This window comes from Myotis nattereri, assembly GCF_964212035.1.
Source record: "Myotis nattereri genome assembly, chromosome: 14".
Lineage (NCBI taxonomy): Eukaryota > Metazoa > Chordata > Mammalia > Chiroptera > Vespertilionidae > Myotis > Myotis nattereri.
The window spans coordinates 28,043,737-28,259,832 of NC_138089.1; the positions used below are offsets into that span (position 1 = coordinate 28,043,737).

The window sequence follows — 216,096 nt, forward strand, 5'->3', positions numbered from 1 at the left end:
CCTACATGTCATCATCGCTGCCTCTAGGGAAAACCAAGTACAGTCAGGAGACAATAGGGAAGTGGTGGTTGCTGAGAGGAAACTTATCATTTATTTCAGTGTTCTGCTGATCACACTTTTTGGGCATAGAATAGGGTTTTCTAGAGATTGTTAGATTGGCAAGAGGTAAAAGCCACCTGGAAGAAGAACAGAAATGGAATCTGAGCCTATCTCCTACCGGGATTCCTTGCCTGTGACTCTAGAAAGCTCGAGTCTTGGATCGGCTCTGATGTTTGGGAAAGGGAAGGAATGACAGAGCCTTTGGCCCAACAAGGCTGGAGCCCTGCCAAGCATTGACCAAGAAAGCCTCCAGGCAGGCCCGGGAGGTCTGTGGACAGCAGCTTTTGGCCAAGGGTACCCAAGAGAGCATAGCGGTACAATAGCTTTCAGACAGAATTTGTTGTATGTGTGGAAGAGAGAAAAGACACAAATCAGAAAAAATTAAGAACTGAAGAATTATGAAGTACTTGCTTCTTATAGGTCTGCGGGGTAGAATTGAGATACTTCTGGGCTGAGACTGGGAGAAACCCAAAATTTGTTCTCTCTTTGGGAACCAGTTTGACTTAGATGTAGGTTTCAGCTCCAAAGGCCTGCAGAGTTTAAAGTCCTCCAAAGGCCAATAGCTTCTGAGCAATGCCATGCAGCATGTCATAAGTCCAGTAGATCCCGTGATCATGCACCCACTATTGTACCTCCTTTGCTATGAAATGAGCCCCTTGGTCTCTAAAGTGATGCTATCTGAGACCAAATGTCATCAGATCAGACACTCTGCAAGTCTTTAGAATGGCTGAGCTCCAGTAGCCAGAAAAAGCAAACCCAGACCTAAAATAGATGTTTCAGCCCTGGCCGGTGTGCTCAATGGTTTGGGCGTCAACCAGTGCACCAAAGGGTTGCAGGCTCTATTCCCAGTCAAGACCTGGGGTGCAGATTTGATCCCTGGCCCCAGTCGTGGCACATGCAGGAGTCAACCAATCGATGCCACTGTCCATAAGTCTGTACTTATTCTTCTTATCTTAGGCCACTTGTCTACAAAATGGATGCCTATATGCATTGCCCAAAGCCCTGCCCTGTGGGAAGATTCCATCTCATTACTGTCTTTACAGGTCACTTCTTGCCCTGACTGGTTTGGCTCAGTGGATAGAGCGGACTGAAGGGTCCCAGGTTCGATTCAGGTCAAGGGCATGTACCTTGGTTGCGGGCACATCCCCAGTGGGGGGTGTGCAGGAGGCAGCTGATCGCTGTTTCTCTCTCATCGATGTTTCTAACTCTCTACCCCTTTCCCTTCCTCTATGTAAAAAGTCAATAAAATATGTATTAAAGGTCACTTCTGAGTGAGGCTATAGTGAAGCTGTATTCCATTTTCAGCTTTTGCCCACCTACCAACAGACCCACCTGTGAATCAAGGTTGGCATTTTCCATCCTTGTCAGCTAGCCATAAAGAAGCCCCATGCAGCCATAGGGGTGAGATGAAGGAGAGGTGTTAGTGCAACGTTGGTGGATGACATTGGGGTTTAGGTCATCTGCTTGTGCAGCTTACTTGTATCTTCTGCCCTACTTGTGCTTGGTCCCAGATGTACCATCTTTTTAAATATATATATATATATATATATTGATTTCAGAGAAGAAGGGAGAGAGAGAGAGAGAGAGAGAGAGAGAGAGAGAGAGAGAAACATTAATAATGAGAGAGACTCATTGTTTGGCTGCCTCCTGCACACCCCATACTAGGGATGGATCCTACAACCTAGGCATGTGCCCTGACCAGGAATCGAACCGTGACCTCCTGGTTCATAGGTCGATGCTCAACCATTGAGCCATGCCAGCCGGGCATATGCACCATCTTAATTTGGATTGCTGTTGAGCCCACGTGACCGTGTGACTTGGCAGATCTGATAGATCCCAGCTTATGATGGGCTGTTTTGGTGATAGGGTCACTTAATGTTCCACAGCCAGGTGCTTCATCTCTACCAAGGCCCAACCCAGGAGGAGTTTCTCAAAAGGTGATAACTCCTTGCTGTAGATTGAACAGCCTTGCTCTAGATTGTAGTTATCTCATTGGGGCTTTCTATAAAAGCATGGCATCTTTTCTCACCACAGGTACCTCCAATTCCACAGACCCTTTCAGGCCAGATGGCCCAAGAGGCAAAGCTGTTTGCAGTACAGTCTGGATCTACTGCAGAGCTCTTTTCTGCCCAGAATCTGCTTAAAGTTGGCAGCCTTCCATATCACTCAGAAAATAGGTTGGGTCAGTATTCCCAAGTATAGAATATGCTGACTCCAGTCTGCAGAGGTCTACCCCTGGTAGGAGGTACAAGATGCAATCATATGTCTTTTACTTTGCAGGGGTTGTTCCAGCATATTCCAGCATATTCTCAGATCACTCACCCCCCAAAAACTACCCCAATGTGGTGAGCCCCTTACAATAGGGTTAATTGACCACCCTCTGGAGCCCTTGAATTCTTGTAGGGTTTTATCTCCTGCTCTCCAAAACCATGACTTGTTCTCTAGTCCTAGTAACACTGTCTCATTAATAAAGTGGACCAATATGATGTTTTGCAGAATGTCCAGATGTTTCAATTCATTCAGAATATGTAATGACAGCGGGCAGGAGAGTTAACATCGCTTTGAGGTGGATCATAAGTGTGTATTGTTGTCTGCCCCACATAAAAGTGAACTGTTTCTGGTTGTTATTAGAGATGGAAAAGAATGTATGTTGGAGCGATGGTTGAATACTATTACCTTGAAGCTTTCTTAATCTGTCCGGCAAAGCTACCACATCCAATGCAGCAGCTGCACTTGGGGCTACTATTTGGTTAAGTTTGGAGTAGTCCACCATCTGGTTTTTGCCTGCGTCAGATTAGTGAATTACAGGGGGACTAGATGGAGACTGCTAGCCCTGAATCCTTTAGATCTTACATAGAGATCTCTGAAGAAAGTATTCCTGGACCCATTTTGCAGATGAGAAAACTAAAGCTTAGAGAGTCATTAAAATAATATATTTATTGTAAAATTTTCATTTCGTCAGATCTGTTTAATTCACAAGCTTTTGCACTTAACCACTAAGCTATCCAAACAATAATTGTAATTAGAACTAGTTTAGGAAAGTGAAAAACGATCTGAATGAATTGTTCCATGTCCCCAAACTTCTATCATGCTTTTTGCTAGAAGTTTTCATAATAACTAACTTTGGGACCAAAGAGGACCAGCTCTACCTAATGTCTTAAGAGTGGGGTGTCAAATTCAGTTGAGAAAATTTCATTCGCTTTTATTCCTGGCAGCTTTTGGATGAGCTTTATTTTCTAAGCTATATGCCAGGATGTTTCCTCATTTGATTTTTCCAGGATCGTGATGGAAAAAGAAAGAGGAAAGAGTTGCCACCCAAAGTTAAAATGTGGCTTCTCATGTGGAACAACAGAGCATGAGGCCTCCTAGAGCCAACAGTAACTTTCTTGTGCAAAGGATGAAGCTGCTCTAAGGTACAGCTACTCTCAATAGGCAAGACATCTCATGGGTCTCGGTTTCCTCATCCATGCCATGGAATTGATAACAGTATGTACCTCATAGGATTGCTGTGTCTTGTTCATCGCTGAGTCCCTAACATAGCTGGCACAAAGGAGCATTTGGTGAATATATGCTGAATGAATGAATAAATTTTGAAGGTTAAATGAGAAGGTACATATTCATAGCATGGGGCAAACATTAGATTCTATGGTAGTAATTTGACAAGAGATATTAAAAGCTCGAAAAACACACAGGTCTTTTGACCCAACAATTTTATTTCTGGAATTGAAACCTTAATCCTAATAGTTTTAATCATTAAGATAATGAATTAATAATTATGACTATCTTAATTATTCATACAACTCATCACATAAAATGCACCAAATATTTCGCTACAAGAACGCTCATAGAAAAACAGCCTAAATGTCCATCATTTTTTTTTGGTGAGAAATCAATGTGTGACACATAGAAAGACTTAAAAAATTGTTTCCTTAGTCACCTAACTGTTCCCCTGTGTTTTCAATTTTTTGCCATTATAAATAATACTGCCACCAATATTTACACATACACCTTTTCTCAAATTTCAAAGTATGTCCTTCAGATAGGTTCTCAGACGTGTGGTTGCTAGATCAAAGGACAGAAATATTTTTAAGGTTCCTGCTTGGTATTGCCAGACCGCTCTCCCGGAGAGCCATACCAGTTTCAGCTGCCCCTAGCATTGTACATGACTGCCAGTTTCCAGACAGTCTTGTGAGGGTGAGGTAATACAATTTTACACAGTTTTGCTAACTTAACAGAGAAAATAAGTTATCTCCCTGTTGTTTTAATTTTTTTTAAAAAAAAAATTAGAGACAATTAACAGCTTCTCACCTTTAAAAATAAATTGATAGTTCATATTTATTCTTTTGTAAATTGGGTTGGGAGGAAAGCTCTGGACTTTTCACCATTTAACGTCATCTCACCATTTAACACCTCCGTTTCCTCAACTACAAAATGGAGCGATAGCAGAATAATTGTGAAGTTGAGTGATATAAAGTCTGGGAAAGCTGTACTAGTATTTTGCATGTATTTATTATCATCACTGGACCCATTTAGCCTCAAATATACCTATAAAAGTTTTTATTATTATTATTAAAGTTCTGTTTTGTCAACAATCCAGAGAACTTCCTCCACATCTCAACTCCTGAAGGCCTTGTTTTTTGTGTGTGACCTGGTGCCTGAGAAAGCTGTGAGAAAAGTCCCTTCTCAATTCCCTCCGTGTTTTGAAGGAAACAGTAGACGTGTTTGGAGTTTTACAGAGAAGGGCCTCCATCAAAGCCTGGAGGTGTCATTATCTGACACCAGCGGGAAAAGCAAGCTCAGGGATTCCAGCGTACAGTACAGCCTCCCCCTCTCTGCAGACTCAGCTTGCGTTTGGAAGAAGAGCCCCTCTGATCAGGAAAGGTCAAGGGCGCTCTCAGACCCAAAAGAAACGCTCCAGGTGCCAGAAGCTGACCTCATGCTGACCTGGCAGGTGCAGGAGCCAGAATGCTTCAGTTAACCATTCTCAGGAAGTTTTCTCCTTGGTGTTTTTTCTGTTGCTAGGAAACCTTCGCCGGGGCTCATTGGTTAGAGCGCCTTCTTGTGTCCGTGCCTGTAATAGCACCTTCAGTTGAGCAAAGAGCAAAGATTACTTTTTGTTTTTAAATACTTGATTTCAATCATTTTTTTTATTGCTTAAAGTATTACAAAGGGTATTACATATGTGTCCATTTTATCCCCCCGCCCTAGACAGTCCCCTAGCCTCCCCTATCCCCCAGTGTCTTATGTCCATTGGTTATGCTTATATGCATGCATACAAGTCCTTTGGTTGATCTCTTACCCCCCTACCTCCTGCCCCCCAACCCTCCCCGGCCTTCCCGCTGCAGTTTGACAATCTGTTTGAGGCAGCTCTGCCTCTGTATCTATTATTGTTCAAAAGTTTATAATGGTCTCTATTATCCATGAATGAGTGAGATCATGTGGTATTTTTCCTTCATTGACTGGCTTATTTCACTTAGCATAATGCTCTCCAGCTCCATCCATGACGTTGCAAATGGTAAGAGTTCCTTCCTTTTTAGAGCAGCATAGTATTCCATCGTGTAGATGTACCACAGTTTTCTAATCCATTCATCTACTGATTTATTGTGGGATAGAATATACAGAAAAATATGCGAGATATACATACAGCTTGAAAAATAGTTATAAAATAACCTCCAAGGTAAATAAATAGAGCGCTGCCAGTACCCTCCCCCACAGCACACTCCCGCTCTATAGAGAAACACTCTCGCAACACTTTAGTTATTCCTTTATCGCTTTACTTCATGGTTTTATTACCTGTATATGGACCCTTAAAAAAATAGTGTTGGTTTTGTCTGTCGTGGAACTTTATATTTTTAAAAAGCCATATGGTTGTTTTTTTTAAAATATATTTTATTGATTTTTTACAGAGAGGAAAGGAGAGGGATAGAGAGTTAGAAACATCGACGAGACATCGACGAGAGAGAAACATCGATCAGCTGCCTCCTGCAACCTCCCTAGTGCCCGCAACCAAGGTACATGCTCTTGACTGGAATCAAACCTGGGACCCTTGAGTCCACAGGCTGACGCTCTATCCACTGAGCCAAACCAGTTAGGGCAAAAAGCCATACGGTTTTACTCAACATCATGTTTGTAAGCTTCATCCATGTTGGTGCCTACAGATGTAGTGTATTCGTTTTCATTGCTCCATAACATTCCATGTATGACTGTACCACAGCTTATGCATCCTCCTGTTGGTGGGGATTTGTGCTGTTTCTAGCTTGGGACCATTTTGAATGGTGCTGCTGTGAACCTTTCTGTACATGTTTGGCTGCATATCTGCATGCATTTCTCCAGGTTGTATATCTAAGGATCAAAATGCCAGGCCACAGAATGTGTATCTCTAACTGTACTAGACAATGCCAAACAACTTTGTGAAGTGGTTGAACAAATAAATGTACATTCCTTTTTTTAAAAAAATATATTTTTATTGATTTCAGAGAGGAAGGGAGAGGGAGAGAGAGAGAGATAGAAACATCAATATTGAGAGAGAACCATTGATTGGCTGCCTTCTGCATGCCCCACACTGGGGATCGAGCCCGCAACCCAGGCATGTGCCCTTGACCAGAATCAAACCTGGGACCCTTCAGTCCACAGGCCGAAGCTCTATCCACCGAGCCAAACCAGCTAGGGCTAAATGTACATTCCTACCCAGCACCTGATGTTTATTCCTACTGCTCCAAGGAGTTACAGTTGGTATTGTCAGGCACTAATTGTCACCAATCTGGTATTTCATGGCTATTTTAATTTTTATTTCCTGATAATTAATGAGGTCAAGCACATTTTCATGTTTTCAAGTGCAGTTGGATTTCCTCTTATTCAAAGTGTCTATTCAAAATTGTTGTCCTTTTCTTTTGGGTTGTTTGTGTTTGCAGTAAAAACCTCTAGTTTCTGCTTTTGGCTAATCGCTGATTTCAGTAGCTATTATGGTGAACAGATTTTTAAAAAACTTTTTATTTGACATAATTTCAGACTTACAGAAAAGTTGAAAGATATTGGGGTGATCACTTCATAAGTTATATAAATGTCTAATCACTATGTTGTACACCTGAAACTAATATAATATTGTATGTCAACTGTAATTTAAAAATATTTTAGATTTATTTTAAAAAGTTGTAAGAATAGAACAAAATAAAGTCCTACAACCCTTTCACCAGATTCCCAAATGTTAGCATATTGCCACATTTATTTTATCCTCCTTTTTGTAAGTACCTTTTTCCCCTGAATTTGAAAGTAAGTTGCAGACATGATGGCTCTTTACCCTAAATCTTTCAGTGCTTACTAAAAACAAGGACATTCTCTTATATAGACACAGTACAATTATCAAAACCGGGAAATTGCCCAGCTCAGTGGTGTAGCTCAGTGGTTGAGTGTCAGCCTATGACCCAGGAGGTCACAGTTCGATTCCTGGTCAGGGCACATGCCCAGGCTGTGGGCTCGATCCCCAGTGTGGGGCGTGCAGGAGGCAGCCGATCAATGATTCTCTTTCATTATTGATGTTTCTCTCTCTCTCTCCCTCTCCCTTCCTCTCTGAAATCAATAAAAAATATATTTTAAGAAAACACCATTGATACATTAATAATGGCTTAATAGTGACGCATTAATATTTTATCTGCAGACCTTATTCAGATTTTGCCAGTTGCCCCAATCATGTCCTCTGTAACTGAAGAAAATTCAAGATCATGTGACTGGAATATGCGGAATGCCTGTCAGAACCCACCCTAGAGCAGAGGTGGGGTCAACCCCCCCCCCCCCCAGATCCATTGGGTACAGGTTTTGTTTTCCAAGCATTTTTTTTTTATTGTGGTAAAATACATAACATTTCCCATTTAATCATTTTTAAGTATATAATTCAGTGGCATTATGTAAGTTTACAACATCTTATAGTCATCACCATTATCCATTTCCAGAACGTTCTCATCACTCAGAACAGAAACTCTGTATCCCGTAAGCAATAACCTCCATGCCACCCTTCCCCAGCCCCTAGTAACTTCTCTTATACCTTCTGTCTCAGTGAGTTTACCTATTCTGGGATCTCAGAGAAGTGGAATGGTACAGTATGTGTTCTTTTATGACTGGTTTATTTCACTTAACATAATGTCCTTAAGGTTCCATCCCTGTTGTAGCATGCGTCAGAATGTCATTCTTTTTATGGCTGAATAATACTCCATTGTACGGATAGAGCACATTTCGTTGACTGATGCATTCATCAGTTGATGGACGCTTGGGTTGTTTCCATGTTTTAGCTACTATGAATAATGCTGCCCTCAGACTCTGATGTAACTCTAGCCTCAGGTGAAGAAGAGAGGGAAGGAGGGGTGGGTGGAAATACCTAGTCTGCCAGGTGGTCTGAGGAAGGTCTGGCAGGTGTCGGGGAGTCCTGTGTCTCCCTGGGCCTGCCTTACTATCCCTCTTGTGCTAGGTCAGCCTGGGAGCATCCCATGGGAAGCCTGGCCTTGGTGCAAACACCAGCACAGCAGCCCTTCGTCAATGACAATCCCTTATAGTTAGAGGTCAGTGAGGCGCATTTTTATGCTCCTTAAACCCCCACCAGGCTACAAGAGTGATCTTTCTAAAAGGAAATCTCACTATGCTATCCCTCTGCTTAAACCCCTCCCGTGGCTCCCCAGTGTCTTCAGGCTAAAGTCCCAGCTCCACATCCCAGTTCTCAGGGTTCTGCTGGAGGAAAGGGGACAATTTACCTGTGTGCTCAATTTCCCATTAACCCTCACTCCAATGTGCAGCTTACAAGCCCCCGACACTGGACTGACCGCCTGCTGCTCTATTGACACGTATCCTCTCTCCTTCCTCCATGCCTTTGCCTCCGCTGTGCCCTTTACCGGGAAAGCCCTTCCTACATTTCCCCACCAAAGCCTTGCTCCATCTCAGATGCTTTCCCCAGCTCCCCAGGGCCTGTCTGCAGCGTAGCCTGGCTGTATCTCTGGTCCAGGATGAGGTACTCTGTAGTAGACAGAGGATTCCTGGGGCTGTGTCAGGAGGACGGGGCAAACAACTGCCACAGTCTTCTCAGGCTTCTTGCCTTTCCTCCCAGCGCAAGCTGGCTTTGCGTGGTCTCAAAATACTCTCATACCCCCTTCCAGTCTCCACTGTGATTGAAGCAGAAATCCAATGCAGAGTCCAGAGAGGTCAGAGATAGAAGCTCCCCCGACCCCAACCAGGCCCTTTCCACCTCCCCCCTCTACTTTGCAACCCTGCCTTCCTGGGCTCAGGATTCAACACTTTATTTTTAGAACATTTGTTGGACTGAGGCTCCAACATGTCCAGGAATCCACTTGATGTCTGAGATGTAACCAGACCCTGAGCTGGCACTGGCCTTGAGCTCTCGCTGGGCAGAGGAGCAGTGACAGGGCCCCATGCGGAGACAGACCCTCTGCGGAGATCTGGAGTGTGTGGGACTTTCTCCCGGGGCACAAGGGGCCCCTACAACGTGACCCCCTTAAACCCCTCCTTTGACAACTGGGACCCAGAGAGGCCGGTTACCAGCAGCAGAACTGGGATTGAACTCATGTCCCCACAGTTCAGTCAGGCTGCCAAGAATTGGAAAGGGGAACAGAAAAGATTGTATCCTTTTTTTTGTTCTGGTTTTCTCTCCCATTCTCCGTAGCTCTTCCAGCTCCTGTCTCCAACTTAACACTACAAAGGGCCCCCAGTGCACACTAAGCTGATAGGCTGCAGGCCAGATCTGGTTTTGTTTGACCACAAATAATTTGAAATTTATTAATTTATTTATTTAATCCACACTGAGAATATTTTTTCCATTGATTTCTTTTTAGAGAGAGTGGAAGGGAGGGAGGGAGAGGAGGAGAGAGAGAGAGAGAGAGAGAGAGAGAGAGGGACATGATTGGAAGTTTGTTGCCTCCCTCAACTCAAGAACATGCCCTTGACTGAGAATCAAACCCAATACCCTTTGGTGCAAGGGCGGCCAATGCTCTAACCCAGGGGTGGGCAAACTTTTTGACTCAAAGGCCACAATGGCTTCTTAAACTGGACCGGAGGGCCGGAACAAAAGCATGGATGGAGTGTTTGTGTGAACTAATATAAATTCAGAGTAAACATCATTACATAAAAGGGTACGGTCTTTTTTTTTTTTTTTTTTAGTTTTATTCATTTCAAACGGCCGGATCCGGCCCGCAGGCCGTAGTTTGCCCATGGCTGCTCTAACCACTGCTAAACACCGGCCAAGGCTGAGATATTTTTTAAATTGTGGTAAAATACACATAACATAAAATGGACCACCGTAATCGTTTTTAAACGTCCAGTTCAATGGTATTAAGTACTTTCACATTGCTGTACAACCATCACCACATCCATCTCCAGAACCTCCTCATCTTCCCCACTAAAATTCTGTACCCATTTACCCTGAACTCCCCATTCCCTTCTCCCCCCCGCCCCTGGCAACCACCATTCTACTTTCTGTGTCTAGGACCCTGACTGCTCCAGGGACCTCATATAAGTGGAATCATATAGTATTTGTCCTTTTATGATCAGCTTATTTTACTTAGCATAATGTCCTCAGGCTCATCCATGTGGTAGCATGTGTCAGAATTTCCTTTCTTTTTATGGTGGAATAATATTCAATTGTGTGTATAGACCACATTCTTCATCAATGGGCGCTTGGGTTGCTTTCACGTTTTGGCTATTGTGAATCACACTCACTGCTGTGAACACAGCTGTGCAAACATTTCTTTACGTTCCTGCCTTTTCTTTTTTTTTTACTTTTAAAAAAATTGATTTTAGAGAGAAAGGGAGGGATAGAGAGAGAGAAAAGAGAAACATTGATTTGTTATTCCACTTATTTATTATGCATTTATTGGTTAATTCCTATATGTGCCCTGACTGAGGATTGAACCTGGGTATATTGGGACGATCCTCTAATCAACTGAACTATCTAGCCAGGGCCTTTGAGTTCCAGCTTTCAATTCTTCTAGGTCTATATCCAGAAGGAGACTTGCTGGATCATATGATAATGCTATTTTTTAAAAATACATATATGTTATTGACTTTTTTACAGAGAGGAAGGGAGAGGGACAGAGAGCTAGAAACATTGATGAGAGAGAAACATCAATCAGCCGCCTCCTGCACACCCCCCACTGGGGATGCACCCTCAACCAAGGCACATGCCCTTGACTGGAATCGAACCCAGGACCGTTCAGTCCACAGGTCGACGCTCTATCCACTGAGCCAAACCAGTCAGGGCTGATAATGCTATTTTTAATTTTTGAGGAACTACTATTCTGGTTTTCATAGCAGAATTTGAAATTTTTTAAAATTAGTTGCCAACATTAAAAAATATATATATATGGGTTTTCCCTGGCTGAGCGGAGTGTGATTCTGTGAACCAAAAGTTCTGGGTACAATTCCTGGTCAGGGCACTTACCTAGGTCACAGGTTCAATCTGCAGTTGGGGCATGTATGGCAGGCAACCAATCCATCTCTCTCTCTCTCTCTCTCTCTCTCTCTCTCTCTCTCTCTCTCTCTCTCTCTCTCTCTCTCTCTCTCTCTCTCTCTCTCTCTCAAAACAACAAACAAACAAAAACATCAATAAAAACATATCCTTGGGTGAGGATTTTTTTAAAAATCTGGGTTTTATACTTTTGAGAAATTGAAGGCCTGACACCATTGGTCCTGCACTCCTAGCACCAGCCTCATCAGGGCCCCCTTCAGAGACACCGGCACCCACGGGCAGTGCCCCTCCTCAGAGGTCTGGGTCCCAGCCCTGCAGGGCCCTCTTGTTGGTTCTAACCTTTCCTTTGTCCCCCAGCCCTAGGTGGTAACTGCTTCCTTCTGTGAGGCTCTGTGAAACCTCGGTGGTCCTCTTCCACCTTTTCAGCCCTCCTGTACCTGTTTAACACATTCCCTATACAGTGGGGCCTTGACTTAGGAGTGTCCCGGCTAACGAGTTTTTTGAGAGACCAGCTGTCTCTCAGCCAATTTTTTGCATTGAGTTGACAGAGTAATTTGAGTTAAGGAGCTCCTTAACGCGCTCCGTCTCGGAACGAATTAAACTCGTAAGTCAAGGCCTCACTGTATTAGATCTTTTTGTTAAAACACCTGGTGTGGTTCTGTTTTCCTGGATGGCTCTGGCTGGTACCCCTCAGCTGGGTCACAGCTGCCCTCTTCGGTTAGACTTCAGTTCTCCTGGTCCCCTCTCCTCCACTCCCCATTATCCAACATGTGGCTGACTTTGCTGCTTGACTGTAAGGTATCCGATGTGTGTCCCTACTCTAATCAAGTAACTTCTGCTTACCGAGCATCTGCTAGGTGCCAGAGACTGACCTGATGCAATCCTCTCATTAATCCTCTCCTCGGCCCTGTGAATCGGGCACTGCTGTGATCCCCACTATACTGACGGGGAAACTGAGGCCAGGACAGGGAAGGCTAACTACACTGTCCTTCAGTCAGCAAGTTCATATTTCTGTTACGAACCTTTGCATTCTATTTACGCATTTGATAAATATCTGATCTGTGCATTCCAGGCTCCCTTTAGAAGAAAGTGAGTTATACACAAATGCTTGGAATCGAAACCTCAGACACTAACACCCCTGTCTTAATTTTCTCCTCTGTAAAATGGGGATCATGACAGATGCCACCTCACAAGGTTTCGATGAGGATTCAGCGACATGATGTGTGCAAAGTGCTTAGCTCCGTACCCAGCACGTAAGAAGTACTGAGCAAACGGTAGCCATTGATATTTTTACTAAGTATAGAAGGATTATTGTGTAAAGCATGAATTACAGAGTGGCTGGAAAGGATGTGTGTATGGAGAGTGTGTAGTAGTGGGAAAGTGCCTATTCTACGTGAAAGAAAAAAAGGGCCCAAAGTAAACATAAATGAATTCACATACTAAAAAGGCTCACAGAAAACAATCAAAAAACATTAACTGTGGTTGATTCACAGCTGAGATCTGGGACAATGTTTTTTCTAATGAAAATGTGAAAGATGCAATCCCATCAGCATGCTCATTAGCTTCTTCACAGAAGTTGACAAGTAGATCCTGAAACTTGTATGAAAATGCAAGGGACCCAGAACAACCAAAGCAATCTGAAAGAAGAGGAACACAACCGGAGAACTGTGCAACAGGCATGGATGTCGGGCCAAGGTGAGAGCTGAGCGTTGAGATCGCACAGCCATGACTATCAAGAATATTTCTTGCCCTGGCCGGTTTTCTCGGTGGTCAGAGCGCCAGACAGCTAGTCTTCTGAAAGAATGCCCTAAGCTTCATTGACAGAGGTATCTTAGAACAAGAGTAAAAAATTCTTGTAGTAGGAGTTGCTTTGGGCGATAGTGAGGCTTTCATCCCTTGAGGTGTGAGAGCTGAGCTGGAATTCTCTAGTCTCACGGTTTCCAAAAGACAAAATTGTCACCAGACCACAGTGATTTCAGGAAAAAGGACTCATGGTTAGATTTTCATAAACCTTAGTTTATTCATTTGAAACAGCATTTTGTTTCTGATGATCATTTCCCTGCTTTTTTCTTTTTATGTAAACCTGTCCTTTCTTTAATAAAATCATGCTGATGATTGACTTCTTTTTGGTTATTTTTAATTGTTCTCAACTGGCAAGGTAAAGAGTTGGAAGTGCTCTCACTTTTATTTTTTTGTAATCTTTATTGTTGAAAGTATTACATATGTCCCCTTTTTTCCCCATTGACTTCTCCCAAACCACTCATGCTCCCCCACCCCCACCCCCCATCCCTCTCTCACTTTAAAAAAATATTCTACAACTCTAAAATCTCAAAGTCCGGGAATCACTGGGAAAAACTCGCAAGAACTTGAGCAAGTTATGAAACCTCTTTGAAACTCTGTTTTTCCATCTGCAAAATGGGTATGATTCACACATCTCATGGTTGCTGTGAGAATTAAGCCAGGTAATGTATGTGACTGTACTTAGAACATCATAACCACTTGAGAAAGTGTCCTCCAGAGTCTATGAGTTCCATGAAGGCACCCACTTTTCTCTTCTGCAAATTGAAGAGTTCTTGTTTCTTCAATCTTTATATTTCCACTCTGGTCTCTTCTGTATGTTCTCAGTTTGTCACTGTTGTTCTTAATCTATGAGTCTAGAACTGAACACATGCTTTTGGTGTGGCCTGGCAGTGTAAAGTAGGCCCACTATCACCTCCTTCAATCTAGACTCTGTACCTCCATTAATCCAACCAAAATTTACCATGGATTTTGTCGAGATGAAAGTGCCTAACAGCCTCCAGATCTTTTTTATAAAAATGTTTGCACAACCCTGTCTCCCATATGCAATTGAAGTCTTAGACCTAAAATGAGAGGCTTTACTTTTATGATTTACTCAATAGAACAGGGTCAAAGAAGACCCCAAATGTATTCTTGAACTCAAGAAAGCCAACGAAATATTTCACGGACTCTTTTTAGTACAAGGAAGAAAACGTTTATTTAAATCTTGATGCAGTCCAGGGCTGCAGAGCTGGCACTAGGTGATGATGGAGCCCAGATGCGGTGGTTTCGTCCCCCATATCTCACCCACATCAGGTTTACCCAGGGGACCTGACATGGTGGTTCCATGTCTCAGGACAGTGGACTGTAAGTCTGTCCTGGGGTGGCTCTGTAGGAACTGAGAGCACACAGGATAGCCTGGGGGTTTGAAAGAAACCAGAGCCCAGACGGATTGTAGCGTGCAGGGCCCAGGAGTCTCCTACTGCTTCCTGAGAGCAGTGATGTCCCAGAACCTTCCTGCTGATCCGGGTACCATGAAGGGTTCAGGTCCCTCACCCTCCCTCTGCCTTCCATCCTGGCAGGTGGATTGCATGCCAACACTGCCCAGAGGATACCTCTGCCAGGGCTGGTGCCAATGTTCAGACCGTGTGGAAGGGAAAGAGCTCTCTTTATTGCTCTAGCCTGGCCTGCCCACATGTCTCCCAGAATGTCGCTCTGTGCTTCGGATGCCACGCCGGTCACACTAGGGCTGGGCCTGGCTGCCCGCCGGGCACTGGCCTCAGTCAGTCCTCCTGAGCCCTGGAAGAAAAAGCCCACAGGATGGCGTGGGATTCTGAAGACAGTCAGGCCTCATTCCCACCATCACCCCAGATGCCTAAGACCCATCACAGCTGGAATAATGAAGTCACTCCAGAAGCCCTCGGCCTCAATGATCCACCGCCGTCGCAATGAATTTCCCCTTTGAGGTTTAAGGAAGATGGAACTCCTCAGCCCAGAGACACACAAGCCCCTCCCCGCCTCCCCCGGGGAGGCCTCTGAGTTTTGAGACTTAACAGTAGACACAGAGCTGCTGGTCATCCAAGAGGATCTCCTTTAGCTCAGCCCAGCCACTCCAGCTGTGTGACCCTGGGCAAGTCAGTCTACCTCTCTGAGCCTCAGTTTCATCCGACAAATGCAAAATAAGAAAAGCCCGCCCCACCCCCAGTGCTATAAAGCCAATAAAACCACGGAGAAGGTAGAGTTTGGGGAAATGTTCTATGACAGAACACCCAGACTCCCTTCACTTTACTACAGTGTTTCCCGCTTAGGGACGTCTGCATCCCTGCCTCACGTGATTTTCGGCCTTGTGCGGTAGGTGTTATTACACCCATTTTTCAGTTGAGGAAACTGAGGCTAACAGAGCTGGTAAATCGGAAGAGGCAGGAATTGAACCGAGGCCCCAGCTCCAGGCCCTGTGCTCTTTCCTATATGCTAAGCCTCGCTGGCAACAGAAGACCCGACTGGGAGAGAGAAAGTGCATTGGGAAGAATGTAGAAGTTACCGATCAGCCTGAGCTTCTGGAAGAGGGGGATGAAGCCTTGCAGGACTCGGTGGATCCGGTACACTGCCCAGACAAGCAGAGAAAGGTGACTGAGCGCTGTGCCTCCTCAGGGGACCCGGGGTCAGCCCTCCTCCACCCACACGCGGGCCAAGGCTTAAGCCACACAAACAAGGCTCTCATGGTGGAATTTCAGGCAGCAGGTTATGCTTAGATAATAGTACTGGAGTTATTATTAAAAACAACAGCCACGAACAGCAATAACAGTTCCAGGAAATGGAGAATGCAGTACCCAACCCCATGAACTAACTTGTTTTCCGCATCTGCCTGATTTCTGTTTGTTTGCCACTTTCAACTGTTTTTGTTGCATTTTTACAGAGCTGCCCATTTTTCCACAGAGTTTTGCCAAAGACCTCACATTGACCTTGAAAGCAGTCAGGAGGAAAACATGAGCATAAGAAAAACCTTTAAAAAGTGCTTAGGTCGTGGCTTTCTGGCCCTTGGCAAGCATCTGTGGCTGGTCCAGCCACCCCCCGCTAAGAGGCTGGATGGGGGGGGTGGGGGGTGGGGCAAGGGGATGCTTACCCAGACCGAAGTAGATGCCAACGGTCTCCAGGGAGGCAAAGGTGAGCAGGCCAACCCCAAGGGACATGAACCAGTCTGCAAGGACAGTCAGGGAGAGAACGGTTAGCCTACAGGTCTGAACCCCCAGCCCCCCCAGCAACTGTTCCCACAGCCCCCACTCACCTGCGTAATAGTGATAACACACCAGCAAGGCCCCAATTGCAAAGCAGAGGAGGACGAAGTGGAAAAACTCATCTGTAAAGACAGGAGGTGGGGAATTTACTATTTGCTTCTTTCTCCCTCCTTTTTTTTTTTTTTTTAAATCCTCACCCAAGGAGTGAGGATATTTTTTTCCATTGATTTCAGAGAGTGGAAAGGAGGGGGGAGGGGAAAAAGGAGGGGTGAGAGAGAGAAAGGGAAACATCAATGTGAGAGAGACACACTGGTTGGTTGCCTCCTGAACACACCCCGACTGGGGGTGGGGGTCAGACCTGCACCTCAAGTAGGCCTCCTTGACCGGGAATTGAATCAGAGACCCTTCAGTGCGCAGGCCAATGCTCTAACCACTGAGCCCACCCACTAGGTTAATTACTAAAAGTATTCCTGTCTCTGCTGAAGTGTAGCTTTTATTCAGAGACACTTCTCCTGACCAGCCCAACTAAAACAGCACCCCAAGCCCCACCCTTTCCAGCCTTTATCTCACTTTATTATTTTCCTAACACTTATCACCACTCAGCTGGTTATGTTTTCATTTCCCTGTTTATTCTCTGTCCCCCTCCGCAGGATGGTGGGTGGAGATTGTGCCCATTGACCAAAGCAGCACGGGCATGCAGAGCTGCTGACACGTTGTTTGTGGAATGAATGTGTATACAACTGTAAAGATATGCAAATGTTTCACGTTTAAAAGTTTCACATTGCCCCATTCTCTCCCTAATCCTACTCCGTAAAACCAAGTGGCGATTGCCAAACCTTTCCAGGCACATATATGTACAAACACATTTAAAAAAAAAAAAGCAGGATCAATTTTTATACCTGCTGCTCTATAATTTGCTTTTTCCCTCTCATTGATAGGTCAGGGCCATCTTTCCATCTCAGAGCATAAATAGATCTGTCCTGTTCTTTTTGATGGCTGTATAGGGTTCCATGGTATGAAGTTACCCTAGTTTATTTAACTAGTCCCCCGCTGATGAAGTTATTGATGTCAGATGTTTGCTGTTACCACCTATGTTGTACCAAACATCCCTACCCATGAACCCCGGTGCACGCTGTGGGCCCAGTGCCCAGAAATGGAAATGCAGGCTGGAATGTTCGGAAGGGAGCGTAGGAGAGAGAGAGAGGAGCTGAGAGGCTGGCAGGAATTCAGGGGTGGTCTGTGGAAGAGGCCCCCTGGCACTTTGCCGGGCACCGTGTGAATTATCAGAGGAGAGAACACAGGGGCTTTGGCCCACTCCAGGGGCTGTGATTAGAAGAGATGCAAACAAAGATTTCAAGAAGAAAGAAAGGAAAAGGGAAAAGAGACGACAATGCAGAGACCGTGCCCGGAATGAGGCAGCTTCCTGAGTGGGTGCTGAGGCTGCCAGGAATGTGTCTTAGTTCATCCAGTGCGGCCACTGGTGTGCTGTGAAGCTTGGGGCAAGCGTCCTGACCTCTCTGAGCCTCACTGATATACACACTGAGGAGAGCAATACCTATGTCACCGATAGGACAGATGGGCGTCCTGCATGGGAAAGTTTGTAAATGGTAAAAGGCAACGTGTTATTTCGTGTCACTGCTGGCAAGGAGCATTTTGAAGGCAAATGAATGGAAGGGGAGAAGGGTATTTCTGGTTTCATTTTCCTGGGGAAAAATTAAGATGCATATTTCTAGGACATTCTTTGCTCTGAAGTCAGTTTACCCTTTTGGGGGGAGGGAGGAGGAGTACATCTGAAACCAATATAATGTATGTCAATTATATCTCAATTTAACAAAATAAACACCTAAATTTCATTCAGAAAGTCAGGGGCATCTTAAAATTCAACATAAATGTTACCAAATATACTTACTAGTAGAGCTCTGTTCCTCTAAAGAAAATAGCAAAAACAGCAGTATTGTTCACTTATAAGAACCATAATTATTATTTCATCAAAAAAAGTCAAAATAAGCATAAGACAAATGGCAATACTTTATTTTGTGGAACAGTTCTTTGAACAGAGTTCAAAATGCCCCAAACTACCAGATTTTGCTGCGTGTAGAACACACACACACACACACACACACACACACACACACACACACACGGCACACAAAGCAAGACGGTGACGTTCGAGCCAGCCCTCTGCCTGCAGAAGGCTCTGCTCACAGGGAGAGACTGCTCTGTGTGTCTGACAGGCCATAAACAAGGGTCAGGGCAGTGTTAATGGCATGGGGTCTCCGACCATACTCTCAGAAAGAGAGTGGAAAGGGGACTCACCTTCCCACTTTGGGGTATAATGCATGTTCTGAAGCAACTCAGACATGTTCTGCGCGTAGGGAATCCCAGACAAGGCTCCTCTTTTAGCCGGGAAAATTAAACGGCACGCTCTGGTCATCTCGATGGACAAAGGCAGAGCAAGGGGCGTGGACCCAAGTCTCCACTCCCTGAAGGTGGGCTTTTGCAACAACTCAAAATGTTTCTAGAGCAACTGCCATTTATTTAATAAAAAATCATGGTCTCCCTCCTCCTTGAAGCGCCCCCAGATTCCAGGCCTGGAATGGAGGAGGCCCCTCTGGTCCTTACCACCCCTTCTCTAGAGCTAGTCTAACCTAAACTCACAGCTTCCTCAGCCCGGGTGTGTCTGGAGGGCATTTGTCATCCTAGTAACTCCACGTACAGCAGAAACAGCTTACGTCCAGGGTTAAAGCTCGGGTCACAAGTTAAGACCACTTCCCATTCCTGAGCCTCAGTTTCCATATCTGCAAAATGGGAATCACTGTCCCCCCTTCTCCAGGTGATTTGAAGCTGGGGAGTTTGCAAACGACAGGGGTGGGGTATGATTACTGCTGTTCTAGGCCACCAGCTGCCTTTCCACCCATAGAAATCTGGACAAGACAAGCAGAAGCAGCTTTGGAACATTCATTTCCTTACCATCTTTCTTTATATTCAGTCTTCTTAACTGAGAGACCTCCTCCATTTCTCCTTAGGAACAAGAAATCAGTGTTTAGCTTTGACACAGGACGGCAGGTGGGGTTTTCTCTTTCCCGCCTCACTGAGAAGGGCTCTCCTGGCTTCTTTTTCCTGAGTCAGAGGACACTCCCTGCAGGACCCATCAGGGCCAAGATGTGAAGGAGAGGAAGGCTGTTGTTGGGACCCTCACCGACCACTCCTACCTCCACAGGCCTGAGTCTATGCTCTGTCCCATGTCCCCTGAGCTTGGAGGTCCCCTTCCTGAATCGTTGGGCGACACCCTGGCTGGTGATGGCATTCTGCCGGGACTGGCCCACCTTCCCAGGATGGCTGTGATCTCTCCCACCCCCTGGGGTTCAGGCCGCCTGCCGCTCTCCTCTTGGGGCTTGAGTACTTACCGCTTGCTGGGTCTGAGCCTCTCCTTCGGAGTCCTGGAAGTTAGAAACTCAGCATTAGTGCCCAGCCCAGCCTGGGTCCCTACCAGCGGCCTGCACCCTAGGGAAGGCCCTCGGTGGCCTGTGAAAATGCTCCTGTCGAATTGTCCACGCCCAGCAGCTCTTTCTATCAATCCACTGCTGGTTATAACCTCTTTGCCTCTCGTGGCCCTCCTTTCTGATCTCCACTGGCTCCCTGCCTCATGCCACAGCCAGCCCTGCTGCATGCTGAGCCCCGGTCCGAACCCCAGGCCCCCAAGGGGACTTGGAGTCCCTGTGTTACAGCCATGAACCCTGATAACAGTTGGCAATGCCCCGACCTCATTCAACACCAGCACCGACCAACGCTCTCCCGAAGCTAGACACTCACCTGACTCTCCAGAGGGCACCACCTCCCCAGGAGCACCTGCACAGAAGGAAAATCCATGATCACAGGTCCATTATCCTCATCCAGAGACTTTCCGTTTGATCTGAGTGGGTTACGTGGGGACTGGAGCGAGCTGGAGGGTTCCGAGTCCATCTAGAGCAGTGGTTCTCAACCTTCTGGCCCTTTAAATACAGTTCCTCATGTTGTGACCCAACCATAAAATTATTTTCGTTGCTACTTCATAACTGTAATGTTGCTACTGTGATGAATCGTCATGTAAATATCTGATATGCAGGATGGTCTTAGGCGACCCCTGTGAAAGGGTCCTTCGACCGCCAAAGGGGTCGCGACCCACAGGTTGAGAACCACTGATCTAGAGGGTCAGTCACCACCCACCAGCCACTAAAGCCGCTGCAGGAATGCCTGCCCAGTGTTACAGGTCTCCCACCTTCCCAGGAGAAGCCAGAAATCCAGGTTTTTACATAAACTTCTTGATTATAAAAAAGGTTGGCAACTCTTGTATTTTAGCAAATCAGAGAGTTTTTGAGACATGACATTTTTTTCTATGTTACTATGTAAGGAAAACCACTGCTAATTATCACTGCAAGTTACCAGTGTTTTTATGATGCATTCAGATATGTCCAAATGTGAAAAAATGTGGGTTGCAGAATTGATGAAATGTATTAATTATAATTTTTAGAAACACTCTATGAGCTTTGTACATAGCAGAGCAGCTCCCTCGCTTCCACCAATGAAAGTCAGCCCTCGACACAAGGGTTTGTAGAAAAAAAAGAAAACCACTCTGTGAGCCAAATAAAACACATCTGCACACACAGGAGTCACCAGTTTGCAACCTATGCCTGTTCATGATGATCTAGATCTAGGTGATGACATGTAGCCACAAGGCCCCAGCCCCACCAGGCCCTGAACTCCTGGGAGCTATGCTGGGTTGTACATGGGAGTCCCAGCCCCCTGTCCCCCAACCCTGAGCGTCAAGCCCCTTGTCTGTGTGAGTTAAGCCCTACATACCGCCCTGAGTTGCAGCCTCACCATTAATCTGGTCTGAGGTGACCTTCCCACCCATTTGCCTTCTAGTTTTTGGTGCCTATTCTAGTTTCTGGTGACCGCTCTCCTAGCCCATCACCTTCTCCCCCTCAAGGACAGGTAGGACTTTTAATAAGGTACTAAAGAGGGAGTCTATATTGGGGCCCTGATGATTTTGCTTGTTCTTCCTCCCATGCTATCTCCACGTCAGGAGCAATTCCTGTTAACTTGGATAAAAAGCGCCAAACTAAGAGTCAGAGAAAGCTTGTAACCACTTCCACTACCACCACCATGACCACCCCCACCACCACCATGACTGTGAGTCCCCACTCCTGTATACTTCCTGTCTTTTGGGTCAGCCCCAGGACAGACGCCCGAAGGGGGCACTCAGCACATGGCAATAAACATTCAGCATGCTCAGCTGTCCTTAGGGTGAATATGCAAATGAGAACACCATCTACAAGTGACCAAAGAGTGACCAGCACCAAGGGTACACAGAATGTACCAAGAATGCCACAAAATGAGACTCCAACAGTGTAATTTACTGAGGACCTCCCGTGCCTTGGGGTGGGAGTATGGGGAGAAAATAATTCACAAATACATGACAATATCTACATTAGCTACAGTAAATATGAATTACTTTTATGATGAGAAAAACTATTTTAAAATATACATAAATATCAGTTTCTCTCTCTCGTTTCACACCCAATGAAATCTTTCTTTCATAATTGGGTAATTAAAAGCATTTTTAAAAACTATATAATACTTGGTTTTGTTGAAAAATAAATACAAAATTCAGATAAACAAAAAAATAGCATAAAGATTGCCCACACATTGCCCAGAAGCAGTCATTGGTAATATCTTGCTGCAAAACATCAAAATATTTCATTTACATTTCTTCGAACCTGTACATACGTGTTTCCTGACGTTTTTCTTGGGTCATTATCAGGCGTTAGAACACTAAGTTGATCATGGAAATGTGGGATGACACAAAGTTAAGGAGGTTTTCTTATCTGGCCATGTGCATTAGTCAGGCTTTTTGGCAAACTGGTTCATTCCTATAAATTCCTCCATTTCATCAGAGTTCTATGAAGCAAATGGCCATAATACTTAGGTCTTGCTGTAATAATCGTGATGCTCGGAGACAGTTATTCCATAATATGAGTCTTGTAGAGTCCGGGTTTTTAATTTTCTCTTGCCGGCGTAAACAGCCAAGTGTTCCACGAGAGAGTACTGGTCATGTCTCGTTTCGCTGGTTGGGAAGCTGAGGCCCAGAAAGTTGGGAAATCGGCCAAGTCAAGGGTATAGCTCAGAAGAGAGCCCAGGACAGCGTCACGGTGCAGAATGCTTGCCCATCTCCATCTGCCAGCGTTATAACTCACCTTACCACATTCTCTGCATCTGCCCACAACTTTTTAGCTCATGAAATACACATGATCTCGTTTCTGCCCAACAAACACCTAGGCCCTCCTGTCCTTTGTCTAATTCTGTTTTTCCCAAAGTCGCTGGACAATCGATTACCTCTGTAGAGTTGAAGCTCATCCTTCAAAAGTTCAGGCTCCCCATGCTCAGCACCTGGGTGGAGACAAAGCCCCCTAGTCAGTTCTTCCCGGGAGTGGCAGCCCAGGGCAGCTTCCATCTCTCACCTGCATGAAGCCTTAATCTTGTGCTGGGGGTAAGCTGGGCGGTAGTCAAGAGGCAAGACAGCTGGGGGTGGGTAAGAGATCAACCGAAGGACTTGTATGCATGCATCTAAGCATAAGCAATGGACACAAGACACTAGGGGGTATGGGAGGCTAGGGGAAGGTCAAGGGGAGAAAAAAAAAAAGGAGACATATATAATACTCTTTGTAATACAGTGGGGCCTTGACTTCCAAGTTTAATTCATTCAGAGACTGAGCTCGTTAAGGAGCTCGTTAACTCAAATTACTCTGTCAACTCAATGCAAAATATCGGCGGAGAGACAGCTGGTATCTCAAAAAACTCATTTAGTCGAGACACTTGTAAGTCAAGGCCCCACTGTACTTTAAGCAATAAAACGATTAAAAAAAAAAAAAAAAAAGAGGCAAGATGGCTTAACACAGTGGTTCTCAACCTTGGCTGCACATCAGAATCACCTGGGAATCTTTTTAAAATCCTGATTTCTGGGCCTCATCCTCTGGAAATTCTGTTTCTTTGTTATGGGGTGGGGCCACAACATTAGTAACAAAGAAACAGAATTTCTGGAGAATGAGGCCCAGAAATCAGGATTTTTAAAAGATTCCCAGGTGCTTCTGATGTGCAGCCAAGGTTGAGAACCACTGGCCTACCAAGTGCTCCCCCTTTACTCTGTGGTATGCCCCCCCTTCCCCAGCACACCCAGAGGTGACTGTGTTCATTTACTAAGAAAGAACGGGAGGTCTGAGAGGCCTTGTTCAAAGTCAGTAATAACAGTTGCTATTTACTGAGCACTTCATAAATGTACCAACACTGTCTGAAGTACTTTCATTTGATCCTCCTGGAAATCCTATGAAGGAGGTACTAGTCCCTTTTCCTCCCCCATTTCACAGATAGGAAACTGAGGCTCAGGGCTATTTCCTGAAGTTCACATGGTCAGTGACAAGTCCAGGATTCAAACTCAGGCCTATCACCAAAGCCCACAATCCTAATCGTTCTTATCACCAGAAACAGAATCCAGAGCTCAACTCCAGCTTCATGGGCAGCACTTATTAAACACCTCCTGTGTGCCAGGATTTGTACTAGGCATTCATCCAGGCTCTTTCGCCATGCTCTTTTCTTCCCATGGTCCATTTGGGCTGAAATTTATCTTTTTTTTTTTTTTTGCAAAATTATTTTTCTGTTGTTAAAAAAATAAAACATGCTCATTGTCAAATATTTATACTATAGAATAGTTCCAACAAGAGAAAATAAAAATCACCCATAATTTAACTACCCAGAGATAACCACTATTAGCATTTGGGTACTTTTCCTTCCAGTCTTGTTTGTAGCCACATCTGAGTGAAATTGGACAAAGCGTATATGCGGCCAAACTGATGATATGATTTGACATCTTTCTTTTTCACTTCAGAGCGATATAAAGAAGAGAGAGCTCTAACCGGGACCGGGTGTGGCCTCACTGACCTGTTCTGCAGTTGCTGGACATTAGGTTGTTTCCCAACTATGAACAATGCTGCTAGGAACATCTTCACACAGACATGCTCAGGCCCAGGGAGAAACTCAACAGTGAGCCGAGTGGGAAAAGGAGAAATGGTTAAGGCCCGTTGCCTACCCGGTGAGCCGCCCCTGTGGGAGTGTCCAGCCCCCCGACTCTGCCGATGTTTTCTGGTTTTTCTGGGGTGCTGGTCCTCATCACTGCTCTCTGCAGGGAACAAAACACAAGCTATAGGAGAACCTTGGCCTGAAAGGAGCCTAGAATACACTCGTTCTGTTGTTCATTCTCAGAATTTAGTTTTTGTGAGGAGTGTGGTCTGGGAAAAATAGACTAACATGTTTTTAGTGATTATTTCTGGGAGACAGAGCAAAGGATGGTTGTTTCTTCTTCTTTCTATATCTTTACATGTTCCACATTTTGTACAACGTGTCTATGGGTGCCCAGCTGGTGTGGCTCAGTGGTTGAGCATTGACCTATGAACTAGGAGGGCACGATTCGATTCCTGGTCAGGGTTGTGGGTCGGTCCCCAGTGTGGGGTATGCAGGAGGCAGCCAATCAGTGATTCTCTCTCATCGTTGAGGTTTCTCTCTCTCTCTCCCTCTCCCTTCCTCTCTGAAATCAATAAAAATATATTTTTTAAAACTATGGGTAATCTTTCACAATAAAAATTTTAATTAAAAAAGTAACAGGCTACATTAAGAACAAAAAGATGTAGGGAGAACAGTGCTGGGTGTACGACTATCAGTTAGGGTCCTGGGCCTGGAGGAAGACTGGGGCAACAGTGAGCCGATAGGGCTGGGGGCCTTGAGGTCACCATCTGAGCCTGAAGGATGGACATGGTCTGACTCCCAGCAGCAGGCCAGTCACTGTGGGTCAGACACAGGATCCTGAATATCAGTCTGTCTCTGTGTGCTCTGTGTTAATTTGCCTGTTGCTTTCTCTTACTGTTCAGCTTTGCTAACCACAGCCAATCCCACGTGCGCTGTGGAGACAGGAGGGAAGTGCTTTATGGCCATGCTTGAGGGACATTAGTGTGGGAGCAGCACCCCCTAAGGGGCAACCAGAATCAGAACACAGAATGTCCCCTCCCACCACAAAGGAGAAACACAGGGACAGAGTCCCCCTGGCAAGAGTCCCCTGCACCTGGAAGCCCTTCTTCCAGAGCTAAAGCCCTTAGTGGGTGGGTTTGTGTACGTTTAATAAGGGCGGTGGTTTCCTTTCCAGACGCATGAGGAGACTGGCTACGCACAAACCCACTGGACCCACTAACCATGGTCTCTCTTCTGTCTGCTGAAATAAGCATGGATTTTGTGGCCTTAGGCCTCAGTCTCATCATTTGCAACATGAGGACATAAGTCTAGGGTGCCAGGGATTTGCAAACATTTTTACAAATTTAGCCTCAGATTGCTTTCATCAAATAAAATCTCAGACCCAGGCCCACTATGTACAACAGATCAGGTGCTCTGATTGAGGAGGAATAGACCAGGGCTAATCCTTAGGCTCCTCAGGCCCAGAAAGACCTCCAGGGAATCCCAGGTTACTGAGCCCTCTCCCAGCAGGGCAGTCAGCCTGTGCCTCAGTTTCCTCATCTGTAAAATGGTAACAATAACAGTACCTCCCTTAATGGATTGCTATGAGAATTAATTGAGTTATTACAGTGCTCAGAACAGTACCCGGCACATAGGTCAGTAGCATCAACACATGTTAGCTATGATGTCGCTGCTGCTATAAACTCAACCTTACATTTCGAATCAAAAGAATAAAAGTGAAAGAACATTCTGCTGTTTATCAGAGAATCATGTGATAACTTGTAATCAAGACTCAAATAGAGACACTTATTTCTCTAAACCCACTAAAGTACTTGTGGGGGAGCAATACTTAGGACATGATTTGTATGAAATACTAAAAAAGCAAAAGCAATGGTGGTCTGTGGGAGAAAAAGGGTATGGAATTTCCACTCCAGCGTGAGGGGAAGATGGGGCTACAAGGGAGGCACAAGAGGAGGGGGGAGCAGCCCACGCATTTTAAGGAAGCATTTCAAACCGGCAGCTTTTAATTTACTTAAACCTAATCCTACCTATTAAAAGTTTCTAATAGATATATTATGTAAACTGTAAATAGCTATATAATCAAACGCCATGGCCCTCAATTTAAAAATAAATAAATGAATAAATAAATAAATGAAAGCAAAAGCTTTTGAGCAAGGATGCTCATGAATGGGATAAGTTGGTGGTAAGGTGGGGTGGATCTTAACAATAATAGTTCCTTTTTGGGCTTTTACTATGTGCTAGGTGCTAAGACGTTACACATGTGAAAAAAGGTTATCTTCATAAGAATCCTATGAGGTAACAACTTTTTTTGCCATCCCTATCTTAGAGATTAGGACCTCAAGGCATACAGGGTTAAGTGATTTATTCAAGGACACATAGCTAGTTAGTTGAACCCGGGCAGGCTGCTTGACGGACAGGTGCACTGACTCCGGCACCAGACCGTCCCTAGGAAACCTAAATGTTACTTTAGATGAGATGCAGCCACTTGAGGGGTTATCCGGGAGGCATGAGAAATAGCTGCCAAGATATGACAGAATAGCAGGGCAAAATGCAGAGGAGGAGACAGCAAACAATGTTAAACCATGAACGAAATTGTCTATATGATTCTGTATAACTCTGTACAAGTTGTGTGTACAGATAGGCGGGCTCTGGAAAGGAATGTGGACAAATAGAATTGAAATATCAAGGTGGGGGATTATGGGGCATGGTTTTCCCATGTAAAGGTTTTCTTGAATAATATAAGATTATGTACGTGTATATTTAAATCTTTGCTGTACCTGAAGCAGAGGAGGACGAGGATGAAGAGGAGGAGGAGGAAGATGAAGAGGAGGAGGAAGAAGACTTGTCTCTCTTATACTGTTTTTGAGGAGAGAGTCCAGCCTCCCTGTCTTGCTTGTGGAAATCTGTCTCTCCATCTGGGAGGAACACACAGGCAAGGATGAGTGTTTCCCGCCCGTCCCACCCCAGGGACCACCAAGGCCTCCTTGGGGGTCTCTCTAGATGTGGGGAGCCAGGAGGGGCTGGTTTCTCCAGGATACTCTTCCCAGAGGCCCCAGGGTCCTAAGAAGGCCCAACGCAGAAATTTCTCTAAATATGGAGCCCAGACAGGGGCTTCTAAGGGCCCTGTCCTGCTATGAGACCACTAGACTGTATACAGTAAGTAGTTACCAATTTAAGATTCTCTGTAAATTTCAGGGCACGTGGGATCAGATTAAGCCCTATGTTCCCATCTCCTATGCTGGGGCTCTCCCTAGTGCCAGCCCAAGCCCACAGAGACTCTTAGAGAGTTGGGGAGCAGCTGAGGGTTCCCGCAGCTCGAAAGTGTTGGAGGACAGACTGGACCAAGCACATATGTATGTGTGCATGTGTGTAAAATCACTACTTCTTTAGAGGTTTCAACTGTGACTTGAGCCATTGTACCACCTGAGCTAAGCAGGGTCGTCCTCTATTCTACCCATTGCTGGACTCCACCTCCCATGAGGCTTTGCCCAGAGGATCAGAGAAGGCAGACATACAGACTACATCTTCTGTATTTCCATGGACTTGACTGTGGTCTGGAGTCTGGGAGGAGGATCCTGAAGTCTCCATTGCCTTCCCTGGAGGAATAACAATAATAAGTAATTAATATCACTTGTAATTAATAATCCATAACAAGTAGTTAATATCCTTAACACAGAGAGAGCTTGGCAAATAAATAAGAAAAGGAAAAACACTCAATTTAAAAAGAGAAACAACTTACAAAAAAAGAAAAATACAATTAGGGAAATTTGGATAATGATCATCTTTTGACAATATAAAAACTTATTTACTTTTAAAAAATAGGCTTTAGTATTTAAGCAGTTTTAAGTTCACAGTAAAATTGAGTGGAAGGTACAGAGATTTCCCATATTCCTCCCATCTCCATACATGCATAGCTTCCCCATTATGAACATCCTCTGCTAGTAATTTTTAGGTGTGATATTTATAATGAGGTTATATTTATTTAAAGTATCCTTAAGTTTAGAGATAAATACTGAAATATTTATAATAAAATTATGTTATTTTGGACTTGCTTCAAAATAATCCTGTTGGGTAGTTGGAGGGCAGGGGTGAGGATCCAAATAAACAAGCACGACCATCAGTCAGTAGTTGTTGGAGCGATATCAAAATATAAATTGTGGTTCTCACTGGGTGGTGCTATCATACATATTTTTAGTTTCTTATTTTTACTTTGAATCTTCTAAATTTTTAACAGTAGTGCTATTGTCATAATAAAATAACCAATAATTTTTCATTACTTAAAAATGTAACATACTGCCTTATATTAGTATAGCACTTAACGGTTTTCCAAAGGGCTATGTGGCTATAATTCCATCTGAGCCTGATCACAAACCAGTCAGGTAGGAAATGGGATTAATTAGTCCTCATATTTGAATTGTAGTTTTTAGACAATGGATATTTAAATCTTTGCCCACCTCCACCCCACCCCCACCTCTGGCAACCACCTATCTTTTCTCTGTGTCTATGAGTTTGAGTTGCTTTTGTTTTAGCAGAGAATCTACTCTTTTAAAAAAATTTTTTTAATTTATTTCAGAGAGGAAAGGAGAGAGAGAGAGAGATAGAAACATCAATGATGAGAGAGGATCATTAATCAGCTGCCTCCTGCATGCCCCACACTGGGGATTGAGCCCACAACCCAGGCATGTGCCCTGACCACAGAATTGAACCGTGACCGCTTGGTTCATAGGTCGATGTTCAACCATGCCAGCCAGGCCAGAGAATCTACTCTTAACCCACCATAAGACCTTGGCAAGGCAATATCTTTCCCTTTGTCTCAAAGCTGGACCAGCTGGGTGTGAATCCTGACACTTCCAGCTGTGGGAGCTAAGCATGTTATTGAACCTCTCACTGTGCCTCAGGTTCCTCGTCTATAAAATGGGGATGATAATAGTGCTTGCTTCATAGTATTGTTGTGAAAAGAGCATGAGCTAAAACACATGAAGCTCTTAGAACAATGCTTGGTACAGAGCAAGTGTTGAATAAACGCCAGCTGAGATGATTATTATTAAGACGGAGGAGCTGGGTGGGAGCAAAAAGACAGTATTTGTACAGTGGCAAGAGCATGTGCTTTGGGGTCGGTCTGACCAGGGTGGAACTCCACTTCTGTCACCTGTGCATGGGGTGACCTTGGGTAGGGCAGTTCCTTTCTCTACGTTCTATTTATCACAACTGTGAACTAGTGACAGCAGAGGCTTAGGGAGGAAAGATGGCCAGGGCCTGCCCTTAGAGGCCTCAGAAGATGTGAGTTCCCTCTTCTCCAGGCCTTTTATGACCCTCAGACAATCAGCGTCCAACCCCAGCCCTGCCCATCTCCCTTCTTCTATTATCCTCTTTCGAGAATAAAAATTCCCATTTAGCAGAATTCAGCTAAACATTAGGAAGTCACTAGGCAATAAAACTGATTAATATTCAGGAATGAATGACTGATAACCATACACCTCCAGGGCATATCTATGTTTTGAAAAGAACTCTTTGTACATAGCAGGTGCCCAGTACATGGTCATTAGCTGAGGTCATCTCTAATGTGGAATTCCAGGTAGAGTGGAGGAAGAGATTTAGAGCACCTATGGGAGGAAGAGAGCTCTGGCTGATGCCAAATACACCGGAAGTTCACCAACCTGGTCCCATCTCTTTCCTGCTATAGTTGTCACTTGGCAGTCCCTGGCCACACGCAGCATTTTCAGGCCTCCAGACTCCTATCTATGCCATTTTCCTATTGTCAGAATTGTATCTGACTAGGCAAAGCTCCATTAACACCTCCTTCATGAAGGCTCATGCTAGCTGCCTGACCAGAACGCCCCCTTCTGACCCCCCACTCCATTCACCCTTCTTCCCCCACCATCCTTGGACTTCTTGCTAACAAAGCTGCAATTTTGTTCTTCCAACTCCAGTTAGATATTCATTTCTCCAGTCTTTCTCAGAGCTGAGAAAGACCCAATTTTCACTAACGAAAAGTTAGCAGAAATTTGTTGGTGTTCAGGAATGGTTCAGTTTCTCCTACAAAAGAGGGCAACAGGGCTGGTGTTATGTCTTGCCTCTCCTTCCATCCCTGAACATGAATGTGATGGCAGGAGCTGCAGGGGCCATCTTGTGACCTTGAGGAAAAGCCAAAGCAAACTGAGCCCTTGCTCACAGCGGCTTGCTTTCTTGTTATTTGAAACAAATAAACCTCATTTTGCTGACGCCTCTATTAAGGATTGTTGTTATTTGTAGCTAAATACAATTCTGACAGAAACACATTCCTACACTAATTGAGCACCTACTGTATGCTAGCACTGGGGAAACAGTGGTGAACAAGTTGCAGCACTTTCCTCAAGGAATTTCAAGGTAGACCTGGGGGCTGTTGGAACCCAGGGGCCAAATCAGATTAGAGTCAGTCAAGGAAAGCTGGGGGTGAGTTGGAAGGGCCAGAGGGAACAATGTGCAAAGGCACAGAGGCAGGGGGCCATGGACCACATGGGAAACAGTTGGCAGGAAGCATCTTTAAAGAAGAGTGGGATTTGGAGGAGGCCCAGAGAACACCCCCATTGCATCCCCCAGCACATCATTCTCGAGCCATAATCAACTTTGCCTTGTACCAGACTCCTCTTCAAGGTAGGGCATCTAGTTGCAAAACTCAGGGAGCCACCGTTCCTATTCACCTTCAGATCTGTGCCCAGGGCTCAGCAGAGGGTCTGACACACCCAGGGTGTGTCTCTTCTACTGGATCATGAACCCCGCCAGGGTTAGAGACTCAGGCTGACTTATTTACATGTCACCGAACCCTGCACAGGGCCTGACAGAAACCAGAAATGATTGATGATGATGATGATGATGATGATGATGATGATGATGATGACAATAACAATAAATGCTTACTATCTGCCAGGCCACAATCTAAGCATGCTACGTGTATTAACTTGTATTCCTCACCGCAACCCTAGGACGGCTCACCATGGTTGTGCCCATTTTATAGGTTAAGAACATTGAGACAGAGAGACACTAAGAAACTTCCCCAGAGCCATGTAGCTAGTCAGTGACTGAGCAACAGTAGTTGTTCGGTCCATCTTGAGGGCTGGAAGGACTAATGCTGGCACCTCTTCCCAGGCCCCTGTCATCTGACCAGGAAAGAAGCCACGAACAGTCACGGGGGTGTTATACAAGTGATGCTGACTTGGCTTATATTTAGCCTCTGGTGGAAGTGTCCTCAGAGCCAAGTTCACTTCCCTGGGCAGTTCTTCAGCACACTGATCCATCAGGAGAGGGGAAATGGTAGGAGCTATCCTTGCCCCACCCTCCCTTCACCCTTATTTCTGCTATGAGAAAGGATAGATAGAATTTATAGACATAAATTCTAACTATGTTTTATTGGTTTTAGAGAGAGAGGAAGGGAGAGGGGGGGAAAGACAGAAACATCTTTGGCCAGGGACCGAACCCACAACCTGGGTATGTGCCCGGACTGGAAATCAAACCGGCGACCTTTTCGTGCACGGGATGACGCTCAACCAACTGAGCCACACTGGCAAAGGCATAGAATTTTTATAACTTAAAACTCAGGGATCAATGGGCAAGGCAATGCTTAACACAAAGGACAGAGGACTCGTGGTGGAACATCAGGCGCTGGCAGAGGGATTGCCGGGAGGGGCTTCGGAAAACTCAAGTTCAGTGCATGTGACTTGGAGCCAAGAAGGACAACCATAGACAGTTGACAGAGAAGTGAAGAAAGAAGAAAGCAGGAAGAGGAAAAGAAACATGGCACATCCCCTGCGATCTAATTTTATTCATGCAAGTCTTATTTGTTTTATGCAGGAAAACCTTAGGTTGAGATGGACAAAGCGACTTGTCCAAGGTCTCCCAGCTTACAGAGGACCCCTACCCTGACAGAGAACCCCCATCCCTAGCCCTGGTTAGAGGCACCTCAGGTGGCCCCACATTTGAGGCTGATCCTACAAGGAAATAGACTCATTTTCTAACACTTTTCTCCAAAAGCCCAGCCCTGCTGAGTCACTGGTGGGGCCAGGTCCTCTGCACCCACAGGTCTCGCTAAACCGGATTTTCCCCTTCAATCCAGCCCAGTATTTCCTAAGTTCCTGCTGTCATAAGGGCCTGGGCCCAGAGTGGGAGGGATAGTAGGAGACAGCCTCACAGCCCCTTTCCTGCCCAGCTCACTCAATCCTCATACTAATCAGGAGGGAGGCAGAAAGGGTGGGGATTATTGTCCTATTTTACAAATGGGGGAACCGCGATCTAGAAATGGAGGAACTTGCACAAGGTCGCATAGCAACTCAGGGGCAAGGCTGGCGCCAGAACCCTGCCTCTTCATTCAAGGGCTGCTTACCTTCCCTGGTGTCTCTCCCTGGAGGAGGGGGCTGAGGCAACCAAGATTGAGTTGGATTTCAACAGGTGGCAAAAGGCAGAGTGGGAGAAAGATTCAGTGGAGGGGGTGGGTGGCAGAGGGCAGTTGAAAGGGTAGGAATCCCCTGAGGCTGGGAAGTAGTCCTGGGCCTTGAATGCCTGGCTAATGGCCAAGTGTTCCTGCAGGTGAACTGTGAGGAATGTTCCTAAGGGCCACAAATGCAGGGCCAGGTCAGTTCAACAAGCCCAGGGCAGGAACTAGGGTTGGGGACACAGGAAGCAGAAATAGCTGGGAGGGGAACAGAGCTGACAGAGAGGGGGTGCTTGCTGGTTTTGCCCACCAGACATCGAAGCTCCCTTCCTCTGGCAATTACACCAAGGAGGCAAGTCAGAGCCCCCAATAATCTCCTCCGGTGTCCCACACCTCCCAAACAAGCATGCACCCTAATTTCAAACATAGACTGGTCAGGCAGACACAGATCCAGGGCCAGCACCCCCAAGTGAATTGTGTTCCCTTCCCATGTTCCTTTGATATGGAAATTCTGGAGGGGTCCCTGCCCTTCACCCAGGTTAGATCATCAGCCTCTCCCTCCCAGGAATCTGACTTGTGACATGTGTGACACAAAACCCAAGGTCAGCTGGCTTTGGTCTGCCCTGACACAGATCCCTGAAGAGGCAGTTCCTCTCATTTCAGTTCCTGGCCACTGTCTGCTCTGCACTTTGGTTCCTTAGCAATTCCCGCTCTTCTTGTCCAGAAGATCTTGCCCTAGAGACTTGTACCTTTGCTGAGAACAAAGGTCATCTTAGAGCTGGTTCAGCTTCCCACGAGTTTTCTATTGTTTCGGTAACAGATTCCCACAAACTTAGAGGCTGAAAACAACAACACAAATTTAGCATCTCACAGTTCTGTAGGTTAGAAGTCCAATATCGGGCTCACTGAGCTAAAAACAGGTGTTGGCAGGGCTGCCTTCCTTTCTAGAGGCTCTGAGGGAAAACCCGTTTCCTTGCTGCTGTTTTATTTCTTCTCCTTCCTCTTCTCCTCTGCCTCCCCCTTCTTATCCTTCATTTTCCTTGCCTTTCCCAGCTTCTAGATGCCACCCACATCCTTTGGCTTGTGGCCCCTTCTTCCATCTTCAAAGTCAATGATGTCAGGGTCAAGTTCTCCCATGGCACACTCTGACCTCAGTGAAAAACTTACATAAAGAGATAGAAACCATAAAAAAGAACCAGTCAGAAATGAAGAATATAATAACTTAAATGAAGACTGCATTAGAGGGAATCAAGAGCAGATTAGATAAAGCAGAGAACTGAATCAGAGATTTGGAAGACAGGTAGTTGAAAACACCCAATTGGAACAGCAAAAAGAAAAAGAACCCCCCAAATGAGGATAGTTTTAGGGACCTCTGGGAAAACATCAAGCATAATAATATTTGCATCAAAGGATTACCAGAAGGAGAAGACAGAGAGCAAGGGATTGAAAACCTATTTGAAGAAATGATATCTGAAAACTTCTCTAGCCTGGCGAAAGACATAGACATACAAATCCATGAAGTGCAGAAAGCCTCAAACAAGATGAACCCAGAGGCCCATCCCAAGACACATCATAACTAAAATACCAAAGGTTAAAGACAAAGAGAGAATCATGAAAAAAGCAAGAGAGAGCAGTTAGTTACATACAAGGGCGCTCCCATAAGACTGCCAGCTAATTTCTCAATAGAAACTTTGCAGGCCAGCAGGGATTGGCCCAAAATATTCAAAGTGATGAAAAGCAAAGACCTACAATCAAGATTACTCTACCCAGCAAGACTAGCCTTTGGATTCCAAGGACAGATAAAGATCTTCCCAGACAAGAAAATGCTAAAGGTATTCAACCACACCAGTATTACAGGAAATGTTAAAGGGATTTCTTTAGGACAAAGAAGAAAAAAAAAGACAAAAAAAAATGAATAAAATGGTAACAACTACATACCTATCAATAATTACTTTAAATGTAAATGGATTGAATGCTCCAATAAAAAGAAATAGGGTGGCTGAATGGGGAAGAAAACAAGATCCATATATGTATATATTGCCTATGAGTGACCCACTTCAGATCGAAAGACACATGGACTAAAAGTTAAAAGGTGGGCAAATTGGAAGTTACAAAACAGTCATGGGAATGTAAAATACAGGCTAGGGAATATAGTTAAGAACATTACAATAACTATGTATGGCCCAAGTGGGTACTGAAAATATCAGGTGGAACACTTTATAAAGTTCATGATGATCTAACTACTATTCTGTACACCTGAAACCAACACAAAATACTATTGAAAGTAAACTGTAGCCCAGGCCAGTGTAGCTCAGGGGTAGAGCATTGGCCTGTGCACAGTAGGGTCTCAGATTTGATTACCAGTCAAGGGCATGTACCTGGGTTGCCGGTTTGCTCCCCACCCACATCAATGTTTTTTTTATTGTTGTTGTTTTGTTTTTTTTAATATATTTTATTGATTTTTTACAGAGAAGGGAGAGGGATAGAGAGTTAGAAACATCGATGAGAGAGAAACATCGATCAGCTGCCTCGTGCACGCCCCCCCAGTGGGGATGTGCCCGCAACCAAGGTACATGCCCTTGACTGGAATCGAACCTGGGACCCTTGAGTCTGCAGGCCGACGCTCTATCCACTGAGCCAAACCGGTTTGGCCACATCAATGTTTTTCTCTCTTTTTCTCTCCCTCTCTCCCTCCTTCCCACTCTCTCTAAAAAGCAATGGAAAAAATATCATTAGGTGATAATTAACAATAGCAACAATGTAAGCTGTAATTGAAAATATAAATAACTAAAAGCAAAGGGATTGAAAAATACTTAATGAAAATGATAATGAAAAAAAAAAAAAGCTGGGGGCCCTAACCGGTTTGGCTCAGTGGATAGAGCATTGACCTGCGGACTCAAAGGTCCCAGATTCGATTCCGGTCAAGGGCATGTACCTGGGTTGCGGGCACATTCCCAGCAGGGAGTGTGCAGGAGGCAGATGATTGATGTTTCTCTCTCATCGATGCTTCTAACTCTCTATCCCTCTCCCTTCCTCTCTGTAAAAAATCAATAAAATATATTTAAAAAAAAGCTGGGGTAACAATACTTATATCAGACAAAATAGACTTTAAAACACAGGCTATAACAAGAGACAAAGAAGGACATTTTATATACAATAGCCAAGATATAGAAGCAATTTAAGTGTCCATCAGTAGATGATCAGATAAAAAAGACGTGGTAATATATTTGATGGAATATGACTTGGTCATAAAAAGAGTGAAATGTTACCATTTGCAACAAAATGGATGGACTTAGAGGATATTATGCTAAGTGAAATAAGTCAGACAGAGAAAGACAAATACTCTATGATTTCACTTATATGTGAGATCTGAAAAACAAAATAAATGAACAAACAAAACGAAAACAGACTGATGGATACAGAGAACAAACTGATGGTTTCCAGATGGAAGGGGATTAAGGGATAGGCAAAAAAGGGGAAAGGATTAAGAAATACAAATTGGCAGTTACAAAATAGTCATAGGGATATGAAGTACAGCATAGGGAATATAGTCAATAATATTGTAATAGCTGTACTAGACTTATGGCGGAATCACTTTGTACTGTGCACCTGAAACTCATATAATATTGAATATCAAGTGTATTGAAAAATAAAAAACAAAAACAATGTGAAATTAACAATTTTTAATTTAAAAAATAGTCATAAAATACTGAATTTAAGAGCTTAGACAAATAATGTTAGGCCCTGGCCGGTTTGGCTCAGTGGATAGAGCACTGGCCCGAAGACTGAGGGTCCCGGGTTCGATTCCAGTCAAGGGCACATATCTGGGTTACAGGCTCGATCCCTGGCCTTGGTCAGGGTGTGTGCTGAAGGCAAGCAATCAATGGGTCTCTCTCACATCGCTGTTTCTCTCTGTCTCTCTCCCTCCCTTCCAGTCTCTCTGAAAATCAATGGAAAAATATCCTCTGGTGAGGGTTAATTTAAAAGATTTAAAACACACACACACACACACACACACACACACACACACACACACACACAAACCCCCAACCATTTCAAAAAGAAAGAAAAATAATGTTAGGCTGGCAAAGTTTCTTTAGCACCTCCCTCTTCTCTTTAGAAGATCTTCCATTTGTTCACAGCCCTTCTTCTTCAGCACTCTCCCCCTTCCTGTCACAGACTCATCTTACCCACCCTCCTCTCTCCACCAGCTCTCCAGGTTTGTCGGTCTCTCTTCTCCAAGCTAGAATTCTACAGAGTTGCAGCCAGAAACCCAAAGCTGAGCTCCAGAAAGGAAGAGAGACTTGCCCAAGACCACACAGCAAGGAGTCTGGATATAAACTCAGATCTAAGGCTGGAAGTCCAAGCATGAGGGAAAGAAGGAAGATGCCACAGTTTACACTTCCTCTGCCATTTTGTCCCAAGTTTGTCCAGGCAGTTTAGTTGTGAGAAAACAACCCACACTGCCCAGCTGACCATAAGCCAGATGGACCTGTCATGACTCTGGGTGAACCTTGTAGCCACAGAACATCAAGGATGCAGCCAGGGCCTTAGGTTGCCCCTGAGGAGTGAAACAAAACGGTGCAAAGGGACAAAGTCAAGTTTGTGCAGAAAGAGGATGGATGGGCCCAGTTTGGGGGCTGTTCACACAGAAAGACCTGGGAGTGTTGAAAGACACTCTGAAAGGTAAGTAAATTTTAACACAAGCATCTAACTTAGTATTTGGCACATAGTAGGTACACCACCAATGTTTGTTAAAGTGCAGTATAAGCCAACAAGGTGATAGAGCTACAAAGCAAAGCTAATACAGCCTTAGGTCATATTAATAGAAGCATAGAGTCTACAGTAAAGAAGGTGACCCACATCCTACTATCCCCCATCCTGAGTTCAATCCCGGGATGTGCATGAAATAAGATTTAGACAAACAGAGAGAATCCAGAGGATGTGGGGGTATAGAGACAACACCCAAGGGATGTGGCTGGTGGAGCAGGATCTAGGGATGAGCACTGCATGGACAGATCTGGTCACTATCCCCAACTCTCTGCAGGACTCCTTCAGGACAGGGGGGCAGGTGGGGTTGTGAGCCCCGAGGGAGGGGTCAGGACCTTGGGGAGCCAGCGGGACAAGTGCCAGCTCAATATACAAAAAGAATTTTCTTAAAATGACATCTAATTTGGGGTGGTCATGAGCACCCAACCATGAGAGGTGGCAAGCTGAGGAATGGCAGAGGTTGGCTTAGATGTCCTTCGCTCAGAACCTCTTACTCTCTAAAATAATAATTTCCAAAGTACAGGAGGAAAATATTAGTTCATCTATCTCTACTTAACTTTTAACTAAAAAGAGTGAATAGTACATCGTTCAGCTCTGATGTGCACCCTCTGCCATATGTCAGACATCAAATGTCATGTCCCCTGAGGCCAGCGGGGAGCTCAACAATACAGGCAGGTCTGCTGTGGCCACATTTTCCACTTTCTACATTCAGCCTGTTTTGACATATTTCGGTGTACTAGTGCTGGGTTGGGTGGCTTTGAGGATCAAACAATATAGCTTTGACTGACTCAGCCCCCATAGCATGGACAAGTAGCTTCAAAGAGTCCCTGCAAAGGAACCTCGAGTGGAGATAACGCTAATCTAGGAAGTACAAGCAAGCAGCAGGAAATGTGGGAGACAGACCCCCCTCCCGCCCCAGTTCAAGTCCTTCATCAGCCACATTATCACGTTGAAAACAACAACGAATGGGATCTCTCGCATGTATACTTGCTTCTTACTGAAATAATAATAATAAGAAAAAACTATTTGAGATGTGAACGTCCATCACTATCATCAGTGAGAAAATTCACCATGAGTGTATATTGAGACGTTAGCTCAAGTACTGGTCCACAATACTTGTACATAATTTCTAAATCTATAAATATGTATCTACTAGAGGCCCAGTGCACAAAATTCCTGCACCTGTGGGGCCCCGGCCCCCAGACCCCCAATATTCATGTATTTTTGTATATGTATGTATGTATGCATATTTTGTTGTTGTTAATCCTCACCGAGGACATTTTTCATTGATTTTTAGAGTGGAAGGGAAGGCGAGAGACAGAGAGAGAAACATGGATGTGAGAAAGACACATCAATTGGTTGCCTCCTGCACATGCCCCCACCGGATCAGGCAAAACAACACCGCTGACAGGGCCGACTGCTGGCGGCCGCTGGGGCTCAGGCGTTGAGTGTATGGCGATTTTCTGTTTCTGCTTCCACTTGTGGTCGAGGTCCCGCTTGTAGGAGCTGCTGATGTAGCAACCACTTTCTGTCTTGATCTTCTTCTTGTCCTCCTGTCCTGGCTGTCCCACAAACTGCTTCTTTTTCTGGTCCCACTTGAGCTGCTGCCGGCCCCTGGTCAGGATCTGGGCCTCGCCCCCCATCAGGTCCAGGACAGCCCAGCCACCTGCTGCTCCCAGGCACCCCTGTCCCCACCAACGCTCAGGCCCCGTTCACTGTCCAAGTCCTTGGGCGGATCGGGGACATAGAAATCCTGGTCCAGAGGCCCGGCCTCCTCCTCCCGCCTCTTGGCTCCCAGCCCAGGTCCTGGCTGCTGCCGTTTTGGGCCCAGACCTCTGTGAAGAGGTCCTCCACACTCTCTCCCTCCTCCTCCCCCTCCTCCTCTTCCTCCCCCTCCTTCTCCACACTCTCTCCCTCCTCCTCCTCCTCCCCCTCCTCCTCCTCCTCCCCCCCTCCTCCGCCCCTTCCTCCTCCTCCTCTTCCCCAGGATGCTCCGCCTGCCTGCCGAGCTGGGCAGCTCCGGGCTGGGCCAGCCAGGCTCTCCTGCCGCTCCTGCTGCCGTGCTGGAAGCTGGCGATGGCCTTGCAGTCCTTCTGCCATTTGCCCCACATCACCTGGCTGCTCAGGTCCCAGCTGGAGGCGTTGATCTCAAAGATGGTCGCCCGCGAGCAGTGCTGCTTGATGCTGTCCACCAGCCTCAGCCGCTGCAGCTCCTCCTCCTCGAAGCTCAGCTGAAGAGGGGGCGCAGGCCCAGCCCGGCGAGGTCCAGCTCCTTGGCTCATTTGATGGACTCTGGCAAGGGCGCCGATCACAAGCGCACATACTGCTGCTGGGCATTGTCCATGGCCCAGGCCCCGCTGCTCCCGCGACACCTCCAGGGTGTTCCACAGGCAGCAGTCCTTGGCGTCCACCACGCTCTGTGCACCCGGCCCAGCATCTGAGGGCTCCTCATGGGGGCGGGAGAGGGTGAGCGCAGGGCCCAGGAACAGGTGCAGGTCCAGCAGGTAGGGGACCTCATCTGAGGCCACCAAGGAGTAGGCTGTGCCACTTGTGCCAGCTCAGGCCACACCACCCACGCGGTGCAGGAAGAGCTTGCCCTTGGCCGGGAAGCTAAGGTTGATGTCGTTGTTCAGCAGCGGGATGTCCAGGCCCCTGGCCGCCAGGTCAGTCACCAAGGTGGTAGAGCACTTGCCATGGGTGATCTTGGCCAGGTTGATCTTGTGGGCCGGCTGGTCCAGGGCTCTGTAGATGTGGGCGCAGCTCGCCCGCTGGAGCAGCCTCAGCCTGGGGGGGGGGGGGGGGGGCCGGGCCGGATGGTGGTTGAACACCGCAGTGCGCCTCATAGCGACCAGTCCTTCAGCCATTCGATCGATTTGCATACTAGCCTTTTATTATATAGGATTGGGGTTCCTCAAGCATTTTTCACAGTCAGAAACTGTGACAACTACTGCGCCAGATCCTTAGGCCCAGCTAGACACTAGGGAGGATATTCCCTGTTTGGGCTTGGGGGTATAATCAGATTTACTTCAGATTTAGGGACCAAGAAAAACTAGGTGGGAGTGTGCCACTCAATAAACTCTTGTGAGGCCTCCCCAGATGTTTGACAATTAATCGGAAGAAACAGTCTTAAAAGGTTTTCCCTGGCTCTGACTCCCCAAGGTGGGAGCCAGTCCAGTTTCTTCTTTCTCATCCTCTCATCTAAGTTTCTCTGTCTTTCTGTTTCCTCTCTCTCTTCTTCACTCCCACCATCTCTCTCTCTCTCTCTCTCTCTCACACACACACACACACGCAAACACACACACACACACACAATTGGCAACAACAAAAACCAGAAGGGAGGTATTCGGTGCACAGAAAGAGCTTGCTGGCTCTTGAATGTCAGGCAGGCCTGGATTCAGTTCCCACCTCGACCCAGCACTGACTGTGAAGACCTCAGAAAGTCACATCCCTTCTCAGAGCCTCAGAATCCTCTGGAAACATGAGCATGACTACAACTCAACAATAAAAAGAAAAAGAACTCAATTTTAAACGAGTCAAACGGTTTGACTAGATATTTTTCTGAAAAAGATAGTCAATAGCACAAGGAAAGATGCTGGACACCACTAGTCACTAGGGCAATGCCAATCCAAACCACGATGAGATACCACTACATGCTCAGTAGGATGGCTGAGGTAAGAAACGTAAGTGCTGGCGATGGTGTGGGACATTGGAGCCTTTATGCATGGTTGGTGGGATTGTAAAATAGTACAGCTGCTTTGGAAAACAATGTGACAGCTTCTCAAAATGTTAAACATAGATTTACCATATGACCAAGTAATTCTACTCCTAGATATATACCCAAGGAGACTGAAAACGTGTCCACACAAAGATTTGTACATGAATATTCACAGAAGCATTATTCACAATAGCCAAAAGGTGGAAACAACCCAAATGTCCATCAGCTGAGGAATGGATAAACAAAACGTGATATGATCGTACAATACAATACTATCCAGCCATAAAGAGGAAGAAGTGCTGACACATGCTACAACATGTATAAGCCTTGAAAACATTATGCTCAGTGAAAGAAGCCAGTCAGAAAGGATCATCTACTGTATGATTCCATTTATATGAAATGTCTAGAATAAGCGAATGCATAAAGAGAGCAGATTAGTGCTTGCCGGGGCAAAGGGGAGTGAAGAGTGACTGCCAAAGGGTATGGGGTGATTTTGGAGGTGATAAAATGTTCTAAGCTGGATGGTAGTGATGGTTGTGAATATACTAAAAATCACAGAATTGTACGCTTTAAAGGGGTAAATTTTATGGCATGTGAATGATAGCTCAATAAAGTTTTTATTCTTTTTTTAAGAGCGCTTCACACATAAGATTGTTGTGAAAGTAAAACAGGGCCTGGGCCTCTGGCAGGGCAGTGCCCAGCATGGTCCCTGATGTGGAGCAGTGTGGTGGTTTTTCGAGGGCTGCGAGGCACAGGTGCCTAGAGTCTTAGATGGCTACACTAGCCTGAATTCTAGGAATTTCAGTGCCAGGAGGGAGTCTCGTTATTTCCTGATCTGCTGAGTTTGGATCCCAAACAGGACACGCCGCACTTCACTCAATACAGCTCCCCCAACACGCCTTCCTGACTCAACTCTTCTCGCAGTTTCTAAACAAAACAATAAATAACAGGCATGAAACCATATATCATCTTTCTTGTTCCCCCTTGAAAGAAAAATATACTGACTTGAGTCCCAAATGCTGCCTCTGAGGAGAGAAGCTGGGATGCTCTGAGCAGTGGTGGCTCCCCTGATTTGGGATGACAGCCGGGGGCAACGGGGAGGGTGGTGCTGGGACAGGAGGGTGTCTTATCCTTCACTTCCCTTGTTGGTCAAAGCACAGAGGCTGGGAGGCTTGAGGGGACATAACCTCACCCTCCGAAGCCATCTGGCCCCACAGGGTAGAGGTATCTAGTCAGTCCCTTCATTCCACAACTGGGGAAACAGGCTCAGAGAGATCAAGGGGTTTTCTGAAGGTCCAGAAGCAAGTTAGTGACAGAATCAGGAATTGGCCATCTGCTATGCCCGGCTGAAGCCTCAAAGAGACCTGGGGCGGGGGGTGAATATTTGTCATCCTCCCCTGATTTTCCCAGAGATGGAAGCTGAGGTGCTCACCCAGCTAGGAAGACACAGAGCTGGAATTCAAATCCAGGTCCACCTAGAAACCACAAAACATCAGCCGTGTCGAAGAGCCAATTAGAACATAACCCCTCACCCTGCCCCATGTCCCATTACCTGCTGTCCCGAGGCCTGTCAGGTACAAGGTGAGCTGAGTGTGGACTGTGCTGATGCCAGGCTGGGCAGGGGAAAAGGATGGCTGGAGAGGCCCCGCCACACCCCCATGACAGGCAGGGGGCGGGGCGTGACGTGTCCCTGGGCCACACTCACTCAGCGAAGTGGCATTCCTTCCTGCCAGTGCTATCAGCCCAGGCCTTCCTGACTGACCTGTCTCTTCCTATGACACCCCAGGAGCAGCAGATGGGGCAACCACCCCCAAGAGGCCCGTCCCCGGGCCATGGCCATGCCCTCTATCTCCAGGGGGAAGGGACGTTGCACCACCCTTGGCTGTGCTAAGCTCTGGGCAGGGAGGAGGTGGGGCGCCTCCCAAGTCCTCCTTCCACCTGCACTGGTGAGGCTGACTCAGGGCCCAGCCATGTGGACCAACCTGATGCTACTGGGGAGGGTGAGGCTAAGCAGACAGCAGGTGGAGGGGGGTGGGCACTCAAGGGACTGGGGATTCCTGTGAGCAGACTGGCAGTGCCCTCTCCTGGTGAAGAAATTGGGCAAAGGCTAGAACATTCACGGCCTGTGCAGATGGGAAAACACAAGTCCTGAGGTGGGGGGGGCGGGGGGGGGGCAGGAGGGGGAACCAACCTCTTACAGATAAGGCCAGGACTAACCCCAGCTCAGCCTGCCTCTGCCTCTCACTCACTTATCAAACACTCTAAAAGCAGGACAGTAAGCAAGTCCTACCCTGCCCTGGGGAGCACCCAGGCCAGAGGGAGACAGGCCATGACAGGCCCCATGAGGGCAAGGCCCCAGGAGCTGTGAGTTCCCAGGGCTTCCTAGAAGAGGAGTCATCCAGATTCTAAGCTCAGGCCAAAATCTGGGAGTCACCCTTTACTCTTTGCTCTCCCCTATTCTGTAGCTGACCTATCTGGAAAGCCCTGATGGCCTCACCTTCGACATATCCCGAATTTGGCCCCTTTTCTCAATGGCAACCACCCTGGTCCAGACAATACAATTGCTAGTCTCTCTGCTCCTGACCTCAGCCCACCGTCTGTTGTCATTACAGCAACCAAAATAATCCAAATAAAACCCATCTCCGATCATGTACCTCCTCTGCCCAGCACCCTCCCAGGGCTCCCCCTCACTCAGAATAAAACTCCAGTTCTTTCACAGCCCTGCATCATCTACAACCCGCCTCTTGCTCTCTCTGATCTTAATGTCTGTGACTTCCTCTCTCACTCTGCCCCAGTCACACTGGAACGTGCTCCAAACACTCCAGTCAGACTCCCTCCTCGGGGCCTTTGCACCGGGCATTCGGGCATTCGCTCTACCTAGAGTGCTTTCCCCAGACAGCGACCGGGCTGCTTTCCTCACTTTTCAGGTCTCTACACAAATGTCACCTTCTTCCCTGGCCACCCTGAGTGACATAGTAACTGCCAGCACCACCTTTCCCTCTCATCCTGCCTTATTGTTCGCCATCTGACGTACTGTATATTTTCTTGTTACGCATATTTCCTGGCTGTGTATTTGTTTGTTCCAGGATCTACGACAGTGTCTGACACACAGCAGGTGCTCAATACATTTTGTTGAACAAATAAGTGACCTGAAAGGGTAGCCAAAGCATTCCAAAGGCATTCTAGGCAGAGGGAACCATGTGTGCAACCATACATGCTTAGAGGTGAGAGACACTGCTGTGCTGAGGATCTGCGAATGACTCAGTACAGTGGGAGAGCAGGGGCATGGGGAGCTGGAGGGGGGCGGGGGCAGGGAGAAGGGAGAGTGAGAGAGGCAGGGTTCCGAAGTCAGGCCAAGGAAGCTGGATGTTATGCTGAGAGTGATGGGGAGCCACGCAAAACAGACACGATCAAATTTATTAGTTTTAGACAACAATTTGGTTACCTTATTTTGGATTGGTGGGGAAGCTGTGGGAGGTAGGCATCCGGTGAGCATGAGCCAGGGCAGGAGAGATAAGGACAGGGTCAGGGTCCTGCACTGTTGAAACCGCCAGCCACATGTGGCTGGTTATGGAGCCTTTGAAACGCAACTGGTCGGAATTGAGAGGTGCTGTGTGTTTAAAACACACACTGGATTTCCAAGACGTGGTATGAAAATAAAATATATACAATAGCTTATTTTGGATATATTGGGTTAAATAAAATATATTATGAAAGTTAGTGTCACCTGCTTCTTTTTGCTATTTTTTAAGTAGCTACTGGAAAATTAAAATTTTTTTCATAGGCACATAGAGCTCACAGTGTATTTCTGTTGGACAGCATTGAGTTAGAGGGTAGAAGGGACAGGGCTTGGTGGTCAGTGGACTGTGGGGGTGAGGGAGACCCTGTTCTAATTGCAAGTTCCCACTCCCCTCCAACTGCTCCGTTGTGATGACAGCATAGACTAGAGGCAGAAAGAAGGGGCCACGAGGGAGAACCAATAGAGTTAGTTTTTATCTCACACACACAATTCACATCGTCACAGTAAGAACTATTTAGAAATAGGTTGACAGAACAGGCAATTAGACCGCTGTCCTGGAGGGCTGTAAGAAGAAACTTGAAGACCATCATTAAGCAGGGAAAAGGAAGTTGAACTAATTATTCTCAAAATATGGTCCCTGGACCAGCACCATCAACAGCACCTTTTAGAAAAGCAGATTCTCAGGTCTCATCGCAGTCCTACTGAACCACAAACTCTGGAGGCGGGACCCACAATTTGTAATTTAACAAGCCCCCAAGGCGATTCTGATGCCTACTCAAGTTTAAGAACCACTGGACTAAATAATATTTCCTACCCTATGTGAATGACTGACACATAGGAGGTGATAAAAAAAAATAGCCACTACCTTTTGCTGGCCTTCCAGTTCCAAGTTGAGGTACTCCCCCTCTCTGAGCAAATGCAGAATTTACCTCCTGCAGCACCTGGTTGTATGTGAACTTGGCACAGGGTGGAGGCACAGACTCAGGGCATTTCCTATCTTGTGCCACAGGCAGAACTTCAGGACCACGACAGAGCTGCCAGATGTGTGAGGGAGGCCCCAGCTCAACTTCATCCCAAGGTGACCCCACTGCCGTGTGTGTGTGTGTGTGTGTGTGTGTGTGTGTGTGAGAGAGAGAGAGAGAGAGAGAGAGAGAGAGAGAGAGAGAGAGCATGTGATTCATGAGGCAATCCCCCACTGTCCTGTGGGCACAGCTGACAGCCCCGGGGGAGCCAGCTCAGCAGCTGAGGGTGGCATCCGGCTTCCCTGCATTCCAGAACTGCCAGCCTGAGGCCCACCTGACTCAGCAAGCACGTGCACTCTGGAGACACCAGACAGCTCAGACACAGTCTCCACATCCATACAAACACGGGAGAAGGCAGCTCCTACCCACGGTGAGGTGATCTGTACAAAGTGCTCAGAGCAGTGCCTGGACAGTTAGCTCTCACTACCCCTTGGCATTCTTGTGATGGGGCCATGGATCCCTCTGGCTGATGGAAACTCCCCAATGACCTCTTCTGTCTGAGGATTATGCACTGTAGGTTTAAGGGGGAAAGAATGTGCACCTACTGTGAGTACCCAGTTCCTGACAAAGACGCTTGTAATTCCCTTAGTTGGTGGAGGTGATCAGCTCACCTTACACAGAGCTCCTAAATCCCTTGACATTTTCTGGGTGATGGAAGCCTCTTTTGTTCTAAGGAGCCAACTCTTGGTGAGCTCTTGGATAGCTCCAGGATGGGGCTGGTCACCAGGAAGACCGAGCTGTGATTAGAAACTTGGAACTTTCAGCCTCTGGGAGGGGAGAGAGGCTGGAGACCGAGCTAAAATTTATTTGGTCATGCCTAGGTGATGAGGCCTCCATAATAATCCCTAATCTATGGGGTTCAGAGAGCTTCCAGATTAGTGTGTCAGGAAGGTGGTGTACCCCAATTCCATGGGGACAGAAGCCACTGTACTTGGGGCCCTTCCAGACCTCACCATATGTTCCACTTCATCTGGCTGTTCATTTATATCCTTTATACCAATATAATAAACCAACAAACATAAGTAAACTTGTTCCTAAGTTTTGTGAGCTTTTCTAGCTAATTATTGAACCTGAGGAGGAAGCCTTGGGAACCCTCAATTAATAGTAGGTCAGTCAGAACTGTGGGAGGCCTAGACTTGCAATTGGCATGTGAAATGGAGGAAGTGTCTCGGAAATAAGCCCTTCACATTTGGAGGCTGTGCTAACTATGGGTAGTTAGTGCCAGAATTGCTTGGTATGAGGGGAAAAAAATCACATATTTGGTGTCAACACTTAGAATACTAGCATTGAACAGGTAAGTAAATACATTGTAGATAATAAGAATAAGACCTACCCCTGTTAAAGAAAGACATTACAGCCTGGCCGGCGCGGCTCAGTGCGTGTCTTGTTATCCAAGACCACACAGCCAGGAAGCAGCCTCGCAGGGATTTGAACCCAGGACTGTCTTGCTCCAAAGCAGGAGCTACTCCCTTTCCCAAGAGACAGCAGCCTCCTGGCTATTTAGAGAGGGCTCTCCTTGTCCTCCACACAACTTGAATGTAACTGTGGGCAGCTTCACGGAAGAATTGTTGCCCAAAGTATTAAGGGTTCTGGGGCCAGTCCTAACTCCATCCCAGATGGGTGACCCTTAGCAACCCCCTTTGCCTCTCTGGGTCTCAGCTGCATCGCTATAAAATGAAGAAACGGATCCCGATGACCTGAGGGTTGGGGGTGGCAGGCAGCGGCCTGGTGTACACTTTTCAGATCCTACCTGGCTCTTGGACAGACCGGCATGAGAAGTGGGGTAGGGTGGAAGGGCTGTGGGTGGCTTGACCTAGAAGTAGCAGCTCCTGTTCCCTGAATGCTTCGAGGAGAAAGCTGCGGCCCAGAGAAGGACAGTGACTTGGCCACCGCTACCCAGGAGGGGGACTGGCGGAACTAGGATTCCAACCTGAGACTGTGATACCATGCCTCGGCCACCGAGCAGTGTCGAGGGGCTCAGCGGGAAAAGCCGGGACCCACAGGAATCACAGGGAGGAGTTGTCCCGTGATAAGTAGTGACCTCCCCGTCGCTGGGAGCATGCAAGCCGCTGCTGGCCGTCCACGTGCTGGGGCTGACGCTCAGGAGGGGCTACGGAGCTCCTCGCGGACCACTCCCCTCTGCCTCCCGCAGCGGCGGCGGCCGAGGCCGGAGCACCAGCCCGCGGGGCGGGGCGGGGGCTGCTATTTCTGTCCGGTGAGCGCAGCCGGGCGGCGAGGCGGGGCAGGGGGCGCCCGCGCCGCCATATTCCCTCCCGCCGGCCGCCAGCGGCGCGCAGCCACCATGAGCACCGCCGCCTTTCACATCTCCAGCCTCCTGGAGAAGATGACGTCCAGCGACAAGGACTTCAGGTGCGCCCGCTGCCCGCCCCGCCTCCCCCTCCACGGAAACCCTCGGCCTCCCTCCCCTCTCGACGCGCCGGCCCACCCCCAGGACCCGCAGCCCCTGCCTCCTCCCCCCTCTCCCAGCGTGAAGCCCGCACCTCTCCCCCCTCAACGCCCCCACCGGCGTGTGACTCTAATCCCTGCTTCACCTCCCGCCGTGCAAACTTCAGCCCCTGCCCCCTGTCCCCCATTGAGGCCCCAGCTCCCCCGCTGCACCCTTCCTCTGCCTCTGCACCTCTGCCCAGCCCTCGCCGCGCCCCGCATTGGATGCTCCCACAGTGAAGCGAGGGAGCCTAGCGCTGCCTGTGCTTTCCTGCATCGAAACCTGGCCCCTTCCCGGGATCACACCCCGGGGTTGACTTTTTTTTAAAAAAAGGTGCATTTTATTGATTTTTTACAGAGAGAAAGGGAGAGGGATAGGGAGTTAGAAACATTGATCAGCTGCCTCCTGCACACTTCCTGCCGAGGATGTGCCCTGCCACCAAGGCAAATGCCCTTGACCAGAATTGAACCTGGGACCCTTCAGTCCGCAGGCCAACGCTCTATCCACTGAGCCAAACCAGTTAGGGCCCGGGGTTGACTTTTTCACTGATAACCTCAGCACCCTACCTCTTCGCTCTTCCCCATATCACTCCAGGCTTTCTCCCTGCACATCAGGGTGCCCTTTCCATCTCATCCCCTCCCTTCCCTGGTCTTTGACACAGCTTGAAGGGAGAGACTGGCTGAGTGGCTTTGCAAGCACAGATAGATGATGGTTAGGGTGGAGGATTCTGGGTTCTGTGTGCTCCTCTTCTTCCTCCTTCCCCCAGCATCAGGGAGCCACACAGGAACAGAGCTGAAAAGAATGGAGGAAACCTCTGGTCCAACCCCCTCATCCTGGGGGGAATGGGTGAGACTGAGGTCCAGGGAGGTGAAGGGATGTGTGTCCCATGGTCACACATTCAGTTCTGGACCCTCTGAGCTGAACGGAGCCTGCAGAGACCAATATAGCTGCACCCACTTGTTGAACATTTTATCCCCATTCTACAGATAGGAAAGCGGAGGTCGAGAGGCAGGAAGGGCCTAGGTGCAGTCACAGAGCTAGGAAGTGGAGGACTCGAAGTCCAAAACACAGAGGCTGAGATCTTAACAGGCCGTCTGATTCCAGCCCCCTGACTGGTGAGGAGATTGACCCCTCTGCCTTCTCCTGAAACCCATTCCTCAACATCCCCTCAAGAGCCTCTACTGTAGCTTTAGCAGAGCCTTTGAGCCACAGTTCTGGCTTTGGATCCGGGCCCCAACCATTTACTGGCTGTGTGACCATGGACAGGCTGCTTAACCCATCATGAGCCTCAGCTTCTGTTTCTATAAATGCGGATATTAATAGAACCCACCTCAGAGGGTTGGTGTGAGGATGAAGTGAGTTAATGCACGTGGAATGTTTAGATTAGTGGCTGGCACCAGGTAAGCACTTAATAGATGGACCCATGATTTGGTGCATATCAGAAATCTGCCATGCCCTCTCCCCATTCTGGGCCTTTCCCTGGAAGTTCTGTTCTCCGTCCTCATTTCCCCCCTCAGCTGGCTAACTCCGACTCAGTTGTCACCTGCTTGGGATGCCTCCTGACACCCAGGCAGGTTTAGGCACCTCCCCTGAGCTCCCACACCTCTTCTGCCCATGTTTCTGCCATGTCACATCTTAGCCTCCGGAGACCCAGGGCTCCTGGACCACCAAACTGTGAGCTTCCTTTTTCCGTCCCAGAGCCTGTTCTTTGTACCCAGTATGTGCTCAGTGAATGTTTTCTGTGTCCCAGGCTCCCTGCTCTGCTCTGCAGCGTCATCTCATCAGTCCACCTGTCCACCTGGGTGAGAATGATTGCTCTTCCTGTTCTCCAAAAGCTTGGAGAGGCGAAGTGACTGGCCTGCGGTCACACAGCCGAGGGGATTTGTACCACCGTTTCTAGAACCTTAGGTCTGGTCTCCTGGAGGGGTTGGTCCTGCCTCCTAGAGCCTAAGAAGCCCCTTCAGCCCGCTCTGCCAGTGGCCCTGAGAACATTTAAAACTACTCAAGCATAAGAGGATGGTGTCTATTTTTAAAGTCCAAATACCAGAGAGGCCGGGTCCTGCTGACCAGCTGTCCAGGCACCCATGTGGCTGAGTGTTTCCGCTGAGTCTCCTCTAAGGTTTCTCTGGAATGAAACTGAGACTGTGTCCTCTGGATCCTGGAGACAAGGATCCTGCAGATGGAGGTCCCCGCAGGGTGGAGGAAGTCTTTGGTCCCTGTTATCCCTGGGCCCCCACTCTGTGGGCAGGAGGCTGCCCCGTTCCCACTCTGACTCTAACAGGGAAATGGGTAAACTGGGGGGGTCTGGCAGGAAGCCCCACATCATTTCTTGAAAACACAATGGTATTGGTTGAGGATCCAGGGGAACTGACTGGTGGGGCTGATTTTCCTCCCAACTTGCTGTGTGACCCTGAGCCGTTCCTGCAACCTCTCTGAGCCAAGATTCCTCGTCTGCTAAGAACTCATTGCCCTCTTAATACCTCCCAAGGATGTTATGAAGTAGGGCAAAGGAAATTCTCATATATTAGGTGGAAAAAGCGGGACTCAGAGAGGAGTCACCCAGTTGATAAGTGACAAGACCAGTGTGTTTACTTAAAGCCAAACTTTGGTGCTCAAGCTCTTGTCTACCCAATTAAACACTTCCCTGTACACCCCCACTATCACCACCACATACATATATACATAGAGCTTTCTCTCTCAGAGAGCTAAGTGTTTCCAGGAACTTGGGGTGGGGGTATCTGCAATGCTGAGGCATATTTCAGAAGGGTTGATTTCAGAGTTAAGGTTTTTACACAGCTGTTTGGCATTGAGCCCGGTTAGAGGCTGACTATCTAACCTTCCTCCCTTCCTGCCCTCACTCTGCCCTCCCCACCGCCCCCCCGCTCCAGGCCCTCTTTGGACCTGTTCTTTGTTGGGCCTGGAGTCCCAGAGATGAAACTGACAAGCCCCTGTGAGTTCCTAATTTAATGGGGGAGACACATGGGCGACCAAGTGTGCAGTGTAGTGTGAGAAGTGCTGTGATGGAGGGGCGCAGTTCTCTGAGGGGTCCTTTCCAGAGGAACCAAGTGTGCTGAGAGAGCGTGGGGAAGGGGACAGGGCAGGTGGCCAGAGGAGTCATCCCTGAGGCTGATTTGAGCTGGGCCCTTGACAGATGAATAGGCTTTCAACAGGTGGAGGAGAAAGAAGGGACAGAAGGCCCATCTTGGGCAAAGGAGCACATCCCTTGGGTTGCCAGGCTGAGCTGGCTCTCCATGGACTGCAGCTTAGAGACCCTGCCTGCCTTCTGAGAATGTCCCTTCAGCTGGACAGACCTAGGAGTGCATGTGCCTAACCCAGGCCTTGGCCTGGCTCAGACCCAAGCCTCTTCCTTCACCTTATCTTGGCTGCTTCTCCTGTGATGGCCAGGCCCAGAGGTGGACACAGTCAGCCCTGCCACTCCTTCCTTCTCTCAGCAGCTTGAGGCTTATCCCAACATTAAAAATATACAGCTGTGACAGCGACAGGTGCCCTTCTGGTAACAGGATGGTGTGGGCCATCATGACATCCAGCAGCAGGTCTGTGCCTGCAAAAATGAGGCGGACTGTGACTGGTTTTGCAGGGGGAGGGCTGTCAGAGCTGGTGGGTTGATTGGCTCAAGCCAGAAAGCAAGGCTGGTGGGTCAGCAAAAGCTGGAAGCTTCCTGGAGCCACCACTCTTTGGTCCCGACTTCATGGCATCTCTTCTTGCTGCTCTGTCCTGCTTTCTCCTCTAATGTCCACTCTCAAGTGCCTGCAAGAGCCTGTGAGCTGGTGGAGTGGGCCTGATGGGAACCTGGTGGCCTGGAGCGTGTGTCTCCCACCGAAAGAGGGCAGCCATGTCTTGACTAGAGCCAGTTATTGTCACCAGGGACAGTAGGCCCAGTTGTATTCAAATGTTCTGTTTTCAAGAGAATCTGGAAATCATTACATTTATGTCAACTCTCCCAAACATTTGCAAGGTGGACACAGCTGAGGGCTGCCAGTTTAAGACTCTGCCCTCCTTTCTGAATCTTGGCAGGAATGGGGCTCCACAGTGCCCCCTGCAGCCCAACTCTCCATGACTTTCCAGCTCAATCTGCCTCTGCACGTTCAAATGCCCTGAACAGGGCATCAGGCCACACGGATCTGCCCACCTGGGGGTGGGTAGCCCTTGACTCCGATGACCACCTAGGTCAGGAGCCACAGCTGGGGGTTGGTCAGCTGTTGACATCAGTGTCTAAGACATGCTCAGGCCCCTCAGCATGGCCAAGGGTTGTGATTCTCAGAGTGTGGTCCCTGCCCCTCAGCATCATCCAGGGACTTGTTAGAAATGCCCCGGCTCAGACCTGCTGATTCAGAAACCCTGGGGGTGGGGCCCAGCGGTGTTGGACAAGCCCTGCAGGTGGTTCTCAGGCTGGCTACAGTTTGAGAGCCACTGGTCTGAGGGCAGGGGCTGAAGTGGAAGTGGGCAGGGGTAGCCCCTTCCACCTGTCTGGTAGAGAGCCTTCTTGCTGACACCTGACTTAGCTGAAAGGTGGCTGTTCAACTTTCTAGCATGAATGAGATGTGAATGATGTACTGTGTCTTTATAATAATGGCAGTGCCACTTACTGAGTGTTTATGTCCTGAGTTCTCAACTGTGTGCTAACCACATCACATGCATTATCTCATTTTATCTTCCATACAACCCACTGAGGCAAATACTATTCTCATCCCCATTTTTCAGACAGGTAAACCAAGGCTCCGCAATGTGAAGTGGTTTGTCCAAGTCCACATTTGTTTAAATGGCAGAGACAAGAACCTCTCCAGCCTCGAGACCCTAAGCATTTAGCTAGTGTGCTCTGCGCCGCCACTCCTGGTCGGCCCCAATGTGCAGTTGGTGTCTCTCACACACCGGTCTTCTTGTGGGAGCCTGACTGTGTCCGCAGCCCGGATAATTTACTTTCCCTTGAATCTTTGTATCAAGGTCTGCTTCTGGGAGAACTCTAAGAGCTTCCCAAATCACTGGGGCCCAGGAGCTGCTTGAAAATCCTCCTCTGCCCTCCCTGCCCAGGTTCATGGCCACCAGTGACCTGATGTCAGAGCTGCAGAAGGATTCCATCCAGCTGGATGAGGACAGCGAGCGCAAGGTGGTAAAGATGCTGCTTAAGCTCCTAGAGGACAAGAATGGTGAGGTGCAGAACCTGGCAGTCAAGTGGTGAGTGTTGGCCTTGTCGGGGGACAGGGAGGCACTGTCTGGCTATGCTCCCCTAGTGGGGGAGCTCCCCAGGGTTCCCGCCCCTTTGGGGTACAGTCTCTGGGAGAAGAATTGCTAAGCAGCTCTTGGAGTCCAGTGGAGTTGGACAGTGACTTGGCTTGAGGGAACATAATGGGCAGGCTGACTCGGGCTGAGCCTGGGGCTTTTGAACCCTCTCTCTCCCTCCCTCCCTCCCTCCCTCCCTCCCTGTCAGCTTGGGTCCTCTGGTGGGCAAAGTGAAGGAGTACCAGGTGGAGACCATTGTGGACGCTCTCTGTGCCAACATGCGGTCAGATAAGGAGCAGCTCCGTGATATTGCTGGCATCGGCCTCAAGACTGTCCTGTCGGAGTTACCCCCTGCAGCCACAGGTACCCAGGTCCCAGGGACTAGGTACTCTAATTATTTGTCCTAGTTTATGGTTAAAGAAACTGAGGCTCAGAGATGTGAAGGGACTTATGTAAGGTCAACCAGCTAGTCAGTGGCAGAGAATTCAGATTCCTATCTACTTAAGTTCATGGCTCGGTGTCAGGAATGCTTTTAGCTTCAAGTTACAAAATGTAACTCGTGGCATCTTAAAGAAGTAGAGGAGCAGCAGTTCCATTTTTGCAGCAATTCATTTAGCAGCTCAAGTAGGACAGGGTTGAGTCTCTGTCCAAGTCTGTTGCCCTTTATAAGAAAAACATGGGTCTCCCTAGAATCCCCCAGAATGCGGTCATCTGGCCCCTCCTAACGGTAAGGGAGTCCAGGAAAGGAAATGCTTAACTTTTCCCTTCACCCTGGTGGGAAGAGGGGTTGGCCATCAATTCTAGCTCCCTGAGTGTCACCTTAAGTTTGGTCAGGACTTTGGGTCAAGCACAGGACCGCTCAGGCCCTGGCTTTCCTGGGTCAGCAGATCAAAGGCTGACCAGAGGTAGAGGCCAGCTCTGCAACTCACCATGCCCATCTTGTGCTCTGTGCAGGCTCCGGCCTGGCCGCCAATGTGTGCCGGAAGATTACCGGCCAGCTCACCAGTGCCATTGCCCAGCAGGAGGACGTGGCCGTGCAGCTGGAAGCCCTGGACATCCTCTCTGACATGCTGAGCAGGTGCAGGAGGCCACCCCGGGCAAGGAGGATCGGGGTAGGAGGGGGAGCAAAGGGGACAGGGAAGGATTTAAATCCACAGAGCCAGCACCTTCTGCACTCCAGGCCCTGTGCTCAGGGCTCCTTAATCAGTCCTGCAGTCCTGCAAAGGAGAGCTCGTTTGTCACAATGTTATAGGCTGTGAGAGGTGTGGTGACCTGCCCGAAGTCACACTCTCAGTAAATGGCAGAACCTGGGATTTGAACTCAGGTCTCTCCATAGCTGAAGCCCAGGTGTGTTCCTCTTCCTCACCTTCTTCTTTTTCTTTCTTCCTTCTTTTGAGCTAATATAGCGGGGCCCTTGTTTTAAATTGTACTGCACATTTTTAAGCACTCACTCATTCAACCGCCCAAGATTTGAGCACCTATTTTGTGGCCAGAGAAATGGCAGGTGCTGGGCTAGTTCTGGAATGTGGCGTGGCGCAGCCTTGGTCCTTCCTAGAAAGGAGCTCACAGACACATCAACTGTGAGTAGAGTAAGAACACCAGCAAGGATAAGAGCAGGGCTTGTAGGAGCTCAGGGGAGGAGACCCTAACCCAGGTGGAGGGTGGAGTCCCTTCCTAGAGAGGGTCTTGGTAGATAAGCCTTCAAGAAAGGGCAGGACTTGGCTAGGCATGGGCGGGCACAAGGGGACACTGGAGGAGGAGACTGCCCTTGGCCCAGAGAGCAGAGGCAGGGGAAGACATGCGGTCCCAGGGTTATGCAAGGCATCCCTGGGCTGGAGAGGGCGATGTGGAGAGATGAGGCCTGAGGGCTGGAGGTGGGTGCGGTGACAATCATACTGAAGGTGTAAGGAGCTGGGGAGGGTCTGCCGACAGGGGCCGAGGAATGCCATGTGGAATTTGTGAGTTTTAGACTGAGCATCCTATTTTCAGTGTGCACGGTAGATGGAAGCGGGTGGAATAGGTAGGGAGACTGGTTTGGAGGCTTCTGCAGGCAGGTGAATTCAGGTTGTATTTTGGAAGCAGACTCCACAGGGCTTGGAGTGGGTGGGAGAGACTCAAGAATGATGCCCAGGGGTCTGGCTTTACCAGCTGGGGGCACAGACCCAGGGCCATTTCTGTGGTGGATGCCCTCTGGGAGCAGGAACAGGTGTGGGGAAGAAGGCGATGGATTCACCTTGGGGCATGTTGAGGTTGAGGTACCTGGGAGGCCCCCACTCAACTGAAAACTCCATAGGGCAGGTTCTGAAGGCAGAATCTACCTTGCTCACCTGTGCCCCCAGCATAGGCCCTATCACATAGGTCAACACATAAATAAATGAAACCCAGACGAGAGGTCTGGGCTGGATGGAGAGAGATGGGAAGGTGAGGTCAATGTGCTAGCGTAGAGTGAAAGAAGAAAAGGTCTTAGGACAGAAAATGCACAAGTGTGGTCGAAAGGTGAGGATAGAAGCTGCTAAGGTGGGCAGGGGCCGCCTTCTACCTGTATAAAAACCGTTCTCTTGTGTTGCCTCTCGCCGTGAGCTCAGAGCTCAGCTGTTTCAAAGGGCACTGGGGAGCCATTGAAGGAGCTTGAGGGAGATAGCAGAGGAGTAGGTTTTAGACTACTCTGTTCTCAGTGTGAGGGAGGATGGACACTGGGGCAAGGCCCAGACTCCCGGGAAATCAGGGCAGCCTCACTATAGCCCCCATACCTATTACCATTCTGTCTTCTTCCCAAGCCGGGAGCCCGGACATCTGGGTTCAAGCTCTGGCCTTGCATTTCTTGGCTGGGTAGCCTCGAGAAAGTCCCTTCCCCTCTCTGCTTTCTTTACGTAATCTACACTAATAAAAGAGAAAAATGGTAATTGGCGTACAGCGATACCATTTTCAATTGGCTAATCAGGGCTATATGCAAATTAGCTGCCAACTAAGATTGGCAGTTAACTGCCAACTAAGATTGGCAGTTAACTGCCAACTAAGATTGGCAGTTAACTGCCAACAAGATGGCGGCTAATTTGCATATGTAGGCACAATGCAGGGAGGCGAAAGGGAAAGCAGGAAGAAGCCCCCTGCCACTGACAGTGATCTGAAACCCAGGGGGGAGATAAGAGCTGGGGGGCAGGGCAAAGGCGGCCCTGGGGCCGCCTTTGCCCTGCCCCCCAGCCATGATCGGAGAATCAGGCGCCTTTGCCGCCCTGGCCAGTGATAGCAGGAAGTAGGGGTGGAGCCAGCGATGGGAGCTGGGCACGGTCGAAGCTGGCAGTCCCAGGAGCTAGGGGTCCCTTGCCTGGGCCCAAAGCGAAGCCCACGATCGTGGCGCCCCCCCGCTGCCACTGCAGGTCCCCGCTGCCCGGGCCGGACGCCTAGGCCAGAGGCGTTAGGCCTGGGCAGGGGCGGAGCCTGCAACCGCGGGGAGCTGGGGGTTCCCTGCCCAGGCCTGACACCTCTGCCGGAGGCCTCAGGCCTGGTCAAGGGGCCGATCCGGTGATTGGTGATCGGAGGGTGATGAGGGTCAACTCCTCTGGCTGAGGCATCAGGCCTGGGCGGGGGGCAGAGCCGGGGATTGGGGGGATATGATGGTCCCCTTGCCCAGGCCTGAAGCCTGGGTCAGAGGCGTCAGGCGTGAGCGGGGGGTGGAGCAAGCGATCAGAGGGAGATGGGGGTCCCCTGCCCAGGCATGATTCCTGTATCAGAGGCCTCAGGCCTGGGCGGGGGCCAGAGCCAGTGATCGGGGGGAGATGGGGGTCCCCTGTCCAAGCCTGACACCTCTGGCGGAGGCGTCAGGCCTGGGCAAGGGGCTGATCAGGCGATCGGAGGGTGGTGGGGGTCAACGCCTGAGGGCTCCCAGTATGTGAGAGGGGGCAGGCTGGGCTGAGGGACACTCTCCCCCCCCCCCCACCCAGTGCACGAATTTCGTGCACCGGGCCCCTAGTAATAATAATAAATAATCACACCACACAGTTGCAGGGTGCCTTTCCATTTAACAGGGGCAATCGGGTTGTTAAATTCGTGGGAGCAGGCCAGGAGAGGATGGGGAGTCATGAGGTGCCTGGCTCAGGGTGCTTACCCAGTGGGCCGGTCTGACACCCCTTCCGGCTCCCCAGGCTGGGCCCCCCACTCGGTGCCTTCCACGCCAGCCTCCTGCACTGCCTCCTGCCTCAGCTGAGCAGTCCACGCCTGGCCGTGCGCAAGCGAGCTGTCGGGGCACTGGGCCACCTGGCGGCTGCCTGCAGCACCAACCTCTTCGTCGAGCTCGCCGATCACCTGCTGGACCGGCTGCCGGGCCCACGCGCACCCGCCAGCCCTGCTGCCATCCGCACCCTGATCCAGTGTTTGGGCAGCGTAGGCCGCCAGGCAGGCCACCGCCTGGGTGAGGGAGCTGGGCTGCTGGGCAAGGAGGCGGGGTCTAGGCGAGTGGGTGCTGGGGCACCGGGCAAGGCCCTGGGCCCAGGGGGCGGAGCCTGGGGCGGGCCACCTCTAGAAGGGGGTGGGGTTAATAATTTGGGAGCATGGGCCCTGAGAGCCATCTGCTTCTGAGCCTCAGATAATTATAAATCACTTCACCAAACCTAAATAAGATGTTTTAAAAATAAATAAGTGCTCGCTTTGCAGCACATATACTAAAAATTTAAAGAGTAAAATACTTCCATCTTCTTATTTTGACAACTATACCTTCATAACAACCTGCAAGCCAGGTTTGGATTTTTGAAGTTTTATTGGGAGACTATATGTACAATAAAGCACACTGTTTAAGCGCACCATTCAGTGTGTTTCCGCCTTTGGGTCCACCCATGGAACTACCACAGTCAAGATGCAGAACATTCCCAGGACTCCCAAACGTTTCCTTGTGCCCCTTTGTGGTCCATCTCTTCCTTAGGCGCTCGTCCCCTACCCCCTATCCCCCCGCCCACCCCCCCCCCCCACCCCCGGGATACCACCGATCTGTTTTCTGCAACCATAAATTAATTTTATGGAAATGGAATCTTGCAATCAGGTTTGAATTTACTCTCAAATGCCTTGGAGTTCCGGGCTAGAAAAAGTCAGTGTGGGTAGAGTTAGCCATGGTCTGCCCCTCCCTTCCCTCTGGCTGTCTCCCTGAGAGCGGCCTTACCCACACCTGGGGACCCCAGCCAGCAGTCCACACTCTATCTACTCCCGGCCTTCTCTTCTCCACCCTCTCACGACAAACTGCAGCCACCCTGTGGCCACTCTTGGGAGCATAGACCGGGAAGGAGGCCTGCACAGGACCCAGACAAAGGTTCAGAGTCAGGTGGGCAGGAAAGTGGGGAAGGCAGTCGCTGGAGAAGGGCTAGTGGGGGACCCTCTAAAGCCCAGGGATCAGGCAAGGGCCCCTCTTGTCTGGTCTCAAAGGGCAGTACCTGTTTCTCCCCTTTTTCCACCCAGGGCTACAACCTAGTACAGGAAATAAGGCAAGGACGTGTAATCATTTCAACAACAGGTGCTACTTATTGAGCGCCTACTGTGTGCCAGGACCTGGGCAAAGCTCTTTATCTGCATCATGTTAATCTTCACAAAATCTCTATCTGGTAGGCATTGTTATCTCTACTGTGAAGATGAGTAGACCAAGGTCAGAGAAGTGTTGTGACGTGCCCAGGCTCCCAGAGCCCATAGGTGGCAGAGTCAGAGCTAGAACCCACATCTGCTTGACTCTGAAGCCTCTGGGTTGGGTTTGCAGTGGCCAGGGATGCAGGTGCAGGGACAGACTGAGTCTGCGGGCTAGGGGAGCCTGGGAGAGGGTCTGGCCTGTCCTCAGTGACCCACCTGGCCTTACAGGGGCCCACCTGGACCGCTTGGTACCTCTGGTGGAGGAGTTCTGCAACCTGGATGATGATGAGCTCCGGGAGTCCTGCCTCCAGGCCTTCGAAGCCTTCCTGAGGAAGTAGGTGCAGTGGGATGCTGGACGATGGGGGCCCCAGAGTTTCTTTGGGGAGTTGGTGGGGCAGGGTTGGGGGCAGAATGTTGGCCTCAGAGCAGTAAGACCTCAGGACTCATCACTGGGCCCCACTGCCTACCCTGTCCTGCCTGGGTCCACCAGAGCCTCCCTCTCCCACCCCACAGGTGCCCCAAGGAGATGGGCCCTCACGTGCCCAATGTAACCAGCCTGTGCCTCCAGTACATGAAGCATGACCCCAACTATAACTATGATAGTGACGGGGATGAGGAGCAGATGGAGACAGAGGATAGTGAATCCAGTGAGCAAGGTGGGTGGCCAACTTGAGGAGGGTGGGAATGGGTGCAGCCTTACCGGGACCCCCTTCCCCAGCCAAAGATGGGCCACACTGAGTGCCCTTATCCTGATCCCAGCTGTTCCTCAGGCTCCAGCCCTACCTTCCATAATCTGGATTCTCCACTGTTCCCATCCTTTCTGACTGCACAGTAAGGGTAGCAGTAATCACTAACATTTATTGAGCATCTCCTGGTGTCCAGAGCACTCTCTTATTTCAGGTTCCTTACAGTAACCCTAGAAAACCAGGTGTTCGTTATTAGCCCCGTATTTTAGACAAGAAAACAGACTGTGAGAAGTGATTTGCCTGAGATAACACAGCTCTAGGGTAACACAGCTAGGAAGTGGCATAGCTGGAGCTTGGAGCCATGTCCGAAAGACCTCTTGACCTGTACACTGCCATCGCTACCCTTTTAGTCATGGCTTCCAGGAGAGAATCCTTTAACCCAGCAGAGTGAATCTCGAATGGTAGAATGATACCTGGATGGGGAATGAACTCAGTGGCTACTTTCCTTCTGTGTCTGTGATCCAGTTTGTCACTCGGATGGGTGCCCCTTGTGTTCTCAAAGCAGGACATCAATGGAGGCAAGGGATTTAGGGTCTGGTGGGGTACTTGGAATGAGATGGGATGGTGGGAGACAAGATTGGACAGGCATGTTGGGGCCTCGAATACCAAGCCAGGGAGATCGGGCATTTCCTTGTTAGTAACAGGGAGCTGTGGATATTTCTTCAGGGTGGCATAGGGTGGAGGTAACAAACGATGGTCCTTCAGAGGCGACATCTGCTAAGCTGCCAGGTTGCACCCATGCGACCATCCCATGGGACAAGCTGGCTTGTCCAGATGCCAGCTCTGAGAGGCGTGGGTATGAACACTGTGGCCTCTGAGCCTGTGACCAGGACCATCCCCCTCTGAGCCTTGGGTGTCTCCACAGGTGTTATAGGGAAGCCTCGTGGGCCTGAATCTCAGCTATCCTGTTCCCTAGCTGTGTGCCCTCAGGAGAGGCTCTCACCGTCTCTGATCTTTATTCTAGATATCACTTCATCTATAAAATGGGGTTCCGCCAAAACCGGTTTGGCTCAGTGGATAGAGAGTCGGCTTGCGGACTGAAAGGTCCCAGGTTCGATTCCGGTCAAGGGCATGTACCTGGGTTGTGGGCACATCCCCAGTAGGAGATGTGCAAGAGGCAGCTGATCGATGTTTCTCTCTCATAGATGTTTCTAACTCTCTATCTCTCTCCCTTCCTCTCTGTAAAAAATCAATAAAATATATAAGAAAAAAAAAATGGGGTTCCAGGCACTGTGTGGGCTCTGGCCTCTCAGGGGAACTGTTTGTAGGAAGCCACACAGAGCATTTCTTGCTTAGAAGCCAAGCAATCTGCACCCTTGAGAGGCTGGGGCAGGGTAGGGTGGGGCAATGCAAAAGGAGGCCCTATTTTATTTCTTCCTTCTGGAATCCCCATAAATGAAACATCACACAGCCAGTCCTGAAACCAAAGGATGGGTTTTGTGCCCCAAATGGATTATCTAGGTCCTCATTAAAGTCTTGGAAGTCAGTTTTTCCCCTAGTGTAGTCAAACTAGGGAAGAGTATGGAGGCAGGAGGAGAACTTGGATTTAATTCCAGCTATTTCCCTGCTCATGTAAGTTGGGGCCAATCACTTCCCTTTGAGCCCCAATTTTCTCATCTCTACATTGGGAAAATAATCCCTGTCTCACAAGGTCGTTGTGAGGCTAAAATGAGGTTGTGGATTTGACGTGCTTGGTGCCATCCCCAGCACACAGTAGGTGTTCATTAAATGGTAGGTAACATTCCTATTACAGGGGTAGGCAAAAGTAGGTTTACAGTTGTTCATATGGAAAATACAATAATTAATAAACAATAATGCAAGAATACACTCTGTGTTTCATGTACTCACAACTGTAACCCTACTTTTGCCCACCCCTATAGTGTGTAAATAATGATCATCAAAAGGTGAAACACGGGCTTGGCTCCCTCTTCACCTCTCCATCCTGGGAGACCCCCTGGGTGGGGCAGGCAGCTCCCTGTCCATCTGCTACAGAGTGCAGGGCTCCATGGGTGTCTGGTTCCTGCCCCAGAGAGTGAGGACGAGTACAGTGACGATGATGACATGAGCTGGAAGGTGCGCCGGGCAGCAGCCAAGTGCATGGCAGCCTTGATCAGCTCTCGGCCTGACCTGCTACCCACCTTCCACTGCACCCTGGCGCCAGCGCTCATCCGCCGCTTCAGGGAGCGTGAGGAGAATGTCAAGGCTGATGTCTTTGGGGCCTACATCGTGCTGCTTCGGCAAACGCGGCCCCCGAAGGGATGGGTGGAAGCCGTTGAGGAGCCTACCCAGACTGGCAGCAGCCTCCACATGCTGCGAGAACAGGTGGGCACACCTTCACCTCTCTCCCCCTACCACCCCCTCTCACAACTTACCCTCCCACCTTCTCACAACCCTTCCATCCATCCACACACCCCACCATCTATCCGTCCACTGACGTGTGCATATTGAGCACCCACTGTGTGCCCGGCTCTGTGCATCAGGCTGGGGCACAGTGGGGAACAGGACAAATACTAGTAAAAGCCCTGCCCTTGCGCCACACCGTTTTGGGGTCTTGCTGATAGAGTGGCTGTGGGGACGGGACAGGGAGGTGGCATGTGAGTTCTAGACTCTGGCTGAAGCATGGAGTGCCGTCCCCTGAGGTGGCAGAACATGAAGAGGGCGATGTCCAGAGTTCTATTCTGGACATTTATGTTCGAGATGCTCAGATGTTCAAATGGAGACATCAGGTGGGCAGTCAGCACTCAAGTCTGGTGTTGACAGTGTAGATCAGGTGTCATTTTGTGCTGGCATCTGAAGCTTGGGGAGCAGATGAGCTCATCTGGGGAGAACCCAGCTGGGGAAGAGAATGGGCCCTTGGAGTGCAGGGGTGAGAGCCAGACTGCCCGTGTCATTTTGAGCAAGTTAATCTCTCTGTACCTACTTCTCAATCTGTAAGGTGGGCCGAGGTGTAGTACCTACTTCAGAAGGTCTGAGTGTAGAGTCAGGTGTAGAAGGTCTGAGTGTAGAATCAGGTGTCTGGTACAGAGCGAGTGATGAAAAGGTTGGGATGGAGCGATCCTCTCCACCCTGGGGTCCCCAGTAGGCACCCAGCAAAGTCCCTCAGGAGTTGGGGTGTGGAAGCTCTCTGGGTGGTCACTGACCTCCCCTCACTTGCCCACAGGTGCCCCTTGTGATCAAGGCCCTGCAACGGCAGCTGAAAGATCGGAGTGTCAGGGTCCGCCAGGGATGCTTCAGTCTCCTCACTGAGCTGGCGGGCATCCTCCCTGGCAGCCTGGCAGAGCACATGCCTGTGCTGGTAGCAGGTAGGACGGACTGGAACCTGGTATCTGCTGTCCTGGGCCTCTTCCAGAATCTGGCCCCCAATCCTTGAGGGTGCCCCTACTCAGCAACATACAGTGGCTCCCCATTGCCAGCAGTGAGAACAAGGCTGGAGTGCAGGCCCTACCTCCTGGTTTCAGGTGGCCTTGTGTCCCTCAGCCCTGGCCCCAGCCAAACCCTGGCCTCTTAGAATCTGCTGCGTCAGAGCCATTCAGCTCAAACACCTGTGGGTGTTCCGCTCTCGCACCCAGGGAGGACTGTGTTGGCTCAGGGTCTGTGGCCCATAATTTTTGCACCCATCCTGCAGGCATCGTCTTCTCACTGGCGGACCGCTCGAACTCCTCCACCATCCGGATGGATGCCCTGGCGTTCCTGCAGGGGCTGCTGGGCACAGAGCCCGCCGAGGCCTTCCATCCACACCTGCCCACCCTCCTGCCTCCGGTCATGGCCTGTGTGTCTGACCCTTTCTACAAGATCGCAGCCGAGGCCCTGCTGGTGCTACAGGAGCTGGTGCGGGCCCTGTGGCCCCTGGACAGGCCTCGGATGCTGGACCCCGAGCCATATGTTGGAGAGATGTCTGCAGCCACCCTGGCACGGCTCCGTGCCACCGACCTGGACCAGGAGGTGAAGGAGCGGGCCATCTCCTGCATGGGCCACCTTGTGGGCCACCTGGGTGACCGGCTGGGGGATGACCTGCAGCCATCGCTATTGCTCCTCCTGGACCGCCTGCGGAATGAGATCACCCGGCTGCCTGCCGTCAAGGCCCTGACGCTCGTGGCTGTGTCCCCGCTGCAGCTTGACCTGCAGCCCATCCTGGCCGAGTCACTACCCATACTGGCCTCATTCCTGCGCAAGAACCAGCGGGCGCTACGGCTGGCCACACTGGCTGCCCTGGACGCCCTGGCCCAGAGCCAGGGACTCAGCCTCCCTCCATCTGCTGTTCGGGTGGTGTTGGCGGAGCTGCCTGCCCTGGTCAGCGAGAGTGACATGCATGTGGCCCAGCTGGCTGTAGACTTTCTAACCACAGTGACCCAGGCCCAGCCAGCCTCTTTGGCTGAGGTCAGTGGCCCTGTGCTCTCAGAGCTGCTGCAGTTGCTGCGTTCACCCCTGTTGCCAGCAGGTGTGCTGGCAGCTGCCCAAGGCTTCTTGCAGGCTCTGGTGGGGACCCGGCCCCCGTGTGTGGACTACGCCAAGCTCATGGGCCTGCTCACTGCGCCTGTTTACGACCAGGCTGTGGACAGTGGGCCGGGCCTGCACAAGCAGGTGTTCCATTCTCTGGCTCGGTGTTTGGCAGCCCTCACAGCTGCCTGTCCCCAGGAGGCAGCAGGGACAGCAAACCGCCTGGTCTGCGATGCCAGGTCACCCAACTCCAGCACGGGAGTCAAGGTCCTGGCATTCTTGTCGCTGGCTGAGGTGGGCCAGGTGGCCGGGCCTGGCCCCCAGCGGGAGCTGAAGGCTGTGCTCCTGGAAGCCTTAGGGTCACCCAGTGAGGACGTGAGGGCTGCAGCCTCCTATGCACTAGGCCGTGTGGGCGCTGGGAACCTGCCCGATTTTTTGCCCTTCCTGCTGGGACAGATAGAGGCCGAGCCCAGGCGGCAGTACCTGCTGCTGCAGTCGCTCAGGGAGGCCCTGGGGGCTGCCCAGCCTGACAGCCTAAAGCCCTACGCCGAGGACATCTGGGCCCTGCTGTTCCAGCGCTGCGAGGGTGCCGAGGAGGGCACCCGGGGGGTAGTGGCTGAGTGCATCGGGAAGCTTGTCCTCGCCAACCCGCCATTCCTTCTGCCCCGACTCCGGAAGCAACTTGCTGCAGGTATGCACCCAGATCACTGGTGGGCAGTTTGCCCCTGAGCTTCTGACATACCACACAGAGTGAGCTAGGATCTCGTGTGTAAGATAAAGGCAGAGGAGTCATTAAACACTGTTTCCTGAGACTTACAGGCCTCCTCCTGTGAGATCTCTGGAGTGGAGGAGACAGAGTCCTTGATCTTCAACATAAACATGTCATGATGCCACTTTCATAATCCTTGGTGTGGACAGCACCCTCATGTTCCAGGCAAAGGTTAATAAAAGCAGTTCTCTGAGGGGCGAGACACTGCAGCTGCAGAGTGGAGCTTTTGGGGGCTCGCTTGAGTCAGGAGCAAATGGAAATGTAGACGAAGACTGGATGCCATGCCCTGGGGTTTGGGGAGGGCCGGGCAAGAACCAGGGGGCAGGTTCTGTGTGGTCAGATCAGGGCACATCAGGGTGTTCCACAGCTCAGGGAGGAAGAAAGCAGATAGGTGTACCTGTGGGGCTATTTGGGCCCCTGAGAACGAAAGGCCTCCAGGCCTGGAGCTGGTCAGCTGGTCCCCTGATAGGGTCATTGGGTGTATCATGTCACATAAGGTAGGCAGAGTGCTTTGTCTAGTGTTGTGGTACCTAATCAACCCTGCGTACCTGCTGCTGTTGCTATGTTGGTGGTTATGTTAAGCCCTTGCTGGGTTGATAAGAAGCAGCTGTGTAGCCCTCTCCTGCATGAACAGGAAGAGCATTCCCTGAGGACGTTCCCTGTTAAACTCCCAGGGCTCTTCACAGGGACCCTTGAGAGGCGAGTCTCAGGATGAGGAGCAGCCCTGCCTTTTCTAAGCTCTGATTTGTTTCTGCCTCATGCATTCTGTTGAACCAGCTAACCAGTCCACGTCCTTTTGACCACTGGTTTCGGAGAAGAAAGCTCAGAGCCACACTGGTGGCCTGCTCCTAGCGAGTGCACGGGACTTCCCAGTCGTCTCTCCCTGTAAGACTCTGGTCTGCATCTCACTTCTCTTCCTTTTTTAAAAAAATACGTTTTTATTGATTTCAGAGAGGAAGGGAGAGGGATAGAGAGGTAGAAACATCAATGAGAGAGAAACATCATTGATTGGCTGCCTCCTGCACACCTGCTACTGGGGATCAAGTCAGGAACCCGGGCATGTGCCCTGACCAGGAATCAAACCCAAGACCTGTTGGTTCCTGGATCGACACTCAACCACTGAGCAACACCGGCTGGGCTGCTCTTGAGTTCTTGGTTCTCTGTTTGTATCTGGCAATGTGGTTACCTGCAAACTGAGAGTTTTACTCTCTCAGCCGCAGCGGGAAGAATCAGGAAGATTCTAGGCTGCCAAGGGAAATGGTAGCATTGACTTTCCCAAAGATTTTGGGGAGTTTCAGGTGGGGAGAGGTATATTTTTGTCTTCCACGGAGGCAGAGGAGAGTCTTGGCACCTTCTGACCTGTGAGTATCCAGGACTGGCCCTGCCCCTCATCAAGCCACTGTCTCTTGTCCTGCAGGTCAGCCGAACACCCGGAGCACTGTCATCACAGCGGTCAAGTTCCTCATCTTGGACCAGCCCCATCCCATTGACCCCCTCCTAAAGAGTTTCATTAGTGAGTAGAGCATCCCCTCTGTCTCCAGCCCCATTCAGTCCCCTACACACCCCTTGAGCTTTAGCTGATTTTTCTTACACATTAACTGAAGGGAGTTGGAGACCAGGAGACCACCTCATCATCATAACAGCAGCAGGGCCTGGGTTCAAACTCCTTTGCTGCCACTCAGTTGCTGAGTGAGCCCAACATCCCCCTTCTCACCTCTGAGCCTCAGTTTCCTTATCTGTAAAATGGGAACATGGAAATCTGCAGTTCTAAAGTTTTGGAGAGTCCATGTATAATTGAGGGAGAAAGTGCTCCATGAACTCTACCAACCTCTCTAACACATTGGCTTCAGTGGGCACCTAACTGGGCAGGGCTGCACCATGGCAAGGGAGAGTGGATCCTTAACTTGTCCCTGTCTGAGGGACCTTCTGGCCTGAGGAACTCGAGGAGCCTTCGTTGGGAGGAGGCTTAGCCCTCCTTCCTTGGAGCCTCTGCAGGACCAGGCTCACTTCTTCAGAGCTCCAAGCCGATGGGTCTTTGTTGTTGTTGTTGTTATATATATCTTTAAATATACTTTTATTGATTTCAGAGAGGAAGGGAGAGGGAGAAAGAGATAGAAACATCAATGATGAGAGAGAATCACTGATTGGCTGCCTCCTGCACCTCCCCTACTGGGGCTTGAGCCCACAACCTGGGCATATGCCCTGACCACGGATTGAACTGGTGACCTCATGATTCATGTCTCAATGCTCAACCACTGAGCCACATAGGCCAGGCACCAGTTCTTGATTTTATTTATTTATTGAGTATATAAAACATTAATACAGAGAAGTCTAAACTATCCAAAAAGATTTACTCAGAAAAGTATGACTTTGTGTAAGTTTATTCACCTCTCTGACCTTCAGGAGCCTCATCTATCATAATATCAGGTTAATATTTGTAGGATCTTTGCCTTATGCCAGGACCTCTGCTATGTGCTTTACATACTACCACATTTTAAATCATAAACACATTGCTACAGAATGGATACTGCTATTATCCCCATTTTACAGATGAGGACATCGAGGCTCTCCAAGGTCCCAGAATTAGGAAGTGGTAGAATTTGGATTTGAACTCAGGCCAGACTTGAGTCCACATTCTTATCTGGACTTCGAAGGCTTGTTGTGCAAAGTAGATGCTCAGAACATGTTCACCCCCATTCAGCCAGGTATGCATGACTCACATGGACCAGGTAACTGATGTGGGGGTAGAGATGGTTTCTGTCTTGGCTGTGCCACTTCTCACATCCCCTCTCATTTTTCTGCCAGGAGAGTTCATGGAGAGTTTGCAGGACCCAGACCTGAACGTGCGCAGGGCCACTCTGACTTTCTTCAACTCAGCCGTGCACAATAAGCCCTCGTTGGTCCGGGACCTGCTGAATGACATCCTGCCCCTCCTCTACCGGGAGACAAAGATCCGCCGAGACCTTATCCGAGAGGTGAGGCTGGGGGAGGACTGAGTGGGAGCTTTGGGCCTGACTGGTGGGGCTCTGCTGAGGGTTAGGGTCCAGCTCATCAGATGACCAGGCTCCATGGCCTAGGTCAAGTCTGGACCCTCCACTTCCAACTGCGTGACCCTGCCAGGGCAACTTAATCCACTCTGAGCCTCAGTTTCTCCTCACAGGTAAAATGAGCAACAGAAGTGGGGAATGCAGCAGGAACTAGGGGAGGTGTTCTTACACTCTGGGGTCACATCCTTCCCTCCTGCAGGTGGAGATGGGGCCCTTTAAGCACACAGTGGATGATGGGCTGGATGTGCGGAAGGCAGCCTTCGAGTGCATGTACTCACTGCTCGAGAGCTGCCTGGGCCAGCTGGTCATCTGCGAGTTCCTGAACCATGTGGAGGACGGCCTGAAGGACCACTATGATATCCGGGTAGGATGAGCCCCCTGCCAGACCCATGCCCACCCCATACCAAGGGGACAGCCAGGGCACTACTGGGCCCACTGCTTGTTTGTCCCTCACTTCCTACCCCAGGAACCCCCATGAAAATAGCTGTATTGATTTTTTTTTTTTTCTGATAAGAACCTATGTCTTGCCCTAGCTGGTTTGGCTCAGTGGATAGAGCATTGGCTTGCGGACTGAAGGGTCCTGGGTTCGATTCTGGTCAAGGGCACGTACCCAAGTTGCAGGCTCCATCCCCAGTAGGGGGCATGCAGAAAGCAGCCGATCAATGATTTTCATTATTGATGTTTCTCTCTCCCTCTTCCTCTCTGAAATCAATAATATATATATATATATATACATATATATATATATATATATACATATATATATATATGTATATATATATATATATAAGAACCCATGTCTGAAACACCTTTGGTGGGAGTCTACACTGGCAAGCTCTTTGGATGGTTGGCAATAACTAGAACAAAAGCTTTTCCATGTCCAAGAGCCTCTGGACTGATTCCTGCACATGTTCAGAGATTTACGTTCAAGATTTTCTTCACTGATTTCTGGTAATTGGGAAAATCTGGCAGCTACCTAAATGTCCACTTATGGAGAACTGGCTCCATAAACTGGGTATCTCCAGTCATGGAATCCTAGCCACATTAAAGAGTGAGCTAGTTCTCTGTCTATGTACTGATGTGAAAGATGGCCAATACCCACTGAGTGATAAAAGTGAGTTATTTTTCATGTTTTTTTCCCATGCTTGAGCAAGTCTTTGTTCTTCTCTCTCATCTGGCCAATGTTCTTCTTGCCTGACCTTCAATGCCCTTCTTGCCTGACCTCCCATTCTGGCCAATGCCCTTCTTGAGCACAGGACAAGGCCTGGGCATTAGTGCAAACTTTGGGATGATTTTAAAACCCCCAAAACAAACAAAAAAATTGTGTGAGCCAGTTAAATACATTTACAGACCTGGCTTCAGCCTGGAGAATAATGGTGACCGCTTTTAAAAATGGTAAAGTTGCCCTGACTGGTTTGGCTCAGTGGATAGAGCGTCGGCCTGAGGACTGAAGGGTCCCAGGTTCAATTCCAGTCAAGGGCATGTACCCTGGTTGCGGGCACATCCCCAGTAGGGGGCGTGCAGGAGGCAGCTGATTGATGTTTCTCTCTCATCGATGTTGCTAACTCTCTATCCCTCTCCCTTCCTCTCTGTAAAAAATCAATAAAATATATATTTTTTAAAAAATGGTAAAGTCCCTGTAAATGATACACAGTATAAAGGGTGGTTGTTTGAAATCCATATTTCCTACCCAGCCCTTTTTGGTACTGAGGAGGGTGGGTGAGACGTCTATTGAGGAATCTATGGTTATCTCATCAAGCCTTCACATTAACCTTTGGAGAGTGAGTTTAGATGCCCAGTTTGCAGGGGAGAAACCAGAGACCTGGCTAGTTCAAGGGCACAAGGCAGGAGGTGGAGGAGCCCTGGGTCATAGCTTTTTGCTGTTCTGCCCGTCTTCTTCCTTTGCTGTGGGGCATGTGGAGGGCAGGGTTAATAGCTGGTGGGGATGGGCAGGACATATTGATTTCCGAACAACCTCCCTTTATATTGTGTATCGTTTGTGAGGATTTTAACATTTTCAAGAGGTCATCATTATTCTCCTGCATGCTGAATCCAGGCCGGTTGGCATGTTAATTGGCTCATAAAGTTTTTATTTTCTATTTATTGATTGATTTTAGAGGGGGGGGGAGATTGATTTGTTGGTCCATTTGTCTGTGCATTCATGGATTGATTCTTGTCCCTGACCAGAGATTGAACCTACAACCTTGGTGTCTCAGAACAGCACTCTAACCGACTGAGCTACCTGGCCAGGGCTGGCTCACATAGTTTTTGTTTAAATCAGGTGCCAACATTTAAAAATTGAGAGATTTTACATGAAAATCAGGATTTCTTTTGAAAACAGTCTGTCAGGTCTGGGCCACATTCCCATCTAGCCACAATAGAGTGGAGCTTAGTAGCTGCTGTCTGGAGTGTAGACTCCTTACTCCTTCCCAGTTCCCATCTGGCCCCCTTCACCCATGAACAGTACCTGCCTGGCCCAGTTGGTATATCTGAGCTTGAGAACTGCAGCCCCCCCCCCCCCCCACACACACACACACATACACACACCTGGTGCCTCTTCTGATCTGATTCTCTTCAGGACAATCAAGTATAGTTGGCATAGTTGGTGTTACCAGACACTGGCAGGGGTGTGAGTGGGAATTAGTGCTCAAGTTTGGACTTGAGCTCCAGGTGTTGGGTCCAGTCTCGGCTCTTCCCCAGGGCCTGCTTCTTGTGGTCCTGGGCCATTTCACCAAACACTCTGTCTCCTTCCTCCTGGGCAGATGCTGACCTTCATCATGCTCGCACGATTGGCTACCCTGTGTCCTGCGCCTGTCCTGCAGAGGGTGGACCGGCTCATTGAGCCACTCAGGGCCACCTGTATTGCCAAAGTAAGCCCCTGTCCAGCCCTGTGGGCCCTCTGCTGGTCGTTCAGTTACCATTTACCAAGAACCTCCTAAGATACAGGTGGTGTGGGAAGGGCTTATTTTAATCACCGTCATCCTATGAAGTTCTTATTACTTCTTAGTCTTACCATTGTATACACAGGGAACAGAGGCTTGGAGAGGCCAAGTTGTTGGCTGAGGCTACACCGCTAGTAAATTGCAGAGCTGGGATTCAAACCCAGCTCTGTCTCTGTCATTCACTAAATATTTCCAGGCCTTGTGCAAGGTGCTAGGGACACATTGAACATGATGGGCTCCCTCTTCTCACATCCTAATTGGGAAACTGAGGCACTCTTAGACAGAAATCATTTGTTGACTGGTGTGGGGCAGAGTTGCTGCTAGACGGGAGTGCCTCAAGGGTCCAGTGTAGGGATCCGGGCAAAAGGTCTCACGGAAAGCTGCAGTGTTGAGAACAGAGCCTGGCACACCTAGGGGGTAAATTACCCAGTAAATACCTATTGAATGAAGAACTAATTTGGGTTTTGGAAGAGCAAAAGACTTAATCACAAAGAGGGCAGAGTATTTTAGATTGGAGCTTAAAGAGGAGACACCCATAGCGCAGTAATTTCCAAGCAGTAACACCTTTTCCAAAAAATTTTTTTAATGTGGATAAGACAGATAAAATAGGTACTTATTAATAGAAACCTGACTTGCAAATTTCTATTTTTAACATATACTTAGTATGAAGTCAAGAAAACAGTGGTACTGCAGGCTCTTGACAGTCTCTGTGGCCAAATCTCTCTGGTGTACTTAGAACCGTACTGCTTGGAGAAAAACCCAGTTCACAGGAAGGAGCTGCAAATGGCATCACAGGGTCAGGACACCCTTCACTCACTTTCATCGAGGCCTGCCCGAAAGCCACTCAGTCTGGTTGCACAAAGGATGCTATTTGTTGAGCACAGTGATGAGACCTTGTCACATCCATGTCCCCAATCCCTCATCCACAATTCTGAATTCTACAAAGTTCTGGAAACTAAAAGGCTATAGTAACTTGTTTGGCGCCAAAACTTAACTTGAACAGGCACCAGGCTGTTTAGGACCTTATTTCCCTTTTTGTGATATTCATAATATTCTTACATTTTTTCCTTAACTTAGTGGAGGAAATACTAGTGTATTTGATTACAGGGTATTGTATCAGACTATCACCTGACATCTACGTACTATCCCTTTCTAAAACCCCTCAAATTCCTGAATTTCAAAAGCACATCTGGCGCTATGGGTGTCAGAGAAGGGGTGTGGGCCTGCAAGGCCCTTTAATCCTCACAGCAGCCCTGTAAGAAGTGAGGGACAAGAAGTTCCTACCTGAAGTCATAGCTCTCACCGAGCAGAGCCATTTGAACCCAGGACGTCCAACCTATTACCAAGCTCTTGACCATTAGATTCCTGAGGGGGAAGAGACTAGTGTTGTCTGGGGAAGTCACGGAGGGCCTTTATTCCGTAAGTATTGGAGAATTTCTGAGAGTCTCTAAATGGGAGAGGGTGGGGATGAGGTAACAGAAATGGACAGATGACAGTAATCCATTCAGTGACGCAGCCCAATACTTCTAATCAGGGGAAGATTAAGTGAACACTTTACATGAATCATCACCTTTGACTTATTATAAAAAATAAAGGTAATTTAGATTGGCTACTCAGAGGCCCTTTAGGTGACTTTGAAGCTGATTTGCATGAGAAAGCCCAGAGGTGGAGGGAACCCTCAGGAGGCTGCAACCGTAGATTGTGAAGCAAGGGAGTGTGCCATAGGTGGTGAAGAGGAAGCCAGAGACTGTGGTGCAAGGACAGGCTCAATAAAGGATGGCTCATTGTTGTTTCCCACTTTAGGTCAAAGCTGGTTCTGTGAAGCAGGAGTTTGAGAAGCAAGATGAACTGAAGCGCTCTGCCATGAGGGCAGTGGCTGCCTTGCTGACCATCCCAGAAGTGGGGAAAAGCCCCATCATGGCCGACTTCTCCTCCCAAATCAGATCCAACCCGGAACTTGCCACCCTCTTTGAGAGCATCCAGAAGGATTCTGCCTCAGCACCCAACACAGATTCAATGGAGCTCAGCTAGTCTTACCCCACCTCCTAGATGGGCCCTTCCTCAAGAGAAGGGGCCCACCCAGGCCTGAGGTCTCAGCTTCTCTTCCACCACCAAAGGCCACTGGCCTGTACTCCTAAATGTTCATCTCCCTGGGGGCCCTCCTGTTCCTCTTTGGGGTTTACAGTGCCTTCTCCAGGGACCCTAACTCATAGGTTCCCCAACCTGAAGCTAGCTGTAAGGCTGCCAACAGTTGGGCCCTGTAACTCAGGACAGCCATTCAAGGCACCGGGGTGGAATTTTTCAATGGGAAGTCACATCACAAGGTTGATGCGACTCCACACTGACCTAGTTCTTTCAAGCTGGGGAGGCACTGCTTCACAAAGTACTTAGTGTTTACTCCTGTGCTCACAGCTGTGAGGTTAGGAAGCAGCTGGCTGGCCTTTCTTCCCACTGGTGCCCCATATTTGTCACACCACTCTCATTTTACAATTCATTTGATCAAACTGATAATACCAAGAATTAGTGCTTTGGCTGGGCATCTTAAAAACTCAGATACTTCTGAGTTATTCACATTTTTAGAATTAAAAAAAAAAAAGATTCTAACAGGCAGTGATAAATCAGAAAGGTTTTCTTGCAGGGGGCAAGAGTGTGGGTAGTGAATTAGACCTAATGTGTTTTTCTAATTTCAACTCTCTATGAAATAAACTGGTAAACAGCAAAGCACTACTAGTAAGTACAAACCATCTTTCATGTCACCCCGCCTAGGCAACCAGTTGGTTTATGCCCTTCTAAAGTTTTCAATGTGTCCTTTTTAGAAACTTTCTTATAGAAATAAGCGACAGGCCAAAGAATTTTCTGTGCTATCAGAAAACAGGTTAATAAAGATCCTAAACTACAATTTTCTCTGCACAATTCGTCGTCAGTAAACCACTTCTCAGTACGTGTCCCAAATCAATTGAAAGAAGTCATGGAAATGACCAATAATTTAATTCACAAATGTTTCATATTAGGTTTTGAACAGGAAGCAGTCAACCTGTAAGACATTTATCTACTCAAAGAGCGAGCTTAAATCCAGGCATGGCTAATACACCAGGAACATTTTAATGTATTATTCCTGGCTCAGTTGACCAGGATGGTGAAGAAACACACCACTACTCTATTATACCTATTTTGGCCAGATCGGCAAAGATATTTGGTCACTTTTTAGTTTGTGTGCTGAGATGAGAAAGGTTGAAAATAGCTGTACTAGAGTACCACGTGCCACATCCCATGTGACCTATACTTTCTTGGCATAGCATAACCTTAGAATTAAAGTTAGATCCTACCTACTGTAGTTGTAAAGGAGTGTTAAATTGAGTCCCAATTATCACCAGTTAAGGACCCCACACCTAAGGAAATTATGCCTGAAGCAGTGAGTTGGGGGAGTTTATATAAGGGAAATTGAAAGCCACCTTCAAGCATCCAGGGCTGATCATTATAGAGGGATTTGTGTCACCCCGTTTTATATTTTTGGACAGAAGCTATATTGTGCTATTTCAACACCAAATAAGAATGAAGAAATTTACCTGGATCCTTTTATGCATTTTCTCAATCTCCAGAAGAACCACAGAATAATTTATTCAACTTTACAAAAAGTGAGACTAAGAACAGCTTCCTCTGAGCTGCAAGGTACTTCAATGAAGTCTCAGAACCTTGGTCTGAGGGCCAAGTCTTCCCCAGCCCTAACTGGAGCTGACCAAGGCTGGTCTGGGCACCTAAGGCCAGTGCCTTGTGAAGGATCGAGTATCCTTCCAAATGGCAGATTTCAGAGCATTAACAGGCAAAAGAACAATCTCTGACAAGCTGTCAGAAACTGGAGAGTAAAACCAAGGACGGAAATGCCAGATGGCAGAATTTTATGTTTTTATTAACACAAATACAATGTGTACACAATCTGTCTATTCGTTTTCTTCGCTGCGCAGCCTGGCATTGGGATTGGTGACTCTGATGGCCAGCTGGGCTGCTCTTTCCACAATGGCTTTGCGGTTCTTGGAGGAGACGTTGTGAGCAATCTCAGCACAGTAAGATCTGGAAGAGAATCCATGAGTGGGTAAGGAGCAGGCCAGCCCAGAACATCGTGTGTTCCACTGGGAAGGTAACAGCGTTGGTCACTTCACCTCCAGAGCCACAGCACTGGGCAGAGAGGGTGCTGGTAAATGGTTGCTGAATGACAACACCTGCATACCCCAAATTCCACACTACTAGCAAAGCTCTCAAAGCTGCAACAAAAAGCACCCTCACTCCCCCCTTATTTAATCCTCACAGAAGCCATGTAATCCAGGTTATCACCTCCATTTTACAGACGAGGTGGAAATGAATTTCCAAATCACATATTCAATAATGAACAGGGCCAGGATGGCTCAGCCCCAGACCCCAGGTTGAGATTCTCCCTCAGTCTTTCTGGCCAAACTGCCCAACTCAGGGAAGTCTCAGGGAGCTTGGACTTGCTCCTGAAAAGTTTTGGAACTGCAAGTAGCAGAGCAGACTCCAACAGTGTAATTAATCCAAGGGAGCTCCCTGATCCAGACCATAAATATTTTACTTGTTTGATGCAGATAAAATTCAAGTTGAAAGTACCATTGGCTCAAGCCACCCAGTGAGTAGCAATACCTAACATTTCCTGAGCATGTGTATACCAAAAACTGGTCTTATCCATTCCACACAGCTAAACATATAACAAATTGGTCTAATGAACAAACTTCAGTAAGGAGGTGATCTGAAGCCATAAAAGGTAGATTAAGAAAAGATACTACCTCTGGAATTTCAGCAAAGAGAAGACTAAGGAGTGATTAAATAAGGCAACGAGTATGTACAGTTTAAAATAGGTTAACAGTGAGACAAGCAGAACAAAGCATTTTTTTGTTTTATATAAAGGAGTCTACTCAATCGCAAAGTAGCTACATTTTAAAATGTTTCCATAATCTTTGTTTTCAAGAAGACTTAAGTTTTATTACACTTTTGGGCTCCCCCCTCCCCATATTTTCAAAAACCATATGGATAAACTCACCTTATCCATATGTATTTAATAATCACACTGTACATATTTTAAATACTTTCCATGGTGCTTGGGCATTTTCCATATGTGACAATTTTTTAATATGTTATTATATTTACAAATTGTCCATTTACTGTTGCAATGATCAGCTTATAGTTTCCCTGCATTTTATTTAAGCATAAATGCCCAGAAATGAAACTTGTGGATTAAAAATCATGGTTCCTGATACTGCCAACATTTGCACTACATTCATTTTTTGCTACACAACAGGTATAGATTAGATTGGGCCTCCACCATTATTAATCCCTATGCTCACCCTTTCTAAAAAAAATTTCCAGTATTTCCATGTCTGGTTAAATCTCCAACCTACAAACTCAACCAAATATGGTTTCACAAAAATCTTGTATTGTCTGTGCATAACCCATAGACACAGACAATAGGGTGCTGAAGGGGGGCAGGGGCGAGCTGGAGGGGGACAATGGGGAAAAAGGGGACATGTAATACATTCAACAATAAAGAATTATCCTTTAAAAATGGGTTCACTCATTTTTATTACCTGTGTCTTCCCATGAGCATTATTTTCTCAACCCACTGTCCTAGTTTTGGCCTAAGCAAACCAGTCTCACACAGCTCACCAACTGTCTTTCTTAAAACAAGAAAGCAATGTTATGACCCCTCAATTCACTCTCGCATCTATACACTGTTTAAGTGCCCTCTGCCTGTAGTCTTCCTTTTCCCTACCTCTTATCACACTCTCTATACATCAGACAGCACAACATTCTGAAGAAACCTGTGGCCACAGTTAAAGTGCTCCTTAGGTCTGAAGCTACCCCTCACATAAATAAAGCAAAGTTCTGAAAATGACTGCCCAAATGACACAGCAGTGTTTGTGGTGTTAATGCAAGTCCTTCTTTTTGGGTCTCTACACTTTTCAGGACAAGCCGTCATGCGCCCCCACCTCACATTCCTCCCAAAGGATTTTAAAGTCCCTAAGAAGCATTCACTAAGCTCCTGGGAGAATATACAACTCCACATGCATTTTGAAAGGTCTAGAGCCCCTACCAAAAATGCTCACAGATGCATACTTCTAGCATCTGAACCCAGAGGGGGGATCCAACTCACTTATTGCACATCAGCAGCACTTCAAGCTCCTTGACGTTATGGACCAGGAACTTCCGAAAGCCACTGGGCAGCATGTGCTTTGTTTTCTTGTTGCTCCCATAACCAATGTTGGGCATCAAGATCTGGCCCTTGAATCTTCTACGCACCCTATTGTCAATACCCCTGGGTTTCCGCCAGTTCCGCTGAAAAACAACACATAGATGGGTTAGTGTCTATGCAGACTGCCAACTCTTCCTTTAGGAAGAAAAAAGGGCACCAAATGAAAACTAACAGTAGCAGTCTGGGTTACAGGCTTTCACTATTTATGTATTTTTTAGTGAAGAAATAAAGGGCTCCTGTGGACCCACATCCACACTCCCCCTAAGCAAAGGAAAAGCATATTACACACCAACGGAACATGAGGAGATTGTGTAGTTAAGATGAAGAGAATGGTTCCCACAATGCCCTCAAGACTTAAGTTTTCTCATCTATAAAGTAAGGATAATTACCCCTCGTACCATCAAGGCCACCTGAAATAAGCCTCTGGACACCTCAAAACAGCCAAGTGTTTAAGTTCCAACTTACACTCCAAGAGGCTGAGTTCCAATAAATGCCTAAGTTTCTACAGTGAGCTCTTCCACCAGCCAGACTTGTTGACTCACCTGCCAAAGGTAATCTTCTAAGTGATGTCAGAAACCCAATAGTAGCTGATTCAGGAACCCTTTTCTTCACCCCAACATAACACTTCCACCCCGGACCACATACCTTAATTTTGACATATCGGTCTGACTGGTGCCGGATGAACTTCTTGGTCCTCTTTTTGACAATCTTGGGTTTCACGAGGGGTCTGAGGGCAGCCATGGTGCCTTTAAAAGAGACAGGTACCTTGAAACAAAGCACAGTCCTGACAAGAGGCTGTCCTTGCCCGGGGCTTCAGCGCTGTTGCAGAGTGCCTTCCAATCGCCAGCTACGGAGCAAGCAGGGAATGGAATGGGTACCTCTGCCAGGCTGTTTTCCCTCCCGTCTCCGAAGCTGGCAGAATATTAGCCAACTCGCCAGACGCGGTCCTGGGAGGTTAGGCGTCGCCTCGCCCACTCAAAGCCAAGAAAGAATCCCACTGGCTGGCCCCAAACAAACTGGCCCCAAACGTCCCCAGCAGGCAAAGGGGCAGCAGATCCTACGCCCCAGTGTCCCAGCCGGTCCCATCTCCTTTTAGTTATGCCGGCATTTGACAAACCACGTGAACTGGAATCTGTTTTCTCACCTATAAAAACGGAGACACTAATGCACGTTGAACGCGTGCCGTGCCCAGACTAGGGCAGGCGTTTGGTAGAGAGAAACCTCTAGGCTCACTTCTAAAACGCCCCGGGGCCTTTGAAATGCCATTCTACCTGAAAATCAACTCAAAAGTTACCTTCCTCAAGTGTCCTCAATTTGCTCGCACCCAGTAAATAGTAAATGCGCAGCCCTCTCCCATTGATTTCCTCCAAGACAACGACACAGTTACAGATTCCCAGACATCCTGACCCGATAACCGAAATTTTGGTAACTGGGCGAGTCAACACGCCAACTCGGTTTCTTTCTCTTTTTTCTTTTTTTGGCAGCTCCGCCGCAGCAGTAAACCCAGAGCCAGAAACTATGGGGAAGGGAGCGTCGGGCAACAGAAACAGGTTTTTTTTAAACACATGGGCGGATATCGCTGATCTACTGAAGTAACCTATCGACTCGGGCCCTGGCCAGTGAGGCTGCAAACCCCGGATCGCTCCACGCCCAGCGAGGGCCCCCTCCGTTTGGTTTCAATCGGCGCCCCGCGCCCCCACGGCTCAAACAAGCTGTCCCCAGCTCAGAATGACTCCAAGCGGCCGCCGTAGGAGCAAACGTCCCCGGCAAGCCAACCTCCAACACCGGCCGGGTCACCTCGTTGTATTCCTGTAGGCGATCCAGCCAGGCAGCGAGGAATACACCCAATGAGACGACCCCTCGGAAGGACAAGCTTCCTCACCAGGGAGCGACTGGGCCTGATGGACAACCCGGAGACACAGATGACGGACGATTATAACTCACCGGGTAGGAGATGGCTGCCACCTCCACAGGCAGCGCCGAGGAAGAGAGGGGACGGTGCCGCGCGAGGCCTGATGGGACTTGACCTCTGGGTCCTGGCAGGGAAAAGGAGAGCACTTCCGGTTCTTGGTGGTTCAAAAATAAACGTCAGAGAAATAACACTGGAAAAAGCTGAAGGTTACCTGTGTTTTAATAGACATTAATGCCTAGGAGTAGTACTGAAAAATGTTCAGACCTGCTGTTGGGACTACGTAGGATATTTGGAATTCATTCTGAGCTTCTAAGACCTGGTGGGGGCACTCACTTCCGCCAGAAGTTGAAGCTGCTCTTCCGCCTCCAGCTTTTTTTTATTATTTTCGCCCTGTTTTCTTCTGCTCCAAAGCGCGCCTCTTGTGGGCCAGGAGGAAGCAAAATAAAGACTTCGTAATATGCTCTTCACGTGAGTTATTGTAAAAAACAATGAGACTACGTAAAATAGCTATCATGCAATGGGATTTACTATCCTTTCCACCATTCTACGAAGTAAATATATTATTTTACATATGTAGAAAGTGAAATTTGGGGGTTTGACAAAATCCACACTTCTAACCATTAGGTTAAAATGGCCAAGTTTTTAATTGTTATTTTTGGTTTGTTTTGTTTAGTTTTTGGTTTTAAGATTAGCGGGAGCCCTAGCCGGTTTGGCTCAGTGGGTAGAGCGTTGGCCCGTGTACTGAAGGGTCCCCGGTTCGATTCCGGTCAAGGGCACATGCCCAGGTTGTGGGCTTGATCCCCAGTAGGGGGCGTGCTGGAGGCAGCCAATCAATGATTCTCTCTTATTGATATTTCTACCTCTTTCCCTCTCCCTTCCTCTCTGGAATCAATAAAAATGTATATTTAAAAAAGATTAGTGCAAAAATCAAATTTCAGAAGAAAAAAATGTCCCTGGATCCCACAATACTGATGTTATTAGTGATCTTGATAGGAATAATTCCAGGGGCCAGATGGAGACAGTTGCTGAACTGGATGTGTTCTTAACTGAATGAGAAGTGAGGAGAGCGAGTGTTGCCAACTCCGTCATGAAATTTTGATTGTGAAGGGAAGGGGCATTTGAGACCCAAAGAAGTGAACCGTGAACTGTGAAGTCAAATGTCTTGTTCCAGGCCACATATTTGGCAAACAGAGTTGAGACTAAAACCCCTTTGTGAATCACACCTCATGAACCCTGCTTATCCTGTGGTCTGTGGGGAGTCACATGGGATGCAGAGCAGGGAGCACTGTGTTAATAGCTGCCCATATCTATCTATGAACCAAGAGGACACTGTTGGATTCCGTCATGTGGTCAGGGAACATGTCTGAGTTGGGGGCTTGATCCCCAGTGGAGAGCGTTCAGGAGGCTGCCAATCAATGATTCTCTCTCATCATTGATGTTTCCATCTCTCTCTCCCTTTCCCTTCCTCTCTGAAATCAATAAAAAATAATTATTTTTTTAAAAATAGCTGTCCATATAATGGAAATGGTTTTGACAGCATCAGATGGGTTAATCAGACAAAGAGCTCATGAACCAGAGCGCATGCTTCCAATTGCAAAAGACTCGGGAGATTTGGAAGAAGTAATCCAATGGCTCAGGCTTTGGGGGGGATGAGAGACATGGCGTTTCTCAGAGGAAGGCACAGGGTTCCCAACACTGCCTGCTGCTTCCCCTTGGACACTGAGATCCCAGGGTCAGAGGCTGGAGTTGCAGGCAGGCATCCATCAACATCCCAGGGAGTGTGCCTGTTGTATTACCTCAGGCTCAGGACCCCAACTTTTCCAAACACCCTCCTAGCCACAGCTGAGTAAGAAATCACATCAGGTGGATCACAGGTGACATGCTAGAAACTCCAGTCTGGTTTATTTCAAAAGGGCAGGGAAACACCCCAAAACTGCACATCTTTCCCTGGACACATCTGCCTCTGAGACCCTGGACACCACTTTACTCTGGATACAGCTAGCCCCAGGCCATCCCACTGAAATGATTTCTTCTGTTTGGCTCTTTGACACTCCTGGTGTCTATGGCTCTGGGCTGCTAGCTGCACTGGTGTCCAGCCCAGGATGGCTGGGTCTGACATCACCTGGGCCACTCTAGTCGATGTAGTAGATCTTGGGGGCATTGAAATAAACACAGGTCAAGTAGTCCCTATTCCTAATGGGCCATCACAGATAGGAGTGGTAGGTGGCTGGGTAAACTGGGGGCCGCTGTTGCACACAACTGAATAGCATCAGGCTCCGGTCCACAGTCACAGAGGGCAGGTAGAGCTGCAGTTTGTCCAGGAGGTGACCCGGCCAGAAGAAATTGGGGTGGGTACGCTGTGGACCACGGGGCCTCTTCTCCTTCAGCTTCCTGGAAAAATGAGAAGACACAAGGAAGGTTGTCATGGTGGTGAACAGGGCAGGGCTGGAGCTCCTCAGCGAGCAAACCAACTGTGGCCATTGAGGAGGAGTAGCATTGCATTTCATGCTTCTATTACCCTGTCTGCCTTACCAGTAAGGACCCAGAGGCCTAGAGAGGATAAGTCATTTCTCCCTGACAAGCAGCAGAGTGTTGGCTTGACTCCAGTCTGCTCCCTCTAAAATCCAAACTCTTTACAAGTACATCATCTGTTCTCTAGAAACATTTTGATATGGTATTAAGAGTACAGCCTCTGGAGCCAGTGTAGCTGGATTGAATCTGTAAGAAACATGCCTCTGATTTATCTTCATAGAAAAGAAACAGCATCTGGCCAGGCCATTGCTGAATTTCCCCAGAGCAAACAGGATGTGGGGGTGGGGAGAGAGGATGAGAGCTGTATATGTGGCCGATAGCACATGTCCTAGGATGATGCCCCTAGCCAAAGAGAGGTGGAGGCAACTAGAGAAGGCCTCAGCCCCCCCCCCCCCTTTTTAAAAAAAAAAAAAATAACCCAATGGGAGACAGTAAGACCTAGGCGACCTCTTAGGAAATAGGTGACCAAATTAGTCCTCAGCCAATGAGGAACTGGAGGAAGTCTAAATAAATAGGCTATGTTCCTTGCCCTGTAAAATGGGCACCCACTCCCAAGAGTGTTATTAAAAGTCTCATTTTTGCCAGGCTTCTGTTTCCTAGTCCGTCATTTGAAATTTGGACAGGTAAGCCATTTCTCACAAGTCCCTGCTCCACCACTTTAACAGATGTGTGACTTTAATAAGAAGTGTTCTGTACCTCAGTTTCCTCTTCTGTAGGTTGGGTATGTGAAAAGTAACTTCGCAGGGTTGTTGAGAGGATTGAAATGAGTTAACACATGGAAGGCACCCAAAGCCTTCCTGGCACTCTAAGTTGTTTCCTGCCTCTCAGCTCCTAGGCACTGCTTCCCCCTGGACACTGGTCCATACCACCCCAGATGCTGTGCTAAGAGCACCGTGGAACCTGCAGAGTCCCAGGCACCTCCACAAATTGAAGCTAGACCTCCTCTCATCTACCCCCCATCCAGAGTTAGATGATTTGTACAGACCTGGTGAATTTCTCAAAATCTTCAAAGTCCATTTTCTTTGACTGTTTCCTAGTGGATAAGAGAGAAAGGTATCTAGTCAGGAGAGGGGAAACCCAGGTTGGTGGGGTCTCAGAGGGTAAGTTGGAGGCCTCAGGATGGGTCCATCTCTGAATCTAAACCAGAGCTTTGAAAGGAGAATTTTTTTTTTCTATTTGGGTGGGGCCCTAACTCTGGCCTCCCATGCTCCAGTGGAATATAGAGTGGGCTTGGGTCAGCCAGGCCTGGGCTCATCAGCTGGCTGGCTGGGTGACTCTGGGTAAGTCACTTCCCCTTTCAGAACCTCAGTTTCCTAATTTCCCAGAATGGAGATTAGTGATGAGAGATGCTCAATAATCTGCATCATTTCTGGGCCCCCAGCTTCCACTTTCCCTGCCACAGCTGAATCCAGCCTTGGAGATAAGGATGGTAAACACCAACTCTCCAAACCTTGGGCTTGGCAGACATCACTAATCAACCACAGCACTCTTTCCCAGCTACCCTGCATTCAGCCTCAGAATCTTACACAGTACAGTCTCAGTAGCAACACGAACCCAATGCCCATCCCTGCCCTCAGTAACCTTTCTTTATCCTTTATACGTGGCCTACCTAAGCATGGACAAGAGTCCTGTCCTCAAGTTCCCTCCCACCTCCTAGGTTCTCGGTTCAGGATCAGAAAGGCCACTACCGCCTGCCTGGCTCATGCTTACTTCTTCCCAACCAGAGTGTGGACAGGGCCCACCTGCAGGCCCAGGCCACTCTTGCACTTGAGAACATCCTGACAACAACAGTCATTGCTTGGGTACCAACTATCTGCCAAACAACATGCTAAGAAGTTTACATGCATTTTTTCTCTTGTCCTCATTGTATATAGTAGGAGCTATTATGCCCATTTTACAGATGAAGATGCTGGTGCTCAGCGAGTGAAGTACTTTGTCCATTTTATCCGAAGCTTGTCTGATTGCCACTCAGCTCTGCTGCATCCCAACCGCCCCCAGCCCTTCTGTCCATACCACCCCAGTGGGCAGCTAGCATGGACCCAGAGTATGGGTAGGTCCTAGGCCCCTCCCCCCTCATGGTATCCAGTCAGCTCTCCCCTCCTTCTCCCATGCTGGCCCCATCCCTCTGCAGGATTCTGCTTGTTCTCCAGTCTGCAGTCACCATGGTAGCTGGCTCATCACCTGCCAAGTTTCACCTCCTTCCAAAGAAGGAGATTGTCTTTTTCTTTTCTTTTCTTTTGAGAGTATATGTATTAAAGCTCGAGACAGTGAAACAAGGAAGGCCTTAGGATCTAAGAAGCAACAGGAGAGAGCCTCCATGGGACTCCTTTGGCTCACTGGAAAGTCAGAGAAAGGGCCTTGGAGACAGGTTCAGGGCATTAGCCCGGATGAACTGCCACTGCCCATTGCTCCCTGGTTGTGAGTCTCATGGGGACTCTTAGTGTTTAGGAGATGCAAACGTGAGAGGGAAGAAAGGTGTGGGCGTACTCCTGGGGGGCCAAGAAGGATATTTTCTTAGAGAGGACTCCAAGTTAACCTGAGAGTCAGACATAGTACCCAGTGCAGAGTTCTTTTCTCCTCCCAGGAGCTATAAGCCCCTTCCTGCCAGAGAAGGTGGGGCAGGGAAAGGGGCTGTGCTCTGTAGCACTCATGACACTGGGCCCATAATTGGTGAGGGGCCTCCTGATTCTCTAAGAAGGCTCTCTTTTTAATCTTTCCAGAGAGCTTGAGATCACGTAGGATGCAGCCAGGATGGTAGCTGTGTGGGAGTGAGGTGAGGTGGCTGTAGACCTTAGCCATATGCCAGGGGGGACACTGGGGACTAGTCAGGCTTGGTGACTCGGTTGGATGTTCAGGGTTAGGACAGAGACACTGGTACAATATGACATCCCAAGTAAGTCAGCATCCCAGCTTCTGTAGCTGATGGACAGCAGCAAGGCAGGAGGCAAAAGGAAAGGGGGAGGTGGGGGGAGGGGGGGTCTGACACTCAGCTTGTTGGTCTTCTTAGCTGCAAATGCTTTGAAGCCCAGGGACTTGAGCAGGGCTGCAGTTGGGCTGAGGAGGAGGTCCACGTAGTAGCCTCCTGGCTGCCGGATGGGGCGCACCTCGTCCTTCTGGAAAATGATCTTGTCCCCTGGGTACAGCAGGGCTGTGAGCAGCAAGAGAAACATGGCCTGTCAGCCCAACACCCCACCCCACACACCTGAGGTTTTATTTTATTTAAAAAAAATAATAAAGTCACATTTTTGTTTAAAAAGATTTTTCTTATGTACATCTTTTAACTTTTAAATTTTAAATGATTATAGATTAAAAGTAAATTGCAAAAATTGTGCAGAGGGTCTCTTACCCTCCAACCATAACGTGGCATATATAGGCATTCCTGGTTTTATTGCATTTGGCTTTATTTCACTTAACATGTGGTATTTCTTTTTTTTTTTTTTTTTTTTTACAAATGGAAAGCAAAACCCTCTACCAGTAAAAAGATTATGACTTGTTTTATTGGGATACTTGCTTCTGTTATAGTGGTCTGGAACGTAACATGCAATATCTCCAAGGTATGCCTGTAGCTACTGCAAGATCAGAAAATGGAGTTGGTAAAATACTGCTACCTGGACTAGAGTTAAGGGAGTTTATAACCAGGTTCGCAATGGCCCTGGGGCTGGGGTGTAATTAGGATAGAGTATGAGGCCGCACACTCTACAGGGGTGTTCTCGTCAGGAGTCCTAGGAAGAGGTGTGTATGGAGAATTTACCTGAGGCTTCACTAGGTTAACTTAGACCTAATTGATGGCAGTTTTCTCCTTACCTAGAGTTAGTCGCACAGATAACCTTGGTAGACTTTTTGAAGAAGTGCAGTACATTAAAAACACTAGGCCAGGGTCTCCATCTTCCTGCAGCCGTGGAGTAATGCTTGTCCTAAGATGGTAACTGGCCCAGTATGTAGCTCAGTTATTTAGAACGTCATCCTGATATGCCAAGGTTTTTGGTTCCATACCCAGTCAGGACACATACAAGAAGTAACCAATGAATGCATAAATAAGTGGAGCAACAAATCGATCTCTCTCTTTCTCTCCCTCCCTCCCTCCCTCCCTCCCTCCCTCCCTCCCTCCCTCCCTAAAATCAATAATTAAAAAAAAAAGTTGGTAAAATCCAAAGACCTCAAATACTAGAAAAATGAGGGGAAGGTTACACTCCTGATTATTAATGTTGGTTATTTGTTGGAGGGCAGGGATGTGCAGGTGAGAAAGGAGAAGAGGGAAGGGGATATGTAGCACCAACACTTTAAAAAGGTATATAGGGTGCTCTCCCTCCAGGGAGCATACTCTCACCTTTCCCTTCCCCTCCCTCTCCCCAGCCCGGCCCAGGCATTTTACCATTAGCTTCCTCACTGCCAAGCTCTAAGGGCCCTTCCTTTACCTCTATAACTTACTTGCTAAGCCCGTTTCTTCTAGGAATTACTTTTTCTACCTCTGTAATTTACCTAATAAACGTTCTCTTACCAAAAAAAAAAAAAAAAAAAAAGGTATATAGGGTTTTAAAAATACATTAAAAATACATACATGATTTTTAGAATATGATTTACAGAAATAATTTTGTGTAAATGGAAAAGAAAAATAAGTTTGTGAAAGGACAATCACCGAAATATTAATGGTGGTTCACTCAGGCTGGAGTGGGATTTTTATTTTTATGTTTTCAAAAAAATTTAAGTGAGCAAATATAAAATAAAAGGGAAGAAAAACAATGAAGCTGTACTCACTGGGGGGAGGGCAAATGCCTCAGTGTTCTAGAATTCTGGCCCACGAGTGGGAGACCTGGAGTCTGAGCTCACCGCATACTAGTCTAGTACACGGACTCGGACATCTCAGTGCTTGTGCTTCTGTGTCTGTAGCAGAGCAGGCCCCTGCCATAAAGATAGCCAACGGATAGTGGCCAGGACAGCAGGACTTGTGCACCTCCATCGAGTATTCTAGAAATCCCACCTAAGAGCAAAGCAGGCTGAGCTGTTCTTCCCCTCCTTTCCTTCGTTCTTCCCAGTGTCCCCACAGCGGCTCTAGTCACAGATGGAACTAGAGTCTTTTCCATCTCGGTCAATCAAAGGCAAGAGGAAGCCCACCCACAGATGCTCCTGTGAACCCATGAATGTGAGATCCTGGCAACGGGAAGCTCATAGACCCGGGAGCTGGCAAAAGCCAGCAGTGGAGAGAATCAGTAGTTGCTTGATGCCTGCTGACAGGAACAGAGAGAGATAGAGATAGAGAGAGAGAGAGAGAGATGGATGGATCTGCTGCTCCACCTGTTTATGCACTCATTGGCTCCTACATATGCCCTGACTGGGGAACAAACCCACGACCTTGGTGTATGGGGATGACGCTCTAACCCAGGGGTGGGCAAACTTTTTGACTCGAGGGCCACAATGGGTTCTTAAACTGGACCGGAGGGCCGGAACAAAAGCATGGATAGAGTGTTTGTGTGAACTAATATAAATTCAAAGTAAACATCATTACATAAAAGGGTACGGTCTTTTTTTTTTTTTTAGTTTTATTCATTTCAAACTGGCCGGATCTGGCCCGCGGGCCGTAGTTTGCCCACGGCTGCTCTAACCCACTGAGCTACCCATTCAGGGTGTGACTGTTAACTCTTGTTCTTGGGTAAGTCTCCCTGTGTGCTCTTTCTCAGTAAACCTCATTTTCCAGCTCCCAGTATGGCCACAGCTTCTGCAAAGTTCCTACGGGAAAACCTCTGCCCTCATGCAACTTGCTGTTAATGTTTTTTAAGCACAGAGAGGAACCTGCCCATTAACTTTACAAAATCATCAGTTTGGGGTGCCAGCATTGCTCTGCGGTTATTATGGAAATATCGCTCAGAAGCACACAGTCTACTCGGAGACGTGGAGGGTTCAGGTCTGTTTGGATGTATGAAAACACAATTCTTCCCCCAAGCACAGGGTGGAACCAGTATGGAAGTCTCGGTGTTGAGTCCTGTTGTCTGAGCAGGGAGCAGAGGGCCTCATCAGAGCCTGACTCCTGCCTGGTGCATTCCTACCCAGTGCTGCAGAAGGACCACACAGGGGGCCTGGCTAGGGAGGCGGTGTTGGAAACACCCAGTACAGCATAGCAGTTGTCACTTCTACCAAATCTCCCTCTTGGAAACTGGGATTGTTCCTTTATGCTCAACTTCAGGGCTCCCTTGCTCGGAACTCCTGTTCTCGAGAATGCCAGCTCCCCAAGCTCATCCGGGGAGCCCAGACCTCCAGGCTTGTAGAACTTGTGGAGCTACAGGTTCTAAAACTCCGTATAACAGCAATGCCCCCGCCACAAGTTACAGCAGCTTGACTGGGTGCATGTCAGCTGGGGAGGGGCAAACCTCAGGTGAACATCTGAGGCATCTTTCTGGGGCCAGACACAGAGGCCCTTACCTTTTATGAGGATGTCCTCCGTCAGCGGGAGGCCATAGTACTGACAGACCTTCTGGCACTTCAGGTAGAGCAGAAAGGTGTCCCTTCGGAACAGATTGATGAGCTCGCCCATCTCCCCGGGGATGGTGGACGGGAGGCAGTGGTTGTCAAAATGCTTATTCCCACTGCGCACCAGGCGGCACTGCTCCGTGTACTGGATGGAGGGGATTGTGAGCTGCAAAGAGAAAAGCAGTTGGCACACACTTCCCTTCACCTTGCCTCTTTCTTCCTGGCCTGAAGGCTGACAATCTATGTTTCTACACAAGGTCACCAAGAGGGGCAATGGCAAAGAATGGGACCCAAGTTCAGGTTTTGAAGTCAGTGGCCGGGGAGAAAAATCACACATGGTCAGCACATGCGGCCGTTGTACAGATGTGCACACATGCTGGTGTCATATATACGGTAGGGTACAGTGCACATGCGCCACATGTGTCCTATTGAAACGTTACATACAAGGGTTTAGCTGCATGAGAATTCAAATTACGTGCAGCCATCTGTGACTTGAGGTGGAAGCCACATGTTAAGGATGGCAGAGCGAGGTTGAAGAGGCCTGGGCAGTGTGTAGCCACTTCTGGCCGCCTTATTTATTTATTTACAAGGAAAGAAAAATCAATGTCTTTTGAAAACCCCTAAATCCAGAATCAGTAAAGTACATCTTACAGGCCAAATCTGGGCCACCACCTGGTTTTAGAAATGAAGTTTTATTGAAACACAGCTGCACTCATTTGTTTAGGTCTGTGGCTGCTTTTGTGCTCCAATGGCAGAGCTGACTTGTTGCGAGACAATAGGGCCCAAAAAGCCTTAAAACATTTATTATCTGGCCCTAGGAAAGTTTGCCACTCACCGCTCTAACATTTTGGATTTTCTTGTCATGCAACTGAATCAGATCTTAGTTGGTATAGCATTTACCAATACCTAACATTTTATTATATAAATGACATTAAAATATGTGTCTATGTGTAGTATTATATTAATATTGTCTGCCTCCATGGCTAGACTTTCTAGACTGGCAGCTTCTTGAGGGGCTGTTTTGTTGTCTGCAGCACGTAGAAGAGTGTCTGGTACATCACAGACTCAATGAATATTCATTGGCTGAATTAATTCAGGCAATCAATTCTTCCTTCCGTTACTGGTCATGTATATCTGGAGTGCCTACTCAGGGCCACACCCCATGCCAGGCTCTTGGGTTCCCACTGTGATGAACACCCAGGCCTGGTCTCAGGATACAAAATCATAATTAAAGAATGGGAGGAGGGGCCCTGGCCAGTGTGGCTCAGTTGGTTGGGCATCATTCCAGGCACTGAAGGCTTGCTGATTAGATTCCTGGTCAGAGCACATGCCCGGGTTTCAGGCTTGATCCCCATTAAGGGGTTTGCAGGAGGCAGATGATCAACGTTCCACTTTCACATCAATATTTCTCTCTCTCTAAAAACCAATTTAAAAATCTTTTTTTTTTTTTAATATATTTTATTGATTTTTTACAGAGAGGAAGGGAGAGGGATAGAGAGCTAGAAACATCGATGAGAGAGAAACATCGATCAGCTGCCTCCTGCACACCCCCCACTGGGGATGTGCCCGCAACCCAGGTACATGCCCTTGACCGGAATCGAACCCGGGACCCTTCAGTCCGCAGGCCGACGCTCTATCCACTGAGCCAAACCGGTTTTGGCGAATTTAAAAATCTTAAAAAAAAAAAAAAAAAAAAGGAAGAAGAATGGGCCCGGCTGGTGTTGCTCAGTGGTTCAGCGTTGACCCATGAACCAGGAGGTAGTGTTTCAATTCCAGGTCAGGGCACATGCCCAGGTTTCAGGCTCAGTCCCCAGTAGGGGGCATGCAGGAGGCAGCCGACTGATGATTTGTTCTCATCATTGATGTTTCTAGCTCCCTCTCCTCCCTCCCTCTCTCAGAAGTCAATAAAAAAAAAAAAAATCTTTAAAAAATCTATCTAAAAAAAGGCCTTGGCCAGTGGTCTCAGTGGTTAGAGTGCCAGTCTGGGCATCAAAGGGTCTTGGATTTGATTCCTTATCAAGGACACATACTGGGTTTCGGGTCTCCCTGCCCCCATCGGGGCACATGGGGGAGACAGGTAGTTGGTGTGTCTCTCTCACATCAATATTCCTCTCTTCCCTCCCACCTCCCTCTCTTCCACTCTCTCTGAAAAGTAATGGAAAAAGTATCCGCAGGTGAGGATTAACAACAACAACAAAGAATGGGAGGAGGGGAACCTGACACTTTCAGAAACATTATCGCATTTCATTTTCACAGGAATCTTGTGAGGTAGGTATTGTTCTTATTTTCCAGACGAGGGAACGGAAAGGTAAAGCATCTGCTCCCAAGTCGCAGCAGCTAGAAGGGGTGCAGGTGCAGGGGATTTGCCCCGTGTCCTCCCACTTTGGCTGGGGTACCTTGGTCTGTCGCTTCCTCTGCCGGTACCGCTTGCCGATGTCTTCCATCTCCTCCAGGCTCAAGGGCCTTGCCTCCATCTGAGTGTCAACCACAGGCACAGCCAGCAGGTCCATCTTGGGAGCCTTTGGAGCTAAATTCACCTGCTTCTTGGACAGCTGCCGAGACAAAGCTTTGCGCTTGGAAGACCTAACATAGTCTGGAGAGAAGAGATGAAGGAGGGACTGAGAGGGTGCCCAGCCCTGGAATCCATCAAGCAGTTAACCAGTGTCACCACGCAAGCACCAGAACATCCCTCTGCTCCTATTCCCTGTGTCCAGTCAGTGCCATCTGCGATACACCTTGAAGGAGCCCCTTCTCTCCATCTCCACTATGGCCTCCTCCCTCACCTGTACCATGGCCTCAGCCTTCCTGTTTCGGTTCTTATTCTCTAGCATCCTGTTTTCACCAAACAGCAAACAGGACCTTTAAAAGATATAAATCACATCCCTTCATTCCCCTGCTTAGAACTCGCTCCTGTCTTTACACAGCACTTACACTAAAACCCAGAATCCTCTCCTTGGTCGGCAAGGCCTTGCAGGATTTGGCCTCAGCCAACCATCTACCTCGTCCACTTGGCCCATCTCCTACTGTCCACTCCTCACTCACTCCACCCATTCCCCCCCCCCCATTTCTTTCTGTCCCCTGAAGATTTTCCTGTCTCAGGGCTTTGCCTCTGCAGTTGCATCTGCTCAGGATGCCCTTCCCCAGGCTGGCTCCTCATCAGTCAGTCACTCAAGTGTCAGCTCTGATGGCTGCTTTTCAGAGAGGCCCTCCCTGACCCTCCCCCTCCTCTCTCTCTCTCTCTCTCTCTCTCTCTCTCTCTCTCTCACACACACACACACACACACACACACACACACACATACACACACACACTATCCTATTGTCTTCAAAGCATTAATCACTACTGAACATCATCTTGGTTAACCTTTACATGGAAACTCATTGAAGGCAGGGGCGTTGGCTTTTTCACTGCTATCTCCCTAGTTCCTAGAAGAGTCTAGCTCTAGCACATAGTAGATGTTCAACAAAGATCTAAATGAATCAGAACATACTATTGCCCCTGCCCTGGTTCAGGCCTGCATCGTCCCTGGCTGAAATCCAGGCCCTACCACCTTCTGGTTTGAAAAAAGTGGACAAGTGGTCAGCCTCTCTGAGCTTTAGCTTCTTCCTTGAAAAGCATGAATAGTAGCCCTGTCGTCCAGGGACTTAAAAGATAAATTGAGCTAATGCTGTAGGTAAAGCTACCCAGCTTACAGAGGGTGCCCCCAAATGCTACCACCTTCTCTCTTGTGAGCCAAGGACCCAGACTCTTGTCCCTGCTGCCCCTTTAGGCAAAGCAAGAGACTCCCAAGTCTGCTCACCCTACTTACTGCAGCTCTCCAGAGAAAGAGAACTCAGCTATGACAACTGTGATAGCACCATTTAAGCAAATACCTGTTGCTTGGCTTCAAGTCTACTTATGCTATATAATAAAAGCCTAATAAAAGCTAAGTGTCTGGTCATCTGATCGTCTGTTAACCGATCAAAACATAATATGCTGCCGAAACCGGTTTGGCTCAGTGGATAGAGCGTCGGCCTGCGGACTGAAAGGTCCCAGGTTCGATTCCGGTCAAGGGCATGTACCTGGGTTGCGGGCATATCCCCAGTGGGAGATGTGCAGGAGGCAGCTGATTGATGATTCTCTCTCATCGATGTTTCTGACTCTCTATCTCTCTCCCTTCCTCTCTGTAAAAAATCAATAAAATATATTAAAAAAAAAAACATAATATGCTAATGATATGCTAAGGCTACTCAACCACTTGCACTGACCACCAGGAGCAGTCGACTAGTCGCTATGATGTGCCCCGACCACCAGGGGGCAAACACTCCAACCGGTAGGCTAGCTTGCTGCTGGGGTCTAGCCAATTGGGACTGAGCGAGATAGGCTGGACATGCCCTGGAGCCCTCCTGCAGTCTCTCCCCAGCTGACCAACCTCCCACATCACTCCCCGGCCCTGATTGTGCACCTGTGGGGTCCCTTAGCCTAGCCTGCACCCTCTTGCAGTCTGGGACCCCTTGGGGGATGTTGGAGAGCTGGTTTTGGCCCAATCCTGCTTAACACAGAAGCCGCCTCCTGATGGTCAGTGTGCTCCCACGGGGAGTACCGCTCAGCCAGAAGCCAGGCTCACAGCTGTCACAGCAGCGGTGGTGGGAGCCTCCCCTGCCTCCACAGCAGCACTAAGAATATCCAACTGCCGGATTGGGCCTAAGCCATCAGTTGGACATCCCCCGAGGGCTCCAGGACTGCAAGAGGGCATAGACCGGGCTGAGGGAGCCCCCCCAAGTGCATGAATTTCATGCACTGGACTTCTAGTTGGTAAATAATAGGCCCCAAATACCTTTGCTGCAAATATGTATCATGGCACACTGGGGTCATTCACTCAATGACTTGCAGCCAACTACATGGAAAACAATTAGCTTTGGTGATTTATAATGAAAAGGCTAAGAGAGCACGGGTTGGAAAGCACTCCCAACTCAAGGCGACCCTGATGGTGTGCTGGACATGAACGGTGCAAGAGATTACTGCTGTTGGGGTGGTGAGACCCAGGAGGCAACTATGGGGGAACTCAGGTTCACTGGGACTTGGTGGGAGTGAGGGTGCCTCTGCCCAGTAGCTTGTTGAGACTAGAGGTCAGAAGTCTGCATGCTATGCTGTGACACTCCAGGGGACTGAAGAATGGATGCTCTAAGGAACTGCCTGCTGTCCTCAAAAGAACCAGCCAGTGAGGACACTGAGCACCAAGCTCAGTGTGACTGGGGACTCCAGAGGCACTGCCTAAATCTTCACCTGTGCAAGGAACCCCTTCCACTACCCCGCTAGGGTTCTTCCATGACCTTGGGGAGGATGAGGAGCTTCTCCTCCTCAACTGTGTCTGAAATTAAGTTCCTGACAACCTGGAAGGTGGGGGCAAAGCAAGATTTGCATCATTTAGAAAAAGAAAGATGTGGTTATGTTTGGGGAGGGCTCTGGAATGGTGGGTGGTGGTTAAAGGAGGGCTTTAATATTATCTGTAGCTGTTCAAAAATTTTTTATATAATAACTAACCTATAAAGAAGCATGATGCACCCTTGTGTTGTAAATTCATATCCAGAGCTATGGCAAGTACATTTCTAACTTGCCTCTGTGCGTCTACACAGATGTGTCTCTAGAAGCCCATGGCTTGGCAAATGGAACCAGAGCTGTGCACAATCTGTGCAAAACTCGTATCCCTCCTTCAAAACCCAGTCCAGATAGTAGAATACCAAAGTAGACTTTGAACATGTGCTAATTCTGGTTTCTGAATTTAGTTTTTTATCAACAAGGTGGGGAATAGTAGTAAGAAGGCCTTGGACCCACATACAAATAGAAGGGCTTGGCATTGGGTTCTCAGCCTATCAAATGGGCTTTGGTGGGCTGAATCCACCCTTTGAGAACCATCCCTTAAGGATAAGGACTGGGACTCATCCAGCTTTTAATGGACAAGGTAGCTTGGTACTCCAGAAAATATCTACTTGTTTGACCTCTGGGCCTGGACATTCCAGAGGCTTGGCCTACCTACAGTAAGCCAAAGTTGGAGAACACACTCAGGAAATGAGCCAAGGCTGCCTCTACCATGCTTGCTCCAAGATTGGGGAAGCGAAGGCACGGGGGTGGGGGTGGATACCTACAATCCTTTGTAGTTCTCAGCACGCTTTTCTGCTGAGCCAAGGACCACTGCTTGTAGGTGTTGCTCAGGCTATCCATGGTGATGTTGTTGTGCTTCCCCAGAGAGCAGAGATAGATCACAATATCCTCTATCTCCTGGTTTCCCAGAGGGACTTCAAGCTGAAGAGAGAAGAGAAGCCCCAAATTGGACAGGCTCCGATCCAAATATCCCATCAGAATGGCCAAGGCCTTGTCAGCCTGGCCCCACCTTTTAGTCTGGTTTTATCTACAGCCATTCCCAGCTCCAAGGTCCCTGCCACAAGAGCTCAGAGCCCTTTCCTGGCTGCAAACACACCCCTCAATTTCTCACCCTTCCCATTACTCAAATGCCTCCCTTTCAAAGCCTGAAAAACTTCTATCCCTTCTTCAAAACCCAGTCCAGATATGCCATCATCTTTGCAGAATCTGTTACATCCTACTCTGGGCTCCCACCTGACTTCTTACCAATCCCAATGCCAGCTTTCCTATGATAGATTTGAAGAAGGATTTCACATGTCTATCATTCTTGCCCATGAGGGACACATAAGCCTCCCTTAACTGAGGGTAAATAGGATCAAAAATATGATACATATCACTCTTTTAAGGAATGAGCAACTTTGCAGGAGCACAGTGCTTGCCAGCCTAGCAAATATTCAAGAAGAAACATTTTAAAAGGAATATAATTTTGTTCTTCAGCTTCTTTAGATAGCAGTCATTGTTACTGAGCTTTTTATAAAGCAGATCAGAACTCTCCAAGTATGAAAAGATTTAATGTTTTGTCATCTTGGTTATGATGAAAAACAATTTATCTTTTTTTTGTTTTCAATGCTTTGAAATGTTCAGATAAGTACATGTCATAAAATGATGATGTGAAAACTGGGATGATTTAAAATCATAAAAGGTGTGGCATCAGCTTTCTAGAATTATTTTATAAGGAACCTTGTATTTGAAGTATATAAAAACTTAATTCAGCAAACTTTTTCTGTAGAGTGCCAGATAGTAAATATGTAGGCTCCATGAGCCATATGGTCTCCGTCATAAGCCCTCAACTCTGCCGTCATAGCATGAAAGCAGCCTTGACAATCCATAGATGACTGAGTGTGGCTGTGTTCCAGTAGCACTTTATTTACAAAAACAGGGAGCAGGCTGGATTTGACTCCAGGGCCATAGTTAGCAGGCCCCTGCACAACCAACAGAACCTTCTATAATGATGGAAATGATCTCAATCTGTGTGTTGCAGTAGAGGAACTACTTACCACAAGCGACTATTGAGAACTCAAAATGTAGCTGGTGTGACTGAGGGACTGGACTTTTCATTTTATTTATAATTAATTTACATTTGGAATAGCCAGTGAAATTGTGGTCCAGTACCAAGGGTATCACTGGGAGCTGCACAGAGATACTGAGTCAGAAGCTGCTTTTTTTTCTTTTAGTAATTTTTTTTTTATTGTCTAAAGTTTTACATATGTCTTCTTTTTCCCCAATTGACCCCTCTCCACCCAGCCATTCCCACCCCAGGCAAGCCCCCACCGCCCCAGCGTCTGTGTCCACTAGTTATGTTAATATACATGCATACAAGTCCTTTGGTTGCTCTCTAACCCCTCCTCCCCTACCATTTGTCTCTGGATCTATTCTTGTTCATCAAATTATGTTGATCAGTATATCCCACATATGAGTGAGATCATGTGATATTTATTTTCTCCGACTGGCTTATTTCGCTTAGCATAATGTTCTCCAATTCCATTCATGCTGTTGCAAATGGTAAAAGTTCCTTCTTTTTTATAGCGGTATGGTATTCCATTGTGTAGATGTATCACAGTTTTTTAATCCACTCATCTGCTGATGGGCACTTAGGCTGTTTCCAAATCTTAGCTATGGTGAATTGTGCTGCTATGAACATAGGGGTGCATATATCCTTTCTGATTGGTGTTTCTGGTTTCTTGGGATATAGTCCTAGAAGTGGGATCACTGGGTCAAACAGAAGCTGCATTTTCATAAAACTATGTGATTCATATGCCAGTGACAGTTGGAAAAGCTCTAGAAGGTTCTAGAGGCAGGACTGAAGGCCCAGCAATCTCAGTGCTCAATTCAGGGCAAGGATGGGCAGCTGGCTGATTATGGGGCCAGCTCTGCAGACTTTCCACTCAGACTTTCAAGGTCAGACCAGTGCAGGGGTGGTTTTAGGGGTTTGATGTGGCTGCAGGTTAAACCGCATTTTCCCATCTGGCTTTACAAGTGATAAGACTGATAGTTTGAGTTCCCGGAGTTTCCTTTTCACTTGGTCCAGGGTCGGGGGTGGCAGCCTGGACACCCTCCCCACTTAGGCCAGCCTAGAGGGAGCACGGGAGGTACTTACCACCTTCAGAGCCATAATGAACAGCTCCCTGGAGATCACCTGGTTATTGCTCTGTTCCACCCTGGCAAATATATCCAGGATCTTCATATTGTGGCTGCGCAGGTAGGAGTACAAGACAAACAGGGCAGAGGGCTTGGGCAGTCGGAGCTGGGGTATCGGTTGGTGGAATGGTCGGAGGATTTTCTTCTGCACGAGGAAAGCAAGTGGGACAGAAGGGAGAGTTCAGGGGAGACAGGCCAATGAAACATGATCCCCGGAGTTAGGGAGAAGTGGGAGAGGGAGAGGCTGAGCAGCTCTGAACAGACAGCAAGATGAAGTGCATAGAACACTGGATTCAGGCAACCGCAGGACAACTGCATTCTGCCACAGAACTCCTGGGAGACTTTGCTTTGCTGGGCCTCAATTTCCCATCAGAAACAAGAGGCTTGAACAATATGAGAGCTAGAATTTCATTCTTATCCGCATCTCTCTGGTCAGACCCGTCAGTATTACAATCCCACCGGGCTCTCAGTGCACCAAAATACGTGCTTCTGCTTGGAGCTAGATCTCCCACCTCCGGCCTTTGCTCCAGCTGGGCCTTCTGCCTGAGTCAATGCCTTTCCTTCTTTCTCTACCTGTCCAATCCTCCTCCTCCTCCAATTCCAGGTGAATGGGAACATTTAGAAATAACACTGCCTCACCTTGCTGCAGCACCCTACAGTTTACAAAGGGCCTGCCTGTTCCCTAGCTTACAGCTCCTCTGTGCTCCAGGAGGGGTGGGACCCACATCTATTCACGGCCTGTAGCAAACTGTAAAGTCATTCTCTCTCCTGGGGTGGTTTTTAAATATAGCCCCAAATCCTTCAACTCTCCTCCCCGCTGAGATGGAGACTAATTCCCCTCCCCTCAGTGGAGGCAATACTTAGTGACTTGCTTCTGACAAACAGAGAGGTAACAGTGCTGAAACTGAGACCTCCTGAGACAGGTTCTAGAAGGCACTGCGCCCTCCTTGTTTTCTCTTGGACCATTCACCGCTGCCATGTGGTGAGGACACTCAGGCAGCCCCATGGAGAGGTCCATGCGGCTAGGAACTGAGGTGTCCTGCCAACAGCCACGTGAGCAAGCTGCTTCGAAGCGAATCCTCCCACCCTAGCCAAGCTTCAGGTGTTTGTGGCCCCCACCAGCACCTTGAGATGAAAAGACTCTGAGGGAGAGCCACCAAGCTAAGCTCCTCCCAGATTCCTGACTTGCAGAAGGAGTGAGAAAATAAGCCCTTCCTGCTTTAAGTCATGTTGGGGTATTTGCTACCCAGCAATAGATAACTAATGCGCCTCTGTTTAAGGACTTCTGTTTGCTGCTCTGTGAAATGGGGTGAATGATCCCCATCCTGCCCCTCATCCCCTCATCTGGCAAATGGGGCTGCTCACCTTGGTGGGGCTGGGAGGAATCAAGTGGGCCATCAGCGGGGCCACAGGATGCTCCTTGTGGGTCATGCGTAAGATCTTGGCCTCTGAAGGCGTGAGGCTGGACTTGTTCTGCAGCCACTTGTCTATGTTGACACATGACTCTAGTTCCTGCCGAAATTTCAACCTCTGGCTCATCCAGGTTCTCACATCCTCCGGGGGCTCTTGGACGTCCCCGGCTTCCAGGGCTTTGAAGCTGGGGATGATTTGTGAGGGAGCCTGGGGCTGTGGTGTTGGATTGACGACGGAGGTTGCATCTTCCTTTCGAGGCAAGATGATGATCCGCCGGCGGCTTTGAGGCAGGTGGAAGTCCTTCTGCTTGAACTGCTTGAAGCAGTGGGCAATGACCAGTTCAGGGTTGAAGACGGGACTCCTGCTGGCATCTTCATCACTAGTCGAGGTCTGAGACTGGCAGAATCCTTGGGGGAAGATCGTTAAAACATGAGTTTCTTTCAGGAAGAGGACTAAAGGAGTCAGGAAGGGAAAACTCTTTAGCACCAGGCTGAGTACTATTGAGAATTTAGTCATTCGTCAAATCAGCTTTTACTGAGAATCACCCAGGGCATGGCACTGGCCTGGTGCAGATCCAAACAAGGGTGGGTGCCCAACTACAGTACACTGGCACAGAACAAGGTAGGGTAGCCAGAGGGATAATGAGATACTCTCAGCCACGGGAGAAGTACAGAAGGAGAGACCCATCATGGAGGGGGGACAGACATGCACCTTCGAGAATGAGTCTGGTTTTAAGGGGTGGAGGGACAGATGTGGGCAACATCGCAGGGGATGGGGTGGGATTTGGGGATTTCAGGGTTACTCAACATTTTCACAAGTTGGAAGCACATTGTGTGTGAAGGAGGAGGTTAATGAGAATAAAGTTGGAGTCATCTCTAATGCCAGGCAAAAGGGTTTAAACTTTATCTTGCAGACCATGGGGACACATTTAAAATATGCTCCTCACTGCTCTCGCTACTTCCACTTGTGCCCTTCCTAGACCCCCAAATCTATGGTCTACAACAGAAGAGTCACTCCCCCATCTGAAACCCTCCAGTGGCTTTAGTAACAGCTTTTCAGCGCTCTTAGAATAAACACCTCCCTTCTAACAATGTCCCATAAAACTGGCCTTGCTGGTCTTGCTCCCCTCTCCTTCCTCGTCTCCTCCCACTCCCTTCTCCCTTGATTACTTGGTCCAGCTATACTGGCCTTCTTCTTATTTGTTCAATTTTCCTAGCTCTGTCTGTTCTTAGTTTTGGCATTTGCTGTGCCTTCTGAAGAGCATAGAATTCCCTAAGTTTCCCACAGAGATGAGTCCTTCTCCGCATATAGTTCTCAGCCCAAGTCATCCCCACCCAAAGTCACTCCTACCACCCTCTTACCACATCATAGAGCTTGCATTCTAGTGATCTTTGGGGTCCTCTGTCCATTGATAAGAAAGTGAGGGGCTCTTATAATAAAACTAGAGGCCCGGTGCAAGAATTCATGCATGGGTGGGGTCCCTCAGGCTGGCCGGTGATCAAGGCCTATTGGGGGGCCGGCTGCCCACAGGAGGGACCCCGGGAGCTTGGCTAGCCCCCCAATCAGGGCCTATGGAGGGGTTGGAAAGCAGGGTTAGGGACTGCAGGAAGTTGGCCAGCCTCACAATCAGGGCTATGGGGGGGCTGGCCAGCAGTGAGAGGGCTGCGGGACGTTGACCATTGGGGGGTGGGGAGGAGGGACAGGAAGGAAGGAGCCGTGGGAGGTTGGCTGTGGGAGTGCACTGACTACCAGGGGGCATCTCCTGTGTTGAGCGTCTTCCCCCTGGTGGTCAGTGTGCATCATATCAACTGGTCGAACAGTTGTTTGGGTCGATCGGTCATAACGGTCACTTAGTCTTTTATATATATACTAGAGGCCCGGTGCACAAAAATTTGTGCACTTGGGGGGGCGGGGGAGGTCCCTCAGCCCGGCCTGTGCCCTCCCACAGTCTGGGACCCCTCATGAGATAACGACCTGCTGGCTTAGGCCTGCTCCCGGGTGGCAGAGGGCAGGCCCAATCCCTAGGTGCAGCCCCTGGTCGGGCTCAGAGCAGGGCCGTTTGGGGAGTTGGGGCGCCGCCCCCTGTCATGCACAGAGCAGGGCGGATTGGGAGGTTGAGATGTCACCCTCAGTCACGCTCAGGGTAGGGCCGATTGGGGGGTTGGGGCACCGCCCCCTGTCACACTCAAGGCAGGGTCGATGGGGAGGTTGGGGCGCTGCCCCCTGTCACGCACAGAGCAGGACCCATCAGGGGGTTGGGGAGCTCCCCCCTGTCACACACAGAGCAGGGTCAATCAGGGGGTTGGGGAGCTCCCCCCTGTCACCCACAGAGCAGGGCCCATCAGGGGGTTGGGGAGCTCCCCCCTGTCATGCACAGAGCAGGAACAATCAGGGGGTTGAGGAGCTCCCCCCTGTCACTCACAGAGTAGGGCCGATAGGGGAGTTGGGGCACTGCCCCCTGTCACACACAGAGCAGGGCGTATCAGGGGGTTGGGGCGCTGCCACTGTCACACTCAGGGCAGGGCCGATGGGGAGGTTATGGCTTTACCCCATCACACACAGAACAGGGCCCGTGGCGGGGGGTGGGGGGGGGGGTTGGGGCGCCGCACCCTGTCACACACAGAGCAGGGCCAATCAGGGGGTTGGGGGGCCGCACCCTGTTACACACAGAGCCGCAGGGCGATCAGGGGGTTGGGGAGCTCCCCCCTATCAGGCACAGAGCAGGGCTGATTATGGGGTTGGGGCGCCTTCCCTTGTCACGAACAGAGCAGGGCAGATAGGGAGGCTGTGGCCCCGCCCGCTGTCACACACAGAGCTGCAGGGCGATCAGGGGGTTTGGGCGCTGCCCCCTGTCACGCTGATCCCAGTGCCAGGAGGCCTCTCGGCTCCGCTGATCCCTGTGCTAGGAGGCATATTACCCTTTTACTATATAGGATAGAGGCCTGGTGCATGGGTGGGGACCGGCTGGTTTGCCCTGAAGGGTGTCCTGGATCAGGGTGTGGGGGTCCCCACTGGGGTGCCTGCCAGCCTGGGTGAGGGGATGATGGCTTTTTGCAGCTGGTCACACCCCCTTCAGGGTGGGAGTCCCCACTGAGGTGCCTGGCCAGTCTGGGTTAGGGGCTGAGGGCTGTTTTCAGGCTGGCGGGTGACTGAAGCTCCCAACTGCTCCTTTTTTTCTTTTTCTTTTTTTAATTCTGTGCCAGCTTTAGCTCTGGCTCCAGCTCTGAGGCCTCTGCTGCTGAAAGCAGGTATCTGGTTTGTTTGGGTTCTATAATCGAAACATTGTATCAACTCCAGCTCTGAGATCCTGGGCCAGCTGAAAGCAGGTTTCTGGGGTTTTGTTTAGCTTCTATATTTATAACAATGTTTCAAACTGCAAGCTCAGAGGCCAGCAGCGGCAGGCGGGGAACATTGGAGTCCTCTGTCACTGAAGCAAGCAAGCCTCATGTTCGCTTCAAGCTGCCTGGCTGCCAGCTGCCATCTTGGCTGGCAGTTAATTTGCATATCGCCCTGATTAGCCAATGGGAAGGTTAGCGGATGTACGGCTAATTACCATGTTTTTCTTTTATTAGATAGGACTAGAGGCCCGATGCATGAAAGTCATGCAAGAGTAGGCCTTCCTTTCCCTGGCTGCTGGCACTGGCTTCCCTCCAGCCACCGGGTCCCGGGCTTCCCTTGCAACTCTGGCTTCATCTGGAAGGTTGTCCAGAAGGACATCCAGTCTAATTAGCATATTACACTTTTACTGGTATTATTATAGAGAGATAAGTCACTATGTAGTTGTATGTAGACACTGTGAAAATGTTCCCGAGAGACTGAGGGGGAAAGTTCTCAGAGGCTAATCAGTCCCATTTTCTACCCAGGTCAGGGCACTCTTTTTTCTTAAAAAAATATTTTTATTGCCCTGACCGGTTTGGCTCAGTGGACAGAGCATCAGCCTGTGGACTGAAGGGTCCCAGGTTTGATTCCGGTCAAGGGCATGTACCTTGGTTGCGGGCACATCCCCAGTAGGGGGTGTGCAGGAGGCAGCTGATTGATGTTTCTCTCTCATCGATATTTCTAACTCTCTTTCTCCCTTCCTTTCTCTGTAAAAAAATCAATAAAATATATTAAAAAAATATTTTTATTGATTTCAGAGGAGAGGGAAAGAGAGAGAAACAACAATGATGAGAATTATTTATCAGCTGCCTCCTGCACAGCCCCTATTGGGAATCAAGCCCACAACCCAGGCAGGTGCCCTGACCGGGAATCGAACCATGACCTAGTTCATAGGTCAATGCTCAACTACTTAGCCACACTGGCCGGGCAAGGAACTCTTTCTATAATCCCCTGGCATACTTTGCCTCTGTATACTTCCGGTGATAGGGAGTTTCCTGCTTAACTTTGGGAATGCCTAATTCTGCCTGCTAGAAAATACTTCCTTATATTGACCCAGAATTTGTTTCCCTGGAATTTCTACCCTTTGAGCCTAGTCCTCCCCACTGATGCCTCAGGAAACACAGTTGTTCGCTCTTTTTCTGGGATAGCCAGCCCCTCAGGTGTCTGGAAACAATTCAACTTTTAAAAATTCTCCCTTTTTCCTTTGGATCTGATTCAAATCTCTTCCTAAATTTCATCCTATGTCTCTGGCCACTTGTTCTTGGGCCCCTCTTTTCCTGTCCACCCTTTAAAAGTTGGTGTCTTCCAAGCTTACACCCAGGCTCTCTTCTTCTTTCTTTTTTTTAATTGTTTGTTTTGTTTTAAATATGGAGGGGGGGTGAGAGAGAGAGAAACATTGATATGAGAGAGACACACCATTGATCGGTTGCCTCCCATATGTGCCAAACCAAGGCAAACCTGCAACCTCGGTATGTGTCCTGACTGGGAATTGAACCAGAGATTTTCTGATGCATGGATGATGCTCCAACCAATTGAGCCACACCGGCTAGGGCTCTCTTCTTTTTTAAACCAATCTCCTTCACTCTATGTTTCTATAGCCTTCTATATGCTGAGGACAAGTATACCAATATTTATGACTTAGAATTATCTCCAGTTTTCTACATACAGTTGCTCCTAAAGCATCTCCACTTTGATGGTTTACAAGGATCTCAAACTCAACCAAATAAGACTAAACTTGTCTCCATGTCCCTGTCCCCACTTAATCTGGTCCTCCCGGTAGCTTCCCTATCTCTGTGAAAGGCACCTCTATCTACCAGGTCATCCTAATTACCAGCCTGAGCATCATTTTGATTGCTCTTTTCATGTTCCTCATCTGATCAGCCCCCAAGTTCCTATAGTACCCTCTCTGGTCTGGCCTCTCTTCCTCACCTCCCAGTACCCCCACTCCCAACATTCTGCGTCTGCCAATTCAGTCTCACCATTCCCAGTGGCTTCTCCATCTCTTGGCTCAGAAGATCTTTCATGATCTTATCCCTTCTGACCTCTCTTGCCTCTCACCTCCAGGAACACTCAAACTATCAGCAATTTTCTGAAGACACCATGTCTCAGGTCTCTGTGCATGCTGTTCTCTAGGCCTGGAATGCCTTTTCTCCCCCTTTTGGCTTGGAGAACTCCTGATTAAGCTCCAATGTAAAGATCTCTTCTAGGACCTTGCAACTGTTCCTCCCCATCCTTTATACTCAGCAAACCTCTTACTCCTGGATGTGGCCCTGGCCCAGCATTCATTCTTTGTTCTGTAACCATCTGTTTATCTGTCCTTCACCTCTGATGTTGTAGGGCTTTGCCCAGGACTGGTCCCACAGCAGGCTATTGTCAAAAGTTTGACCACTGACAACCTTCATGCTTCTACTCCGGCACCAAGCGCATTAATGTCCAGTGAAGAAATGGGGTGAGCCTGGGCCTGGATACCCTTCCCAGGCATACTGGGTTGGGCTTCTGGTTTCTAAATCAAGGCAACTTGACCCACTCCTCCAGCCCAGGCATGGAAATCTGAGAAATGTGTATGACCCACCCTCGACTCCCTGGTAACCCCTCCCCCAGAGGGGGACGGCACAATAAGATATGCACCTCCTGTCCTTGCTCTCACTACACTTGCACACGTCTGCCTGGGCTGAGAGTTTCCTGGGGGCGGCGCTGCTTCCCGGGAGCGGGAGCTTACGGAGCATCGACTGGGGGAAAAGGCCTCAAACTTTTCATAGGAATAGTCCATGTGGACGCTGAAGAGAGGAAGATCTGTGTATGTGTGCGCGTGTGTGTGCACGTGTATGTGCGTGCACGCGCGCACGCGATCCCTTGCTTTCGCGGGAGTGTCGAGATTTCTGAAAAACAGTCATTTTAAGTTTTGCGAGAGAGTTGAGACTCGCAGGGCATGAAACAGTCTGTTGCCAGGACTACGGATGCCCCGCGCTGGTTGGCTCAACGCCGCTACTGCCATGCACTGGAGGCGTCTGAGAGCAGGGAGCGGACTTGCACTTGTGGGGGATGGAGATCCGGTGGCTTCGATTCTTCTCACCCGTCCGTCCGGGAAGGGGCGCTAGGAAACAGTAGCGGTGGAGAGTTCCTGGCTTGGCGAAAGGCAAGATTTCTTAGTTTGACCCAGTGGCCCCTGAATCTGGAGTGATAATAAATCCCTGGTTTTCCAATAAACCGTGGGATCTTCAGGTCTCCATTTTTCCATCTCAGTGTTCTCATCCAAAGAACAGGCCCTGTTGTAGGAACCCATATGAGCCGTGGCATATAGAGGCAGCTCTTTTTTATATGCTTTGCCCCTGCAAAACAGCATGACACGGTTGGGAATTACAGAATCCGAGAACTGGAGTATTAATAATAAATATTTGAAATGCCCATCACCTAATAACTGGATGAACTAAATGTGATCTATCCATACAATGAAATGTTTAGTCATGAAAAGAAATGAAGTAGTGGTGTCACATCATGCTGCGACATAGATGAATCTTTTAATTAAAATTTTTAAAAAATATATTTTTATTGATTTCAGAGAGTAAGAGAGCGGGCAAGAGATAGAAACATCAATGATGAGAATCATTGATTGGCTGCCTCCCACACACCCCACACTAGGGATCGAGCCTGCAACCCCGGGCATATGCCCTTGGCCAGAATTGAAACCGGGAGGCTCTGTCCGCTGAGCCAAACCGGCCAGGGCAACATAAATGAATCTTGAAGACATTGTGCTAAGAAGCCACACACAAAAGGCCATATCTAATTCAATTTATAAGAAATTCCTAGACTAAGCAAGCTTAAAGACACAGAAAGCAAATTAGTGGTTACCAGAGGCCCACGGTGGTAGTGGTGGGGGCATTGGGTTTGACTGCTAACAGGTACAGGGTTACTTTTGGGGGTGATGGAAATGTTCTTGAGTGCTTTTTCTGGGTAAAGTACCACCTTCACTGAAGTGCATTATTTTTGTGACTCTCCACAACCTGAGGTAGACACTCAGATCATCCCTATGGGCCACATTAATGTAGCACTTTTGTAAGGCTCCATTTAAACACTTACATGTACTAACTTAAAAATTATAGGCACCACAATCCCATTCTGAAGAGATTAGGAAGCAGGTACAGAGGTCAGGCAACCTCACATGCAGGCCTGACTGTGGCACTCCTGATGGAGGTTCTGGGGGAGGGAATTTGACAGCAGGCCCTGCCACACCTGATGGCCTAAGCTTGCTGAGCTTGCCCTCCCTGCCCTCCAACCCCAGCTGTGGCCCAGGGTTTCAGAGGCCTCTCTATTCTCTTAGCTGCAGTATTTGGGCATCTTGTCTCTACACCTTACCTCTTTTGTTCCCCTTAATTATTGTGTGTGCCTTTCTCGTTCCCAGTGAGGGCTCTACAGAGCCTTTTCATCTTTGTACCCCTCCCTAGCACAGAGCTTTTCCCTTGGTGAATGCTACTTTGATATTATTAAATTAAAAATGTTATGGGGAGTTATGAAGGTGATGTTTGCCTTCAGTGTGTGTGTGGCCAGTTTCCCTGTTCTCTGGTCAAAATCCATCCCTCAAGAGACAAACTTGCTCACTAAAATGGAAACAACCAACTAGCCCTGCAACACACTGCATTCTGATTCTATTCACACATCATCTTACAACAAAGGTAGTTTCCTTAACAATTTCCTTCTTTTTTCACTTATTTGATCTATTTAATTTTCAAATCATACCTTAAAATGGCACTTGGTCATTGAGACTTGCTAATAGGATTATTTTGTTTGGTGAGTTCTTGTATAAGCAAATGTTTCAGTATTGAGCTATAACATTATAAAACCTGTATTAAAAATTACATAAAACTTAAAAGACCCTGTCCTCCAGCTGGAAGATGGAAGACGGGTAATGCTTGAGTTTTCACAAAGGGATCAAAGTAACATACATGAGCTACAAGCTGATACTCTGAAATAGAATTATGGGAGATATTCACATCAGGTTATCAAATTAATGCTGGGGTCAAATCTCCAATTCCTAAATGCCAACACATGATGACAAAAAAAGACTTATTTTCCTTTTGGGGGGTTAGCTGTTTTTAGTAAACATTTATTATTTTTTGAATAGTTTATTGATATTTCACAGAGGGAGAGGGAGAGAGAAACATTGATGTGAGAGTGTAATATGATCAGCTGCCTCCTGTATACCACCAGGGATAGAATCTGCACCTTGGGCATGTGCCCTGACCGGAAATCAAACTGGCAACCTTTTGGTGCACAAGACAACACCCAACCAACTGAGCCACACCGGCCAGGGCAGTAAACGTATTTTTTTAAAAATTAACTGCCTAATACATACTGTACTATCTTTTTACATGTTTGGCTACAAACTCTTTGATTACTTTATTTTTAAAATATTTATTTTAGAGAGAAAGAAGATGGAGAGGAGGGGGAAAGAGAGAGAGAGAGAGAAAGAGAAACCGGTCTATTCCCTGTTCCATTCACCTATGCAATCTATGCATTCATTGGTTGATTCTTGTTGACTAGGGATAAAACCCATAACCTTGACATATTGGGACAACACTCTAACCAAATGAGTTACCCAGCTCTTTCATTACTTCTTGATATAATAATTGTATAATATCATTTTTATAGAAAGAGAATAGAAAGTCTAATCTTTCCTCAAGCAAGGTAGAAATTTGCTTTGTATTATTGATAGTTTAGAAAATTCTTTTTCATCTTCAAATCACATTTTACTATTGGGAAAGTCATATACATTTTTAGGATTGTTGTCAAATCACAATTTATTTATTTATTTTTTAAAATATATTTTATTGATTTTTTACAGAGAGGAAGGGAGAGAGATAGAGAGTTAGAAACATCGATGAGAGAGAAACATCGATCAGCCGCCTCCTGCACATCTCCTACTGGGGATGTGCCCGCAACACAGGTACATGCCCTTGACCGGAATCGAACCTGGGATCTTTCAGTCCACAGGCCGACGCTCTATCCACTGAGCCAAACCGGTTTCGGCTACACAATTTATTTTTTAAAGAAATCTCAAAACATGTTATAGCACGTTCAGTAGTAAAGATCTACCAGTGACACACACATTAAGAATTAGGTTTCTAGTTGGGCCGATTAAAACCTGTATACCTGGAAACATAGTTTGTTGGCTTAATGGAGCTCTGAAGAGTCAAAGCAATATATAAAAAGTGAGTTTTAAAACATCACAGAGTTTTTAAGACAGACTTAATTTTTCATGATTTTCCCAAAGCCAGTCATGATATTTATTTAACTTATGGTCTTCAGGGTGCACCTGTAAGAAATGAGACAGAGGCCTTATATAAGTTAGTCAGAAATACATTTATAAAATTGACTTTTTAAATATTTGGTAGGAGAACATACATTATGATAATATATCTGGAAATTATAACCTTTAACCTGACTGGATTCACAAATGTTTAAAATGATATCTTATATTAAGGTAATACTTTATAGTATATAAAGTACTCGCCAATTTAGTACTGATCTTCACCAGAACCTGGGGCATGAAGTAGTGATAACATGACCAAGGAATAATACACCATTTTCCAGTAGGAGGTTATTAACTCAGAGTTAAATGAATTGCTCAGGTCACAATAAATGATGGAGCAGGGATGGGCTTAGCCAGACAGACCTACTAGCTGATCACAGACTAAGAAAGCAGTGTAGCAGGCTACCTGGCAGTGCCTACCAGCCAGTACACACCCACATGCCCATGTGCTAGGCAAACTAAATAGAATGGGCAGCTGAAGTAGGATCCAGTTACCACAAAAATAGTTTGAGACTATTAGGAGAAACCCTAGTAAGCATTCCAAACTCAAATCTGCCTGCTTTCCTGTGGTGTACTTTTAAAGACTCGTAGGATTGCGACAGGAAGAAAACTACATCAGGCTTAGAAACATTACATGAATGTAATGACAGGAACAGGGCCAAATGACAAACTGTTGGAGGTCAGTCAGAGGTCACACCAAGGAGTCTTTATGGACTTGGGAGTGTCTATGGATCCTCTCTTTGCTGCCAATAATTGCATGCCACCCACTGCCCTTCAAGTTTGGAACTATAATAGCACGCCTGTCCAAGAAATAGTTTTAGCCATAATAGTGGACTTATTTTGTCTCAGAAACAAGAGATGTTTTGGCTGCCAGTGGACCTCACCTGCTTCCACTCATTGATGCAAAAAATTCGGTAGGAGTCATTGCCGTATTTGCCAATCCCATGAAGCTCAATTGGGTATCTCCACTGCTTCGTCAGATACTCATCTGAGAATATAACAGCCCACATATCAGACCAGGCTCTAGAAAGATACTTTCCCCAAATGTGTGGTAATGGAGGACTGGATGGGAGAATAGCAGAAAGGGACAGGGAAGAATCTTTTCTAACAACTCCAGTTGTGATTGCTCTTTCTCCTGAGTTCCAGAAGCATCTGTCTGAATATCTCATCTGCCACTTACTGACCATTATTATTTTGCTAACTCAGAGGTATTGTCCTGAGGGCTTCCTGCTTCAATGACTTCTTCCTCTAATTATGCTCACATGGCTGGGCAAAGATTTATTGCATGGGTTGATGGGTGACTGTGGTTTGGGGTAAGTGAACTGTTTTTAAATGCCTTTGGTGCTTGAGCTGAATGACTTCTATTACTGTAGCATCCGTGGACATAAAAGTTTAAGGTGTGGCTTTCTTATAGAGGCACAGTTTATGTTTTTCCGTTGGGTATATGGGAAATTACCTGAGAACTTGATAATGGTTTTTGCTCGAAGTTCGTAGAGACCAATAGGTTTAAGAAGTTCTGACACATCTCTCCAGTCTGCAGTTCTTGCTACCTCAGCTGAAGGATACTTCTCCAGAAACTCCCAAAGCACAGGAATTGCCATTTTACCTGGATGTAAAGATAACTAACTATGATTATAAGCCTCCAGACGGGCTAGTTTATGTTCAGGTACTTCCTCAACTAGAACATATAGAGCCTTTTTTTTTTTAAAAAAAAAATACCATTATTGAGAAGTCATTACCTAAACTAATAACCACTTTCAGAGTGAAAAACCAACACCAATAATCTATTTGGTTAACAGTCCAGATTATGCTGAAACCTGACTCTACATAATACAGGGGTGGGCAAAAGTAGCTGTATGAGAAACAGTTTATTTTTGTATTATTATTTACTAACTAGAGGCCCAGTGTACAAAATTTGTGCACGGGTGCAGTCCCTAGGCCTGGCCGGCGATCGAAGTGCGAGCATCTGGCATGGAAGGGCAGATCCCAGCTGACCTCTGGGCCCTGGGCAGCACCTGGGCCCCTAGGCCCCCATGTGCCCCCCTCTGCCTGAGTCACGGCACCCAAGTCCCCATGCAGAGATGCAGTGGGTGCAGCGTGGGCCTTTGGGCTGCAGCGTGGGCCTCTGGACTGCCTGGCGGTGCCACAGGGAAGCCGGGCAGGCAGTGTGCTCTCTCCCAGCCAGCCTTGCAGATCAGCTCCTGCGTGAACCCATGGGGAGCCTGACCGGCCCGTGGTCCCAGAGGCTGCAGCCCGGCTCACCAGAAGACGCCGCACGGGTGTGGGGTGGGTTCCTTGTGGGCACCTGGTACCTGAGCACGGGGTGTGAGGGGTGGGGGGTGAAGGGTGGGGGAAGGAGGGGTGGGGAATTGGGGTTCCTGGGTGTGTGCGTGAGCCCTGGTGTTCTGGGGGAGGGCAGTAGGGGTAGTGAGAGCAAGCTCGGTGGACACCCCGCATTCTCACCACACCTCCATCCCTGTCACCCCTGCCCCTGGGTAGCTGGTGAGAGGTCATAGCTCCTGCCCAGGCTCTGTGTCACCGATGCCCGCCATGTTTCGCACCGCCCCCCTGGTGGTCATCGCACATCATAGCAAGTGGTCAAACTCCTGGTCGAACGACAGCCAGAGGGGACAATTTGCATATTAGGCTTTTATTATATAAGAATTATTGTATGAGTTATTTGTAAACCTACTTTTGCCCACACCTGTATTAGTTTTTACATAATCAAAGCATCAGATAAATAGTGTAAAAGCATATAGAACAGAAGGTGTCAATGACATTAAAAAAAGCATTCAATGGTCCTAACCGGTTTGGCTCAGTGGATAGAGTGTCGGCCTGTGGACTCAGGGGTCCCAGGTTCGATTCCGGCCAAGGACATGTACCTTGGTTGCGGGCACATACCCAGTAGGGAGTGTACAGGAGGCAGCTGATCGATGTTTCTCTCTCATCGATGTTTCTAACTCTCTATCCCTCTCCCTTTCTCTCTGTAAAGAAATCAATAAAATATGTATATTTAAAAAACCAAACAAACAAAAAGCATTCAATGAAAAAATGCTTTTATACATGACTAAGGGTGAAGGAATGTTACGTAATTGATTTTCACTGATGACCAAAACTAATCTGAAAGTAAAAAATAAATGAAAATCTGCTCCTTAGTGCTATAAAGGCTCGTCTAACATTCTCATGGTGAAGAGTTTGAGGGCTGAAAGGGGAAGGCCTTTACCTGAGGTCACACAGACTCAAAATCAAACTGGAACACAGGCTTCCCAATCAATTCAGGGCTCTTTCTCATCACGCTGTCTCTAATAAGGTACAGGTTACAATAATCCACAAACCTGAGGTGCGATTGAGAAATATCGTCGCGATGAGGAGCTTCCATGGATCGTGAAAAAGTGTTTCCTGGACAAGATTAAAAGGTGACCGAGGAGGTGTCCACTTCTTAAAGGCTTTGCGACGTGGGGGGCTAAGAGCTGAACAAACACACTGCATCAGAGTTGGATATCTGAAATAGATTTAAAATCTGATTTTCTGATTGGGAAAGGATACCTTCTTTGTTGTATTTGCTGGAAAAATATAGGCTTGTTTTCCTTTTCTCTACTTGTGTCCGTGGGATGATGTCTTCTGAAAAGGAAGAGTGAACGTTGGTTATAGAATCTATGGTTTAGCCTAAAGAAATATTTAGGAATGCAAATAATAATAACAACAATAATAAAAACTACTATTATAAAGCATTAGGTGTTTGCCAGGCAGTATGCTAAACGCTTTACAAAAATTAATCAATTTAATCCTACAAATGACCTATGAGTTAAAGGACTATTTAATCTCCACTCTATAGATATGGAAATTGAGGTACAGAGAAGCTGAATAACTTGCCCAAGGTTAAGTAAGTAGTAGAGTTGAAATTCAAATCCAGGTAGTCTGACTCCTGAGTTCAGGCCTTTCACAACTCTGTTACATTAGTTCTCTATAACTTATGATCAGAGTTCATAGTATTGAAACATTGGAAATAATATGGAATATTTTAAATTATGACACTTTTGTACAATGTTGTCATTAAAATATTTTTGAGAATATGTCATGAAGATTTTCTTACATCTTTAACTTTCACGTGAAAAAAAAGCAATATTCTACATGTGACCCCAATTTAATTTTAAAGAGTATATAATGTATATATATACACACACACACACACACACACACACACACACACACACACATAATTTACAGACATTAGAATAAAATAAACCAAAATGGTATAATGGTTGTTTCTGAATGGTAATTTTTCTTTTCTTCTTTAATTTTCTAAAAATTCTGCAGTAAACATTTTTACACTTGCCAAATAAAAAAGGGGGGGGGTGATATAGACCAAACAGAACCTGTAGAAAAACCCAAGACGACTATCTACTGGGAAGTTCAGTTAATTTACCAAAGACTATTTGACAAGTGTTATCAGGCTTCCCATTTCAAAAAATCATCACATTTAATACTCCCTTTAGCCATAGCCTTTAAATTTGAATGTCAGTTAATACTACCTTGTATTTGCATAGCGTGAAGCCATCTTTTTCAGTTCTCATTTTACTTTACAATATTCTTGATATGAAAAACAGCACTAGTAAGGGTTACTACCTCCATTTTACAGATGATGAAACTACGACTTAGAAATTAAGCAACCATTCCAAAATGACAGTGAGACTAACTGGAGACTGGGCCAAGTACCCCAGTTTTCAGATGATTAGTTTAGGGTGTTTTGCCTTTCTAGTTTAAACAGGCAAAGCCTAGCAGAAAGTAAAAAAGTTAGAGGTTTAAGAAACTCAAAGTCTTTAAAGAACAGACGTGAAGAATTCTTACGCAGGTCCTAGGTCTATTTGGCCATCTTCTGTTAAAGGTGGAAAAATTCCAGATATCGCAAAGACATAAAATCGTGAGTGGGCCTGACAGCAGGAATAAAGTCTAATCCCCTGCTCCACCAATTTGTCCAGGCTGTCTCCTGCAGGGTTTAAGTAAAATTACTATTGTTCTTTAAAGGAGTTATTCATTATACCATAATGACATAATGAATAACTAATATCAGGGTGCTCAAATGGTCTCCTTTTTATTTCTTATTCACTGAGGTATTATAAAGGCAAAAGTCCTCAGCTCTAAACTCTATATTACGAATAATAGATGAACTATGTAAGTACAGTTTTGAATTATTTAGAGCTCTAAAACAGTTTAGAGAAGCATTACATCATCATAGATGATAAAAATGACTATGATATATACAAAATTGAATTGGAAGTCACACATCTGTAATAAGTATTCCCAGCCAGTTTATATATCAAAGCAGTCTTCCTTTTCCGTGTGAAGCCTTTTCATTTCCCTCAAGTTTTAAGATTACTGGCTGGAAAGACGGGAAGAAGGGAAAGCACTCTTCAGAGTCCGAGCAGCTGCACCAGGGAGAGATGTTAGCAGCTGTTAATGGCACAGTTTTCCTTTACTAGGGGCATAAAGGCAGTAGCCAGCTAATTCCCTCTGCCATAGGAAGGGGTTTGAAGATCAGTTAGACAAGGTACTAGGATCAATTGGTAGAATGTATCTGATTTTTGGCCCAACTTCTTCATTCTACTCCCACATCTTAACCGGCTACAGGCATGAAATATAGTATCCAGGAATATAAACTGCCTCATCACATTTTTTTTTTTTCTCATCACATTTTTAATAGCACTTTAAATGCACCGAGTACCTTGACATATTTTCACAGAAGTGGAATCTTTCTCAGTTTGTGAGCAGTTGCTGTCCATTTCAGAGCCACATTCTAAACTGTCAACATGCAAAGGTTCCTTCCTTTCCCCAACTTCTACTTTTGTTATTTCCTCAGATTCTAAAAAGGTATTCTCACACCTGTGTTCTGCTTCTTTGGTCGAACATAATTTGTTTATGATGCCAGAAGTTATTTGTTCAAAACTAAAATTTGATCCCGAACTCAATGATTTTTCTTTTACAAGTCTCGTTTCTTCCTTGGTCACATTGATGGTCTTGTTGCTTGCTCTGGAATCAGAAATGCATAAAGTTCTATCAAGCTGACTTTCTTGTGCAACAGGTTCACTTTCAGCTTCTGCCTTATTATGCACAGATTCTCTTTTTCTCTTACTTTGAACAGGTTCTGGAAAACTCTTCAGGCACCCTGTTTTAGTTTTCTTAATTTGAATTCCTTTCAAAGTAGTCATCTTCCCTTTGGACTTCCTAACCTTTCTGGAGTCAACATCAGTAACACCGTCACCTTCTTTCAAAAGCAAATGCGTGGCAGTGAAGTTAGATAGTTCCCTGCTATCTTGGGATTCCAAACTACCACCTGGCAGAGGAAACACATCCTTTTTCCACCTGCTTCTTGTCCTGAGGTTCCGGTTTGAAATGCTGCTTTCATTTTGCAGTTGGGATGTCAGAGCTGCTGTGCTGCAGTCTTTATATTTTGACTTGATGCCCCTTTTAGACAGTACAGTAAAATCAAAGTCGTCTAGTTTAAGAGACGTCTCTTCATTTTTGTGAAGATAATTAGCAAGTGAACTTTTGGATCTGAACTTCAGTCCTTGTGGGCTAAAAATGATATTAAAGGAAACATTGATAGTAAATAAAAGTGACTTTTAAAAAGAATCAGACCATATTTCAGATGCTTAATTAATAATTTCCAAATGTTGCCAGGGGTATTTGTCACTTAAAATAAAAATATTGATAAAATGGTATTTTTAAATAGTTTCTTCAATGAGGAGAATATGATTCTATAAAATAATTTTACAAATATAACTTAAGTGCAACTTTATCATTAACCATTCACAGTAGGAGAAAATGTATGTACTTGTCCCTAAATCACTTGATAAAACTAACCAGTGACACTGAAGGAATAGAATCCATAATGGTTTTATGGCAAAAATAGAAAAAAGTCAAGATACCTGCTATGCTTTCCCACTACCTGTTTAAACAAAATTATTTGGCTGCACTATCTTTACCACTTTGCATGCTCACCTGATAAAATATACATCATATCTTCCGGCTGTTTTTCCAGATAACCTTTGCTTCACAACTCTTTCCCATCCACATGGGACAGGCTTATGGCATTCTGTCATTTCAGCACCACCACACTGAGCAGAGGCAATGGGTTCTTGCAGCAAGGGATTGCACTCACTGCTGCTGCTTATCACCATTTGTTTTTCATCTTCTACTCTTTCTGATCCCGGAACATTTTCCTTGCTGAAAAAACAAAGTACAAATGATTAGCTTATTTAAAATTGATTTTATTCTGCTTATTCAGTTTAAATCTATGACAGAGCAGGAACCACATGGTCTATTTGGATTGTGGGAGAGATTAAAATCAGTATGGACCAGTCTTATGCTATGGGAATATCCTTCTGCCATCCACTGTCTTCCTATCTCCAACATGGGTTAAAAAGGGTTGAAAATCTCTACACAATGAAAAGCTCAAGCTATTGGCTAGAAACTTTTTAAAATTAATCATTCAGTAGAGCTATTATAATGACTTCTGATGACACTGGCATAATTTTAAAAATATGAACCAAATGCTGAGCTCAAGCTAGGATCAACAGACCTGCTTAAATGAGTCAGTGAAGAACCCTCCTCTTTCCCAAATAAGTGAGGTAAAAATGTTATTTTTCTTGCATCTTTCTTGGGGAGAGTATCACTTTCATCAGATTACTTACCAAAAGGTAATTTATGACACAGAATTTTCAAGTCTCTTTCATTCTTGATCCTCATAATCTTATGAGGTAGGTTGGATAAAGATTACTCTAATTTTATTGATAAAATTGAGTGATGGGAAGATTAACTTATTTGCAGAGCTGATACCAGAACCCACGTCTACTAAATCTAATGCTACTCCCCCTGTACTATTATTGAAAAACTTCAGCAGAGTATATCCTAATCACTAAATCACACATTTCAAAAACTGAATGGGTATAATAATGTCTAATAAAACTTCCTTTCTAGAAATAGGGAAACTAAAGAGCTAGTGACTAACGAAAATTAGAATCAAGGTCTTCTGACATAATTTGGGGCCATGTAGTTTTGGGAAGCTCGGTGGATCTTGAGAAATTACAGAGTTCACAACTTTAGAGATAAGGAGACTGAAATCTGGTGAAAAGAGTACACACTTTAAAGTCAACATACTGGGTTCAAATCCCAGCTCTGCCATTTACTCGCTCAGGTCCAAGAACAAGTTACCGAACCTCTCAGTCTCCTTTCCTCATCTGTAAAAAGGAGGTAATACCTTTGAAGGTACTTCTGAGGATTTCATTTCCAAAGAAAAGTAAGTAACTCATCTTAGTCCCAGATTGCACATACACAAGTACTCAATACATGACTGTAGCTTCCCTACTGCTCACAGGACCCATTTTTGGGGCGCTCTTGGCTGCTTAACATGACATCTCCTTCCTAGGATCCTCCTTCTCAGTAGACGTCTCCGGGCACCAATCCCAGCTCCTCCCAGCCCTCTCGGCATTTGGGTGAGGAAGTCGGGGGCACCCCAGGGCTGACCCCACCGGAATAGTACTGAGTTCCAGCCTTAATTCCTAGGAAGGAGCCCTTGAGCCTCGAGGTCCCTGTGGACTCCCGGGAGGCCCACCCACCTCTACTCCCCCGCTCCCACGTTACAAGTGGTGAAACTGAGACCCGGAAGCGGACAAGGACTTGCCGGAGGTCCCACGGCCGGTCTGGGGCTGGGCTCTCACTAGCGGTGACGGAGGGAGCAGCTCCACTGTCTCCCAGGCTCGGACTCTCCATCCCGGCCGTGCCTCTCCAGCGGGCTCCGGCTGCACCAGCGGGCCAACAGGGAGCGACGCCCAGGGCGTGGAGCAGAGTAAGAGGTGAAAATTCCTTCGGCTCAGAATGCTAGGCTGAAACCTAAAACTGAGGGCGGTAAAAACCTGTCAAACTCCATAGCCGCTTTCCGGCCGCCCACTCTGCCTTAGCAGAGCGTTCCACCGCTCGACCAATGAGGTCCTCTGTCGAGGGAGACGCACCGCCCTCCGCCCATTCTGACCAATCGAGCGCGCCCCAGTTGCGCAGACGCCGGCTGGGCTCCAGTTCCTTCCCCGCTTTTGCCCCTTTACAAGCCCTCCTTTGCAGACATGCGCACTTGGAACGCTGCGCGCGCGTAGCTCATTGCGCATGTGCGTTGTCAACGGTAACTCAGGTAGCCGAACTGGCGGGCGGCGAGGGCCGAGTCGCTGAGGCGGGGAGGAGGGGCCCGAGGCGTGAGGGAAGGCGCGATGAGGGCCGTCTTGACGTGGAGAGATAAAGCCGAACAGTGGTGAGGAGCGGGGCATTCCGGGAGGAACGGGAGGCCCAGCCCCGGCGGGGATAGCGGTAGCCTCTGCGAGAACTCCTGTGGTTGCCAGGGGCAACGGGCCGGCGGCCTAGGCTGAGGGCGCTGAACCCCAGGTCTGGGTGGCTGAGAGGTCGCTCCCCGACCCCTTTGCAGATGGAGAAACTGAAGCTTGGAGAAGGGGCAGAGGAATGTACACATATCACCATTTGGCCCTTATGCCCATTACGCCCTGGGCTCCTTTTACATCCATGACATGTTTCTCCAACTTACTTGCCTTATCCACATCTCTTATTTACTTGATGTTTTTCTCTAAATGGTCTCTCCTATGTTCGCCTAAATAATATTACTTGCTATAATAAGATAACTGTAAAACCTAAGTAAGGAGCCCTGGCCGAGTTGCTCAGTGGGTTGGAGCTTCTGATACGACAAAAAAGTTGAAGGTTTGATTTCAATTAGGCACATACCCAGGTTGAGGGTTCGATTCCCTATGGGAGGCAACCGATGGATGTTTCTCCTCTCTCTCTCTCTCTCTCTCTCTCTCTCTCTCTCTCTCTCTCTCTCTCTCTCCCCTCAGTTGGTTGAGGGTGGTCCCATGCATCAGAAGGTCGCAGGATGGAGTCCTACTCAGGGCACATGCCCAGGTTGAGAACTCCATCCCCAGTAGAGGGCGTGCATGAGGCAGCGATTTATGTTTCTCTCATATGAGGCGGCGAATCCATGTTTCTCTCTCATGGATGTTTCTATCTCTCCCTCTCTGAAATCAATAAAAAGACATCTATTTTTAAAAAGCATATCGCCAGTGAGGATTTAATAAAACTTAAAGCGAGGAGAAACAGAACTGCCGGTGAGCTGTAGCTAGATACTGTTGCTATGGAGCCTTTAAGCCTGAGGTCTCCTATCGCTAGAACTGGAGGTTTGGCCCGTATGGTCAGAGAGGTGCTTGAGATGAATAGCATCAAAGCCAGACGTTCCCCTGTGCTTAGTTAGAAGGTCTGAACGAGAATCAAAAGAGAATGACACTCTCACCTTGTGATTCTCTTATTTAATGCCCTATTCCATTTTTATCACCTAGATTCATCACACAGTGACACATTTTGGGAAATACTGACTTACTGGATAGTTCTCCTCAGCCTGAGTTTTAAAATCTTCACGTAAATGATCTTTTCAGCTTCATTGTGAAGCCTCTGTTTTGGCCCTTGACACCCGATATTTGCCATTCCCCTCTCATTCTTTTCTTAGGCCTTTCTGTGTGGCATAAGCATGCCTTCTTTCCTCATCTCCTCACATTGAGACCCTTAAACATCTTGTAGATGATTGCTCTGTGTTGTACTTTGCACTAGTAATAGCTAGCACCATGTGCCAGGCACTGGCTAAGGACATCCTATCTTGGGTCTCATTGTCACCTTCCAGCAGCCCTCTGATGTAGGTACCTCTATTTTACATGTGAGGAGACTAAAGCACAGAGAGGGTGAAGAATTTGCCAAGCTCACACAGTGAGTTAAGTGCCGGAGCCAGCATCCACGCTCAGGTCTTCATTCCAAAGCTAATGCTTTTATCCACTACATTCATTTTTCTTTGTGTTAAAGGGTCTGCAAACTCAAATGCCTACAGGAGTCAGACAGGCAACATAAATGGGAGATGTTTGTGCGCCTCTTACACACAAGGAATTGCCTTCTCCTTAAGAGTGTTCTTCACTTCTACAACCCACTTGAAACACATAGCCTTTCACTTCTACTCTTAATAGAGATTTGAGTTTTAAAAAATTCCTTTTTACTTTTCTCTTAATTCTATTATAAAAGTACCCACAGCACAAGATGATGATATCTGACAACTGGACATTTGGCTTTGATGCCAGAGAGTAGTAGGGAGTGGCAAAGAGTGTGGCAAACTGGAGAGCTCATGCTCTGCCTGAAAGGGACAGCTGCTGTTCAGACCTGGCCAAATACCACCGTGCAGGAATTGGCCTGCTGTGCCCAGAACTACCTCAGCCAACAGCCCACAGGTGGCAGGTGCTTTGCACAAAGCTTGCCTGTGCACGGATCTCTATCTTGTTTTGTAGGTGAGGACAAAAGCTCAGATACGGTCAGCTCTTCTGGGCCCAGCTCCTCTTTACTTTCCACTTTTTCACTGTATCTCCCCAGTTCTCCCCAGTGAGAAACGCGCCAAGTACATTTTCCCCTGGAAGCAAACAAAGAAAGCTGGAGAAACAGGAAGGCCCAGTCTGTTACCATGTAACAGTGAGGAAACAGGCCTGCCTAGGGGCCCCTGCCTGCCCGCCCCCCTCTGCGAAGTGAGGCCTGCCCGGGGGTCTGGCGAGGACTGCCTAGGGGTCCTGGCTCTGTGCAGTGAGGCCTGCCTGGGGGTCCCCCCGCCGCCTCCCAGTTCCACGCAGCAAGGCCTTCCTGGGGGTCCGGTGAGGCCTGCCTGGGGGTCCTGGGGGTCCCGCCTCCTGGCTCTATGTGGCCCGGAGGCGGGACCCCTGGCTTGGGCCTACCTCTTTGGGGCAATCCATCAAGGAGCCTGGATGGGTGGGCGGGGCCTACCTCTTTGAGGCCATCGATGGCACAGGGCAGGCTGGGGACCCCCCCCCCCCTCCGAGTGCATGAATTTCATGCACCAGGCCTCTAGTATGCCAATAAAGTGATAATGAATGCCACAAAGCATAATGGTTACAACCTGGGCTTTGGAGCCTGATGTCTGGATTTGAATTCTTGCTCCACCTCCAATCAGTAGCAATTTATTTTGGGGCAAATTATTTAACTTCTCTGTGTCTTAGTTTTCTCATTTGTAAAATAGGTGTAAGGTTGTGAGGATTGGTTAGTTAATACATGTAAAGGATTTAACTTATTCTTAGTAAATAAATGTGCTCAAATAATGTTAGCCACTGTCATTATTAAAACATTAAGGGTAGTAGAGATTTGTCATACTTGACAATAAATCGAGAGAGTGAAAGGCAGGCAGTATAGCACAGACTCTAGAGTCAGACCTGAGTTGAAATCCTGGCCCTTTCTCTTGCTGATCCTGTGATGCTGGGGGAGGTACTTGACTGCTCTGAGCCATGGTGTCCTCAACTGCAAAATCAAGTGATAATTCCTACCTCAGAAAATTGTTGTGAGAATGAAATAAAATAAAACGTTTGAAGAGCTCAGCATGGGATCTCTCTGTGGCAAATGCTCCAAGTACTGCTACCGGGGGTGTGTATTTTTAGATTACTGACCGGTACTAAGTAAATTTATCTCATGCTAAACTTTTATAATAGGCTGTCTTTGTTATGGGGTGGGGCCACAACATTAGTAACAAAGAGACAGAATTTCCGGAGGATGAGGCCCAGAAATCAGGATTTGAAAAAGATTCCCAGGTGATTCTAATATGCAGCCAAGGTTGAGAACCACTGTTCTAATGTATCTCCTAAAGCCTTTAAAAATTTTGTTGTTGAATTTATTGGAGTGACACTGGTTAATAAAATTATATAGGTTTCAAGTGTACAATTCTATAATATATCATCTGTATATTGTATGTTCTCGACCCTAAGTCAAGTCTACTTCCATCGCCATTTATCCCTCCTTTACCCTTTCCTACCTGCCTCCGCCCTCCTTTCCCTCTGGTAATCACCATATTATTGTCTATGTATATGAATTTTGGTGTTTTTTTTCTGCTTAATCCCTTCACCTATTTCACCCAGACCCTCAACCCCCCTCTGCTCTGACAGCTGTCAGTCTGTTCTTTGTATCTATTAGTCTGTTTCTATTTTGTTTGTTTATTTTCTTCATTAGATTCTACATATAAATGAAATCATATGGTATTTGTCTTTCTCTGACTGGCTTATTTCACTTAGCATAATATTCTCCAGGTCCATCCATGCTGTTGCAAAAGTTAAGATTTCCTTCTTTTTTTTCACGAGCAAATAGTATTCCATTGTGCAAATGTACCACAGCTTTTTAATCCACTCATCTACTGATGGGCGCTTGGGCTGCTTCCAAATCTTGGCTATTGTAAATAGCACTTCAATGAACATAGGGGTGCATATATTCTTCAGAATTAGTGTTTCTGGTTTCTTTGGATATATTCCCAGAAATGGAATTGCTAGGTCATAAAGCAATTTCATTTTTAATTTTTTGAGGAAACTCCATACTGTTTTTCACAGTGGTTGCACCAACCTGCATTCCCACCAAGAGTGCATGAGGGTTCCCTTTTCTCCACATCCTCACCAAGACTTGTTGTATGTTGATTTATTGATTATAGCCATTCTAGCAGGTGTAAGGTATCTCATTGTGGTTTTAATTTGCATTTCTCTGATGGACAGTGACATTGACCATTCTATATAATAAAGAGCTAATATGCTAATTAGACCAGTGGGTGGTGGGTGGGGGGTGGGGCCACGAGGCAGCCAGGGCTGAAAGGGCGGAGCCCCTTGCACGAATTTTGTGCCTCAGGCCTCTAGTCTTTTCATATGTTTATTGGCTATCTGTATGTCTTCTTTGGAGACGTGTCAATTCAGTTCCTTCGCCCATTTTTTAATTGGATTGTTGGTTTATTTGGTATTGAGTTGTATAAGTTCTTTGTATATTTTGGATATTAATCACTTATCAGATGTATCATTGGCGCCTATGTTCTTCCATTTGGTGGATTTTCTTTTCATCTGAGGATAGTTTCCTTTGCTGTGCAATAACTTTTTAGTGTGATGTAGTCCCATTTGTTTATTTTTCTTTTGTTTCCCTTGCCTGAGGTGCTATATATCAGAAAAAAATATTGCTATGAGATTTTACTGCCTATGTTTTCTTCTAGGATTTTTATGGTTTCTAGTCTTACATTTAAATCTTTTTTTTTTTTTTTAAAAGATATATTTTATTGATTTTTTACAGAGAGGAAGGGAGAGAGATAGAGAGTTAGAAACATCGATGAGAGAGAAACATCAATCAGCTGCCTCCTGCACATCTCCTACTGGGGATGTGCCCGCAACCCAGGTACATGCCCTTGACCGGAATCGAACCTGGGACCTTTCAGTCCGCAGGCTGATGCTCTATCCACTGAGCCAAACCAGTTTTGGCTACATTTAAATCTTTAAGCCATTTTGAGTTTATTCTTGTATATGGTATAAGAATATGGTCTAGTTTCATTTTTTTGCATGCATCTGCCCATTTTTCCCAACACCATTTATTGAAGACTGTCTTTATCCCATTGTATGTTCTTGCCTCCTTTGCCAAATATTAATTGACTATAAAGGCATGGGTTTATTTCTCCTAAAGCCTTTATCACAATATTATTCTGAATTTCATCTAATCTGAGGGCATTGATTTTAAAATACCATTATTTTACATAGCACTAAAAAAACAAGAAATGCTGCCAGTTAAACTGACACAACATCAGTTATAAGACACATTCCAACTTCAGAGATGTTAAAATGTGGAAATGTATCCTTTAGAATTGATGACATGTAGTAGTTCTTTGTGAATGTGTCTGAGTCACCCCTTCCCACTGGATGGTAATTTCTTTAAAGGAAGAGAGGGATTATGTTTTATACATCTTGTATCTGTTAGTGCCTAGCAGAAGCATTCAATAAGTGTCTGATTAATTGAAATAGTTATGGTATTTTAAAAAAGATTTTTAAAATTGCTTTTTAGAGGAAGTGAGAGGGAGAGGCAGGGAGAAACATCCATTGAGAGCAGAACATCCATCAGCTGCCTCCTGCATGCCCCCTACCTGGAATCAAAACTCAGGCATGTGCCCTGACTGGGAATCGAACCAGCAATCTTTCAGTGCATGGGACAACGCCCAACCAGCGAAGGAGCCAGGACAGTTATGAAATAAAGTTTCCTTTCCTGGCCATTAGCAGACCTCATCATTTTGGTTCCTAATTGTCCTTTGTCTTGTCTTTTCTCCTGTTTAGTATATATGACCTCGCATTTAAGCCTGATGGAAACCAACTGATTTTGGCTGCAGGAAACAGATTACTGGTAGGATTTTGTCTGGGTTTCCTTTTTTTTCCTCCTTTCCTTCTTGTAAGTACTCTGAAATTTGACACACCTCGCCTTTTTTGAGATAAAAAAGGCAAGGGCAGAAAAACCAGTCATTATTTTTTAATAGGGAAGGAAATGGGCAATTTAAAACAGGTAAGTAAACTGTCTATCAGATAGGAACTTGTGAACAATACCTCCTTTGCAGTCATTAATCTTTCCCTTTTTATTTTGAGACACCCATGGAAGGTTGAAAACAATTAATCAAAATGTCTTTGAAATTGGGCTGGTGTCAGTTCACATTTTGTCCCCCTGAAAAATTCAAGCAACAGGATTGAAGGGACTCCCTCTATGAGAAGCCAGATAGTCTGACCCCAACTTTTAGGCACTGGCCTACCTAAACAACTCCATATGGATGTTGAGCTATTTTTCATGTTTTCAAAGAATATAAGCTCCCTCTGGAATCTATCCCAATGTATAAAAGTAATTTTCAGAGAACTTTTTATGTTTGACCTAAAAACCTTTGTATGAAGTCTCCTTCCTTCTGCATAAGGCGACTTCCTCTTGCTCTGTTGTCTCTAAATATACAGACTGACTGATCTCCATTCTTTCATGGTAACTACATAATCTTAAAGTCATGGTTAAATTGTTCTGCAGACTTCTTTTCTCAGGGTAAACAGTCCAAATCCTTTTAGGTCCTCCCCCCCCGTAGTTTATTTTCTCCAACACTAATTGTTTGGGGAGGGGTTTGCCTTGGTTTCTCCACATTTTTAAAATCTCCACATATTAATACATCTTACACAGCTGTAAAATATCCTAAATCCACATTATAGCTGAATTTTATGACACTCCCTGTGATATGCAAACCCAGAGTTCAGGTCTGTGACTTTCAAATTCTTGGTAGCAAATATGAAACATCCTCTATGACTTAATCATGTTGTAGGTGGTTCTTTCTATGTGCTGCCTTTATTCGGGAGGGCCTAGCTTGATTGGCAATATGTTCAAATTCACATAAGAATGAAGTTTGAGGAGAAGTTCCACAGAGTAAACTTTTGTTTCTCGAGGATTAATAGTATGTTCCTGGTAATAAAATGCATAGAATTAGGACCTCTACTTCTTGGGTTTTCCAATATTAAGTCACATTCTTTCTGGTTTCTCAGTGCAATTTTTACTTGACACACATTTAGAATATTGAAGAATGCTTTGTTATTGTTAACGTAAAAACATTCAAACCTGTAAAGAATTTTTATGAGTTTATTTGAGCCAAACTGTCGACAATTGCCTGGGAAGCAGTATCTCAACGGATTGGGATAATGCTCTAGAGAATGGTGGTTTCTGGTCTATTTTTATACATTGCAAATCAAAGGAAAGGACGTAGGTGGGGGTTACATGAGATCCATTGGTGATAGATTAGAGAGCAAAGTGTGTGTGTGGGGGGAAACCCTGGGATTGGATAAAAAGTAAAATGATAGACACATACTTAGGTGGGTGCAGGATAGTTAACAGTCAACAGTTAACATGATAACAATAACAATGAAGGAATTTGTGGTATCTGTCCTGGCGCCCAGGCACATTAGGTTGTACCCCAAGGAGTCCGGAAAAAGGGAAATTACAAGTTACCCAGACATTTCAAGGATGTTATCATAGCAGCAAAAAGACAGATAGGCTCAGTTAAGGAAAAAGTTGACCATGTCAGTGAAGATACTGGCCTAGGAGGTGACTACCCACCATAACTGCTTTTAGTTAAAGTTTAATTTCAGACCATGCTTTGTGGTTACGTTAGGTCTTTGAGTTTGCAAGACTGCCATGCAGGCCTTCCCTGAGCTTGTTAGGTTAGTGTGTGGCCCCTTTCGTCCACATTATAAAAACAAAAATAGCAGCAGCAACCTGTAGGAATTCTAACTAATGAATGCCATTTGGATAATGTGTACTTTTGTCCCTTTTTTGGCCAGGTTTATGACACCTCTGATGGCACCTTACTTCAGTCCCTAAAGGGACACAAAGATACAGTGTACTGTGTGGCATATGCGAAGGATGGTAAGAGGCTGCTCTGGGTTTATAGGCTCTGTAATGGTCTCATGGCTTTTCATTTTTCTCCTTAGTCACTCTTTTATCTTTTTAGTAAGCTGAAGTACAGCTTGCAGTTTCAGAAGATAGTTAAGTCTCATAGACTTCATTTCAGTCATTTTATTCAACGAGTTTTATTGAGGGCTATCTATATGCTAGGCACTGTTCTAGCTGCTTGAGGTACTTCAGAGAACAAAACAGACAAAGGCCCCTGCCCTTATGGGGCTTATACCTATGGGGGAGGGGGAGGAAGAAGGGGCAGTATGAGGGATGATATGTAATAAATGTAAGTAAATTAAATAGTGTGCTGGAAGATAAGTGTTAAGGAAGAAGAAAAAGTAGGTCAGAATAAGGGGATTGAAAGTGGTGGGTGGGACAGTGGATTGAGTATAGTATTGAATAGGGTAGTGAGACAGACTTACTGAGTCAGGCACAGGTGAGCAAAGGCTTGAAGGTGGGGAGGCAGTGAGATTCTGATGGTGGGCATCTGGGAGAAGGAATAGAGTTCCTTGCAGAGGGTAGAGCCATTGTAAAAGCTCTCAGGTGGGAGTGTGCCTTTCAGGGGCTGAGGCAGTGAGAATCAGGTGGAGCAGTAGGGGATGAGGGTAGAAAGGTAACGGACATTGGGTGGCCAGATCATGTTGGCTGTCATGAGTATTTTGGCTTTGATGCTCAGTGAAAATAGGGAACCACTAAGAGTTCTGAGCAGAGGAGAGATATGATCTGACATGCATTTTAGAAAGATCCCTCTAGCTGCTGAAACAGCCTACAAGGAGAGAGAGTTGGGGCAGGGAGATGAGCGTGAGGAAGCATTATCCAGGCAAGTTTTATAACACTGGTGATGGGGGCTCAGACTTCTGGGAGCAGAGGAAGTGGTGAGAAGTGGTCAGATTCTGGATATAGTTTGAAGGTGGAGCCAATAGGATTGCCTGACAGATCAGATGTGGGGTATGAAGAAAGGAGTCAAGGGGGACTTCATGGTTTTTTGTTTTGTTTATTCATTTGTTTTAAAATAATACTTTATTGATTTTTAGAGAGAGAGGAAGAGAGAAGAGAGAAACATCGATGTGAGAGTGTAACAGTATAATATTGATCAGCTGCCTTCTGCACGCCCCCACCCAGATCAAGCCTGCAACCCCATATGCCCTGACCAAGAATCAAACCACAACCTTTTGGTGCACGGGACGACGCCCAACCAACTGAGCCACACTGGCCAGGGCTGATCTCAAGGTTTTTGACCCGAGATACTGGAAGGATGGCGTTGCTTTCCACCGAGATACGGAAGGCTGCAGGTAGAGAAACATACAGTGGGAGATCAGGAGTTCAGTTTTGGACATGTTGACTTGAGAAAAGTTGGTGCTGTAAGAGAGAGGAGAGGGCATTGTCAGAACAAAGCATCCAGTGGGCAAGAGAAGATGGGTTAGATGGAGCATGGTGGAAGGTAGAGGACGTTGCTGCAGGTGCTGGCGGGGGGCGGGGGTATGTGGTGGTAGGTTTCTAATGGAAATTCTCTTCCATTCTTTCAGTGAAATAGGAAGCAACATCAACTGAGAGTGAGGATGGGAAAGGAGGTGTGAGAGAGTTAAGGAGAAAGGAAAAAATGTAAAATGGAACCAGGAGGTATGGTGAGAGACCCCCAATAACATGAAGGGCCCACTTGAAGCTTGAAAATGAGATCAGTTGCTTTGATTGTCTTTTTCTCCACCACTTTGAGCTGCATAGATGCAAGGGTGGGGGAGGTGGAGAATTGGATTTAACTGAGTAGTGAATTTACAAGCATCTCTGAAAATAAAATAAGAGGGTGAAGGAATGGAAGATGTATGCAAAGGAGTGATTATATACATTGACCTCAGCTGAGTAATGAGGGGTGAGAGGACTGCAGGGGATGGAGGACAGCAGAGAGATGGTAGGTTCTGGTGGGATTGAAAGATTGTTGGCGTTGAGGTATCAGGTCGGGTGAGAAAGAGAGGTGGTGGTCAGAGAAATGGGTACATGAAGTTGCTTTTGAGAGTTAAAAATAAATCCATGCTACCCACAGCATGGGACTGATAGAAAGAACACAGGTTTTGGAATGAGATGGCTTCAAGTTCCAACCCCAAAAGCTCTGAGTTTGAGATGATTATTGAATCTCTCTGATTCTCAATTTTCACATGTGTCAAATGAATATAATATGGAAGATAGCATTCTGTGACCACTGCTGAGAAGCCACAGAATCAGTGTGTTATAGTGTTTTAACAAATCTTTGAGATCATTCAGACTCCAGGCTTTTAACTTCTTTTTATTGACAGACCTCTCTGAGGATCCAATAAAAGCTGTAGACCTCTTTCTAGAAAATGCACATACTTTATATATACACACAATTTTGTGCGTACAGTTTTAATCTGATCTAGCCCAATCTCCTCATTTTTTTTATTTTTTATATGTTTTTATTGATTTCAGAGGGGAAGGAAGAGGTAGAGAGATAAAAACATCAGCAATAAGAATTGATCGGCTGCCTCCTCCACGCCCCCTACTGGGGATTGAGCCCGCCGCAACCTGGGCATGTGCACTGACTAGCATTGAACCGTGACCTCCTGGTTCTTAGGTCGACACTCAACCACTGAACTACCCCAGCCGGGCTCAATCTCCTAATTTTAGACCTACATAAAAACCTAGAGAAGTCAAATCACTTGCTAAGGTCATGCAGCAAGTGTTAGTGGCAAAGAAAACACTAATTTCTTGCCTTTTAGTTAAATGTGCTATGCCATGGAAGTCATGTTTTTTTTTATGTGTTTTTGAGTTCAAGTTCAGAGTAATACCTTTAGGAGACCTGTGGGACCTCTGGAGTTTATAAGCCTTGGGGCTCTTAGGCCTGCAACACCATTAAGGCCCTTGATGATTTCAGAGTGTGATCTGTCATCAGTGGCATTTGTCAGCACTTTGCAGAGTCCCGTCACACACATCTCATTTGATCCTCCCAATAGTCCTCTGAAACAGACAGGAAACGGATTCTCAGCTCCTCTCACAGATGAGAAAACAGGCTTGGAACGATCACAGGTAATGGGCAGAGCTGGGCCCAACCCAGGTCTTCCAACTGCAGAGTCCTTGTTCTTTCTGGTACATCATGTTGCCTCTTCATGACACTTACTAAACAGTGATTAAGAAGTCTTTTAACTTCTCTCAACTGGTCTTTTTCCCTTGGCCCTGGAAATGGAGATACCCCAAATCATGGTTTTGCTCTTTAAGTCTGCTTGTTTCTGATTTTTCACGTAAGTTTTTTTTTTTTAATATATTTTATTGATTTTTTTTTACAGAGAGGAAGGGAGAGGGATAGAGAGTTAGAAATATCAATGAGAGGGAAACATCGATCAGCTACCTCCTACACACTCCCCACTGGGGATGTGCCCGCAACCAAGGTACATGCCCTTGACCGGAATCGAACCTGGGACCCTTGAGTCCGCAAGCTGACGCTCTATCCACTGAGCCAAACCGGTCAGGGCATCACGTAAGTTTTTTGTTGTTGTTAACCCTCACCCGAAGATATATTTTTCATTGATTTTTAGAGAGAGTGGAAGGCAGGGAAGGGGCGGGGGGCGGGGGGGAGAGAAACATTGATGTGAGAGAGACACATTGATTGGTTGCTTCCCGCACACCTCCTGACGGGGCCAGGGATGAAACCTGCAACCCAAGTATGTGCCCTTCACTGGGAATCAAACCCACAACCCTTTGGTGTACGGGCCAATGCTCTAATCGCTGGGAAACACTGGCCAGGGCTCTCTTAAGTTTTTTATTTTTTATTTTTTATATTTTATTGATTTTTTACAGAGAGGAAGGGAGAGAGATAGAGAGTTAGAAACATCGATGGGAGAGAAACATTGATCAGCCGCCTCCTGCACATCTCCCACTGGGGATGTGCCCGCAACCCAGGTATATGCCCTTGACCGGAATCGAACCTGGGACCCCTCAGTCTGCAGGCCGATGCTCTATCCACTGAGCCAAACCGGTTTCGGCTCTCTTAAGTTTTAATAAGTGTTTAATGAGCAACCATAATACAAAGGTGTGTAACTGATAAGTGACATCACTGGAAACTCCAACTCCAACTCTGAGCCTGTAGTCCATGTTCTTCATCACCTACTACCTGCCAGGATGGGAGAGGAGTGACAGAAGTAATCACATACGAAAGCAGCTTCTGTTATTTAGTATTTGCACCAGTGTCATACGGCTCACCCTAATATCTACTGTTTCAGTCACTGTGAAAGGTGCTTTACAGATATTATCTGAGTTGACCCCCACAGAGAACCTCTGAAGAAGATACTATGAATATCCCTTATGTTTCAGATGAGGACATTGAGGCTCAGAGAACAGTGACTTTCCCAAGATCAACTTCCAGTTGCCCTAAGAGTAAAGTCTAAACATCCTTAACTAGGTGTACAGAATCTAGCCTGTGCTTACCTCTTAATCATCTTTCACTGGAGTAAGTGAAGGCTTCCTGCTGTTTGCTGCCATGATGCCCTGCTCTACTTCTAAGCACTTGCAAACTTGTAGCAATGTAATTAATAAGTAATTACTTGTTATATGTTGCCTTTCTCCAATCCATTCTTTTGTAAAGTCCAGTAGTGTGAAAATGAAAATCTCATCTGTCACTCTTGCTTATAGCCTTTCTTTGGGATAAATAGAAAGATCTCAATTGTGGCCCTGAAGCTCCTAGAGATCCCTCCCCTTTCCTCCTTATCCCTTCACAGTTCCTATGCCCTTGGAGTTCCATGCTGGCTGTCTTTCAGCCCCTTAGACATGCCAGGCTTTTCCTTCCTCAAGACCTTTGCCAACTGTTCTATCTATGTGGGTCGCGCTTTCTCCTCTCTTTGCACCTGGCTAAGGTTTGCTCAGCCTTTAGGTCTCAACTGAAGGATCTCATCCTCAGAGAAGCCTTCCCTCATTTAAATTAGGTACCCCAAGTTATTCTCTCTCATATTTCTTTTGTTACCATATTGTAGTTGTATTGGATCAATTTAATGCTTGCTTTTCCCACTACTCTGTGAAGGTAGCGATTATGTGTGCTTTAATCACTACTTGATCCTTAGCACAGAACATGATTCCTAGCAGATTGTAGACTCTCAATACATCTTTGTTTACTCGGTGCCAGACAGACCAGGATCTGAACCCAAACTTCCTGACTTTAAAGTACTGCTGCCTAGTACTGATAAGAAGAAGTAGTAGAGAAGCAGCTGGTACTTATTAGAGACCTTAAAAGAACCAGTTTTCTAAGAAATATTCTGGGAAATGTTGGTTTAAAATAAATGTGAGAATTTTCTTTTTAAAAATACTTTTAGGCAAGCGCTTTGCTTCTGGATCAGCTGACAAAAGCGTTATTATCTGGACGTCAAAATTGGAAGGCATTTTGAAGTACACGTAAGTAACAACTTAGATGTACAGTATTGTTATTTTGACTCTTATCTTATTGAGCAACTATAGCAAAAGCACCTTAGAAAAGATATAAGAAATAACTTCTTTCTCTGCAATTAAACTTGAAAGGAAGTTACGGGGTTATGTGGTGGCATAGGAAGATACGTGAATGAACATTTCTTGAGCACTCCTAGCTTGGTCAGCGCTGGGCTTTGTTTTCATGTAGCCAAGTTTAGTGAATCTGACATCACAGATTCTACCCTGTCCCAACTTTTCCTCTTGCATCTCAGGGAATGGCCTCATATCCACCCAGTGGCAACAGCCAGAAACTTGGGGTTGGAATGCTCCAGGCTTATTTCACTGCAGAGGTTCTGCTCATAGTCTTTTTTGTTCCCTAGTTAACACTACTCACCCTGAAGCTCTCAGATTCAAATGCTGTTTCTTCTGTGAAACCTTTCCTGGCCCTCTAGACCTGGTCAGGTTCCTTGATGGCACTTCTCACAGTTGTGGTTTTACATTTATCTTGTGATTGATGGATATCTCCCATCAGCCTTTAAACTCCAGGAGGGCACACACTGCGTCTGTTTTTGTTCATCCTGTGTCCCTGATATATGTATTAGGTACTCAAGAAGTGATTTTTTTTAAATATATTTTTATTGATTTCAGAGAGAAAGGGAGAGAGAAATAGAAACATCAATGATGAGAGAGAATCATTGATCGGCCATCTCCTGCACATCCCCCACTGGGGATCGAGCTTGAAACCTGGGCATGTGCCCTGACCAGAAATCGAACTATCACCTCCAGGTTCATGAGCCTACACTCAACCTCTGAGCCACACCAGCCGGGCTTTCTTAACCATTTTTAAGTGTACAGTTCAGTAGTGTTAAGTATATACATGATATTCAGCAACCAATCTTTAGAACTCTTTTCATTTTGCAAAACTAAAACTCCATACACATTAAACAACTCCCCTTCCCATTCCCCAGCCCTTAGCATCCACCATTCTACTTGTCTCTATGAATTTTACTATTTTAGGGACCTCATGTAAGTGGAATAATATAGTATTTATGCTTTTGTGGTTGGTTTATTTAACTTAGCATAATATCCTAAAGATTGACACATGTTATAGCATGTGTCAAAATTCTCTTCCTTTTTTTTAAAAAATCCTCACCAGAGCACATCCTTAGAGAGAGAGAGAGAGAGAGGAAGGGAGAGAGAGAAAGGAACGTCGATGTAAGAGAGAAACATTGATCAATTGCCTTCTGTACATGCCCTGACCGGAATCCAACCCACAACCCAGGTATGTTCTCTGACCAGGAATTGAATGAGCAAGATTTCTTTCCCAGGACAATGCTCAACCAACTGAGCCACACCAGCCAGGCAGAATTCTCTTCCTTTTTAATACTGAATAATATTCTAGTGTATGTATAGACCATTTTTCTTTATCCATTTATATGTTGTCAGTGGACACTTGGGTTGTTTCTATCTCTTGGCTATTTTGAATAATGCTTCTATGAACATGGTTGTACAAATCACCAAACAACTTTTAAATGAATAAACGAATGAATGAGTGAAGTTGTGAGTAAACTGTTACCCGGAAGTAAAGGAATAAAACAGGCTGAGATGCCATGTGTGGTACATGACTCACTTAGCTTTTATTGTTGTCTAAGGATTTGCCATATTTTCAGATCTTAGCCTGAAATATCTTTTTACTATATTTTTATCTATTTCAGAAAGGAAAGGAGAGGGAGAGAAAGATAGAAACATGAATAATAAGAGAGAATCATTGATTGGCTGCCTCCTGCATGCCCCCTACTGGGGATCGAGCCTGCAACCCGGGCACATGCCCTGACCGGGAATCAAAATGTGACCTTGTGGTTCATAGATCGGCACTTAACCACGCCGGCTGGGCTTAGCTGGAAATATCTTCACTGCACCTCCATCTTATATTTCCAGGCCTTCACAAAACAATGAGAATAACAGCCATTAATAAACCACTTCTTATGCAGCTGGCACTAGACTAAGTGCTTTACATCATTGTATCAGCTCACAAAGCAGAGGTGTCCAGCACACTAGTCCTGGTGGAGGTGGCATTTAAGCTTGGCCAGGCTGATGAGTGGGTAATGTTTAAGAGATAAAAATGGGGTGAGGGGCAATCCAGAGGAAGGAGAATTAATTCCTATGCTTTTTTGTTGGTCACTTGCATAAGAGCTTGTGATGTGTAGTCAGACTGTGGGTTCATCATTTCAATTTTCAGTTGTAGCCATCAAAACATTTGCAGTTTGCTGCATAATCTATAATAATAAATGGGTAATAATGCTAATTAGACCATGTGTCCTTCGGGATGACCTTCTGGATTAAGCCAGGGTTGCGAGGGAAGCCCTGGTCCTGGTTGCCGAAGGGAAGCCCAGGTCTTGGGTGCCAGAGGGAAGCCAGTCGGTGCCAGCAGCCAGGGGAAGAAAGCCCTACTCTTGCATGAATTTCATTCTTTGGGCCTTTGGTAATCTATAATTGTTTACTTCCCAGGCACAACGATTCTATCCAGTCTGTCTCCTACAATCCTGCTACCCACCAACTTGCATCTTGTTCCTCCAATGATTTTGGTAGGTTCCTGAGAACTTGTCCTGGAATAACTGTAGATTTGAGCAGAAAATACTGAAATCTCTCCAGAAGGTGGTGGTTTTGTCCCAAGAGAGTTATGATATTTCTCTCCCTTAATTGGCTGGCAGGGTGGGCAAGGGTGGGGAAACGATAGTTATTCTTTAAATTGTGTAGAAACCAAGAAAGTGAATGATGACACTGAGTCTGGTAAGAAATCTGGAAAACAGCAAGAAAGGCCCCAGGGAAGGAAAATGGAGAATGGAGAGCACTGGTATAACTTGGTGTTGCCACCTCTGGGAAGCCTTCCATGCCTCACAGACAGTTCAGTTGTCCCCACCTTCGTGTCCTTCAACATCTGTGTATGTGTGAAATTCTTCACCATTGTAACTGCTTCTTGCGCAGTGTTTCACCGTTGCTACTGGTGTGATGGCTATAGCTGTCCTTCCTGAGGGGTTGAATGCTTTGAGGCATTCACTCTGGCCTCAGCACTGGCATAGTGCTGGCACAGAGGAGGGGTTGGCATAGTGTCCATTGAGGCAGGGAGGGAAAGTAAGCAGAGGCTTGTAGGTTATCTCTATTCAAGGTCACTTCCTTATCTAGATGAATGTGTTTCTACCATCTGTCTACTGATAAAGTTCTGAGGTTCAAAAGAGAGAATCCTCCTATATAATAAAAGCCTAATATGCAAATTGTCCCCTTGGGCGGTTGTTTTGGAGTTTGACCACTCGCTATGATGTGCGCTGACCACCAGGGGGCAGTGAGGAACATGGCGGGCGACCAGCAGCAGCAGCGGGCAGCAGTGGAGGTGCTGCCAGCCCTGATGGGCCCTGACAATAGTGGGACCATGGAGGGGTGGTGGAGCAGGTAAGCAGGTGGTTTCAGGCCAAGGCAGGTATGAGTGGGGACCAATTGCCCCACTGATTGCCCCACAGACAGCCACCAGTGGTGGTGACAGGGTGCGGGGGGCCCCTGGCCCCGATTGATCGCCCACAGGCTGGATGGTGGAGCAAGTGAGGGGGGCGGCACCAGGCCAAGGCGGGGTGCCAGGTGGGGCTGCGGGGCTGCGAGGCTGGGGTGCGAGCTGGGGCCCAATCCCCGCAGGCCACCCTGAGGAACCCCACCCATGCACAAATTTGTGCACCGGGCCTCTAGAGTATAAATAAAAGGGCAAAAGACTATCATTCATTAATAAAATATAGCATTTTCTTCATGTGAGGGTCTGGTCAATGGGCTTACTTTTGGGATTAAGAAGACAAAATAGAATCCCTGCCCTCAAAGAACTTGTAGTCAGTGGTAGGAGGGGAGGTAGAATTTGTGAAAAAGTAATAGTGAGTAATAACAGTACTTATTGAATGCTTGTGATGTACTAGGTACTGTGCTAAGGGTAAAAAATGAATTCCTATTTGAGCTCTATGACAGCCCTTTAGGTCAGGTTATTATTCTCATTCTCACTCCAATGATGAAAAAAGAATTGGGGCTTAGAGCAAGCAGTTACTGGTTACCCAGCAAGTAAGTGGTGGGACCAGGGATTGGACTTGAGTCATGTAAGCACTGCTGAGGAAGGCCCAGGAAGGTGGAGTTTCTTTCGTCTAGAGACTTGTGGGCAGGCTCAGTGGAGCACAGATAATATGCATGAGGTGGAAATGTTTGGGGAGGTATTCTGGATCAGGATAAAGGGAAAAACCATTTGTTTGGTGTTGCACCTTGCTATATAAATATATTTTCACACTATATTTACTTTCTTGGTTATGCCATATGGCTCAGGCAAAAGGTAGAATTTGTTTATTTTGCCTGTTGTGGGACCCTAAGCCAGAGCATCTGGGGCAGGAGGGAGCAAGCTGAAGGTGACCAATGTGCCATGGACAAGGCACAGCTTGTATAGGATCATGTGCTGTGGGTGAGGCCTGGGAGTGGAAATCAGATCCCCAGAAAGCATCATTCATTACTTTGAATGCTAAGTTGTACTCTAGTTACAATGTAACAGTTATTTACACTGAAATTGCCATTTCTCACAGTAAAACGCCTGAAAAGTTGGCTATAAATTCACCAATCTATCTTCCTTTTTTCTTTTTATCCTATATAATAAAAGACTAATATGCAAATTGACCGAACAGCAGAACAACCAGTCACCATGATGCGCACCATGATGACCACCAGGAGCTGCCCCCTGGTGGTCAGTGCACTCCCACAGGGGGAGCGCTGCTCAGTCAGAAATCGGGCTCACAGCTGGCGAGTGCAGTGGTGGTGGCAGGAGCCTCTCCCACCTCCACAGCAGTGCTAAGGATGTCCGACTGCTGGCTTAGTCCCACTCTCTGCGGGGAAGTGGGCCTAAGCCGTCAGTTGGACATCCCCTGAGGGCTCCTGCACTGCGAGAGGGCATAGGCCAGACTGAGGGACCCCTCCCCCAAGTGCACAAATTTCGTGTACTGGGCCTCTAGCTTTGAAATAATTATAGATTTGTAGTAAGTTTCAAAGATAATGGAGAAGTCTTATGTACTCTTCATCCAGTTTCCCCGTGGATACAGCTTATGTAACTGTTATATAATATCAAAACCAGGATGCTGGGTTTCTCCTCACCATAAAGATACTCCTTATCATCATCTACTCCCCTACACTTCCTATTATCCCTAACATCTGGTACCTGGAAACTATTAATCTCTTCTCCATTTCTATATAATTTTGTCATTTTAAGAATTTATAAAGTTGAATCATACAGTGTGTGATCTTTTAAGATTGGCTTTTTTTCACTCAGCCATAAAGCTCCAGAGATCCTCTAAGTTGTCTGTGTATCAGTTTTCTGTTCCTCTTTTATTGCTGAGTAATATTCCAATCAATCTGTCTTTTTTTAATATTATTTTTCATTGAAGGCTTGTGGTCTCCTGAACAGAAGTCTGTCTCCAAGCACAAATCCAGCAGCAAGATCACCTGCTGTAGGTGAGTTAGAGACAGCTCTGAAGGTAGACTTTATGTTCCCTTCTTGTCTAAACAGACTCTCAAATCCAGTAAATTCGTATAGTAGAGAAAGTCTGTGTTAGCTAGTTGGTTTAGGCCCCTGTATTTCCTCTTGCCTTCTTTTCTGGTCTCCTTGGTAGGAAGGACTTGTACCTGTCTTTGACCATCAAGCAAAAGAAAACTATGAATTGCTTTCATGCAGTTATCTAGTTACAAACCTCCTCAGCCTACAGCTGTCCTCAGTGGAGACTCTCTGGAGATGCAAGATTGTCCTTTCCAGGCAGCATGGGCACTGGAGAAAGCATAGGCTTTGACGCTAAACCTGGATTCACATACAGATGGATCACGGACAGGCTCAGTGACCTTAGGAAAGTTACAAAATCTCTCTGACTGGAGCCTCAGGTTCCTCATCTGACATTACTGGATAAAAATACTGATTTGATAGGGCTGTTGTGAAATGCACAAAAACTAAAGAGTCTAAAAGCATACAGCACAGAGTCTGGCATATAGAAGACAATTTATAAATGGTAGCTATTCTTGTTGTTCAGCTTCTGAGTGTAGCCTTCCTTTCATTCAACATCTGTTAAGCACCTGTTCTAGAGGCCTAGAATACACCAAGACATGAATTGTGTTCTTAATGTGTTCTTGAAGTGGGAGGGTGTTGAAATGGTGAGTGGGGAATGGAGGCTGACTCAGCAATGCAGACACAAGCTAAGGGCTATCATGGAGGTCTGTACAGAGAGCTGTGAGAGCTCAGAAAAAGGGGCTCCTGTCTTCACGTCTATCTGTTTATCCCAGAAATAAATGGGATTTTAAGTCTGGTCCTCTAATTTTTACATTATCACTAGGATGAGCTTAACCATTGCTGCCTCATTAGATTTTATATCAACCAAGGCATCATCCTCACTGGTTTTTACTTTCTGTGTGTTCCTTTCCTTCTCCCTGTGCCCTTTGCTGGTTGTGTGAGCAGCTGGACAAATGATGGTCAGTACCTGGCTCTGGGGATGTTCAATGGAATCATCAGCCTACGGAACAAAAATGGCGAGGAAAAAGTGAAGATCGAGCGGCCTGGGGGCTCCCTCTCCCCGATATGGTCCATCTGCTGGAATCCTTCAAGGTGCTCTTACAACTATCCTCTTTCTAGGGCACACTGTTTCTTTCTCTCCCTGTATGGTCTCTCCATGCATCCAAAGGCTTCTCAGCCCACTTGACTGATATGTTTTGGAACCTCTTCCATTTGAATGGAATTTTTTAAGAGCCCATCTTGTGTTTTGGAACGAATCCCAGAAATTTAGCTAAGCAGATGAGCTATCTAGGCCATCTCAAACTGTGTGTGTGCGCATGCACACATGTGACTCAGAAGGGCCATTTTCTTATGAATTAATAGCTCACCTCTTTGCTGTGGCTTTATTTTGGTCTTTTCCCTTTTTCTGTTCTTTTATCCAAGTGGGGCAGAACATGTGTCCATCCAATAATAAATAGCTTTTTTATGAGTCTTTTTTGCTGCCCTTGCCCAAAAAAGCCTAATTAAGTCTATAAGTGTCCTCAAATTCTATAGTCCCACAACAATTGGCATCTACTTTCTCAAACCTTACACACATTTTTCTTTCTATGCCAATGTGACTTTGAGGGTGGGCTAATATCTTTATATGCTCTTTATGTAATCCTGTAATGTTAAACCACCAATGTCTCCCACAGAGTCCTCTGCAGGTAAATTAAAGGACTTCATTGTTTGCCAGCCCAATGTCACTTTACAGGTGGTACCTTCTTGATTTAGAAGGTTGTGTAATTCCACTGTCTTTCTACACCAGATTATTATGCTTCTTCCTGAATAACTTTGTCCAGCCCAGAGCTGTACCATGCATGTCTAATGCCTTCAAAGCCATTAGCCTACCCCCAAGTTCCTGCTGTTTGATTTTGTGGCCACAGATGACTTTGTGGCTTCAGGGTACCATTTTTAATTCATGAGAAGCAGGATGCCCAGTGTACCTGGTTGCTGTCCTCTTCCGGCAGGGTTCAGGGGCTCCTGGACAGGTTTTGAAATTATGGCTTCAGTGTAGTTCTGGGCATTGTGATTGTGAACAACACTTATTGTCTACAGCCGATGGGAGAGTTTCTGGATGAACAGAGAGAACGAGGATGCCGAGGAAGTCATTGTCAACAGATATTTTCAGGAAATTCCTTCCACTCTGAAGTCAGCAGTGTACAGTAGTCAGGGTAGTGAGGCAGAGGAGGAAGAGCCAGAGGAAGAGGACGACAGTCTCAGGGACGACAACTTGTGAGTGTGTCCCGAGGAGCGAGAGCCCTCCTTGGAAGGGACAGACCCTGGAGCAGACCTGCTGGGCAGATGCTCTAAGCTCTTTCCTAAGAGGGTTTGAGGTCGTTGTTGGTGAAAGCTCCTCCAACACGGGGGAAACACACCCTTTTAAAACTTGTGTGTGGATTATAAAATCATCCTTGAGAGTCTTCAGGAAATACTGAAAAGTCTAAAGGAAAAAGTTCAACTCTTTTGTAAAACCCCATCCTCTGAGGAAACCACTGTTAGCATTTTATTGTATTTCCCCTCAGTGTGTTCATATAATTTACTAAATCACATCCTACTTTCCATTTTCCACTTAACATCACAGAGGGAATGCTTTCTAGTAACATTAGGAGTCCTTTGAAAATACGATTTTGAATGTCTGCATAGTATGCCTCTGTGTGGATGTACCATAATTCATTTAACACCTCCTCTATTACTGAACACCTTTCTTAGCCTGTTCCTACACTATACCTTACCTTGCATTTTCTAGAGCACATATCAGAGAAGAAGCCTTCAGCTTACCCATACTCCTCATGACCCAATCCTATCTGTCCAGGCATTCTTTCTTTCTGGAATGGAAAAGCTGGGATAGCCAGGATTTTCTGATTGGGTAAAAATGGTCTGGCTTGGAACTTTCCAAACTGTTCTGTGGTACCTGCGGTTCTTTGGAAAAAGGAGGTGGGAGGTGGGGGGATGAGGAAATGAGGGAGCGGTGGGCTTCAGGTCCCCATCTGTGCTTCAAACAGAGTAACCCTTTTTATTACTTAGCATGAATTTTGTTTTGGTAGAGACCCACTGCTAGGGGAGAAAAATGAAAAAAAAAAAGAGGTTGAAAACCACCAATTCAGTTCATGGGGCTTGAACCCACTTGAGAGGCATATGTGGCATGCCCAAGAGGGCTCACTGCAGGCTGGGCTCCAAGCCTGTGTTTGGACTGCAGTACCAGTCACACAAAGTTTACCTGCAGGTCCCTTCCTGTTAACATCGCTCTTGGTCTTTGTCTTTTTCCCCCTTAGTTGTGAATTAGTGCCTGTGGTATTTGCCACTTTGCACTCTTAGCTGAGTTTTGCAGGTAAGGTTGTACCATTCCTGGTCTGCATATCTAATGGTGCTGCCGTTGACCACAAGGGTTTGGGTTCAGGAAAACTGGACCTAATAAACAGAGGAGGCAACATTAGGTAGTCAAGACCAGGCCTCAAAGGCAGGGATTAAACTCTTAAACTAGATCCCAAGTAGCCTGATCCCAGCCTCAGTTTCTCCCATGTGCTGGTCCTGCAGTCCTGGTCCCAAGACACTGATCCTGATAGGGACTCAGTTTCAAAGATAGTTGTTGATCATTAGAGAGCCCGTTACTTTTATTTTTACAGTATCCAGTCAGACACCATTTCATCCTAACTGTGAGAGAACATAGTTTAGGTATTAATTTTCCCTCTTCAAGCAGAGCAAGCAAGGTTTCCTCTGTATATTAAAAAAGTCAGACAATCCATGCCTTCCCACTGCAAAAGACATTTCTCTGCTATCTCCCTATATTGTGTGGTACATAAGAATAAAGCACTCTTTTTTTCCCCTTTTTTATTATAATTTATTGTTTAAATTATTACAAATAGTAGTACATATGTCTCATTCCCCCCCCCCCCCCACTGACCTCCCCGCAGCCTCTCCTACCTCCCAGCACTTGCCCTCGTCCCCTCGCCCCCAGTGTCTTGCATCTGTTGGTTGTGCTTATATGCGTACATACAAGTCCTTCGGTTGATTTCTTACCCCTGCCCCCCACCCCTAACCCTCCCCTAAAATAAAGCACTCTTGAATCTGCAGCCTTGCCCTTTCTTATCGTTGCTCCACAGGAAGCTTTGAAATGAGGGTTTTAGCTTCACTGTGGCTGTGTCCTGGTGCCACAAGCTCACGGTAGGGCATTTAGTGAAATAACAGTTCCCAGGAAGGCTGAACCGAGCCTTGCCTCCCCTCATCCTATGGGGCTGATTGATGGGTTGGCCCATATTATAACTTAGCCTCAGTGCTACTGTACAACATTTGGCAATCTGACAGGCTGGCCAGGCTTTCTTTTTCCTGTTTGTTAAACCCTTAGGGCTAACTCATCAGCAGACCACGGCCCCCATAACCTCTTTTGTCTTTTGTTGATTAGAGAGGAACGTAATGACATCCTGGCTGTAGCTGATTGGGGGCAGAAACTTTCCTTCTACCAACTAAGTGGAAAACAGGTATGCAGCTCTGTACAGACCCAGTGGGAGATACAGTTACAGTCATGCCTGTAATAGCTTTTCACTTTCTGAGGTTGTATTATTAGTAATTATAACTTATTGTTGTGTGCTTCTATTTATTGAGTTATTTGTTGTGATACCAGGTACTGTGCTCTATGCTGTGCATCCTTTATCTCATTTAAGTTAATAAAACCCTGTGATTATCAACTTTTTAGAAATGAGTAGACAAGACTCAGAGCAGTGAAGTAAATACTATGCCTGAGGTTTCACACTGCTAGTAAATGGTGGCACATGGGATCAAAACCCAGATTGGTCTGACTGTAAAGCCTTGGTCTTGGTCATGACCCTGCCTTCTATATTTGCTTTCTCCATCCTACCCACATTTATAAGCACCCATTTAGGCCAGCCCTTCACCTGTGTTAGGAGCCACTGACATTGAGCTTTATAAGTTAATGCCTCTGCTCTGCCAGAGTTCACAGGCTGGTGGGGATGTACTCGATGGCCAACAGTCCCGGAGCAGTGATACATGGCATGATAGAGAAATAGCTATCAGAAAAATAGCTATAGAGACACAAAAGAAGGTAACATCACTGCTCGGTGGAGATGGGAGATTTTGTAGAGGTGACTTTGAACAGGATAAGCAGGAGTTTGCTAGGCAGAGGGCATTGAAAATGGTGTTTTGGACAGAGAAAATAGCATCTGAAAAGGCAGGGAGGAAGGAAAATAGATGACAACTCAGGGAACAGTGAGTTGTTCAGGGTGACTGGGTCCCAAGATTTGTGGAGAGATGGTGCTAGGAAGGAAGATGAGACAAGATTGTAGTGTGAATACGGAGTTTGAACATTGTATTCTGTGAGTATTTCAGAGCCATAGATTTAGGTAGGGAGCAACTTGGTCAGATTCTTGTTTCAGAGAATTCCTTATTTCTGTGGAGGGTGGATTAAAATAAAGAGAGCCTAGTGGTAGGAAATCTGTTAGGAGACTGGAGACATTGAGGATTAGAATGAAGGTGGTGGGGATGGCTTACTACCACAGCCAAGCAAATGAGAAATGCAGCCATTTCAATGGAGCCTTTTGTTTAACAGCATCTTTATTTCTCAAAACATATCATGTTAGAAGTGGCGATTTTAAGTATAACTTTGGAGCCATTTCTTCTGCCTCACCTTACTATTGCTTATTTCTTTGGTAGTCAAGTAAAAATAAAGGTTGTATATAATAAAGAATTTTCTCAGTTTCCTATGGCTGTTTTCTCAGAACCATCATTTTAATTATCTAGCATCCAGTTTCCCTGGTCCTATCTATTAGTATTCATCCACTTAATGTATGTCCATAATAATTTAATAAATATTTATTGACACATCTACTGTGTACCTGGCACTGAGGCTGGGTGCCAGGAGCCAGTCCATGCTTGCTGTTTCAAGGGACCTGGCATATATGGCATACTGTTCTTAATATGTTTGCTCACCTTCTTGGCACTATGTGTTTTAACCAACGTCTCTGAGAAAGGTTGTTTCCCCAGGTAGGGATTTTCCCCTGAAGTTAGGGAGGGAATAAAACCTCTTAACTAAGTGCCAGGTGGGTAATTAATCACTTTAACTACGAACAATCATGCTTAAGCTACGTAATCTTTACTCCCTGGAATGGAGATAAGAAACGCCCTAACCTTTGTAATAGAGATTGATAGGATTGAATCAACTGGTATAAATACAGATGTAACAAGACAGCAAGACACAGAACTTAGAAGACAGAACTAAGAAGACAGAACCTACACAGAACCTAGAGACAGAAGAACTTCGCTGGAGAGAACATGGCAAAAGATCCTGGACTGAACCTGACTATAGAACATGGCAAGAGAACCTGACTAGAGCCTGGTGACTGAACCTGGCTGGAGAACCTGCACAGAACCTGGCTGGAGATCCAGACCAGAACTTGGCTGTAGATCCTGGCTAGAGATCCTGGCTAGGCTGCTGATCAACTGAACACTGTCTCCGTGTCCTTTCTTCTTCGCCGACTCCGTGTACGCCTTTGGGAACCCCTGGACCTGCTGGGGCTGGACCCCAGCAGCTGGGTATGAGAAATTTCCTGGAACATCTAACTACACTATGCTAGGTGGAAATGGGGTCTTGCTACTATAGTGACAATATAAAACTCAATATGGTAGTCAGGGCCATGGTAAATATTGTGTTCATGTTGTGGCCCAGAGTTTTTGACAGATAAGCAACCTCAGTCTTCTGAGAAAGTAACCCCGAACTTGTTTGGAACACTAAAATTGTTTTCTTGTGTAAGTATCTTTTAATTCTGGGAAGATTTAGAATTAAATGTGGGATGATGAAGTAAATCAAACCTACACTTTTGTGTTAGGCTTAGGTGTAATTTGTGTTTTTGGCATTTTAAGTGTTTTTGACATTTAAAGGGATCTGGCTTAATAATAATAATAGTAATAATAGCTAACATTTATTGAGTTTCAGGATTCAGAAGTTGTTTTTTCCTTTAGTGTATGTTCTCTTTTCTCAGATTGGGAAGGATCGGCCACTGAATTTTGACCCCTGCTGCATCAGCTACTTTACTAAAGGGGAGTACATTTTACTGGGGGGGTCAGACAAGCAAGTATCCCTTTTCACCAAGGATGGAGTACGGCTCGGGACTGTTGGGGAGCAGAACTCCTGGGTGTGGACTTGTAAAGTGAAGCCCGATTCCAACTATGTGGTAAGAAGAGGAAGTTCATTTTTATTGGGCCATTGTCTGAGTAGGAACTGAACATCAGGCCTGCTTAGCCAGTCAAATCATTGATGTTTTTTCCTGACAAATGGGAAGGTAGATTCTTTCTCCACAGAGAGCTGGGAATTGACACTTCTCTTTCCCTGCAGGTGGTAGGCTGCCAGGATGGCACCATTTCCTTCTACCAGCTTATTTTCAGCACTGTCCATGGGCTCTATAAGGACCGGTATGCATACAGAGATAGCATGACTGATGTCATCGTGCAGCACCTGATCACTGAGCAGAAAGGTAAAAGGCAGGTAGAGCCCCTTTGCCCTCTAGATACTGGGGAGAGGATAGGTTGAGAGGACTGCTGATAGGGCAAGTGAAATGGTAGGAAATATTTCTCCTTGGTCTTTTTGAAACACATTGGACCACTGGTTCTTGCTTTTTTTTTTTTTTTTTTTTTTTTTTTTTTTTTTTTTTTTTTGGTGAGGAGGCAGGGCGAGGGGAGAATGTAGATGTTTTTGAGAATCTAATGAAAGCAAGAAACACTTTCTCAAAAAATACCACACAGACTCACAAAATTTTGCAGATAATTCCAGGGGTACATGGACTCCCTAACTAAGGGAGGATAATATATAACAATCAGAGCCATGGTGGCTGACCTCCATGGGTCTTTGTGGACCTGCATTCTCTCTGGTCAGAGGCACTTCTGGGGTACTTCTTCCTCACCTACATCTCAGCTTGCCTTCGGTCAGGTCCTTGCCCCAGAGATAAGCAGAGGCAGTGGGTTTCCACAAGCTCAGTCAGATCAGGGTTCCAGGCCCAGTGCAGTCAGTCTAAACTCAGTCTTTTCTTCTATCCACCCAAGGGGGTGGGCTGGTTATATAGGCTAAGAATCCACTTTTTTCAAGTGTATTCATATCCAGATATACTGGACACAGCAGCACACTGCCAGATGCCTCTGAGTAGGGATTCTGGTTGGGAGTTGTCTTGCAGATTCAGATGACAGACATCCTTTGGTCCCCATCTGGGAGCACCTCCATTTGAAGATTCCAACAGTATGGTGAGGGTGTAGCTCCAAAGCATCCCTTCTGGAGACATTTTCTCCACCTGATTCATAATGAGTGTGAGAGTTTAATGTACCCCAGAAACTACACATGGTTACTGTTGTCAAGGGTGGTGTTTGGAGAGTGACTAGAGTTGTGGGCAGTCACTCAGGTGGGCTCCTGATCATCAGGGGCCATTAGTGCCATGCAGAGGAGTTTAGGTTTATGTTCAGCAATTGATGGTAGCATTAAGAATCATTTTCCATACTCAGTTGTAGGCTTTGGATAACAAAGATTATATATGACTTATATATGATTACATATAATCATATATAAGATTATATATGATCCCAGTGTTTAGCAGAGCTGATTGTACATGTTAGATACTCTAAAGATTTTTTTTGATGAGAGTGTCTCCTTTAATTGCCAGTAGCATTAAGTAAATGATAGCTTTTCATTTCTCTGCCTTCTACCTTACTTAAAAACCTCTTGCTAGAACTGAGCTTTTTTCCTTTGACAGTTCGGATTAAATGCAAAGAGCTTGTCAAGAAAATTGCCATCTACAAAAATCGATTAGCTATCCAACTGCCAGAAAAAATCATCATCTATGAGTTGTATTCAGATGATTCATCAGACATGCGTTACCGGGTAAAAGAGAAGATTGTCAAAAAGTTTGAATGCAACCTCCTGGTGGTGTGCTCTGATCACATCATCCTCTGCCAGGTAAGCCGCAGCAGATCAGACCGAATCCACCTTATGCTTCCTCCAAGGAGAGGGTACCCAAAGCAGGGTTTTTTTGGTCATTAGGAATTGGTTATTGCTTTTATTTTGTTGACATCTATATGGCCAGACTCTACTAGAAAGTCATGGGCCATAAAGAGGAGACTACTACTTTTTTGTATTACAAAGTACTTTGTTATACTGGGATTATATATATTTTAATGACTTAAAGCCTAAATTGATATCCCACAAAATGCAGATTGATTTTTTTGTTAAACATATACACATAAAAATTTATGATATCCTTCAGTTAAACAAAAAACAATGTATTTTAATTCAAAACAGTAAAGGGAGTTTTTACTTTCTGATAGATTTTTTCCACAGAAAAAAATTTCTCAACTTAGAGCTTCCTAGAAAATGTCTAGATCAATGCCAAGAGAAGTTTGAAAAGACTTTGAGAGAAGGCCAACCCAGCATCTTTCTTGGAAATAGAGGTGGATTTTGTTTCATGAAACTAGGCCTATTGAAAGTGATAAAATGGATTCCTTTAGGAATCACTATAGACATAAAATATTATTAAAATATCTCTAAAAGTCTAGAACTTTAAGCAGTTTAGGGGTACCACAGGTTTATAGTATAGAAGTGGCAAATAGGTGTGCTTTTGGCTGCTTAGAGGTCTGCACAGAAGATCTGAGGCTGAGCGAGGATCCATGGGAAGACTTTCATGAAGATTAACGATACCAATCATGGGGACTAGATTAGATAGATCCTGAATATAAAGTGTTTTTCACCCCTCAGAGGCAGGAAGACCTCCTTTGGAGGGCTGGGGAACACTTAATCTGTTGAATATCCTTGCAGAGGGGGGTTTGCTTTCTAGGAGAAACGGCTGCAGTGCCTGTCCTTCAGTGGAGTGAAAGAGCGGGAGTGGCAGATGGAATCTCTCATTCGCTACATCAAGGTGATTGGTGGCCCTCCAGGAAGGGAAGGTCTGTTGGTAGGCCTGAAGAATGGACAGGTGAGTGCTCTTTTGGGTTGCCCATCAGTCTGACTATCTGCATGCAGATGCAGGCAACCAGTCAAGTTATGACCCTGAGATAGGTTTTCAGGGCAAGAAAAGGCTTCTTCCCTTCATGGGCACATTAGAGCTACCTTTTATAAGGATAGCCTCAGGGCAAAGAAGTGGTGGTCCTCAGACTCATAGCATGCCCCATTCTGGCAGAGTTGGCACTGCACCGCTGGGCCAAGAGTTGAGTAGATTAGTGGGCTTAAAAGTCACCCAGATGGTGGGAGATTTGTTAGAGGTGCACTTTCTGTGGCTTGCTAGAGAGGGAGGCAGAGATCATTCCTTAGGTTGGATCCCTATTAGAGCAGTGAATGGATTAAGGCAGTGTGTTCTAGTTTGTGTCCTAGAAGGTGCTGGTCTGTAGGCTATTACTAGATATTATAAGAAAAGTGGGCCCTTTGCTCAAATAGATGTGGAAAATCTAGGTTATACAAAGTTAAACAGTTTTCTGTGTGTGTTCTTTGCTCAAAATAAGAAAAGTTCTAAGTGGGCTTCATGGAAATTTGAAAGTAAAAATGTAACTGCATTAGCCTGAGAGCCAAGCTGTCTAGCAGATGGCTTGTGGTAAAGGTTTGTCAGGCCTTTCCTGAGGATGGGACTCATGGAGTATGAGTTAGCAGGAGTATAGAATAGCAATACCACTTCCAGTGTGAGGCCTGAAAGTCTGGACTTTGGAGGCAGGTTGACCTGGGGTCATGTTTGTGTTTAGCTACTCACTAGTGGTGTGACCCTATGCAGGTCACTTCACCTCTCTGAGGCTCAGGTTTTACAAATGAGGATAATATTTTACCCAACTATCAAAAATAGTCAATGACTGATTGCTTTTATCATCATCATCATCATCATCATTTTGCAGTGGTTATACCAGATGTCTTGTCAGTGTTTACAGTAGCCTCTTCCTGTGTTAGTTACTCAGACCTCTGCTGAATTGTGTTTCCTAACCCTGCAGTTGGGTAATGTCATTAACAAATCCCCAGTCAAGCAGACTTTCAAGTAAGTTTGTCATGTCTTGGGGCCAACATGTCATTACTTTGGTGACCTCAGATGAACTACACTCTGTTCTCCTAAGGATAAGCCTGGGTCCCTTTCTTTTGATGAGTCCTTTTCTCTACACAGAGCCTCTAGTGAAGTTAGTGGGAGTTGTTTTTTTAGAACACATGGGTTCCAACAGCCTGGCAGTATTACAGGGTCTTGTTGCCATGGTGACTCACACTTTTTCTCTGAAATTTTGCCAGATCCTGAAGATCTTCGTGGACAATCTCTTTGCCATTGTCCTACTGAAACAGGCCACTGCCGTGCGCTGCTTAGACATGAGCGCCTCCCGAAAAAAGCTGGCCGTGGTGGATGAAAACGATACATGCTTGGTCTATGACATTCACACCAAGGAGTTGCTTTTTCAGGTGAAGTCCCAGGGAGTGTCCAGGACATGATCCTTTGATTAGAGACACTCCTCTAGTTTCCCAGTCTTTATAGGAGGTGCTTATGCTCTGGCTTCCAGGTGGGCCTCTGGAAGGAGCAGTGAGGTGTAAGGGTGTAGGGTCTAAGCAGGGGTGCAGAGTCTAAGAGGCCCCAGACACAGCCAACCCCTCCCACACATAAGCTGCAGTAGCTGAGTGAGTCTCTTTGAACTTTGGTTTTGTTGCAAGTAAGATAGGCAAGTAACATTTTCTTACAAGAGAACTGAGAGCAGTAAATGAATACTAATAAATCTAAGTGTGGCATGTTGCAGGCTATCAGTGTATGGGTTAATGTGATGATTCTTTTGAAAAAGTCTGCTGCTCACCTCCTGGAGGCTGCCTGCATCTTTGAATGATCTAAGACACAGTAAGGAGACAGGACCAGTTTTGCCATAGAAGGAAGGGAGACATGGGGGAAGTCCTCCCTGCTATTTCACAAGGATGCTATAACAGCCAGCAAATCTGAACTGTTTTTCGGATAGGCGTTGTTTACACATCATTTGATCCTGGGGCTGGAGGAAGTGTGTCATTGGAGAGGAGAGCCCAGAGGCTCTATGCCCAGTGCCTGGTTGGCTTTCTACTGGATTCAATGCTGCTCTTTGCCTCTTTAGGGCTTTGTGAGTGATCAGGGCCTATTTGCCTGAAGTGAGTTCCCCCAAAGCTAAAACCTCCCCTGATTGGCTTTGTCAACCACTAAAGGTTTCCCAGTATAATGGGCAGATTGAGGTCTCCTCCTTGTCCTCAGCGATAGAATCAGCAGGGTGGAAGGGTGCTATAGTAGGGAGCTACCTCAGTCATTTGAAAGGAGGTACCTGGCCACCACTAGCCCCAGTGACTCCTAGTTGATAACATTTCACTCATAACTGGGGAGGCAGAGTGGTTTAGGGGAAAGAAAGAGCATAAGCTTTGCCATCAGACAAATCTGGGCTCCAGCTCTGCCTTCATCTCTCAAGCAAGTTAGTGAACCTCTCTGAGTCTTATTTCTCCTTACCTCTAAAATAAAACTAATAATTTCCCCCTCATAGAATTGCTACAGGACTAAGTAAGACACCATAGTGCCTGCCACAAGATAGGGCCTTCAGTGTTACTTCTCATCTCCCCAGCCTCAACACAGCCCCTGTAGGTAGGTTAGCAGCTCCCAGGTGTGAATCCATGTCCAGCCCAGAACCATGTAGGAGTGGAAAGGTGTGTGTGCTTCCCTGTCCCCACTGAGGGTTTTCTGTAGTGGGTTGGGAAAGGTAATTTTCAGCCCTTGCTAAGGGTCATAAACATTCCCAGCTATTTTTTCTTCTCTCCACTGCCCCTACCCCTGCAAATGCAAACAACTATATGTTTTCTTTCTCATTATAAAAATAATCTATGCTCATTATAAAAGATTCAGACATTGTAAAAGATTCTAGGCAGAAAGATATGAACTTCTGCTGGTGCCTAAGTCTCTGGAGCTGAGCAGAGATCTTTGAGAGGAGGTGGGGCAAGGGAGTACCTCCCAGGGTGATTGTATTCTTACAGTGTGCAGATTATAAATGTAGAGACAATATATTATTTTTTAGTTTTAAAATAGTTCACTGTTCTTTTTCTTATAAAAAATAAATATTCATAACCAAAAGAAAATGTCAGGCAAATAAAAAACAGAAAATATAAAGCACCCGCTGAAAGACAACTACTGTTAATTCTTTGGAATATATTCCTTTAAACATTCTTCCATACAGAAGTAGTATCCACTTTGCTGATTTTCTCACTTTTTATGTAATGATTAATATTTGGGGATAATAATTTTTATTCAAAAGTAATGCTTGCTTATTCAAAAATTCCAACATAAAAAAGTGCATGGAAGTGCTTGCCTCTATTCCCCTATCCATTTCTTCCAATCCCCTTTTCTCCCCGTTCCCTCTATCCCACTGTTAGCAATTTAATGTGATTCAGGCTTTAACAAGAGAACTTGAATGAATGTAGAAATGGTGCCAAAGCCCAGGATGATAGTTACAGGATTCTCACCATCCCTGTCCCTCAGGAACCGAATGCCAACAGTGTGGCCTGGAACACCCAGTGTGAGGACATGCTCTGCTTCTCTGGAGGAGGCTACCTCAACATCAAAGCTAGCACCTTCCCTGTGCACCAGCAGAAGCTGCAGGGCTTTGTGGTAGGCTACAACGGCTCCAAGATCTTCTGCCTGCATGCCTTCTCCATATCAGCTGTGGAGGTGCCACAGGTAACCCGGGATGTCTGTCAGCTCTCAGTAGTGGCAGGACAGGCAAGACCAGGAAAGCCAGGCTCCTCAACGGTGCTTTGGGAGGGAGTGGTGAGGAGAGAGGGAAGAGAGACAAGAATGATAGCTGTGGTGTCATGGAAGGCACTCTGGACTTGGACGTGAAATCCTATCTCCATCCCATGCAATCTGTGTGTCTTTGGGCAAAAAACTCAGCATCACTGAACCTCAATTCTTTCTGATCCCTACTTCCTAGTAGGGACAGGGAGGTGTATGCAGGGTTGTCTATCAGCAGACAGAGTTGTGTTTCATTGAGAGCTGTGCTTGGGGCAGAGTAGAGTAAGCCAGCAAAGCTGGGAGTCCAGCAGGGTGTATGCACAGGCATATGAAGGGGGTGGTGTGTGTGAGAGAAAGATAATATAGGTGGAATGGGGTGTGGGAACTGAGGTCTGTGAGCCAAAAAGGGAGCATGGTACTATCTGCACAAGTCCCTCACACTAGCAGGAGGCCAGAATAGAAATGGGAGGCAGGAATGTGAGCCATTCCCACTGTAGAACTGTCATAAAATAAAGATAAGCACCAAGGAGAGACTAGCCCTCAGAATCCCATCCTAAAGAGAAACTCACTCTTAAACATTTTGGAAAATATCAACCCAGACCTTTTTTATATGTATGTGTAATGTGTGCATAATATATAATTAGGAGTATATGATCCTATATAATAAAAGCCTAATATGCAAATCGACTGAACAGCAGAACCACCAGGGTGCAGACGCTCAATGCAGGAGCTGCCCCAGCACACAGGTCCCAGGCCAGCCAAGGCGGGTGCCAGCTGGGGCTCCCCGATCACCCTTATGGTCACCCTGCAGAGGGAGGCGACCAGTGGTGGCGGCGGGGGGTGGGGCTGGCGAGTGGTGGCGCTAGGCCAGCCAAGGCAGGTGCCATTGGGGGCCCCCTAATTGCCTCGCAGAGGGAGGTGACCGGCAGCGGTGGCAGGGGGCAGGGCCGGCTAGCGGGTGGTGCTAGGCCAGCCAAGGCGGGTGCCAACGGGGGCCCCCCAATCACCCCACCGGTCACCCCACAGATTGGCCCTGATCGCCAGCCAGGCCGAGGGACCCTACCAGTGCATGAATTTTGTGCACTGGACCTCTAGTTGTATATAAAATTTTAAAAGAGGAATTGTACTGTAAATAATGTTGTTTTGACTTTTATTATCTATAAATATTGCTCCTATAGATGAAACCTCAGATTTACTGCACTTATTTTACTGAATGGTGACTATAAATAAGAGAGACTTAATTACCTTCCTTTATCTCCATCTTCTGATTTAACCTAACATTTACATATTGCAGACCCATCGCTTTGTATGAATTGTTGGCTATCAACTAACGATCTGGCTTTTTCACCCTGCAATCTATTAGAAACATGGCTCCATGTGAATAAATGTTCTTCTTTAGCTAAAATGATTATAGATTCACATTTAATTGTAAGATATCATACAGAGACACTTTATACAATTTTCCCAGCTTCCCCCACTGGTAACAGTTTTGCAATGCTGCAGTACAAATTTATCACCTGAATAGGTTGGTGTATTCACACCAACAGCGCATGAGATCCCTGGTGTTGGGTTTACCTTTTACTGTGGCCACACCTTCCTCCCTGCTGCCTCACCTCCACCCCATATTGTTTTTAGTGACTATTTTTTTTGTCCCGATCTCTCACAACTTACTGAACCCAGTTAGAAATTTGTGGTGTTTGCAGCTTTTTGCTCTTATAAATAGCAAAGTCTTTGCACCTATCCCATCTTAGCTCCTTGGTATAAATTCCTAGAAGTGAAATTGCTGGGCCAAGAGCTATTTATGCTACGTTTGAAAGATTTTAGACATGTTTCCAGATTGCCTTTCAGCTAGGCTACATCAATCTATATTCCCTCCACACACCTTGCTCTGGCTTGGCTTCTTATAAAGCAGTGGTTCTCAACCTTCCTAATGCTGCGACCCCTTAATACAGTTCCTTATGTTGTGGTGTCCCTCAATTTCATTGTTATAAATTGGACATAATTAAAGCATAGTGATTAATCACAAAAACAATATGTAATTATATATGTGTTTTCCGATGGTCTTAGGCGACCCCTGTGAAAGGATCGTTCAACCCCCAAAGGGGTCGCGACCCACAGGTTGAGAACCGCTGTTGTAAAGGGTGGAACTGGACTTCATTTCCTCCCCGTAGCTGATGATGTTACTCATTGATGCAGGGATTATTAGTACCTAACACAGAGCAGTTATTCAATAAATATTAGTGGAATTCAGACTTGAGGAAAAGGAAAAAGAAAGAAAGAAAGCCAGAGAAAGAAGGGAGAGAAGTGGGTAGAAGTGGCAGCAGAGAGGTAAGAACAGCCCCTGTGGACTGTTTCCTTGCAGTCCTCATCTGCTCCCCATCCCAAACTCATGCACCACATCCATCAGAAACCCAATCTTCCTCAATCATGCCAAACATGCTATGCTGACTGAAAGTTTTTTCTACCAAGACTGCCATGCTGACCTCAAGATAAATGCAGTTTGCTGCTCCCTGACTTTGGCGGGACAAGAGGAACTAAAGGGGCAGCCTGGGACTTCCTCTGCCAAGCTCTAAAGATTCAGAAGCCAGATTCCCCCTCCCCCAGTGGCTGCACCAAGGCCATCCTGCTGATGCAGCAGGTCAGAACTGCCAAGGGTTAGAAAAGGCAGCCTCAAAACAAAGGCTATTTATCTGTCGTTTCTGCCTCCAACCATCCTGTGGTTTTGGCCTAGGGGGGAGGGAGAAAGCATCAGACCCACTCTGGGGATTTCTGGTTTCCTTTCGAAATTTACATCATCTTGTGCAAGAAATGGTTTGTTAGGGCTGCCAAGTAGGGCGGCAGGCCCTAGTTGGGCTTCTCAGGGCGGGTGGTGACTTCATGCTTGGAATTCGATAGCAAGATAAAGTAGAGCTCAGAGGGCATTTGTGCAGTTAGGGTATTTAAAACTCCCACTCTCAGATTGTGCCTCCCAGGCAAGTCTAACCCTCCTCGGGCTTTCAGCTTGGTGAAAGGGAAAGGAGTACTGGCTTTCTGACACTGGCTGTGACCTTGAGCAACTCGGTTCGCTTTTTGGGGTCTCACTTGTTTTCTGTGCAATGAGGTTAAATATACCCCTCTTTCAGGTTTTGTCTGGTCCAAAGCCTATTATTATTATTATTATTATTATTATTATTATTAACAACAGTCTTAAAATATTAAACACTACAAAACAGAACTAAATTGGAACAGAAGATGCTCACTAAAGGAGTTTGGAAAGGAAAGCTCATTGTGCACTGGGCGTTTGAGAAAGCTTCCAGGGGGTGGTGACACTTGATCTGCCCGGAAAGGTCTGGAAAGGCAGAGGAACAGCGAGAGTGTTTCGAACAAGGAACGTTGGGGGTGGAAACAAGTCTGGAGAGTTTGTGAGATGGGGAGGAGCTGATGCTGAGAAAATACTATGGATGCAATGAGCATGCTCATTTTTTGCCCAGCACTTTATCAATTTTCAAAGCACTTCTCTAGTTTGCCCATGGTAGCCTGTGAGCTAAACAGAAGTTAATTTGACCCAAAAAATCATACGTCTAGGATGTGACTGAGCTAGGCCTGGGTTCTAGCTCAACTGTTCCTGTGTCCATACCCTACTGCCACCTGAAGGGAGGCACAGTAGGAAAGATGAGTGCTCAGCAGCAGGCACATCTTGCTGTCAGAGGATGGAATGGCTTAAAAAGAAAAAAATTTCCTTCAACGCTAAAGCTAAAAAATGGGACAGGAAATTTCAAAGATTAAGGCCCCAAATGGAGAAAACAGCACTTTCAGCTCCACATTTGGGAACCATTAACACAGAGGTACTGACTGATTGATTTCCACTGCCTAGGAATCCAGAAGGAAAGACGCAGTTCCCTTCGGCACACTGACTGGCCTAAAACAAGGGAGGGCCTTTAGTTATGAAAGACACTCAGGCCCAACTCAGACTTGTTCTCATGTACAGACACATACACACACATACTCACAAGGTCATCCAGGCTCCAGCCCCAAGGTCTTCTATGTGCCACTATGTGCCCTTAGACAAGTCAGTTGCCCTCCCTGAGTTTCAGTCTCGGGCCATAATCTAGGAGTGATAATACCTATGACACTGGACTGTTGGGACAGATCCAAAAGCCTACAAATAGAAGTTATTAGGAACCATTCACGATATTACTTGAAGGGTCAGTGAAGACTTTCCAGAAGAAATGACATTTTAACAGGGTCTCGAAAGCCAAATAGATACTTTCCAGAGGGTGAAGAGGGGCAAAGTCATTCCAGATGATGGTGAAATCTGTGGAGAGGTGGGCCTGGAGGTGGGGAAAGCCGGTGGTGGAGGGGAGGATGGGCAGGAGGTTTGTGCTGCTGAACATGATGGTTCGGCTATGAAAGGGGGTGGCAGAGTGGAAGGCATGTAGGGTGAACTGGGGTGTAGCTGAGAAGGGTACTGGTTAATCATTGCAGCATTGCTCTGCAGGCTTTTGTAATAAAGTCAATGCACACATATGGAGTCAGGCTTTGTATGAATCTGACTCTTTCCATTGCTTTGAAAATACTCTTTCCTTCAATCCTGCAGTCTGCTCCCATGTACCAGTACCTGGAGAGGAAAATGTTCAAAGAAGCCTACCAGATTGCTTGCTTGGGTGTGACCGACACTGATTGGCGTGAGCTGGCCATGGAAGCTTTAGAAGGATTAGAGTTTGAAACAGCAAAGAAGGTAAGCATCTAGTCAGAATGAGCAAGAATCTGGTCCTTGGATGGTCCTTTGAGGAGGCAGAAGAGGATCCATTCCAGGTGACATATGGAGAGGCAAATGCATACTGCCGTGGGTGCTGGAATTAGACTGACCTGGCTCAGCCACCTTCTAACTATAAGCCTGAGCAGGTAACATCTTTCCTAAGGTTGCTCATTGGTAAAATTAGGGTGATGATTGGCCCCATCTTCAAAAGTTATAAGGATGTGATAATGCCTGCAAAACTTGACATAGGAGAAGCATCTGATAGATTCTAGTTGTCACTCTTATTAGCTATCATTTATGTAAAGCACCTAGCTAAAAGCCTGGCACATACTAGGCATTCCATAAATGGTAGCTTTTGTTATTGGTATAAGCACTTATTGGTATTAGGTAATTTATTACACAGTGCTGTTTTTCTTGGCACACTGCTAAGTATGGTAGACAAGATGGTCGAGCTCTCTGATTCTGACAGCAATGTCACTCCCCACATACTTTCATGGCATAATTCATGACCTTGATTCATGGTGTCATTTCCTGGCTCAGTCTATTAAAATTACAGAAATGGCTCAAAACATTTGACACATATTATTAGGAAGAACCCAGCTATGGCTCCTGAGGTGTGGGGGGAAGGAATGGCCTTCAACTCTCTCCCCGACGTCTCCCTTCTGTCTCTCTTTTCCCATACCAATTAATCAGATATTCATTTTGCGCATACTATTGAGCTGATAGGGAAGAAATTGCAGAAGTATGTGATGCCATCTCCATGCTAGGTCAAGACTTCTAAGCATGAAAAGAGAGTGGACCAAGACCAGACTAGGGTTCAGAAGCCTGGTTGAAAACCAGCTCGGCCATGTACAGGCTGGAAGACCCTTGGCAAGCCACTTCTCTCGGAGCCTCAGTCTTTTCCACAGTGGGGAGGGTGAAGACACTAACTGCCAACCCTGCCTGACACAGTGTCATCAGGCTTAACTGTCACATTGTAAAAGGGATTCTAAAACTAGCAATGCTTGTATACAAATGCTAGCTATTATTAAAGCAAGTACAATGATCCTATATAATAAAAGCCTAATATGCTAAGTGTCTGGTTGTCCAGTGACTGGTCGACTGTTCAACCAATCGAAGTGTAATATGCTAATGATATGCTAAGGCCACTCAACTGCTTGCTATGATGTGCACTGAACACCAGGGGACAGATGCTCCAACCAGTAGGTTAGCTTGCTGCTGGGGTCCAGCCAATCGGGACTGGGCGAGATGGGGGCCAACACACCCTGGAGCCCTCCTGTGGTCCCTCCCCACCCCGATCATGAATCAGTAGGGTCCCTTGGCCTGGCCTGGGCCCTCTTGCAATCCAGGACCCCTCAGGGGATGTCAGAGAGCCGGTTTCAGCCCAATCCTGCAGGCTACTCCCCTCGGGAGAGCGCCAGACACAGGGCTCATGACTGGTGAGCACTGCTGCTGTTGCTGCTGCGGTGTGAGCCTCCCCTGATCAGGACTGATTGGGCGTGAACCCTTGGCAGACACAGTGGGGCAGGCATGAGCGGGAGCTACAGGTAGGAGCTGCAGGCAACGTTGGACTGCAGGTTTCGGCCCGATCCTGTAGGCCGCCCTGAGGGATCCCACCTGTGCATGAATTCGTTCACTGGGCCTCTAGTAATTATATAATAATCATATATATTATAGTTTTGGATCTACTGTGTCTGAAAAGTGGTAGTAGCGGAGGGCTTTAAGAAGTCAGAGGGAGGAAACATTTCCATGGAGGGAGCTTCCATCTCCTGCCTCACCTTGAAATGCCAGGAGGGATGAAGAATAACAAAGGATTCCTAGAATATGTTTTATTTATTTTCATCATGGAATGAAATTAGACAGCAGTGCCTAACACTGTGTTAAGTGCTCAGCAAATGTTTGAATGGATGAAAATTAAACTGGAATGAACTCCCATTTGCTTAATACCTGCTCCCAATCTGTATCACCCCCCACAGCACTCCTGAGAATAGGAATTATTGTATTAAAGCCACAAGATTTTGACCACAGACTATAACTTGATCACTTTACCCAAATTCCTAATCCCCAGCCTTTCTTTTCTGCTTTGCCAAGTCAGGCACCCTTGGAGGTGAATGGTTCCCGGTGATAGACTGCTGTTCCCACTAGATGGCAGAGGAGAGCTGTTTAGCACTCAGGACCACTGACCTGAGTAGAACTGCAAAGCTTCTCTGTTCCCACATTTCCCTCCCCTGAGGTTATTCACAGGCCTTGTGATTCTGACCACTCTGACCAGGGCACCCCTGACACTGCAGAATGTCAGGGCTGAAGGAACTCAGAAACAGATTTCTCTCAGTGATGGGGAAGTAGATCCAGGGCCCCCCAACTAGAAAGCAAGCTAGAACTGAGACCTAGAAAGCTCCTCCTTGCCTTCCTGCTACTTTGTCAGGCATTCCAGGTTTCCCTTTGTGTTGCTTTAAGGAAGCCCAGACCTCAAAGATGGCTTATAAGACCTCCAGTGAAGAATACACATGTTCTTAGCTCTCCATCCCTTTGCTCATGTGATAACTGCCGTACCCTTTCAAGGAATTCCTCTTCAGGAATACCCATTTGCCAGGGTCTACTGTGATGCTTTACTTAATCCTGTCTCCTGCTATTGCCCATGCTCAGGCAGTGAATCTGTGTTCTCCAAGGCATCTAGTTCATGCTTGTATAGCTCTTAGCTCAGGGAGATTTATTGATCTATTTAATCTGCCTGCCTCCCCTTTTAGAATATGAACCCCTGAATTGGGGAGGGGGACAGGAGCCAAATTATATTCACCTCTTGGTCCCCAACCCAACAGGATGCTTGGCCCTGTGAGCAGAAAAGATGACGTTACATTGTGGTCATCTGTGGGCAGCTAGAAGCTGGGTGACTTGCTCATTTCCACAAGTCTTTTTAAGATGGATGGTGTCATACAGCTAAGTAGAGGCTACAACTAGCCAGGGTTATTGTTCTGCATTCATATTCTAAGGCATCCTGGACCTGCTGCCTCTTCTAGGTGTGTGTCAGCCCATTTCAAATGGGACAGTATAAAGAAGCACAGCTGAGTACAAATGTTAACAGCAAAGCCACATGAAGATCAGCCTGACATGGTGGGTTATGCTCCTCTAAACCCCTTGTAGAATCTGAAAGCAACTAAAGAGGCTTAGTTAACATCAGTCTGCATGAAGATGGATGCCTGAAAACGTCCATGGGTTAAAGTCTCTGGCTTTACTGTGAGTCCAAGTACACATTTAGGATTTACGCAAGAGTTTGCCTTCCAGGGACTTGGAGTGATTCATTCCCTACCTCCCCCTTCCTTCTAGAAATCATCTTTATTCCTTCTCAAATTTCTCTTCCTTTTCTTCCTTCATGATGGTGCTGTAGGCTCTGGGTGCCCTGTGTTTATGCACTGTTGGTAGGAATAGCTGTCTCCTGTTTTCTGTCCACGTCACCAAGATGTACGTGCAGTCTCTCCTGAGTCAGTACATCTTTCCCACTCCCACGCAGATGCCACTGCCTCAGAGTGTCAGACTGGCTTGTTCTTCCATTTTGCATAGAGGTTCCTCTAAGCAGGCACCATCTCAGACTGCAGTATTATAGTTTTGTTTCACCTAATCCCAAAGTGATTGATTCAACCAGGGCTTCTTTGTATGGACTAATCCCAGGGATAAAGCTGAGCCTCAGTGGGTGGTAGAACCCTCCTGAACACACAGTGATTAATCAATGCTTGCTTCTTTTCCCTCTTAACTGGCTCACTTTCTAAAGCTTGACTTCCCACCCCCAGCCAATCACCCACTTTTGAAGCCCAGAAGGCAGCTGATTTTATTATTTTATCTCTTCCTCTGTAGGCCTTCATCAGAGTACGAGACCTCCGATATTTAGAGCTCATCAACAGCATTGAGGTAAAGATGAAGTGTTCTTTATTCTCAAGAAAGCACAGACTCGCTGTCAGTGGTTTATAAGCAGCTCTTCAAGAAGGAGAGAGCCTTGAGGACATGTGAACAGAGCCTACTGGTGTCTGAGTATTAGGGCCACAGCCTTGCCTTTGGGGTACAGAATGCCATGTGGCAAGGAGTGCAGTCTGTTACTTGGAAGGTAGGGGGGGTAGATGGATTCCTGATCTCTCTGAGCTTTGGTTTCTTTCTGTAAAATGGGATGAGACCTACCTTGCAGGGTTGCTGGGAGGATTAAATAAATTTTCAGTAGCTATTTTTCATCCTTGGAGTGGTTGTTAGCTGGTTACCATCCTCTAGGGCAGGGGTGGGGAACATCCAGCCATATAAGGCCTGCGAAATCATTAGGTCTGGCCCTGCCAAGGCATTAGGGGTGAGCTAATTAAATGTTTGACCAAATATAGCAGGCTAATTTTTAAGCTGATAATTTTGTATGGCCTGAGAATGATGTTATAAATATCCAAATGGCCCTTGGCAGAAAAAAGGTTCCCCACCCCTGCTCTAGGGCTTCAATAACATGCCAGTGTAGGAGGCATTTCCCAAATGCATATGATCTACATCCCATTCATAGCAATGGGTTCTGGGAAGGGAGATCTGAACGGGACACCCAAAGGCTCTGGAGCCCTCCCTCCAGCTCACCATTCCTAGCTGAGAAAACCAGCCTCACCAACCAAGCCCGAGAGGGCTATGGTAGACTGAAGAGGCTGGTGCTACGAGCACCATTTGCTGGGTGTCTGTGAAAAGGCATACATATTTTTTCTCTGAACAGATTTATTGTGAGGCTATGGGAATGTGAGATAAATTTGAATTTCCATATGGAAGCAGTGAGGAAATCAGCAAATGTCTTGTCCCTTTGATTCAGTTTAGCATAATAAACACCTGTTGTGGGCCAAGCCTGTGCTGAGCCCAGTGGGCAGAGCTGAGTGGAAGAGACCTGCTAACCCTGGCAATTGTTGCCATTTGCTGAATGCCTGCTCTGCCCCCGCATGATCATGATCGATGTGTATGCTATTTTAAATCCTCACAACTTAGACATTGTTTTTACTAGCATACCTATTGGATAAATAAGACACAAAGGCTAAGAAAGGCTAGGTCATGTCCCCAAGGGGCCACAGACAAAAGTTCAGTTAGAATTCAAAGCCAGTTCTATTTCCCAAACTGTCTTTATTCTAGACCAGTGGTTCTCAACCTTCCTAATGCTGCAACCCTTTAATACAGTTCCTCATGTTGTGGTGACCCGCAATTTCATTGTTACAAATTAAACATAATTAAAGCATAGTGATTAATCACAAAAACAATATGTAATTATATATGTGTTTTCCGATGGCCTTAGGTGACCCCTGTGAAGGGGTCGCGACCCACAGGTTGAGAACTGCTGCTCTAGACACTGCAACTGTCTAAAAAGTTGCTTCTGGCCCTGGCCAGTGTTGCTCAGTTGGTTGGAGCATTATCCCATACACCAAAGAGTTATGGGTTCAATTCCTGGCCAGGACACATACCTAGGTTGTAGGTTTGATCCCCGGTTGGAGGGTGGGGGGAGCGGTGCAATGGGAGAAACCAATTGATTGCCTCTCTCCTCCTCCTCCTCCTCCTCCTCTCTCCCTCCCTCCTTCCTTCCCTCCCTCTCTCCCTTCTTCCCTCCTCCCCTACCTCCCTCCCTCCCTTCCTCCTCCCCCCCTCCCCCCCTCCCCCCGGTCTCTCTAAAATCAAAGGGCATGTCTTCAGGTGAGGATTAAAAAAAAAAGAAGTTGCTTCTGGTGCACCCCCCTCCCGTGCACCCCCACTTTCTTCCGCAGCACTATCATAAGGAGCATTTATACTTTCTGTTGGTTACTTACCTGCATGGTGAGAATTTGTTCAGAGCCATCTACCATAATGCCTAGTATTGCTTATGATTAGGGGTGGCATTTGTGATTCATCTGGTCTGGATCTAGGAGTCTTAATCTATGCAAAGGTAACTAACTTCTGTGGGGACCACCTCTTGTCATTTCCCAGGTCTTACTATACCTCATCTAGTGTGCTCTGAGCTGGGCAGTCGATAAAGTAAACTTGTAAGAATTGTCTCATGAGAAAGAGTCAAGTGTCACTGAGTGAGGATCCATTTTAGCTGCTCTGAGGTCTTAGTTGCTTGCATTTGGTATTATTCCAGAGAACCCAGGTTCCTTACTGGGCTCCTTTTGGATAGGTGAGATGTAACTGTACTGATAACAGGAGGAAGAGAACCTGCCCATGTGACTTTACACATAGTGAACATTCGTAAACCATATTTCTTGATCATGGTGATACCCTCTGATCTAGGATGGATATGGCCTAAATTCCATGCCTACTGAATGAAGATTTTAATTCATTTCCTACGATTAGGGGTTAGTTTATTTGGCTGGTTATCCTAAATTGTTTAGTTTCTTTCTTTTTTTAAAAAATTATTTCTGTCAGTGGGGAAGGATGTTGCCTCCAGCTGTTAAAACTTTCACCAGCTTGTCTGGGAGTTTGACTTAATGTCTCTTCTACTGTGATACACTTGCTAGAAAACAAGCAAAAGGAAACTGCGGGGGATGAGCGATTGGGTGCGATTGAGTGTTTACAAATACTTGAGCTGAAGACTAATGAATGTTCCCTAACACAGGAGAAGGAGTGCACAGTTATTTCTCTTCATCCTCAGCACTACTCTGTGTGTGTGTGTGTGTGTGTGTCTGTGTGTGTGCGTGTGTAGACACATAGCAGTGTGTTGGAGAACATCACTTGTTTCTGTGGTACGAAGAGCATCTAGAGTCAGATATACCAAGTTCAAATGTCAGCTTTGTGTGCCCTCGACCTGCCACTCTTCTGAATCTCAGCTTCCCACAGTGTGACACTTGGGTGGCACTGCCCAACCTTGGGTCCATATGGGAAGCACCTAATGGGTGCTCAGCATGTGGTATTGCTCACCTTAACTTTAGAGACAGGGACATAGTGAGACTCATTATATTTTTATTTTGTTGGTTTTCTTCTGGGGAAGAAACCCTAAACTTTCTCCTTGTCTACCATCATCATGAGTCACAATTCAGCCAAATCAAGTCTGGGGACTTGAGAGATCTTGGGAGCTTGGAGGCCTCCAAAGAATGGGCAGTACACACCATCCTAAGTAATTATTTCCTTAGAAGAATGTACAAGAAAGCAGCCCTGAGGAATTTCCATTAAACCAGCGGTTCTCAAGCTGTGGGTCATGACCCCTTTGGCGGTCATAGGTTTGCCATCACTGACATAGGACAACCTTTTCTAGCTGCCTACCAGCTAGTGGTATTCTCCCCTTTTTCCCCAGAAGGGTCCCAGAAAGACTATAATTCAGTCTGCCAGCACACATGGGGGTCCATCTTTTGTACCTCTTAGATCAGCAGTTCTCAACCTGTGGGTCGCGACCCCTTTGGGGGGTCGAACGACCCTTTCACAGGGGTCGCCTCAGACCATCGGAAAACACATATATAATTACATATTGTTTTTGTGATTAATCACTATGCTTTAATTATGTTCAATTTGTAACAATGAAATTGGGGGCCACCACAACATGAGGAACTGTATTAAAGGGTCGCGGCATTAGGAAGGTTGAGAACCACTGCATTAAACAAATAAAAGTTTGCATCTCTTTTGACCTTCACTCATTAGGGGGGTGTGGTGGGGAGATCTGCTTTTGTTGTTAAGTATTCCCACCAGAAACCTAGGTAAGAGACACAACAGCCCAGGAGCCAAGTGTAGATTCCAGTAGGAAGGCCCAGGGGCTTAACTTGAAATAGCAACATCTAACCTTTGTAAAGGCTGCTTCCTGCCATGACTGCAGAGGCCATTTCCTGTGCTTCTAATTTTTCCAGGAGAGGAAGAAGCAGGGAGAGACCAACAATGACCTGTTTCTGGCAGATGTGTTTGCCTACCAGGGGAAGTTCCACGAGGCCGCCAAACTGTACAAGAGGAGTGGGCACGAGAACCTCGCACTCGACATGTACACTGACCTCCGCATGTTTGAGTATGCCAAGGTAATTCCCCACATTCTGGCCCAAGCTGCCAGGTGGAACCCACCAGTGTTCTGACACTGTGGTATCTAGTTTTTGGCCCCAGTAGGCAGTGCAGACAGAAAACAGCAATGGCCTCAGAAAGAGTGTGGGCAAATGGGTAATCAAAGGAACCATCTGTGGCCATTGGTTGAGGCTGACCTAAAACTGACCTTCTAGGGCAGCCGTGGGCAAACTACGGCCCGTGGGCCGGATCCAGCCCGTTTGAAATGAATAAAACTAAAAAAAAAAAAGACCGTACCCTTTTATGTAATGATGTTTACTTTGAATTTATATTAGTTCACACAAACACTCCATCCATGCTTTTGTTTTGGCCCTCTGGTCCAGTTTAAGAACCCATTGTGGCCCTCGAGTCAAAAAGTTTGCCCACCCCTGTGCTAGGGTGACATCAAAGGGACAGAATATGGCAGTTCAGACCTCTGACAATGACAGAGCTAGATGAATTGCAGTGCCCCTTCATTCAGGGTCAGGGCTGTCTCCCACAACTTCTCCCAAAACTTTATTAGAAGCCACCAAGAATCAGTGTCCTCAGGCATGAATGGTTTTACATACAGGAGAGTGTGATTTACCCTAGCCAAGGTTCCCTAAACGCCTGCTGTCTGTCTGGTACATACACTTCGTGCATCCACAGTCTCCCACCCAGAAATGGCATTTGCGCTGGGCTTGGAGACACTGACAAAACCCCTGCCCTCTGGTGCTAGCATGGTGTGCCTTCATCTGGGCTGGTACAGCATGACTCCCACATCATCTGCATGGTTGATGGTAGAGATTTCCCCTTGCGTTTGGAGGGGCCCAATAGATGTGGATACACGAGGGAGATCTTCCTGGAGCAGGCGGCTCCTAATGGCTTGTGTGAGCATGAGTACCATTGAGGAGCCCCGACCTTCAGGACACTTGCAGTGTAGCCTAATGCAAGGTGAAAAGAGCCTTGGGCGCATAGAGCAATCAGGCTCTTCCTTCCATGGAGGTGCCTTTGTTAACCTGCCTTTCCCGTAGTGTCAGGAGCTTCAGAATGTTAGTGAGACATCAGCCCCAACCAATTAGTGGCTGTTAATGGCAATTTTCTAGCTCACAAGTTCAAGGTGAAAAATCATCCCCATTTTTTTCTGCTCTTTTTTTTAATGCTGCACTCTTTTATCTTCCACCATGTATGAGTTTCTGGAGCCAAAGGTTATGTCTGGATCACTGTAATCTGGCCCAGGAGTTTGTGGTCATCAGTAGCTGGACAAGCACCTGGTCTTTTCACCTTGGTGGTGGTTCCTTCACTCATCCCTCATATCCAAATGCTTCAGGTTCCCCCACTTTGCCATTTTCAACTTTTTTCACCCCCCATAGTGCCATTACACACACAGAGACACACAACGTAACACTGCATCTGTACTGAGAACACCTAAATCAGTGTGTCTCTTTCTGGGGATAACCATCTCTAAACCAAGGCCAAACCCTTAAACGAAAGGATTGAATCCTAGAGGGGGATTTGAGCATTAGGAGAGCTGTCTCTCGGTGTTCTTCATAACTTCTGGAACCTTCCAGCAAGCAGCTGTGGTGCCGCAGACAGTGCTTTCTCACCTTGGTGTCCAGGCTTTTCACTTTGCTAAGCCTCCATTTTCTTCTTGGAGGTGACAGTTGCATCTCAGCTTAGTTCTGAGAATTGCACAAAATAATGTCTGAGAAAACCCTTTACCAAGGCCGAGCTGTAGAAAGGTTAGGAAAATGAGATGGGCCAAGCCTGACCACAGAGTGGCTGTTCTTCAGCCCTCTCCCTGGTCAGCCCCACTCCTGCTCCTATACTGAGGCTCCTCCTCACACTTTGGGTGGGCTTCGTGCATCCACAGTCTCCCACCCAGAAATGCAGCCTATTTACACACTCCATCTGGTCTGCCTCTCTATGAAGGTAAATACTCTGGGGGTTGTTTTTGGTTGTAGTTTTTGGTCACAATTCCAAGTAGGTTGGTTCTGTTTCAATCCCTTCCCTCCCCCACCCCCCAGTAGTTTGAATTTGAGAAAGTGTGTATATACACATTATGTCTGGGGTGGGGAGGGATACAGTACTTATTAACATGGCATGTTTTTGTTTATTTGAAAATTGCTTCCCAAGATTCAATCTGGTTTTCGGAAAATTTTTAAATTACATTCCCATGTACAAATAAATTATATGCTTTCCGGATAAGTGACATGTTTATATGGTGATAAAGGGAATTATAATGCTCTTAACTCTTATGTAGTGTGTCCTTATCAAAATCACCGAGCATGAGAACACTGTTTAGTCTCATTCATCACTCAGCACAGCCTCTTTCTGTCCACTCCAGGGCAGAGTCTTTGCCATGGCCCCAGATAATGTGTAGATTAGCTTCATGGAACCAAAGAATCTTTGAAAACCCAGTTTGTTGATCCTTCAAGGAACCAGTTAGAGTCAGCTTCAATTAGGTCAGATCTCTTGGGACTGGGCTGTTGGGCTAGAGGAGGTCCCTTCAAGCCTATGAACTGTGTCCCTGGCTGGTCTCCTTATTGATGATCCAAATTTATGGCTTGCTTTTGGCCTCTGAACCTTCTTACTACAGTCACCCTGAGTGCACCGAGTACTCACTTTGAAGGCTATTTCTGTCTCTTCACCTGTTTTCCCCAGCTGCTAACCTCATTTAACCAACCAGGTTAGCAGAGTTTCCAGCTTTGCATTGGCATAAAGAGTACACATTGCAGTATTTGCCAAGAGTAAAGACTATGTCTATAGTGTCCACTAGGCATCTTCAAATAGTTAGTAGCTGCTTTCCAAACCCCTTCTCCTCTGTGAACTCTAGAAGGACCAAAGGCCAGTGACGTTAACCTATCTTTTATCGGATCCCCAGCATCAGGATAAATGATGCTCTTTCCTCCATTTAAAACAGTTGATTGTCTTAGGCCAATCTAATATATTATTTTAGGGGCTACACAATTACCCTGAAAGCAAATGGAGAAAAAAGTAGAGCTAATTGTTCAAGTAGGATTTTTGCATACATTGACTGTACTTTCCTGACAAGTGAGTGCTGATCGTGGGGAAAGGAGTGCTTTTTTTAGACTTTGTGAGGTTGACAGTGCACTCTCTACAGGGTACATTATTCCTAAGACAAACCGCTTCTTACTAGTTATGCAGATTTGGGTGCTCAGAGCTCTCAATTTCCTTTTTTGAAAAGCCCCACCTTTTAAAATGTCAGCACCAAACCTCAACTATGGCAAACTCCCACGTATGTATTTTAGGTAACTGTATTCTGAAAAGAGGTGATTTTCTGAGGCTGTTTCTCTCGCATCCTAGGGCCAACCCAGGGAAGATGGGCATGGCCTTTTAGAGGCCCCCTGTTGTGGTAGAAGGAACACAGGCTCTGAGGCTTGACCCTGTGAGCCTGCAAATCCACAGGCCTCTCTTCCTTCATGGATTCTCTCCAGGCCTCTTCCTCTGCCTCCGATCCCCTAGCCCCCAGCAGACCTGATCTCCAGACAATTGATACTGTCTAGTTGAGAAGTAATTAACCAGTAACATTTGTACTCCTTATCTGCCCTAGGCAAACACCTGGGGGCAAAGCCAATGGGAGATGCCCTAAGTTCAAGCAACAGAACATGAATAGAATCAGAAAACATGTGAATAGTACTTCCTGTGTGGTGGTGATGGGGAGGAGGACACAAAGGGGCTCTTCTAGACTGTAAATCATTTTGTCTGTTTAAGTTTAGGGGACTACATGCTCAGCCTCACCTTCAGGCATGTGGCATTCTCCCTATTATCTAAATAAAGATTGTAAGTTAGAATATTTGAAATTGTGCAACCAGGTAGTAGAGTCACTATATTGAAGTAGTCACACATATATCAAACACATACACACACAGAGAGAGAGAGAGAGAGAGAGAGAGAAACCTGATCATAAATTTGCCACACTTCAGAGTTTGTGTACAGTACTGCAAAGAGTCCGGAAAAGGTTGTTTAGCTAAAGAACAAATATGCATTAGTGGGCAGGACAGGAAACGTTGAAGGCCATAGTCCTTGACACTGTCCTAGTACCCCCCAGGAGCACCTGTGGGGCAGCCTGTGAGCACTCCTCCCTGACACCTGGGACTGCCCCCAGTCAGCTATGTAGGGATGGGCTCACACTTGCATCCTGATTGCCTGCTTCAGCCAAACAAGTCCTTCCTTGCTCCAGCTTTCAGCAGCCTGATGTAATGCTGGCAGCAGGAAATTCTAATTCAGAGTGTTTTTGTTTGTTGTGCTTCCTCAGGATTTCCTTGGATCTGGAGACCCCAAAGAAACAAAGATGCTAATCACCAAACAGGCTGACTGGGCTAGAAATATCAATGAGCCCAAAGCCGCTGTGGAGATGTACATCTCAGCCGGAGAGCATGTCAAGGCCATAGAGATCAGCGGTGACCATGGCTGGATTGACATGTAGGTTTTCAGTCACTGCCCCAAGAAGCATTTGGCATCATGTTGTGTCTTGTCAGCTCTTGGTTTTGACTGACAAGGAAAAAAATAGTGTTTCTCTAAACTAATGTGATAGTGATTAGGTTTTTGAGACACAGAGATTGGATGAGGCATTTGCTGTTTTTGAGGAGCTTAGCGAATTCCTGGGGGAAAGAATAGAAGGGAGTGAGGAGAAGGAGACACCCAAGTATTGGAGTTGCCCTTCCCTGAGCCTTCCCTGTGATCCAGGCACTGTGATACCTTGCAGACATTTGGTTCTCGCTGACACCCTAAGCGTGGGTATTTCCATGCCCGTCTTCCAAATGAGGAAACCAAGGCTCAAGGACCAAATGATCACACATGCCAAATAGTTGGGAAATTGTGGAGCTGAGCTTCATTCAAACTGATTTGGCTGACTTCAGTGCCCATCCTATCTAATAAAGAGGGAATATACTAATTGACGCTCACATTGTCGCAAAGATGGCAGTGCCCACAGCCAATAAGGAGGGAATATGCTAATTGACTGTCCTTCCCTCAAAAGATGGCAGCACCCACAGCCAATAAGGAGGGAATATGCTAATTGGCTGCCCTGCCCTCAAAGATGGTAGCGCCCAGTCCTCTCAGCCCTGCGGGGGCAACAGGTGCACGCGGCAAGGCCTGGCCCTGCCTCCGGAGACCCCCAGTCCCCTCAGCTCCCCAGCTGCCCAGGGCTGCCCGAGGCTCAGGTAACCAGGGCCGGCCAAGGCTTGCTCTGCCGGCAGTGGCAGCAGCAGAGTTGTGATGGGGCGTCGCCTTCCCCTGATCTCTGGGTCGCCTCCCGCCCCTGAGGGTTCCCAGACTGTGAGAGGGGGCAGGCCGGGCTGAGGGACCCTCCCTCCAGTGCATGAATTTTCACCCACCGGGCCTGTAGTAATACCTATAATGGTAGGAACTGAAAACGAGATGAAAACTTGCTAGCATGTCAGGGAAGGAGACATGAATTCTCATAGGAGGAACCATGAATGTCTTCTCCTAGGAGTAGTCTTTGCATGAAGGATCTTGATGAATTTCAAGAGGCAGAGATAGTAGGAAGGGGCAGGATGTGCAGGCTAAAAGCATAGCACAATGGGTTGACTGTGGTCAGAATAAAAGGTGTAGGAGGGGGAGAGTGAAGGACAGCTGGCTGTGGGCAGGAGGATCTGTGCTGGCCACTCTGGGAGGGCCTTGGGTGCCAGACTGAGGCATTTAGATTTGTCAGTAAGTAGTGAGGACCACTGATCAGAACTGTGCTGTCAGGAGCCCACTCAGGCAGTGGGTATAGAGTGGAGGGAAAACTAGAGGAAGAGAGACCAGATCACTGTAGTAGGCCAGGGAGAAATATGCTGGCTGATGGAATGAATGAGAGGCATGGAGTAGGCAGAACTGACAGGACCCAACTGAATGGGGGTGTTTGGGGGTGGGGCCAGGCAAGGGAATTGTACGCTGATTCTGAGATCTGGGACTGGTAGTCAGTAATGCCACTTGCCAAGGTAGAGAACAGAAGAGGAACAGGCTTGGGTGGGGCTGCTGGAGAGGGGATGGATTCAGTCTTGGGACTCTTAGAGCATCAGACCTCCAGGGGAAGGTCAGAGAAAGTGGGCCTCATGCTCATACACGTGCATGTGTGTGCATACATGTGTATACTCATGTGTACATATATGCACACACACTGCCATGGCTGTTAAGGGAAAGCAGGTGAGGGAGCAGTTTCTGAGGTCAGCTCAGTCTGAACTTTAAAAACTGTTGGTTGTTCTGGAAGCCACACTGTACTTCATAGGGAGCCGTGGCCCAGATAGGACCTGGGGAGGGAGAGGGGCTGGTAAATAATGAAATCATCCCTGTGAACCCCACTCTGTGGTTGATGTGTGTCCAAGAATAAAGTTTCTTGAAGAAAGAGGCACAGATCCCCTCTCACCCCCAAAATTATTCTTTTCACAAAAGGGATGTGCAGGAGAGAGCCGGGCGGATATAAGTCCCGCTCCCTCTAGGTTTTCATGTCACTTTCTTTTGCAGCTGATATGTACCAGGGTCACCTTGAGGAGACTTGGATTAGTTCAGGAAAGAGACATTCAGCATGTCCTGCCCTTTTCCAGGTCTGGCTGTAAAAGGTGCCTCTCCTCCAGGGACATTTGGTTTGACAGGTGGGGCTGGGGAGCTCTAAGGGGTTGCCTGTGCCACCTTTCCCTAAAATGTGTTGTTTCTCTCCTGAGAAGTGTTATTTTTAGATTCCATTATTATTCTAAGTACAGATTGACAGGCCTCCTGAGCTTGCCTGTCTCTGAGACAACGATCTGTTACAGCTGCTTCCCCTTCCTTTCTCACAAAGAGCAAGCTGGGTAGGACCCATTTCTCCTGGGAAAACTGGTTTTACCCTAAATCCTGGCCTGACTAGAGGGAACAAGCACATTTCATTCAGCCTCTATGTCTCCTCAAGCAGTGGGAGAGCCAGTCACTACTGGGAAGAAGTGTTGAGCAGTGGTGCCTATGGCCCCTCACTCATGGTTGGCACCTTTGGCCAGGAAGAGAGGCACAGTCAAGATTTCCTGCAGACCTCTTTTCCAGAGCTCAGAGCAGGCCCCACACAAACCTCTTCCTCTAGAGATTCTGTCACTGAAGAATTTTCACGCCTCTGCCTCTACTTTCCCATGAGAATTCTCAAAACAGTGGTGGGAAGAGCCCTTTGCCACTTCCTGACTGCAGAATCTTGGGCAGGTTGCTTCACCTTCCACCCTAGCCTTTAGTCTCCTCATCTGTAAAATGGGAAAACAGCACCACCTCTTAGGGTGGTGGAGATTCAATGAGATCACACATGCAAAAACTCATGGCACTGTTCTTGATACAGTAGGTGATCAGTAGATGCTTGTTTCTCTCCCCTGGTTCCTGCTGGATAGACCAGTAACTCCCATGAAAGGGGGAGGGCGGAGCAGTGTTCTTTAGCAGGCCACCTCTCCCTGTCACTGGGCACTGTTTCTGGGTGTGTATTCACTCATTTAATAACCCCCTCAAGCACCAGGGGCCGTGATACTATATTGAGCACTGACAGCAACATGAAGTGATACAGAGCCTGCCCTCAAGGAGATCCGCTTCCTTGCCTCAGGCTCCTTTCACAGGAGTCCATCTTCTCCCTGTGTGCTTGCCTCTCCAGGTTAATTGACATTGCCCGCAAGCTGGACAAGGCTGAGCGGGAGCCCCTGCTGATGTGCGCTCATTACTTCAAGAAGCTGGATAACCCTGGCTATGCTGCTGAGACCTACCTGAAGATTGGTGACCTGAAGTCCTTGGTTCAGCTTCATGTGGAGACCCAGCACTGGGATGAGGTGAGGGTGTCGCACGCTTCAAGGGTTAGGGGATCCAGTCTGAGCCCTGGGCCATGGGGGACTTTTTTGGGTTTAGATGGAGAGCAGCTGCCCTCATTGTGATAATGAACATTAGCCTGGCAGACAGGAGACTTAACCTTGAATTCTCCAAGCCAGAGTATTTTGGCGGGCCTTTTGATACTAGCTTTCCATTTGTTTGCTCGTTCATTCATTCAGAGCATCTTTATGGACTGCTGGCTCTGTACCAGCCTGTGAGAGAGACTAGGCATGGGAGAGTTCATGTGACAGCCCCCATTGCCTGCTGTGGTCTGAGCTGCCTCTGACCAGCACCACAGGCTGACACATGTCTGACATGGAGAGACACCTGTGTGACATTTAAAACCTGCTGGGTGGCAGAAAAGGTCACCACCCATACTTTCAGGTGCAGGTTGCCAGAGCTATTTAAGAGGTCGGCTCCTCCTCTTCCTCCTTGCCTACCTGGCCCCACTTAAAGACCTAGGCTCTTCTTGCATGAAAGGCAGGTGAGAAGAATTAGCAGGTCAATAGGAAGATGACTGGGATGAGGATGCAGAAGCAGTGACGTGCTGCCCCCGCTGTATCTTGAACTCACCCTCTAGCTCACTGGCAACCTGTGTCCTGGATTGAAATTCATCCATGGAAGTATTGGAGACTGCACCCTTCGTCCTTACCCTACCCACCATGTTCTCGTTTACAGAGCCAGAGTGTAGGACTTTTCTGGGTATGAGTTGTCTCACTCCTGTCTGCCCTCTGAGTGGCTCCATTTGGTGAGGTGACATGGCCACTTATGAGAAAAGGTGGAGCCAGGGACAGAGGTAATAATGGCGTCTCAAGATAAGTTTATCAGGAGATTACTCAAGCAGCATAAATTACAACATCTTGGAACGACTCAGTCCTGGCTGTGTATCAGGCAAACTTTCTCCCTGTTTCCACATACTTTCCCCTGTGATTCATTTCCAATTCTCCTGCCTGACAGGTGGTTCTGGGACTTAGATGAAGCAGTCACCGGGTCCCATACAGCATCAGTCCATCATCATCTTTGATAGCTAATACACAGGATGATGATAATGTCAATTCTGTTTCCTTAGGTGTCGCCTGCAATTAAAAGAAATCTGTTTGCAGCGGTACAGGAGCCCACGCAAACCCTCAAAATAAAATGTTTCCGATTCTGTGCTGCTTCTGTGGTCCAGAAACAGACTGTTGTTATTGAATCCAGTCACTTGCATATAGCTGTTAATTGCCTTTGTTTTCAAAGAGCTGATTTGTTTTTGCAGTTCTGGGGGCTGTGGGGGGGAAGCACTCTCCCCCTCTGAGTTGTCAAGCTGGCAAAATATGACATCCCTGATGGATTCAGCCAAGTGCCATGTTTTCAAGGGGGCTGCAGGGGCTCTTTTATTGCAAATGCATTGATTCCTTCCTCCAGGCTTTTGCTCTGGGCGAGAAGCATCCTGAGTTTAAAGAAGACATCTACATGCCCTACGCTCAGTGGTTGGCAGAGAACGATCGTTTTGAGGAAGCCCAAAAAGGTAGGTCACACAGACTGGCACCTTGCAGAAGGAGCAGGAGGGGGCACTGCCCAGATACACATTTCAGGAAGGCTGCCAAGCTCCTCCCTTTGTAGACCACCAAGATGTACGACTTCATCTGGGCATGTGATGTGTTTACTGATGAAGGTCTGGGGAGCAGGGAAAGAACATGGGCTCTGGAGTCAGACACATCTGGTCCATCACGCACCTGCCTTTGGACCTTACACAGGTCCTATCTCCCCTCTGAGCAAAGCACCTTGCACTCAAATGTATCTTCCCATTTAATCCTCACAATAGCCCTCTGATGTAGGTGCCGTTTTATAGATGAGAAAACTGAGGTTGGAAGTGGTACAGGGATTTTGCCTGAAGTATCACAGCAAGGAAGTGACAACGAAGGAATTCAAGCCAGGTTGGGGCGAGGACAAAATGAGAGGATTCGCACAGTGTCTAGCACAGTCTCACCTGACACTTTCCTCTGCCATGGATAGAAATGGGTTCTATTTCTGGCTCAGTTAAATGGGGTATCCTCAGCTCCTCAGCATTTCCACAGGTAGAGCGGGCTGCATACTAGGTATGGCAGTATCTGAAACAGAAGTGAAAGAGAATATAGAACTTTAATTGGTAGTAATAATTTAAAAATATGATTGCCTTCTATGTCAGGCACTGCCTGGGCACGTAACTACATAACCTTGAATCTCGGTAGCAGCCCTGCAGAGACAGAAACTAACTGTGCCCTGCAAAGTCACAGAGCCAGAGAGTGACAGCCCAATTGGACCAGATCTGGCTGGCTGGCTGGGGAACCTGATTCTTCTGCTAGGTTTTGCTGCCTCTTCAGGAAGTCTTCTAATTGAAGTTGGGTGTGTCATATTCCGTAGCATCTCATTTACACGTCTATATGGTTGCCACCTCCGGACACGTTTTGGAACAAATGTCTCCCTGTTGAATCTCCTCAGCTTGGTAAAGCCCCCTTTGAAAGACAGCGTCTTCTCTACTGCTTCAGCTTTTCCAGAGAACCCAGTTGTTAAAGTATCTGCATGTTTGGGCAAAACATATCAACCTATCCATCTGTCTGTGTCTGCCCTTCCAAGAATCCATCGCCATAGTAACTTGGTACTCAGATGAGAGATTGCAGATGAGAATGGAACAAAGGCCAGACCTTTTCCTTCTCTGAAGCTGAGGATTTGGATAATCTGAGAGCCCATATGTGGGCAAGTGTCACAACTAGAAGTGCTTCTCGGGCAGCCCCAGCATTCCAAGGTTCTGGCACACAGTATGTACAAGAGATTTCTCTTAAATAGAATAGGAACGATTTAGAGATTTTTGGGGGCTTGTTTTCACAAATGTTTGGTTGCTGGAACCAAGCCAAAATTTTTTCAAGGTTGTCATCAAAAAGCACTCAGTTGAAGACTGACTAAGGACTTGAGTTGCGCTTGGTTCTGTGACCTTGGCATGCTGCTTTTCCTCCACCTTGCGGAGCCCATTAAAAAGGGTCTTCATAAGCCTGTTGTGATGACCCAGGGAAGTAAGCAGCAACAAAAGCACTTTCTAAACCACCAAAACCATTCAAGTGTCAGGTCCTGTTAGTGTCACCTCAGAAATCACAAGGCTTTTCCCTGGAGTGGGATGGGGGCAAAACCTCACTGATGAAGAACAACAGTTTTATCTTTAGACTTTGCCCTGCAATTTGGTCCCTCAAGTTTTTCTTGCTGCCATGCCTTTACAAAGTTGGTTGCCTTTTCCCAGCCAAAAGGGAGCATATCTCACTGTAGTTTTTTCAAGATATAGCCTAGGTTATTTATAGCCTTCGGCCTGAGAGGCGCATCCCAGCAACGAAGTGCTGCAGATGCTCTGATGAATGTCCTACTTCTCAGCAGCCCCTTGCAAGCCCTGCAAAATTCCCTCCAACTCCCTGAATTGTGTGTGTTTTTGTGCCCCTCCAGCGTTCCACAAGGCCGGGCGGCAGGGGGAAGCAGTCAGAGTGTTAGAGCAGCTCTCAAACAACGCTGTGGTAGAAAACAGATTTAATGATGCCGCCTATTATTACTGGATGCTGTCCATGCAGTGCCTCAATATAGCTCAAGGTAAGTAAACAACAGCCAGGCCGCTTGTTTTCCCCGGCCCCGCTCTGGCACCAAGATAAACATCGAAAGAGCTGGGACGTTTTAATTAAAGCCTTGGGCTTGTTTATTGGGTGTATTGTCCGTAACCCTGCCTTGCAGTGCCCTAATCTGATGTGTCATCTTTTTCCAGTTTGCCCATAAGCTTAAAGATGGTATGAGGACCATCCTGGGGTTACAGATGGGGGTGGGGTCATACCCTGTGTTGCTAATTCAGAACATGTCTCTCCCCTGCTACCTGGGAGCCCATAACTGGACCTGGGTGAGCTCTGGTTTTAAAAATGTTTTTAATTAAATGAAAAGATGAAGAAGAGATCACTTTACAATAACACACTCCAGATTCTCACTCATCCCAAGCAGAAAAATAGTTTCAATGTTGCTTTCATTCACAAGACTTCCCACTGAGGGAGTTCTGAAAGCGGCTGGGACAGAGAGATGTTCTTTTTTTTTTTTTTTTAAATATATTTTATTGATTTTTTACAGAGAGGAAGGGAGAGGGATAGAGAGTTAGAAACATCGATGAGAGAGAAACATCTATCAGCTGCCTCTTGCACACCCCCCACTGGGGATATGCCTGCAACCAAGGTATATGCCCTTAACCAGAATTGAACCTGGGATCCTTTAGTCCCTAGGCCAATGCTCTATCCACTGAGCCAAACCAGTTAGGGCCAGAGAGATGTTCTTTACTAGACCGAGGCCAGTATGCAGGAATGAGAAAAACACGAATTGGAGGCAGCTAGGTGACGTTACAAGTCACAATTCCTTCCTCAGCTATGTGTCCCTGTCTCTAGCATGGGGGTAATCCTGCCCCTCCTTCCTAAGGCTGCTGTGAGCCTCACAAAAGCCATGGTCACAGTTTGATAACTGTCAAGCTGGGGTGTAGGTTGGTATTTTTCTGTTCTGGCCAGTGGTCTGTGATTTTAATAAGGAACAGCACAGTGGAAAGAGGCTTGAGGTGAGCATGAATAAAATCGGCCCTTGCCCACCCTCCCTGCCAGGCTCCTCTGGTATGACTGAGTGCCAGTGATCATATTCTTGCCCTAGCTGGCGCTCTCTCAGTGGAGTGACCTGAGAGAGCATAGTGTGGGCTCTGGGAGAACCTTCGAGAAATATCCACAGACTTTCCCTGGCCATGTGCTCTGCCACGCTGAGACTTTCCCGGTCTTGGGATGGCCCCAGCTTCTAAGCAGAGCACCTTTTCCATTCATTGCACCTCTTTGCCACTCTTCCTGGCGTAGTCCTGGTGTTGGGGGAGAACTGTCGACTGGCAAAAGTGCCATTGCCTAGCTCTTCCTTCTAGACTGGTTTGACACGCCTTCTCCTTGTTCCCCTACTCCCCTCCCACTGCACACTGAAGATCCTGCCCAGAAGGACACAATGCTCAACAAGTTTCACCACTTCCAGCACTTGGCTGAGCTGTACCACTGCTACCATGCCATTCACCGGTACACGGTAAGATGGCCCGGAAATGGGCACCTAAGCTAGGGGCACTGCCTACTGAGATAGCGGCACTGGACTTGTCTTCAGTAAACCCACTGGGCAGGGTGACCTGCTGAGAAATCCTGCTCTTCTCCTGAGAAACAAAATTTGGAACTTTGATTGGCTGCTTGTTTGACATGTAGCAAGCTGCGGGCTTCTGAATTAGTCAGCCAGAGCTAAATTGGGCCTTTCTAGTTGCTTGTTTCAAGTTTGGATGACTCAGACAGACTCTAGGTTAGCCAGACAAAGGGCTATCTAAAGTGATCGGGGTGAACATTCCATGGGGATCTCACCTAGATGGGTGAAGGCCTAGTTCTAACAAAGGCCTGAGGGTCCCTCCCTAGCTCTGCAGCTGGCTTGCTATGTGACCTTGAGCAATTTACTTTCCTTCTCTGGCCTTCAGTTTCCTTCTCTATAAAACATGAGGGTTGCCAGGCCGGCATGGCTCAGTCGTTGAACGTCAACCTATGAACCAGGAGGTCACGGTTTGATTCCCGGTAAGGGCATATGCCTGGGTTATGGGCTCCATTCCCAGTGTGGAATGTACAGGAGGCAGCCAATCAATGATTCTCTCTCTCATCATTGATGTTTCTATCTCCCTCTCCCTCTCCCTCTCCCTTCCTCTCTGAAATCAGGAAAGTGGCTTCTTTCCAGGTGAGCACCTGAGATGAGGGGCTCTGAAGGGGCTGTAAGGGCAGGCGAGGTCCCTTGAGACCACTGCCCCTGGTGTGGGGAGGAGATGAGATGCAGGCTTGATGGCTGGCTCAGGCAGAGCCTATCAGAGGAGTCTTTCTTGCCAGACTCTCCCCAGAGGCAAATTATGTGCCAAGAGTTCAGCACAAAAGAGGGGCAAAGAGGTGCCCAGGTGGAAAGCAGACCCCAAACTCAACTTAGGCTCAAAAGTCAAGGCCCCAGCTCAGTATCAGTTTGCCTGAGCCACTTCGAGCCCAGCTCTTTCTCTTTTTGCTCTTCTTCCTCTAAACCTCGGGGCATGAGCATGGGGTGTCTCTTCTCTGTAACAGCTGAGCCTATGTGCAGGACGTTTGCACATCTGTGAGCTTGTGGCAACTTCGTACCAGCTGGGGACCTTGGCTGTGCACTCCAGTTGAGGCTTCTTCATTAGGCCATTCCTTCATTCAATAAATTCCTACTGTGTGATAGGCCCTGTTCTGAGGCCTCAGGACACAGTGGTGAACAAGACATTGTCCCTGCCTCTGCGGAGTTCATAGTCTAGTAACAAGAAGTTGTAGTAAAGTTCCCTCAAGGGACTTCCTCGAAAAGGTGAGCCCTAAGCCCTAAGCCCTAAGCCCAGAGGAGGGAGGTAAGTAAGGATGGGGCAAAGTGCAGAGGAGGAGGAAGAGCATTCCTGGCAGAGGTCACAGCATGTGCAAAGGCATGGCGGTAGGTGGTATTTTAAGGTTTGGCAATCAGGTCCCAGCAGAGCAGCTCTAATGCAGAGCAGACTGGGAAGGGAAGCAGCAGACCTTTCCTGGCATAATGGCTTCCTTCCCAGAGGAGTGGAGAGGTGCTAATCCTGAGGAACGCCCCAACCCCTGTTCTTCCTGGGACATTTCTTAGCTTCCACACCTAGTGCAATGTAACCAGAGGCAGGCTTCTCCCTGGCTCTCACCCAGAAAAGGATGCAGTCTCAGGTTTTCTTGGGTTCTTGGAACTAACAGAGGCTACAGACATTTAAGTGAGAACTGGAGAGAGAATGCTGGGCTCTGAACTAAAATAGTGTAAAGGGAGTCCTAGTGACTTTAGACCAATTAGGGCCTAAGTCCTGATGGCTCCATGATGAGAGTGGTCTAGCAAGACCTTTAAGGAAATGTCAGTTTATTGCCATTTAAGCACTTGCGAGAGGAGGGGTGACTGGCCTGAATTAGGCATTCTCATCTAAAGCAGTCTCAGTTTGCACACACTGTGCCAGATTCCTTCTAAGTGGTATTCTTAACTTTTTATGGACCCTTTCTGATAGAAAATGCCCTCTGGTCTGCTGTTCTGAGCTTCTGGCAGCCCCTAGGTATTCATTCGGTTAATGTGTGTTGAGTGCCTCATCTTTTAGGGCCTGTGCCAGGTGCTGGGGCACAGGGATGAGCAGTTGAGGGGCTTCACCACATGTGCATATTTGGTGGGCATTGAATGGGCAGGCCGCTCGCTGTTGGAGAGCAGAGAAGAGGTATGTGATTTTATGCTGTGGGCTAACTACCGCCCTGCAGGTTTATAGCACGGCCATGTCCTAAATTGCATAACTGTCTTCTCTTTTCGAGCTAATTGGAGACAGCTTGAGCTCAGGGAAATGGAATCATTACATACCCCAGAAGCAGTGCCACTCGGGAGACATGCTTGGGCTTTGGAAATCAGATCTGGGTTTGAATCCCAGTTCTGCTCCTTTCTAGCCGGGTGACCTCGGCAGATCATCTCCCTGGGCCTTGGTTTGCTCGTTAGTACAGTAAGGATGAAAATACATCCCTCACAGGACTGTGTTAAAGACCACATAAGACAGTGGCTATAAAATGCCCTGCACACAGTAGGTGCTCATTAAGCAGATCTGCTCATTTACTAAAGTATCTTAGAATTATTGGCATCTGCTTTTCAGCCTGGCCCAGCAGTGGCTCATTTGAGGAATTCAATCCCTGTTTGCTTTTCTTACTGTAGGAGGAGCCGTTCAGTTCCCATCGTCCGGAAACCCTCTTCAACATCTCCAGGTTCCTGCTGCACAGCCTGACGAAGGACACCCCCTTGGGCATCTCTAAAGTGTATCCTCTCTCTTACCCCCACCCTCTGTCCCACCCCTCTTGTCTAATGGCCCTGAGAAGTTCTTTCCAGAGCACTTTGCTGGCAGAAGCTTCGCTCTCTCCAGCAGCCCTCAGGGAAGACAGAAAGCTTGCCCAGGCGCTGCTGTTTGCTGTAGAAGAGACCCAGCCAGGGAAGCCGAGGGGCTAATGCCAAGAGAAGATTAGTTTACAGGGTTCTCCGTGCTAGACCCAGTACTGAGTCTCCAGCCAGCACACTCTCCAAGCCCTCCCGGAACCCACAAATGTGGGTGTGACTGCGATACAGGAAGCACCAGGCCTTTGGGTTTGGAATTTTAGACACTTCCCTAGGGAGGCCGGTGGATGGAGCACCTGTTGTGCCCCAAGCCCCTTGCCAGGCAGTAGGCAACAAAGCTGCTGTCTAGTGGGAGAGGTGGACCTGTCAGGGCCTCGTTCAGTGGGATGCATGCTGTTTCCAAGGGTGGAATGCAGCTGGGGTCTTGGCCAAGGAAGGCACCTGGAGGAGGTGATATCCATCCTACAGGCTGAGGTAACCGGGGACGACAGTAGAATGGATGTTCCAGGAGAGTATCTAACACATGGAAAGGCCAGGTGGTGAAGTGAGCATGATGTGCCAGAGGAGCTGAGGCCTGCCCTAGGGAGCCAGTCTGGAGAGGCAGTGACCTTGGGGCCTCCTCCCTCCTCTGGCTGGTGCAAGCCACAGGGAGGGCTATAAGCAGAGAATAGGCAGAGGGCCTATCTGCCAGAAACTACCAGGAAATGACTAACATCTTTAAGATCCAGAAAGTCATAAAGAACATAAATATCCTCTCCTGTTGGAAATCTCACCATTCTCTCAGCCCCTTTCCAGCTCCAACGGGGCCTGCCTTCTGTAAGGAAAAAGCCCTCCCAGGAGAGGGCTCAGAGGTGCTAATCAGGTGTTTCTAAAGCAGTGGTTCTCAATCTTCTGGCCCTTTAAATACAGTTCCTCATGTTGTGACCCAACCATAAAATTATTTTCGTTGCTACTTCATAACTGTAATGTTGCTACTGTTATGAATCATAATGTAAATATCTGGTATGCAGGATGGTCTTAGGCAACCCCTGTGAAAGGGTCGTTCGACTGCCAAAGGGGTCGCGGCCCACAGGTTGAGAACAGCTGTAAGGGTTCCAGGCCCAACATTTACATTTCAGAGGAAACTCCCACAAATCAAGCCTTGCCTTCAGTGACTGAAACCCCTGCAAATGAGCGGCCAAGGACACCCTGCTGGGGTCTGAGCACCTGCACCCAACCTTTCCAGCAACTCCATTCAAGTCAGCAGAGTTTGATTGAACCCCTGCCCTGAGCTTCACCCTGTGCTGTCCACTGGGGACCTGGGAATAGCTCCAGATAATCCCAGACTTTGAGGAGTCACAGTGAAGACACAGACAAGGAAACTTACCTCCGGATAACTGCTGGAGTGGAAGGAGCCACACTTGGGGTGTGGGGAGCAGGAACCTCAGGGGCAGGAGAGCGGGGAGGAGGCATGGAGCTGGCTGGGGAAGTGGATTAAGGTGTTCACAGGTGGACTGGGAAAGAAGGTCAGGCTGGGTCTGAGTACAGCCAACATTTGAGGTGACCTGAGATTGAACACAGTCTTGTCAGCCTCAGTCTGAGGAGCTCAGAGGAAGGCCTCAGAGAGCAAGGGAGGCTGCCACTCAGAAACCACCCTGGCCCTTGGGGAGGGTAGGCAGAGAGAAGTGCGCTGCACCCAGTGGCTCTGTAAGCTGGGCCTGAGGGCAGCTCCCCAGGCAGTCTGGGACCAGGTTCTACATGGCAGAACTGGAGTAGGAGGGCTTGGCTGGCAGGCTGGGCAAGGTGGGGAGAGCCATTTTGTCCTGATCAGGGTACAAGATGAGTCAAAGCAGGCTCAGAGAACTTAAGCAAGGTTAAAATAAGTAATGGAAACTGCACTGTCTTTATCTCTGAAAAAATCTCTGGGCCTTGATATCCGAGAAATATACTTACATCCCATAAAAGAACTAAGTACTCCTCAAGCTCCTGCTTGTGCCCTCCTGGCACCAGCATGAGCTGTGTTCTGGCACTGGGCTCATTCTGAGGGTGGGCGGTGCCAACTCTCAGGCCCCAGTGTAGGCTTTGTTGTCCTTAACCCTGTGATCGACAGGAGAACACTCTTCACTCTGGCCAAGCAAAGCAGGGCCCTGGGTGCCTACAAACTGGCCCGGCACGCCTATGACCAGCTGCGGGGCCTGTACGTCCCTGCCAGGTTCCAGAAGTCCATCGAGCTGGACAGCCTGACCGTCCGCTCCCAGCCCTTCCATGACAACGAGGTGAGGGCACAGCCCCCTCAGGCTCCTCCCCTGCAGCATCTTTGGACATCGCCTGACGCATGCTCTCAGCTGTCAGTGTCCCTTCCCCTGCCTGAGCCCTGGCTTGCCAGCTCCTGCTCTTTCCTCTCCACCCCTCTGTTCTCCACTCAGCCCTTTGTGCTCCAGTTGCAACCCTCAGCTCCCCTGCAACCCACAGCCCTGCCCCATCTTCTTCCTAGCCCTCTCAAGGTTCCATTTCTGCTGTGGCCCTGCTCTGTCTCTAGCCTCCCTCCACACCTCCATGACCAGGTGGCTCTGCCTTCACCTCATCCTAAGAGCCCAAGCCCTAGCCCGCCTTCCTTCTGGAACCAGGTTATTGCTCTTTGGTAAATCCACCCCATGTCTATGCCCAGCCCTCTTTCCTCCAACCCAGCTAACTGTCTCTCTCACAATCCCCTCTTTAAGCTCATGGTAGAGTCTGGCATCAGATAGACATGGCTTCAGATCTAAGTCCCACCATTTCCTAGCCATGTCTCAATCTTCCTGAGCCTGGGTTTCCTTCTCTATCAAACAGGGGCACACATAATAGCTTTCCCATAGTGGCTGTAAGGGTGAAGGCCAGTATAGGTGATGTGCTTAGCACAGTACCTGAAGCATAGTAAGTGGCTGGTGAATGTGGCCATGGTTATTGGCATTCCTGCCAGGAGAACAGAGCTGCTGAGTCCTGCCTGTGAAGGAGGTGTCCAGGCCCCAAATGACGAGGCCTCCCGTGTCTCTGCAGGCTCTTTCTCTGCTTCACACGGCACAGAGCCCCAGGCCCAGTGCCCCCACCTACCCAGGTGGCCTTTACTCTCAGCAGCTAGGCCTAGTCTGTGGTGCTTGTTCTTTTTTGCAGGAGCTGGTGCCCTTGTGCTACCGCTGTTCTACCAACAACCCGTTGCTAAACAACCTGGGCAATGTTTGCATCAATTGCCGCCAGCCCTTCATCTTCTCCGCGTCGTCCTATGGTGAGTCTGGCGCATGTGGAGGGGGTACCAGTGAATGGCTGGATCCGTCCACTGCTTGCTGGCCACATGCGTCCTGATTTGTAAATTGGGAACAGTGTGACAGCCACCCTGCCTGACACATAGAGTCATTCAGGGTTCCCAGAGACAGGATGCACAGTGCTGCGTGAACCTGAAACACCCATCCCTCAGAACCTTGTGTGAGGCTTTGCCTAACATAAATGCCCCAGCAATAGAGGCTGCTGGTTGGGCATTTGGTCTGGGAGGCTGAGGTGGACTCTCAAGTCCCAGTTCCTTCTATGTTGACATAGGATCCGAAGCCCCTTCCCAGTAGCTGGGCGGAGGCCTTGCCTCTTCCCTCAGAGAGGAGTCCATCCAGCTACTAGGGGGAGGAAGGAGGCCAAAGGCCCAGTTCTCGTCCCCATACACACAGACAGCCCCCCCCCACACACCACACCCCTGCTCCCGGACATTGAGCAGGCAGGAGGGGTGTCCCTGCTGCTCAGCTTGTCTACCTGATTTCAGAGAAGCCTGCCGCTGGGTGAGGAAGGAACTCTGTGGGCCTCCCACCTCTCTCATGCTGCCTGGTGAGAGTATCCAGCCCCCAGCTTCCCACAGGGTGCCATCCCCCAGCTCCTCCCCGTGCCCTGTGTCTTCCAGAGGTGCTGCACCTGGTCGAGTTCTACCTAGAGGAGGGGATCACTGATGAAGAAGCCGTCTCCCTCATTGACCTGGAGGCACCAAGACACAAGCGTGAGAACAAATGGCAAGAGATCACAGGAAACAGTATCCTGGGCATCGGCTTGACCCCTGTGTGTGCCAGCTGAGCTCAGGGCCTGGGTGTGAGGAGAAGGCAAGAGGGCCTTGGAGGATGGCTGGGCCAGGGAGGGCAGGAACATGGCAGGCAATTGCTGAGTGAGTGGAGAGGCCCACATGGCGGCATGGACAGGCCTCACCTGGGGCCTGTGTTCCTACAAGCTTCCAGGTAATGCCAATGCCACTGGGCCATGAACCACATTTTGAAGAACAGAAGACAGAGGAGAGCTCAAGAAGAGAGACAGAAACTGTGTCCACACACCAGTCCTCTGCACACATACATCTGCTTAGGCTGGGTTATTGCTGCTGTGTGAGGCCACATCCTGTACCTGACTCAGCACCAGCAGCCTCCAGTCTGGGGGACCTTTTGCATGGGAGCCCCGCTGCCCTGGCCTCACACAGCTCCACCACCACTGCCTGGCAGAGGTGGCGGCTCCCTGGGGACCTTCAGCCTAATCTGGCCAGCCTCAGGATCTGCAGGAGCTCTTACCCCCTTCTCCATGAAACATGACCTTCAAGGCCATCCCAGAAATATGGCCTGCAAAACACCCGGCTACTGCTGAATGTTTCTCCAAGAGCTGCCAGGTCGCTGCCCCATCATTTCTACAGCCACACACAGCAGGCCCTCAGGCCTCTGCTCACATGGTGCTTCTGGCCGGCAGGCCCATGTGAGCCATGGCATGGTCCCTGTGGGGCAGCAGAGCCCATCAGAGCCCTTTTTCCTCCTTTCCCACCTGAGCACGGGGGCCTAGTCCCACCCTGTATGACCAGGTCTGTGTTTCCTACATTTCTCCATCTGGAAACCTGTCTCACCAACCCCGCCGCTCTTCCCCAGAGCTGTAGGGAGACACCTGAGGCCTGGATGAAGCTCTGTGAGTCTCCACATGTTGGTTGGAGGGTGGGACCTGTTTCCTATTCGGCCTCAGGTTCTATCCTTGACCAGACTCCTCCAGATTCCCAGACTCTGAGACTGGACGAGACCATGAATTCCATGGGAGATGATGACCCATTCACGGCAAAGCTGAGTTTTGAGGTGAGGGTGCCTCTGTGAGTGATAGGCTGCTGAGGCCAGCAAAGCCTATTGGGAGGGTGGTCTTAGGTCTCTTCTGTATACATTCCTTGGTGAGAGGGAGAACTGCTTCCTGTCAGGGCTGCCAGGGAGGGGGTGGGGGGTGGGCTTTCTGCCACTAGAGATGGCCAACAGCGGCTACATGACCTGGCAGGGTTCCATCAAGGTACTTGGTGGGGGAAATCTCTGGGGTCCTTCCTGGCCACTCCCAAAGATTCTGGGATCATGGCCCACATAAATGTGTTACTATGACTGAGGGCACCAGTGCCCCCTGCTTCCTGCCTGCCCACCCTGCAGCAAGGTGGCTCGGAGTTCGTGCCCGTGGTAGTGAATCGGTCGGTGCTGCGCTCCATGAGCCGTCGGGAAGTCCTTATCAAGCGCTGGCCCCCGCCCCTGCAGTGGCAGTACTTCCGCTCATTCCTACCTGACGCCTCCATCACCATGTGTCCCTCCTGCTTCCAGGTATGATGCCCACTGCCTGCAGCTCCTGTGTGGTGTCCAGTTTCTTTCTGTTGCTTTTCCATTTCCCGAATTTCCCCTTGGGGAGGCCGGGCATCTGGGAGGAGTACAAGTGATCTCTGAGCAACCAAGGCCCAGTTGGGAGAAGAGACTCAGCTGTCCTCCCTCCTTTGGGTTGCATCCCGGGTGCTGTCTGGAACAATCATGCCCCTGGCCCTGGGCTGTCTGCATGTGCCCTTAATCTGGGAGGGCCGGGAAAGTGTGATTCACCTCTGAACTTCATTTAGAAAAAATGGGGCCACTTCCTCCCAGTCCTTGGACAAAGGTGTTCTAGATCTGGTGGTCTAACCAGACGCACTGCCAAGCCACTTCCCATGGAAGGGCAACAGTCTATGCCAGGTCCGGGCTGATGTACACCTAGAGTGGCTGCCCAGAGTCACGGCTGTCTCTCCTCAGATGTTCCACTCGGAGGACTATGAGCTGCTGGTACTTCAGCACACCCACTGCCCCTATTGCCGGAGACGTATTGACGACCCCAGCCCGTGACCTGCACCCTGGGGACCACCCATCCCCTTTGGGCCACCTTGTAGTTGGCAGTAGAAAGAAGAAAGAGGTAAACTGTGAGAATGTGTGTTCTGCCCAGCTGAAGTTTATATTTTAGGGAGAGGCCTTGTGTAACCACGAAATTCCTATTTATGGCATTTCATACCTTTTAAATAGCACCAGAAGATGGATAAGAGAATGTACATATATTTTTCTAAAAAAAAAAAAAAAAAAATCTGTTACTTTAAGCACGCTTCTGAGTTGTTCATGGCAGCCTGCTGGAGTCCAGAGATCTGTCAGACCATTAACATGTACACTTTGCAAACAGATTGCCTCAATAATTACAAATAAAGGGGCTACTTATTTTCATCAGTGTCTGCATTTTAGCAAATCTTCATATTGTCTGCAATTTAATTTCCTTATGCAAAAGTGCACCTGTTTCTAATTTGATCCAAGAGGAACATTATATTTGTGTTCTTTTAAAATTTAATCTAATCAAAATGGCAATATGGTAGTGAGAAGGGGAACAGGGTTTATTTATTCATGCATTTTGGTTTAATGGGGCTCCATCTTGACAAGAAAATAAGATACCTGGCTCCAAAAAGATGGCAAAGAGGGCCCCTCCCTGGAGGTTATACTTCCTGGCTGGGGCCAGGCCCCTCCACCACCTTTCCCCCAGCCCCACATGGCCTCCAACCAACCTGAGGCTTTTCACTTCCCTCCATCCATGTCCTCAAGCGAGTGGGTTCCACTTGAGATCCCACTAAGGTCCCTTCCCCTGAGCATCAACAAGGTCCGATTCACCAGTATAGCTCAAGGGCATGGGTGGGTAGCAGATGGGAAGCTGGGGAGGGAGAGCTGATACTTACTGGGACCTTTTCTGTGCCAGGCGTGTTTCATATGCTGTCTCAGTCTCACAGCATCTCTGTGAGGAAGGGTGGTGATTTCCATTATACAGCCACGGGGATGGGTGGAGGTGCTGGGGCCCAGGGAGCTCACCCCACCTGGATGGCAAGTCCTTGATCTGTCCATCCCAGAGGCCCCACTCCCTTCACCTTTCACTCTGCCTGCCCAGGAGGGAGTGTAAAGTCCTGACAGCAGGAGAAAGGGAAGATGTCGAAAACCACCCTCATGATTAGATATTGAGACAGAGCACAACAAAGGTCCCCATTGGAGGGATGACGAGGGGAGCGGCTGCAGAGGCCAGCCAAGGGTGAGTGCAGAGCTGGACCCCTGCCCCACCCTTCCTCCCTGCCTCCCTCTGCATCTCTCTTTGAAGATAATGGAGGAAAATGAAGAAAAGGAGCCAGACAATTGTGCCAACAGAACTTCTCCGTTGAGTGTGTAATTACTTATGATCATGCATGCTCTCTCTCACTAAACATTTATTAATGTGTTAGGATTTCCATTAGCACATTACTTGAACTGAAATCATTTGCATATGGCTGGGGAAAAGAGGGGAGAGGAAGAAAACAGCCTCCACCACCCAACAGGCAGGTGTCAATCACATTGTCAGATCAGATGGTCCATGGCTAAAGGCAGAGGGAGGGGGCCCAGACTGAGCCTTTAGCATGCATCCTTTCAGCCGAGTAACCGTGTGTGCCTGCCAGGTCCTGCTGCCACGAAGCTGAGCTGTGGAGGCCTGCGTCTGAGGAACAGTCACTGTAACTCCCATTAAATCAAGTGCTTACTGAGTGTCAATCCCTGTGCTAAGCACTTTCCACACAGCATCTTACTTAATCCTTACTAACCTCTAAGGATTCTCCTTTTACTGATGATGAAACAGGTTCAGCAATGTTTTCTTTCACTTAAGGAATATTTATTGAGCCAAGACAGGATTCACACCCAGCCTTTACATGTAAGCATTCTGTTTCAACTGCTCTCCTGTCCCAACCTGGAGGGGTCTTGACCAGGTCCAATTTTCTCTCCAAGGCGCAGTTTCCTGATGTGTACAAAGCGCCCCCTCCAGCTCTGACACCGAGGTTCAGGCCTCAGTCTCCATCTGTTGACCCTGACAACCCCCCCATACTACGATGAGAGAGGCCTCACAGGGACCCTGAGGTGCCCATTTCATTGAGAGGAGACTGAGGCCTGGAGGGAGGAGTGTCTGCCAGAGGCTGCGCGCCTTGGGAGAGGTTGAGCTTACGACTTTGTCTTGACCGCTTGTCTCCAGGCCTCAACAGTGTTCCCACATTCTTTTTTCTTTTTAATATGTCTTTATTGATTTCAGAGAGGACGGGAGAGGGAGAGAGAGAAACATCAATGATGAGAGAGAATCATTGTTTGGCTGCCTCCTGTACGTCCCCTATTGGGAATCAAGCCTTGCAACCCAGGCATGTGCCCTTGACCTGAATTGAACCTGGGACCCTTCAGTCAGCAGGCTGACACTCTCTCCACTGAGCCAAGCCAGTTAGGGCCCCATATTCTTGAAAGGAGAAAGTGGGGAAGGGAGCAATGGGTGGCCCAGAAAGAGTCCCAGGCAGACTTCAAGTGGGCCTGGCTCTAGCCTGGCCTCAACCAGTTGGGTGTCTCCATCTATCCCCAGCGATGCTACCAAAGCCAGGAGCCTCTTGAGACTCTCAAATAGGTGGACAGATGCCCCTTCTCCAAGATTGCTGCCAACTGCAAATACCAGGTGACCTCCCACTTGTGCCAGCCCTGCCTTGGAACAAGTAGGAGGCGACCACTGGGTGGGGGTGGGGGGGCGCTCACCCTCGGCCAGGCTGTTACCCCAGTGCTCCCTGGTATCCCTCCACCCAGACTCCAGAACATCTTCCTAAAATGGGAACCATTATCAGTGCCCCCTGCTGCCAGCCAGCTAGCACCCAGCTCCTAGTCCTCCCTTCGCCTCACACATCCTGGGCCTCAGCGTCTTCACACCAGCTGGCCCTTGCCGCCCTTGGCCTTGGCTGTCTAGGTTGGGGGGGTCTCTCAGGCTCCCTCCTGGTCCACATCTTGCTACTCTGAGCCCCCACTTGAGGCTGAGAACAAATTCCCACCTCTCGTGGTTATTAGTTTTTTCCCTTGTTTGCTGCCCCCTGAGGGCAGGGACCATGTAGGACTCATATCAGTGTCCCGAGCACCCAGCCCTCGTGCCCAGAGGTGTTTGGCAAATATTGGAGAAGGAGGAAAAGAGGGAGAGGGAGGAAGAGGGGAAGAAGGAAGAGGAGAGTCAGTTTGTCGCCTTCCCTTCTTCCCCCTTGACATTCTCAGCTCAGTCTCAGGCCTCACCCAGCCTGGTGCGCAGTCAGGTGGGACTAAGCCAGTGAGGGGAAGCAGGAAGGGGGAGGAAGCTGCTGCTGATCAAGCAGCACCTCTGTGCAGAGGCTCAACAACTATTTGTGCCCCTCCAACTAAACCCTAATCCATGCCCCGTCAGAGCCCTGCTCCTGGGCTCCCAGAGGGGTGGGGAAGCCCTGAGATGGCTGCGCCTGTCTTCTGAGACAGCCAACCCCAGGCCCCCGTTCCCACCACTTACAGCTCCTCACAGCTTGTTCTCAGCCTGGCTGAGAGAGGCCAAAGGGGCAGTGGCTCAGAAAGCCACCCACACTCAGGCTCCGCCACTGGTGTGCTCTGTGACCCTCTCTGGACTGCCTGGCACGGGGACGAAAGAGCTCCGGCTGAGGGGCTAGACCAGTGGTTGCCAACCTTTCGGGACCACCTGTTGGCGACCACTGGGTTAGAAGGCCCCGGTTCAATTCCAGCTCTGCTAAGGAACCTCAATCTCTGAGCCTATTTCCCCAGTGTTCAGAGGGGAGTGAGGCCTCCTCACAGAGGCCAGGGGGAGGTGTTCATTCATTCAACAAATATTTTTATTGAGCACGTACTCTGGCCTGCAATCTCAGAATGCAGCAAAGAGCAGGCTGGGCCAGCCCTGTGTTCTAGCGAGTCAGTGAGAGGACAAATAGGACTGGTGCTGATAGTGATAAGTAGTGAATAGAAAATGGATGGGGGTGGGGTGGGGCCTGGTGTGTAGACTTGGGGTGTGGCCGGTCTCCAAGGATGTGAGCTATGAGTTGAGACCTGAGTGAGATTCAGAAGAGGATCACACTTTTCCCAACACTCACTGGTCACTGACAGGCACCAGAGTGGGAAACTGAGGCACAGGGAAGGAAGGTGATGGGGCTGCGCCCTGGCTGTATGGCTGCAGAGCCTCAGTCTGGATGAAAGGGAAGGTCTAAAGGGGCCGTGCCCAACGAGGGGCGACCATGAAGCCTAAGTGGTGAGGTCCGAAGGTCCACGAGGCAGGCCCCGGTGGGAAAGCACCCGGGCTTATCCTGCAGTCGGGTGTGGCTCCCTGAGGTCTCCATGCCTTACGGATACAGCAGTGTGAGGGGAGGAGTGAACTTCCCAGGCTCCCCTGGGGACAGAGCCAGTGACATCCCCTGCCCTTGGGGCCACCACTGCTGACCCAGGCTTGTGTGACTTGGTCGATACACATTTGTGGCTGGACAAGCACCCTGTGTGCCAGGCACTCCCAGCTACCCCCTTTATTCCTAGGAGGTGTCATCGCATTCCTGTCACAGATGAAGGGAGCCTATCAATATCAGGCCTCCATTTGGTCCCAAAGCTCGTCCTGCTATTCCGGGACCCACCCTTGTGGGGTTCCATGGTATCCAAAGCCCACTGTCCTAGCCCAGGCTGACCAGAGTCCCCAGACATGCCTGTGTGCCACAGTATCCAACCAGTCCTGTTTCCAGGCTCTGCCTCCCCTTCACACTGGAGTCCCCAGGAGGCCAAGACTGCACCTGCGTCGCTCACGGCAATGATCTGGTGCCCAGCACAGGGCTTGGTACACGGTCTGCCTCCTGGATGCAAGGCCTTGCTTCAGCGTCCCCGAGAGCCTTTGTCCCCTCCCCCTTCAGTCAACCTCTTCCCTGTCCCCTTCTCCATCTTTACTCCCTCCTGTCCTATGGGGGTATTCGGTCACCTTTCTGTCCCTGAGATCTGCCCAAGCCGCTGCCCACTGCCCTCCAGATCAAGCCAGGTTCCTCAGCTTGGTATCAGAACTGGCCCAGCCCATGTGCAGCCACAGCCCAGATGGGCCTCAGGCCTCTGCCCAGCCTTTTCTTCAGTGTGTGCTATCTTCCCAACTTGGCAACTTGGCAAAGTGCTCCCCTCCCTCAAAGACCCAAACATCGCCTCCCTGGACGCCTCTGCCAAGCAGGTGCCTCCCCTCTCTGTGCCGGGGTCTGTTCTTCCCACATCAGGGTCCTCCTCAGCCTTAAGCTCCTCCTTTCTCAATCGTTGTTTCCGCAATGACCTGACACAGATGTTTGATAAACAAGTGAGTGAGTGAATTCCCATTCAGTTGAGCTCCTGGGCTATGCCAGGCTGCACATCTGGCAGGAAGTGACCTCTGCCCTCATGAAGCTCAAAATCTGGCGAGATGGGCTAGTGTCAGTGTCCAGCACCTGGATGAGCCAGGAGGTCATTGGGTGGGGAAGGAGGACAGGGGCTGAGTGAGGCATGAGAGACTTGGAGAATAACCAGAGCCCCTGCCCACTGGGAGCTCACGGTCCAGTCGGCGGGAGACAAAGTCAGCTCACACCAAGCCAGAGAGGAATGGGCTGGGAGTCTGAGGTCCCAATGTCAGGCCAAGGCCATCAGGCTGAGATGGGCAGAGATTCCTGGGGGATGGAAGAGTGGGGGTAGGCATCCTGTCCTTCCCCAGGGTCCCCAGCACCTCTCCGCCCCAACCCCAGGCTTCTACCTGGAGTCACCTTGGCCCCTCTTGGGAAGCCAATTAGGCCCCCAGTTTCCCTTCCACAAATAGTTATTGAGCACCTACTCTGGGATTAATATGATTAATAACGCCCTCAATCTCCCAGGTGCTGATTCAGCCAGGAGCTTAGGGAGGGGAGGTCACTTTATAAGGGTCTGGGGGGGTCAGGACCAGGAGTTGTCCAGCCGGAGCCCTGTGTGGCCAAGCTCAGGCCCCAGCAACATTCCTGGGTCAGAGCTGCCCACGGGGCCGCCACAGGGACCTCGCCATGAACGGCACGGAGGGCCCCAACTTCTACGTGCCCTTCTCCAACAAGACAGGCGTGGTGCGCAGCCCCTTCGAGTACCCGCAGTACTACCTGGCCGAGCCCTGGCAGTTCTCCATGCTGGCCGCCTACATGTTTCTGCTGATCGTGCTCGGATTCCCCATCAACTTCCTCACGCTCTACGTCACCGTCCAGCACAAGAAGCTGCGCACGCCTCTCAACTACATCCTGCTCAACCTGGCCGTGGCCAACCTCTTCATGGTCTTCGGAGGCTTCACCACCACCCTCTACACCTCCATGCACGGATACTTCGTCTTCGGGGCCACGGGATGCAACCTGGAGGGCTTCTTTGCCACGCTGGGCGGTATGAGTTGTGGTGTGGATGGGCAGGGGGTACAGGAGCCAGGGCATGGAGGTGTCTGGGGACAGTTCCAGGCTTAGGGATGAGGGTTACAAGGCCTCCTGCCCTCTGCAATCATTGGCATCATCTAAAGTTCTCGCTTAATCAACACACACTTTGGTGGTGATGAGCTAGGCACTGTTTAATCTCACTTGGAGTGGTGCCATTGTCTTGCTTTACAGCAAGGAAACAGTCTGAGAAGTCTCGGCAGCAGTCACTTTGCAGCAGGGGCAAAGCTGTTTCAAGCCCACTTCTGTGGGCCCCGCAAGCACGTTCAGTTCCCCTCAGAACAGATGCCCTGGGTCAGACCCATGCCAGGCACTGGGGAGAGAGATGGACAAGATAGGCCCTGTGCTCAGGGCTCCCCGCTCAGGGTGGGGCGCAGATTCTCAGTCCTCCAGCCATTGGGCTTTACCTGCCCTGAGCCATGGGCTAAGTCCCTCCCCAGCCCACCTCCTGCCTCTGCCACGCACGAATGCTTTTTGTGTTGAGGAGCTCATCTGCTTCAGACAAACCCTCCCGTAGGGAGGCATGAGACCTGTGTGGTCTGTAGCTTTGGAAGATGCTTTTAAATGTTTCTTTGATTGGAAAACCCACAGGAATGCTGCAGAGACAATAGATCCCACTTAGCTGATGAGAAAAGTGAGGCATGGAGAGGGGAAGACTCATTTAAGGATGTGCAGGGCAGTGACCAGACCCTAGGTCTCCTGGCTCAGATCCAGGAACTTCCCTGGCCCTGCCCCTGCCCCCGGGACATAACACCAACCACAAGGACTGCTCTGCTGCCTGCCTTCTCACCCTATTGTGTCCAGGCGCTGCCTCAGCCCTATTCCCCGGAATCTCTGGCTATCACTGGGTGTCAGCTTCAGTGACCACAGATCATTCCGTCTCAGGCCAGAAGGCAGGGGCAAGACAGGCAGACACTTCTCTGCAGGGTCAGTCCCAATTTACAACCATGGTCCTGGAATAGCTACTAGTGTTCCCTTTCACTCTCAGAAATGGCCCAGTTTGGTTGATAAATTCTATGACCCTCCTCCCTGAATTTCTGTGGTGATGTGCAGCACGATGTCTGAACTCCATCATTATTTCCTCCTTGGTCCTCTGAGCCAAACATTATTCATCTTCCTGGCTCCTGAGAGAGGGTCGCACGTGCCCAGGTTCTTTTGTTTCCTAGAGGGGAAGGGCCACTGCTCCAGAGGGAGGAAGGACTTCCAACTCTGGTTCCCCTGCCTCTGCGACACCTCTCAACAGGGACTCAGCCTGTTGCCCCAGGAAGGACACATTCTCCTGTAAAAACTCCCTGCAGGGCTTCCAGTCCACCCCGATCCCTAATCTGATCTCGGTGTCCCTCATGAACCCAGAGCTCTAACTGAACTAAACTAAGAGTTACTCCACTCCCCCGGCATACCAGCCCCTCTGCCCTGCACCCCTTCCCAGTTCTCAATGTCTAACCCCGCTCCACCCTGAGGCCTCACGCCAGGCCTACCCCAGGTTGCCTTCCTAGCTACCTCCTTAGATAGACAGTGGAGCCCAGGCAAGAAGCATGCTGACCGACAGCTGACTGCCTTGCAGGTGAAATCGCCCTGTGGTCCCTGGTGGTCCTGGCCATTGAGCGGTACGTGGTGGTCTGCAAGCCCATGAGCAACTTCCGCTTTGGGGAGAACCACGCCATCATGGGCCTCGCCTTCACGTGGGTCATGGCACTGGCCTGCGCTGCACCCCCACTAGCCGGCTGGTCCAGGTAATGGCACTGGGCAGAAGGGATGGGTCTCCAGGGGTCTTCTTATGGTCCCCCAGACACACTCAACCCTGGGGCTGTCTGGTTCCAGGCACTGAGCTGGTAACTTTTCTGGGGTTGGGGTTTAGGGCAGGGGAAGAAAGGATCAGACCCTAATGTTGCTATGGGGCTAGTCCCACCTCCTGAGTCCCCATCTTAAGGAGAATCCAAAAAGTCCAACCCTTCACCTTGGCTGTGCCCCTAATCCTCCACTAAGCCAGGGCCAGATTCCAATCCTCTTTGGTCCAGTGCCCTGTGGGCCGCTTCCTTTGACCTTGGGCCTCAGCACCTGGGGAGACTGAGCCTTCCTAGTGCAGGTGGTGACACTGTCGCCCCTGGGACCCAGGTCCTGTGCAGTCTGCAGGTCATTGTCTCCAAAAGGGGCTGAGATGAGAGATGTGAAGGGGGGAGGCAGTTTGGGAAATTTGGCTGGTGACTGAAGGTATCCAGAGGCTTCGCGTTCCCTGCTTCCAGGAAATTCCCTCTCTTCCCTTTCCTCCTCAGTCTCTATAAAAACTCCCCGCAGGGCTCCCAGTCCAATCATGACCTCTAATCTGAGGTCATTTTCTGCCCATTGCTGAATTCCAGCCCATATCCTCCCACCCCCTGCCTCCAGCCTCTTTCTCCGTCTGGTCCAGTTACATCCTCGTAAGCACAGCCAACAGACACACCATGTTTTCTGAGGTCAGTGCAGTATCACCGTCCTCTAGAATCCTTGAAAAAAATTCTAACCACATGCCCCAGAGGCCTGTCATTCCCCCTCTCCTCTTTTGTGCAAATATCTCTTAGTTACCCTGTATGCCCATCTTTGGGCTAGCAAATACTCTCATCCTGTTATTCAGTAAGACCCCTGGTTGTACTATCTCAAATTCAGAGGTGAGGAGTATTCCCCCCCCCCCCCACCAACCTCTGCCTTGCATAGCCTGAGGCCTGGCTCCACTGCCATGGGACGGCGGGTCCGGGAGAAACCCTGCACAGGCCAGTGGTATGCACAAGCCAGGGGAGAGACGGCAGGACTGGGCCGTGTCCCAGTCACACAGCCACCACACAAACAGTGAAACAACACTGTTTCACACGGCGCATTTGAGCCCCTTCTCTCAATTGGTTTGATTCTCATAGTCTCACAGCCAAGCAGACATTTTATTATCTCCATTTTACAGAGGGAAAGTGAGGCCCAGAGCAAGGCCAGCCACACGGCAGGTCACCCGGCCAGCTGGCGCCTGTTCCCAAGTTCCTCATATGTGGGTCTCCATTATGCCCCCTCCTGTCCCGTTCTCCACCGGCCACCAGGTACATCCCAGAGGGCATGCAGTGCTCGTGTGGGATTGACTACTACACGCTCAAACCGGAGGTCAACAACGAGTCCTTCGTCATCTACATGTTCGTGGTCCACTTCACCATCCCCATGATTGTCATCTTCTTCTGCTACGGACAGCTGGTCTTCACAGTGAAGGAGGTATGGTCCTGTGCTGGGGGCTGGGGACACACGCACTGAATGGGTAGAGCCCAGCCCCTGGCCCCGAGTTGCTGCAGTCTGCACACCAGGCCCTGTGTTCCTGCAGGCGGCTGCCCAGCAGCAGGAGTCAGCCACCACCCAGAAGGCCGAGAAGGAAGTCACGCGCATGGTCATCATCATGGTCGTTGCGTTCCTGATCTGTTGGCTGCCCTACGCCAGCGTGGCATTCTACATCTTTACCCACCAGGGCTCTAACTTTGGCCCTGTCTTCATGACCATCCCGGCATTCTTCGCCAAGTCATCCTCCATCTACAACCCGGTCATCTATATCATGATGAACAAGCAGGTGCCAGGTGGCGGGGCAGGGGGGTCCAGGTCCCCAAGCCGCAGGCACTGCCTGTGGAAGACAAGCCACATCCTTGACTGGGTCTCAGTCTTCCCATCTGCAAAACTGGACTGGGGGTTGGTCTCCCTCAGGGCATCAGAGGCATCTAGGAGGAATGCAGATTCCTGGCCCCGCCCAGACCTGCATTTCTAACAATCCTCTGGGTGATTCTGGGGTTGGCTCAAGTCAGATGGTTCTGAAGGCCGCTTTAACAGTAAAGTGGTCAAAATCCCAAGCCTGTGAATGGGATGGTGCCAGTCTCCATCAAGGAAAAAAAAGAGCTAAAAAATCTTATTCTGACAGATAAAAGGATAAAGCAGTCCTTAACATAGACCAGTGGTTTCTCTGCAAAATCCATGATCCAGTGGGGAAAATGTGCTCTCGAGTCAGGCATATTGGATCCAAATCGCAGCTCTGCTACTTTCTAGCAGTGTGACCTTGGGCAATGCACCACTTCCATTCTCTGGGCCCAGGTTTTCCATCCATAGAAGCGGCAAAATCCCAAACTCTTGAGTTAAATGAGATAATTTACAGACTGCCCTTGGCACACAGAGGGCATCACGGAATGTCATTAGTGACAAACCCCTTGTGTTTAGTCCCGGGCATCTCTGGGTGGGGTCACGTATGTTTAGTAAATTCCCTCCAGAGAGCCAGATCTGACCTGGGAGTGAAGGCTGTGAGGGGCAGAGCAGGAAGGAGTTATAGGCAAATCTTGCCAACTACACCAGTTTGCTACACACACTTTGAGTGGACCCTGACTCTGACTCATGCCCCTTGCCTTCCAGTTCCGGAACTGCATGCTCACCACACTCTGCTGTGGCAAGAACCCACTGGGTGATGACGAAGCATCCACCACTGCCTCCAAGACGGAGACCAGCCAGGTGGCACCAGCCTAAGCCCTGTCAAGGACTCACCACCGGCTGTAGGAGTCTCCCGTCCCCCAACACCCACCCCCAGCAACAGCTCTCCGCCAGGATCTGTGCCTGTCAGACCAGGTCTCACAGGCTCCATGAGTTAAAAAAAAAATTAACGAGGCTCTCCACCTCTCACAAGGATGGCTTGATCTGGAGTCCTGAGTTCCCAGGGGCCAGTGGGATCTGCACCCTCCTTCCCACAACTCATCTCTCAGGAACAGAAGAAATCTTGCTGTCTGGAAACGTGTCCCAGCTTAGGGATAAGTATCTAGCAGAGTGGGGCACACAGTAGGTGCTAAATAAATGCTAGATGGAGGGAGGAAGGAATGAATGGGGGAATGAATGAAGAGCTGGACGGGCAGGCAGAGTATATCTAGCCTCTGAAAACCACCTCAGCAGCAGCAGTTTCATGGCTGACAACCTTGAGCAATTGTTTTCCTCCCTGGGCCTCACCTTCTTTCCCTGTGAAATGGGAATCCTGAGTCCCTGGTCCTGCCATTCATGGCTGCTGTGAAGATCAAATGAGGTGTGCATGCGAGTGTGTGTGTGTGTGTTAAAGCACTTTGTAAAGGAGCTGTACAGATTATAGTTAATGTTATGAATAACATCAATTATTGTAATTAATTAATTGCTATTATCATCTCCTCTTCATAGTGACCATTTTGAGATTGGACAGACCCCAGTATCTAGCCTCAGCAGGTTTTTTTGTTGTTTTTTTTTAAATTAGCCAGGCGTCAAGGCCAGACCAGATATGGGGTTGGGCTGCAGGTAGGGACAGTAGCGTGAAAGTAGAATGCAGTCATCCGACCTGACGAAACAACATTGGACTGGAATCTGGGACCAAGGTCTGGAGTCTCACCTCTGACCTGGAGCCCTGGCCCAGTGCCTCCCCTCCCCAGTGCAGCCTGTGAAGAGACAGGCCCTCATCTCAGCTCTGGAAACCATGTGCTCTCCTACCCAGCACTCGGCCCACAGCATATCTGGCCCAGGATGGAGCTCCTAGAAGCCATGCTCACCTGCCCACATTTAATAAAGAGCTGAGTCTCCAATGTCACCCTTGTCTTGAAGAGCATAGAAACAAAGAGTGGGAAATTGACTTGGGCCCACCTTCCCTGGGGATGTTCACAGGTCCCAGATTCCAACTCCCTTGCTGATGAGCCCATCTTTGGCAGCTCCAGTCCATTCTCCATTCTGGAGAGTCCTTGCTGTGAAGCTGGGACATCAGAATTGAGCTGCCTCAGTAACTGACCCCTCCTTCTTCACATAACCAGAGCTGGAAGCTCTAGCTCTCCCCAGTCCTGCCTGGAGACTAAGGCAAATTGGGGCATTAAAAGCTCAGCTCCTGTACTTGGTGTTAATGGTGGTGGTTTTTTTCTGCAGGATGGATTGAAACTGGGCAGCATCCACCTGGTCCCTGACCCTGGATGCCTGGATTGGGCAATCAGCAGAGCCTCCTGGGGGTGTAGGGGTTGGGGGAGGAGGGTGGAGGAAAGCACACAAATGGGAAAAGTCCAAACTTTGGAGTTACAGAGACTCAGGTGACCTGTGAAACTGAAGCAAGTTTTGTCACCTCTCTGAGTCTCTATCTGCAAAAGAGAATGTTAAAACAGACCTTGAGGGGATTAGATGAGATAATAGACTACAGTGGCCAGTCTGCACTGTGGGAGACTATAGACAGTACTGGGGCCTCAGCTCAGAGTTCACCTTGCTGGGCACTCCACCTGCAAGGGAAACAGGATGGAGGTATCGCTCCCAAGAGTTACCCTCATCCTCAAGGTGGGAAAGGGTGGCAGGAGCCTGAGATGGAGAGATCCCTAGTGCCATGGTGGGGCTGGGGCAGGTAATAGTTGGGACCTCTATCCTTGTCCCTCTTTACTCTGTCTCCTTGGGTGATGTCAGTCAGGATTCTTTTGGCTGCAAGTGACCAGAAATTCCCGTTAGGACTGAAAGTAAAGGGAAAAATTATTGGTTCCCATACACGAAAAGCCCAGGACTTTAGGAACAGCTGCAGACAGTTGCTCAGGTTATGTTATCGGGCTTCTGTGTCTCTTCTGGCTACACTTTTCTCTGTGTTGGCTTCATGCATAGGCTGACTGTTCCAAGAGGTGGGCAGAAATGGCAGCCAGTTGTTTCAGGCCCAGCAAGCCCTGCAGAAAGTGAGCTTCTCTTTCCTATCCATTCCAGCAAATTTCCCAGGTAAGGCCCTCATTGGCCAAGCCTAGGTCACCTGATTGCCCCTGCAGCCCAATATTAAGCCCACATAAACCAGATGGTCTGAGAGAGGGGACAGAAAGGTGCCCAAAGGAAACTTGGGGGTGTGGTATCAGAAGGAAGAGGGTGGGAGGCAGGGTGGGCAGAGACACAGAGGCCCAAAGAGGATGGACTCAAAGTCGCTGATACTTGGCTAGATCAGGCCCCCTTCCCACACGGGGACACAAGAAAGAAGGCTCCCATGGTTGGTCCTGCAGGTTACTCTCCATGTCAGGTGCTGTGTTGGGCCAGGCATGGCAGTGGGAGGGACAGTGGCATTTCAGCTGCCCTGCCTTGCAGGCTGCCCTGTTCCCTTACTCCCCCACCCCACTTCACTTATTCTGAAGAGTGGTATGTTTGTCTCAGCCTCACATCCAGAGGAAAAAATTACTCTAAAATCAGAACATTCTGTGGTTTTTCCTGGTAGAGAGGAAAGCCTCTTTATTTCTTTAATTTACAACTGATTTGACAGCTATATATGGGGCACTTGCATAGGAAGGCAAAGAGCTGCTGACTTAGCCTGAGAGGAGGGTATTATCCACCTCATCTCTAGGCTCCTTGCAGCCCACAGGTTTATGGGTCGCCTGTTGTATACAATCACGCTCCGCTCAACCCAATCTAAGGAAGCGGATCCTAGGCCAGGACGTGCCAGGGGCTCCAGAGATAGGTAGGAGGGACCAAGTCTCTGGGCTGTGACCTGGCCAGCCTCAGGCCACAGAAGCCCTCTCATCCGTGATCCTGCCTCCAGGAGGAGATTGTGTGAACCCCACTCCAGCCCTTGAGGCAGCCGGTCCCCCTGTCCCCAGTAGGGTGCATTCCTGACACCCCAAGGTTCCCCCAGGTGGGTGTCCTTTCCAGCAGTGCGACTTTGGACCAAGTCTCTGAACCTCAGTAAGCCGTAGGCCCCTCAGATTTAAAGGGGAGAATTGTCCCAGTTGGTAGATTTGTGTAAAGGGATAAATAGATATAAAAAATGCAGTGCATAGTAGACATTCAATACATGTGAGTTCCCTTCCCAGAGACGTAAACCAAGTTCAAAGGAGCAGCCCCTGTGGTGGTCGAGATAGGCATTGAAGAGATTAAAATAACGGAGGGGTTTCAGGAAAAGGGGAAGCAAGAGCTAACTCCTCCAATACTCATTCCCTTCCTTTCTTTTAGTAATGTTACCCCAAGTTCTAGCTGGCTCCTTGCCACCCAGCACCAGGCTGCATCTCCCAGCTTCCCTTGCCCTGCAGTATAATCAGAAGTGACGTTTGCAATCTCTGGGTCTCACATTTCAGAGAATTGAGGCGTCCTCCACTTCCTCCTTTCCTGTCTGAAGGCAGGAGTGTAGTCATGATGACCAGAGTGGCAGCAGCTCTCGTGGATCAGGAGGTAGAATCTGTGGGCAGAGACCAACAGAGCCGCAAGGAAAGGTCTCCCAGCTGCCCTACCAGCCCCGCACAGTATATTCTCGAAGAGTTTTGTGAGAAATGGTCTCATGGCTTCTGGTCTGAGCCACTGTTACTTTGGAGTCACAGCTGGTTTCCTAACTGACACCGAGCTTCCAGGTTGCAGCTCAGGGTCTGGACTCACGGAGATCTGGCGCAGGCCTCTCTGAACTTTGCTTCTTCATGTGTAAATAAAGTAGTGGCTATAAAATATTAACATAGGTATTGAACCTGGCAGCTACTTCTATTTCTACCCTGCCCTCTATGCATTTATTGACCTAAAGTCACAGATATCCTGACGCCACAGAATCTAGAGTTACACAAAACAGACACCCTATCAGTACTTCAGAAAGTTGAGAGCTGTCGCCTTCAGAACTATCAGCTCTCGTGCAGGCGGGCCCTGTTCAATGCTGCAAGATGCTAAAAAATATTTTTGGCGAAACTTAAACTCCATACGAGCCTCCGTGCCAGAGTCGCATCAGCACACCAAGCCGCCGCCCCTCTCGGGCGGCTCAGCCTCAGTGACCATTTCCCTGTGAAAGGCAATCCTCGGGAGAATTTTTAGATCACGCAGCACATTTTAGAACTTCTTCCCTCCAAAAGCAAACCTCTATCCTGGCACAGCCGGGAGCAGGGTTTCGGATTAAGCTGTGGGAATGTTTGTACTGCTGAGTCTTTTTCTATTTCTCAATTTTTGGAAATTCAACATGATTAAAACTGCTGCCCCCGTTTGCGCCAGCTTCCATCTGCTTCCTTACCTCGTATCTTCTCCTGCTCTGGCATGGTTCCCACACCTGGTTTTTCAGGCCTTCCTGCACTGAGCCAAACTGGGCTCTGACACCAGGGCTTCTACAGCAGTGGGTGCTGAGCACCTATTGTGTGCCAGGCGCTGTGCTGGGTACCAAGGATACCACCAGGAACAAGGCAGACATAGCCCTGTTCCCTCCCCTTCAATACTCCCCCCCACCACCACCACCAAGCTCAAGGGCTAGTGCAGGAGACAGGTAAGGCAGAGTTGTAAATCAGGATGCTGGAGGTTCCCAGACAGCAAGTTCAGGGACTGCTGGGCAACCAGAGGAGGGGCCCTTAACCTCCTAGAGTCGGGGAGGGCTTTTCTGAGGAAGTGGCATCTACACTGAGGCCAAAAGGATGAGTAGGAATCAGTCCAGAGAAGGTAGGAGGGGGTAAGGAAGATTCTTCTAGGCAGATTGTATCAGTTAGCTTATGCTGCATGACAAACAGCTCCTAAGCCACATGGCGTAAAACAACACACCATATATTGTTGCTTGCAACTCTGTGGGTCAGCTGGGCAGTTTTGCTTGTTCAGACTAAACTTGGTTGATCTCCACTAGGCAGATTCAAGTATGTGTGATTAATTGGAGGGTTGATTAGTTGGTTGGCTGATGGCTGGGTGATAGGTGTATGAGCTTCTCTGCATCCATCAAGCTGGTCAGGGCTTGTTCATATGCCAATGGGATTAGCATCACATCACTTCCACCACATTCTGTTGGTTAAAGAAAGTCACAAAGGCCAGCACAGATTTAAGGAGTATGGGAGGACCTGCAAAGTTACATTGCAAATTATATGGACAGGGGTGAAAAATTGGGGCATTTCTACATCAATCTAACACACACACAGAGGAAACACAGAGCAAAGCCCTGATCTCAGCACCTAGCCCAAGATCAACCGTGTGGCAGGTCTGTGGGGCAAGAAGGCTCCAAAAGCCAGACTGAAGAGGTCAAACTTTCAGCCGGGAATGGGGAGCCATGAAGAGTGCTAGGCAGGGGGTGGCATCTGATTTCTCTATAGGGCACTTTGAATACCCCTGCTTCCTCCTGGCAATAGAGAGTCCCTGGGGAAATTCCAAAAATAGACTACAGAGAGAAAATTTAAAATCTGTTTTAAACCCACCCCTTCCGAATCCTATGCCATCCTCAGAGGCAATCCCTGCTATTTATTACCTTGGTGTAAATTGTTTCAAACATTTTGTGCCTCCAGCACGCACGCGCGCACACACACACACACACACACACACACACAGTTCTGTCTTCTCAGAAGTGAAGAGTATATTCCTCAGATATATTCTGGCTCCTTCATTTTCACTGCTCTGTACTGCTCCACCAGCCTCCTGATGAGCATTTAGGCTGCTTTGAAGTTTTGCTAAGATTGCAGTAAGCACCCTTGTATATAACGTAAGAATTTCTCTGATTTATACCTAGAGGGACACGGTGGGATGTGGCATGAGTCCATCTTCAGTTTTGTAAAATGCTCCTAAATCGCTTTCTAAAGTGGCTCCGACTTACCCTCCTAATGGTTACGCCTTTCTGCATGTCCTGGGCACTCAGCATCGATAGACGTTTACGTATTTGTTATTCCACTGGGTGAGAAATACCACCTCACCTCTGTTGTGACCCACCTCATCACTTTAAGTGGCTGAGAGTATTCTACAGTAAGGGAGCCATTTAGCCAGGCCCCAAGTGATTCACTTGGAAGTCAGTTCTATTTTACCCCCCCCCCCCAACTAATGCACTTCTAGGGCAGAGAAAGGGAGTTGCTGGGCTTAAGGGAAAACCTTGTCAAAGTTGGCTGCACCCCAATGTACACCCCTGGCAGGGGCAGCGAGAGCCTCTGCATCCAGCTCCCTGCCTCTTTGCCAACGCTTTGTCTTCAATTTTTGTCATTTTTATGGGAAAATATCTCATCATTGTTTCAATTTGAATTTTCAGAATGCCAAGGAGGTTGAGGATATTTTTCTGCGTTTATAAACCGTTTTGGTGAATTGCCTATTTATATTTTTGTCCACTTTCCCAATGGCCATTGTTAATTTTTATAGACTTTTGCTAAGCAATTTTTTTATTTTAAAATTGCTTTTTTAATTCCATAAAGATTTCTTTCTATTTTTTAAATGTCTTTATTGATTTTAGAGAGAGGAAGGGAGAGGGGTAGAGAGATAGAAACGTCGGTGAGAGTGAAACATTGATCGGCTGCCTCCTGCGTGCCCGCAGCCAGGGATGGAGCCCATAACCCAGACATGTGCCCTGACTGGGAACCGAACTGGTGACCTCTTGGTTCATGGGTGGGTGACCAACCACTGAGCAACACCAGCTGGGGAAAGATTTCTTTCTTAAAAAATAAATAAAGGCCCTCGCCCGTTGCTCAGTGGTTAGAGCATCAGCCCACAGACTGAAGGGTCTTGGGTTCAATTCTGTACTTTGGTCCTTGCCCCGTCAGGATGTGTGCAGGAGGCAACCGGTTGCTGTGTCTCTCTCACATCATTGTTTCTCTCTTTGTCTCCTCCTCCCTTACACTCTCTCAAAATAAAATAAAATAAAATAAAATAAAATAAAATAAAATAAAATAAAATAAAATAAAATAAAATAAATTTTAAAAATAAGAGTGGCCACATGTTGATCCAGGTGTGTCTGCTTCAGGCAAAACCCATTCGTTGGCCTCCATCTGCCATTTCTTGAGAAACCGAGGCAAGCAGCAGCCAGGGAACAGGGTGGGACACCTGGGCGGTAGGATTGGAGGCCCCGCCTACACAACCCAGCTGTGCCCAACTCCCCATCAGCAGCTCCAGCCCCTGGTGGGCAGAGATCGGGAGGGAACAAGGGTCTCAGCCCATCGTTTCACCAGCGGGGCTGACGCTCAGAGAAGCCAATAACTCCTCCAAGTTCACACACACAGGGGTGGATGACTAAGCTGGGGTGTCAGTGCCCCCGGCAGGGTTACATGCCCCATCCTAGCCCTCCTGCCCCATCAGGATCTGAGAGCCTCCCAGCCCAATCAGGGGCTAATTGGAGTCACGGGGCCAGGCCGCTGGTGTATAAGACAAGCAGGCTGGCTGGCAGCCTCATCTCTGCGTCTGTGTCAGCCCTCAATGGCTCCCGGGAGCTTGGCCTCCAGTGACACCTTGATCTCCTCGGCCTCGCTAACCTCCATGACCTCCACCTCCGAGTGGTCTGGGACTCTCAAGCCAGGTGAGCAAAGGGAGGCAGCTCCTCCCTCTTTCCCTGGGTCCTGGGTGTCCCAGACCGTCTTCCCCCCTCCCCCACTCCAGCCTGGCCCCAGCACCCACCATAGAGGCGCTGAGTTCAACTGCCCCTTTGTCAGATGCCAGCGGTGGCAGGAGCCAGGCAGGACCTGAGAGCTGAGGCTGCCCCGCTCAGGGAAGCGGGCAGAGCAGGCCTCCCCAGCTGGAGCCCATTTCTTTTCAGGGGAGCGCTGGTAGCCCCCTGCAGCTAGTTGAAGGGACGAGAGCAGCAAGTGTTTGATGCAGGGCTGGGCTTTGGATTGAGGGCTGCATCTCAATTTCCAATAAACAACGCTTTGGGGTTTCTCAGGTACCGGGCCCACTGAGACAGACCTAGTTCATTCCCTACAGCAGCTCCCAGTCGGACGGGCAAACCTGCCTCGTTAATAGATGCCATTTGATGATGTGGCATGGGTATTCACTGTGGCACTCAGAGGGCTGTGGGAGCCCAGGGAAGCCGCCTCACTCACGCTGGGAGGGCAGGGAAGGTTTCCTGGAGGAGGTGACCCTTGAAGAGAGGATAAATCTCACCCCGAGGAGAGAGGGTGGGGCAGAGGAATCTTTCCGAGTTTTTGCAAAGGCTCCTTGGGAGGAGAGGGGTTTCCAGGTGCCTCGAGAGCACAGGGAAGAGCTGCTCAGTCTGGCTGGGAAGTCAGGGCAGGTGTTCAAATCACAGTGCCGTTTGAGCCTGAAAGGATGAGTGAAAGCTGCCAGGTGACTAAAGAGGAAGGCCACCCCCACAGAAGGAACAGCATAGGCAAAGGCCCGGAGGTGGGAGTGCTGGCCGAGCATTTGGGGAGTTGCAAGTTTTCCCTCTGGCTAGGGGCAGAGTTGGGGAGAACACCTGTGAGGGTGGGTGGGGCCAATCAGACTGGGCCTCCCAGGCTGTGGTCAGGTGTGTCTGCCCTTAGACTGAAGGTAATGTGCAGGTGAGGGATGTGAGATGCAGTGAGGAGAATGGATTGGAAGGGAAATAAGGCAGCAGGAAGGAGGCAAGGGCCCTGGGGGGGGGGGGGCGGTTGGGGGGCGGGTGAGGGAGAAGAGAGGCCAGAATGGATGGGGAGAAGCCTAGGGGGAGGGGTGGAGTGGGTATGGTGGTGAAGGGGAGGGGAAGTCCAGGGTGTCCCCTGGGTTCTTGTTGGGTGTCTGGGAGGTATGGGGGGAGGTGCCGTTCCGGGAGGGAAACGCGAGGGCAGGTGTGGGGGGGTGTGACTCTGGACATTGCAGTATTGAAGAGCTGCCAAACGAGGAGCTGAATCCCGCTGGAGGTCTGGGGAGGGAGGAGACCCGGGCGTGGCTCCCTGGGCCCGGTCATGGTTTGGAAGAGGCAGGAGAGGGGACACGAAGGTACCTGTCGGCCCAGGCCAGGCTGAGGACCCCACTGGAAACCGTTGAGCACTGCAGCTGGGCGGGCTCCGGCCTCCTTAACGGCCCCATTCCTGCTGTCCAGATGGGAAGGCTGAGGCCGGGGAGGAGGGTAAAACTCCCAAGGTCTGGGGTGACTGGCCCAGGACTCCCCCAATTCACAGGCTTTGGCCCCAAAATGAATATCCCCAGGCACTGGGCTCTTCCTGGCCAGGAGACAGCGGTGTTCCAAATGGATTAGGTCTCTACAATTTTGCTCAAGATCTAGAGTTTTTTGGGTGTTTTTTCTACTTTAAAATGTGTTTTAAAATATATATTTTAGCCAGTTGGTTCCTTTCTGAGGTCTTTAATTTTTGCAAGTTGATTAGAAAGCAACATTTCTAATCACCTAATATTTAAATCAGGTTTTCTATTTAAACTTTTAAAAAATTATTGTTTAAAGTATTACTTATGTCTCCTTTTCCCCCAATTGACCCCCCTATTTAAACCACTGTTATTACTGACAACTTCTCACACTTTCTCCCTGCTCAGCCCTTGGTGCTCTTTTTGCAGCTTTTCTTTATAAAAGCTCATTGAGATATGTCAACGATTCACACAGCATACAGTTCACCCATTTAAAGTGTACAATGGCTTTTAGTACATGCACAGCTGTGGATCCGTTTCCACAGTCGATTTTAGAACATTTTCATCACCTTAAAAGAAAACCTGCACCGACTTGCTGTCACTCCCATCCCCTCCCCACCCCTCCAGCCCCTGGCAATCCCTAATCTGCTTTCTGTTCCTATGATTGGCCTGTTCGGAACAGCTCATGTGCATGAAATGATGCACAGCGGTTTTTGTGTGACTTCTTTCACTCAGGATAGTGTTTGCAAGGAAGCACTTCGCTCCTTCTTTTGGCTGGGCGGTATTCCATTTTATTGCTATCACATTTTGTTTATCCACCCATTAGTTTATGGACATATGCGTTGTTTCTACTTTGGTGCGATTATAAATAACACTGCTGTGAACATTGTGTGTAAAAATGTTGGTGTGGACATATGTTTTCATTTCTCTCGGGTATATATTTAGCAGTGGAGTTCTTTTGTAACTTTTTATTATGAAAACTTTCAAATGAACATAAAAGTAGACCGAGTGGCAGTGACGCCCACCCCCACCCCCACCCCACCTCCAGCACCCATCATCCAACCTCAGCGGTCATTAGTGATGCCTGCTCTTGTTTCGTGTACTGGGCTATTTCGAGGCCAGTGCCAGAGCTACCATTTCATCTGTAAACACTAATACAGTGGGGCCTTGACTTACGAGTTTAATTCGTTCCGAGACCGAGCTCGTTAAGGAGCTCGTTAACTCAAATTACTCTGTCAACTCAATGCAAAAAATCTGCCGAGAGACACCTGGTATCTCAAAAAACTTGTTAGTCGGGACACTCGTAAGTCAAGGCCCCACTGTATCTTTAAAAAATAAGAACCTCTTACAAGGTAATTCCAATACCATTAGCAGACCCGAAACAGTATCATCCTTAGCATCATCAGATATTCCCGGTATTCACATCTAGCTAGTTGCCTTGCCTCCCCTCCCCACTCCACCCCCCTTCCCCGCTGGCTCGTTCGAATCATGTTCTGAGTCTGAGCAAGGACCCCGCCTGGCATTTAGTTGAAGGTTTCTCCAGAATCTCTCATCTCTGGGGACCACTCTCCCTTTTGTCTCCTTCCTGGTGGATGTGTAGACGAAGCAGGGCTCTGTGTCATGCCAGGTCCTCAGTCTGCATTTTGCTGGTTTCATCCCTGTGGCCCTTTCCCAGAGCAGTGTGTCCTGTCCTTGGGGTGCTCACAGGCATTGACTGGGGGTATATTTGATGCCCCGGGCCCTTTGCCCACCCACCGTGGGGCCTGGCTGGTGCCCGGTGTGTGCGTCACCCGGCATGCTTATGGTCCGTTGGGCCCGAAGGTGGTCTGGGCTCTGGGTGATGTCCTGCTGTCCACCCGCAGGCCCCCGCCAACATGCCGTCCCACCACCACGCCGCAACCCCCCGATGCTGCGCATGGTGCTGGAGGCGCTGCAGGCGGGCGAGCAGCGCCGGGGCACCTCGGTGATGGCCATCAAGCTGTACATCCTGCAGAAGTACCCGACGGTGGACGCCATCCGGCTCAAGTACCTGCTGAAGCGGGCCCTGGACACGGGCATGCAGCGCGGTCTCCTCATCAGGCCCGTCAACTCCAGGGCCAGGGGGGCCACTGGCAGCTTCAAGGTGAGCCTGCTGCGGGCCGGGGGCCCACAGGGGGATGGTGACTCGGCCAGGGTTTAAGCTTCAGGTCCAGCTCCCTCTTCCTGACTGTGTGCTGGTCCCCCGTCAGAGGCCTGTCTCCCTGTCTTCTCTCCTTTTTCCTGTGTGTCTCAGAGACCCCCTCTTCTCCAGGAAGGCTGGTGTGTGGGCCCCGTCGGAGCCCCTACACAGTCCTGGTCACCCTGCTGTGCCCACCTTTGTCCCTGTTGGGTGTGTTCAGTGACCAGGGACCACCTCCCCTGTGTTCCCTTCTGCCCACGACCCTTTCCTGGAACTCCTCTCCACCGACGAGGACCCTGGGTCGCAGGGAGGCTTACTCCCCATGCTCTCTGGCTCCAAACCAAGGCTGGCACCTGCCTGAGCACCACATCCTCCTCTTTCAAAGGGGAGGGTTCCCCACGGGGTCAGAGTTGTCGCCAACGTGTACCCCAGCACCAGGACTGCCAGCTGCCACTGGGGAAGTCTCAGGGACCCAGGCATGGGTCTGCCTGGGCCTTGCTGCGCCCTGGCAGGTAGCAGTTGCTCTGACAGTTGCCTTGGAACATTCTCTGCCTGCTGCGTTCCAGTCCCTGTGGTAATGGTGGCCGAGCGCAGGAAGTCCCATCCCTGTAGAACTCCTGGACGTGCGCCATAGCTCGGACAGCCATGGCAAGACCTGGGGCTGGGTGGGGTGAGGGAGAAGAGAGGGTGCTGGAGTACCTGTGGCTGGGTTAGGCTGCAGGGCCTGGGAGCTAATCGGGAAAGTGGGCTGCGGGCCGTGGGAGGCAGGGAAGGCCCTAGGGCAGTGGTCGGCAAACTCATTAGTCAACAGAGCCAAATAACAACAGTACTTCTTCAAAATAGACTCGCCCAGGCCGAAAACCGACTTCTACGCATGGGCCACGAAGTTTCAATCGCACTGTATGCGCGCCAGCACGTGGTATTTTGTGGAAGAGCCACACTCAAGAGGCCAAAGAGCCGCATGTGGCTCCTGAGCCGCAGTTTGCCGACCACGGCCCTAGGGTACTCATAGACTTAGGGATGCGTGTGTGCTGGAAGTTGGGGTTGTTTCTGGTCTGGGTGGGAACTGGGGAGCCGGGAGGGCTTGGAGGTGAGGGGGCAACATTGTCACAAGGAGACTCTAGAAGGCAAGGACCACGTTTTTGCCAGGGGCCCTTGCGTCCCCTGATGCATACACCCTCTCCGACGGCTCCCTTGTAAGGATGGGAGACTGAAGTTAGTTGAGGCCGAGAAGACTCTGCCAAGATGCACAGCTGGGAGGCTGGGGGAGCTGTAAACGCTGGGCCGTGTGAGCGTGAAGTCCATGTTCCACTGGCGGGCATAGCGGGCAAGGCGGGAGCTCGGAGACATGGCGGTGTGCGATGGGGAAGCTTTGTTGGGGAGTGGGAGGGCGAGTCGGAGCCAGTCCATAGAAGGGGTGGGCAGGGAGGATGCCAAAGGAGGCTCACGGCTTAGCCTCTCAGAGGGTGGAGTGGGGCTCACAGTGTGCACCACTTGCTCCCAGTAGCCTGGCTTTGAGGCTTCCAGATGCGGGGGTGGGGTGGGGGGCTCAGGAAGCAGGAAGAGCAGCTTGGGTGAGTCTGGGAGACGCGGGCCTGCCTCAGTGCAGAGAAAGGACTGAATGCGTTCCCGGCGGCAGGCAGTTGGCAGGTGGTTGTGTGTCTTCTCCCTGTGCCCTGACCACCTCCTTCGTCTTCCCTCTTTGAATGGGGCCTTCCTCCCTGAGCTTGATGTTGGGAGTAGGGACATGAGCCCCCAGAACCTCAGCTCTCAACCCCACCCCATTCTCTCCTTTGCCAGTTAGTTCCCAAGCAAAAGAAAAAAATCCAGCCGAGGAAGACAGCCACCGCGTCGGCCCCCCGGAGACCTGGTGAGGCCAAGGAGGAGGCCCCCAAGAAAGATGGCCAGACCAAGGGCGAAGAGGCAAGAGGGGGCAAGGCCAGGAAGGCCCCCCAACAGCCAGACAAGGCCATAGAGGCCCCTTCTGGTGCCAGCGGGCCCCCTGGGAAGTTAAAGATTAAAGGCAAGAAGGACAGCCCAGGTAGGTGTGTAAGAGGCGAGAGGAGGGTGTGGGCAGCCACTGGGTGTAAGGATGGAGGGGCTGGTTCTGGGGAGGAGATTTCCTATCTGGTCCATGTGCCCTGAGCATCAGGCTCGACCCAGACAGGCGGGACTCATGGAAGCTGATTCGGGGGGGTGGGGTGGGGGGGTGGCGGGAGCCTGACTCATCTCTAAGAGGAGTCAGGGAAGGCTTCCTGGAGCAGGTGTCCCAGGCAGAAGAGCAGCCTAAGCAAAGGCCTGGAGAAATGAAGGTAAAGCATTTGAGGACGTGAAAATGGTTCTGTGTGCAATTGGGTGAGGGGTATAGAGGCGCAGCAGCAGGGGGAGGCTGGGGAGGGCAGCCCGGAGTCTGGACTTTATCTGGAGAACAATGGAAAGACTCTGAACAGGGAGCAGCTAGGGTCTGAGGTATTTCAAATGTATCTCGGCCGCCATGTGGGAGATGGACTAAAGACTAGAGCAGCGGTTCTCAACCTGTGGGTCGCGACCCCTCTGGGGATCGAACGACCCTTTCACAGGGGTCGCCTAAGACCATCGGAAAACACATATATAATTACATATTGTTTTTGTGATTAATCACTATGCTTTAATTATGTCCAATTTGTAACAATGAAAATACATCCTGCATATCAGATATTTACATTACGATTCATAACAGTAGCAGCATTACAGTTATGAAGTAGCAACGAAAATAATTTTATGGTTGGGGGTCACAACATGAGGAACTGTATCCAAGGGTCGAGGCATCAGGAAGGTTGAGAACCACTGCACTAGAGGCTGATAAGCCTGTCAGGCCCTTTGTTGTGGGTGGGCGCAGAGCATTGGGGTCAGAGCAAGGGTGAAGAGGCCAGAGGGGGCAAGGCTGAGGGTGAGGGGCTCTCATCCTCCGACTCCTTAGGGAGACACTGTCGTTCCCAGTTTGCAGACCAGGGCAGCCAGGCTCTGGGCTAAACCACCTGCCCCAAATCAGTCAGTGGCAGAGTGAGGAGTGGGGCCCAGGCCGGACCAGGGCTCTGGAGCCCCCGAGCCTCCCTGCCCACCAGCAGCTCCTCCTGAGGGGTCCTTCCCCCCTGCCCTCCCCGTTTCCAGCAGATGCCAAGGCCCACAGGAAAACCAAGGCTGGGACTCGGAGCTCAAAACCCACGGTCCCCAAGGTAGGTGCCCGTGTGGCTCCCTGGTCTGGGCTGCTCCCTGCACAGGCCGGAGTTTGGGCCGCTCCCCAGCCCCTGGAAGTCAGCTGGGGAAGGGGGTCACTTGTCTTCCTACAAAGCCCAGTGCAGCCCTCCTCCTCCCGGGCCCTCCAGCGCCCGAGGACCACCATCCCCGCTTCACAGGTGAGACAGTCTTAGGGAGGTGAGGTCTCTTGGCCAGAGCCTCCCAGAGCTGGGATCCCACCCGCGCGCTGGCGGCCCTGAGCGGTGTGCCCACCTCACCAGCTTTGTGGCCTTGCTCCTTGGTTTGCTCTCTTACAGAGTGAAAATGGTGTGACTTCCCCGGCCAAAAAGAAGACGGGGAGCAAGGTCCTTAAAGAGGCCACTGCCCAGGGGGCCAGGAAAGGGTCGAAAGCCAAAGCTGCGGCTGCTCCTAAGGACAGCGAGTCCAAGATGGTGCCTGAACCACTGCCCAGGAAGATAGAGGTCCCCAGGGCCCCCAAAAGGCCTGGCATGTCCACCGCGGCCTCATCATCCAGAGAGACCAGGGCGAAGGCAGAAGCCAAGAGCTAGAGGCGGGTGGACAGACACTAAGGCTCAGAGTTTTTATTCCCCCCAAAAAACACATCACTTTATTTCACTGTAACCTATTTATCAATAAAGAATTTTTTCTCCCTCACAAATTGGCGTGGACAAAGGCTGAGGCCTAAGGATCTGGCCATTGAGGGCCAGGGCCCAGATAGGAGCTCCCGCCCTGGGGGAGACGGACTGTACCACGGAAAGGGCTGGTGCAGGGATCTGAGAGCACAGCAGAGGTGTTTAACGCAGCCTGAGATCTGGGACTGCTTCCCGGAGGAGGCAGCTTTTGGTCTTAAAGGGTGAACAGGAGTAGCCAGACAGATGAGAGGAAGGGCATTGCAGGGAGAGGGCCCCAGCATGTGGTGTGGTGGGAAGAGGGATTTGTGGCTTTGAGAGCAACATGGGGAGGGGTGGCATGAGACTGGGGAAGGTAGACCTCTCAGGGGTCATGGGGAGCCAGGGAGGCTATAGGCAGGGGACACAGTGGTGTGTATGCTTAAAAGAAGCCGCCTGGCTGTGGAGAGGAGAGAGGCTGAGAGGCGCCGGAGACCATTCAATAGCTAGTTACTGAGCACCACCACTCTAATCAACGGAAGGAAGAGAAAGCGTGAGGCCCTGAGGTGGGAGCGTGCTGCGTAGGCTTACGGAGCGTCAGGGAGGCCCGTGTGTCTGCAGCCCAAGCAGGCGGAGCAGCAATGGGGCATGGAGCCTGGGGTGCCCTAAAAATGTCTGTGGCTCTCTTCCCAAGGAGAGGTGGGCTCTATGGTTGCTTGACCAATATGGTACCGTGGACATGACAGTAAAGGCCCAGACCTCGAGAGACTGGAAGCTTCTATTTCCTGCGTGTTTTTTACATTCCCATTCCCTCACCCCATTCCCCTTCGGCGTCCATCAGCTTGTCCTCTATATCTATGGGTCTGGTTCTGTTTTGTTTAGTCATTTGTGTGTGGTTGTTTTTAGGTTCCACATGTAAGTGAAATCATACAGTATTTGTGTCTTTTTCTGACTTATTTCACTTAGCACAATACGCTAGGCCCATCCATGTTGTCATCAATGGTAAGATTTCATTCTATGTTATGGCTGAGTAATATTCCATGGTGTACATATACCACATCTTCTTTATCCTTTCGTCTTATCGATGGACATCTAGGTTGCTTCCGTATCTTGGCTACTGTAAATAATGTTGGCAATGAACATAGGAGAGGGGTGCGTATACCTTTTTGAATTAGTGCTTTTGTTTTCTTGGGATAAATACCCAGAAGTGGGATTGCTGGATCAGACGGCACCTGTATTTTTAACGTTTTTGAGGCATCGCCATACCGTTTTCTTCGTAGTGGCTGCCTCAGGATGCAATCCCATCAGCAGTGTACTCGGCTTCCCTTTTCTCCTCACCATCACTTATTTGTTGACTTATTGATGATAGCCATTCTGACAGGTGTGAGGTGATTGATATCTCATTGTGGTTTTAATGTGCATTTCCCTGATAATTAGTGATGGTGACGATCTTTTTGTATGTCTATTGGCTAGCTCTACGTCCTCTTTGGAGAAATGTCTATTCAGGTCCTCTGCCCAGTTTGTAATTGGATTGTTTGGGGGTTTTTGGTGTTAAGTTGTATGAGTTCTTTATCTATTTTGGATATGAACCCTTTATTGCAGGGGTCCTCAAACTTTTTAAACAGGGGGCCAGTTCACTGTCCCTCAGACCGTTGGAGGGCCGGACTATAATTTAAAAAAAAAAAAACTATGAACAAATTCCTATGCACACTGCACATATCTTATTTTGAAGTAAAAAAAACAGAACGGGAACAAATACAATATTTGTATTTGCATGTGGCCCAAGGGCCATAGTTTGAGGACCCCTGCTTTATTGGATGTATTACTTGCAAATATTCTCCAGTTTAGTAGGTTGTCTTTTTGCTGTGTGGATGCGTTCCTTTTCTGTTCAAAAACTTTTAGTTTGATATAAAGCTATTTGTGTATTTTTTCTGTTGTTGTTACCCTTGCCCAAGGAGACATCTCCACAAAGATACTGCTAAAGGAGACATCAGAGCTTACTGCCTGTGTTTTCTTCTAGGAGTTTCATGTCTTACATTTAAGTCTTTAACCCATTTTTAGTTTATTTTTGCATCTAGTGTAAGAAAGTGGTTCACTTTCATTTTTTGCATGTATCTGCCCAGTTTCCTCAGCACCACTTATCGAAGAGACTGTCTTTACTCCATTGTAGATCCTTGCCTCCTTTGTCATAGATTAATTGACCATATAAACGAGGATTTATTTCTGGGCTCTCTATTCTATTTCATAATATATCTGTTTTTATGCAAGTTCCATGCTGGGTTTTTGTTGTTGTTGTTGTTTTAAATATATTTTTATTGATTTCCGAGAGGGAGAGAGAGGTAGAAACATCAATGATGAAAGTCATTGATAGGCTGCCTCCTGCACACCCCCTACCAGGGACCTAGCCTGCAACCCAGGCATGTGCCCTTGACCGGAATAAAATCTGGGACCCCTCAGTCCACAGGCCGACGCTCTATCCACTGAGCCAAACTGGCTAGGGCCCATGCTGTTTTTTATTATTCAATTAGTTGTGGTGACATTGGTTAATAAAATTATACAGGTGTTAGGTATACAACTCTCCAGTACATCATCTGAATGTTGTACTGTGTGCTTATCACCCCAAGGTGCCATGCTGTTATTATTGTAGCTATGTAATATAGTTTGATATCAGGGCATGTGATCCCTTCCATTTTGTTCTTTTTCAAGATTTCTTTAGCAATTTGGGGTCTTTTGTGGTTTCATATGAATTTTAGGATTAGTTCTAATTCTGAGAAGAATGCCATTGGTATTTTAATAGGGATGGCATTGCATCTGTATATTGATTGCTTTAGGTAATGAGGACATTTCAACAATAATGATCATTCTAAACCACGAACAAAATAGATCCTTCCATTCATTTGTATCTTCTTTAGTTTCTTTCTTCAATGTCTTACTATTTTCAGAGTACAGGTCTTTCACCTCTCTGGTTAAATTATTCCTAGGTATTTTGTGCTTTCTGATACAATTGTAAATAGGATGGTTTTCTTAATTTCTCCTTTTGATAATTTATCATTGGTGTATAGAAATGCAACAAATACTGATCTGCATATTGACTTGGTACCCTGCAACTTTACTGAATTCATTTATTCTAACAGTTTTTTGGTGGTCTTTAGGGTTTTTATATGTGGTATCATGTTATCTGCAAATAATTAGTGTTTTGCTTCTTCCTTTCTGATTTAAATGCCTTTTATTTCTTTTTCATGTTCGATTGCTGTGGCTAGGACTTGCAATACCGTGTTGAACAGAAGAGGAGAGCGTAGGCATCCTGGTCTTATTCCTGATCTTAGAGGAAGACCTTTCAGCCTTTCACCTTTGAGTGTGACATTAGTGAGTTTATCATATGTAGGTAGTATTTATTAAGTTGAGACATATTCCTCCTATACCCACTTTGTTGAGAGTTTTTATCATAAAATAATGTTGAACTTTGTCCAATGCTTTTTCTGCACCTATGATCATATGATTGTTTTATTTTGTTAACGTGATGTATCATGTTGATTGATTGATTTACTGGTGTTGAACCATCCTTGCATCCCACTTGGCCATGGTGTCTAATCCTTTTTATTTATTTTATTTTATTTATTTATTTATTTATTTATTTATTTAATTTATTTTATTTTATTATTTATTTATTTATTTTATTTCTTTTCTCTTCTCTTCTCTTCTCTTCTCTTCTCTTCTCTTTTCTTTTCTTTTCTTTTCTGTTATTTATTTGTACAAATCCTCACCCAAGGATATTTTTTCCCCCATTGATTGAAAGGGAGAGTGAATGGGAGGGCAGGAGGGAGGGGGGGGAGAAACATTGATGAGAGAGAGAAATATCGATGTGAGAGGCACATTGATGGGCTGTCTCCCACAAGCACCTAAACCAGGGTTGAGGATTGATCCCAGGCATGCACCCTTTGATGCATGGGTGAATGCTCTAACCACTGAACTCACCAGCTAGGGCTATAATCCTTTTTTATTTTTAAAATAAATCTTTATTACATATGTCCCCTCCCCGCCCCCCACTGACCCCTTCTAGCACACCCCCTCCCTCACCCAGGCCTTCACCACCCTATTATCTGTGTCCATGGGTTTTGCACACATGCATACAAGTAATTTGGTTGATCTCTTCCCACCCACCCTCCACCACCTTCCCTCTGAGATTCTGCTATCTGTCCTATCCTTCTATGTCTTTGGGTCTATTTTGTTCATCAGTTTATTTTGTTCATTACATTCCACATATAAGTGAGATTATGTGCTACTTGTCTTTCTCTGACTGGCTTATTTCACTTAGCATGATGCTCTCCAGGTCCCTCCATGCTGTCTCAAAGGGTAAGAGATCCTTCTTTTTCACTGCTGCATAGTATTCCATGGTGTAACCATACCACAGCTTTTTTATCCACTCATCTACTGATGGGCACTTGGGCTGTTTCCAGATCTTAGCTATTGTAAATTGTGCTGCTATGAACATAGGGGTGCATATATCCTTTCTGATTGGTGTTTCAGGTTTCATAGGATATATTCCTAGAAGTGGGATCACTGGGTCAAATGACAGTTCCATATTTAATTTTTTGAGGAAACTCCATACTATTCTCTATAGTGGTTGCACCAGTCTGCATTCCCATCAGCAGTGCACTAGAGTTCCCTTTTCTCCACATCCTCGCCAGCACTTGTCATTTGTTGATTTGTTGATGATAGCCATTCTGACAGGTGTGAGGTGATACCTCACTGACATTTTAATTTGCATCTCTGATGATTAGTAACTTTGAGCATTTTTTTCATATGTGTCTTGGCCATCTGTCTGCTTTGGAGAAGTGTCTATTTAGGTCCTTTGCCCATTTTTTAATTGGATTGTTTGTCTTCCTTTTGTTATGTTGTATGAGTTCCTTCCTTATATATTTTGGATGTTAACCCTTTATCAGATGTCTCATTGCCATATATGTTCTCCCAGAGAGCGGGCTCCCTTTTCATTCTGTTGATGGTTTCTTTTGCTGTGCAGAAGCTTTTTATTTTGATGTCATCCCATTTGATAATTCTCTCCTTAGTTTCCTTTGCCTTAGGAGCTGTATCTGTAAACATATTGCTATGAAAGATGTCTGAGACTTTTGGTGCCTATGGTTTCTTCTAGGATTTTTATGGTTTCATGACTTACATTTAAGTCTTTTATCCATTTTGAGTTTATTCTTGTGTATGGTATAAGTTGGTCTAGTTTCATTTTTTTGCAAGTATAT

General features: G+C 47.8%; 8 protein-coding genes across 12 annotated transcripts; 4 read left to right on the forward strand and 4 right to left on the reverse strand.

Moving 5' to 3' along the window:
- Positions 1-14,534: 14,534 nt before the first annotated feature.
- TMEM40 (transmembrane protein 40) lies at positions 14,535-43,135 on the reverse strand. Its single transcript, XM_081105659.1, has 12 exons — positions 43,069-43,135; positions 28,143-28,223; positions 27,405-27,542; positions 24,695-24,784; positions 22,948-23,001; positions 20,386-20,421; positions 19,980-20,012; positions 19,543-19,593; positions 16,623-16,694; positions 16,461-16,535; positions 15,879-15,941; positions 14,535-15,136 (listed from the first exon to the last, which is right to left on the reverse strand). Exons 2-12 carry the CDS (start codon positions 28,213-28,215, stop codon positions 15,117-15,119), a joined length of 705 nt encoding a protein of 234 aa, XP_080961785.1. The 5' UTR covers positions 28,216-28,223; positions 43,069-43,135; the 3' UTR covers positions 14,535-15,116.
- A 5,160-nt stretch (positions 43,136-48,295) lies between these two features.
- On the forward strand, positions 48,296-74,184 carry CAND2 (cullin associated and neddylation dissociated 2 (putative)). Of its 2 annotated transcripts, XM_081105630.1 has the most exons (15): positions 48,296-48,428; positions 53,554-53,697; positions 53,951-54,105; positions 54,697-54,820; positions 57,885-58,150; positions 59,575-59,680; positions 59,860-60,002; positions 62,122-62,414; positions 63,253-63,394; positions 63,718-65,220; positions 66,716-66,811; positions 68,104-68,273; positions 68,545-68,709; positions 71,108-71,215; positions 73,091-74,184. In XM_081105630.1, the coding sequence occupies exons 1-15, from the start codon at positions 48,361-48,363 to the stop codon at positions 73,316-73,318; spliced, it is 3,711 nt and encodes a 1,236-aa protein (XP_080961756.1). In that variant the 5' UTR covers positions 48,296-48,360; the 3' UTR covers positions 73,319-74,184. The 2 variants fall into 2 exon arrangements, with proteins under 2 accessions (XP_080961756.1, XP_080961757.1); XM_081105631.1 differs by lacking the exons at positions 53,951-54,105; positions 54,697-54,820 and having other exon boundaries at positions 48,311-48,428; positions 68,176-68,273.
- Positions 74,185-75,166: 982 nt separating this feature from the next.
- Positions 75,167-79,542, reverse strand: RPL32 (ribosomal protein L32). 2 transcript variants are annotated; one of them, XM_081105633.1, is made up of 4 exons: positions 79,488-79,542; positions 78,189-78,289; positions 77,445-77,626; positions 75,167-75,355 (listed from the first exon to the last, which is right to left on the reverse strand). In XM_081105633.1, the coding sequence occupies exons 2-4, from the start codon at positions 78,282-78,284 to the stop codon at positions 75,226-75,228; spliced, it is 408 nt and encodes a 135-aa protein (XP_080961759.1). In that variant the 5' UTR covers positions 78,285-78,289; positions 79,488-79,542; the 3' UTR covers positions 75,167-75,225. The 2 variants fall into 2 exon arrangements, with proteins under 2 accessions (XP_080961759.1, XP_080961758.1); XM_081105632.1 differs by having other exon boundaries at positions 78,189-78,390; positions 79,488-79,533.
- Positions 79,543-81,587: 2,045 nt separating this feature from the next.
- EFCAB12 (EF-hand calcium binding domain 12) lies at positions 81,588-98,917 on the reverse strand (the record flags this gene model as incomplete). The annotated part of the gene is given in 9 exon segments (XM_081106632.1): positions 81,588-81,659; positions 81,663-81,846; positions 82,973-83,079; positions 84,972-85,135; positions 88,402-88,615; positions 90,846-91,042; positions 94,576-94,732; positions 96,948-97,133; positions 98,354-98,917. Coding segments are annotated over 9 exon segments (1,845 nt in total).
- An 8,644-nt stretch (positions 98,918-107,561) lies between these two features.
- Positions 107,562-117,041, reverse strand: MBD4 (methyl-CpG binding domain 4, DNA glycosylase). Of its 2 annotated transcripts, XM_081106500.1 has the most exons (8): positions 116,767-117,041; positions 115,086-115,310; positions 113,809-114,659; positions 111,633-111,707; positions 111,422-111,556; positions 109,543-109,692; positions 108,971-109,074; positions 107,562-108,089 (listed from the first exon to the last, which is right to left on the reverse strand). In XM_081106500.1, the coding sequence occupies exons 1-8, from the start codon at positions 116,853-116,855 to the stop codon at positions 108,012-108,014; spliced, it is 1,707 nt and encodes a 568-aa protein (XP_080962626.1). In that variant the 5' UTR covers positions 116,856-117,041; the 3' UTR covers positions 107,562-108,011. The 2 variants fall into 2 exon arrangements, with proteins under 2 accessions (XP_080962626.1, XP_080962627.1); XM_081106501.1 differs by lacking the exons at positions 113,809-114,659; positions 116,767-117,041 and adding an exon at positions 115,778-115,966 and having other exon boundaries at positions 107,615-108,089.
- A 273-nt stretch (positions 117,042-117,314) lies between these two features.
- On the forward strand, positions 117,315-185,087 carry IFT122 (intraflagellar transport 122). Of its 2 annotated transcripts, XM_081105543.1 has the most exons (30): positions 117,315-117,384; positions 123,290-123,356; positions 125,309-125,393; positions 130,733-130,811; positions 133,332-133,408; positions 136,274-136,340; positions 137,329-137,475; positions 138,460-138,636; positions 140,804-140,879; positions 143,394-143,585; positions 143,747-143,885; positions 145,149-145,351; positions 146,226-146,363; positions 147,647-147,811; positions 149,880-150,077; positions 154,708-154,848; positions 158,719-158,772; positions 162,666-162,827; positions 167,105-167,271; positions 170,450-170,621; positions 172,063-172,165; positions 174,106-174,246; positions 175,640-175,734; positions 178,420-178,520; positions 180,683-180,848; positions 181,723-181,834; positions 182,492-182,617; positions 183,601-183,680; positions 184,014-184,178; positions 184,632-185,087. In XM_081105543.1, exons 1-30 carry the CDS (start codon positions 117,344-117,346, stop codon positions 184,719-184,721), a joined length of 3,726 nt encoding a protein of 1,241 aa, XP_080961669.1. In that variant the 5' UTR covers positions 117,315-117,343; the 3' UTR covers positions 184,722-185,087. The 2 variants fall into 2 exon arrangements, with proteins under 2 accessions (XP_080961669.1, XP_080961670.1); XM_081105544.1 differs by lacking the exon at positions 138,460-138,636.
- A 5,434-nt stretch (positions 185,088-190,521) lies between these two features.
- Positions 190,522-196,986, forward strand: RHO (rhodopsin). The gene is made up of 5 exons (XM_081105855.1): positions 190,522-191,072; positions 192,681-192,849; positions 194,176-194,341; positions 194,448-194,687; positions 195,512-196,986. Exons 1-5 carry the CDS (start codon positions 190,712-190,714, stop codon positions 195,620-195,622), a joined length of 1,047 nt encoding a protein of 348 aa, XP_080961981.1. The 5' UTR covers positions 190,522-190,711; the 3' UTR covers positions 195,623-196,986.
- Positions 196,987-203,200: 6,214 nt separating this feature from the next.
- Positions 203,201-210,784, forward strand: H1-8 (H1.8 linker histone; the record flags this gene model as incomplete). Its single annotated transcript, XM_081106633.1, has 5 exons — positions 203,201-203,300; positions 206,704-206,963; positions 208,800-209,040; positions 210,150-210,214; positions 210,533-210,784. 5 exons carry the CDS (start codon positions 203,201-203,203, stop codon positions 210,782-210,784), a joined length of 918 nt encoding a protein of 305 aa, XP_080962759.1.
- Between the last annotated feature and the right edge of the window lie 5,312 nt (positions 210,785-216,096).

Coding starts and splice junctions, on each gene's coding strand:
- TMEM40 (XM_081105659.1), bottom strand. CDS start 28,215: ATGGAGACTTCAGGATCCTCCTCCCAGACTCCAGACCACAGTCAAGTC. Junction 23,002..24,694: donor CCACAGGGGCGGCTCACCGG/GTAGGCAACGGG, acceptor GTCTCCACCCAG/GTGCTGAGCATGGGGAGCCT. Junction 16,695..19,542: donor ACTGAATATAAAGAAAGATG/GTAAGGAAATGA, acceptor CTGTCTTTACAG/ATGAGTTTTTCCACTTCGTC.
- CAND2 (XM_081105630.1), top strand. CDS start 48,361: ATGAGCACCGCCGCCTTTCACATCTCCAGCCTCCTGGAGAAGATGACG. Junction 59,681..59,859: donor TTCGAAGCCTTCCTGAGGAA/GTAGGTGCAGTG, acceptor CCCACCCCACAG/GTGCCCCAAGGAGATGGGCC. Junction 68,274..68,544: donor GCCGAGACCTTATCCGAGAG/GTGAGGCTGGGG, acceptor TCCCTCCTGCAG/GTGGAGATGGGGCCCTTTAA.
- RPL32 (XM_081105633.1), bottom strand. CDS start 78,284: ATGGCTGCCCTCAGACCCCTCGTGAAACCCAAGATTGTCAAAAAGAGG. Junction 77,627..78,188: donor ACCGATATGTCAAAATTAAG/GTATGTGGTCCG, acceptor GTTGTTTTTCAG/CGGAACTGGCGGAAACCCAG. Junction 75,356..77,444: donor GTGCTGCTGATGTGCAATAA/GTGAGTTGGATC, acceptor ATTCTCTTCCAG/ATCTTACTGTGCTGAGATTG.
- MBD4 (XM_081106500.1), bottom strand. CDS start 116,855: ATGGAGAGTCCGAGCCTGGGAGACAGTGGAGCTGCTCCCTCCGTCACC. Junction 114,660..115,085: donor TATGATGTATATTTTATCAG/GTGAGCATGCAA, acceptor TATCATTTTTAG/CCCACAAGGACTGAAGTTCA. Junction 109,693..111,421: donor ATTTCTCAATCGCACCTCAG/GTTTGTGGATTA, acceptor CTTTACATCCAG/GTAAAATGGCAATTCCTGTG.
- IFT122 (XM_081105543.1), top strand. CDS start 117,344: ATGAGGGCCGTCTTGACGTGGAGAGATAAAGCCGAACAGTG. Junction 123,357..125,308: donor CTGCAGGAAACAGATTACTG/GTAGGATTTTGT, acceptor TTTTTTGGCCAG/GTTTATGACACCTCTGATGG. Junction 138,637..140,803: donor AGTCTCAGGGACGACAACTT/GTGAGTGTGTCC, acceptor TTTGTTGATTAG/AGAGGAACGTAATGACATCC.
- RHO (XM_081105855.1), top strand. CDS start 190,712: ATGAACGGCACGGAGGGCCCCAACTTCTACGTGCCCTTCTCCAACAAG. Junction 191,073..192,680: donor CTTCTTTGCCACGCTGGGCG/GTATGAGTTGTG, acceptor ACTGCCTTGCAG/GTGAAATCGCCCTGTGGTCC. Junction 194,688..195,511: donor ATATCATGATGAACAAGCAG/GTGCCAGGTGGC, acceptor CTTGCCTTCCAG/TTCCGGAACTGCATGCTCAC.